At 36.5% G+C, this 288358-nt stretch overlaps 2 protein-coding genes across 2 annotated transcripts; both read left to right on the forward strand.

Moving 5' to 3' along the window:
• The first annotated feature begins 556 nt into the window (after positions 1–556).
• LOC149088441 (uncharacterized) lies at positions 557–36695 on the forward strand. Its single transcript, XM_089247533.1, has 7 exons — positions 557–823; positions 21862–21925; positions 24313–24398; positions 27909–28001; positions 28318–28377; positions 30244–30327; positions 32188–36695. Exons 1-7 carry the CDS (start codon positions 749–751, stop codon positions 32599–32601), a joined length of 876 nt encoding a protein of 291 aa, XP_089103659.1. The 5' UTR covers positions 557–748; the 3' UTR covers positions 32602–36695.
• Positions 36696–69032: 32337 nt separating this feature from the next.
• On the forward strand, positions 69033–222708 carry LOC149088442 (uncharacterized). The gene is made up of 7 exons (XM_089253005.1): positions 69033–69218; positions 174159–174222; positions 177139–177224; positions 203186–203278; positions 211929–211988; positions 216417–216500; positions 221850–222708. Exons 1-7 carry the CDS (start codon positions 69144–69146, stop codon positions 222186–222188), a joined length of 801 nt encoding a protein of 266 aa, XP_089109131.1. The 5' UTR covers positions 69033–69143; the 3' UTR covers positions 222189–222708.
• Positions 222709–288358: the final 65650 nt, after the last annotated feature.

Genomic DNA, 288358 nt, shown 5'->3' on the forward strand with positions numbered 1-288358 from the left:
AAAAAAAAAAAAAATAGCCCCGGAAGTATGCAGAATTACTAATTTTTATTAAAATTGCTGAGAAAATGCTGGAAAAAACTTTGAACCTGATAAATATGTGAAACGAATAGCGATATTTTTTGCCATAATTATCACAAAATAATTTATATATCCTGCATTATGAAAACGCTGTATATTCCCGACTCCAGTAAATGTTACAAATTCAAATAAAGGCATCATTAAAAAGGAAAAAAACGGGACAAATGTATAAAAAAAAGTATTAAGAACCGAAATTAAAGAAATATCACGTAATACGGGACACAAGTGGTCCGTAAAATAGTTTCAGACATTTTACTGGTCTTTGTTTTCAGAAAGGTTGAGAAAGCTGTTCTGGAGAGAAAGAGGCCGAAAAAAAAGATCTCAAAATAAGAAAGTCGTTTTCTTTAACAAATGATCGGTGGTCTTGGAAGCGACAGGTGGCGCTGTTACATTCCATCCAGACCATGGAATTCTGGAGTTATCTCCCAGCTGCAGACGTTACCAGGCAAAAGTTGTTGTTAAATCAACAGGGATTTCTCACTCCTGGAAAGAGAGAGAGAGAGCAAAGAAGAGATAAGGAGAAAAAGAGAGAGATTTTTCTTTTCTCCATCAATTATTTAACGTAACAAATAGAAGCATTCATTTCATCGGATCTTATTTATATCTACTACATTTCATCATTTATTTTTTCGCTGGTGAAAGTTAAAGGACTGTTGAGACGTTTTAAGAAATGACTATAATGAAGTCCTTTTTCTGCTGGAAGAGTGTCCGCACCGGCAGTTTTTTTTCGGCGATTTACACGCTGGTAAGTATGCATGAATGAATGTTTCTCCCCCCCCCCCCCTCGAGTCACGGGACCCGATTCATGTCTCATTACATGCCGATAAAAGTATGTGTTCATTTTAAAGCATCTAAACATTTTTTTAATGCCTATTTTAAACTATTATAAGTATGGTTTCGATAGAGTAATTTTCTTAAATAAAGTATTTCAGGTCAATTATGATATATACGTTACGGTGATTGTGATAAATCCGGTTATGTTATACATATTGGCATACGTATTATGTATTAATAACCGGTTATCATGCATAATGACAGAGCGAGTTTGATAAATATCCCTGAATTTATCACTTTTACAGGTGATTATGCATTGCACCCAAACGCCGTTGGTAAATTTGATAAAATTTTCCTAAATTAATACTTTTACCAGTGGTTATTACCTAAGCGTCGTTGATGAATTTAATAACAACTAATATAATTATCACTTTTACCAGCGATGTTGCATAATACCCAAGCGTCGTGTCGTTGGTAAACATGATAAATCGTTCTATATGATATATACTATACAATGATAATTCATACATGTGTTGCATCATGATATCGGGGTACGATCGTAATCATTACATCGGGTTCAGACTATATTCATTGCACATACTAAGGTAATTTTGAATTTTTTTCCATATTTATAAAATTCACCAATTACACCAGGATATTATGCATAATCACAGATGAATTCGATTAACTTCAGTTGTTTATCAAATTTACAAACGACATTTAGTTATTATGCATAATCTTCGGTAAATTGATAATTTTTTTGGTGTATATATGAAATTTACCAGAGACGTGTTGGTATTATGTATATTCGCCGGTAAAAGAGATAAATTTATAAAACTTATCAAGACGGATGGTAAGTATGCATAATAACTAGGTATTTATGTATAGTATCAGATTTATCAGATTTAGTTGATAAAAATGTTGATAAAAATACCAACATGTATTCATTTCAATGCATCTGAAAATTTATATGGCGCTGTTACGTGATGATTATTATAAGCATGTTTCGATAGTAATTTTCTTAAATGAAGTATTTCAAGTCAATCATACGCAACATTATATAATATTCCTACTAATAATTATACATAGTTATTTGAATATTTATGTTAACCTTCAAGGGGAAAACGATACATTTATGTTGGCTTTCTGTTTTCTTGAAAGAAGAATATTTTGATTTCGAGAGGCTTTTACAAAGCTCATTACCAAAGCCGTGCATATGTAGATGCAAAGTGTTGAGCCTCATCGGGTCCCAAAATATTAGAGGATGATAAAAGGTACGAAATACAATGAGACCTCGATACAACGGTACTCTACGCACCAAGAAAAAATACCGTTTGAGAGAGGTTATCGTTATACAGGGTGTATAATAAATGGGGAGGGAGAATATGAAATTTTACTGGTGAACCATTGATCCTAGAGGCCTACTTCCAATTAGGAAAAAGTTTCCTAGTAACTTGCAGCACTCAGTTACGTCATTCATGTTGCAAGGGTTTTGTATAGTTATTAAAACTTAAAAATTGACATTTTATACAGTCCCCGTTTGACGAAAAAACCCAGTTAGAAAGTTGTTACCTTGTCTCTCGTAATGCAAAAACAACAACAACAACAACAATATTCGCATCTTCAAGTTTTGGGTAGCACCCGGAACGAATCAAACGACTTTCCATGGAAACCTATAGGAAATCACGTCTCGGCTAACGAAGGTGATTCCGTGACGAATCATCGTTCGCCAAAGTATCAGTGTAAATGCTCTTATGCCGGGATTACACTATAAAAGCTTTAGAAAAGTTCTTTTATAAAACTTGGAAATGCAACAGATAAGATTATTGATCACATTCGGGTGAATGTAGGCTTATATTGGGGGGTTTTTTTTTCTTTCAAGTTTTAATAATTTAAATCAGTATCTCTCTCTCCCCTAAACTTTTTGGTCCATCGCCCCCAACCTATAGGATCCTATACTAAACGCAAAGCTTCTAATGGACCTTTCCATCGCCCCCCAGGGGGGGCGATATCGTCTACTTTGAGAAACAGTTAAATGAATAGCACACGTACCCCCCTAATTGTTTGAGCAGTGTAGTATCACTGACAGAAAAAGAAACTTTTCCAAAGGCATCTGGATATAATAATTTGTGTTCTGTATAAACCCCCCTTTGAACCGAGAATATTCGAGTTTCACACGTGACAAATTTCTGCGAGTGAAAGCCACAAAATAAGGTGCGAAAACGCGGCGTGATTCATTTTTTTAAAAATAATTTGAAAATGTTCGATTTTTGACGTAATTTCTATATCCTGAATAATCGGTCAAAATCTCTCACTGCACCCCCCTAAATATCCCGCACTGTTAAGAACCACTGCTCAAAGTCAACATTGCTCAATTTTCTGCCCTCTTCTCCTATTTTCCTTTCAAACGGAGCACAACTCCGGTTTATCGCCATAGGCAATTTACTTCCACTTTCGATGTGGTGGAAATATGAGGGTGTGTGTGTACCTGTGTGAGATGTATGTATACAGTCCGAGTGTGTATATATATATATAGAGTTGTGTGTGAATTTTTTTTTAGTGCTGCCATCTGTATTTGAAATAGTGAGTGAAGTGTTATGATTGGATATTTGTGCCGTTGTGGGTCTGTTGCTCTCTGTGGCGAGACTTTTAAAAGGGGGAGATTGGCTCGTGTTCGTGCCTTGAAGTTGGGAACCACAGATAACCAATTTCAGACCATCACCACTGCGGTAACGGTGGGGTTCCAACCCGGGTCGACGCGATGAGAGTCCGTCTCTATGACCACTCGATCAAGGCCGCAACTGTAGAGGGGGATCTGATCATCACCTCCTACAGATAGAAGGTCTCCGCACTTTGCCTGTGACGTCAGTAAGTATTCTATTTTCCCTCAGAATATTTAGGGAAAAAAAAATTCCCTGCTCGTGCTAGTATTAATGTTGTAATTTCAAACGCTTATACCCCGGGAGGGACAGAGCCTGGGTCGTGTCTGGTCTGTCGGAGTATCAATGTTGTGAGGAAAAGCTCAGATGATGAGATGATCGAGCTCAGAATTGGCGATTTCTATGCCCCACATCCAATCACTACGCGGCTTTTGCAATCAGGAAGATTCGACGCCAAAATAAGAAGAAACGAAATACGATGCTGTGTGGCAAACTTGCTAGGTAGTCTGAATGACGTTTATGGCAAACACTGCAGAGGCTTTCTATCTCTAGGAGGTGATGGTCTGATGCCCTAGGTGCCGAGCGAGAAAGGGAGGGCGCAAATTTCACCCTTTAACCTCTCCTTGAACATCACAAGGGGTGCCAAACTGCCGGCTAATCAAGCATCTAGTTGCACTCGACCACCACAGCGGCAATTTATTGTCCCATGCAAACCTCTTAATTTAGAGGGAAACGGGGGAGGGGGGGGGGTGTTTGCAAATTATCAGTTGATCAAATAATTTTGCAATAATGGCAGCATAGAAGCCATGTTGATTATCCATGTATAAATTCCATGAAAATGTTCAAAATGGATAGATAAATTATATACGGATTTCCATGCGTATGCGTATATCCCAAAGATACAGCGAGAAGGCGAAATTAATTAACTCGCACTCAGTTAATTTATTCTCATTATTTTTGAAGTGACATTTAAGCGAGAAACGATTTTTTCCCCCTCCACATGAGCAGTGCATTTGAATGTAAACATTTGATTTGAACGTTATTTTAATGAGAGAGAGACAGAGGAAAAAAAAAGTCTTTCGTTATTATTAACGAAAAGAACTCAAAGAGAAATCCAATTAATTTTCGTTGAACTTCCAAGCGTCAAATTAAGGCACGTGTGCCTTATCCAGTATCAAACGAAATCCAATTATCTAAATATATCTTGAGAGAATTTACTTTTCCTCTATATATATCAACAAGTAGGGGGAGTATAACGGGATTTATTTATGATTATAATTCCTTTATACAGAGTAGCGGAAAAAATTCCGTTAATGTCAATGGTGGGAAATTAGATTTTTTTTAATTTAATTTTTTTTTCTCGCACTTGATTGTTATCCCATGTGCTTAATGAATAGGTCACAATCAAATTTCGTTATTTGTTCGCACCGGAGTCGTACGGGTTGATAAAAGAGGCCTAGAGCCCTCTCCTATAAATTGGTTTCTAATTACCCCAAAAAGTGTTTCTACCCAGACTGTCAAAAAAATATATACAGGGTGTTGTGTTGAAGTGGCGACAAACTCAGAGGAACGATATTAAGCATCAACAGGTACAAAAATGGCCATAGTACATGGTATCGCAAACCACATTTAATTGAAAAAGTCGTAAAAATACTTATGAAGGGTGTGACGTCGAGTGACACAAAAAAGGCCAATAATAAGTAGAAAAAAACATCTATTTGACAGCATGATTACAACGCAGCCTGTGGTGTACAAACCAAAGTACAAAATGAGTAAAAAAAGTAAAGTAAAAAATATATATATAAGTACAAAATCCCATTTACTTGGCAGCATGATTACGATACAGCAGCAAAGCTCAATGTCAAAAAGAAAACAAAGAGAAATGATTACAGAAGCTGTTTGAAGTTGCGGCCGCAAAAGGTCATTTCACAGCCTTCCGCGACGGAATAACGATTGTCGGGCGCGTTCAACGATACCGGGTGTGCTGACGATGTCTGACCCTTTATAAGTATTTATGCGATTTTCACCGACTAAACGTGCTTTGCGATATCATGTCCTACGACGATTTTCGTTCTTTTTCTTGATGTTAAATATCACCCCTCTGAGTTTATCGCCAGTTGTAGGGGACACCCTGTATATGTTACGTTAAATGTGATAAATGCTGTTGTTATACATAATAACCGGCTACTATGCATGATCACCGACAACTTGGACAAGTCTGATAAATTTCCTTAAATTTATCACTTTCACCGGTGATCATGAATAATACCCAAGCGTCGAGTCTTTGATAAACATGATAAACCGTACTATATGATATACTATATATACATGATAATACATACATATATTGTATCATTATATCGGGGCACGGTAGTAAAATTGGTTATCTCTATATCGGGTCCGGGTCCGACTATATTCATCACACATACTAGACGCATTTGAAATTGTTTCTATATTTATCAAATTATCCAATTATATTAGGGTATTATGCATAATCACAGATGAAATCGGTAAATTTCAAGTATTTATCAAATTTACCAACGACGCTTGTGGGTATTATGCATATTCGCCGGTAAAAGTGATAAATTTATCGAACTTACCAAGACGATTGGTAAGTATGCATAATGACCGATTTATCATATTTACCGTTACACACATATGCATAATTAAAATTTCGTTTCTTGCATATGCAATGCCTCAGCAATTTTGAAAAAGATTGATTCCACGAGAAACAAATGTATTCCTCATGGAAAAAAAAAAAAAAATCTAGTTTTTATTTAAACTCAAGAATTTTCTTCAAAATTTTTCTCATTTTTTTCTTCAAATTCTTTCATTGTGAATTGCACGTTATTTTTCTGGCAAAGGTAACGAGTACTCATTAGAAAGCCAAGAAAGAAGACGACAGCTTAATGAGTATCCCTCATTAAAAGAAAGTCTCATCAGACGAGACATGAAGCTCCAATTAAAGCACGAATTCCGAGCAGCCACCTGTGGACGAAATCCTTCTCCTACATTGAAAGGAGCGCAGGCAATTGTTTCGGCGAAACCGAAATAAAGCTATTGAGCTTTATGCGCGGGAGCTGAGATATATTCAAAATTATTATTCCATACCGAGCACAATTCTGGTCTATCCATAGTTACGTCCTCCTTTAGGAGGACATTTCCTTGTACATGATGCATAGGCGGAGATCCCTGGGGGGCGGGCGTGGGAGGGGGGGGGGTTAAAGGTAGAGTCGACTGATTGAATGTATATATGTATGTATAATTGACATCATCATCGTGCCCCCCCCCCCAGCAATAATGACCGTGCCCCCAGACTTCCAAGTCTATCTCCACCTATAACTTGATGTCATTTCAAGTGTCCTCCTACGGTTCGGAAAATTATCCCTTTCCCCCTCCTTTTTAGGTTTCCGGAATTCTGTTTTTTCCTGGAGAAATGTTTTTCATTCACTCTGGAACATATATCTCTTCATTGAGAATTCGTGTGTGAGGTCCCCCCCCCCCCACACACACACACACACACACTATTCTATCCATAGCCCAGCTTGTTCCAAGATAATATGAAAAAATATAGTCCGAAAAACCGCTCCGGAATAAGAAAAGCGGGAGTTGTTACCTCATCCATTCAGAAATAAAGAAAATAGGATGCAAACAACACTCAATTCTAATTCCTATGGCAAAAAAAGCAACGCTCCCGGAAAAAGGAAAAGAAAATCTTCTGAGGGTTGAGCTTAAGGCTGCCGGCACACTACGGTTCGGCTGGTGCGGTTGATCTTATCAGCAACCGTGGAATTTCGCGTGAAACACACACTGCTGTTAGCAACCGGGGTTTTTTATTTTTTAATGTCACGTGACATCTCGGGATTGGCTAAATTATTTTCGCCAAGCTGAAGTTGGCTCCAGTTAGCATGCAAATTCGTGCTCATAAGCTGCATTGCACTAAAACCCCCTCTTAACGGATACTCCCTCTTTTACGGACAAATAATAATTTACAGTTGTATAATATATAAAAGTATGAATTTCAATCCTCTTTTTAACGGTCACCCATTTTACATGGATTTAATTTTTTTGTCCTGTCCGTGTTCACAAAAAGGAAGGGTTTTACTGTATATACTAATAAAAATATTCATGTAATGAAATTTAATTTTCTGTAACAATTTTGCCGTTTGAAATTAATTCAGAGTTGAAGAAAGACAGCCTACAAGTTGACCCATTTTTGATGCTTTTACGATTCGTGACCAAATCGCACAAATTTTTTCATATATCGTGACTGGAATCATCATAATTTATTTAAATAACATATTAAAAAACTATTTAAATAACATTTTTGAAGTTTAAAAAAATTGGCCATGAATTTAGCACGTTTTTCTTTGTAATTAAAGTAGATTTCCAATTAATTAAATTTCTAATTAATGGAAATTAAGCATAATAATTGCAATTTTGGGAAACCCCATGTGACCAAAAAAAAAAGGCAAGGAAAAAATTATTTTCACCTATTTAAAAGAAAAATATATTTCTTTTGATGGTCAGGAAAAAAAAAATCAGATAGGAAATCGGAATGAAATTTCTGAAAATTTCATGTTTTAAAAACTGTAAAAAATCAAATTTTAAAAAACATTATGATACTCATTAGACCTTTTAGTTCCCAAAAATGTTTATTTGGGGTAATTCAAGTATTACGTCAGCATCGAGGCGGGAGGGAGTTTCGGATTTGCGGACATTTCATGACAAGGGAACGAGGGGGGTTTGAAGGTTGCTTAACATCAACCACCCCCTTTTTGAAGATATGAAATATATATGACATACGCTGCTGAGGGGGAGGTCAGTGTTTTGCTGATTTTTGCTGACAGGGGGGGGGGGTCAAAAATGGCTGAAAATCTGCTTACGTAATACTTGAATGGCACCTTTCATAAAAACGTTTACGTGAAAACTATTTAAAAAAATATTAAACAAAGCATTGCACAAACGCAACGTTAGTCAAAAATGGGATTAAAAGAAAACCTCATAAAAATACATTGTGCACTCAATGTTTGCGCCAAGACGGTTTTTGGCAAAAAGCTATGCATGACATTAAGAAGTAACATGAATCCTGAGATCTTTGTCCTGATCCCACCTTCCTCTACACCTGTTGTCTACACATGTCAATGTATTGATAATGTAAGCCTAATCGTGAGAAATCGGGGAAATGAGCGACGCCGACGCTTTCATAGATACTGGGTTCATCCTTTAACCAGCCAACGTTTCACGAAAAGTTATTTCTATAAACTTTATTCCGATATGCGTGACTCAAATTTATTGAAGAAATTGAAGAAAAATCTCTATTGTAAAGAATTTCTCAAATTTGCCGCCCCTCTGAACCGCTTAGCACCCGGCCCGCTTAACACCCTGTACATACGGCATCAGGGCCGCAACTAGAGAGGAGCAGGTGGGACTGGTGCCAGGGCCGTCTTAAGAGTATTATGGGCCCCCCGGGCCAAGTGGTTTTTAGGAGGCCCTACATGGTAAATACTTGAAAATTTCAATCGGATCTCATTTTTGGGAGGCCCCCTCTTCTCTTGAGGCACCCGGGTCGTGCTCGGGTGGGCCCATATGTTAAGACGGCACTGACTGATGCCCCGAACTCCGAGCCAGACAGGAGCGCAAATGTTAACCTTTCATCTCTCCTTCAATATTAAAAGGGGGCGCCAAAATGCGTGCTTATCCCGGCTGACCACGCATGTCGTTGTGGCCCTGTACATCAGTATGTATGTTGCAAGGTTTAAGGTTCATACAGGGCCGCAGATACTTTTTTTAACTGGAGCTAGCAAGCTTTTGGCGTCCCCGTGTAAGGAATGGTTAGAAGGAGTGGTGTTAAAGGGGCAATTCGGCGCCCCCTCTAGTTCAGCACTCGATACAGTGGACCCGCTCTCCCTAGTTGCGGCTTTGTAAATCAAAAACTGCTTGAAAAGAACGGTAGGTGTGAAAATTGTCTTAGTGCACTCTTAGATATTACCCGCATACAACGTTTTGTCTAGATCAGCGGTTCTCAATCTTTTTCAACCCACGGAGCCCTTTCCAGTATATAATTTCTATGGCGGAGCCCTGTAGGCCTATTTTTTATTTATTCATCAAAGTTACTGATTTATTTTTATTCAAAAATATTAATAATTATTTTTTTTCCAATTTTTACTGGTTCTTTTTTTATTTTCCTCGAGGGTCGCGGAGCCCTTGGGAGTTCACACGGAGCACCGGTTGAGAACCGCTGGTTTAGATAGTTTTTTTTAATTGCAAAAACAACAGATAGACAGCCACATTCATATACGATGCAAAAATAAATACCAAAAAACAGAATAGTGAAAGCAAAACACACCCAATGCAGCTCTTAGGGACGTATTTCCTCCCCGGTTCATACTTGGGCTTTTAATAAATGTTTCAAAAGTTTGATACGGAAAATTTTCAAATATAAAAATATATTCCTTCAGATGTCTGATTATTTTTACTTCTGATAATTTTTTATGAATTTATTAGAAATGGTTGGGCCCCGTGGTAATTTGTACTTTTTTGGGTGAGGTAACTAATTGGTTTTTTGCTAAAACGTTATAATCGGGATCCAATGCATTTCATTCAAGTGTTCTAAAATATACATCTCGGTTTTAGCGTAATCATGTTAGTTTATGAATGTCATTATAACCGAGTTTTAATGTATGGTATGCTCATATAGGAAAGCAAAAAAATTTCACTAGTTAGAAAAATTTAATTTTTTCTTCATTGGTTTTTTTTATTGCTATCAGTGCAAAAGCGCCAAACAAAGAATTAGTTTCCGTCGCATGGAACTTCACCATAAAGTTCCTCGAATTTGTCTTCTCCTCTCATTTTTTTATGGCAGCCTACGAAGGAGAGCAATTCCTTTGTCCAGTGCATCCGAAATCCCATCACCCTCCTTGTCAAACCACTTAATAGACAATGGAAGAGAGCAACCGCAGGTCCAGCCGAACCGTCATCAGGGAGCTCAAGCCTTTGCAATACATGATGGCAGCTTTCCGGTTACCCCAACCGTCCCAAAAAATGTGGATTTTCTCGGTTGAAAAAACCGCGCTCAGCGGTTGCAGTTGTATCTGTGCGTTGACAGAATAAAACTATAGATGATGCCTTCCCCCCCAACCTCAACCGCGTGCAACCGCGCCGTAGTCAGGTCCCAGCCTTAAAGGGGCTGTTTTACGGTTTGGATTGAACTGACACGGCTTTTAGGCTGGGACCTGACTACGGCGCGGTTGGACGCGGTTGAGGTTGGGGGGGGAAGGCATCATCTATAGTTTTATTCTGTCAACGCACAGATACAACTGCAACCGCTGAGCGCGATTGGCAAATTATAAATGGTCATAATTATCACAAAAAATACGTGGCGATGACCCCGAATCATAAGGATCAATATGTAGGGGCCGGCCAAAGCCCGGTGAAATCCCGATATTCGGACATTGGCTGGGTCAACTGAGCCGACCAGTTCACGAACTCAACTGGCCGATTCGGAGTGTGCAGTAACATATATACCAATGAGTGCTATCTCGAAAGTAATTTGAAACTATAATTTTGAAGAGTGATTCCACTCCCCTCTCCAAAATTTTAAGGGGGTAATTTTGTAAAACGAGGGACACTTTTTTTTTTTATCAGTGAGAAATAATTTAAAAATTATCTAAAATCTGAAGGAGAGTGTTTCCGTTCATCAATGATTTGGAGGAGTGAAATTGAATTTTGATGCGTCAATGACGCATCTACAGTATATGCATAATGGTGAACACCGATATACCAACACGCTATTCTATACTATTTTTTTTTCTGAGGTAAAATGGCAGTAAATTATTTTATTAACAAATAAGGCAAATACAAACATCCATACAAATGCATTTCGACACCAATGGGTGTCGTCTTCAGATTAAAAATATTTAACCACTAGTTAGAGAGAACGATTTTCCCACTTGGGTTGAATACCAAATCTTAACGCTCAGCGGAAAAAGTACGTCTGTCCACTTCAAACGTCGTGGTCAGAATGAAGCCGTGAGCCTGCGTGAGATACTAATGCAGCGTCATGATTGGACGCTTGCGGAATAGTGCTATCCGATTGGTCTATTCGAATTTTCTTATAATTCCCGCTTGAAATGAATTTTAGCCATGGTGTTGCGATCGGAGATTGTAGATTTATTATCGTTTATTAGTATATTTTGGAAGGATCTTTTCTTTCTTTTTTCTTTCAAACCGATCACAACTCAGGTCTATCGCCATTTATGGGCGATTTACTACCTAGTGAGTTGTTCCGGAAGCGTAACTGTGTGTGTGTGTATACCTAACAGTCTGAGTGTATATGTAGTGTTGTGTTTGATTTTTCAGTGCTGCCATCTATATTTCAGAAGGGAAGTGAGTGATGTGTTACGATTGAATTACATTTGTGCTGTTTGTAGGTCTGTTGCTGTTTGTCGTGAGACTTTTAACGGGGAGATTGACTCGCATTCGCGCCTTGAACTTGGAAACCACAGAAAACCAACTTCAGCCGACCACCACTATGGTGACGGTGGGGTTCGAACCCGGGTCCTCGCGATTTTTCAAGAGAGCAATCACCACACGGAATGTAATAAATGCCCCATTGTTTATTCTGTGGTATTGCATCTTTAGTGGTATGAAACGAAAGTTTTTAGTGGGCACATCTATGGTTGTTAGATTATTGGGTATGACTGCACTTTCTTTGAGTGGCCCCGCTGTAATATTTACTTTTAATTTAATCTAAATTCAAAAACTGGAATTGAATGCAAAATAATTGCAGGGCAGAATAATCCTATTATACGTAATAATGAAATTAGAATATTCCATTATGAAAGTCCTAATGCACAGGCTCTCATTCCTTGGAAGAGAATATATTTCAAATGCGAAAATACAAAAACAGTAGTTGAAAATGGAAACCCTAAAATAATTGACATTTAATCCCTGATTTTGAACTGAAAATTTCGAAAAACATTTGTGATTCCTCAATAAAATGATTCTTTCCCCGAAAAATAAATTTTCATATTTGCTCTTGGGAATTTCGTTTACGATTTTTCCCTATAATTTATAGAGTAATATAACCGGTATGTATATAAATGTTGACCAAAACCGCATTTTATTCTAAAATTTTCATTTTCCGGTTTATAATAAAAAAGTGAATAAAATTTACTTGAAATTATTTTCTTAAAAATTTGTGCTCGTAAAAAAAACGAGAAATGACGAAAAATTTCGTACGAGTTAAAAGAAACGAAGAAAAAAGGAAAAGTCACAGACCCATCACACAAAAACGCATACTTGACAATTCCTCACTAGCAGCATTTTGGAACATATAACACTACTAACTAGGGTTTTCAGTTTCGAAAACTAACAAAGAATGACGTCTGATCGCGATATCTCGATGACGTAATTTTCTCCGATTTCTACAACAGATGGCGCCACTTTCTTCCAAAAAAACAACAACAACAAAAACCACCCACTACCACAATAATTTTTCCAAACAAAAAAACAGACCCGCTATCCATATGCTACGGAAATTTGAGGAATTTGGTTATTATGCATAATAACCGGCTATTACGTATAGTTACTAAACATTTTTGTAAGTTTAATAAATTTCGTTTTTCACATTTACCGGCGATTATGTGTAATCGTATTGTTAAATATGATAAATCGTCAATAAATTATTTAAATTTTCCGTAAATTTAGTTCAAATTTCAGTCTAGGACGATGGATTCGGTCAGTGATGTTTCTTATATTTAAAAATGTTGGTAAATGTGAAGAAAGGTAACAACATTACAATACTGATAATAATTTAAACATTTTTTATTCTCATAACACTTTTTTTCATTTAATTTAGTTTTTTTATGGCATAATATTTGTAGTACCCATCACGTAAGGGAGAAACAGATAAGTGGCTGAATTTTCGCATTGATTTCTCCCATATTTATCATTTCTCCATATTCTCAGTTCATATTCATTAACATAAAAAAGAAATTCTCATACTAATAATAAAATTATTTTTACACGATTTTTATTTGAGAAATTCTAGTTTCTGGTAATGGGCGAGTTGGTCACCCTAGTTAGTGATGCTCACTACAATTTATTATTTCTGTCTTAAGCAATTGGTTCGTCTTAGATTTTTAGAAAAAAAACTGTCGAAAAGTTTAATGCTCTATATCACAGTTTCCCAACCTTTTTTGCCCCATCGCCACCCTTCTTCAGAAATATTTTTTCCCCATCGCCCCCAACGCAACCTAATCCATAGGATCCTATGTTATACCCGTAGCTTCTACCGCCCCCGGAACATTCCATCGCCCCCAGGGGGCATGAACGCCCACGTTGGGAATTACTGATCTATATCATAGTTTCCCAAACTTTTTGTTTCGCCCCCTTCTTCAGAAATTTCATTCTCTCATCACCCCCCTCCCCACCTCAAGCGCACCCATAGGATCCTATGTTATGCCCGTAGTTTCTATTCCCCCCCCCACTCCGGGACAATTCTATCGCCCACTTTGGGAAACGCTGCTATATATTAACGAGGATGAAATGAGTAAATTTTTTCAATCCTGCTTGAGCAACGGATACCATCAAAGGTTACAAACATCTTTGGTAATTCACTAAAAAATCCTCTCTCTGAATACTGTTTATCTCTTACGAAAAACACGAACACTTGCCAATTGCTTATTATTCATGTGGATTTTTAAAAGCGATACTCATTTGGAAAATGATAAAAATGTGATTGAACTTTCGTTAAACTTCAATTCTTCAATTTTAAGCATTTGTGTGCATTAATACTGAAAGGATCAAAATTTGCAAATGCCTATAATTCGGGCTCTAGTTATGAGAAAGGTTATTCGAATTCACGCGATATGTTGTCAATAAAGACAGGAACAAATATTAATGATGTAGTAGATGTTTTTGAACTGTCATAATCTGCAAAAAAGCAATATGCTGCTCCTACAGTTGTCAAGCTCATTTAATGTCACCATCTATATTGGTTAATTTTTTTTTCTCTTCAGGATTTGAGACCAGGAGGAAAGTGAGGAGTAGGATGATGATGGCCAAAAATCTATACAATAGTCTTGGCCTCGAAACGTCCCGACAGTTTGGCATATATGACAGTTTCATTTGATAGGTGGCGGTTCAAACCGTAACTAAACTCTATTTCTCGAATGCATTGGCATGCGCGAAGGGGAGGGGGTTTGGAGTTCTCCCCCAGCCGAGATTATAGTGTTATTTTGCCGGAAAAAACGTAAACCTCCCCCCCACCCCCTGAGAAGAAAAAAAAATTGAAACCTCAACTTGAGAAAATTCTGCGTACGCCTATGCTCGAATGTATAATAGTAAGCTAATATGATGTACAGGGAAGGGACATAGAATTAGTAGTGCAGAGAAAAACTACGTGTTGTTTTGTTGGTACAAGGGGCTTGAAGTATGAAGAAATACTTGTTGGTTTTTCGAATATGTGTTAACTAACATTGGAACAGTCCACATGTCGGGGCCCACAATGGTGATAAATTTTAGTTGTGGTCTGTGAATAATAATAAGTCAATTTCATCTAATATCGAATTTCAATTAAAACAACATAAAAAAATCAAGTATTTTAAAGAAAGATATGAAAACATTAACAAAAAAATTCACATTCATTTAGTCTTCAATGATGGCCCAGTTGGCGTACTATGTATACTATATAAATAGAGAATACTGAGATGATTAAAAATACTATGCAAATTCAATTCAATTTATGTCCCGACGGAGAAGTGTCGGATATGGCTTGAAAAGTAGGGACATTTTATAACCTATCATCATAAATTCAAGTTGCGTAAAACTTGGGGGAAGTTTTTTTTTCTCCGTGGAAGTTTCTGAAACACTTTCTTGGACGTTTCATTATTATGTATTTTTTTCCCCTTTATTGAGTGACATTTGCAGACGTCTGCTGCGAATGTATTTTTCGTAAGCGTTTTTTCCCCCATTTTTTACTGCAAACGGATATTACGTCTTCGGCTGTAAAAAAGGAAAAATAAAAAAAATTGTAAAATATTTGACGGCTATATATCGAGAAACTGGTTTTTTTAAGGAAACACTTACGCACGGAGTTTCGTGGAAAAGAGGAAAAATATATTCGCGGATTTTCTTTCTCTCTCGCGGAATACATTTTTTTCTCAATATTTTAGAGAATTTTCTCGAACTTATCGATCGAAATTATTTCTCGAAAAGAAAAATGCTTTTAGGTGAAATATTCAGAGTTTATCGAACATCTCTTAACGTTTTATTATTTACGTTTCAGAGTTATTAATGGGCTTAGGAAATTTTTTTTATTGATCCAAGAATTCCTCGAAATGACTTGTTTGTAGATGTTTTTTTAACAAAATTTCAATTATACGACGAACTTTTAAGTTGATATAGTCGACGCTCGATTTTACGAACCTCCAATTTACGACCAGCCACTTTTTTTTACGAACTGTTTCTCTTCCCGAACAACATGCCGCAGAGCTGATGTTGAAATCCGCTCCATTTTACGAACACACTCTCATTTCTATCAAATCTCTATATTACGAACTTCTCGTTTTCCTTCTATTTTATTCCCGGTTATTTTATTGCTCCCAGCCTCCTCTGAATTAGTTGTAGTAAAAAGTAAACTTCAATTCGGACGCTCTACGTGTCTTAAGAGAAAATAGAGAAAGAGAGGGGGGGAGGAAAAAAAAAAGAGAGAGTGTTCACAATTTTCCATGACCAACATGCAGGTATTTTGCGAAAGTGTGCCAGGAAAATGGTTCAATTGTTGGTGGGGGGTGACCATGAAGTGAAGATGCGTTGACAACGTAATTCACTCTTTGTGCACTGTGATTGGTTGAACTGGTGGTGTGAGGAATAGTGTGTGATAGCTCATTGGTTCTAAACTTTTGCTCCGCGGTGATCTAAAGGCTCCATGTGCCCTTCCCATGGGTTCCATGGGCACTCCAGGAAAATAAATCAGTCAATGTTGTTGAATAAATAAAAAAGTAGCCTACAGGTCTGTGCCATGGAAATTGTAGACTAAAAATGTCCTTGCGAGTCAAAACAGGTTTGAGAACCGCTGCATTAGCTTATTGATAAGGCCATTTCCCCGTTAAAAAGTCTCGCCACAGAGAGCAAAAAGCTTACAACGATACAATTATTCAATTATTTCACTTATATCAAGGAAACATTTTATTTTCTGAACATTATGCTGAGGTGAACTCGTGAAGAAAAGTCATCTTGTCTCCTCTGGGACTTTTCTTTCCGAGTTCACCTCAGCATAATATTCAGAAAATAAAGTTTCCTCAATATCTTGGGCTGAGAGAAAGCCATCTATCTCTCTATATCACTCATAGTTAAAAAAACTGACGGTAGATGGCGGCACTACACAAAACAAACTTCCCGTTGGATTCACAAATCGTACACACACATTCGAACATGTACCAATTCATTAGAAGTTCCGCAGACGAATGTACATGAGGTGTACGTTTGGTTTAGCAGTAGCGCGCGCGCGCGAGTGGCATGGTGGTAAGATGCTGTCACTGTCCTGGGTTCGAACCCGACGGAGGATATAGATAAGGTACCTTTCCCTTACGAACTGGTAATTTTTCCTGAAATTTGAAATAAACCGTTGCAAAGTATTTTCTTGAAATATTTCTTATTCCGGAGTTATACTATAAAAGTTTGATAAAACATCTTTCACAAATTACAAAAAAAAACTTTTCTAAAACTTATGTAGGGTAATCCCGGCGTTATATAGAAGAAACTAAACAACAGCAGTTTTTTCCTAAACATTTGGAAACGGCATCTCATAAAATGTCGCTCGATTCTAGAACGTTCTAAGGAATTGCTATATTGTGCACAAGGAAGGCGGGGATTTCATTAGAATTCAATGTTCAACTGCTTAAATGGGTGGAGGCCTTCCTCATTAACCGTAGCCAGTTTGTCTCATTCAAGGGCCAGAAATCCACCATTTCTCCATGTCTAGTCTGGCACACACACCAGGGTTCGGTTCTCTCGCCATTATTATTTCTAATTTATATAAATGCTCTACCCGACTCCATAAACTGCCGTATCAGACTCTTCGCTGATGATTGTGTCATCTTTAAAACAGTGTCCAATCTTTCCGACCAAGAACCTCTCCAACACAACCTTAACATTATTTCCGAATGGTGCTCAACCTGGGAATTGCCCCTCAACTCCTCAAAAACAGTTTTTACGAAAGTTACCCGTAAAAGAATCCCCACGATTTCCCTTACAATTCTTTGATCCCTGAGGTTTCCCATTATCAATACCTGGGCATTATAATAATCTCTTCCGATCTCCGCTGGAATCTTCACGTTGATTATATTTTTTAATAATGGTCTGCAAAAAGTCTTTTTCCTTCGTCGTAACCTGAAAAACCCCAACCGTCATATCCGTCACCTACGAGACATATATTCTCCCTGCTCTCTGCTATGCCTGTGAAGCCTGGGACCAACATAGACAAATTAGAATCTATCTAAAATAAGTCCACACGCTTCATTTTTAACTGTTGATCTTCGTCTGTCCCCATATCGGAGCTCAAGCGCCAACTCAATATCCAACCGCTTTCCTCTTTTAGACTTTCCTCTCGTTTAACTTTTCCTTTCGGTCGCGGTAGCCCAGGTCGATAAGAGACTCGCCTAAAGTACCAAAGGATGTTTAGAGGTGCCGCGAATTCGATACCCGGTTCGTCCTTGTCAGAAAACGTTCCTGACACAGGGGTACAACAGAAACGGTGACATGACCACAGAAAAAATTGCTACCGCAGGGAGTCTCCCATCGAGGGGTTAGCGCACCAACCTCTCGATGAGTATAAAAACAAGCCTGCAGTTCGGAATCGGCAATAAATTGTAGGTCCCGGTCGAATTAGCCCTCGCGTGCAGAAAATGACCGTGGTGCGACTAAAATGATCAATGATCAACTTTTATTTTCAAAATCCTCCATGGATTTTTTAATATCGACACTTCCAACATACTAATTAAACCCTCATATTTCTCTGACTCAATCATTCCCAAAAATTACAGTTCATCTTTGCTTCTTCAGATTGTCACGCATTTAGCTTCTTCCCAAGAACTATTATCGACTGGCACAATTTACCACCAAATATTGTAGATTGTACTACGATTTCCGAATTTTCCTGTATCATCAATCGTCATTTTCGTCATGCGTAACTTCCGCTTCCTCTTGCATAGGCCTCGGCCAAACAATATTGAATAAATAAATAAATAAAATGAATGCTTGCATATTTTCAAGATTTTTAGGTAATAAAAATCCGAGAGCTCAAGTCATCATCCTACTTATCATATAACAACATGTTGCCAGTGTTTACGAAGTTAACTACCAAGAAAAAAAAAATATTGGAACATTTAGCTCGTGATTGAGATACATTTTTCGTGTTTCTGTACGTCTCTCTCCAATAAGGAGAAAATTCCACGTACTAAAGTAAACACATAAAGCTTTTCCGTAGTAAATCCGTAAGTTTTTTTTCCTCATTTTCCGGCATTAAGTTTTTTTTTCAGCCCAGAATTCTCGCTTCTGTAGACAGAGATAGAATCTGTAGAGCACCCTCTGTCTTATAAAAGAAGAACAGCAAACGTCTTGAATGTACCAAGTACAACGAAATGGGACAAAGCTAAAACTTGAATTATGGGTTACACGTACGTTTGACACGGCATTGGACTTATGTAGCGGTAAAGCCAGTAAATTCTCTTTCTGTGTTTGTTTTTGTCCTGACTCTTGATAATAAGAAATCTATTTCTTCACATAAAGGTAAAAAAAAAAAAGGAAATGTATTGAACACACGGAAATATTGGGATAACAAAACACTATGTTCATTGTATTTGGTCTTGACCAATTACAATCACATCTTTTGAAGAAATCCACGAGCAACCTTTTTTTTGGCTATTCTCGCAGATATTAATTTTACATTTACGGCAGGGATCTTTAAAGCATGGTCCGTGGGCCACATGTCGCCTTCGGAGCTTATTGCTTGGGCCTGCCAACTATTTTTAGAAAATGTCTCAAAAGACGATTTTACATTAAAAAATAAAAAGAATTGTAGAATTGGAATACCACTTCACTGGTGTGAAAACATGTCGTGAGCCGTTAAGTAGCCTGTAAATGTGCCGCGAGCCGCATAAGTGATTCGGAAATGTGTCGTGGTACACTTCATCTGGAAATGTGCCGTTGGACAATTCAGTGATCTGGAACAGACCTGTTACTTAAGTGATATGCAGATGTGCCGCGGACTGCTTGAGAAATCTGAAAATGTTCCGCGGACTGCTTGAGGGGATCTGGAGCTATGCCTCTGGTCACTGAAGTGATCTGGAAATGTACAATGGACTGCTTACGTAATGTGGATCCGCACTGCGAGTCACTTAGATGATCTTAAAGTATGCCGCGAGCCGCTTAAGTGCTCTTGAACTGTGCTGCATGTTACTTAAGTGAAATGTAAATGTTCCACTGGTCATTTGAGTGATCCGGAACTGCACCGCGGGCCACTCAATTGATATATTTATGTATCGTTTAGTTCTTTTACAAAATTAGGTTCGTTAACAGGTTTATGGAAGAGTTGATAAACTTTGCCCGAGAATATTGAGATACCAACGAATAAGGCAAATACACGAAAATACAAAAATCCTAATGCATTTCGGCACCAATGGGTGTCGTCTTCAGAGAAAAAATATTTAACCACTAGTCACGCTGACCGAGTTTCCCAGTGTATCTTTATCGTTTACTAGTGTATTTTTGAGGGACCGAATACATGTGCCGTCGTAGAAATCGAAATCAACTGTTGACCTGACTTTGTGAAAAACTCGCTTCTTGAAATTTGAATCTATGGCCCTCTTGCCAACAGTGAGCGGAGATGGTCGATTTTTCACATTCCTGATTCTTAACCCAGCGAGCGTGTTCATTTAAGTGATATACATATAAGACATAAGATATATAAGGCAGACAAGGAGACCCATAAAAGCAAGAGTCTCCTTGTCTGTCTTATATAACCAAGAGGGCAATCGCCATATGGAATGTAATAAATGCCTCATTGTTTATTCTGTGGTATAACATCTTTAGGGGGCATGGAACCAAAGTTTTTAGTGAGTACATCTATGGTTTATTAAGACGCCACTCTCCCTTGTTAATACGACACGAACCCGGTGAGGGGAGAGATGAATTTTCCTTTCCTGAAAAATCGATATCTCCTCACTCAGCCAGTTTTCCGTATCTGACATCTATGGCTGTTAGATTAAACTTTTTAAGAATCGGTTTGATCTTCAGTGAGAGTATCGGGTATGACTACACTTTCTTTGAGTTGCCAATGTACAAAATTACATAAATATCGTAATTTCTAGAGCAGACAAAAGGGCGACAAATTGTGATAATGCCCACAGAGCAATACTCGGAGTTAATGACATCACATATTCCGAGTGGCCCTTATGAAGAATTAAAGAAAGATCCATCCGATTCCCACTTGAGAAAAATGAAAGAACTGGTAAAAACGAGCGTCTCTCTTCCCGAGCCGGCAAAAAAAGAGCGTAATTCCATCAAACGCCATTTTGTCACGTATCTGTAATCTACCCAAAGTGCACAAACTAACACAATCTCTCTGTCCCGTAGCCTAACATTGTACAGCTTCATAAAACTTCGCTAAATTCCTTGTTCCGATTCTCTCTCCACTCACTAAATCAAATAATAACATAGTTAAAAATTCGTCTATAGCTTCACTTAAAAAATACGTACAGTTGAACCCAAACATCTCAACATGGTGTCTTTTGCGGTAGTTTCAATATTTACTAACAGTCCCATAGCTGGTAGTATCAGTTGCCCAGAAATGGTATCAGTTGCCTAGAAATAGTATCAGTTGTATGAGTATCAAACTAGGACAACTGACCCACCCTCAAAATTTTCCCTATTCGTCACCCGAGAAGGATCAACCACAACATGGGTTAGAGCAGTCTTCGGAAACTTACATGATCCATGTCTTTAGGTGTTTAATGTTATCCAAACATAAACGCCAACGGTTGTTTCATAATTTTTAAAATGTGTAATGAGCTTTTGGGCCGCTCAAACATGTTCAGTTTGTGTGAAACATGTTCAGTCAAGTATAGCCCAATTAATCGATAACTAACTATCTAAAATCTAATAAACTTTCTTGTAGACCGCAACTTTAACACAGAGTTCAGAAGATACATGGAGAGACTCCCCCCCCCCTCCCCCCTCTACAAATTATATTGATGTTAAAATATATTTTTCTGATGAAATATGGAATATGGATGTGAAAATGAAAATTATTTTGCCTAATGACTGATTTTCTTTCTTACATTAGGTATTTTACATGGTTTTGTTAACCGGAGGAGCATTTCATGTCTACGCCACCACCGATGTACGAGGTAAGGCTGATTTTTCTTTTTACAACATGCAGTGGACATCTAATTAGTTATGAGGGCTCCTACCTACACAAAATTCAAAATCGCCATTCTCAAATTAATCTTATCAGTAGACGATATTGACGTATACTTTCATATCCAATAGCGAAATTCTTATTACTTTTATGCCTTGTGTGTGCCATAATTCTATCTAACTCAGCAACAGATATGAAATTTATTTAAATGTATTACACGAAAATTGTATTTGGATACAGTGTATGCGTTTGTAATAGTATATAATTACGAATGTGTGTATATTTATAATTATTTATACTGTTTGCTGTATAGATGTATTCTACGTATTTAACACATTTAGCATCTACCCTTTCCGTTCTACTAAAAGTTTGATCATAAAAATTGTCTATGGTCGGTCGACTGTACAGGCACCGGCCTCTTGTCGACTAACAATATATTATACATTGTAATTTATTACATATTTTGAATTGGAATAAATTTGATTTGATTTGATTAATAGTTGTAAGTACAGTACGTTCAGCAATATCTGTCTGAAATTTACGTGCCTTCCTTCGTAATTTCGTACATGCAAAGTATGTAGTATCTGCCTATTGATAATTTTTGTTCACAAACAGATGTAATTCAGCGTTAGAATTAAAAAATTAAACTGGTCCCACGGACCTGTGAATGTGAAAACCTACTGGTCCAATAAACGAAATCTGTTCTGAATATTGATAATTTATTTTCTTGAATATATTATCATTTAAAAGAGTGATATACCGCCAAGGGTTGCAAAAACTATCCTAAACACTTAGAACTGCAGTCAAACAAGTGTGGAGGTTTAAAAAGGCAGTCTTTTTTTTTAATTACATTTTTAGGAAAAATTATGCAAAAGACATTCTTTTCTTGTTAACGAGAACCAACTTAATCATACATATATTAGATATTTTTATATACTCATCGCATTTCTTTTTCAACAATTTATCTTTTGTTTCCACATCTTAACAGCCAGTTCAAAATCCATATCACAGTGAACACCTTCATCATTGACCTTGAAAGGAGGGCCTTTGCATGACAATCTTATTAGGGTGTGCAGATGGTCATCACCAAGTTGAGCGTTTTTTTAAAAATATTTTATACGATTTAATATCGCAAAAAACCACGTTCACATGATGCTGTTGAAAGAAGCAAAGTTAAAGCAATTATGATCAACTTTGTATATTCTGGATACATAAAAGGCGTGTTATTATCACCACCTTCTCTGTGTGTGCACCCATCGATATACTTGCAAAATTCTGACATTTTCATCCCTTTATAATAATCCCCTTATATTATGTAATACAGTTCTTTTACAAATAGCCATTGTTCCCTAAATGGCTCTTCTTCAGAAAGTATATATTTTCAACTTTATACAATACATTCTCATTTCCTTTAGAATGGAGACAAATTAAACTGTCCATCGATTGCTTCATCAGAATTTGAGTTGTAATTTGTTTTTGAATCATTATACAGAGTATAATTTTTTTTATCATTGGACACGAAAGTTTCTGCACATGCTATGCATAGGATTCAAAACTGCGTCAAAGTCAATGAAAATGTTCATTGTACTTCCTTCAAACCTGTTGTCCAAGTTTCCAACCAGATGGTCTAAAAGCCTTTTTTTGCTTTCATGGGATTTAGATCTAACCTCAGCTTTTTTATATTTTTATTTGTCTGTAATACTCGTTTCCTTTTTCGAATTGTGAAATGAAGTCTTTCAAACATATTCCAGGGTTGTTATGAAATTTTTCCATTCGGAATTTCGTTAATTTTAACTTCTCACTAAAGAGTTGAAAAACTTAGGTTATCTGCTTGAAAAGCAACAGATAAGACGAAGTCCGAAACATCTTTTAAGAGACAAATGTTTGCAACAAAAGTGAACTCAGATACTGCATCTAAAAGGTCGGGGATTTAGTGTATTGTCAAAAAAAAAATTCAACCTGAATTTTGAGAGGCATTTTCACCCCCCAAGGAACTTTCGCGGGGGTGAAAATGAATATCAGGGGGTGAAATACGCATCTAATGCGTATTGGCGAACGCTGGTACGAGGTACGGTTAGGTAATATTAGTAGTTAGTGACCAACGCTGTTGCATTACAACAACTTAAAGTAATGTCTCATCTAGTCCTGATGGAAGGATTGCAAAATCCCTACAGGTCACGAAGCTGGGGTGCGTCTATTTTTTCTCCTTATTGTTTTTGTCTATACTGTATTTTTTTTTTGTATTTTGACGTTCACTGTGTTTTTTGCACTTTTGTCTGACTGTGTATGTATTTGATAAAAAAAAATTAAGTTAAATTCCATTTTCTTTTGCGTGATATTTAATGTGCATAAATGTGTTTTTTTTCTTTCTCTCAGGACCATTCGGAATAACCCTGCTGCTGCTTATCTGTTCCGGTATCTGCGTCATAAGCTCAGTTCTGCTATTAGTCGGGTTATGTGTGGTAATTTCTACCCTTGAAAAATCAATTTATTTAAATTTCTATTATACATATAAGTAGTTTCGTCTCGTTTCTTCTAACTTACCGCAAGAAAATGACAGGAAATTCTAAATTAATAACCAACTGAGCGGGTGAGAGAAAGGTGTTGAAACTTGACGCTTTTCGAGCCCGATACAAATCTGGCTACTTTAGTTCATGATATTGGATTACTGGTGACGTTGTTATGGTTTTGAAACCCCTAGTGGGTAGAATGATTTAATTACATACAGCAAGGAAATATTTTATGAAGCCAAGAATTGAGTTTAATGAGGTAAGAAGGAAAAATATTGGTTTATAAAATATTCTCTAATTAGCGTTAAAAAAATGTCTCGAGGCAACGCAAGCAGGAGGTGATTTAATTAAAATTCTAACCGTTGAAGATTCTTATTTGTTGATTATGGTATAGTTGACACTATTTATTAGGATCGTGGATAATGTTATCACTTCTGCAAGGAACGAATCAATATCATAACACGGGGGAAAAAATTCGTTTATAGTTCTTCGGATAATGTTATCAAAATTGTTTACGTCGAAAGTTTTTTTTTTTTTGCGCATTCTGAAGCTAAGATTTAACCGAACGCTTAATTTCTTCTTCCTGTAAGTTATCGTTATCAGGCTGTATGACTATGTAGCAGGCTAGAAGAGGTTCTCTCCCCGCTCCGCCTTCGTTGACAAACATTTCTATACTTAATGTCGTAATCAGTCCTTAGTATTCGCTGAGATCCATATACATGTGGAGCTGCAATAGTGTACTGCCCTTCTTATAGTGAAGGCAAATGTATGATGAAATAAAAAAAGCGCTTTGCTTCAGTTCTCGATCTTCCAGTTGACCAGATTCAAATTTCTTTTCCCGGGAGACTTCATCAAAGGATCCATGTAACGTAGCGTACATTAAAAAAAATATCGTCATTCGTGATATACATTAGACGGTTCCATTCTAACATATCACAATGGCTGAGAATAACAAAAATGCAGAATTTTAGCTTAAAGACAAAAAAGATTTTCCGTTTTAGAATTTAAAAAAAAAAAAAATGGAAAAGAAATATATCGAACATTTTGCAACCAATTATGTGGGAAAGAAAAATAGAGTTGTCCCGTTTTGCCAATGCCTTTTTATCATATATTCCGTTCGACCAAACGGGATATACGGTCACCGTACTTGCAAACGGGACTTTTTTGCAAGTACGTTTAGGATATACAGTCCACGCCACTTAATGTGATCACATTGGGACTGCAGGTTTATCCCATCTGGTCGGACGGGACGAATGGTAAAGGGCTATTGGTAAAACGGAGGCAGTTCTGACATTTTTCAATTCTAAAACGGGACTTCCCCCCCCCCCCCTCAAATTAAAAAATCTTGCTTTATTTGTTTTTGTTAAGCCATTCTGAGTCAGGGAGTCGGGATACAGTCATATGACTGTATCCCGAATTGCGATACACAGAACCCTTGAAAAGTCTCTCGGGAAAAGAAATTTGAATTTGGTTAACTGAAAGAAACTGACCAAGAACTGAAGGAAAGATTTTTTTTCGTTACACATTAATTTTGTCTTCACTATAGGAAGGCCATTGCAAAAGCAGCTCCACACGTACATGGATCACATTGAATGCTGCGGATCGATTACGACGTTGAGTACGGCAATGCGGAGGGGGAAACATCATTAGCTTCTTGCACAGTCATATTATGTATATATCAGGCTGATAATGATAACTTACTTAAAAAAAAAATATCCTGGTTATACATTAACTTCAAAATGCGCAAAAAACCACATTTCACAGAAAAAAAGATAGCATTTTCCAAAGTTCCGATAACAATAAACAAATTTTTTCTCATGTAATGAAATAGGTCCGTTCCATTCATAACAAAAAAAGTAAAATGTTAACATTATCCATGATTCTAATATGCAGCGTCGACTGTAGTTGTCATTCGGTTGTTTGTTATTGTAAACACCGAGTCTCGATGTGATCACGTTAAGCGGTGTTGACTGTATTCACAGTGGCACGGAAATCTGGTTAATGGGGAAAGACAGAGATAGATCCATTACAAGTGTAGTCAATGCACAGTAGCGATCGGCTGTCACAACAAGATAGGTAGGTGATGGTCCATTCATCAAGCGGCAGTACATACAAAGCATAGTTTACACTGGAAAACATTACAACCGTGTCTTTAAAATGTTGATCAAAAACATCCCGGTTGTCCTTGCTATGGATAGTAAGTCGAGCCAAAACAACATCCCGCGGTCCTTGGCGGGGGTAGCAAACCTAAAACAACATCTCAGCCACCATCCCCGCTGAGGGTAGTGACCGGGAAGCTCAACTGGGTGCTGTAGTAGCCGTGTGATGTCGAAGTGCTGTGAGTGACACAGGCTGCATGTTTATCATTCAAAAAAAGGTTGAAATAAAAAATGTGATCATTTAAATGCAGTAGATTGAAAGGAATGTAAATATGTGGCGCGGAATAAATTGTAGATGTAAACGAATATACAGTAATTTCCATAGTGGGAGGAGGACATACGATTCAAAAATTATGTGGAATTATATGATGTGGGTAAATGCAATACGAACAACAAATGCCTAAAATAACACTTAATACAGTGCAATCACGCATATGCCCTCTGTTGCCGCAGTGTTGGTGAGTGGTCATAGGACGGACTCGCATCTCGAGGCACCGGGTTCGAATCACAGTGGTGGTCAGCTGAAGTTGGTTTTCTATTTTTCCCAAGTTCGAGGCGCGAATGCGAGAGCCGATCTCTCCATTAATAAGTCTCGCTACAGAGAGCAACAGGCCTGCAAACGGTACAAATATTAAATCACTTCACTTCTGAAATGTAGATGGCATCACTAAAAAATCAGACGCAGCACTAGATGCGCACTCAGACTGTTAGGTACACACACTACCTACTAAACAAGACATACACCTTGTCTGTATTGCTTTGCGGAACTTCTAACAAATAGGTACATGCTGGAATGTGTGCGCGCGAGTAGTGAACCTTCCGTGAAGTTTATTATTGCTGCCATCATAAATTTTTCTAATTATGCATGAAGCTTAGTGATTGAATAGTATATATCGTTGTAGGGCTGTTGATCTCTGCGGTGATACTTTTTTTAACGGGGAGATCGGCTCATATTACACTTACACTACCTGCACAACTCGATAGGTAGCCCATGGCGGTAGACCTGAGATGTGTTCGGTTTGAAAATAAGAAAGTTGTGTCCTCTACTGCATCGCACTGTAATCGTTTGTAACGATAGCTGACCCCCCTACGGCACATCCTGGGAAATGCTCAGCGGTTGTGTAGTGTATCAAAGATCAGCCTCTTGTATATTTTAGTATATTTGGGTATAATTAGGTAGATTAATACATTCCTATGCAATTGTGAGATTTTTTTTTCTTTGCATTGCTTTACAAGACCGAAGAATGTAACAATCTCTTCTACATACTACTCTACATACTATTTTCTACCATTTTTATTTCAGGATAGCAAGAGTCTCTTACTGCCATGGATAATTTCTGTGACATTAACGACGTTCTTGGACATCATCTTCTCCATATATCTCATATGTGAAGCGGTAAGAGTCCAATTCAAGAGTTACACAAACATATGCAATCAATGTTTAACATGCAGAATGTGAAAGAGAAAACTATATTCTTTGTTTTCACTATTTATTAGAGCAGTGTTTCCCAAAGAGGGCAATATCGCCTCCATAAAACTGTCTGGATATGTATACGGCGAATGCTGTCTCCTGATAGAGTTCCATTTAAAACCCATCAAACACACACACAATACCTGCAACATTTTAATGAATTTTTTTTTCAATCATAGACTTTTTTTATTGCATTTTTTTTTCATTCATTAATGACTGAATGGCTTCGATTTTCTTCCAGAAATTGAACCTGCGCTACTCCATTCTGTTTATTTTCGATTTTGTGGTTTGCATATTGAACGTGAGTAAATGAAATTAAATACTTTTACAAACTTCTCGAAATTTGATTTCTGACTTATTATCAGGGTTATATCATAAGGACTGTTTCATGACGCGCCGGAGCAGCACCTCCTAGAGATAGAAGGCCTCTGCACTCAGCTTGTGACGTCAGTAAGTAGTCCATTTTCCCTCAGAATATTCAGGGAAACAAAATTTCTTTCTCGTGCCAGTTACCATCGTTGTACGGAAAATAAATGATCGGGCTCAGAATTGATGATTTCTATGCCCCCCCCCCACATCCAATCACTATGCGGTATTTGTGAGCCAATCAGGAAGATTCTACGTCAAAATAAGAAGAAACGAAATAGGATGCTGTGTTTCAAAATGTGGCAAACTTGCTAGGTATTCTGGATGACGTTTATGGCAAACAGTGCAGAGGCCTTCTATCTCTAGGAGGTGCTGGCCGGAGTCGGTACAAGCTGACGGCATGCGTGACGTCTCTGCTCAAACAGAACAGAGTACGTTCGCTTTGCTACCCTGTTAATTATAATAGGCTGTAATCGCCGTACTTTACTACTGCTAACTAACCGTACATCCACCTCGTACATATTACTCTACGGAATTTCTAATGAACAAGTGCATGCCAGAATGTGCGTGAACGTGTTGTGAACCTGACGTGAAGTTTACTTATGTGTAGTGCTCTGCCACCATCTGCCATCAGTTTTTTTAAACTATAAGTGAAGTGTAATGATTGATAGCTGCTCATTGTGGGCCTGTTTCTCTCTGTTGCGAGACTTTTTAGCGGGAGATCGGACAGAGTCGCTGCACTGGTCGCTCATTCATAGTGACGGACTCGCATCCTGAGGACCCGGGTTCGAATCCCACCACAGTGGTGATCGGATGAAGTTGGTTTTCTGTGGTTCCCAACTTCGAGGTGTGAGTGTGAGCCGATCTCCCCGTTAAGAAGTCTCGCCAGAACAACAACGCTACAAATATTTAATCATTACACTCCACTCACAACTTGAAATATAAAGATCGCGGCACTAAAATTTCACACGCACCATATATAGGCGCAGAGACTGTTAGGTATATACCGGCACAACTCAATCTGTGGTAAATTGCCCGTGGCGATAGACCGGGGTTGTGCTCGGTTTGAAAGAATTGCTGTACTGCCCATCTTACTGAATTATTTCTAAAATTATCTTTTCGATTATTGTGATTGTTTTGTATATTTATCAGCTTGTTTCGTTAAATCATTTATTCATTTTAAAATAAGAACTTTTGCACTGGCTTAAGCGAGGCAACTTCCACTGAGTTTATGTTTTCGCGAATCCATTTCCGTTGAATCACGTGCGTTAATTAACTTTCATTGGGTTGATTGGAAGCCAACTTGAGACAGACACAATTTCATTCCTTATCTGAACTTTCTAAGATTTTTTGATTATCTTTCTTGTTTTAATTTGAATTAGGTTCCATTCAAGTATTACGTAAGCAGATTTTCAGCCGTTTTTGACCCCCCCCCTTTTCAGCAAAAGTCAGCAAAACACTGAACCCCTCCCCCCTGTCAGCAACATTTCGTCAGCAGCTCAGAATATTTCCTATCTTCAAAAAGGGGTAGTTGATGACGTAAGCATCCTTCAAACCCTCCTTGTCATCAAAAGTCAGCAAATCCAAAACCCCCTCCCCCCTCGATGCTGACGTAATACTTGAATGACCCCTTAGAGAAAGTGTTTGAGCAGTGACGTCACGCAGGCAGCTCCGAGACCACGCCTACTGAATCAAGGCAGCAAGCGTGATTTCGAAGGGATTAAACAGTCCTTACTATACAAAAGCTTGAGTATTATGCGATTTCTTTTATTTATTAGCATTTATATCTGCGTAATTCCAGATTTATTGCCTGTTGTGCGTGGTGTCGCAGTACCAAGAATATATTGCTGGGAGAGGAACAGCTGGAGAAAACCATAGACGTCAGGTATCCCTTTTGTTTTGCTAATTATTTTCAATGACTTCATTTCGGTTTACCAAAGTGTTTTACTCCCGGTAGCCTTACAAGGATTATAGAATAACGTGGGGGGGGGGGGTTCTCGTTTCAGAATTAATGCAGTCAGCGGCCTCACCGCCGAGTGTATGATGCAATGTCGGTCAATTGTCGGTGAATACTTGGGGGCGTTACTTCTTCAATGTGCGTCATTTCAAACTGAACAGTTTTGGAAATGTCAACCGGTACCTCAAGAACCTCTACTAAACATATAACGCGTAGCATTTCCACAAAATCTTAAAACTCACTCATTCATTCAAACCGTGCAGAACTCCGGTCTGTCGCTATAGGAAACTTACTACCGATTGAGTTATGATGAAAGTGTATGTGTTTCAGAATCCTCTGGGTCCCGTTCAGATCTCCTGGAACACGAAAACCCTGTGTTAAAATATACAAAAATACACAAATACACACAGCTGCCTCGCGACATTTGGTCAGTCGTGGCCCAGCCTTCCTGTTCAAACGATCCACAGCTCTTGAAAGCCGGCTCATGTTAGGCATCGACCAAAGAGTATTTGGTTCTCTCATTGACGGGAGCAACCTAGGTGGACCCTCTTCGAACTCTGTGGCTTTCTGGGCTCGTTCCGTCATCGTTTTCAGTCCCTGCTCTTTTGCCAGCGGGAGTTGATTACGCACCGACCGAAGGATCTTTAGGTCTTTTAACAAGGCTGTCACACTGCCAGCCGGACCAGTTTCGAGAACCGGAATGGCCCGGTTGGACACTCAGCTCTCTGTTCTTTTGCAGCCGAACCAGGATCCGGCCACTGGGACTTTGCTGTGCAGCTCGCTGTTCTTTGCCGACCGGATCAAATTCTTAAAACTACTAAATGATTAAGGAGCTGCATTGTTGCTGGGTGAGAGGGATCTTTTTTTCGAAATTTCTATTCATGTGGAAAAAAAAATATTTAGCCGACTTAATGCAGCGCTTTGATTCGCAGAAAGAACGCAAAAAAAAAAGCCTCCTATGTAAATTTTTTTATCAAAAGAAAGCACCGGAAGTCAACCATTCCGCACACCAAAAAGTACAGTGATCTTTCACTTATGCGTCGCTGCAAGGGAACAAGGAAAATAGACGCTAAACTGTTGTTTCTCTCTGTTGTACTTGACCGATCCTTTCATTTCATGACTTCTTCCTGTGAGGCCATCCAAAGGTCATTGTTTACAGCAAGAGAATCAGCACGCTGAATCAGCTTGAACAGTTCATCTGTCAGGCATACGCATCGCCGCTATGCGGTCGTGTGGGCATCGTGCTGGACTCTCGTCCTGAGGATCCAGCAGGTCCGAACCCCGTTGACGGCACAGTGGTGGTCGACTGAAGTTGGTTTTCCAGCTTTGAGACGGAAAGCAAACTTCAGCCGGCATAGGATATGCGAGAAGAATGCAAAATAATAGAGTGCATATGAAGTATAGTATATAATAAGTTAGAAGGGGTTAGGAAATTTTTTACTCCTATTGTTTTTGTTCGCGGATTCGTAAATTATTTCTCCCATTAATGTCGGCGTGCGGAATTGTTCACTCGATTTCGTCGGTTCACAGTACGAAAAGGTTAAAGAACACATTGCATTACACCAGTGTGTCCTTTAACCGTAAAATTACGTAAAAATTTTTTTAACGTTTTAACCCTAAAATTACGTAGTTTTACTTAATTTCACGTAATTTTTGTTTGAACGTCTCTTTCTAAACCGCATAGAAATGTTTTATCATAGAATAAAGATTTCTTAAATCCCTCTTTATCCTTGATTTTTGTAATCATTCAGTGACCTTTTTATCTTAATGTGATTTTATCCCACATAGGAAATCCCGGTACAGTACGTCGTACACAACACCCAAACTTCAGCTCAAACTCTAAAAACCGAATGCGACGGCGAGAATAATTACAACGGTTCTAATGGTTACTATCTGATCGCACCGTCACCATCAAGCACATGCGATTCGAGATCTCACCCGTCAACAGAGATGAGCGTCGTTTCTGAAGATCAGACTTCAACGACCGGCAACCAAGAGAACCATCAAGTGAAAAGCAACGGCGAAACCGAAGAACACAGAGATGGAACGAGCAAAGGCTCCTGCGATACCAGCCATAACCACTATCAGCAGGATACGAGCCAACAAGTACCGGATTCGAACTGCATTGCAACGACCTTGCAAGAAGACTCGAATTCCAACTCCAGAGAAACTGAAATTTTATTGGATGGCAGTGACAAATGAGTCGGATTTGAGCTACCTAGTCAGATTCTATCCGCAAGGATATTTGAGTGTGAAAGCCTGGTCGACACTTGTTGAACTCCGCAGCGCAAAACAGGTTCTAAGCTGTGGCTAGCACAGTGCGGGCGATTTTGATGGTCGAGTGCGCGTAGCCACATCCCAAAACTGGTTTTAGCGCTGTGGAATTCTGCTGGTGTGGGCGCAGCTTGAAAATGGAAGCACGTGTAAGTGTCTCTTGTTGCAAGATATCAAATGACTTCCTGACTCGTACATACTTCATACGATACATATGCACACATATAGTCCGTCTCAAAAGTTTAGACACTATAGGTTTGTAAATGCGCCATGGATACCGTTTCAAATTTTGATTCTTGTTTTTTTGCTTGTGATCAGAATGCAAAAACCTACTTCGGTCATTGCCGAGGAAAATAGATTTTGGGTTTTTTTTCAAACTCAAGATTTTGAAAAATGTATCTATATGACGTATCAGAGACGTGAGAGTATAAAAGTGGAAAGCTATCGGATTGGTTTTCATAAAAAAATAATGTCAAAGTCGTCGTATATTTTGTACAATGAAATCATTCGAGTACTTCATTTGAAAGCAAAAAAAAAGCCTGTAAAAGGCATCACTGTTGCTTTGAGCAGCTCAAAATCTGACGTGTTTTGACCCAACGTGCGTCCCGAAGGCTAAAACCTGGTTGTGGTAGGCAACGCAGTGTAAGTTTACCCGAACACAAAACCGTTGAAAGATCGGCTTCAATGCAATAAACCTCGCCTGAAAGTATGAAAGTTCCTGGAGAGCGAAATTTCTAAGATATATAGTTCATAGACAAATCAGAGAAGCTTGTATTTGATTCATAAAAGAGTGGTTAGGAAATCACCTGTCACAAGACAGCATCGAAGAGAGGTGGAGACTAGAATGGGCATGAAGTAATATGTTTTAAAGGGAGACAAATGGCTTGGTAATCATAGTGGTGCGAAAAAAAGTGAAACTCACATGTTCCAGGCGGATATTTTCAGAAGATAGTAAGGTGGAGCTTCGATAATGGTATGGGTAGCATTTGCTTTTAATGATTAAGATTCCTTAACTTTTGAAATTCGTCGTCAAAACTCTGATGCTTGTAGGATATCCTCAAGAACAATTTACTACTAACTGGAGAAGAATTTAGGAGGATCAAACTTGACATTTCAATATTATAACGTGTCTATTCAAAGATCTGCTGCCACAAAAAACTCTTTAATCCCGAAAATGTATCAGTTTTACACTGGCGATCGATGAGTTCTATTTGGAATGTATGAGGCATACTTAAATGTGTTTGCAAATGAAATACAGCATTCGACTGTTGCTGACTGGAAGAGCTCTATCGAGGAAGTATGGTATTACAGTTTTGATGTTGAAACCCAATTAGATACATGGAGGATAGTGTGTTTGAGGTTGTTAGAAAAAGAGTCTATTAGTTATTAGAAGCCTGTAATTTATGTAAATCTGAATTTTATTTAAACCATTGAGACAGGAATTTTTTGTATTTTCGATACCATAAATATCGTAAATGTTCTTTCGTAAAATTTTTTTCTACAAATGTAGAAATGCTCAAGGTGTTATCCATTAAAAGGTGCTGGTTTTACTCCCCCTGTATTTCTTGTTATTTTAACCCTTTGAGCGGCAATTCCGAGATATAAACGTTATCTGCTTTTATTTCTATCACCCAGAGATATTTCGTCTTCTAAAAATGCAATGAAGGTGTTTCTACAATAAAACACGTTTTCCATTCCCCTCCGACCAATCAACTGCGGTGGTCCGAGTCAGCTCTTATCCAACGTTCGAGAACAACAAAGTTAATAGAAGTTCGAGAACAACAAAAAATAGAGAAAGACATACACACTCTCAGTACAGATCATACAAAAAAGTATTTCTCTTCCTAGAAAGCCGCACGTCATTGCAGGTGTTTTTGTATCATAGTAAGGGAAATAAAAGCGATTGGCGGAGTAGATATACTTTCTGGGGGGGGGGGGCAATTACCTGCTCTCAATCGGAAAAAAAAATTCTTCTTAAAATACGTGGCAATTTGGGTAGGTTTCGCGGTTACACAAATTGGGCAGTTATAATGTGGAGCAGGAAAGGTTTAAAAACCACTTAAAGGGTTAAGAAAAGTGCATTACTAAACTTTTGAGACGGACTGTACATACATACATACTCGATACATATATTTTGATCGTCGAAGAGATTTCCTATATTGGTCGTAACGAATTCCCTTCTCGCGGAAAGACTAATGGCGCTTTCTGGCCTAATATAATAATTTATGTAAAATAAAAACGAGAAACATTGGATAGATGTGATTACCTGTAAAATAGCGTGTTTGAAAATTTGATTTGTATTATAACATTCATTTTGTTTTGCTGGACTGATTTGTGACAGATCGAAAGACAGACAGGACCGCTGACCACCCAGAGAGACCATCTTGGGTTGGTTTGCGCTCTTTCCCAAATTAATGGACGGTCTCGGAGAGCTGATTTGTGACAGTATTTTTCAGCCGGCATGTTATGTATTGTAATTTAATGCAAGAATGTGAAATATTTATTGCAACCCCAGAGGACCTAAATTGCTGTTCACGAGATGTTAATGGTGCTCCTTGGGGGATAGGACGTAATGTTTAATTTTTTTTTTCGGAGAGAATGAATGCTCCTTTCGGAGAACCCCGTTTTGGCGAATAATATTCACCAGGCGGGGAAGTGTTATTCCATCATATACATAGGATTTTTACATAGGGTTATATTCATTGGCAAAGATCATAATCATGCCACTAAAAAGCAAGGCAAGCTGTGGTTTTTGTTTAGGACTATGGCACCATCTTGATTGGCGTTCAAATAAAACCTGCATATAATATTATCGTTATAGAATGCAAGTTTTTGAAATATGAGTTCTGATTGTCGCATTCAAATAGGGATTGAAAAATTGCTCAGCATAACTCTTCTTTGCTATTGATAAGCCAATATAAAACCGGCGGTTATGCGTAATCACCGGATTTATCACTTTTACCACGTTATATACGTATATATATATTACGCGGTAAATGCGACAAATCCGGCTATTTTGCATAATAACCGGCTGTAATATATAATCGCCGACCATTTCGTTATGTTTTATAAATTCCGTAAATTTATCACTTTTACCGTCATTTATGAATAATACCCAAGCGTCGTTGGTAAACAGAATAAATCGATCTGAATTCATCGCATTTGGTAAACAAGTATTTATCAAGTTAACATGGTATGCTTGGATATTATGCAGCTCCGGTAAAAGTTATGCAATTTTTTTAGAATTTATATAATTTTTTTGTATTTATCAAATTTACCAACGATCCTTGGGCATTATGCATAATCGCTGCAAAAACTTTTCCTGGCATGCTGGTGTCCTTCGATGTTTTCCCGAGAAAGCCGGCTTAATTCGAGAGAACACGGTAAAGATATAGCACTCCGCTTATTACAGCACAAAAATCTGTATCTCGTTTCCTTCTCCAAGAATAAAAGGTCAGGGTCAAACATACAGGCTTACAAAATACGGGAGGCTGAGGTAAGATCGGTCATTGTAATGGATTTTGAATGATATTCACCGCTCGTTATATTAGATAAAAATAACATGGCAGAAATAGGAAAAAAATTTGAGACCTGCCATAACGGTCGTTATAATGGAAGGGCCGTTCTAATAGACGGTCTCTATAACGAGTGTCGACTGTATGTAATTTTGTTTTGGCGTAGGTCACACAAAAAAAGCCTGCTGTTGGCAACCTTTCATACGAGCGATACAATATATATCAATGTTTGATAGATGATTAAAAATAAACTCAAACTGTAAAACATGTGAAAATTGATTATGTGTGAAACTGAACGGAACATATTTCATAAACCCAATTAAATGTGTTTCTTGCTAAATGGCATGATTTAATCGCGGTAATTATCGACTTTTGGAGATTATCGCAAGTAATACTATCCACTATATCGCAAATGCGTTTAATGCGAGGAATGTCTAGTCGGCCCTTAATTTTTCTTATCTCAGATCTCATATACACTGCTGGCCACCGTAAATGCAACACCCTGAAGGAAGCATGCAAATAATATGAAATTTACAACATGCATTAGCGGAGGTAAGATATGCAAATGATTAGAATTTCAGCGCAGACGCACGTCACGCGCGCCTGTGGCGCCACTTCAAAGCGCTATTTAAGGCTTGGAGATTTCGACAATTTGAAGTACGGCAATTGTGTTTTTCTTGTGGTTTTTTCAAAAAAACGATCAATTATGCCTCGTAGAAAACAGCGATCATCTTTTGATCAAGTATCCGAGTTCGACAGAGGAAGGATAGTGGCCTACCGAGATTGTGGATTATCTTTCAGGGAAATCGGTAGTCGTGTTGGACGAAACCAAACAACTGTAATGCGGATATGTGATCGTTGGATGCAGGAGGGTACGACGGACCGACGTGTTCGATCGCATCCACCTCAGTGCACCACTTCACGTGATGACAGGCGTATTGTGCGTATGGCAGTGACGGATCGCTCAGCCACATCACGAACCATAGCACAGCACATTCAGTCTGTACCGCATCATCCAGTGTCTGCGCGTACCATTCGACGCCGTTTACAGCAGAGTGGTCTGTCCGCAAGACGTCCATTGCTTCGTCTACCCTTGACGCAGAACCACAGACGTCTCCGCCGCCAATGGTGCGATGAAAGAAGGATGTGGACGGCACAATGGAATGAAATTGTCTTTACTGACGAGTCACGCTTCTGTCTGCAACACCACGATGGTCGGATTCGAGTCTGGAGACACCGTGGAGAGAGGATGCTGAACAGCTGCGTTATGCACCGCCACACTGGTCCTGCACCGGGTATTATGGTATGGGGCGGTATTGGATATCACTCTCGCACTCCTCTAGTACGCATTGCCGGTACTTTAAAAAGCCAGCGCTACATCTCCGAGGTGTTGGAGCCAGTTGTCCTTCCTTACCTTCAGGCAGCGCCGTCTTAACGCATGGGCCCACCCGGGCACGGCCCGGGGGCCTCCAGAGAAAAGGGGCCTCACAAAAATGAAATGTGGTTGGAATTTCCGAGAATTCACCACGTAGGGCCTCAGAAGAATCATTTGCCCGGGGGCCTATGATGCTCTTAAGACGACGCTGCCTTCAGGGCTTGCCCACAGCCATATTTCAACAGGATAATGCGCGACCACAAGTGGCACGCATTGTCCAAAGGTTCTTCGTCAATCGCCAGATTGAATTGCTTCCCTGGCCAGCTCGCTCTCCGGATCTTTCGCCGATAGAAAACATGTGGTCCATGGTTGCTCAACGATTGACCCAGATTACATCCCCAGCTGCCACACCAGATCAACTTTGGCAACGCGTGGAAGCTGCTTGGTCTGCTGTACCCTAAGAACACATCCAAAGTCTCTTTGAATCAATGCCGAGGCGTGTGGCAGCGGTGATCAACAATGGCGGCTACTGTGGCTACTGATTTTGGCAGGAACCACACTTCACAGAAGTCTATAAATTTAATCATTTGATGCTTGGTCAACATGTTATCTACAAAATAAATATTGTTGCGATATCTCTTGTCTTTCTTGGTGTTGCAATTTGGGTGGCCAGCAGTGTATTTCTGATTCTACAAGATTGGATTTGGCATTTCTTTAGTACGGATTAAACAGAACCGCGCATTACTTTCCGCAGCCTTTCGTTCTTCTTCGCAGACTGATTGGAATAAATTTAATTATTTTCATTTCTTAATTACTTTCATTCTTGCTCTAATTAAATTTCACAATTTCTTCATTTACAAAACAGTTATGGAGAACAACATTTGAGATATTATACTGAAATAAATTTTTGTCGAACTATTCTCAAATAAATTGTGAAATTATTCTCAAATAAATTGTGAAATTATTCTCAAATAAATTGTGAAATTATTCTCAAATGAACTGTAGTGAAATTATTCTGAAATACATTTTTGTCGAATTATTCTGAAATACATTTTTGTCGAATTATTCGGAAAAATATTGTTGCGAAATTATTCTCAAATAAATTGTTGTGAAATTATTCTCAAATAAATTGTTGTGAAATTATTCTGAAATAAATAGTTGCGAAATTATTCTGAAATTGTTGTGAAGTTATACTGAAAAAAATTGTTGTGAAATTATTCTGAAATAAATTTTTGTCGAATTATTTATTATTTTTGTCGAACTATTATGAAATAAATTTTTCTCAAATTGTTCTGAAATAAATTTATGAAATTATGCAGAACTATATTTGTGATTTTATTATGACTCAAATTATTCCAAAACACATTTCCCAAATCATTCTGAAATTAATTTCTCAAATTTTACTGAAATAACTTTCTGAATGTCTTAAAATTATCGTGAATTAAGTTACCGAATTTCTTAATTTCCAAAAAATTATCCTCGAATAAATTTCCTAATTTCTTAAATTACTTAAAAGGAGGAAATTATCATTAAAAGGAAGGGAAAAAATTAATCCGAGGTCCATTTTTACACACGGGCCCACCAAGGTACAGACCGGGGTTCTCGAGTACACAAGAAGACTATAATAAAGAGGTTTGGTGCTATGTGAGTAAATTATTAGATTGGCATTTCTCTCCAGCCAGGTAGACGGGATCCTTGAAGATCAGTTTGACTAAAGGCAGTGCCGGTTTCTCATCGTACGCAGGGGAAAAAGGGGCAGGTGACCTGTGCCTCAAATGCAAGAAAGAAGCCAGTTTTGCGGGCCCCTGAAAATTTGTGGGCACTGGGCACGTCACGTCCATGCGAGAAACATGCCGTTGCTAGGGGGGAGGGGTTAATGTGGTACTGTTGAAAAGGGGCTCTAAAAAACCAAAAAAAAAAACAAACCCATTCCAGTGCATGGCGTTGTACAGTGATGGTAAACTGAAATTTCCCCTTTTAAGTTGGGCTACCAGTTTCGAAACTGAGAACGGAGGACGCCTGCGCATGCGCACCATTACAGCGTCGCTTTACCAATTTTTACAATAGATGGCGCCACTGTTATTCAACAATAACATCAGCCACAATTAGGGTTACCAGATGCGAAGACTGGTAAAGGAGGACGTTCGAGCTAGAAGCCTTTTATATATATAAAGGCGTCTTAGTTTGAGCGCACCCACTTAATGACGTCACTTATCTTAATTTTTTCAATAGATGGCGCCACTTTTCCGACCAAATAAAACCGTCCACGACAATAATTCTCCTCAACTTTAAAACAGTACAGTAAAAAAAAAGCAGAAACTGAAAAAATTCTTGGAATTTCGACGCTATTGGTGGATGAGTGTGGGAGGGGACACTCACACAAACACTCATACAAATGAAGAATAATTATATAATTTGGAAAAAAAATTTTTCCTAGAAAAAAAAAGGATTAGTAATTCTGGAAACCTGAAAGGGAGGGCTAAAAAGACAAATTTTCCGAAACGTAGGAGGACGCTTGAAATGACATCAAAAGGAGGTTGTTGGTAACCCTAACCACAATAATAATTCTTCCCAACTAAAACAGAACAGCTAAAAAAGCCAAAAACAGCAATAATTCTGGGAATTTTGCAGGTTTTGACATCAAAAGGATGCAAAAAAACCCACAAAAACAGTCATGTAGAGTGACTATATGTTTAAAAGTGGGGAAAAAAAAACAAATTTTCTTATGAAAAAGGAGAAAAATAATTCTGGAAATCTAAAAAAGAAGGCTAAAAGGATAAATTTTCCGAAATGTAGGATGTCCTCTTAAAAGAGGACGTATGGTAACCGTATCTTCACACTGTTTCACGCCAGGATCAGATAAATAACTGACGGTGGTGTCATCTACATTTAGAAACACAAATCTCTGTAGAATATATCACAATTCAAAAACTTTGAAAAAGCTGTTCAGTTTAGTTTCTAGTTCTCGAAATTATTTAATTATTAATATTATTCCTTTATTAATTGTGAAATAATTTCTGTCATTGATTTATAAATTATTTCTTTTATTAATTCTAAATTCTCGTTAACTTATTCTGGAATTATTTCTTTCATTAATTCTTCTAAAGCCTATGGAAGAAGATAAAGAAAAAACGATATGTGTACACAAAAATAAGTGCGTGTTTGTATCAGTGATTTAGGAGGAAAACTTTGGCACGATCGGGATTTAGTGACTATGTTTTTTTAAGGGGCCGTTCAAGTATTACGTAAGCAAATTTTTAGTCATTTTGACCCCCCCCCCCAGCAGAAGTCAGCAAAACTCTGACTCCCCCCCCCCCCCTCGTCATATTGGTGGCATCAGAGACGTACACGGGACGGGGGGGGGGGCATAGGGGGCTCGTGCCTCACCCCCGAAGATCAAAAATTAATTTTTTTTAATCCAAAAATATATTTTTTTAAATTGAAATTTCGGAAGAAAATACCTTTATATGTTATTATAATCAATTTTTGTTAATTTCAATGTTATTTGAAGGCTATGAACTCAAAATTTATCTTTAATAAATTCATTGCGACCCACCCTATAAGCTATATAATGATAAATCACGTAGAAGCCCTAAGTCCGCGGACCAAATATGGCCCTGGGGGTTATCTGATGCGGTCTGCCGCTCTTCAAACCTAATTTTGTAAAAATGAACTAAGCGGCACATTTATAGATAGCTTAAGTGTCCCGTGGTACAATTACAGAGCATTTAAGCGGCCCGTGGAACATTTTCAGATCACTTAGATGACCCGGGACACTGTTCCAGAACACTTAAGCTCTCCGTGACACATTTAGAGATTCCTTGAGTGACATGTGACGTAGTTTTAAAGCATTTAAGTGGCCCACAGTGCGGTTATACATCACTCAAGTTATCCGCGGCATATAATTACGGATCACTTGAGTGATGCGAGGCACAGTTCCAGAGCACATAAGGTGCCCGGATACTAAAGTGGTTCTGTAGGGCACTTATCAATGGTGGGAATGTTACTTCAAGTGCCCACAAACTATCGAAAGGTTTTCTCGTTTTTGTCGCACCGAATAAGATGCCGTTAAAAATATTTCATATTTTCATTAAGGGTGGTTGATGACGTAATATTATCCAACCCCCCCCCCCTGTCATCAAAAGTCAGCAAATCGGAAGTCCCCCCCCCCTCCCCATCGATGCTGCCGTAATACTTGAACGGCCCCTAACAGGAAACTCATTTTTGTAATCGCGCATGCGATTAAATATAAGAGAGAAGCCTGTTTTTCCCTCTGCATCTTTTTCTCGACCCGGACAGCAGAGACCTTTTCTTTCGTGTTGTGTTCTAGGAAAGAGTTTCTCAACCTAAATGGTCTGCGGACCAGGAGTTGGTCCTTTTGACCTGTAGTCTTCCTGTAGACCAGACGTGGTCCGCAGTATACATAATTTATGGATACAAAATGACTTCAATATTTTGGAACGCACTTAACTACAGGCGTGGGCGTTAAGTTATTTAAAATATTAGGAGGGCTCGACAATAGTGAATGAAGCTCGGGGCGCAATATTTCAATTGATGAAATGGAGGATTTTGGCAATTCCTGGGGGTATGTATGACCCTGATAAAAATTTACGCCTATGACTATCGGTAAAGATATTAATACCAGTTTTTAATTATCAAAAAGTACCAAATTGCAGAGCTACTAATGCCATTCAGTTTCAAATTTAAAGTTATTAATACCATCTAGAGAGCAATATTTCAAAATGATTGAAAACAGTTAATTCCCAACAATAATTGAGTTTCGAAGCTTTTAATTACCAAATTACGAATGCTTGGTAAATTCGAATTTTGGATAATTCAAACTTTTGAGAACTCCCTTTAAGTTTTCTATCTAATTTAAAATTTATCTAGTTATTATCTAGAAATTATATAGTTAAAATTTCTTGTTTCATTCGATTTTAAAAAAAAAATATTTTGGATGATTCATGGGGTGGCGGGGGTAGGAAAATCACGATTTTAATATGAGCGAATACAGCGAGTTGGGGAAAATTCACAAGCAGAGTCAGACCTTTCCTGTCTCGTCCTATTTGCTCAATCTCTATTCTCCAGGGCTATTGGCTGCTGGCAAATGTGTTAAACAGTAAGTCTTTTAAAAATAACAGTTGGAAAATTCCGACATTTCTGAATTTAGGAGCACGGGGTGCCGTTTCTTTTTGTTTTTTTTCGATTTTAACTTCTGGCTCGAACAGCCATGCTAACAACCTATCCGCTGCGAACAACATGTAAAGAATTGTCGGACCGGTCTCAAGATAACTCCAGGTTTTTATGAGAACGTGCGATAAAAAAAAACGAGCACTCTTTTTCCTTTGGAAATGACACCCTTTGCATGTCAGAATTTAATTTGCTTTTCTTGTTTGATCTATTATTTAGTAACTCAGATAAAAATAAATAAATTACTGGGTTTGATGATCCCACACCGGAAATACCACATTATTTAACCACTTCCCGTACAAGCTTTTGACAACAAATTTGGATTATTTCTATTTGACGAATCACCGGTAAATCTGTTAAGTTCGTCCTAACCTAACCGGACGTTAAAAAAAACCAAGGGAGAAGGAAAAACATTATAAAAGAGAAAGAGTATATTAGATAAGGTAGATAAGAGAGTTTTTTAAGAGTGCTCTTTTCACCCTCACTCTACATTTCGCCTTTCATGATTATAGTATATATAATCACACATGCGTGTAGAAAAAAAAATCATTAACGGGCGTATAAATCAAAGAAGGAGAAAGAAAGTGAACAACTTTCGTAGAGATATGGTAACCATAAAGCTTCACGATGGTGAAAAGAGAGGAAAGAAAACACAGAGAACCTTGTTTGAATTTATTCCGCTTACGTTTGGACGTAATTTTACGTCAGTAATCGTAAAGGGGTTAAAATTAATCCGGTAAAAGTGTTTCGATGACTAGTGAGCGATTTCACAAGTTTTTTAGGGCGGTATTCACCGACATGGTTCAAACTATAGTCACAAGAGATCCACACGGATATTGGTTAAATTCAGGTTTTTAACCAATCTACGTTGATCTCTTAAAGCGCGAGATTAATATAAACAATGTAACATATCTTCCTACAGATGTAGAGCATAAACATCCACCATGGACGTATCACCCGGTGAAAGATATTTTGCCGACACAGGTCTTGACCACAGATGTAGAAGAATCAACAAATCGAATTATTTTCACAGATGGTTCAAAGACCGTGGACGGTGTAGGGGCCGCCTACGTCAGTATATACATGGGTGAAGTAACGGACAAATGGAACTGCCGATTGCTAAATAACAACACTGTATTTCAAGCAGAGTTATACGCAATCTGGATGGCGGTCAACTATGCAAAAAATTGTACAACTATAAGGACAGACAGCATGTCATGTATACAGGCAATACGAGACGTAGAATCCCCTTATAGCCTAGTGCATGACATTAGAAAAACACTAATGGACCACAGGAAGATTACAATACGATGGGTGAAAGCTCATGTAGGCATTGAGGGGAATGAAATGGCGGATAAATTCGCAAAAGAGGCTACAAAACATCAACATGAAAACCATCTAATGAAATTACCGGCATCCTACATTAAAAATCTGCTCTGGCAAGAAGCGTCAGAGAAATGGCAACACCATTGGCAAATATGCACAACTGGAAGAAAGGTCTTCGACGTTATACCAAAAGTGGGTAAAATGAAAGAAGTCATGCCGAGAGAAATAGTAATGTTCCTCACAGAACACGGTCCATTCGGTGAATACATGCAAAGGTTCAAAATCAGCCAGACCAGTACGTGTAGATGCGGCCATCCGGGAAGCGTGATACACTATGTGACACAGTGTGAGTACACAAAGGGATACCATTTACAGGCACCACCGAACGGACGAGAGATCTTGTGAAAACGGAAAATTATTTTACAAAGATCTGCAACGAGGAAACTACAAGTCTTAGCTATCTGATGAATTATAAAGAAACTATTTTGATAACAACTGGGAGCAGTGAACAATCCACTAGTGATTCGGAAGTGGAATCTGAAACGGATGCGGGTTCCATATAGAGGGGCGCACTTAGGCTCCTAAACCATAATATTTGAGTGACACCCTGTATAATTTATGAATGTTTTTGTACATACAATTTCATAGTAGGATGGTGGTTTAGTAACCTTGAATATTTGAATGAGCTCATTATGGCATTTGTTGCGAATATGTGACGTACATAGTAATGTTTATGTGTATCAACAATTATTATAAAAATGGAAATTTATATTATGTAATTAGCGTATATTATATAAATATATTATGTAAATATGTGTGGGTAATTCAAATGTGATCGCTGCCACCCAGCACTGTGAACGGGAGCTGTGTTTGATTGTTCCCGCCGCACTTTTATAGTATGATAGTAATCTATAACCTTGAATATTTGTATGAGCTCATGGTGATATTTGTACCCAATACTACCTTCATAGAGTAATGTTTTTGTGCATTCCCAATAGTATAAAAAAAGGGAAATTTTTGTAAAGTAAATAATATATGCATGTAATTCAAATGTGAATGCCCAGCACTGTCAACAGAGGCTCTGTTTGATTATTCCCGTTGTAGTGAAGGCTCTGTGTGAATTCTGTGTGTGTGTGTGTATATATTGCATATTCTGCAATAGGACAGGCAAAACTGCTCAGCACTGTGGACGGAGGCTTTGTTTCTTCGTTTCCCGTCACAGTCGAGGCGCGGTATATATGTAATTTGTATACATTGTGTATTGTGTATTTTGATCATTCTCAAAGCTCTCCCACTTCAACATGCCAGCTTCTTCTTCTTCTTTCTTGCTCACAAGTCTTTTCCACATTTCTTTCGGAATCCCAGGCTGTGGTCTCCGGCCCTTATGTGCCACTGGGCGCACGTGCAATTTTTCTCCCTAGTCATTGGATTCAGTCACCCATTTTTGTCAAATGGCTTGTATGTTGCATTGGTTGATGGCTGTCTTCATGGGGAGAATGACGCGAGTAATTCGAAACTTGCGGGCACGGGGCAAGGGGAGCCACCACTATAAATCTTTGCTAAATTTTCCGACACAACTCTAACTCTTTTGAGGTAACGGAAGTAAGGTGCTTTGCATCAGTCCGGGGTTGTGAGCGGTTCTATCTATCTATCTATCTACGTTGATCTCTTACCCAAAAATTTTGACTACAGTTTAAACCATGTCGGTGAATACGGCCCTAAAGAACATGAAACACTAACGCGCGAGCGCGTTTCGAAACATCCTCACCGCAGACGTTAAAACGGCATTCCCGTTGAAATATATAGGGGGAAAAAGAACACCATATGCACCTGGGGAAATACGTTAAGTATTTTCATACTGAAATGCATGTCTGCTTTTCGAGTATTACCAAAGTGCGCCATTATCCCGTACAGCTGTTAGAATGGTTTTGCACTGTGGAATAACTTCACAGGGCTGGCGTCCGCGCCTTTTATTCACGTGACGCAGATTCGCATACGGGTTCTTCTTCTTTCCTAGGTTATATTTGCATACATGGTGTTCTTTTTCCTCCAGATAAATTTCAACAAGAATACCGTTTTAACGTTTGCGGAGCGGCCGTTTCATGTTCTTTAGACCATGCATTCTTTGATGACAATTGTTTGTATTGGTGTGTACTGAAAAACCCATCTTTTCTGAATCACCCAGTATACCGAAAATTATATAGTAAAGTGCCAGAACAGTTTTTGATATGCGTTCTGAATTCAAAATGGTAATTACCAGTCTGAAATTGAAATTAAAAATCATACAAAATTTATATATTTATGTATATACGTAAATTAATACGTGCAATTACTCCCTGATTCAATATTTCCAAGCAATCTTAAATTGATTATATTAAAGTTCCGACACTAGCGATAAAATCACGTCGATGGGAGGAACAAAAATGAAATATACGCGGAACTATCTCTCCTCACTTTATTACATTAATACTGGCGCAACGGACGTCAGTGCAATTAACAGACTTGTCAATTAATCCCACGTTCTTTCAGCATACATTTTTCCGAAACTAACTAACGCTAATGAACTTCTTTTAACGGAAAGCAGTTGCTTATTTTCATTTTTGTTCCCAAAGTAAAATTGTATCCAAAATGTTTTCTCGAGAGGGAGTGCGTTCTTTGGATAAATATTTCCATGCGAAGCGTATTTTCAATTAATGGGAGGATGATCGAATAATTTCTTAACTCCGAGTTTAGGAAAAAATTAACAGTGGAACGCGGAACTGTGTTCTGGTGTATTCTGAATCGTCAGCTAGTCGAGATAACAAAGACATTATTATACTGTAAATTTGTGGATAGTTAGCACAAATACACTGCTGTAGAGAGACGCTTATTGTATTAAATCAAAAATACAGTAGTACAAGGGTGCTCAACCTTTCGTGGGGGAGTGCGGGCCACTTGAGTTATCTGGAAATGTGTTTCGAGCCAATCAGATGGTCTGAAAATGTGCAGCGGGCTACTTGAGTCATCTCGAAATGTGCCGTAAGTCCCTCAGGTGATCTGGAAATGTGTCGCGGGTCATCTGGAAATGCCACACAATTTACTCCAGTGATCTGAAAGTGTGGCGTGCATCACTTGAGTTATCTTGAAATGTGCCACGGGCCATTTAAGTCATTTGGAAATATGCCGGGAGTGAAATGAAAATGTGTAGCAGACAATTTAAGTAATTTGAAAATGTGCTAAGAGACATTTAAACTATCTACAAAAATGTAATTAAGTGAACTGTAAATGTGTCGTGGTCCGCTCAGGTCATATGGTCATATGTAAGTCTGCCGTAAGCCACTCAAGTGATCTCGAAGCGTACCGCTGGTCACTCGCCTTAATAAACCCTATTCAAGAGGCTATTTGAGTGATTTGGAAATGTGACGTCAACCACTTGAGGAATATTCCTATGTTCCGCGTACCACTTAAGTGAATTGGAGGTGTGCCGCGCGCAGGTTGCTTAAGTGATTTAGAAAGATGCTTGGGATCACTTTAGTGATGTGGATATGAGCCGTTGGAAGCTTATATGATGTGGAAATGCTCAGCGAGCTTATAATTTCTTAGGGCTACTTAAGGTTTAGTTATAAGTCGGGAGCCACATCAGATGGCACTGAGGGACGTGGCATTGGTTGCGCATATATGTAGTAGAAATTCCCGATAATGGGCATTCATGGGACCAAAAATTTTGTCCGTCAACGGGGAGTGTCCGCTATGGGAAAAGTACGATACACAGTGGAACCTCGTTTTATACTGCTTCACATTTATACGAGGTTTCACTTGGACCGCAGTTAATTCTTGTTCATTTTAATGTTAAAATGTGTATGCTATTGTGTGTAAAAGTGATACACCTGTGGGTATGCATAATCCCCAAACGTCTCGATAGAGAAAGTTGGATTGAATTTACTAGATTTCCCACTTTTACCGGCTATTATGCATAATTCCCAAATAAAGTTGGAAAGTCTGATTAAAATGGAGAAAATTATATTTGTTACGTTAAACGTGTGTGTGAAAAACCCGGTTACTATAAATAAGTGCCGGTTCCACTCGGATCCTGTCATAACGAACTCCAAGAGACCGGGGAAATCACTTCGTTATAACGAAATTTCGTTAGGTTCCATTCAAGTATTACGTAAGCAGATTTTTAGAAATTTTTGACCTCCCGGTCAGCAAAAGTCAGCAAAACACTACTACTACTAAACCACACATGTACCTCGTCCATATTCCTATGCGGAACCTCTAACGAATTGGTACATGTGGGAATGTGTGTGTCCGTGTAGTGAAACCTGACGTGAAGTTTGTTTCTGTGTAATGATTGCTATGTGTAGTGCTGCCATCTGCCCCCAGTTTTTCTAACTATGAGTGAAGTGTAATGATTGAATAATTAATCGTTGTAGGCCTGTTGCTCTCTTTGGCGAGACTTTTTAATGGGGCGATCGGCTCGCATTTGTGCTCAGCAAAACACTGACCACCCCCCCCCCCCGTCAGCAAAATTTCGTCGGCAGCTTAGAATATTTCATATCTTCAAAAAGGGGTGATTGATGACGTAAGCAATCTTCAAACCCCCCCTCCCCCCTTGTCATCAAAAGTCAGCAAATCCGAAACCCCTTCCCTCTCCCTCGATACTGACTTAATACTTGAATGACCCCTTATAAAGGAATCCTAGGTTTTTAGCATTATTCCTATGGAAATTATCTGTAGGGATTAGAAAACTGTTCGTTAAAACGAGATTTTCGCTATAACGGTATTCGTGAAAACGGGATTCAACTGTATTATGCATGATGGCCGAGCATTTTGTTAAGTTTGAAAAAAATTTCGTAAATTTATCACTTTTGCCGGTGATTATGGGTAGTACCCAAGCGTCGGTGAATTTGATAAAATTTTTTTAAATTAACCACTTTTACCGGTGACTATGCATATCACCCAAGCATCGCATTGTTGGTAAACATGGTAAATTGTTCTATATGACATACTTACTATACATGATAATTCATATATGTATTGTATTATTATATAGAGGTACGATTGCAAAATTTGCTATCATTATGTCGGGGTCCGACTATATTCATGAAACATACTTGACTCATTTGAAACTTTTTTTCCTTATTTATCAAATTCACCGATTACACTGGGATAGTATGCATAATCACAGATAAAGGCAATAAATTTCAAGTATTTATCAAATTTATCAATGACGCTTGGGTATTATGCATAATCTCCTGTAAAAGTGTGATAAATTTATCAAACTTACCAAGACTATTGGCAAGTATACATATAATAACTGGTTATTACGTATGAGTACCGATTTATCACATTTACCGTAACATGATATGTGCATTAATTAATTATTTTTACCATTACGTGATAAGAGCACCCACACATATTTTGCAATAAAAGTAAAATTAAATTACAATAAGTGCAAAGATGATAAAATCATTCGCAACAACATTATGCCTTTTAATGCTGGCTTTTTCCAGCTCGTCAACAAAACAAACCAACATCACCATTCGAATTCACCATCTTGGGCCATGGCTATGTTCAGTTAATTTAGTAATTAAATGACGATTTATCATATTCACTAACGCGAGCTTGCGATTAAACACTATCCTAGTTGAATATGATAAATTACGGTTAATGATGAAAATAATTAAATTAGAGTCTGCCTGATATTCTGTTCACTATTGAGAGCGTCCGCTAAACAGGAAGTAAAATACATTGAAGCCCTATTCCACGGGACCGGAGACAGAAAAGTGTTCGTTAGCGAGGTGTCCGTTAGAAGAGGTTATGCGGCTGTAGAAGCCATTTAGGATAAGTCAGGGCTTCCCTTATTACACGCGGAGCCGTGTGCAAAAAAAATTAAAAGCGGGGCCAGAGGCGTCTTATTAATTTCTGGGCTTTTTGGCCCCGATTTTGTATGTTCTGTGGGAGAGGAATCGGGTCAAAAAAATTCATATATTATTACAAAATTTACAGAAATGCTGAAAAATATCGATCCAAAAAATGTAGACAATTTTAAATGTAAATTAATAAAAATTTCAGAATTGATGAAAGTTTTATAAAAAATACTTCAGAATTTATAAAAAGAGGCAGTTTTTCAAAATTTGTTTAAATTCAAAATTTATGAATTCCCCAGAATTGTTTTTTTTAGAATTCAAAATACTGAATTCCAGAATTATTTCTTTTTGGATAAAAATACAGATTTTCAGAATAGAGGAAAATTCACAATTTACGAAACAAATTTTTTCAGAATCGTGGAAAATTCAGAAAACGCACAACTACCGTAAGTGCATTACTTCCAAACCACTGGGTCCGGTGCGACCGCACTTGTCGTAAGGGGACGGCTTTGGGATAAGTTGAGATCCAGAAGTTGAAAGTTGAATGTAGAAAGAACCATAAAAACATATAATGATTATGCAAGGATTCCGCTACCAAGTTGAATTTTCTCTCTTTCCAAAATATATCTTCGCAACAGCCAGTTGTTAAATCCTTCGTATATAATGATTAGCTATCGATAAATTATAATCCAAGTGAAAAACTCCTCGGAGGCACATTCTCCGCAGAAATGAATTCTCTAATAACCTTGATATGGTTTATCGCAGTTTATACCAGGCGTGGGATTTTATAATCTTTTACTCTGTTATGATACATCTTTTTCAATCCCATGTATTTTTGGTCTTTTACAACTCACCGGCCCAAACAAGAGAAAAGCCGCATCTACGCCTTCATACTGAATAGTCTCATTACGGTCTTTTGAGGATTACTGAATACATGTTCATACAACTATACACTCAATAGCTATAACGGGTATTATTTTAGACGTACTATGAGTTCAGATTTATATTTTACTTTACTTCACATGCCTTCGTAGGAATATTTTTAGGAATTTTTTTTTTTTAAATCTGAAAACACGAAATTATCCCTGAAATCTTGTTTTCATCCCGCTTTCAAATCCTGGCTATTTATGGATGGGCATTGCAACTGTTAATCACAGAACCATATCATGATCCTACTCATGTGATTATCATTAAGCTTCTTATTTGATGTTGTATATATAGCCTACTGCATCGAGTATCCGTTTTATGATCCTATTAGGGCGCAAAATGTGATAGTCATTTCTAACGCATCGCTTATGGAAAATAATCTAAGATTAGATTATTTTTTCTTATATATAAAACGGGTAATTCCAGAAAAATAAGTTCATAAGAGATATCAGATTTTTGTTTTCTAAATTAGGTATTATAATTCCACATGTAAAGAATAAAATATTCAAATGCTTTCATAAAATGAAATATAATTTTTCTTTTATTAATTGAATAATATGTTTCCGAATTGGCCGTTAGAAGATTAATACAGGGCGTGAAAATATTTGTGTTTTTCTCCATAATATTTTCGAGAGATCGTATGTATATATATATATATAGATATATATATAAAATTTTTTTTTTCAGAAATAAAATAAAAATAATATTGAAAGAAAATAAAAAGGAATAAAAATTCTCGTGTGCGCTAAAACTTCAATTATTAAAATGTAGAACCGGCTTTGGAAACCAACCAGTAATTTTCTGTACTTGTGGCTATCAATTAATACACAAGCACCCACCAAGCACTCCCCCAGACCGGGAATCATTCCGCTAAATTCTTGAAATCACTACGATTAAACCCATTTCTACCGGTCCGTAAGTATGAAAAAGCTGAAAAAAATTGTAACATTTTGGTAGTTGGTTACACTGGAGAACACCTGTTCTCATCTTTTAAAAACAACATATGTTTGCTTCAGTAAAATATGTGTTTTTGTTGTAACAAATTGTAACATACCAAAATGTTAAAATTTTTTTCAGCTTTTTCATACTTACGGACCGGTAGAAATGGGTTTCTACGGTATGGAAATCGTAGTGATTTAAAGAATTTAGCGGAATGATTCACTGTCTGGGGGAGGGGTGGGTGCTTGCGTATTAATTGATAGCCACAAGTACAGAAAATTATTGATTGGTTTCCAAAGCCGGTTCTACATTTGAATAATTGAAGTTTTAGCGCACACGAGTTATTATTAATGCTGAATTTTTTTTTTACATATATATACATGCGACCCCATAATTTTACTCCAGAGCTGAAGCAAAATATCTCATTCCCGTTAGTTTCAATCACTCCAACAACTCTTGCAATAAATAATCAAATAAATCTTTTTGTAGTTATTATTGTGCTTTTTATCGTTCCAGCGTGATGTCGAAACCTTCATGCGTTTTTCGCGAATTGCAGCCTCTCATCGTCGTTTGCGGCACCATGTTCCATATTTCAATTTTTCTTCCTCCCGATGTCTACTAACAACCCTTTGAGTTTGTCGGTCCATTAATAGAACACCCTGTATATATATATATATACACACACATAGGCGTACGCAGAATTTTCTCGGGGGGGGGGCAGTTTCAGATTTTTTTTCCCTCTGGGGGGGAGGGTTACGTTTTTTCCTGCAAAATAACACTACAATCTTGGATCGGTGCGGGGCTAGAGCCTCAATCACCCCTTTGCGTACGCCAATGCATATGTACATTGTTCATTTTGATGCTGCTAACCGGTTTTCCACCACCAATCAATTTCACTCCAAGAATTATAATAGACATTTTTGTTTTTCTTCGATAGGTGGCACACTGTGTCAGTTGAACACTGTTTCTTGTTTCTCGCATGTAAAGTATAAAAGAAGAGAGAAGTGAGAGAGAAAAAATTTAAACAGGTTAGGAGATTTTCCCTCATTTCTTTTTTTTTCGCGGTCCACAAATCATTTCTTTCATTTATGTCGGCCTGTAAAATTGTTTACCCAATTTCATCGGTCAGTAACTAGAAAAAGGAAAGTTGAAAAACACTTTCCTTTCTACCTACACGAGTCAAGAAGGATAAATTGATGGGAATTGTCTTATAAGAAGAAGCCAATCAAGCGTCGACTTCTATCTTATTTTTTTCCATATAGAAATCGTTTGCTGTAAATTATATCTCTTTGACTTCTTCTGTCTCTGAATGAAATGTATTTATTTTTTATTGTTATACTGTATTGCGTCAGTAATTTCTTGGGTTTTTTTTCCCGACGTAACATAAAAAGGAATTACTACTTATCTTGTTTTGGGATTTTTCCCAGGGGTGAAATGAATTCTCTCGTATACAGTTTGATGAACACGATTTGGTCTCTAAAGAAAAAGAAAAAGTGCCATGAAAAGTCACAACTCAATTTTACGATAGCTTCATGAAATTCTCAAGGCATGGACCGAGAAGAAGCCCTTCTAATAGGTTTCGTTTCACTTGTGGGTCCGAATGTTTCATGTTCTTGAAAAATAAAACTCATATATGTTCCAGTTGAATGATGCTTCTAATAGACTCTGATATTTGTTTCGATTCCATTTATAAGGTTTGTTCTATTTTTATCGGAGTTATTTGTTTCAATCATCTAACGCATGTCCCGGAATAAGCACCGTTCATATTCTTTTAGAAAATTTAATTTTATAGCTTGCAGCGTTTACGTTACTGTAGTGTATAAGCCAAGGTCAATGTGTGAAAAATCGGTTACTGTACATAATAACCGGTTATTTTGGAGACGTACCATTCCTCTCGGTAAGTTAGATATATTTATCGCTTTTAGCTGCAAATCTGCATGAGCATAGAAATATGCATCCCGGAATTATACTATAAGAGTTTCATAAAAGTTCCTTTTTTTTTCAAAGTTTCTTTTTTTCGGCACGCCCACGATATCACGATCAATGAGCTTATATCGCAAAAGTGACAGAGCCTGGGCGTGCTCGGTTCTGCACTATACTATACTAAAAGTTCCTTTATAAAACTTGAGAAATTTAACCGATAAAGTTATCGGTTACATTCAAGTAAATGCTGTCGATGCCCTTATTTATGAACATTTATGAAGTTTTTATAGTGTAATCCTGGCTTTACACCCAAACGCCGTTGGTAAATTTAATAAAAGTAAAAATATTATCACCGGCAAATAGGAATAATACTCAAGTGTAGTTGGTAAATTTGATAAGGAGCCATTCAAGTATTACGTAAGCAAATTTTTAGCCATTTTTGACCCCCTCCCCCTCTTGTCAGCAAAATTTCGTCATCAGCTCTGCCCCTCTGAATCCTAACTCATATTTTCATAAAGGGTGGTTGGTGACGTAAGCATTATCCAAACTCCCCTCCCCCCTTGTGTTCAAAAGTCAGCAAATCGCAACCCCCCCCCCATCGATGATGACGTAATACTTGAACGGCCCCTAAATACTAAGAAAATTACAAATTCTTACTTTTACCAGGGGTTATGCATAGTAACAGGGCCGTATCACGGCCGACTAGACATTCAAGGCCAGATAACTCCTCCGCGTGACGTCACATATTCCGTCTTTCCCCTTAGCTAAGGCTCTTCTAATAGGAAGGTTTTTCAAGGAGCTCTTTCTTAAGCGATACAAAAAATAAATATCCCTCGTTTCAATTTGAGAAACTCCGTTTAGTTTGGATGAAAATGCCCACATATATATCCAATTTTTTTTAACACTTTATCAAGAAACTATCATATTTTTCCGTTAAAAAGATATTTTTTTTTAAATAAAGTAAGATTTATTAAGGAATGACATCATTTTTGATCCGCAAATATGTTTTTGAGCGAAATTAATACGAAAATTATCTACTATGATTACTCGTAAATTTATAACACATTTTAATCGAAATTATCTCTATAGTATTTATTCATGAAGAACAATATGCGGTTAAAGAAAATAAAAACTATTTCGATATATATAAAATTTAATTACTTGATTTTTGAGATTTTTCATCCTAATATCAGAAACTGGCCAACCGAATTTTATTAACACAATTATTCTTGACCTTGGAAACTAAATTTAGTCCCATTTTATTAATATATTTCAAAATATGTTCATCATCACTCAATTTAAAAAAAAAGCTGCAAAAAACATTCCATGAAAGAAACTGCGGAAAAAAAACTAACACTTTAAAACATCAAACTGTTTTTATTTCTTTTTTTTGTTTTTACACAAAATTTTATTCCAACAATAAATTTTGATGCAAAATAGTGAATGAAATTGGCAAAGTCCACATTTCATTCAGTATATAAACTTCCATTTGCAAATTGGGTTTCTCACTATCATTAGATAATTACTATTTACATATGTGAATACTTAGATACATAAATTCTACATATAGAGATATATAAAATTCTTAATTATAGTTAAATATACATATATTTACATGTACACATTTACGTTATAGATTGATTCCAATAAAGTTTTTTGCACCTACAATCTTTCTTTTCCCAATTGTAAGCTTTCTTACATGCTCGTTAATAAAAACCTTAATTAGATATTACATAAAAATAAAAATTTACCTATATACATTTACAAATAAAAACACATGCACATATTTACTTTGTAGATGAAGTAATTCAGATCAAGTTTCTTTTCCATCTACAATTTTTCTTTCCCAACTTGTGAGCTTGTTCATATGATCATCAATATTTGTTAATAAAAATTAAAAATTTACATGCATACATATTTACGAATAAAAACTAAATTCTAAATTATCATCAATTAAACATCTTATATTTAATGACATGATTTAATTTTACATATAAACATTTATTACAATGTGCACATGTGGTTATAATTTAATTTTACATAGACACATTGTAGATGCAGTTCAGATCACGCCTCTTTATGTTGACAATTTTTCTTTTTCAAATTGTAGCTTCCAAATATGTTCAATATTTGTTCATATAAAAATTATAATTAAATATTTACTATATACATATTTACAGATACACATTTGCAGATAAAAACTAACTAAATTCTAAGTTATCATTAACTGTACACATATTTACATATATGCACATGTATATTGTAGAGCAAGTGCATATTACGTTGTAGATGAGGAAATTAAGATCACGTTTCTTTTTGTTTGCAATTTTTTTTTTCCAAATTGTAGCTTGCACACCTGTTCATCAATATTCGTTAATATAAAAATTATAATTAGGTATTCACATATATTTATATACACATTTGCAGATAAAAACTAACTAAATTCTAAATTATCAGGAACTATATGCATATCTACATATGCACATTAACGCTGTAGAGCAAGTACACATTAGGTTGTAGATGGGGAAATTAAGATCAGGTTAATTTTGGTCTACAATCTTTCTTTTCCAAATTGTAGCTTGTACATATGTTCATCAATATTCATTATTATAAAAACTATAATTAGATATTTACATATATACATATTTACAGATACACATTTGCAGATAAAAACTAACTAAATTCTAAGTTATCATTAACTGTACACATATTAACATATGCACATGTATATTGTAGAGCAAGTGCATATTACGTTGTAGATGAGGAAATTAAGATCACGTTTCCTTTGTCTACAATTTCTTTTTTTCCAGATTGTTTGCACACATGTTCATCAATAGTCGTTAATAGAAAAATTATAATTAGATATTTACATATATACACATTTGCAGATAAAAAATAACTAAATTCTAAATTATCATTAACTATGGTACATATATTTACAGATAAAACCATTGAAGCTAACTAAATTCTAAACTATAATTAAATATACACATATTTACTGATGCACACCAACGTGATAGATAAAAAACCAAATTCTTGTAAATTTAAATTCATTTAGATCTAAAGTTTTGTCTGTGATCGAAATGTAATCATTAAGTGATCAAGTTTCATATATTTGTATTTTTCTTTTTTGACCTTTTGAGCAAGAAGATGCAGTTGCTTTTCCAGACTTTTTTGCCTTTAACTTATCAAATGTAGCATCATTGTTTTTATTTTTTGTATAGTTATTCAAACAAACATTGGCAAAGCTCTTGATGATTTTAGAAATCCCATCAAAGAAACAAAAATTGCATTCTGGGCAAGTTTCCCCCAAGTCAACAATCAGGCATTCTTTCAAATATAATTCAGTCAATTTGACTAAAACTGAATGCTGTTTTATGTCACATGAAAGAAATGCTTTCTCATATCGGGAAGATATAAGGGTTTCAAAAATTACATAACAAACAGAAAGAGAAAATACAATATCAGCAGAAGGAATTTTCATTCCTCCTCTATTTATCATGTCTAAGTAACCAGAGTGAATTTCTCTTTCCATGGCGGAAGGCAAAAGTGCCAAATTGAAATCAATACTCAAATCAAAAGAGCCTGAAAAAAATTCCTTGCATGAGTTGCAAGTTAATTTCAATTTGTGAACACAGTAACCAGCAATATATGTTATTATGTCTGATTCACAATTTGTCATATTTTTCATGTCCACTTCTTCAACAACCTGTGAAAAAGAAGAAACGTCAGTTTCATTCATTTTACAATAACTAGTGAATTCACTGAAGAATAATGTCAATGACGTTTCTCCATATTTGTGGGAATGCAATTTCAACATTGACTTCACACGAAGCTTTCTCTCAGATTCCAAGACCTGTTGAAGGGAAACATGGTAATTTGCACCTGACAACTGCCGATATTGGGAAAACCTGAATTCGAGTGCATCAGTGTGGAATTTTGTTGTCAGGACATACTTAGCACCATCTTTTAGCAATCGCTTGGATACATCTATGATTGTTGAAGTGGTGTGAATGAGTGCAAGAAAGGTTTCTTGAGAAAGGCAACCATGTCTGGCTTTCAATTTCATGTTTTGCCATTTTGTGGCCCATTCAGTAAAAGAGGAAAGAAACATGAAATTTTCAGCATCCTCAGCTGTTAGAGGAAAGGAGTTTTCATTTCTTGTATGGGCGCCTTTGTTTTGATGAGATACATTCAAAATATCCCACCATCGCTTCACATATTTCAAGAACTTTATGGTGTCATCTACTTGAAAAATTCCAGAATTAGGTTTCTCTGAAAGTCTTTGCAGAGCAGCACAATTTGATTCATGAAATATGTTCACTGCGGGAAGAACATTTTGTCGCTCCATGCTTGTCGGATACAATGACTTAACATTCAATTTGAATGCATATTTTATAGTGCATGATTTTTCCTCATTATAAATTTTTCTTAATAATCCAAAGCGAGGTTTAATTAGTTCTTTTTCTCCTGAAGGATCTGGACAAACAAATGTTTTGTCAGCATCTAATTGGTTTAGCCAATTGTTTCTTATGCATTTCAGTATATGCACTGCATCAAAAAGTAAGAAGAGGTCAGCTCCATTTATTGGGTTGGCAATAACTGTAGGTGGTATTTTGTTGACATATGTGGAGTTCTCAAGATTGGCCAATGCCGTAAACATCTTTCTATTTACACTGTTGTTATCTGAAACAAGGGCACAGACTTCAAAACCAGCTCTAAAAAGTAATTCCAGAGCTTGTTTAACAAGTAAACAAAGATCTTCTGCAGACATTTTACATACAGGCACAAGAGCTATAATCTCTTTGTAGGAGGAAAAAACTGATGCTATCATGAATGCTTGAACAGAGGTGGCTTCTTTATTTTTTTCATTTTCAGCATAACCCATGATTTTTTTGCCTTTGAAACACACTTTTGGCTTCACGTGAATTTCATCTATTAGTAGGTTCACCAACCTTTCTTCATCTCCAAGCTTTTGACATTTCAATGTGACATAGTCAATATTATCCTTATTAATTGGGGAACCATTCAAACTTAAAACATTCATCAATTTTTTAAGAGAGCTAATGCATGGCAGTGTTAAAACATCAGAATTTAATAGTGCTTTATAGCATGCTGGAGATACAGTGTACAGATTGGAAGCAAAATAATATACATCAGTACTGTACCTGTGGCCGTGTTTATCTTTTGAAAACAACAAGAGCTGTTCATATAGAAACTTGATATGGCGATTTTTTGGATTATCTGTATTCTCAGAAGCTAGGAGTTCGAGACTTTCTAATGCTGCTTCATACCTATTCGGTTCAGCATAGTTCACCTGGCTATTCCTCACAATTGAAAGTAAATTTTCTAATTGACTCCAAAAAGAAAGTTTTCCATCATTTAACAAATGGCAATAAAGTTTGTCATCCAATTTATTTTCCCCGACAAAAACCTGCACATTTAAAGTTGACGATACTTTTATACTTTTTTTTACTTTTGGTATGTCATTGAAACACATAAACAAAATGCAAACACATGACTCACTGGTTTTGAACACCAAAACATTGTCCGGCACTTGGATCTTGCTGGAGAATGTAGAATTGAAATCTTCAAAGTTCGCAATTTTATCATTACAAACGAATTTGCTGAGATTGGTTTCGTCAGCTTTTCTCAGTTTACTGTCTCTACTTTCTCTAGGTTGAGTAGTAGTGGTAGATAAATACGATGGGCAACCGGGAAAGATGGTCGGCACAGATCCCACTTTTAGTTTTGGTCGACGTCTTTTTAACTTCACCAGTTCACCATTAGAAACGAATTCATCGAAACGTACGATGCATTCTTCTGCGAAATGCCTTTCACATACTACACTACGGTGTGTTGGCAATAAGTCATTCCTAGGAATCTTCTTGATCCAAATCTCTTTCAATTTTTTTTCCTTCGGAAATTGGAACACGGAAAAGTATTCCGTAGTTCCGTCGTAATTGGAATGGCAAGAAGTTACAAAACAACGGTCAGGCATTTTTAAAAAACGAAGGAAAAAATCACGCTGAAACTATGGCGAATGTCTTCTTCCTTCCCACAAGCAGCTACCGGACACTGGGACGGGTAAAATGACGTCAGGTCACGTGACGCTCTGAGTTGGAGGGCCTTAATTGTTTAGTGGGCTATGGCCGTATCTGGGATTTTTTGTCGCTCGGGGCAAACGCGATTCAGCTGTTCGCCGCATTATTTTGCCGACCACCACCCACAAATTTAAGCTTCGATAATTTCGTAATGTGTTCTTTGTTTCCGCCTAAAACTGCAGCCCCCTAAATTTTGCTGCCCGGGGCAGTTGGCCCCCCGCCCCCCTCTAGTTACGGCCCAGCATAATAATGAAGAGTCGTTGGTAAATTTGATAAAAATATCTTTAACTTTATCGTCTTTATCTGTGATTATACATTATATCCTAGTGTAATCGGTGAATTTGATAAATATGAAAAAACTTACAAATGAGTCTAGCATGTGTGATGAATATAGTCGGACTCCGATAGTATAGTATAGAACCGAGCATGCCCAGGCTCTGTCGCTTTTGCGATAGAAGCTCATTGATCGTGAGCGTGCCGGAAAAAACTCAAATCGGCACGCCGGGAAAGAATACCCGGTTCGGACCAACATCCCGCCAATTCCCAAAGCGGCACAACCACACCCCCACATCCAAACCCCCAATCCCAGGGCACATCACCGCTCGACAAAGCCAGGACAGCAACGCGGGCGCGACCCCCCCCCCTCAGCCCCGACAAGGCCCCGCCGGCGCGGTCCACAGCGCCCTAACACGATACAATGATAACAAATTTTACGATCGTATCCCGATATAATGATACAACACATGTGTGAACTATCATGTAGTAAGATTTATCATCCAACGACGCGTCGCTGGATGTTATGCATAATCGCCGGTAAAAGTGATAATTTTTTAGTACTTATTAAATTTACCAGCGACGCTTGGATACTGTGCATAATCACCGGTAAAAGTGATTAATTTAAAAAATTTATTAATCTTACCAAAATGACTGGTAAGTATGCATAATAACCGAATTTATCACATTTACCGTAACATATATATCAACTTCTCTCTGCTCAACGGGCAACAGATGGTCAGACGCGGATTCGCGGGCGGCACCAGGAACAAAACGGCTGCATACAAGGCATTGCTTGCTTGCTATGCCATTGCAGACCACCAGCATTTTGACGGGAGTTTAACTAAACTCTTCATTCAATCAAATGTACTAATTATAAATAATTATTAATGAGTCATTGTTAAGAGAACTTTTTTTTCATCTTCCTTTTCTTTCAGCAAATTATGAATGAATGCTCTAACCAGAGTGAAGAATGCTACTTCATAAAACATTTCAAGTGTATCCAACAGAAAATAATCTGACCTTTTCCCCCTGCTAAATACTTGACTGAATATTTTTACCGATAGACGGCAGCACATTAGGTTTTAATTTTTACGGAAAAACTTACCTGGAAGGAATATTTTTGAAGGAAATTTTACTCGTCGAAATTACCATCACTGCTAACCTCAGATGATAGACCTGACCTGACTCTGATATATATATATATATATATACCAGAGAGATATTTGTTTTTATTACGATTACGAAGAAAAAACCATTTAAAGAAATTGTTAAAATAGAAAGCCTATGCATATACATAAATATTAATGTCCGTCATCTAATTGCTCTCAAACATCAGTTGACTAAATTGCATTTCGCGAGTGTGGTTCCAGATAACGTAGTTATCATAAACTGGGCCATAAAACGCTTTATGGCAGGAGGGAACATCTTACTAGTCTGGATATTAATCCGAATGATTCATGTAACGCATGTTTAGATAATCATCTATAGTAAGTATTCCAGTCTCATTTTTCTGCATAAATTGAATCTTTCTCTACTTGTACTTATGGTAATTCAGAAAAATTTCTATAAATTTTAAATATCTGTTACCGCCAAATCAAGAAATTGGCCAGTTCACGAAGTGACCGGCCAGATCAAGCGGGAATCTTTTTTTTTTAATCTGCTAGAAAAAACTATATGTCTATATTATGATATGAATAGTTTTTACCTCTGAAATTCCTCTTTTCCCCCCTGTCATCACATGGAGGTAATCCAATACACTTCGCGAATTGGCCGGCCAAAGCCCGAATAATTCCTGAAAATCAGACTTTGGCCAAACCTCTCGGCCACTTCGTGAATTGACGCACTTCGGGTTTTAGCAGCAACATATCTATACAGAGAGATGATGCCACTCTGTCATTCAGAACAAAGTAAAGACAACTGGATATAATGTGTATAGATCATACTTGCTCAACCCATGGCCTGCGGGCCAAATGTGACCCTCGGGGTCATCTGATGTGTCCCGTAACACGCTGGTGGTGGTTGTGTACATAATGTAAAATAAAACAAACACGCTTCGGTATCTCATATTCTTTTAAATTCTCATTCATCAAATTTTAAAGCTGTTCATTTCAGCCTACGGTCAGTTTTTGTCTTTTTTTTATGAAGCCACCTGGTGTTTTAAAAAACTTATCCTTAAACTTTGGGCAGTGTCTGGAATGAATTAAACTGTTTTCTATGGAAAGGTAAGGGAATCGCGTTCTGGCTAACGAAGATTTCGGATAATGAAATCAGACACGGTTCCCAGCGCACGCGCACGCACGCACAATTTCAGAAATGAAAAAAATCCAGAATTTAAAGAAATTATTCCAGAATTGATGAAAATTTAGAACTTATGAAAAAAGTTAATTAATAGAAATAATAATTCCATAGTTGAATCTCAGGTACCTTATTTACTAAAGAAAATGTAATTGTGTGATACACACTGTATGTTTCTTCACTTCTATTACCATATGGCTCCCCCTCAAAACGAGGGGCACTATGCGACCTCACCTGTCGCACACCCCTTAGTTGTGGCCCTGGCCGAGGTCTCACAGTATACGGATAACACGCAACCGCGGACTATAACATGACATTTACTTCAGAAAGTAGTTAAATTTGCATTTGCCGATTGTGTGTGCAGTAAGTAACCAAGTAACCTCGTGAAATTGTGAAATTTTTCCAATAATAGCTGCATGTATATAAAGACGGTAATTAATTAAAAAACAATCACATCTAAATAATTTCTGAAAAACTAACCTATCAGCATGTAATAACATACACAATATATTCAAAAACTGATATAATCATTCTCTACACCCCTGAGATTCAAGCTATCATTGTGTACTCATTCCCTCTCCAAAAATATTTGGCTTGCATATTTATGCATACGTGCAAGTCACTTTAAATAAATAAGTCTCAGTAAATCGGAATTGCGCATACATATCCTATTTCTTCCCCAAAGGAGTCTTACAAACCGCCGCTTTCCTCAATTTCTTATTCATCTTCTTTAACAAAAGGACTAGGATTAGTCTGGGTCAAAACACCATAATGAGGTTTCGTCGTTCGCCAACCTACGAATTCATGAATATATTACTTTGTATGTGCATTCAATGAAGCAAAATATAATATAATATGATGACTTCTTTTGCATTTTCAATTACAACAAATAGAAAAATTTCATAAAAATTGTATTTCCTTCGTGCATGTACGTAGTTATGACAATGATATTTACTCATATTTTTTCTGCATATTGATGACGGAATTCCGAAGAGTATTTGCATTTCGGAATAACCATAAAGGATACTTAAAAGTGTTCTTTATTTAAAGATTTTTTTGTATATATATATAATATACATTTTAACAAAAAAATAAAGTGATTTCTGGAGAAATAAATTAAGGAATAGCGAGAGAGAAATGTAATGCATTAATTGAATTTTTAGCCCATTATGCATTTTGAATAAAATTTTCGAAATATATGTACGCTGCTTCCCTCTTTATAATAAACTAGATATAATACCCGGCGTTGCCCGGGTTTTCCATCTGCCTGTTTCAGCTTCCAAAAATGCTTAGTTAAAGCACTGTGGAATTTATTCGATGCAGTTTATGGGCCTCATAATTAATTTTAAAACAACCTAAACTATATCAATTTATGCAGTTGAATAGTAAAAGACAATACAGACACATTTTCATGCTTGAGAAGATATGAATAAAAAGTTGAAATCAATGTTATTGCATGAATATCCAACTCAAAAGTAGGGGTGCGGCAAATTACTTCATATTTAATTTTCTAGGCTTCGTACCTCTAAGCGAACTCAATATTTCATTACCGAGAATTCAATACAATTTTTAAAATTATTGATGAGGCAGAAAACCCCATTAAATTTCCGCATTTCTACAGTAAAATTGTGAATTCCAACACTGATTTCTATGGGGGGGGGCTCATCCTTTGTCTATCTCTCAAAATGAGGCTGGTGATTCTGACGTCTATTCAAAAAGCTCTCAGGGGCCATTCACGTATGACAGAAGCAGATTTTCAGTCATTTTTGACCCCTTGTCAGCAAAACACTGACCCCCCCCCTCGTCAGCAGCTTAGAATATTTCATATCTTCAAAAAGGGGTGCTTGATGACGTAAACAACCTCCAAACCCCCTCCCCCCTTGTCATCAAAAGTCAGCAAATGCCCCTCTCTCCCCCTCGATTCTGACGTAATACTTTAATGACCCCTCGCCGCCTGGTAGTCGAGTGGTTAGGGAACTAGCTTCTCACTGTGCAGGTCTGGGTTCGAATCCCGGTTCGGGCATGTGTGTTTACTAACACTAACAAATTCCCTGGACGGATCATGCTGATCCCTGGGGAATGCGCTTGTGGGGATCACGTTATTTAATTACTGGGAATATTGAAAATGTGACAAACCATTATAAAGGCATAAACTATTATAAACATACACACTGGCAGCGTTAAAGAAGTGAGACACACAAACCATTCTAAAGGCATATACACGTCTGAAACGCATTGCTAGGGAACCACGGTAACCAAAGCAAACGAAAGTGATTGCTGAGGCCCAAAAACCATTTTTGCCCGTTCGGAGCATTTGTCTGCTCTGACGAAATTTTAAAGTAGCCTATCGTTCAAGTCAGGTCCCATTTGGTATATATGCAAAATCTGGCGACTATCGATCTAAAATTGTAGATTTGTATAGAGAACATACACACAGAGAAACGGAAACAGAAAATCAATTTTATATAAATACAAATACAACACCAAAACAGGCAAAATGCCCAACGAGGTGGCTGAGAAAAAGATGCACATAACAATTAAATAATGGGACAAGATTAAATAGAAAATTTTCAATTAAAAAATTTCGACAAAGTCTTGTGATTGAATATTGCATAGTCTCTCCCCACGAATACGATAAAATGCAAAATAATATTATTTACAGTGGAACTTCGGGTAACGAACACGTTGGCATGTAAGCTCGTTAACCGAATCTCTCGTTATTCGAGTCAAACTTCCCAATAAGAAATAATGCAAACTCGGATATAATTCGTATAATATACGAAACAAAATATAGTAATAAAATAAATAATACAATTCCAATGACACTTGTTTTTTGCCTCCTTTTTAGAATTTTTCGGAAAAGAGTTGCACTGCGTGTCGTTGGACAGATTTATTGCTGTCTTAGCTTTAGCTTTATTTGATTGGTTCTTCTTTTCTACCAAATTTTGCGCAGATTCCCCCACATTCCATACATTTCTTTAAACTCATTTAAAGTGAGAGAGAGAGGGACTTCCTCTCTTCCTCAGATTTCCCAAACTCTTTCTTGCAAAGGAGACTTCCTTGCAAAGACGATCGACCAGTTCAACTACGGTCAACTCCCGTGTCTGGAAAATTCACCGCCATCAATTCACCACTAGGAAAATTCACCGCTAGGAAAATCACCGCTAGGAAAAATCACCGCTAGGAAAATCACCGCTAGGAAAAATCACCGCTAGGAAAATCGCCGCTAGGAAAATTCACCGCTAGGAAAATCGCCGCTAGGAAAATTCACCGCCGGAAAATTCACCGCTAGGAAAATTCACCGACTAACAATTCACGGACAACAGTTCGATGCGAGTCAGTTAGCGTGGGAGTGAGCGATTTTGAGTTACTGAGTCAGTGAGAGAGGAGTGAGTGAGTGACCTACTGAGTATGTGAGTGACAGTAAGTGACCTAGTAATTGAATGAGTGAGTGACCAAGTGAGTATGTGAGTGAGTGACCTAGTGAGTATGTGAGTGAGTGACCTAGTGAGTATGTGAGTGAGTGACCTAGTGAGTAAGTGAGTGATTAAGTGATTGAGTGAGCGAGTGAGCGAGGGAGTGAGTGAATTAGTTAGTTTTAACCTAGTTGTGTCACAAATGATTGATCCACTTCCTCACTCACTCGTTCATGGACTCAGTAGCTCGCTCGCTCACTCAATCACTCACTCACTCCCTCGCTTTCTGACTCGCATCGAACTGTTGTCGGTGAATTTTCCTAGCGGTGGATTTTCCGGCGGTGAATTGTATGGCGGTGAATTTTCCGGTGGTAAATTGTTCGCGGTGAATTTTCCGTAAACCATCAACTCATGGCCGTGTTCCTCCACTGGTTCTTGAATGTCGTTCACATTCACCACCAGTCCAATGGTCTTTCTCAAGGACACAATCTCTTCGACAAATGGTGACCCCTCCCTCAAAGTCGCGTTCAATAATGGAATCAGCCCGCCCACAGTTTTCCTGCCAACAGCACATACAACGCTACTTCTAGTTTCGTATCTTAAACAGCCACGCTCGTACGTGTGTTCATTTTTCGAGCGAAGCATGCTGCTGACCGGTGACTGTAGGGGGAGAAAATTACCTAAAATTCCATAGTACGTGTGTGGACGAAAGCGGAAAACCATCATCTCAGTTGTGATAAACGTGAAAATAAATAAACAGAGCGCAATTTTTGCTCGTTAACCGAATCGCTCGTTGACCGAAGTTCCACTGTATATAGTTTAATCGAATTTATTTTTTTTCGATGATCGGAGATTTTTTTTCTTTTATGCTGGAAATAAAAAAAAATTGGCTATTCCATATAGTGAAAATACTAAAGCAGACCTATATTCGGAATGTTACCTTGTAGAGATATACAGGGTGATTATAAAAAAACTATCCCGACATATGGGCCCCTAACTATCATACCATTCACAAAAACTGAATGAAATTTTGGCATAAGGTATTTTGAGGTATGCGCTCAAGAATGATATGGAAAACAACAGTGTCACTCTAACAGTTACGGTTACAGTGAGAAAATTTCGAAAATATCAAATGGCAACACCAAGTTTTTTTGTATTGGAATGTGATCTCCATTGTGAAAAACCCTAAATAGCGTTCGAACTGCAACTGTAGCATGAAAATCATCGGCGGTAGATAGGCTAAAGTGAGGACAACCAATAAGGATAGAGAAGCAGCATAAAATAAAGCATTTTATTGTGTTTCACAAATTTTTCACGTGACCTTGTGGAGGACTAATCAGGCTGGGATCTCAGCCGAAGAAACGACGGTGTGACGAATAAAACGAACATTAATGCTCTGGTGCACGGCAGAGTCCTTTTTACTTTTTCCTTGCCTAGCTCCGGGGATTTTCGTGCTACAGGTACCATTCCAACGCTATTTAGTGTTTTTCAGTATGGAGATCGCATTACAATACAAAAAACTTGGTGTTGCCATTTGATATTTCCGAAATTTTCTCACTGTAACCGTAACTGTTAGAGTGACACTGTTGTTTTCCGTATCATTCTTGAGCGCATACCTCAAAATACCTTATGCCAAAATTTCATTCAGTTTCTGTGAATGGTATGATAGTTAGGGGCCCATATGTCGGGATAGTTTTTTTATAATCACCCCGTATTTCACTTTCAATAGAAATTCTATTTTATAGAAAATTTTGAGCCGATTAGCCATTAAAAGAAAAAAAAAACATTCGGAATGAAATTGACTTCGCAGAGCATTTGTGAAACTGTGGAAAAAAACGAAAGAAAAATATTTTTCGAAATTTGATTTGCAAGATTTTTCAGGAAACTGGATGTTGTGTGAAGATGCTGATTTTTTTTCGAAAGATGTTGATTTCATTGGAAGGAAAAATCCATTTCTATCTTTACCGGAACTTGAACCCACGGGCCCCTAATAAGCCGCACGAGTGCTGTAACTACTAAGCTTCAGAGTAGATAGAAAATTTCTTCGTTGGAGAAATTTTTATAGGAATATTTTCTGAACGTGTGGACCGTGCAATGCACAGTCTGACACGACCAGCTAAAAACAGCTAAGTGTATGTATTAAGGTACACGTGGTTATGATACATAATAACCGGTTATTATACATACTTACCAAGCATTTTTGATGAGTTTGATGAATTTCCGGAAATTTGTCACATTTTCCTGTGATTATGCATGGTACCTAAAAGCGTCATTGGTCAATTTATTAAGTACTCAAAACATTCTCACTTTTACCTGCGATTATGCACAATATCCAAGCGTCGCGTCATTTTTAAGCATGATAAATCGTACTATATATGAAAATTCATTCATATATTCACTGCATCATCATATCGGGGTACGATCGTAAAATTTGCTATCATTATATCGGGGTCCGACTATATTCACACATCAAACATACTAGACTCATTTGAAACTTTTTCATCTTCAATTTACCATTTCATCTTCAATTCATATCAAATTCACCAATTATACTGTAGTGGTATTATGCATAATCACAGATAAAGGTGATATAGATAAAAAATTCAAGTATTTATCAAATTTACCAACGATGCTTGGGTATTATGCATTTTTGTCGGTAAAAGTGATTAATTTATTAAATTTATCAAACTTATAGGATGATTGATATGTATGTATAAAAACTGGCTATCATGTATAATAACCGGTTTAACACATTTACCGCAACATATGCATGAACAGTTGATTGTAGATGCATATTTTATCCAAAGTAGTTCAAAATAAAATAAGAAAAGGGTAAATTTATTTATCTTGTTTTTCCCCCATTTATATGTTTTCACAGTGCAAAAAACTAAAATTCGTTCAGTTAATTATAACGGGAGATTAATTAGAATAATTTTTAATGGGAGAGATCCGTTATAACGAACAATTTCCCTGTGATTGTGAACTGTCGTTATAACAAACTTTTACTGTACTTTATTACGTTGGAACTTAAAAATTTAATTGAACACACAAATACTTGTATTCTAAATCGATTTTTTTTAGATTCGTGTTCCCACAAGTTTTCAATATATAATATCCTTATAAAGCTAATCCCGGCAGGTGGCGCTTATCCCCCGGAAAACATCCCTTCAAAACCAAAACCGGGAGCGTTGACAGTCATAAGTGATTTGGAAGGCGCAGCGGAACCACACGAATTACATATACTGCTGGGATATACTCGAGATCTCCACTATCAAACGGGAAATGTTGTGCATCTCTGTGAAATAAACCACGTGTTACAGAAAAATATAAGAAATATGGTTATATTACGGCGCTGTTGCTGCTGGAAAAATGTGAGAAGCGGCAGTTTTGCGAGTGGAATATTCACTTTGGTAAGTGCAATTCTCACTAGATTTCTAATCTTTCAGTTGAAATGGAAAAATACAGTTATATAATGAGATTTATGATTTTACAAAATTGTGTAAATGCACAATATAAAAATTGCGGTAGAATATTTGTTTCGTAATTAAACCTTTTATTGGCAAGCATTGAAATAATATACGGACGAGAAAATTTTTGAGGTGTTAAATTGAGCAAATAGGGAACCCTGAATGCTATTAAATGAAAAAAAGAAATTGCAAAATTTGAAAAAATATGGTATTTTTCCAAGTGGAAAGGGATATATGATTTACATACTTGTAGATTTGAATACTATAAAAATGCCGGCATTTATGGTTTGCTAACTTACTTCAGACGTTGTGGCTAAATCGATCTTTAAACGAAGCCCGAGGGCCACAAAGTCATATCGCGGTATTATCGGTTATTAAACAGGGTTACCTAAAAACGCTCATATACTTATTCTGAATTTATTTCGTTAATTTAATAATTAAGTTAATTTAGTTAAGTTAGTTTCATTAATTCTTTTGGATTAGTTAATTCATTGATTCATTAATTCTTTTGGATTCATTAATTCTTTTGGATTCATTAATTCTTTTGGATTCATTAATTTAGTTGTTTAGTTTGTTATTTTTAGTTTTTTGAAAAATAGTTGCAGAATTACTGAAAGGAATTATTGCAGAATTATTGAGAGTAATTTCAGAATCGTTAAAAGTAATAATTCATTAATTAATCCAAAAGAATTAATTAATTCATTGATTCATTAATTCTTTTTAATTGATTATTTATTTTATTAAATTTGAAATTCGCTCGACGAATCTAAAATTATTTTTCCATTCATTTGAAATTATCATTGATTATGAAATTATTTCTTTCTCAAAAATTCTTTTTTAATGAATTATTGAAATTATCTTTTAACGATTCTGAAATTACTCTCAATAATTCTGCAATAATTCCTTTCAGTAATTCTGTAACTATTTTTCAATTAATTAAAGGTTTTTTTCTATATAAATTATGAAATTAATTCTTTAAATTATTCTAAAAGTATTTCTTGCATTAAGGTGATTTTTTTTAGCATTTTTTTTAAAATTCCGTAGCTACGTGTGCCTTTTGAATGCCGAATTTGGCCTCTCGAATTATGTATCCAAAATGAAAACATATTCCTCAAAAACGTGTTTTGGCTCCAGGTCCCCCCGAATTCATCACGACGGCCCTTTTAATGTATGAAATGCACAGCCTTTTTTACTATTGAATCTGGAAAGTATCCTACAGTTTTTAAACACAGAAGCACAAATTTTCCAGTGTTTTTTTTCGGTATTTATTCGTTTTCCCACGTAAAGCAGCTATTTTCTAAAAATGCTCGGCCGGCCATATTTGGCCCCCGGGTCATGTGTTGAAGCCCCGTGGTTTAACCAAACTAACTTCTTTTTTTCTCTCTAACTTCGATAGTGACATATAACATAGATTTCCAACTGGTGTTCCGCGGAACCCAAGGGTTCCGTGAGAGATTTTTTTGGGGTTCCGCGGAATAAATCCATGGCGTTTGATTTACGTTCTGATTTTTGACGAAACTTTAAAAATCCCAGAACGGGGAGAGCTTCTACTGAAAAGAATTTTCTAATCATTGATACTCGTAAAGCTGTTCTTTATTGGAAATTTTGAGAATAAAGTATGCAAATTAGGAGATTTAGCCCCAGAATATCATTTTACTCGGGGTCCCATGATTATGCCAGGACGGCCTTGAGGATACCACGTGAGTTAGAGAAATATTAAAAATTAGTTTGAGTTCTGTCGAACAGCCTTACAACGTCAAGGGTTCCATGGAACATATATTCATTCATTCAAACCGAGCACAACTCCAGTCTATCGCCCTAAGCAATTTACTACCGATTGTGTTGTTCCGGAAGTATGAGTGTCCCCCCACACCTACAAATCTTCTGGGTCCCCCGGGACGCGAAAACGATCATATAAAATATATACATCACACATAATACACAAAGTTGCCTCGTGACATTTGACCAGTCGTGGCCCAGTCTGCAAAGGTTTGCAGTCTCACGAGCATTGTCTAATTGGAGTTGTTTTCAGTGCACTGCCTCACGACAGTTGCCCATACGGCGCAGCTTTTGCCCTCCTTCGAGTAACGTACACAGATCTTGTGGACAGTTGAGTGGTGGGCTACCAAGTGCGTCCGAGTGCTCGGTTGAGCCCTGAGCTTCATAATCATCAAGGGTTCCGCGGAACTGCTTTATAACTGTTGAGGGATCCGCGAAAGCTTTTATGTTGGAAACCCCTGCTCTAGAAGATGTTCTTTCCTCCCTCCTTTCCCCAAAGCAGAATTCGCCGAAATTTGCGACGCCGAACAATCTGGAAGAATTTAAAAAAAAACTGTAGCAACATTATTATGGGAATTTTCATTGCAGAATATTTCCAGTCAGCCGAGGGTTCGTTGCAGAACAATGTAAAACATTCTGCTTTTGGCCTCCCCTGTTGACAAACATTTCTGTACTGATTGTCGTGATCGGTCCGTAGTGATCCATGTGATCCATGAACGAGTGGAGCTGCTTTTGCAATGGCCTTCCTATAGTGAAGGAAAATGTAGGACAAAAATAAAAAGTTGTTTTCTTCAGTTTTGGATCAGTTTTCCTCAGTTGACTAGATTCAAATTTCTTCTTCCGAAAGGCTTTTTCTCAAGGGATCTACGAAACGAATTGTACATTAAGAAAGTACCATGATTCATGAGATACTTTAGACCAGTGTTTATCAACCTTTCTCAAAACAATGACCAGTGAAATGTCTGAAACAACTTGACGGACCACTTGCGTCCAGTACTGCGGGTCATTCCTGTTGTTTTCGTTTTTTTATGCATTTGTCCCGTTTTATCATTGTTTTTACACAGCGTTTCCACAATGCAAATTACATGATAATTATTTTAATAATAATAGAATAATAATTTTGTCCTCGATTTTTTGGAATTTTAATTATGATCGGTGATTACTACTTGTGACAATGTTTTTGATGACAATGGGTAATGCAGGGCGCCGCTGTGGTGGTCGAGTGGTTATAGTGACGGACTCGCGATGCGAGGATCCGGGTTCGAACCCCACAGTGGTGGTCGGTTGAAGTTGGTTTTCTGTGGTTCCCAACTTCAAGGCGCAAATGCAAGCCGATTTCCCCGTTAAAAAGTCTCGCCACAGAGAGCAACAGTCTTACAACGATAAATCATTCAATCATAAACTTCACTCATAGTTAGAAAAACTGGTGGCAGATGGCAGCACTACACATAACAAGCATTACAGAGAAAACAAAAAACTTCACGTCAGGTTTCACTACACGCACATTCCGGGGGGGGGGGGTGTAGCAGTAGTAGGTAGGGCCTCCAAAAAATGGCTCGGGGATCCATGATGTTCTTAAGTCAGCCACCTCGTTGGGCAGTTTGCCTGTTGTGGTGTTGTATTTGTAACGTATATTTTACATCTTATTATTCAAGATCCCTGTTAGCCGAATTTCATTTTTCCCTCAGTGAAATATGATCATCGGATCATTTGAATGTTTTCGTGAAATGCATCTTTAGTTACTGCGATTTTCAGCACTTTATTTCTACACCATGAAAAATTTCAGCAGTAATTAGAAAACTGCATTTAAAGCAATAAATTGAAATTTTTGGAAAAATTTTGTGATATCCCATATTTTTAGCATCAGAATTTTCCGCATTCATCCCGATGATGCCACACCCCCATAAAGGATGAAGGTGTTATTTTATTTGAACCCATATGGATATTACTAATATCAATTGCAACGGGTGAATAATTTTATTAAGTCTACCTGCGGGCCACCTACGCCATCGTCGCGGACAATAGATTGAGAAACGCTGCGTTAGACAGTTCAATTTCAGTGCCTCACAATGACTGAATATGCAGGAAAAATGCACAGGATTTTATGTTAAGAAAAGTAAAAGAGTTTAGAGTAAAAAAAAAATGGAACGATTGACAGTTTCGCAATCAATTATTCGGGAGAGAAAAACAGTTTTCCAGTTTTTCACCAAGATCCGTTTACCGTACCTCCCGTTCGACCAATGTATGTCACCGCACTTGCAAACGGGATTTTCTCCGGATATAGTTATCATTCGGCTATTGCTATCATAAACCCAGAGTTCCCCTGTGATCACATTAAGCGGCGTGGACTATATATGAAATTAATTTAAATTTTTTGTGAGATAAAAACGATTAATAAAGTTAATATCAAAAACGAATAAATTTTTTGTGATTTGATAACCACGTTAAAGCTCCCGTCAGTGCTTAGGAGGAAACAATGTCTCTAACGGAAAAATTGTTTCCTCCTACGTTGTTAACGTTTCAAAACCTTAGTTTTCAACATCGATAATTACCTTCTTTATAGGTCGTTAATGAAGCATGAATTTGGAAATTTCAAAACGAACACGATTCGATATACTCTTATTTTGTAGTAGTTATTTCCAAAGAAATTCTTTCTGGGGAAACAAAACGACAAAAAAGGGAGGAAAAAATGGGCTATTCTGTACAAAATCATTTGAGTTGAAACGTGGGAAATGATAGGCGCGCAAACATTGCTCGCGTAGGCAAGAATCGAAATTAATGAACTCGTGGGTATTGGAGAGACAGCTGCTTTGATCTCGGGTGTTCCGTGCTCTTTATCTCTCGTTTTGCCTTTCAGATGCTGACAGGTTTAGTCTTACAAATGAAGCCCTTTTGTTCGGCTCTGGTGTGGCATATTGAGCAACACTTCTTTTACCTTGAGGTGTCGCGCTATTTATATAATGATCCGGAAATATATTTCCTACTCAGAGGCACCGGAGAGCATGTGGAGTTGCATCTAGACAAATGGATGTATTTGTATGTTTGTGCCTGGAAAGATAGATGAGATGGAACTCTATTTCTTTACCTTCAACAAATAGCAGAGAAAATAGCATGTGAAATTTTCGGAAGTTACTACTTCGTCTTATAGAATATAATCTGGAAGCTACAGTACTAAATAACTTTACCTTGAAGATTATAAAATAAATATCTTAAAAAAAATATGAATACAAATAAATAAATAAATAAATAAATATATATATATATATAGCTGTGTGTGTGTGTTACGGTAAATGTGAACAATATGTTTAATATGCATAATCACCGAGCATTTTGGCAAGTTTGATTTGATAAATTTCCCCAAATTTATCACTTTTACCGGCGATTATGCACAGTACCCAAGTGTCGTTCGCAAATTTGATGTATTTTTCTAAATTTATCACTTTTACCCGTGATTATGCATAGTACCTAAGGTCGTTGGTAAATTTTATAAATTTCCTTAGACTTATTAGTTTCACAGGTAATTATGCATAATACCCAAGCGTTCGCGTCGTTGTAAACATGATAAATCGTACTATATGATGTACTATACCTGATAATTCATACGTGTATTGTATCATTATATCGGGGTACAATTGCGAAATTTATTATAATTTTTCGGGGTAAATTGCAAAATTTGTTATCATTATATGGGGGTACAGTTGTGAAATTTATTATCATTATATCGGGGTCCGACTGAATTCATAACACATATTAGACTCATTGGGAATTCCTTTCATAGTTATCAAATTCACCAATTACATTTATACAAATACAAATACAACGCCACAACAGGCAAACTGCCCAACGAGGTGGCTGACTTAAGAACATCATGGATCCCCGAGCTATTTTTTGGAGGCCCTACCTACTACTGCCACACCACACATGCACCCCGACCACCCCCCCCCCGCGGAACCCCCAACGAATCGGTACATGCGGGAATGTGCGTGTAGTGAAACCTGACGTGAAGTTTTTTGTTTTCTCTGTAATGCTTGTTATGTGTAGTGCTGCCATCTGCCACCAGTTTTTCTAACTATGAGTGAAGTGTTATGATTGAATGATTTATCGTTGTAGGACTGTTGCTCTCTGTGGCGAGACTTTTTGACTATTATGCATAATCGCTGGTAAAAGTGATAAATTTATAAAACTTAATACACTGCTGCATTTTTGAGAAAAAAAAATATTATTCAATAATGAATTGATTGCTTCAGTAAATGAAAGATATATTTTGTTTATGATAATTCATTTTACTGCAAGCAAAATTAGCCGTACAAAACATGTAAATTGAATAAGCATCTTCATTCTCAGAGAATACGTATCTGTTGTTATTCTGCATTGTGACTATAATAATAACATAATAATTTAAATAATTGTAACTAATTTCTTGCAGTAATTCCTCTATGAAGATATATTTTCGGCGCAAAAATTTACTACTAAATCTATTAAACAAGCAAAGGAAAAACGAAACTACAGTATCCCCCCGTTGACCAAAAAAGAGTGTTCCAATAAAAAAGCTGGATGCAAGTGCAGTTTAATTGCAGAAAAACTAGCAATAAATGCATGAAAAAAGATTCTGGGCCGGAAAAAAGTTGCCCTAAAGAGTGGTGACGATGTGAAAAGATGACTCTTCATAGAATATTTACTACATACGCTTATTCCTGTTATCGCGAATCGGTATATCCCGGACGCGATCTATACCGATAGACAACATCGGTTCATTTTCTCGTGGCCGAGGTGCATTTACTCCCATTGACTATTCAGACCAGGAATTCTAATTTGAAGCCGATTCCAAGCGGCTGAGCAAATAGTGCATTCAATTCCTGAATAGAATTCGAACATTGACTTGTTGAATCGGAAGTTTCAATCACTATGTGACCGGAGCGGCATGTGATAGGTATTTGCAGCATCTGTAGAGATTCCAGGAATCCGCGACGTCAAAGTCATATAATTCCAATACACAGGTTGCAATTTCAGCATATAACCTTTAACTTTTGAACTGAATTCAATTAGCATAACTTGACATCAAGCCAGGGTCGTCATTTAAACTTTTTCCAGGAGGGTAGGGGGGGAGGCAAACATTTTCCAGGGGGGAGCAAAGCACATGTACTCAATGTATGTATATATTTGCATATATATATATATATACCATTTTTAGTGTATTTTCAAAAGCCGGGGGGGGGGCAAAGGCAACATTATTGGCTTGTCGCTTCTGCATCTTCGTTTATCCTACAGTTGATCAAGTTGGGGTTTCCGGGCATACATTCCTATGTGATTCTGTTTTGTTTTTGTGTTTTCTTCGTTCCCTAAATTTTGTACAGTGAGTTTTGAATCACCCTGTATATGTTGAGGGATTTTACCACTTCTGGAATTCAGAATTAATTATCTCTTTTATATCTGGAATTATTTCTTTCATTTTTTCGCGAATTTTTATATAGTTGCTGAGATTATTTATTTCAATTATTTTTATTTCTGACCCATCAATTATGTGTAATCACATTCGTTTTCGGATTATTTCTTTCATTAGGTACTAACTTTCATTATTCTTGGAATTAATTATTAAATTTAATTTCTTTGTTTTAAATATTCATTAATTCGAAACTTTCATTAATTTTTGCATTAATGTACATTTAATTGTTTGTTTGTTCATATTTTTTTTTTATGGAAAACTGTTCAGCTTTCCCGTGCATCTATAACATGTGAATTTTGTGATGCTCCTGTGGAATACATAAATGCGGCCCTGATGCTCCTTCATATAGCATGTATCTTCCGGAGTGATTTTTGTTCATAGTCTATCAATAAATTGATAATCGTTCATCTGGCGCAGTGCCAGATTTCCCTATAGACTAGACAGGCTGCAGCCTAGGGCATCGATGTCTGAAAAGGGCTCAAAAACCTCCAAACTGTTATTTTCTTGGAGAAATTGATCAAAGATCAAATTTCAACATATAGAAGAAGGAAGTTGAAAATTTTTTTTACCTCGCATTACAAACGTTCACATTACAAAAAACAGCAACAATTTGTCTTTGATCGCTGGAGTCGGATATACTATAATTGGCCTCATTACTTTAATAGTCTGGGGCACCATGAAACCTAAATCTGTCACGATGTGGCACCCGGTGCCGTAACTGGGAAAAAAAATCACACTGGTCAAGAGCCTATTAGAGGTCAAATCGAGTTAAAAATATGAATAAGGACATCAGTTTCAAGATTTATAGCTGTATCTATGAAGCATCTTAGTAGGAGCGCCATCTACCTTTCACGAAGAGAACTGAAAAAGGGATTTTTTTTTACTCTGCCGCACTGAGAGCATATTTTCTCCGACTAATCCCGCAGCTCAAGACCGCGCACATAGTGAAAGGACCAAGAGATACGAGGATGGAGAATAGACATTATAGTGACGAAAACAGTTGTATTGTTTTGTTATACACCGTACGTACCCGAGGAGTGGCACAAAGGAGAGAAAGAGGCAACTCCACGAGGTGCGCGACTCGAACAAACAAGTTTGTTTTCACCTCTAACCTCTATCTGTTTTGATTGGGCTTTTTTTCTCTATCTTTATTTTCTCCCTCTCTTTTTTCTAATTAAAAAGCAGAGCTTCTGCGGAGGGATAATCATCACCAAACCCTTACCCTTCAGAATCTCTCTGGTCATTTCCTCTATCCTCCTCTTCCTCTTGGCTATGTGAGGACATCTCTTCCCCCACCTTTATGCGATTTTTCCTTCCTAGTCACAGTTCTCGTACCTCTTCGTCCGAGTATGAGCGCAGCCTAAGGGTAAAAGGAATAATTATCGTTATTGAGCTATCAAAATCAAGAAAATTGTCCATTTTTGTGATGTACATATACATTGGGGGAGGTTTTTAAAGCATAATTGCCATATGAAAGCTTAGGGGCCATTCAAGTATTACGTAAGTAGATTTTTAGCCATTTTAGACCCCCCCCCCATTGTCAGCAAAAGTCAGCAAAACACTGACCCCCCTGTCAGCAAAATTTCGTCAGCAGCTCAGAATATGTCATATCTTCAAAAAGGGGTGGTTGATAACGTAAGCAACCTACAAACCCCCTCCCCTCTTGCCATCAAAAGTCAGCAAATCTGAAACTCCCTTCCCCCCCCCCCCCCTCGATGCTGACGTAATACTTGAATCACCTCTTATTATTGAGCTCTTAGTTGAGTGAGATGCAATAGGTTCCACAACATGGATGGCTCATCATGCGAACGTTCTAGTGATACCAAAGTGAAATCAATGATATTCAGATCTTCACCATTAACGTAAATGTAATCTTTTGAGCGGACTCTATTGGTCTCCACCGGAAAGATATTTTAATAACCTTTATGAATTCAGTTTTTTTTGTAGGATTTTTTTATTCGATATGCATTTTAAATGTCCCTACATTGATATCTTAAACCATATATCTTCCAGTACCTTCTCCGTCCCGGATTAAAAGCAGTAAAATTTTTCTCAGATTCAAATTTTACGATACTCTTAAATTGCGAACTATAAAGCCCATTTACGCGAAATTATCTAATGCTACGATCCTTATCGAACATTTTTTTTTTAGTTGTAGCCTGATATAGCTATCACTATAAAACATTTCTTATTGCTCTTAAAAATATTAAAATTTGTTTTACATATTTTATGTATGTATATAAAAAAAATGATAGCTTTCATATTTCACTAATACAAAAATTGAATATTCAAGAGCGGAACATAAAACAGTTTTTATATTGAATAATTCCTAGTTAAGGGAAGAACAAATTTCATTGATGTACTTAAAAATAAAGATATTAACGTTTACTTTTAGTGAAAAATATGAATTTTTCTCTGGTCCAATTTGCAAATGTACGTTCATTCAAAAACACTCAAATGGAAAAAGGAGCACAAATAAAAATCAGGGGCAAATAAATTCCAGTTATTGGCTTAGCTTTATTTAATCCTGAATATAGCAGCGTTTCTCAATCAATGGTATTCAGTCAGACTAGAAAATTAAAATGAAAATTATCAGATTGTTTTCAACTAATATTAATGATATTTACATTGGTGCATATCCTTCACAGAAGTAAATGCGTAAGTCTACATAATTTTAATTTTTTACTCATTTGTATTATTTTTTATATCTATATGGCAGCGAGACCATATTTAATCGATATCTGGAGATGTCCAAAACGAGATATTACGGGACATTGACAAAACTCCCCTAACTGATGCTAAAACTCTCAAAAAACTAGCCATATCACAACCATAAAAGTCTAATTAGTAGCAGATAAAGGGCTTGCTTCGTTTAGATCATAGGAGTTCAATCCATGGCCCGCGAGCCATATTCGTGGCCCTCAGAGTCATCTGATGTGGCTCGTGACCACAAAATGAATTTAGTGAAAGGGAACTAAATGGCACACTATGTGACCCGCAGTATATTCCGAGATCAATTAAGGGAATCGCGGGCGGGTTACAGGTTATTTTTAAGGTAGTTGCACATCTTTCAAGTAGTCTGCGGCACATTTCCTGATTACTTGGGAACCACAGCATACAGACTCGCTGTTTTATTCACCCGCGACAGTCTCAGATCACGTAAGCAGCCCGTTTACGGATCCATTAAATGTGAACCGATTTAATTTCACTTCTCTAAAGAGTGACCAGCGACATATTACAGATCATTGGAGTGGCCTAGTTTCAGAGCACTTACGTGGCCCACTGTGCAGGTCCACATCTCTTAAGTGATCCACGACCCAAACCCAGATCACTCAAGCGGCCGCGGCACATCTAAGTGGCCTGTGACACGGTTTCAAACATATAACATGAATCGTACTTTTCTAGAGGTTGAAAAACCCTGATAAAATCCTGAATAGCGGTGCTTCCCAATCAATGGTCCTCAGGCAGACCTGAAAACTTAAATCCGGCTCAATGGAAATGATTCAATTGTATTTAGTTACATACACACCAATTGTATTTAGTTAAATGACAGTGGGTTCACTGTATTAATTTGATCATTTTATTCACACCACTGTCATTCTCTGTACATTAGGGGCTAATTGGACCGGAACCTACAGTTTATTGCCAATTCCGAATGGCAGCCTTTTTTTTACACTCACTGAGTGGTTGGTGCGCTATCCCCTCGGTGTTGGATTCCCTGCGGTAGCAATCTTTCTCTGCGGTCAGGTCGCCGTTTGTACTAACATTAATGATATTCACATTGGTGTGAGTGTAATAAATCAAGACCACACATTTTAAATTAGTTGTCTGCCAGAAATTACTTAAATTATTTATTACTCATTGTTACAATTGAAATTATTTAAATTTGTTATTTTAGAAATTTGTATTGTTCAGAAAGGCTGTAACTGTAAGACCAGTGGTGGCCCAGGCTCATGAGGGATATAAGTCTTTTACCCCGAGGGGTGTTGGACCACACTGGAGAGAGCTGAGTGCGCCGGGCCGGAAGCCTGGATTCCGAGACCCCCCCCGGTACGGCGCCCCCCAGCCCTCGGTCCCTATGATTGGGGCTCCAGGCCTTGAGGTCCGGGCACCCTACCTCCATCGTCCGGAGCAACTTGCAACCACCTCACCCCGGGGTAAGCCCAGGAGGGGCCCACAAAACCAAGCAGACGCCGAAGCAGCCCCCGGTCAGCCCCCACCCCCCTTCACTCGATTCCGCCATTTCCCAGGGTGTTTTATTCATCATTTCAAAAATATTTACAGGATTTACACAATAGAAGCATCTCATATTATTTGAAACCGCTATCGGCACGACAGTTGCCTCTATTGGGTGCGGTGCTGACTTAGTTTGTGGTTACGCGACACGTGCCCTTTTTGGGCAGTTTGATCTGTTTAATGGCTCTGTAGTGGCTAGCTCAGGTGCTGAGCCACTGCTGCTTCGGCTGATTAGCTCGGGTGAGCCCTCGTCATGTCCGTGTGGCCAGCTCAGTTGCTGGGCCACTGCTGCTTCGGCTGGATGGCTCAAGTGAGCCCTCCAGCTTCAAAAAAGCTGAGAAACGCTGCTCAGGCAAATCAAAATCGGGATGGCCGAAACAGAACACTCATGGCTAGTTATAGCCATTATAAACACACAACAATAATTATGGATATTTGCTAATAGTAGCCAAAATTGCTCTCCATAAACAAGAAAAAAATCATCAATTGGGCGGGAGGGGGGGGGAGATATAAAGGGTTATAGGTGTGCTCCATTTGAATTTAAACATAATACAGTAAGTTAAAGTAACTATGCGAGAAATTAGGACGCTTTCAAAAAAACGAATTGGGAGTCCAATCCATGTTAGTGCCTGAGCCCGAAATTCGCGACGAGGCCGGACACTTCGTGAATTGGCCAAATTCGTTAAATATTGACCAGGACAATATCCAACTTTCGGTCAATTCGTGAAGGCTGGTTATATCTGGCCCGCCCAAGTCGATAACAAAAGACATGAATCAGGATCACCATCGTCAAGTTGGCGTATTTTTTCTTGATGATTTGGTCCACGTTAGCTATGGCAACCCATCAAACCACCGTCACGATGCGGTAATCAGCTTTTTTCTCGAAAAAAATTGGCAGAAAAATATTAAGTTTTTTCTCCGAAATTTCAATTCTTTTTCTTCTCATGAAATGGAATTAATCCAATACAGCTGCTATATATGTGTAGCATAGCTGTCAACTTTTGAAAATGAAAATTCGGAAGATTTTCGCGCGAACCCTTTTATGCTAAAACCACTCCTTAATAAATACGAAAGGGATTTTTCCAAATAAAATAGGGATTTTCCACGTATAAAAGTTAAAGCGAAGGGAATAAATTCCCTACTGAAAAAAGTGAAGTCAAATTAAAATAGGGATTTTGTACACATGGAAGTTAAACCCTTGGGAATAAAATCCCTGCGCAAAAAACAAGTGAAATTGGAGGCAAAAACTTCAAAATAGTGATCTAAAAAAATAAATATCGTGCTCAATTAGAAACGCTGTGAACAAACATTCTACGCGAATGACTCCAAAATCATCGGAAGCTGAAGGGAAAAAAGCGTCAATTTTTGAAGAACACTGACGTTTTGTGACACTTGCTTGATGTTTTTTTCTCCATTTCACATGAGTGATGATGGCAGTCTTTCCATGACCGATTTCATGTACAGTTTCGAAGAAGAAAAAAAAATCTTCGGGGATGAGACACGAGAGGTTCTAAACAACTAACAGCCAGTCGTGTGAACTAGCTGTCTGACAATGCTGTTGTTGATGAAACACAACAAAGCACACTTTGTTGTCTAGTGCTGTCTAACAGTGAGTTCAGAGGACCATTGTCGATCGCAACAATGATCGCATCATCATAACGTAATGTGAAAAAATTATATAAAGAGACGCGAAAGCAGTCTAAGTCGTGGGTCGACCCTGGGGGTATCGACGCGTCACGTCGTGGAGCGGCTGTGGAGCGTAGATTTCGCGATGGACCGGTCGTTATATCGAGCGAACTTTGATGGAGAACACTTCAAGACACTCCATGGTCCCTCCGTAGCTTTGCTACGCGCATACCATGAGCAGCGTCCAGTTAGTAAGGTCAAGGCCGCCGTAAACGATTCGCGTTCCACCGGATGTCGTGAAGCAGAAGCAAAGCGATGGTTGGAAAAGTAACCCAGTTGTATCACCCACCGCGTGATGCCTCTCATAGTGTAGCAGGTATATCGCGCGTAACAATAAACAATGAATATCACGGTACACATTTCTGTTCAACCTCACGTGATTTTTATCACGTGATATTAAATAATAATATCGTATTTAATCTTTTTGATAATTTTAAATGTTTTTATTAATAGTTTATAGCGAATAGAATACTCCCCCCCCCCCAGCTTTTTCGAAGAAATATACAGTCCAATCTCGGTAACTCGAATGTGCAGCGGCCGACAAATAATTTCGAGTTATCGTTAGCTTTACTTAACTCTGAAATTCCGATTTCAGAGTGGGGTGAAGTAAGATTTCGAAATCTTTACAGTGCTATTTACGAATACCGTATCAGAGTAAAATACGTCAGACCACTTGAGATGAAGAAATTCGAAAGATAAGATGAAGTTATTCTAATTCAATCATGTTTAATTATCGAATGAGAAGATTTAGAAATAAACTAGAGAAGTACATGCTGTATTATGGAAACCGAGGCATACACGATTCTCGTGTAAATGAAATAAAGTGTACACACACGATTATTTCCTGTCAAAAAATGCAATGATTTTTGACAGTCTCTGTTTTGTCTTTCTTTCGTGAAAAAGTCATTCGCATATACTAAATTCTATTGCCAAATGATAAATTATATTGCTAAATGCCATTTTTAAATTTCTTTCATTCCCGAAAACTTTGAGAATGTTTAACTTCTTTATCCTAACGGTACTTTAATGCACCAGGTAAAATAATTGGTTTTACACTTGCTAATTATTTGAAAAACATTGTTTTTTTTTGCCTTTAATTAGTACTGAAATGACTTACCAAATAATTTACATGATAACTATTTATGATTTATACTTTTATTTAATTGCATTTAATACTTTTATTCAATTAAATTTAATACTTTCATTTAATTACATTTAATACTTTCATTTAATTACATTTAATACTTTCATTTGATTACATTTAATACTTTCATTTAATTACATTTAATACTTTTATTTCATTATAACTTTCTTCATATTCTACTTTTCACAATATCGTATATAGAGGGTTGAAGGAAGAAAACTTTGAGTTGAAGGAAAATTATAACACTAAAATACGGAAGAAGCTCTGGGGTTGAGTAAAAACTTCGACTTAAGCAGATATTCGAGGAATTTGAGATCGCGAAATGACTGTATTTGTATTTCTTCCATAGAACGTCCAGCGTAATATTACGTTAGGAACATTGGACTGTTTAACCAAGACATTAATCATAGACAACATAGGGGCAGATAATTAAGTATACAGTTAGGAAGTAGGAATTAGTTAGGAATTAGTAACATGATAGGAAGCAAATAATCATACAGAGCAAACGTAAGAGAAAGCAAAATAAAACTCAAGTACAGTTATAAGAAGACTTTGAATTCTTCTTATCCCATTCTGGTGTTCGCTTATCGTGAAAAAGAACGACAAAAGTAAAAAGTTTTATAACAGATACGATAGAATCGGACTTTCAGATTTCAGCTGCTACTCGTACATCCCCAAGAGAGTCGTAACACTTTTCCTAAGACATTTAATATAAAAGGAATGGTCCCTTCTGTGCCATTATCGTTGGTTTCTCCGTTAAACAGCCGTCGCGATGGGTTTCAACTTTCATAGGAGAAAAAAAAACGAGGCTCTTAAAAATGTCGAATTGCAATCTCGAATTTAGGTTTAAAGATACAGAAATTTAAAACCTCATTGCTTCAAATGATTTCCCTCCCTTCCAACTGTGAAAGTCTCGGCGAATATTTCCATTCTTAAAGGAAATCGCGATCAACCGTACACTCGGGCTAATTAACATGAAACAGTGTAGAAACTGGAAGCAAAGAGCCAGTTATAAATGCTAGTTTGAAGGCTATGGATGAGCTAGAATTACATGTTTACGACCATGTTTATGAACAACAAAGTAAATAAGACTGGTAACATAATAGTTATATCTTATTTCGAACGGCTTCCATTTCTCTCACCGGATGATTAAAGCGTTACCTACTCGGTGTGGGAACGTACAATAACATAATTTCAAGCATCCTTTGTGCATATAGAAAGCCTGAAGGCTGATGAAACGGGTGGGAGAAACTGGAGTGATGTGTTTTCTTCCCCCAGGCAGTAAATGATGAACTAGGATGTGTACTATTTTTCCTTGTCATCATCGAGTTACATGGACTGGGATGTAATTCCTATATGCGTGCAGTTTCCCCTAGCCTTGTATTACTTTCCCTACCAATGTGGCTAAGTCAGTTTTTTAATGATGTATATTCTTTTATTTCTGTTCTGTACATGTTGTTTTGCACCAGCTATGTACAAATAATTCTCCAGAGTATATTATGTTATGTACAATTCGCGAATTTAAAAGTTCATACAGTGTTTTTGCACCATTTTATTTTATTTGATCATTTGATCATTTTTGTCGCACCACGGTCATTTTCTGCACACGAGGGCTAATTAGACCGGGACCTACAATTTATCGCCGATTCCGAACGGCAGGCTTGTTCTTTTATACTCATCGAGAGGTCGGTGCACTAACCCCTCGATGGGGACTCCCTGCGGTAGCAATTTTTTCTGCGGTTATGTCGCCGTTTTTGTTGTACCCCGGTGTCAGGAAAGTTTTCTGGCAAGGACGAACCGGGTGTCGAAGTCGCGACACCTCTAAACATCCTTTGATACTTTAGGCGAGTATCTTATCGACCTGGGCTACCGCGTACAGCGCGACGGCATACTGGACACGAGGCAGTTGAGGAGTCCCTGTGGCAATCAGCCCCACTCCTTCAGTAACGCAGTTTTCAGTTCCGGGATGGCTCTCGGAGGGGGATGGCGAGATGCAATTGCCCTCCCAAGAGCGTCCCAGACATGTGCTATAGGGTTTAGGTCAGGAAATCTGGTTGGCCAATCCATACGCCGAATATCCTCACTCTCCAGATAATCGTTGACCAGGTGAGCCCGATGTGCGCGAGCGTTGTCGTCCATGAACAGGAACCGACGGCCAACTGCGCCCCTCAAAAGTCGAACATAGGGCTCTAAGATCTCCTCTCTATACCTCCTAGCAGTCACGGACCCTCTGCCGAATACATGGAGTGGTGTGCGGCTGTCCAACATGTGTCCAACACGCACATTCCAACGTGTACCAATTCATTAGAAGTTCCGCCGAGGAATATGGACGAGGTACATGTGCGGTTTAGTAGTAGTAGTAGTAGCCTTTAGACTCATTAATAAACAAATCGTTTAAAAGCAATGTTACAGCCTATTGGGAAAAGTGGATGACTGAAGGAATAAATTTTTATAAAAAAGGCGGAAATTTACGACTGTCTTCCTATGCTGATGTCAGTGGGTTAGTGATGACTGGAAAGAGAGGTGACTAAAAACTATAAAGTGTTTATTCCCAAAATGCGAACTTAAAACTTTAGACACTTGTGACTCTGACTCTGAAGATGAAAATCCTCTTGATGATTAATTACAATGACTCTTTCGAACTAGATGAACTGATGCGCTTATTCAATTGAGATTCAAACGAGTCTGAATTTGAAGGTTTTTGATTGAACTGTAAATTTTGTTTTGTGTTTAAATAATGCGATTGTTTCGTAAATAAATTTAATTAATTAGCGAACTAATGGATTGATTTTTGAAACACTAGACAAATTTTTTTTTTATTTTTTAAATTCTGCGGATTATGTGCCGCCGCGGATTATATATATATATATATAAGTTGTTTTTTTTGTTTCTTCAAATTTCGCTAGAGGATTATGCTCCACCGCGGATTATACGCAAGAAAATACGGTACTCTGAAAATGGATCTTTGGCCAATGACTTGTCAAACTTGGCTACAGCACGCATTTAAATTTCCGAGAAACTCGAATGTAAGAAAAAAAATATTCGCATCATACGTAACGTAGTACAGAGACCCCCGTTTAATCGGATATCACTAATTTCAGCCCACAATATTCTACTATTAATCGAGGAACAATTCAATTGCCATTTTATAATGTCAGTGCAGATTGTAAATTTGAAAATGATGAAGGATTAGTATTAATGAAGCTCCTCGAATAAGTCAGACATTAAAAAAAAAAATGAAATGAAAATTAATTACAATCACACCATACCTAATATTTTTACTCTTTATTAGGAAAGTTAGCGCCCTCTATTGGCTCAACAGGGAATAATTAAATGTACGTGTTGAAGACAGCTTCAATACTTTTGAATATTATTTTATTATTGTCTCAACTCTCAAGGGGGAAATTTTGGTGTCCGAGGATTTTATTTGTTTAAGCAGGGTATCCGTTAGCCGATTCAGCGGGGCTGACGGTAGATGGCGCTCTATACACCGATATCAGGATAATTAATCAAATAATAATATATTAATATAATAATAATGAATAAATAAAAACTTCAAATTCTGCAATTAATATTAAGGTTTCGAAAAACTCTCACATGAGGGTAATGTGAAATTCCAATTATATTGTTGCATCGCCGTGGACAGGGAGAAAGAGTGCCTCCTGCGTACGCATTACGTAAAGTAGAGATTATTGCCCCCCTCCCCCCCCTCCACGCAGTTGTTTTTCTCTCAAATTCAAAGACGAAAAAAAAATTATTTTACGTGAGTTAAGACATGATAAAAATAATAATCGTAAAACGTTCATTTAAGAGGTTTAAGAGATACAACGTCTGCGAAGAAAGAATAAACTTATTCTTTTATCATTAAAAGAAGCTTAATATTGTGTAGTTTTTTGGTCTTTTGCGGCGGTTTTATTCATTTTTTTATGTAAAAGAAAATTATAATAACACTATTCTTTTGAACTTTGTCGAGAGTTTACTTATTTTTAATGATAAGTTATTTTTTGCACTTGGTCTCCAGTATCGACAAGACATTCCAATACTTCGTTTGTTGAAAACCACTTCAGTCTTTGAAAGACTTTCCTGATCACAATGAAATGAGATGGATCTGTTAAACTTATGACTACGGTAAGAAGTCCATACGTTGTGAGTGGTTAGTGTACCAACTCCTTCATAAATAAACATGGGCGAAAATACATCTCGAATCGGCTATACGCTGCTGGTCCCGATCTAATTAGTCTCTTCCTCGTCCGTGGATAAATTGCTCGTGTTGTCAAACAAAATTTGCAAATGATCAATTTGCTTTAAGACGATGTGATTGTTAATTTATTTTGTATGATTCGTTCTAATAATTGAGCCGCTCATTTTTAATTTTTCAATATTGTTTTATTAATGATATTTTTGGTATACCCATTTTTATTTCTCATGTAGGCTGTGATATAACCCTTTCACAAATGCGGGAGCTTTATTTTTTACTTCGTTCTTTTTTTTTTTACCTTAAGGGCGTTTAGCCCTGACTTTTCAAGGATTATGCGTGTGTTATAGTTGAAGTGAAAGTTAAAAAAAAATAATACATATTTATACAGTGAGAATAAAATATATTCCCCCGTTTTTTAGTACAGCTGAATCCCGTTGTAACGAAGTCTAAGGGACTGATGAAGTCACTTCGTTATAACGGAATATCGTTATAAAGGAATTTCCGATTTTATATACTTTAATATTCAATAAAAAAATTTCGTTATAGCGGAATTTGATTCTAAGGGGAAAAATTAATTACTTATTTACGTTCTAGAGAACAAAAAGAATATGAAGTTAAATTTCAGAAATAATTCACAGCAACTCAAATCAATTAGGCATTGAATTTTTTTGGGATTTTTCTTACTTAACACATTTGAGGTAAATAAGCCAAATATATTTTTTTTCCGTACAATACATCGTAGAAGCCGAGGAAATAACAAATTACACAGAAGTGTAAGCAGCTCTAAAGCGTGCAATGCTTGAAAGATTTCGCACCCGAAAACACGCAAATTCCAGTCTTTTCTCATATGAGTACGCTGGTAATTGGCACATTTCTAGAAGGAGTGTCCTGAAAACTATGTATGTTTCTGGAAAATGTCTTGAACGAATGGCATGTAGAGACAGCTACATCCACATCTTTACCTATGGAATCCTATAACTGCTGTTTGAATTTGAAATTCCAATTTAGTCAAAATGTCTCCATCTACTTTTTCAACATTTTTGTAAGAGTGGATGGAGATGGTATATCATGGAATACATGGTAACTTTTAAATCGTATTAAATTCAATATTTTTAGTCAAGTGTCAAAACTTGGGATAACGTAATATGAAACAACTTTGTTGAACAAGATTTTCACATTTTAGTGCCACAAAACGTTTCTATTATGTACTTTTATAGTAGACGATTCGGTAATGCATACAAATAATAGACAATGCATTCCATGCCGCTTAATAAGACCACAAAACGGTTTTATCTGCATTTAACGCTTTTTTCAAAACAACTTTCGTCTATTATTTGAATTCAAATATCACAGTGAATATTGTAATTAAAAACGTGGAAAGTAAGACAAGGCAGCAACTTTGTAACTGGGGGGGGGGGGACTGGAAAGTCAATTTTTTTTATTTTGATAACTATACGTATACCCCTTGAAACATGAATGATATGCCTGAGTACTACACGTTACAATTAAAAGTAAGCATCTAGGACAAAAAATTCACCAGTAAAATACCATAAATCCTGCTACCTATGCACCTTGTATATCTTTAAAGGTTGTGTGTGTGCATTCAAGTTGTTTTACATTCCTACAAATTTCAGTTTGGCTGAAATTGGATAGCAATCAAACCGTCTTCTAATACACCCCGGCCTTAAACAAAAACATGACATTATTATCTCACATGTCGCCTATAAAGTTGAACTCGAATCAGACTTTCGAGATACAAAGCACGCATTTAGACCCGGGGAATTTATTTAGACAACGAGAACCTCATTATGTGTAGATCTATACGAGATAAGATGAGGCGCATGGTGGATTCGATGACATGAAAAGCTCCACGTGAACAAAAGTCGTCGTTACAAGGCTCTATCATACTCTCAAACGATGGTTAACTTTCCTCATTTAAATTATAAAAGCTGAGCTGCTCTTCTTACAGAAAATCCATTAAGAGGGCTTTCTTAGGTAAGTTTCCATGCCCCTCTCCTCACTCGGATTTCTGATAATGTTGAACACTTTAATGTACGTATGACGGCGGAGAAGTGAGTAGTAGTATTGAGAATCATCTCATGGAATGCGATTAATTCTGAAAAGATCTTTTCAGTTTCTGAACCAATTCTTTGGCAAATATTTTCTCTTCGCAACCAGAACACTCTCAATCGAAGACTCTCAACAACTTTCCACGTAATGGACTCGAGTTCCAAAACAAAAGAGATGTGACGAAATTAAACAGACAAATTAGAATAGATCGGAAGTTTTTTCTTATATTTATTCTATCTTCTTCAGCTCAATACTCAGGCGTTCTTTTTTTCTCTGAACATCACAGCACAAACGAAGGTCTTTGTTCTCGATCTCGTAGTTTCTGCTGTGCGTGTTGATTGGAAATTTAATTGTATTAAGTTTACTGAAAACTTTTGGAGTGAAAATCATCCCCTTTTCAACCATCAGTTCCGTTTCCTGGAATCAGAGTTGTTATTTATTAAAATGCCGTGAAGGTTTTTTGAATATGTTTACTCTAATACCTGCCTTAAAAGATTTCGTACTTCTGTAAATATTTCTATTTCCATCTATCTGATTTCGAAATACTTCTCTGAACGCGTTTTTTGCTGAATTCTACATGTATTACTCTGAATTAATGTGGGAGTTATTTAATTCACATGTTTTATTTATTACTACTAAGTTTACCATTGAAAGAAGTTTCGATTCAAGTTAGTGGACATGTAGTTTCGTTATTGCCGTGAACTAGGGTGACCAGATGTTTTGGATTGACCTGTACAGACACATTTTGAAAGACCGGTGTCGAAGCTAATTTTTGAGAAGTTTCAGGAGAAAATGTTATAATATGATATGCTCAATTTTTAACATTAATTAACTGAATTTTGCAAAAAAGTGATTTCCGATACAAATGATGATATTCATAAAAACGGCGAGGCGATATTTTGCAGAAATTGACAAATCAGCTTCGTCTTTTTGATTAGAATATCCATCTTACGAATAACTACTTCAGCTTGGTCAGAAAATAATAATATTTTTAGGTAGAAGTAAAATTTCGTATATTCTGGAAATAGAAGAATTTAAGCTGGCAACAACTTCTGAAAATGATTTTAATCTTTTCTTTAAGGGGATAAGTGACGTACGTTCAAAATACAGATTATATTTCTTTAATGTTTCCAGTTAATGTTTTTCTAAATAGCGTAAACACACAATAAATGCATTTTGGGGAATCTAATCAAATTATTTGGAAAAATATTATGTTTAATGTATAATTTATTGAAAAGCAACTGCAAAACTGAAACGAGCTATATTTGTCCCCTTCGTTTTCGATTTTGATCAAATCATTCATATTTTTTATTGTGCTTTGAAAGACACACACAAACATTTATAAGCATCCATTTTAGAATATCTCGGACGGTATGTGGGGGGAAAAAAAAGGACTAAAATAATCGTTCCAAACGACAATAATTTTGACATTTTTAACAATTAATTCATATTTCTAGCAATAAATATTGATGGATTTAAAAATGTATACTTAGTTATCTCAAATACATCATAAGAAACGTGTGTGTAGAATTTGGAGTATTGAATTAAATTTGGTTCGCCTTGGGGCATTTTAACTATCAGCTTGTGACGAAAAACAAACCCGGAGAAAACTAGAAATGAAGATATTATTTCCCGTAGACAATCATGACATTTTAATCATAAAAATCGCAGTATAAAAATGAGCCGTATTAATAAAAAGAAGGAAATGCTCACACGAGCAAAAGGGTCGAAGTAGAAGCATGAGCATTGGGGTAAAAGGAAATGCTGTAAGCAAATCCTCTAATCTGCATTAATAATGATTACCTTTTACTCGTCAAGTAAAGGTATGAGAAGTAAATCCTTCTCATCTATTAGTAAAAGGTGAACAGGATCCAATGACGTTGACTCCTGGAAATCAGCTGTTTTGCCATTTTACTCCCTTCTCTGCAGGGAACTCTTCACTTTGAATCTCGAAGTGATTGAGAGTTCCAGAATTTTTTCTTTTTTTGCTTGTGATTTTTTCCACAATTTCCTCGTAATAATTTAAGCTTTTTCATCATCAAGCTGTGAAAGTGAGACAGAACCCAAAATAGCAGCAACAACGAGCTTAAATTTATCTAACAAACAGATTTTAATGCGGTTTGTTAGAAATTACTTTACGTAAATTTCTCTATTTTTTGGTGTAATGAAAAACATTTCGTCATCTTCTTGATTTGAACGTCTTGTATCTCCTTAATCGTGAACTGTTTCCTTTTGAGGCCACTCATACGTGAAACAGAAAAAAATATGAAACTTTTCTAATGTCTTGCTGTAGATTTTATTTCATTTTTTTGACCTATTGGTTGAAAAATGTCTTCCCCCACAAGCAATAGAAGAATCACCTTTCTTCTTCCTAACAGTTCAGTAAGTTAATTCTCTGAAACCAATTTTACGGGATCATTTCTGGAACATTCTGCACTCTTATGTTGATTTTCAGAAAATTGTTTTGAATTCGCAACAGCGGATGTTTCATTTCGTAATATCGGAATTCGCAATGCATTGTTCCAATGCCAACTTGTAGAAAAGTTTTCGTTACAACGAGATTTTTACTGTAATGCTATTCGTTAAAGCGGGAGTCAACTTAGATCTGAAAAAGGTCTGAAAGGACTTGCATTACCCAATTTTTCAAGATATATTCATAGACTTGACACGTATCGGTAATGATTAATCCAGTATGTAAGCTATTGATCGGGAGTGATCAGAATTGTTGACATTGATCAAGATAATAGTTGATAAGGTTTCGGTGGCCATCATTTGATGAAAATTATTGAACATGATGAAGGATGATAAATGAGTAACGGCGATAGATAAACGACAAGAAAAATTTAAACAATGTAGAAAGTGAAATGTGAAAGTGACAAACAGCGATAATGATAAGAAAGGGATTAAAAGTGATGGGATAGGATAGGTATTTGTACCAAATTTATGTTATACGCAAGAGCGATGAAACAATGTGATAAACAGTGTAGATAAAAAATTGATAGATGGCAATCAAGAAAATGATGGATAGGATCAAGAGTGATAGATATGGTCAAGAGTGATATATATGGTCAAGAGTGATATATATATGGTCAAGAGTGATATACATGGTCAAGAGTAATGGACGGAATCAAGAGAAAGGAGAAGCTGATGATTAAATGCGATAAGAAATTTGAGAAACAGTGTACTTAGTTACAATGAAGCGATAAACAGCGATAGAGTAAAAAATCACGGAATGGTGATCAACAGTGATGAAAAGTTGGAAATGATGGTTAGGAGCAGTAAAAAAATGATCAAAAGTGAATATGGTAAAGTGAGATTTAATAACTATCAAAATAGCAATTTATAGAGCAACTAACAAGACTTGGACAGATTTAGAAAAACGTATAATGATTGAGAAAAAAATTATAAATATAATACTTCCATGATATTTACTTCCTTTAATTCCATAAGTTGATGTTTTGCATTTGTTTGGAAGAATGTGGAGAAGAAAATCGGCTATTTCCTATCAGAAAAAAAAGAACAATTAATTTACATGTGTAGTAATCAGGAAGGAAAACAAAAACATATCCTTTGAATATTAAGAAACAGTCTCATAGGAGAAACATTTTCCTCATGAATTTAAAAGAAGAAAGTCTCCTTACTTCAATTTCTTTCAACGAATTAGAAACTCGAGAACTTTGGAGAGGAAAATATCGAAACAAAACGGGCGAAACTCGAAGAGAAACACGGAAAATATTTTTCTTGTTTCTATGTATCTTATATCTTATGAAATAAAATAAAAATGGAACTTATACATTTTTCTTTCCTTTGAGTTGAAAACAACAAAAAAAAGTGACATAAGGAATTTTATTGAAGAAGAAAACAACTTTTTGCTTTCAGGCTTCGATCTCTCTTCGTTTTTCTGTTGCACTCTAGTCTATTACACTCTTTTGATGTAAGTACTGATTTGAGGTATCTGGCTACCTTTCTTGTTACTTCTTCACAAAATGATACTGGAGTGAACTTTAGTAATATTTTTTGATAGAAAGTGTCTCAAAATGGTGAAAACGAAAATAAATTTTGGACTACCTGTGTCTCTTTTTCTATGAAAAAGTCATTTTTATGTCAAATTTTAAGCAAAATTCATGTAATATTCCAAACACGATTGCAAAAAATTCCACGAATGGAATGTTTTGTTATTTTTACAGTACAATCAGTTGGTAATGGTGCAGGTTATAAACTGAAATTCGAAGCACTATGGTATGCTCATAAGTTACACGCAAATCTGTTTATGTACGTGTGAATTTTTCGAAATTTCATTCGATATATCGCGTATGAAACACTGTAATTAGACAAATAGATGCGACAGACTGACTTTAGTTTTTGGTTCATAATTTTAACAATATATAGCAGAATATCATGTTAAAATTTCGTGATGATCAAATGAATAGATTTTTATAAATCATGTTTAAAACTCTGATAAAATGTCAAAAATATAATTTTTTCCGTAAAACGTGTTTAAAATTTTTATACACTGTTTACTTGTAAGTAAAAACGCAACGATAAAATGAACGTAACTTCGGTTCTGAGCATCATATAAACAAAAAAAGGGCCTGCTTCGGAATCATAAGGAATAGAGCATTCATAAAAGGTGAAAAAATGAAAATCAATATTTTCCTTCAAAATGGTGTTTTCAACGTATTCGGATACCTTAAGAACTCTCAAGATAATGGGATACTCAAGATAATACACGAAAACATACTCTCTCGGCGTGGTAGGCCTATACTCACAACAACAGAACTCGAAATTCAAGTTATTTAGTTGAGGACTTCATCTTCAACGTAGATGTTTGTTGATATTTTGAAATGAGTCCAGAGTGTGATATAAACCAGTCAAAAAATTTACCCAAATTTATCTTTCGAGACAATTTTTGTTCCATCGAATGAAATTCTATTTGAACATGAACAGGAAGAACCGGACAAACCCCGCCTTCCATCTCAAGGAGATATTAAAGCGTTCTGAGAGAGAGAGAGAGAGAGAGAGAGAGAGAGAGAGAAGGGAAGCGATATGTGCCCGGTCCTTCATGTTCATATTCATTGTCGCGACTACAGTAAAACTTCTAAATACGAGTTTTTTATAGATGAGCAAAAATTTTATTAAACAAATTCTGACTCGATAAACGAATGATATCTCGTGAGACGAGCAAAGGACTGGATTTGTTATATATTTATAAGGAAGCACTAATTTAAACCCTTCAAGTACAAGTTTTTCGCAACAAATGTGGATGATCTCCATTTAACAAATCGACAATAAATCTGATAACCTTGCCCTAACTTAACCGCAGGTTAGACAAAAGAAAAAGAAAGGAATAAAGTGGAGTCCCCCCCCTCAAGGAAGTGTCCTTGCGCTTATACTTTTTCACTTTTTATCTATAAACTCGATCAAAGTATAGATGGGATGGTTAGCAAATTCGCGGATAACGAAAAGACAAACGGGAGTGGAGCGATGGGGAGATGCTCCAGACGAACTTGAATATGATTGCATAATGGGCTAATGAATGGAGCATGACCTTTCGTGTTGATAAGAGCGTGGTCACTTATTTTGGGTCGGATAATACGCGATTCACTTACGAGTTGAATGGTATTGCTATCCCGGATGAAACTAGGGTCGCCAATTTGGGAATTCTCATTGACAAGCGGCTTAGGTTTTCTGAACATTGTTGAGCGATGGTAAAAAAAGAAAAAAAAAAGGAATAGAATGCTCGGTTTCATTATAAAGAAAAAAGTCTCTTCGCGTTCTCCTAAAGTCACTCTTCTGCTTTTTTGGGGGTTAGTTCGTCCTGGACTGAAGTATGCCGTAAGGTTCCGGAGACCATACCTGCAGAAGGAAATAGACTTGGTTGAAAGGGTGCAGAGGAGAGCTATGCGTGCTCTAGTAGGCACGCAAGGCTTCAGATATAAAGAAAGACTTGATTTCTTGAATATGTTTACATCGGAGGAAAATGCAGGTGTCGGGAGATATGATCAAAGTGTTTAAAACTTTCAATGGGGTGGATAGGATGGACCATGAGTCACCCCCAATCAACTGCTTCGACAAGGGGACACCAGCATTGTTTAGTAAGGGACAACTACAGGTTGTGGTGTCGCAGGCAGTTTTTCCCCTAATGGGGGTTATTAATCCATGGAACGGCTCACCTCCCCGGGGTCGTGAATTATAATACAATTGACACGTTTAAGAGGAAGCGCGATAAACATAATGGGGAAAATTGAGAAGATATCCATACTTAGATAAGATAACCATAAATATTTTTTATGAGCAGTGTGTTACTGTATATGGTATTAGTTATTATGTTTTCTTTTGTAATGAAGTACATGCTTTTATATTGGTGTTGCTGTGTTTTGTTAATATTCGACATTCATATTTTCTACGGGCATCTTTTTCAGCCACCTCGGTGGGCCTTTTGCCTGCTGAGGCGTTTGTGTTCGTATTTGTGAAAAAATGGAGGAGGATGAAGGAAAAATAAATAGAAAAACAGCATAATAGATAAGTAGATAAGAGAGTAAAGTTAGTAAAAGTAAAGTAGATAAGAGTAAAACTGTAAAGTTTTCTTTTATACTCTCACCCTATATGTTTTCTTTCGCTTTTACACGTATACAGTAGAAAGATACTAAATATGTAGGAGAGGATCACTAACAGTAGTGTAGAGAAAACGAAGAGGAGAAAAAAAAAACAACTTCGGGTCATATGGTTACAATAAAGCTTCGCGATAGGGTTGAGCTGATGAAGAGAGGCAAAATTCAATACAAAGAACTGGATTGAATTTATCCCACTGACGAAATATTTCGTCCGTGACCGTAAAGGGTTTGCATTAGTTATTTTCAATTCTGGTGAAGTTGGTGTATTCTTCGGTTTTTCAATTTCGAGGAGCGAATGCGAGTCAATCCCACATTTGATAAAGTCCCTCCGCAAAGATCAGGCATATCTTCAATACGATACTTACATAACATGTGAATATTCAATCATTCGTTATTTTCCCTTCAAAATGTGTGAGGTAGAAGGAAGCATCAGTATAACACGAAACAGGCTTAACTCCGGTAATATAAATACGTAAGGGCTACACACATATTCCGCCACATACAAATTCGTTAGAAATTCTATAGAGGAATGTTTACGAGGTGCATGTACTGTTATATATAAGCAGTTGTGGCGCTGCTTGTTTTCTACAATTTTTATATTTTTATTATGTTTTTTATGCCACTCACTAACTAGGCATTATCTAGTGTCTTGTTGTATTGGAGTTCAGTCGGGCTCCAACTGAACCGAACATGTCGTAAAAATCTCTCTCTCTTCTATTAAATAACTAAAAAAAGAAAAGGAGTCATGACTCTGTATGTTTCCGAAATAACAACCAGACATCCACCAGCACTAGCATCACCATACAGTAATAAATAATTCGATTCGCACACACTATTACTTAGAAAGAATTTGTTCAAAAGCTGGTTGTTGATTCCCATAATCTTTTTAAGTGATTAAATTTGCATATTTTTTTTTAAAGGAAAAAGCTATTGAGCGTCATCTATCGGCAAAACTTTTTTCTTGTGTGTAAAAAAAAACTCGACAAGTTTAATGGCTCAGATTACAATCATTTAAGTCAATTTATTTATTTATTTTATATTAAATCATTCAAAATTTATTGAACAGTCTGTATCATAGAAATTTTAAGTTTTATAAAGAAATAATTTTTCACTCACGCCATTTATTAGAATGAACATATATATACTCTTTTGTAACCATTAGGTGCAGTATTCCACTTTTTTTGTCAATTATTTGCTGAGATAATTGACTGATTTTGTAATTGTGTATAAAATGCGTTCTTGAATTTCGATACTTCACCTCCTTCGGACATAGCTCTACAAATTCCAAATTTCTGTGATAAGTAAGCCACGACTTACCGAATTCATTTTTTCTAATATGATCTGAATTAATTTGACGTATACTGACTCTCTGAGTACAGCATGGGCTGTAAATTTTATTATCTTTTATTGACACGCCTCTTATACACTTACACTCACACACTCAACTATCACATACAAACAGCTTTTTAACTTCTTCATCCAGCTCGTACGGAGCAGCATCAAACAGGGAAGCTTATGGGAGTCTTAAAGACTCGGTACGCCCTGAGAAAATGTATCTATCTCAGTCAGACAATGTTGTTTAATTAATGGCTATAAATATGTAACTTCTGAAGTAAATTTTCGTGGTATTTTTCATGAAAATTAGTTGATGAAAGGTACTTCAATGTACTACTGCATTCAATTGTCAGAGCGATGATGGGGGGTTGAGCTGTTATAGTATAGTCTGCGGCATACGAATGACGGTTCAAGGTGAGAGATATTAAATCTAAATACATATTTTTCAAAATGTAGGATATTTTCATTAGAGTCTGATTAGTCAAATTAATATCCGTTACTAATCCATCAAATTAAAATTTGGTTGTTAGAAACTCGAGGCGTAAAAGACCACTTGTCCACATTTTTGCTTTAAAGTTCTCGCAATAATGCGTAGATGACGTATGGAAAATTCTAGTTTTTTTTTTTCCAAATAATTTAATGACGCTCTGTGAGTTTTCTTCAGTGAACAACCTTCAATTCCTATTACGAGCCATCTATCTCACCATAAGAAACAGAAAGAAAGATAATTTTCTTTGTGCTTAGTGAGAGATAAGTCTCACGTTATATATAGGTACAGTTAAAGGGTTAATAAGTCTTGACAATTTCTCGCAAGAAAATGGCTTCGTCAACCAAGCAAAAATAATAAAATATTCTTTTTCAAAAACTGCCGATATCCCCCTTTTTCTGTATGTTCCCTGAATTTCTACACTAAAATTTCAAGATTCTCAAGTAGCCTGATATATTTTGTTACCTATAAATCAGACAATAAACTGAAAAACTTATTTTAACGACGTCCACCATAAATGATATATATATATATGTGTGTGTTACGGTAAATGTGTGATAAGTCGGTTATAATGCATACCTACTAATTGTCTTCGTAAATTTGATGAATTTATCACTTTTACCGGCGAATATTCATAACACCGAAGCGTCGTTGAGAAATTTGGCAAATACTGTACAGACTGTCGCTTTAACCGGTGATTATGCATAATAACAAAGTGTCGTTGGTAAGTTTGGTAAATATCAGAAATTTATTGGCTTTATCGGTGATTATGCATAATAAAAGATGCGAATACCCTAGTGAAATTGGTGAATTTGATAAATTTGAAAAAAAAAAGTGTGATGAATATTATCAGACCGCGATATAATGATAACAGAATTTAAGGTCGTACCCCGATATAATGATACAATACATGTATGAATTATCATGTATATCATGTAGTACGATTTATACTGTTTACCATCGACGCGATGTTTGGACATTATGCATAATCGCCGATCAAAAGTAGGCCTATTTATTAAATTTACCAACGGCACTTCTACTACGCATAACTGCCTGTAAAAAGGATTAATTTTGGAAAATTTACCAACGATGATTTGGTACTATGCATAATCGACGGTAAAAATGATTGATTTAGGGGAATTTATCGAATTTACCAAACAACGCGCTTGGGTATTATGCATATTTACGGCGAGAGTGATAAATTTAGGCAAATTCTTCAAACTTACCAAAATGCTCTTCGAGACTATGCATAAATAACGGATTTATCACATTTACCGTAGCATATAATTATATCCCTCCCACCTGCCTCTTTAGCAAGACGAATAGAAATATTTAAATATTTTATAATATATACAAAATATTAATATAATCAATTAAATATTTAAATATTATATTCAAATATTAATATAAATATTTAGGGAATAGAAATCAAATAATTCAAGACTGTAATTTTTGTTCTCCATTTCATGGGATATCATCTATTATCCCAAACACTTATTTCCCCTCAAACTATCCGTATTCTCGGAAAAACCAATTGAACGTAATAGAAATATTGAACGTCCAAAAAAATGGGTATTTGCCCAATTTTATTTCTTTCAATGCCGTATATTAGTCTGTATTTCTCTCCAAATGTTATCATTGCTCAAATACAAACAATCCTCGACAGCTGAACAAATAAAAATATGGCGTTGAATGAAAGAATGCGTGTGTGTATCTATTCTTTTAACTTTTATGATGCCATTTTTTGAAACATTATAAAGACGCAAAAGTTTTATTTTTTTGATGAAATATTGTATTGAGATCGAAAATACTTAGAGAAATAGATTGATTCCTAGAAAATATTTTTCTTCACCTTATAAGTAGCATCCATTCCAGTTACTGGATAAACCAACTTCAATGAGTGTTTCTTGCGGTCATTCCTAAATGGTGTGTGAGGAGATATTTTGGAGGCAAAATTTCGTGAGAAGTATTAATTGGGAAGTGCTTCCTTAACTAAGGCCGAGATTGCACTATAAAAGTTTTATAAAGTACTCTTATAAAACATGAGAAATGCCACCGAAAAGATTATTGGTTAGGGGTCATTAAAGTATTACGTCAGCATCTAGGGGGGAGGGTTTCGGATTTGCTGACTTTTGATGACAAGGGGGGGGAGGGGAGGTTTGAAAGTTACTTACGTCATCAACCACCCTTTTTGAAGATATGAAATATTCACAAGGGGGGGGGGGGAGAGGAGAGGGGTCAGTGTTTTGCTGACTTTTGCTGACAGGGGGGGGGGGTCAAAAATGACTAAAAATCTGCTTACGTAATACTTGAATGGCCCCCTACATTCTAGAAAATGCAATACTTATTTCTATTTCATAAAATAAACACTTTTATAAAATTTGAAAAATAAATATGATTCGAATTATCATATAAATATATTCATCTCACATTTTTGTCAGCCCTATACGTTTTTTGGTGAATAGTGAGTGAAAGTGAAATGAATAATTGTACGTGTACTAATGTATATCTTAATTCATTGCAAGAGAATTGCAGTGGACGCTATTTTTCCGTCATTGGCGATTTTTCAGCAACTTTTAACGATACTTGACGAATTAACAAACTGTTGACAATTTGTTTGGCTATCCTTGGTGATTTTACTTGCCTTTGACAATTTTTTACAATTATAATTTGCAATTTTACTCACCTTTGACTATGTTTTTGGCGTAATTAGCGATGGCTCGTATAGATCTCATAGTTTCATGAAAGAAATATGGTCAACCCAGATATTTATCGAACCATGTAATGTTGGAATGTATTGACACTTTATTACCAGGATACCTTTCCCGGGCCGGATGGAACACCTAGTGTCGCGAATCAGTGTATGAGTGTATGTGCGTGGGAGAGAGAAGATGTTTTTCTCATATATTTTGTGGTGTCAGATTTGACCCAGACGATTGTGACGTCATTAACGAAACCCCTCTCCCTCTGTGTTTTGTTTTTGCTTTTCTCTCTTTCTGTCTGTAGTGTACAAGATATAGTTGAAACGATGCTTTCGGCTCGAATGGAAGCAGTCTTTTTTCGAATGTGCTAGAGAATTTGTACAGTATGTATCATGTGTATTAAATAATATTTTAATCAAGTTCATCCTTCGTGTCAAAAGACAACTGCGTTTGTTTCTCGGGTAGAGATGCACAGTTGAAAGAAATTTTGAATGAACCCTTCATAACATTTTTTGGCGCCCGAACAGGGACACGAAGGACATCGTGAACTTACGAACACAGATACATAGTGCTTTCTTTTTTTTTTTTATTTTGAGTTTCGCTGAGCCGACCATGGAAGCACTGAAAGTAAAAAGAAAATCTCTTCGCACGTCGCTGACGGTAGCAATGAACGCTATTGCAGAAGAGCTGCAAAAAGACACTTGTGATTCAGAAAATCTTCAAGTTCTTCTCAATCAGATGTGCGATAAATTTGAGAGATTGGATTCCGTCCAAACAAGCATTTCTGAACTGTTTGAGGAAGAAGAGTTTGAAAGAGACTTCCTTCAAGCTGAAACCTACCGTGATCGATTTCTAGCTCTCAAATTGAGACTAGAAAACAAGGTTTTTTCACAAGGAGCGAAATCGCAAGTCGATGACGATAGCGTGGTGAGTGTAGCTGCTTTTACAACAAAGCGAAAGTTCAAGCTTCCGAAACTGGAACTAAAAAAGTTTTCTGGGGATGCCAGAGAATATCTTGGATTCTGGAGCCAGTTTGAAAAAATTCACGAAGATCCAGATATCGCTACGGAAGACAAGTTTCACTATCTCTCGCAGTGTATGGTTCCGAATTCTCGAGCTTCGCAGGTCATCAACAGTTTTCCAATGACAGCGGAGAACTACGAAAAGGCTATTACGCAAATGAAGAATCGCTTCGGTCGTGAGGATACACTAATCCAAGTTTATGTGCGCGATCTTCTTCATCTTGTCTTGAGCAACAACAGTGGTTCCAGGAAGGAGTTCAAGCTCGCAAATCTATACGACAGCCTGGAGACAAAATTACGATCATTAGAGACTCTAGGTGTCACTGAGGATAAATTTGCAAGTATTCTTTTTCCACTAGTTGAATCATGCCTTCCTGTGGATATCTTGAGAGTTTGGGAAAGAGAGCGAGGAAAGATAGAAGGTAAGAGTGACTTGGATTCTATCTTAGAATTTTTGAGAAACGAAGTGATATCGGAAGAGCGAGTTGCTTTGGCTCATGCCGGACTTGGCTTTGAAAAAACCAAGAGACCAAACAAGCTCGTCGCTGAAGAGCTTTGTATTGCCACAGCTAATGATTTAATGGTCCATCATAAGATTGATAAACAACGCATGCTTAAAAAGACTGACGAATCTTGTATATTTTGTGGTAAATTTCATTCGTCAGATAAGTGTTTTAAGACAAGCTCACTATCATACGATGAAAAGCGAAATTTGATTATGAAAAGGGGAGCTTGTTTTGCATGCCTTAAGAGAAATCATATCTCGCGAAACTGTAGAGCCAAAGTCAGATGTTCTAATTGCAATAGAAGACATTTGTCAGTAATGTGTCAAGGAGACTTTCCCACTGAGGTTAAAAATGTAGAATTAGAAAGTACTAAATTAGAGAAGGGAGATAACGTACTGACAAATCAAGCAACCGATTCTGATGTTTTATTGCAGACTCTGATAGTTAGAGTAAAGCATGGTGATCGAGAGAAATCTATTAGAGCCATCATTGATACCGGGTCCGAGAGAACATATTTGAAAAAAGATGTCATTGATTTTTTGAAACTTGACAGTTGTGACGAGATTAAATTGGTCCATAAACTGTTTGGTGGTGTTGAGACAAAAGAAAAATTACACCATAAATACAAAGTTCATGTTAAGAGTCTTAACAACCAATGGAGTTGCAATATGTTCTGTTTAGATCAGACAAAAATATGTTCCGATATCAGGAGTATATCAAACGGTCCATGGATCAGTGAATTGACCAAATGTGGTATTCATATCACTGACATGGAAAATCTATCATATCGCGTTGAACCCGATATCAAATTGCTTATAGGTGCAGATATAGCTGGTAAATTGCTAACGGGAAATATTAAATCATTGAAAAGTGGTCCAGTTGCTGTACAAACCCATCTGGGATGGACTCTAATGGGAAAAATGCCCAGAGTAATTGAGAAAAACACTCCAAATCATGCTTTGTTAACAACATCGTTATTTCTCAATGCTTCCTGTACAGAATTATGGAGATTGGACACTTTAGGCATCACTGATCCCGTTGAGTCACAAACAACATCTGAAATCCATGAGCAGACAATACAATATTTCAAAAATACCTTAAATGTTGATTGTGATGGAAGGTATGAAGTTGCATTGCCGTGGATATTGGATAATTCGCATTTGCCCACAAACAAAGGCTTGGCAGAGAAACGACTTTCAACTACTTATAAGAAACTAATTGTTTCGAATAAAACTGATATCTATCAGGAAGTTTTTGATTCGTGGTTGAAAGAGCAAATTATCGAAAGGGTGACTGACGAAAAACAAATGCATGTTCATTTTCTCCCGCATAGACCAGTATTCAAGGAATCGAGTGAGACTACAAAAGTGAGACCTGTTTTTGACGCATCAGCTCACGTTACTGGGTCTCCTTCACTGAACGACTGCTTATGTAAGGGTCCAAATTTAATCGAGATAATTCCAACGTTATTGAATCGCTTCCGGAAATTTCCTATTGCAGTAACCTCTGACATTGAAAAAGCTTTTCTACAGATTAGTGTTAGAGAAAAAGATAGAGATTATTTGCGATTTTTGTGGAAAAGGGATAAAGATCAGATAGTTGTGTACAGGCATAAGCGTGTAGTGTTCGGAGTCAATTGCAGTCCTTTCTTATTAGCTGCTACACTGAATCATCATCTTGACAAGGCTCCTGATGGCCTATCCACTACAGCTAGAACTCTGAAAGAATCTTTTTACGTAGACAACTGTGTGTGCAGCCTGAACTCAGTTGATGATGCGAATAAGTTTATAATAGAATCGCAACTACTTCTTTCATCCGCAAAATTCAATCTAAGAGACTGGAGGTCCAATCATTCTCTTGGTATTATCACTACATCACATAGTACGGATCCCGTTCCAGTTCTTGGCGTAAACTGGGATTCAGAGAATGACCTACTTTCCTGCAGAGTCGAGCTACCGGAAGAAGAGAAAATTGTAGCTACGAAACGAGTTTTGCTTTCATTGGCAAATAGAGTATTCGATCCCATTGGATTTACTTCACCGGTCACTTTGCTTCCTAAGTTAATTTTACAAGAGTGCTGGAAACTAGAGTTGAAGTGGGATGAAAATTTACCCGACCATTTGGCCAAACAATTTTGGAAATGGGTAAAAGGCATACGATTGATTCCTACTATTAGTATACCGAGATGGGTGAATCTAGGTCGATTTACTGATAAGAAAGTCAGTATTCACATATTTTGTGACGCAAGCAAATATGCTTATTCTACTTGCATTTTTTTGAGAATCGAAACAACGGACTGTGTTTCAGTGAATTTCGTTCAATCACGTACCAGAGTTGCTCCGTTGAAGAGCATAACAATTCCTCGCTTAGAACTTTTAGCATGTTGTATTGGGGCGAGATTAGGCAGCACCGTTATTTCTGACATGGACATACCGGAACTGAAGGTTTACTATTGGAGTGACTCGACAACTGCTTTAAGTTGGATCCAAAGAGATGTACACTGGGGTGTATTCGTTTATAATCGTGTACTTGAAATAAGAAAGTTAACTCATATAAACGAATGGAGGCATATCGCTGGAAAACAAAATCCTGCTGACCTTCCCTCAAGAGGTTGTTCGGTTGAACATCTATTAAATCTAAGATGGTGGGAGGGACCAGCATGGTTGAGTGAGCCCGAGTCTACTTGGCAACGGGTTGTCGAATTGCCAGATGAAGAAGTTGTCAATTCTGAAAAGCGAAAAGGTGTATTGATTGCACATAATGAAAGTTCGAAACCAGATAACTGGTATTACAGGTATTTTTCATCGTACTTGAAAATAGTACGAATGCTGGCTTGGATCCTAAGGTTCATCAATAATTTGAAAAAATTGGATGTTTCGAAAGAGTTGGACATCAACTGTTTTGAAATACAGCGCGCAGAAAGAATGCTTGTTATACTGATTCAGAAGGAAGCATTCAAGGGTTTCGATGATGAAAAAATACGAGTATTGAGGCCAGTCGTTGATGAATTTGGTATAATCAGAATAAAAACGCCAGTTATGTACAGAAAAGACACCAAAAACTTCAGATATCCAGTCCTTCTGCCTTCGGATCATCCAGTTGTACATACCCTGATTTCGTGGAAACATAAGGAACTTCTACATGCCGGAGTTTCTCTCTTGATGAGCAGTTTACGTGAAGAATATTGGATCATAAAAGCAAGGAAAACGGTTCGGTTTGTTGTTCAACGTTGTGTGACATGTAAGAGGTTCAATGCACGTAAAGTAGAGTCTGTTCCTATAGCCTTGCCGGAAAACAGAGTGCAAGACGCAGCAGTATTTCAGATAGTGGGAGTTGATCTGGCCGGTCCATTGTATCTGAAAGAGGGCCAGAAATCATGGATCGTGTTATATACATGTGCGGTGTACCGAGCTGTACACTTAGAGCTTGTGACATCACTATCAACTGAAGCCTTTCTCCAAAGCTTGCGACGTTTCATTGCTAGGAGGGGAAGACCATCCACAATCTATTCGGACAATGGAACAAATTTCGTTGGAGCGAATAAGGCATTCTCAAGCATTAACTGGGATGAGATCTCTGTTGCAGTGGCTATTCAAAGGATTAGTTGGAAATTTAATCCTCCTACTGCTGCTTGGTGGGGAGGATGGTGGGAGCGGTTGATCCAAATGGTAAAACGCATCCTAAGAAGAGTATTAGGACGAGCATCTCTATCCTACGAAGAGCTGATCACAGCACTCTGTGATTGTGAGTCTGTTGTCAATGACAGACCTCTTACGTATGTGACAGAAGATGTTGAAGATCTGGCACCGTTGACACCATCGATGTTCCTGATGGAGATACGATCATCAAGCGTTGCGGACCTGGATGCTGTGAATACCAAAGAGTTGAATAAAAGAGCCTTATACCGACAGAAGTTGCGAGATTTGCTAAGACAAAGATTTCGTTCAGAATATCTGGGACAGTTGCGTCAACAAACGTTCCGTAGAGGAAAAGTCAAGTCTCTCTCTGTTGGTGATGTTGTTCTCGTAGAAAGTGACAGAAAACGTTCATACTGGTCCTTGGCTCGTGTGATAGATCTGATTCCAGGGAAAGATGGTCACACTAGACTTGTTCGAGTAAAAACGGACACTGGTGAACTTCTGAGACCGATTCAGAGGCTTTACCATATGGAGATCGAACATAAACTGGAAGAACAATCGCCCCCGGATCCAGTTTTGCGAACAAAAAGCGGAAGAAAAGTGACTGTTCCTGAACGTTTGAGTTATAGTTAAATTTTATTGCGTACTTTGTGATGATTTTTTTTTAATGATTTCGATATTTTAATATGCTATTCGGAATTTTTTACATTTTTTTGAGAGTTCATGTCATTATGCTTCGAGAAAACTCTTTATCATTTATTTTGGTAAGTATTGTGATATATCTGAATATTTTTGTGAAAATTTTATGCAATTAGTATAATGTTTATTTTGATCTGAGAATATTGAGTTTGATTGGCATAAACTCAAGGTGGGAGGATGTCGCGAATCAGTGTATGAGTGTATGTGCGTGGGAGAGAGAAGATGTTTTTCTCATATATTTTGTGGTGTCAGATTTGACCCAGACGATTGTGACGTCATTAACGAAACCCCTCTCCCTCTGTGTTTTGTTTTTGCTTTTCTCTCTTTCTGTCTGTAGTGTACAAGATATAGTTGAAACGATGCTTTCGGCTCGAATGGAAGCAGTCTTTTTTCGAATGTGCTAGAGAATTTGTACAGTATGTATCATGTGTATTAAATAATATTTTAATCAAGTTCATCCTTCGTGTCAAAAGACAACTGCGTTTGTTTCTCGGGTAGAGATGCACAGTTGAAAGAAATTTTGAATGAACCCTTCATAACACCTAGGCTAGCGCCGCATTTGGCACACGTGCCAAAAGCAGTGCAGTAGTACACTCTTCATCAACTCAGAATGATATATACCGACTAGTTTATGCATGTCGTGCCCACTTGAATATTCCTTGGGATATATAGCAAAAGTATTCGAGTGACTACTAAAATTAGCTTACTAGACGCACCCTTTGTCTTCTTGACACATTGTCAGCTGTATGAGGAAATGGATAAACTTATTAAGGGCGTTACTAAAAGTATAGCGTACATCGAAAATACCAATGTACCCTGGGAGAGCCATCATTCATTTCCAGTTACGAACATGGCGATGCTTAAACTCTCTCATTATTTCTCATTGCATGGAAAGGCACTTGTATATAAGAGGATTACCTCTCTCTGGACACATATGTATAAGCTTCATGGAATTTGTCATTTGGTTGATGGAGATTCGGAGAAGGAGCGCGAAAGCCCTCCTCCTCAAGTCAAGCAAAAACAGGAGATTTACACACTTGAGCTTGGAGAGTTAATTCTCATCTTCTCTCTAATTAAACAAGCTTCAGCTCATCAAGATGGAATTACTAATCGCACTTTATATGATTTGAGTTCTAGGAGCCATCCGCATGTTCCCAAATCTTCCACATGTGACCTTCTTTATTCTGGATGTGGAAGTGATTAAAGTCCTCTCAAAACATCTCTTCGTACATGAGAAAATACATGCATTTATATATAATACCGTGAACTTGTCTTCAAGTGAAAGCCACTCATTTCTGGGTAAATTAACAATTTCAAAAAAACAAGTGTAAAGCAATATCATTTTTGACTTTTGCACTTACTATGGCAGCACGACTTGTAATTCTACGACCACTCAGCAACTCATTAACTTTCCCCAAGAGTCTCTAATACAGAGGTCTTTAATGCATGACCATCATAGCTACATGTGGTTCCGCACTCACAGCAAATTATTGGGGGCTTTCACCAATTCTTAAATTATTTTTGTATTTATTCTGGATGTTTATCAATCTGGCATTTTTTCCTCCTTGAATTCTGAAATGTCATGAATTCTCGAGTTTTGAGTTATTTCTTTCATTAAGTTTTGAGTTATCTCTTTCATTAAGTTTTGAGTTATTTCTTTCATTAAGTTTTGAGTTATTTCTTTCATTAAGTTTTGAGTTATTTCTTTCATTAGTTCAGAATTTTCATCAACGCTAAAATTATTTCTTTCAGTAATTCTGAATTTTCATCATGAATTCATTTATGATGAATTTTCATCATAAAATGAATGAATTTTCATAAAATTCATTCATTATTATTTGGAATGAATTTTCATCACTTCTGGAATTTTCCCGTTAATAATGAATTTCCATCAATTCTGGAATTTTTCCGTTAATAATGAATTTCCATCAATTCTGGAATTATTTCTTTCGTCACGTCTAAACTTTTTATTGTTTCTCTCATTCGTTTAAAATTACCTTCAGCGATGAATGTTCATCAATTTTTGTGTTAATTTACATTTATAGTTGTGTGTTTAAAATTTTATGGACTTCCTTAGCATTTCTCTACATTCTAATATAATGGATGCCGATTTTCCTCCTCCATGAAAGATATAAAATCGGATTACTAAAGGGGACACTAAACATTTCTGATGCCCGCAGTTGTTAAGATGCACCTGGTCTCGCGTATAGTAAGGGTAGATTTGGGATCACCAGAGAAGAAAAAAAATACTCGAGACCAATCGTTTTTTTATCAGTCATCATTACTCCAGGCCACACTGTTGAATGTCTTTTCTTCAATGTGGCCCGACAGTTTCAATTTCTTAAAAACCAGGATCAAGCACGCACGCATCATGTTCCAGCATATAACCATTCCATAGAAATTCCCTTGAACAATGTTAACGAGTTGTAATAGTTCGGTCAAATAGTACTTAGCAGTAGTAGCGGAAGAAACGCCGGATAAGACAAATATGTGGGATGAAGTAATAGTAGCGAATGTGATAAATGCGGTTGTTATACGTAATGACCGATTATTATGCATACTTACCAAAAATTTTGGCAAGTTTGATGAAGTTCCCTAAATATATCACTTTTACCGGAGATTATGCATAGTATCGTCTTCGTTGGTAAATTTGATAAATTCCTCTAAATTATTCGCTTTTGACATCGAATATGCTTAATACACAAGCGTAAAGTCTCTGGTAAACATGATAAATCGTACTATCTGATATGACACATGATAATTCATAAATGTATTGTATCATTATGTCGGGGTATGATCGTAAAACTTGTTGCCATTATAACAAGGTCCGACTACTTTCATCCACATACTAGACTCATTTGGAATTTCTCTTTCATACTTATCAAATTCACCAATTACGTGCTAAGGTTTTCAGTATTTTCAGATTTACCAACGAAGTTTGGATATTACGCGTAATCCTCCTTTAAAAGTAGTAGCCGCTGTGGTGCTCGATTGGCCATAGTCACGAACTCGCACCGCGTTCGAGCTCCACCGTTGCTACAGTATTTATCAAATTTCCCAGCGACGCTTGGGTGTTATGCATATATGCCGGTTAAAGTGATAAATGTATGGAACTTACCAAGACGGCTGGTAAGTAGGCATGATAATCGGTTATTATGTATAACAGCCGATTTATCTCATTTACCGTAACAGTTATAATAGAATTTATAAGTTATAAGAGAAAATGTCATCTGTCGTACACGATTCCTGTAAAGATTATAAATTCAAGTTACTCCGTTGAAATACGGAACATATTTAGAGAAAATGTCGGGACTGGAAAAAATATGAGAAATCACGTAAAATTTAATAAAAATGCGTACTGCGAAATTCATTGTTTATCCGCGCGATATACCTGCTACACTATGAGAGGCATCACGCGGTGGGTGATACAACTGGGTTACTTTTCCAACCATCGCTTTGCTTCTGCTTCACGACATCCGGTGGAACGCGAATCGTTTACGGCGGCTTCGACCTTACTGACTGGACGCTGCTCATGGTATGCGCGTAGCACAGCTACGGAGGGACCACGGAGTGTCTTGAAGTGTTCTCCATCAAAGTTCGCTCAATATAACGACCGGTCCATCGCGAAATCTACGCTCCACAGCCGCTCCACGACGTGACGCGTCGATACCCCCAGGGTCGACCCACGGCTTAGACTGCTTTCGCGTCTCTTTATATAATTTATTCAACTTACGTTATGATGATGTTTTTCATTGTTGAGATCGACAATGGTCCTCTGAACTCGCTGTTGGATAGCAATAGGCAACAAAGCCGCTGTGGTGGTCGAGTGGTTATAGTGCCGGACTCGTGATGCGAGGATCCGGGTTCGAACCCCACAGTGGTGGTCGGCTGAAGTTGGTTTTCTGTGGTTCCCAACTTCAAGGCGCAAATGCGAGCCGATCTCCCCGTTAAAAAGTCTCGCCACAGAGAGCAACAGTCCTACAACGGTAAATCATTCAACCATAACACTTCACTCATAGTTAGTAAAACTGGGGGCAGATGACAGCACTACACATAACAAGCATTACACAGAAACAAACTTTACGTTAGGTTGCACTACACGTACACGCACATTCCCGCATGTACCGATTCGTTGGGGGGGGGGGAGCATGTGTGGTGTAGCAGTAGTAGGTAGGGGCTCGGGGATCCATATGTTCTTAAGTCAGCCACCTCGTTGGGCAATTTGCCTGTTGTGGCGTTGTATTTGTATTTGTATTTAAAGTGTGTTTTGTTGTGTTATCACTCAGCTACCTTCCAGTACTGGTTGTCAATTGTTGAGAACCTCTCCTGTGTCATCGCCGAAAATTTTTTTGCCCTTCGAAACTGTGACATGTGCTGGCAAGGTATGCTGTGATAATTTTCCATCTCAAATGGAAAGGCACCGTCAAATGAAGAAACATCGCGAATGTAGATGGTGTGGGAAATGTATGCACGGTTCTACAGTACAGTCGATTCGTGATAAGTCGAACTCCGACAGCTCGAATATTTGTTTAAGTTGCCGCAGAACTTTTTTCGTACTTGAGTGTTAAAATTTTCCATTAATAGTTTTCCAATAATAGTTTTCTTTGTCGGGTTTTCGGTCGAAACTTTCAGTAGTGAGAAAAATTTAAAAGATAACATTTAGCAATGTGTGTATGTGTATATATATAATTTAGTAATAGAATTTAACATTTAGTAATAGAATTTAACATTTAGTAATAGAATTTAACATTTAGTAATAGAATTTAACATTTAGTAATAGAATTTAACATTTAGTAATAGAATTTAACATTTAGTAATAGAATTTAACATTTAGTAATAGAATTTAACATTTAGTAATAGAATTTAGCAATAGACTTTAGCATGACAGACACTGCATTTTTTTGAGAGAAAATAATCTTGTGTACTCTTTTTATTTGTAATTCGTTTCATTTGTATGAGTACCATGTATGGGCCCATTTCCATAAGACAGTATGCACGTCTAGTTTATATGTGGATTTTCTCATTCAATTAAGTAAACATGAATTATTGAATTAGGATAAGTTCTGTTTTCAAATTTCTTCATCTAATGTAGCCTGACATATTTTCTTAATACGGTATTAGTAAATAGCGTTATAAAGATTTCGAAATCTTACTTCACCCACTCTGAAATCGGAATTTCAGAGTTAAGTCGAACTAACGATAACTTGAAACTTTTTTCGGCCGCTGCACATTGGAATTATCGAGATTAGACTGTATTTTTCTTCGAAAAAGCTGGGGGAAATTTTCTATTCGCTATAAACTATTGATAAAAACATTTAAAATTTTGGAAACCTGAAATATGATAGATCATACCCAATCCTGAAAATACATATTATTGAAAAAATAATAATATATTCTTAATTTTTGAAGAGAAAGGAAGTTAACATTTTAAAATTTGAAAAAAAATTGGCTGGGCACAGCCAGGCGATGCACATTTTCTTAAGAAATGAAAAATTGTTGCAAATTTTGAAAATCTATTGGTAAAAAAAATTAAAAACAGAGTGCCGACTTGTAAGAAACAGAAATGTAAATAGAAAGTGGCGGGGAAAATAGTTCTGTGTCAAATATATTCAATACAAACTGCTGGGGGTCATTCAAGTATTACGTTTGCATCGATGGGGGGATTTGTTGTTTGCTGATGATAAGGGGGAAGAAGTAGGGTTTGAATGAGGCTTACGTCATCAATCATCCTTTATAAAAATATGAAATAGTCTTAATGACATTTTACTCGGTGTGCCAAAAACGAGAAAAACTTTTCGCCAGTTTGTGGGTACCTGAAATTACGTTCCCCATATTCATGTCATTATAGGGACACTTTAGTGGTCTCTAAGTGTTCCGCGGATCCTTCAAGTGATCCGGATAGGTGTCCGGGCTGCTCAAGTGTTCTAGAAATGTGTTGCGGGCCACTCAAGTGCTCAGGAACTGTTCCGCGTGTCGCTCAAGTGATCCGTAATTGTAACGTGGATCACTTAAGTAATCTAGAAATGTGCCGCGTATAACTTGAGTGATGTAGAACTGCATTGTGGCCCGCTTAAATGCTATGAAACTGTGCCACGTGTCACTTAAGGGATCTCTAAATGTGCCACGGATCGATTAAGTGTTCTGGAACAGGTCACTCAAGTGATCTGTGAATGTGCCACGCGCCTATTCGAGTAATCTGAAAATGTGCTACGGGCTGCTTTAATGCTTTGGAATTGCTCCACGGGTCACTTCTGCGATCTGTAAACGTGCCACGCTAAATTATTTTAGCAAAATAAGGTTTGAGGTCGCTGGGCCACATTTGGCCTACGGGCCATGGGTTCAGCATATATGGCATAGAGAGTGATTCGCAACGAATTCCTCAGAGGTAAATTTTGAGTTCTTAGCCTTCAAATAGCATTGAACAGAAATTCATTATAACATCTAAGATAATTTTATTCTGAAATTTTAATTTTTTTTAAATATGTTTTTTGCATCAAATAAAAAATACATTTTTGATCGTCTGAGGAAGGGGCACTTACGAGGACTTGTGCCCCTCCCTGCGCACTTCTTTGATGCCAATAATGATTTAGGAGGTAAGAGGCAAAGCTGACGAAATTATTCTGAGGGGGGGGGGGATTCCGCTGACCTTTGCTGACGGGACGACGACGAAAAGATTCAAAGATGGCGAATACTCTGCTGATGTGGTACTTGAACGGTCCCTTGGTCAATCGAATCACCCATCTACAGTTTTTCGCTAAACACTTAAATCTTTGTCTCTTTCAATCAGTGATTATTAAGGAGCAGAATCAGAGGAAGAACATGAATTGTTTCCAACATGAAACCTATAAATCATGAAGTGGAGAGATATTTTTTGGATTTAGTTTTGAGCTCTGAACTTTATAAGATTTTCAGAATATGGTGCAGTTGTCACAAAACAGTTCTTTTTCCATTAGGAAGAAAAATACTATGCAATTTAATATATATCAGGGAGGATGAAAACGTTTAATGGAAATTCACGATATTTGCAATTCACCACCCCCCTCCCATCACACGAATATATATTATTAAAAAAAAAAAAACTATTTTTCATCGTTTCTTGGAATTCACCGAATTCGAAACTCATTCGGTTTAAATCCTAAAGGAACTGTGAAAATGATGGTGGATATTTCAGGAAAAAGGGGAAGACTCTTCTCTCCTCCCCGTACTTCGATGTGATTGAGTATTTTCACTTTGTGAGAGGATATAAAAAGGTGAAATTCTCGAGAAAACTTTCCTCAAAGTAAATGACATTTAAAATTTCAACAGTGATTTTTCTATTGGCTGGTTTTCAATTTCGACGGAAATTTTATATAAAACAACTTCAAATCGGACAAATAAAAATTTATTTTTTGGGGTGAAATAGAAATGTTTCGGATAACTTCATAAGATGTTCTTGGATTGCTATTTTTCTGTCTTTTATTATCTCAGCCTTAAATTGAAAAAAAAAAATCTAATAAAATAAGTCAAATTCAAGTTACAGCGGCAAAATATAACTCATTTCATTTGAAAAACAGTTTCTCGGGACTAAGACTAAGGACAGTATGAGTTGATCTTCTCAATGTTTCTCCAGTGCTAGTGATTGCCATCATCAGTAGACTTTCCAGATTGATTTTTTTTAAGGATTTTCCAATATCAACTGGCTTCTTTTATATTTTTGACTTCCGCCTGGATTTCCTATTCATTCGTGCAACAGTCCCACAAAATTCCAATACATCTAACATTAGACTCATTGAGGATTTTAAACATGAATAGCGGCATTCACAAGAAACAGAAGAAAGTCATGTGTTATAAACATCCTTTGCTTCCGTGAACATATGACTAAGGATTTGACTAAAAGCAAAAACGTCGACGTTGTCTATCTGGATTTACAAAAAGCATTCGATCGGATACAACGTGCTTCTCTTCAAGCGTTTACAGGTGTTTACGCGAGACAGGGATTTGAAGCAGCTTGGTGAATTCGATAGAATCGAGGTGCGGTGAAAAGTCATAGACGGTGTTGTGCTTCAAACTTGTACACAACTCAGTCTATACGGGTTAGTCATCGCCATTTTTTGAAATGATTGCTTGACCATTACTGAGATCCATTACAGAAATTAAAATTCCAACTGCCAGGGGTTACGCTAGATTTTATAGCTTACGATGCAGCGTTGGAAGAGTTGGGAACAGAGTGCCACCAGAGATCTCATATGTTCATCCACATATCACAGATTTTGTTACTCTCTCAGCGCTTCCGATCTCTCATCATTTTTAAGAAGCTATTTAGTTCATCATATTGAGTTTTATTGGTGTGTATATGCTTATGTTATTGTATGTTGTGTTCGGTTTTTTATTTTTATTTATTTATATTTTAATCTATTTATAAGTGCCATCTTATTATGTTTTTTTCTTCTTTGTTTGTGTTTCTTGAGTGTATTCTTTTTTGGAGCTTTCTCTCACGAGTGATATTGTTTTGATTTGAAAAATTACATGTAATGTTTTTATTTTTTACTTTTTTAGTTCGTCATATATCGAATTTTATTTGTATACAGATGTGCATTTTATTATTTGTTATGTACTCGGGGAATTTTTTAAAACATTTATTAGTGCCACCTTTTATGCATTTTCCGCTCTACATATGTTCGTGTGTCTGATCAACTTATTTTACTGATATTCCTGCTTTTTATTTCCATTTTTATTGATTGTTTGTATTGCGCAACTAGTGAAGTCAGAGCTCTTTGGCCATACAAAGGTTTGTATACTAAATAAATAAATAAATTGCTATGAAAAAAACTGATTTCTTTCTGCTCGGACAATTTTTACCCGTAGAGGCATTCAAGGAATTGTCTTTGATCCCCCAGTTTTTTAACTATTTATCGATGAACTCAATTCGATTCTCCTGTTGGGGCTTCAGATTTTGTATTTGTAATTGAAAAAAAAAAAACTGCTCAAATATATGCAGGTAAACAGGTTGTGGGATTTACATCAAATTTGGGCTTAAACAATTTCTCATGATATTGGAATACTTAGAAGTCACAATTTTGAGTGGAGTAAAACGTAGTGAATAGTCATCCGATATATATCGGGATTGCGAGTATCTTAAAATTTTCACGTCATTGATCAGTGGAACAGTTTGATCTTAAAATTAAAATGACTTTCTTGATAATAAAACAAGTTGTGTGGGCGGTAAGGCTTCAATCAGTGTTCATGAAAATTTGCATAACGCACGTGAGTCGGAGAAAATTATTCGTACCATAAATGGATGCCCCCCCCTCCTTTTCCAGTGTTTGACTTAGATGTGGGGGGGGGGGGCGAGAGCCCTGTGCGAAGAAGGAATTGGCATGATTGAGGGTGAAAGATCTTTGGTGAGTCGGCGAAAATGCATTGTTAAAATTGTGGGGCCACCTGAAATTGAAGAAGCAATTGGCAAATCCCCCCCCCCCCGACGGCCTACGTGGGATTGAGACCCTGCCCCTTTTTTTTACTTTTTTTTGCACCGAGCATTGCGTCTGGTAAGAAGAGCCCTGCAGATTTTAAGAAACTTTCTAAAGAAAGTTCTCTGTTCGAATTGAACCCACACCATCTATAGCAGAAGGCCTGCGAACGAAGCTCGTGACGTCACTTACGATGGTGAGAAAGGATTGCATAAATGAGGGAAAGAAGGTTGGTTGTCCGTAAGTTTATGATGCTTTCTCCGAACTGTTTCCGATTTTTAAGGATATCTCTGGAAAAATTGCACTTTGACTTTTTTTTTTGTTGGCATCGGGAGTGACAGGGCAACAACTTTTTAATTGGGTTTTTGAGGACAGGATGTCCATATGAAAAATTAATCTTTTCTTCATTTTATTAAGTATAACAGCCCTTGCAACCTGAATGACGTATCCAAAATTCCTAACTTTGCGCATTTATATTACGCAAGAATGAGTTTAATAACTGTCAGTGTTTTCTTACTATCCCATTTTTGAAAACCGTCAGTCGATTTTGAGACACTGTAAATGCCACAAGTACTAGATACTTACTTACTCATGCCGTACCAACTATTTCTTCGTTTATGAATTATTTTGATCCGAAGCATCACAAATAATATAAAACCAACGAATAACAAATAACATAACCTCGCATCATATGCACATCTGTTAGCAAACTTCTGCATGGATAATTAGTTATTTGATTCCAACCCCTTAGGCTCTTCAGTCACCGCGTTACTGGAGAAATAAAGCTTTGTTCATTTTGTATGCGATACCTCGATTCATTTAGACGTCTCTATTTTCTTTTGTGGGGTAAATAAACTAACACGAGTGAGATTATGTGTGTGTGCTTTGTGTGTGTTCCCATCAGAGAATGCTGCGACTCGTGTTTACGTCAGGTATATTACATGTTTATATTAGATGGGAAAACGCGCAGCTTTTGTCCACAAAATTACCACTAACATCTCTTGTCACACAGATCTCTCTCTTGCTCGTGGGCTTCTCTCAAGCCTCATAATGTAATAATACTGAACGACACACACCCACACTTTTACGGCTGTCAATAGCAGGAGATCTGAAGACGGTGTATATAAAAGCGATTCCTTGATAAGGTTAGAACGCTGTAGAAACTCAACACAGACATCAACGCAGCATTTATTGCCAGAGGAGTTTAATGTTACGATCTTTGCATTCTTGGCGAAAGTATTTTGGGAGATAGATATCAGCGGCAAACTTGATTAAATGTGAGTTTGAGCTAGACCACCTTCTGGTCCGCTATTCTTTTTCGGAATTTCAACCAATCTCTCACTTTTGAAAATTTCCACCTTCACATTCATGAGATGAAAGGAACAGAGTTCAGATACAGTAATCTGATATAGCATTTTTCAACGTTTTTTTGCACTTGAGGAACGTTTTACCATTTTCGTTTAGCAGTTGTTGGCAAAAATGTCAATGATCAGTATTAGACATATAGGCGATAAATATGGTAGTCTCGTTCTCACGTCAAGCTAATTAGTATCCCTCTCTAATTAGCTCATTTGATGAATGAACAAAAATTCGGATTTCATTGAGTCAATCTTATCTGAAATTGAAATTTAATTTTGAAATTTAAAAAAAAATTAAATTCGAAACTTAATTCTGAAAAAGATAAAATTAATGAAATCTCAATCTTTGGTTGCATTTCATGAACCGATCAGTTTCCTTTTCATTTTGAAAGAGTTTTTTTAACCAATTGCATTGACGTTGTGGTGTGCCTGCGCCCTCAGTGTCTTACAACGTCATGTTATTTTATCATTTTCACAATCTGTTTTAATGCATTTTTTTGGAAATTTGCAAAAAAATAAGTATGTATTAGAGATATTTAAAACTAACACTGGCTGGGTTGTACATACAATCGAAGATATGTGTAGGAAATGTCAAATAAATAAATTAAAAATTTTTTTAAATGATATTTCTACAAGATTATAGATTTTTTTTATTTAAAAAAAGATAACTTCACGTCTAACAAGGGTTTAATCAAAGTATCAATCAGATCACGAGATAAGATCCCCGCGAAGTATAATATCAGTCTTTGACGCTTGGAGCTGAGTGAAAGGTTCATCTTATTGCTGATTGATCACTTCCTAATCTCAGATGGTGCTGACGTAAAAAGAAATTATATATAAGGCCTATAAGGAAGAGCAATAATTATATGAAATAGATGTTTTGGGCAATCCAAAATTCCCAAAAAAGGTTTTTAGAAGCATTTTCTTTTAAAAATTCTACTATATGCGTATTTTTCAAAGCACAGGTAATGTATAAACCCTATATGCTCAAATCATGGCTGACGGGCAAAATTTGGCTCTCCAAGCCCCCTGATGTGGCCCGTGACCCCAAAATTAATTTTGTAAAAATGAACTAAGTACAACATAACCAGATTGCTTAAATGACACAGCGGCATATTTTCAGACCATTCAAGTGATCCGCGGTCACATTCGTAGTATTGGAAAAGACGCTGGATAAGACGAATATATGCGATGAATTATTCGTACTTATGTTACGGGAAATGAAATAAATGAGGTTATTATACATTATAACCGTTATTATGCATTCTTATCAAGCATGTTGGTAAGTTTGGTGAATTTCCTTAAATCATCACGTTGTATACAATTTACAAATATATGCATACAATTACATAATATGGAAGCGTCGTTGGCAAATTTCATAATTTTCCCTAAATTAATCGACTTTACCATCTATCGTGCATAGTACCCAAGCGTCGCGTTGGTGGTAAACATTATAAATCGTACTGTATGGTATACTGTGTACATGATAATTCATACATGTATAGTTTCATTACATCCGGATACGATCGTAAACATTTTTATCATTACATCGGGGTGCGACTATATTCGTCGCACATACTAGACTCATTTGGAATGTTTTTCATATTTATCAAATCCACCAATTACAGTAGGGTATTATGCATAATCAGAGATGAAGTCGATAAATTTCAAGTATTTCTCAATTTACCAAAGATTGGTTATTATGCATAATCACCGGTAAAAGTGATAATGTTTTCAGTATTTATCAAATTCAGGGACGAGGTTTGATATTGTGCATGATCTCAGGTAAAAGTATCAGCCGCTGTGGTTCGAGTGGTCATAGTGACGGAATCGCATCGCGAGGACCGGGGTTCGAACCCCACCGTCACCACAGTGGTGGTCGGTAAGTTGGTTTTCTAAGGTTCGCATAGTCGAGGCGTGAATGCAGGGCCGATATCCCCGTTGAAAATCTCGCCAAAGAGAGCAGCAGGCATGCAAGGATACAATTATTCAATCATTATACTTCTCTCACAGGAAAAAAATGACGGCATATAGTAGCACTTTTTTTTTTCAAACCGAACACAACTCAGGTCTATTGCCATAGGCAATTTACTACCTAGTGAGTTGTGTTGGAAGTGTAAGTGCGTGTACCTAACAATCTGAGTGCGCATCTAGTGTTGTGTATGATTTTTCAGTGCTGCCATCTATATCTCAGAAGTGAAGTGAGTGATGTGTAGTGACTGAATATTTGTACTGTTTGTAGGACTGTTGCTCTCTGTGGCGAGACTTTTTAACGGGGAGATCGGCTCGCATTTGCGCCTCGAAGTTGGGGACCACAGAAAACCAACTTCAGCCGACCACATATAGCAACACTACACATCACAAGCATTACACAGAAGCGGACTTTACGTTAGGTTTACAACACATACATACATGCACAGCTTCCAGCATGAGCCAGGCTTTTATTAAAAACCTTCCTAAAATCTCTTCATTCGACAGAGTGACTGGCCATGATCTGGTAAGAAGGAAGGGATGTAAAAGTAATATTTTTTTTAGCATTTGCCAAATTTACCAACGACGCTTGGGTATTATGCATATTCACCGGTAAAAAGGGATAAATTAAACTTATTAAGAGGACTGGTAAGGCATAATACATGCTCAAACCATGGTTCGCTGGCAAAATGTGGCCATTGATGTCATCTGATGGGGCACGACACCTCTAAGTTAATTTTGCAAAAATGAACTGAGCACCACGTAACCAGATTCTTTAAGTGACATATAGCGGCACATTATTTACAAATCCCTTGAATTACCCACGACTCATCACTAAGCCCCCCCCCCCCCTAAGCGACTCGCAACACATTTACAGGTGAACTAAGTGCCTGTGGGCGCTGTTTCAGATCACTTAATTGACTCACACCACATTCCCAGACGCCACTTAAGTGACCCGCGGAATATTCCCAGACCTTCAACACATTCCCAGACCATTTAAATCACCACGACACATTTACAGTTCAATTAAATGACCAGTAGCACATTTAGGGGTCACTCAGAGGGCCCGCGGCACATTCTTAGATCAATATGTAGCCCGCCACACGCTTTCAAACAAGCCATTCAAGTATTACGTAAGCAGATTTTCAGCTATTTTTGACCCCCTCCGCCCCCCTGTCAGCAAAAGTCAGCGAAACACTGACCCCCCCTTCTGTCAGCAAAATTTCGTCAGCAGCTTAGAATATTTCATATCTTCAAAAAGGGGTGGTTGATGACGTAAGCAACCCCTTCAAACCCCCCCACTTGTCATAAAAAGTCAGCAAATCCGAAACCCCCTCCCCCCGATGCTGACGTAATACTTGAATGAGCCCTAAAAAGTTGACCTGCACCCATGATCTAAACAATATTATTATTGCTAATTGCATGGATTCACGCCATAGCAGGATGTGACTGGTACTCTATGTGGATTGCGGGGATACATAATCCGAACACGAAACACCAGATGTCGGCTCATCTGCATAATTATAGGCGTTCATTAGAAAGTCCATGTGGCATATGCGAAATTTCTGAATCAAGTGAATAATAATGATCAAGTGATAGCACTGAAAAGGGCGAAAACGTGAATTTAGCATTAACATAGTGAATAGCGATTTTCCGAAAATGCGGTACGTTAAGGACTAAAGATGAGGAACGGACGTGAACTTTACGCCTATCTGAAGGACATCATTGGGTGGACGATTTCACGTGAGCAAGAATAATTGCGAATTCGGAAGTAGATGCAAAGCAATCGATGTTGCTCGGGGGGTTTTAAACTTTAGCCATAGTAGGACGTAAAGACTCATCAGTGTCCTCAAAACGACTGGACGTGTTCCAAAGAGGAAATTCTCGAATATTCTGAGTAAAACACGTCTTGAGTTGGTAACTGTGATACGTGATCGGGATCCTATGACATGTAATTTTACTTGTCGCTCTGATTTAATGAATGCATTGAATAATAAATGTTCTCATTATTATTCAATGCATTCATTGAATAAAATTCAAAATTCAGAAAAATTCTCATAGTTAAATGCCCCGAATAGAATTTTTGATTAGTCTACGAGTGCCGATTTAATTCAGGAGACAGAGCAATACCTCATAATACAGGAGCTGCGCGTGATCCTCGAAATTCCGAGAATGATTTTTATATTGACCTGAACCTACTTTAAGATACGTGGGACTCATGGACTTCCATTGATGCTCGATACAATGTGGAGGAGAGAGCAGAGCGTACCGATCACTACCGGGCTACGCCACTAACGCGATATAAGATCATTGCCACCGGAGGGCGTGGTCGTGCCGGAGAAAATTCTGGGCCACAAGGAGAAAAATTATAATAATTGAGGTCCCTATCATGGGACTTAAAAACTTTGGTAAAGAATGTGTTTCTGATGACCTTTCGGTTGGATTCGAACCCATGGACCTTGACGGCAACATTCATAGTTGAAGACGAGCGTCTTACCACTGCGTGCGAGGGGCGAAGTGGATGCTGCTAGAGCCTCCCCCCCCCCACCCGTCATTACTGCCTCTGAGGAATGAATCCACTCTTTTCGTGACGAGGGTCATACAAGGTAAGATGCCATCTGTCCGTGGTTACACTATAATTGCAATGTAATGGCTTCTGGGTGTAATGTTAGTTATTTTGAAAACGCGTCAGCCGCAGTAAGTTATAAAAACTAATTAGAAATGACCTCCAAATTAACACAATGCCCTTACTATTGCCACATTTATGTTATCCCAATTAACATTTTACAATTCATAAGTTTTTTTAGATCCATCTCTATGGAGAGATAGATAAGGACCCCGAAAACATTGCTACATCTACAGATTTGTAGCATATTATAATCCATTTCTACATGCTATTCACGGCCTTTTTTTTAATTGAACATTTAAAAATGAAGAAAACTTTAAAGATCGAAACATAACGAATGTTCAAGAGTAAACAACGAATATGCAAAGATATTGCATTCTGATAGTCTGCTTATTTATCCGAAAACGAACCGCCCCCCCCCCAAAGGTATTGACAGCCCCGGGAAGGAAAACAGACGTATCAAGATCCATTAACGTAATTCAAATACCGGAAAATTGAGTTAGAGAGAGATGCGAAGAGAAAAATAAACAGCTTCAAAGTTTATATTCTTTCCTGTTTTCAAATTTAATACGTATTGATTTTTCAGTTCTTTGAATTCCATTTCGTAAAATTGAGAAATCGATAGTCGTGAATTTACTTTGGAGATTTGGTTTGCAGTTTAAAAAAAACTATAATCTATGCGTATGTTACGGTAAATGTGACCGGTTATTATGCATACTGATTGATCCTCTTGTATCGAGAGATAGATTATATCCTGAAAAGAAAAGAGCATTCAGAGAGCATAAAAGTGGATGAGGTGACCTGTGATTGTTTACTGATAAAAGAAGGGCGTTGAAGAAAGTGATGAGGGATAGCAAAAGAAAGTTGAATTTAGGTTACCAGATAATATTGGCTCTGACTCAAGATCGTTTTTCAGGTACGTCAATAATGGATGTAAGGGGAAAGTTGCTCCCTTCGATAGGGGGATCTAGGGTAGAGAGCAATGTAGGCATGTGTAGTGCTTTCAAGGACTTTTTCGGGTCAGTTTTCAATGGAGAAAATGATATTCAATGTAGGGGTGTTGCATGGGGTAATAAAACCCTTAACGTGTGGTGCTGTCCACGTAATAGGAAAAAGAGCGCGCCTGCGCGATGGAGGAACTGAACTTGCGTTTGCCGCTCAAACCAGACAATCACGCGGTCCACTCATATCGATGTAATACGTTCTTGTTGCGTTAGTTGTATAGTAAATGTTTAATTGTGTTTGAATTGGGAAGGTTGCCTCTAACCACCTCATTCCTTCTACAACAAACAATATTCAAGTGGAAGATGTGGAGGCAAGGCCGTCTTAAGAGTATCATGGACTCCCGGGCCAATTGATTTTTGTGAGGCCCTGCCAAACAAATTCTCGAAAATTTCAACCAGATCTCATTTTTGTGACGCCCCTCTTCGCGTGAGGCCCCCGGGCTGTGCCCGTGTGGACCCATGCCTTCAGATGACACTCTGTGGATGTCCTAATTCTTCTAAAATATGTATGTACCATTTGATATCTATCTTAGGGTCCTCAGGGATTGTGCTAATGAACTGTTGGGGCCAGTCGCACAGATTTACCGGTGTAGTGTAGCTGAGGGTATCGTCCTTAGGGAATGGAACCTTGTAATGCGGTTCCGATATTTAGAAAGGGCAATATCAGTTTGACGAGCTCCTTCTCGGAAATTTTGGAAATAATTATCAAGAATCTTTTTAGGTTAAGTGGATAGACGAGAATAATGTATTGTCGGATAATCAGCATGGGCTCGGGAAGGGGAAGTCATGTGTATCAAAGGGGGTTCCCTTTGTTTCTACGATCGTGGGACTAAGGTTTTTGGCGAAGGGCAAAAATGTAGGTGTTGTTTACCTTGATTTCTAGAAGGTATTCGATCGGGTCGAACATGGTAAACTCTTAAAGCGTTTACACGGGATTGGGTTTGGGGGCAACTTGCTGAACTGGATAGAATCGTGGTTAAGAGATGGTCACAACGGTATACTGTATATGGTGAATGGGGAATTCACTGATTAGACAGGCTCAAATGCGGAGTTCCATTATAAGCGATAGCTTTTTTAGTGCTTATGGAATTTACCAACACACTTATGCACAATGCATAATCGCTAGAGAAAGTGATAAATTTAGGGAAATTTATCGAACTTAACAACATTTTTGGTAAGTATGCATAATAATCGGTTACTATGTATAATATCCGCATTTATTACATTATTACATTTACCATGATGTATATAACTAATTTTCCGTTTTATGTGTGTGTGCGTACGTGTGGTCGTTTCTCTTTTTTTCAATAAATTATCATAATCAAAAATTTAAAAAAATTGACACCAATTTCATCGAGATATCTAGTTTTAATGGCAAGCTACAAGCACTTGGCAAAGTTCAAAATCGAATTGTCGCCAAATTTTTTAATCACTAATTCTGCAAACACCCTTCTAGCTATAATCGGTCAAATTTGCCAAAAACTTGTCCCTTGCACCAACTTTCGGAAGATCTTACAATAAACTATATCGTTTTTCTGGTTCAGGAAAAATTGTCTTTTGTTTGCAATACATCACTGAAATCAGCGTTTTTCGAAGTAGATGTTCGATGAAAATTCGGAAGAGAAGGTTACGGATTTTTTTGGCGACAATTTGATTTTGCTCAAAAAACCTATAAGGTGACAACACTACCTCCATCTACAAAATATCCGTATTTAATGGCGAGCTACAAGCTCTGAGAGATCGGTGATGTGAAAAATTGAATTGTCACCAAAACCTACTAAAATTACTTCGACGAACGCAGATTTCAGTAATGTATTGCGAACAAACGACTAAATTTCTCCTAAACTAGATGACCAATTTGGTTTATTCTAGGCTCTTTCGAAATACGGTTTTTTTAAATAATTTTTTTCGGCAAATTTGACTGATTTTAGCTAAAAGGGTGTTTGCGGAATTGGAAAGTAAAACTTTTTTGGCGACAATTTGATTTTGAACTTTGCCAATCTATCAACGCCTGCAGCTCGCTGTTAAATCCAAACATTTTATTGAAATTGATGCGACCTTATAGGATTATTTCTGCGCTTTCAAAAAATGTGCTTAGTTTGCGTGTAGGTCTCTTAGGGCGGTATTCACCGACATAGTTTAAACAGTAGTCACAATTTTTTGATAAGAGATCGACACGGATTGGTTAAATTCAGGTTTTTAACCAATCTATGTTGATCTCTTATCAAAAAAATTGTCACTATAGTTTAAATCATGTCGGTGAATACCGCCCTTAGGGACTTCACAAATCTGGGTTTTTTCAGACTCCAATTTTTTTTTCCATAATCGATTATCCGCCATAACTCGAAAATGGTTTGAGATAAGACAGGGTTGGTAAGGTATTTCACGATCTACTTGGGCTCGTCTATCACCCCTTTTCGTGTGGCAGAATAGGTCTGATTTACCCTGCATATTTGACAATCAAATTATGACAAAACAAAATTTATATTTCTCGCGCATGCATAAGAAATTTAATTATTTAATAAAAATACTAATATCTCATTAAATAGTAATTTGTCACATGATAAATTTTCATGCAGCATGTACTACGTGCAGCGTTTTTTTTCTAATAATTTCGTATATATCGGCTGAAAACTCGGACAGTTATGAGCAAAAATCATGCGATGAAAATTGGAATTTTTATGTTTTAGTAGAAAACATTGATATTTTCATGAATATATATGCTGTCATCACGGAAATGCACAAGTTAGTGTAATATATTTTTTTGAAGTTGCAAGCCCTTTTCAGCTGTTTCTAATACAGCGCTGATCAAAAACATTTTTTTTCTTTAATTTTGTGTTGGTTCCCTAAAAGCACTCGTGAATAAATTTTTACTGGAAATGGTGAGTACCAATATTGGGTACACATATGACTGAAAATCCAGCAGTATGTTTCTAAAAATTTGAAAAAAATGTCTAAACTCCTAAATGGACACAGACTTTTGGCTATGTAGTGTATGTGCAGCTCTGGAGCGAAGAGGTTATTTATAATCATTATAAATCATATTTTTGATCAGTTCGAATTAGTTTTCTTCCCTTTGAATCCTGCTATTCCTTACTACCCGACTATTTTATATATAAAACTGCCTCCCCACCACATTTTTATAAATACCCCTTTTCTTGGAAATGATTTTTTTTTTAAATAACATACATTTGTCAATATAAAAATTCAAATTTTATGAAAACCCAGGTTCCTATAATCTTTCCTAGAGTAATAAAAATAAACATTATTCCATACGGTATTCCATATCATCTCCCACTTCCTATATTTTTCCGTTTTATATTCCTATATTCCACTCTTCCAGTTTTATGTTTTTAAACAGCGGAAATCATTTGCCTCATTATGAAATGCTTCAGGTGTTATTTAATTGATTCCAGTAGCGTCTTGTGCAATGCCTCCAGTGACAAAGCGTATGATGCCTTTTCTCACAACTGCGAGTTCGTTCAGCTAAAACTGATGTACGTGCATCGAACAACCCCTTTGACTGTTTCAGAGGAAACAAAAAACACAGACGTGACTTGATTGCACGCACGTGCTTTTCCTCGAAGCCTTTAGATTTACAACGAAAAATTAGCATTTTTACAAAATGTTCCGCAGCGTTACTTACGCCCGCGGGCGTAATGAGCATGCATCGGAGAAAGTTTGTCCTGCAAACACTTAATGTTTCGGTGAAATCTCATTACCTGCGGGGAACGTGTATTTCCGTATTTTCAGTCCGTTAGTGGGACATGGTTATGTGTTTGTGCGTTTCTGAAAGACACGAATGATTGGTGGTTTGGGGATGTCGAATATCCCAAGGGGTAATTTTTGTCATTATTTCTTACATATCAGCGTATTAACACGTGACAGTTTTGGGAGTTGTTTTCGAAAAAGGAATATGTTCTGAAGAAAAACGAAAGCCGGAAGAAAATCGAACACGATCGAATTATTATACAGTCGATTCCCGTTATAACGAATACCGTTATAGCCAAAATCTCGTTGTAACAAAAACTTTTTGTAGTCTTTAAATAAATTTACATAGGAACAACGTATTACGAATTCCGATACTACGAAATGAAAAATCCGTTATAACGAATCAAAAAAGAAAGTGTTTTTGAAAATCAACAACACAGTACAGAACGTAAAAAAAGAGATAATTTTAAGAGACCATTCAAATCAAAATGACTTATGAGGTTAGACAGATATTTCCGTCTATATGAACGATAGATTGAACAATTGAAAAAAAACATGGTGCCAGGTTTTGAGTTCGTTCAGATTACACATATTGCAGAAATTGTGGGGAGATATTGCAAAAAATTTTTCCATGAAAAAAGATTGAATTATGTTTCATTCTAAGTTGAAAAAGGACTCTTTTCACTGTGATATCAATTTTTGATGTCATGTAATCCTCAACAAATGTATGCGATTTGAGAAATTTGTAATGAGGGTGGTTATTACTATTTTCCATAGCACTCATGTCAATTTAGAGATTTTGGTCTACAAGTGTTTGCAGAATCTGTGGCAGAAACAGCTGTGTTGGGATCCTGAGCAAACCAAACAAACCCAAAGCCAGATTTTTCAAGTAACAGTTTGACGTTTGAAGCCCAGTTAAATTTTGACTCAGTAGACGAGTTGCTATATTGGTGTAAATATGATTTCTTACTAAGCCTAGAGTCCGGCATTTTGAAAATACGTATCGAAAATTTAACAATCAACTTTATAAGTGTAATAGATAAAGAGGTATATCCGAGTTCCAATCGCAATATGTAATTTGGAGTATATTTTGACAAATTAAATAGTTTCTTAATAAAAAAAGAGAAGCATTTGTCGAGTTGTAGAAGGTAATGCATTGACCAAATTGGTGAGCCATAGATCTAAACAGAGGTTACCATACCGTTAAATAGTTTAAACCAGCTATAAGGTGAATTAAGTTTGGCTCCCAGAAGAATAGGCCATAATGCATGTATTGCAGATATACTCTTCACTTGGAAATGATTTTTTTTGTCAGATGATATGTTCCAGAGGAAGAAAAGGGAATTCCGAGGTAAGTATAAGAATTAACGGTATCCAATTTTTTATTTTGGTAGAAGAATGTATCGCTTTTGGACTTCTTCCCCCCCTTACGGAAGACCAAGACTTTTGTTTTGTTCACATTGGCCGTTAGTTTATAGTCCTTACAAAATTGCTCTAGAATATCAATTTTTCTTCTTAAATTCATAGGGGAGTCCGCCAGTAACACTGCGTCATCCGCGTACAGCAAGATGTTGAGTTGTGTTCCATCAGGGAAAGACAAATCTTTTATTTCTGCAGAATTTTAGCGAATTATGAGGTCATTCAAAAACAATGAGAACAAAATGGGACCCTGAAGAACACCAGAGTTAATGTTGAACAACTCAGTGTATCCTAATGAGCAGCGCACCCTTGCGGCGGCTTTTTTGTATATGTCAGCGAGCATGGAAACAAATTTTGCACTAAGATTAAACTCTTGGAGAACCGACCAGAGAATTTGATGGTCCACTGAATCAAATGCGCTCTTGAAGTCAATAAAAGCTGAGAACAGCTTTCCTCTCTTCCGTTTTAATTTGTTTTGAATGAAGTAGTTCAAAACGAACACTTGCTCCATGCAGCCATATTCCTTTCTGAAACCTGCTTGTTCCTCAAGGAGAACGTCATATACGTTTAACCAATTATAGAGTCTAGAGTTTAAGATTGATGTAAATATTTTGTAATTATTGGTATGAGGGAAATTGCTCTAAAGTTTTCCGGATTATTAACATCATCCTTTTTATGTATCGGGGAGATAATTATTTCGATCCAAGATTCGGGTAGATTAGTTGAGGTATAGATTTTATTGAAGGTATCTGCAAGAGTAATCACGGAGGAATCTCCTAAAAACTTAAAAAATTCGGGTTTTAAGCAGTCCCAACCTGCGGCTTTCCCACATTTTAGTTTCTGAATAGCGTTTTTACTTCATGAAAAGTAATATCGGGATCCAAAATTGGGTCAATTGCACGACAGCTATTATTTAATGGAGGTTCCATTCGTGTTGCATTATTATTCGCTTTGAACGCAGCTGAAAAGTAATTGTGTCATGTTGATATATTGATTTCAGAATGGAGGGATTTTTTTCTCTTGAATTTTTTGATAACCTCCCAGAAGGATTTCGAATCTCTGCTGGAACAAATTTGGTCGTTTAAGTTCTTGAAATATGCCGCTTTTTTTTTTTATTGCATAAGTGCCTATAAACATTCCGTTGTAGTTTGTATTGCGTAAAATTATGATTATTATAGCACCTGCTCAAAATCCTGGTTGTTTTTCGTAACTCCCTTCTAGCAGTCTGACACTCAACATCGAACCAACCAAAGCGTCCATTCCGTGTATTAAGGCCCTTCGATGACCTTGATTTTTTTATTAACCCATGATTTCTTGCGGTCTGCATCAGAAATGGAACGATTTCTTCGGTGCCGATATCTGGATCAGCGGAAAATCGTGAGTCGATATCGTTCACAAATTTAGAGCCATCTTCACTATTCCAAAAGTATTTTAAAAATCCGGTATTTATATTTGGTTTCGCGAAATAATTAGTATTGTAACAAATCTATTTTTCCAGTATGGACATTTTTACTAACCCTGTGGCCTTATACCATATAATATGCTTTGTTTGTTTATACGCTGTTAAAAGAAGTTGAGAAGAGAAAATCTATCTTCCAAGAGAAGATAACGTGAGTTGGAATGTGGCTTCCGTCCTGGAAGGTTGTCTGTTTTGAGTGTGCTTCGAAATAAAGGCTTCTTCTTTAAGTTCCGCAGTTTCGTGCTTTAATTGGACACCCCTCCAATATCAAGGGTTTAGAAATATTCCGCCATCTCCCGGAAAAGAAACGCACCTCCTACACGACGTCCCCTTATAGTATCCATTAAATATAAGGTTGCTCTAATAGGGAAATGATCGGAACCGAGTTTCGGGATAACCTCAAATTCAACTGTTTGACGGTACACATTTGCAGATACAATAATATAATCAACGACACTAGCACCATTTTGATTAAAGAAGGTGAAATTACCTGGGTTGTCTTGGGGAAAAGTGCCGTTCAAGATAAATAAATTATTCAACATGCAGAGCTCATTCAGGATCTTACCTCTATGGTTTACGATAAGGTCGTTCGATCTGTGATGAATGAGTTCATCATCAAAGAAAGAGGGATTAAGAGCATATGGATTACCAATGCGAGCGTTCAGATCACCCATGATAATAATGTTTTCATAATTAAATGTATTTATGATAATAAACAGGTCCTCAAAATCTTTGTCGAAATTGGGATAGGGCGGAAAGTAGCAGGATACAATGTGGAGTTTTCTAAAATCAAAATAATCAGCTGATAAAAAAATGAAAAGATTAGTAATTATTAAAATGTTAATATTTGTTAATTTATTCTGATCGTATCCAAAAATTAGGCCTCCACTGGGTCTACCAATACGTGATCTAGACGCCAGACTTTGGATAATTTTATGATTCTGCATTTGGGTTGGCAATTTAAATTCCATAGTATGCCAGGTTTCCACAAGTGAAAAAAAATTGCAATCCGTGAAATCATTCCAGAAATCAGGATATTCATATTTGTTATACAGTCCAGCAATATTAAAGTGCAAAATATTTCTGGGAATCTCAATTTTTTCCAAAGTTATAAAGTTTTGATTAGAATTTGATTCATCATTATAATTACAAGGGTCTATATTGCAAACAGGCCGGCCATAATTCATAAATTTGAATTCTGTACTTTAACTATGCCTGAACATTTCGGATTACAGATAAAAGTCTCGTTATCTATTATTAGTTTGTCCATGAACATTTTTGCACTCTTACCCTGTGTGACCGCCTTTTTTCTTTCAACGTTCAGCAGACTCCTTCTCTTTCTCACGGCCGGTGAATAATCCTGGGGGGAGACCGATATAACAAGGGATTTCAAATCCTTCCATTTTTGCAGGATTGTATTGCGATCATCAGTGGAGGGTATGCGAGCGATGATCGGAGCCAGTTTTTCACTTGTAGATTTTCCTATCCTGTGTGCACTGTCGATGTGCACACGGGACACTCCCACTTTTTCGCACAAGTTCTTGATTTTGACTTTACACACATCCCAGGTTTCAGCGGATTGATCACAAGGAACCCCGAAAAACACCAGATTATCACGACGAGAACGGTTTTCAAGGTCGTCGATTTTTGATTTTAACTCGATTATATTTTGATCGTGATCCAATCGATGACGAAGTTCTTGTATTTCTGCAGCCATTTTGACATTTTCAGTACGGAGGTCATCTCTCTCTCGTTTAGCCACTTCCAAGTCCATCAGAATTCTTGACAGCGAGTTTTCAACCGATTCAAATCATCGCGACAAATCGGCAAGCTCTCCAGTATTCCGCAGTGCAAAAGTTCTCAGCTCTATAAGTAGATCTCTGTCACTCTGATTCGCATCATCAGAGACAGCAAGAGTAGCATCAGGTGATGAATTATGTCTGGGACGTTTTGAAAGATTGTTCGAAGACCGATCAGCAAGGTCAGGAGGTGTTCTGTCAAGTTGACGTTGAGAGCGAAATATTTCGTCGATCTTCATTTCTTCAGAATTATTGTTATTTTTCGCCATTCTGATCATCAGCTTATGATTGGTAGAGACGGATCAACATTGAGGGCCAGGATTCAAATTCAATATTATAAGTGTTTAAAAGATTGTATAAAAAATATATCTTCCGTTTAAAAGCTATTAAAAAAAAATTCAAAAATGGCGTTGGAGAGAATAAAATGAGCCAAAAAAAATGATTCCGTAAAATAGGTTTCAAAAAGTTCATTAATCATTTCTGAAGTTGATGATGGAGTAAATGAAAATAACATATGGCATTAAAATACGGCACATATCCATCTACTCATTCAACGTTTTTGAAAAATCAGAGTAAGTTTGAATTTCAAAATCAAACAGCAATTATAGGATCCCATGGAAAAAAAGACTAGACTTTTTCAAATCTTCAAGATGTAATAGTCTTTGCAGGACATTTGTTCAATTTATTGTTCACTTGTTCATTTACCAGAAACATATATGGTTTCAGGATATACATTCCCGAAATGTGCCAGTTACCAGCCCACTGATAAAGACTTTGGAATATGCACGTGGTTGTGGATGCAAAATATTTCAAGCGTTTTCTTTCAAAAATTGCAAACGTTTGACCATGCCTATACTTTAGAGGAATTTGTTTTCTCGGCTTCCAAATATATATATACTAGTAAAAAAAAGATATAATACGGATTATTTGCCCCAAATATGTTAAGCAAGTATAACTTGCCCAAAAAAAATTCAATACCTACTTAATCTGAGTTGCTTTGAGTTATTTTTGAAACTTAACTTCATTATTTCATTATCTAGAACGTAAATAAGTAATTCTAAGAATCACCTTCGGCTGCAACAAAATTTTTTTAACGAATGTTAAAATTCGTTGATTTTTTCGTTATAACCGAATTCATTATAACCGAATTCGACTCCATATATTTTATAGTACGTATCACGCTTGCATATAGCGTGTCCAGACCTCGAAGTTGCGCGAATGTGAGCCGAGATCTTCCCTTTAAAAAGTCTCGCCACAGAGACCAACAGATCTACAACGGTACTATTTCACCATTACCCTTCACTCACAGTTAGAAAAATTATTGATGGAAGATGGCAGCAACACACATACCAAACATTACACCGTAACAAACTTCACAACACATAGGTGCACAGCTTCCAGCATGAGTCAGGTCTTCACTGAGCACTCTGCTATGAGACAGCGGCGGTTCATGATCTGGTTAAGTGGAAGAGGTAAAAGTAAATTTTTTTTAGAATTTTTAAAATTTACCAACTACTCTTGGGTGTTATGCATATTCGCCGGTATAAGTGATAAACTTATGAAACTTACCAAGACGGCTAGTAAGTAGGCATAATAATCGGTTATTATGTATAATACCAGATTTATCTCATTTACCGTAATATATGTAATAGAATTTATAGGTTATAAGAGAAAATGTCATCTGTGATGACTTGAATGTCAATGCGATTCCTGTAAAGATTATAAATTCAAGTTTGCTCCGTTGAAAATACGGAACATATTTACAGAAAATGTCGGGACTGAAAAAATATGAGAAATCACGTGAAATTTAATAAAAATGCGTACCGCGATATTCATTGTTTATTGTTACGCGCGATATACCTGCTACACTATGAGAGGCATCACGCGGTGGGTGATGCAACTGGGTTACTTTTCCAACCATCGCTTTGCTTCTGCTTCACGACATCCGGTGGAACGCGAATCGTTTACGGCGGCCTTGACCTTACTAACTGGACGCTGCTCATGGTATGCGCGTAGCAAAGCTACGGAGGGACCATGGAGAGTCTTGAAGTGTTCTCCATCAAAGTTCGCTCGATATAACGACCGGTCCATCGCGAAATCTACGCTCCACAGCCTCTCCACGAAGTGACGCGTCGATACCCCCAGGGTCGACCCACGGCTTAGACTGCTTTCGCGTCTCTTTATATACTTTTTCAACTTACGTGATGATGATTTTTGTTTTCATTGTTGCGATCGACAATGGTCCTCTGAACTCACTGTTGGATAGCAATAGACAACAAAGTATGTTTTGTTGTGCTTCATTAACAACAGCATTGTCACGCAGCTACCTTCCACTAGTGGCTGGCAATTGTTGAGAACCTCTCCTGTCTCGTGATAAGTCGAACTCCGACAGCTCGAGTATTTGTTTACGTCGAAGTTTTCGTTCAGCCCAAAACTTTTTTCATTGCTAAATTTTTAAATTTTATTTAACATTTAGCAATGAATAGTCTATTGACAATAGAATTTGTCAATAGAATTTTATGACAAGAATGCCGCTCTCCACTTGTTAATACAAGATATACAGAAGACTGGATGTTGTGAAGATATTTACAAATATTCCTTAAAAAATTAACATCTCAAATAATAAATATCTTCACAACATCCAGTCTTCTGTATATCTTGAATAGAATTTTAGCATTTAACAATAGAATTTGTCAATAGAATTTTAGCATTTAGCAATAGAATTTGTCAATAGAATTTTAGCATTTAACAATAGAATTTGTCAATAGAATTTTAGCATTTAGCAATAGAATTTGTCAATAGAATTTAGCATTTAGCAATAGAATTTGTCAATAGAATTTAGCATTTAGCAACAGAATTTGTCAATAGAATTTAGCATTTAGCAATAGAATTTAGCATTTAGCGTTTAGCAATAGAATTTAGTATTTAGCATTTAACAATAGAATTTAGCATTTAGTAATAGAATTTTCAAGAGATAGGTTTTAGCATATTTAATAATGCAGTTTATCACTAGAATTTAGCATTTCAGTATTAGAATTTGGCATTTTTTAGTAATAGAATTCAGCATTTAGCACAATGAAGCAATTAATTTAATTTTTGTATCTTCAAACCTAAATTCGAGATTGCAATTCGACATTTTTAAGAGCCTCGGTTTTTTTTTCGCCTATGAAAGTTGAAACCCATCGCGACGGCTGTTTAACGGAGAAACCAACGATAATGGCACAGAAGGGACCATTCCTTTTATATTAAATGTCTTAGGAAAAAGTGTTACGACTCTCTTGGGGATGTACGAGTAGCAGCTGAAATCTGAAAGTCCGATTCTATCGTATCTAGTATAAAACTTTTTACTTTTGTCGTTCTTTTTCACGATAAGCGAACACCAGAATGGGATAAGAAGAATTCAAAGTCTTCTTATAAATGTACTTGAGTTTTATTTTGCTTTCTCTTACGTTTGCTCTGTATGATTATTTGCTTCCTATCATGTTACTGTATACTTAATTATCTGCCCCTATGTTGTCTATGATTAATGTCTTGGTTAACCAGTCCAATGTTCCTAACGTAATATTACGCTGGACGTTCTATGGAAGAAATACAAATACAGTCATTTCGCGATCTCAAATTCCTCGAATATCTGCTTAAGTCGAAGTTTTCACTCAACCCCAGAGCTTCTTCCGTATTTTAGTGTTATAATTTTCCTTCAACTCAAAGTTTTCTTCCTTCAACCCTCTATATACGATATTGTGAAAAGTAGAATATGAAGAAAGTTATAATGAAATAAAAGTATTAAATGTAATTAAATGAAAGTATTAAATGTAATCAAATGAAAGTATTAAATGTAATTAAATGAAAGTATTAAATGTAATTAAATGAACGTATTAAATGTAATTAAATGAAAGTATTAAATTTAATTGAATAAAAGTATTAAATGCAATTAAATAAAAGTATTAAATGTAATTAAATGAAAGTATTAAATGTAATTAAATGAAAGTATAAATAATAAATAATTATCAGTAAAGTATTTGGTAAGTCATTTTAGTACTAATTAAAGGGAGAAAAAACAATGTTTTTCAAATAATTAGCAAGTTTAAAACCAATTATCTAACCTGATACTTTGGATTGGATTGGATTTCAAATTTATTGGCGAAAGGACCACCTGTTACTTTAAAGTACCATCAGGATAAAGAAGTTAAATATTCTCAAAGTTTTCAGGAATGAAAGAAATTTAAAAATAGCATTTAGCAATATAATTTAGCATTTGGCAATAGAATTTAGTATGTGCGAATGACTTTTTCACGAAAGAAAGTCACAACATAGAGACATTAAAAAATCATTGCATTTTTTGACAGGAAATAATCGTGTGTATACACTTTATTTCATTCGTTTCATTTACACGATAATCGTGTATGCCTCGGTTTCCATAATACAGCATGTACATCTAGTTTATTTCTAAATCTTCTCATTCAATAATTAAACATGATTGAATTAGAATAACTTCATCTTATCTTTCGAATATTTTCATCTCAAGTAGTCTGACGTATTTTGCTGATATGGTATTCGTAAACAGCACTGTAAAGATTTCGAAATCTTACTTCACCCCACTCTGAAATCGGAATTTCAGAGTTAAGTAAAGCTAACGATAATTCGAAATTATTTGTCGGCCGCTGCAGATTCGAGTTACCGAGATTCGACTGTATATTTCTTCGAAAAAGCTGGGGGGGGGGGTATTCTATTCGCTATAAACTATTAATAAAAACATTTAAAATTATCAAAAAGATTAAATATGATATTATTATTTAATATCACGTGATAAAAATCACGTGAGGTTGAACAGAAATGTGTACCGTGATATTCATTGTTTATTGTTTCGCGCGATATACCTGCTACACTATGAGAGGCATCACGCGGTGGGTGATACAACTGGGTTACTTTTCCAACCATCGCTTTGCTCCTGCTTCACGACATCCGGTGGAACGCGAATCGTTTATGGCGGCTTTGACCTTACTGACTGGACGCTGCTCATGGTATGCGCGTAGCACAGCTACGGAGGGACCATGGAGTGTCTTGAAGTGTTCTCCATCAAAGTTCGCTCGATATAACGACCGGTCCATCGCGAAATCTACGCTCCACAGCCGCTCCACGAAGTTATGATGATGCGATCATTGTTGCGATCGACAATGGTCCTCTGAACTCACTGTTAGACAGCACTAGACAACAAAGTATGCTATGCATTGTTTCAGCATTGTCACGTAGCTACCTTCCACTTTCTTTCTTTCTTTCAAACCGAGCCCAACTCAGGTCTATCACCATCTATGGGTGATTTACTACCTAGTGAGTTGTGCCGGAAGTGTAACTGTGTGTGTACCCAACAGTCTGAGTGTGTATGCAATGTTGTGTTTGATTTTTCAGTTCTGCCAACTATATTTCAGAAGTGAAGTGAGTGATGTGTTATGATTGAATTACATTCTCACTGTATGTAGGTCTGTTGCTCTCTGTGGCGGGAATTTTCAAAGGGGAGATCGGCTCGCATTCGCGCCTTGAATTTGGGAACCACAGAAAACCAATTTCAGCCGACCACCGCTGTGGCGACGGTGGGGTTCGAACCCGGGACCTCGTTACCTTCCACTATTGGCTGTCAATTGTTGAGAACCTCTACAGTCTCATCGCCGAAAATTTTTTCTCATCTTCGAGACTGTGTCATGTGCTGGCTAGGCATCATGTGATCATTTTGCACCTCTCTTCAAATGAGAATGCATCGCGAATGCAGATGGTGGGGGAAATGTATGTACGGTTCGAAAGTAGTTAATTCGTGATAAGTCGAACTCCGACTGCTCGAGTATTTGTTTATGTCGAAGTTTTCGTTCAGCCCCAGAACTTTTTCATTGCTAAATGTTAGGTAGAATTTAAAATTTAGCAATAAAATTTGTCAATAGAATTTAGCATTTATTAATAGAATTTTCAAGAAGATAGGCTTTATATATAGCATATTTAGTAATACAATTTATCACTAGAATTTAGCATTTTTAGTAACAGAATTTAGCATTTTTAGTAACAGAATTTAGCATTTTTAGTAACAGAATTTAGCATTTTTAGTAACAGAATTTAGCATTTAGCACAATGTAGCAATTGGCACTCACTGCATATTTTGACAGAAAATAATCTTGTTTACATTTTATAAATTCGTTTCATTTGTAAGAGTATCATCTTTGCGTCCGTTTCCATGGCAGCACTATTCATAACAAGCATTACACTGTAACAAATTTCACGTTACGTTCACAACACGTTCACACACATTCCAACAAGTACCAATTTGTTAGAAATTCAGGAGGAATGTGGACGAGGTGCATGTGCGGTTTAGTAGTAGTAGGGTGTCTAGAATGTCGCCCTTACGTAGGCCTTTTCTTCTTTCTCAACCGTTGGTGTAGACAAATTTAAAAATTCTTCAACGAGAGAAATATTCATAATTTGGAACCTTTACGCAGGAAATTTAGTTTTTTCGTAATTGCGGAACCTGACTTTTTATAATTGTACTTGTCTCTCCAGTTAGCTAGTAAATATAAATGTTTCTTGTTTCACACACACTAAAAATGTAAAACGGATTTGATTGTTATACGAAAGATAATGATCGAGACATGAAATTTTAAAATCGGAGGAAGGATTTAGGGGGTCGTTCGCAAATTCAACAGCAAAATAGTTACATTTGTGCTGAATCAAAAAACGGAATTTCAGTTTCAAACAGGTCTCCCTGATATTAATGCATCGAGTGAATATGACTCATATTCCACAGTTTTGAAAACTGTTTCATCAGTACAATTAAAATTTTCTTAACTGTTCTAATTTCCAATTTTACCTATCTTAATGAATACTTACTTCTTTTTTTTTTTCCGATGGGAAGAGTTAGTCTAATATGAGCGCCTGAAAAAAAAAAGGCTGGGGTAAGGACTTTGCGGAAAGACTGTTTACACCCTGAGAAGTCATTGAATGATCATCAGTTTTTTGAAGACGTATCCGTGAAAGACACGAATGATTGGTAGTTTGGGAATATAGCGAATATCCCCAGGCATAATTTTTGTCATTATTTCTTACACATCGGGGAATTGTGTTGTGTGCAATATTGTTTTGTTTCGTGATACCCGATCTTCAGCAACTTTTCATTTTAGACAACGCGATTTTTATGCAGGACGGGGCCCCACCTCACATTGATACGTTTTGTGTCAAACAGTTACTTCAGCACCATTTCACGGATGACAGGGTTTGATTATAAGCCGACACTTCCCAGTTTCTTGCCCACCCCGGTCACCAGACTACAACTTCTCACTTCTGGCTATGGGGTTAACTCAAAGTCACTGCTTATGATGATAACATAAACAGTTTGGCGGAATTGAGAAATGCGATACACCGACATGTCCGTGACATTCCTCCTGATATGCTACTGTTGAGAACGCAGCAATGCGATTTAACTTTCTTTCAGAAAATAGTGGATGCCACATTCAATATACTTTTAATAGAAGAATTTGTTTTAGAAACGATTAAAAACATTTTAAACCGATGTCTTCATGTCTTATTTCGTTTAAATATGTTCAGCACTGGTGGTGAGTTTTTGAATTTTTTTTTGCGGAAAATTGAATTCCATGACCTCCTGTTAACTATTGCTAAGTTTGATAACATTTTGTTCAGAAATTTTCCTTTTATGGCCATTTCAAAAAGGAACTTAAATTATTAAGACCCTGGATTATATTAACCCTGAACCTTCCGACACCGACAACGTGTGGCTTAATAAGGCATGTTTCACGAACTAGCATGGTGTGCATGCATAACCCGTCTAATATTTTGGTCTGTGTCTAGGACATAGAGAAAATGGTTCTCAAACTTCTGTCACCCGCGGCTCTTTTGTCTAATTCATGACTCGTCTGCTGCTCTCCAAAACAGTTCAGTAGATATTTTCATTTATAAAATAACCACTTCAAGAGCAAATAGGCACATTAATGAATACAGTCGATTCCCGTTTTAACGAATACCGTTACAAGGAAAATCTCGTTTTAACGAAAGCTTTTATAATCACCCAGATAAGTTTAGATAGGAACAATTTAAAAATCTGGAATTCCTTTATAACAAAATTTTGTTATAACGAAGTGAATTTTCTGGACTCTTGGAGTTCTTTATAATTGAATTTGACTGAGATTCGTCGCGATGCCCCAAGTAGCTGCGACACACAGTTTGAGAAACATTGACATAGGTTTTTATTCAAAACTAGCTATAATACCCGGCGCTGCCCGGGTTTTCTTCCAGGAGGCTTTTTTGGATCACGTGATATCTCCCTCTTTCTTTGAGGGACATGCAAACCGTGTCTAAGTTAACCAATATGACGACTTCCTGAGCGACTTCATGAAATAAACAAATCTAGATTTAAAGAAACATAGAAACGAATATATATTTTTTTCCTTTTTTTAAGGGGCGCTAGGTATTTCGATCCCCCCCCCCCCCGAACTTTAATTTATCCATCTGCCTGTTTCAGCTTTCAAAAATGCTTAATTGAAGCTGTGGAATTTCTTCGATGTACTTTACGGGCCCATAATTCATTTTAAAACATCCTAAACTATGAATTAATGCAGTTGAATATCAAAAGACAATATGGAGACATTAATTTTCATGCTCGAGAAGATATAAATAAAAAGTTGAAATCAATGTTATTGCATGGATATCCAACTCAAAAGTAGGTTCGACTAATTACTTCATATTTGATCTCCTGGGCTTCGTATATCTCTAAGAGAACTGAATATTTCAAAAATCGAGAATTCAATACAATTTTTAAAATTATTGATGGGGCGGAAAATCCCACTAATTTCAGCATTTCTACAGTAAAATCGACAATTTTAGCACTGATTTCTATGAGATTTCGTGGGCAGGGTGCATGTGTGGTGTAGCAGTAGTAGGTTGAACCTCCAAAAAAATAAATAAATAAATATGGCTCGGGGATCGGGGATCCATGATGTTCTTAAGTCAGCCACCTCGTTGGGCAATTTGCCTGTTGTGGCGTTGTATTTGTATTTGTATTCCATTGCGACAGTGTTGTGGGCGGGTGGAAAATAAAAAGAAATAGAAACAAGAAAAGATCCCCAGTAGTTTTAGTTACATTTTTAACAGCACCCCCAGCAGCACCGCTTCCGAGATATGTTCTGAAACACAAGGGCAAGCCTATTTAAAATTTGCGCTACCTAGTAAATTAGTATTTGCGTCCACGGCGATTTCGAAAATCGTATTACAGAAAACTAGTTACCAAGTGGTATATAGTGATTTGAGTCGTGTCTGCGCTTTGTTCCATGTTCAGACTACTACTACTAAACCATACATGCACCTCATCCAACGTCTAATGAATAGGTACACGTGGGAATGTGCATGTACGTGTAATGAAACCTGATGTGAAGTTCGTTTCTGTGTGATGCTCGTTATGTGTAGTTCTGCCATCAGTTTTTTCTAACTATGAGTGAAGTGTAATGATTGAATAATTGTATCGTTGTGTGTAGGCCTCTTGCTCTCTGTGGCGAGACTTTTCAATGGAGAGATCGGCTCGCATTTGCGCCTCAAAGTTGGGAAACACAGGAAACCAACTTCAGAAAATCACCACTGCAGCGACAGTGGGGTTTAAACTCGGATATTCGCGATGCGAATTCGTCCTTTCTATGACCTTTCGACCACCACAGCGGCTACATATTCAGGCTGCAAACAGGAAGTTTTTTGGGTGCACGAGATGAAATGTTAGGCATTACAAATCACAACGGCCGTTATAAGTTACAAAATTATTGAGAACTTGACGTACGGAATTCTTGGATTACGAAAATGTCTTGTTATTGTGTACTTAAGACTCATCCCTGAACTGCCTGAACAAATTCACTGTAAGCATCACGCTTGCATATAGCGTGTGCTGACCTCGAAGTTGAGCGAATACGAGCCGATCTCCCCTTTAAAAAAAGTCTCGCCACAGATAACAACAGACCTACAACGGTACTGTTCCATCATTGCGCTTCACTCACAGTTAGAAATATTGATGTCAGATGGCAGCACCACACATACATGGCAGCATTACACAGCAACAAACTTCACAAAGGTTCACACCACATACGTGCACAGCTTCCAGCATGAGTCAGGTCTTAACTGAGCACTCTGCTATGAGACAGCGGCGGTTCATGATCTGGTTAAGTGGAAGAGGTAAAAGTAAATTTTTTTTAGAATTTTTAAAATTTACCGACTACTCTTGGGTGTTATGCATATTCGCCGGTATAAGTGATAAACTTATGAAACTTACCAAGACGGCTAGTAAGTAGGCATAATAATCGGTTATTATGTATAATACCAGATTTATCTCATTTACCGTAATATATGTAATAGAATTTATAGGTTATAAGAGAAAATGTCATCTGTGATGACTTGAATGTCAATGCGATTCCTGTAAAGATTATAAACTCAAGTTTGCTCCGTTGAAAATACGGAACATATTTACAGAAAATGTCGGGACTGAAAAAATATGAGAAATCACGTGAAATTTAATAAAAATGCGTACCGCGATATTCATTGTTTATTGTTACGCGCGATATACCTGCTACACTATGAGAGGCATCACGCGGTGGGTGATGCAACTGGGTTACTTTTCCAACCATCGCTTTGCTTCTGCTTCACGACATCCGGTGGAACGCGAATCGTTTACGGCGGCTTTGACCTTACTGACTGGACGCTGCTCATGGTATGCGCGTAGCACAGCTACGGAGGGACCATGGAGTGTCTTGAAGTGTTCTCCATCAAAGTTCGCTCGATATAACGACCGGTCCATCGCGAAATCTACGCTCCACAGCCGCTCCACGAAGTGACGCGTCGATACCCCCAGGGTCGACCCACGGCTTAGACTGCTTTCGCGTCTCTTTATATACTTTTTCAACTTACGTGATGATGATTTTTGTTTTCATTGTTGCGATCGACAATGGTCCTCTGAACTCACTGTTGGATAGTAATAGACAACAAAGTATGTTTTGTTGTGCTTCATTAACAACAGCATTGTCACGCAGCTACCTTCCATTACTGACTGTCAATTGTTGAGAACCTCTACTGTCTCGTGATAAGTCGAACTCCGACAGCTCGAGTATTTGTTTACGTCGAAGTTTTCGTTCAGCCCAAAACTTTTTTCATTGCTAAATTTTTAAATTTTATTTAACATTTAGCAATGAATAGTCTATTGACAATAGAATTTGTCAATAGAATTTTAGCATTTAACAATAGAATTTGTCAATAGAATTTTAGCATTTAACAATAGAATTTGTCAATAGAATTTTAGCATTTAGCAATAGAATTTTAGCATTTAACAATAGAATTTGTCAATAGAATTTTAGCATTTAACAATAGAATTTGTCAATAGAATTTTAGCATTTAGCAATAGAATTTGTCAATAGAATTTTAGCATTTAGCAATAGAATTTGTCAATAGAGTTTAGCATTTAGCAATAGAATTTGTCAATAGAATTTAGCATTTAGCAATAGAATTTAGCATTTAGCAATAGAATTTAGCATTTAGCAATAGAATTTAGCATTTAGCAATAGAATTTAGCATTTAGCAATAGAATTTAGCATTTAGCAATAGAATTTAGCATTTAGCAATAGAATTTAGCATTTAGCAATAGAATTTAGCATTTAGCAATAGAATTTGTCAATAGAATTTTAGCATTTAACAATAGAATTTAGCATTTAGCAATAGAATTTAGCATTTAGCAATAGAATTTAGCATTTAGCAATAGAATTTAGCATTTAGCAATAGAATTTGTCAATAGAATTTTAGCATTTAACAATAGAATTTAGCATTTAACAATAGAATTTTAGCATTTAACAATAGAATTTGTCAATAGAATTTTAGCATTTAGCAATAGAATTTAGCATTTAGCAATAGAATTTGTCAATAGAATTTAGCATTTAGCAATAGAATTTGTCAATAGAATTTAGCATTTAGCGATAGAATTTGTCAATAGAATTTAGCATTTAGCAATAGAATTTGTTAATAAAATTTAGCATTTAGCAATAGAATTTGTTAATAGAATGCAGCATTTAGCAATAGAATTTGTTAATAGAATGCAGCATTTAGTAATAGAATTTTCAAGAAGATAGGCTTTAGCATATTTAATAATGCAGTTTATCACTAGAATTTAGCATTTCAGTATTAAAATTTAGTATTTTTTAGTAATACATTTCAGCATTTATCACAATGTAGCAATTAACACTCACTGCATATTTTGACAGAAAATAATCTTGTTTACACTTTATAAATTCGTTTCATTTGTGAGAGAATCATGTATGCATCCGTCTCCATGGCAGCACTATTTACAACAAGCATTACATAGTAAACTTCACGTTAGGTTCATAACACGTTCACACACATTCCAACAAGTACCAATTCGTTAGTAATTCAGCAGAGGAATGTGTACGAGGTGCAAGTGCGGTTTAATAGTTGTGCTCTGTCCAGAAAATCGCCGTAACGTACCTAACCTTTTCTTCTTTCTCAACCTTTGGTGTAGAGAAATTTAAAAATACTTCAGCGAGAGAAATATTCATAATTTGGAACCTTTACGCAGGAAATTACTTTTTTCGTAATTGCGGAACCTGACTTTTTATAATTGTACTCGTCTCTCCAGTTAGCTGGTAAATATAAATGTTTCTTGTTTCACACACATAAAAAATGTAAAACGGATTCTATTGTTATACGAAAAATATTGATCGAGAAATTAAATTTTAAAATCGGAAGAAGGATTTAGGGGGTCGTTCGCAAATCCAACAGCAAAATAGTTACATTTGTACAGAATCAAAAAATGTAATATCGGTTTCGAACAGAGGTGTCTCTTATACTAATACATCGAGTGAATATGACTCATAGGCCACTGTTTTGAGTCATTAAGTCTTTCATCAGTACAATTCCAAATTTCTTAACTTTTGTAATTTCCAATTTTACCTATCTTAATGACAAATAAAACAACGCCCTATCAAGCACTAAAAAAAAGTGTGGGGAAGAAATCGGTTAAAATCGCAAATTTTGATCTAGGTTTAAATTTTTGGTATTCCAATTCTTATTTTTGCTCTGAAACCAGCCTTCCCTCATCAGTGACAACAAAAGAACATGGTCCCCAAGCACTAAAAAAATGCAAAGTTTGATATCGTCCAATTTTTGTTGTTCGGTGATGATGAAACTTGTATTGTCTGTCACGTAACTGGAATGACATGAAATTTTTCTAGGTATGAGCAATTTGTGTCCCGGAAAAAATAGCAACAGTCAGTTTTTACTATATTTTTTTAATTAATTTATTCATGTAAAAATTCCATAATATGAATAGTTACTTAAAATGAGCGCCTAAAAAAAGGCTTGGGTAAGGACTTTGCGGACAGGCTGTTTACATCCTGAGAAGTCATTCAATGATCATCAATTTTTTGAAGACGTATCCCTACAAGGAGACGAGTGTTTCTGCCTCTGGTAACATTTATGATACAACGCTCAGAATTACATGCACATAAAATCTCCACATAGAACGTAACTTAATCCTCGAACAGGGACATGTCATTAGTAGCAGCCGATTTCCAAATAAAGACGGCAGTGCTTCCCAATGCTAAATGTCGCGTCTCCAACCGATGCCTGTATTCACTCCATGGCAATGCGACGAGAATATAAAAGCAACTTAGTTTTCACGACCTCTGGTAAACACATGAAGATAAAGGTAATTTGATACACGACGGCGACGTCTCTCTCTCTCTCCGGATGTCCGTTTCTTATTCTTAGATATGGAAATGGATAATCTCTGACAGAAGCTGTATTTCTGACCGAAATTCAAACCATATCCCCATTGAGCATTCTTCGGAAACAGTTGGTCGAATATCAATCTTATTTCTGTAATCATTTTATAGGAATTTATAAAATGAATTTAGAGATATAATGATTATAATGACAAATAAAACAACGCCCTATCAAGCACTAAAAAAAAGTGTGGGGAAGAAATCGGTAAAAATCGCAAATTTTGATCTAGGTTTTAATTTTTGGTATTCCAATTCTTATTTTTGCTCTGAAACCACCCTTCCCTCATCAGTGACAACAAAATAACATGGTCCCCAAACACTAAAAAAATGCATTACTTTATGTTCGCATGTTTTTTGCATTACTATATATGGTTACCAAAAAGCTATTTGTTTTCATAAAACAGGATTTCCTATCTATTCCAGTGTTTGGTGCTTCCTTGTGATAGGTGATTTCTTTACTACTATTTTATGAATCGAATACAAGCTTCTCTAATCTGTATATGAACTACATCTGTTGAAATTTTCACTCCAGGATCTCTTTCAAATGAAACACTCGAAAGATTTCATCGTACAAAATATGCTACGACTCCAATGTCAATTTTTTTTTTAATAAATGAAAACCAATCCGATAGCTTTCTACTTTTATACTACTACTACTTCACCAAACACCAACTCTGGCCATATCACTATATTGCAATTTACTGCCATTAATGAAATGGGCTGCAAGCGAAGGCGTTATCGATCGGTGAGTTCGTTAGGGAACCACTTTTATACTATCATGTCCGTGATACGCCATATAGACGCAATCTTCAAAATTCGCTTATACACGTATTATTTAAGGTTTTTACATTGTGGCCAAGAGCAAAATTTGAATTGGTAATCCATGGCGCAGTTAAAAGTCTAGTGTCTAAAGGAACGCGAACAGAAGCACTCTCATATGCAGGACGAGTACACTACCACTACGCTATAGAATAGGGTACACGAGCGTTTCAGTCCACGGTCCAGATGTGCAGTATTTCTGCCGCTTGCGGGGTCAGAAACTTTTCTAAACTTACATACATAGGTTGACCAAATGACCAGTATTTTTTGAGACATTTTTATATATAAAAATATACCCCTGTTTCTTACCTTACTTTCAAAGAGGGACATTTTTGAATCAACAATTACGATTACTTTCATGACTTATAAACTATATTGTGATAATTATGATTCTATCACTTTCTAAGCAGTTTTCAGCGGTGGTAAAAGAATGGAATGCACACAAAGCTCGGTTTTATTCTCAAAAAAGTCTTACTCCAATCCAGTACGAACTGAGGCAAGGAAAAGTGGATGCTTGACTTTAGGCGAACCCTCTGTAGGTATGGTCACCAAAACCTATCAGCACTGGAACCCATACCAGCAGAGGGACATTGACTTGGTCGAGAGGGGTGTAGAGAAGAGACACGTGTGCTCTTGAGGGCACATGGGGCTTAAGAGTTGAAAACACCAAACATGGCCCCCCGCTCTGTACGTTGTGGGATATAAGCAGGTCACCTTACGGCTGGACCATGCTGGAAAAAAAAGAAAAGAAAAAGCCGTGCCAGCCACCAAGACCACGGGCCGAACGCCGGTCAGCATTGCATCAGCGGACATCCGACCCACGCAAAGGATCACAAACATGGCTCCCCGCTCATGATTTATAAACTATATTGTGATAATTATGATTCTATCATTTTCTAAACAGTGTTCAGCGGTGGTCAAAGAATCGAATGCACACAAAGCTCGGTTTTATTCTCAAAAAAGTCTTACTCCAATCCAGTACGAACTGAGGCAAGGAAAAGTGGATGCTTGACTTTAGGCGAACCCTCTGTAGGTATGGTCACCAAAACCTATCAGCACTGGAACCCATACCAGCAGAGGGACATTGACTTGGTCGAGAGGGGTGTAGAGAAGAGACACGTGTGCTCTTGAGGGCACATGGGGCTTAAGAGTTGAAAACACCAAACATGGCCCCCCGCTCTGTACGTTGTGGGATATAAGCAGGTCACCTTACGGCTGGGCCATGCTGGAAAAAAAAGAAAAGAAAAAGCCGTGCCAGCCACCAAGACCACGGGCCGAACGCCGGTCAGCATTGCATCAGCGGACATCCGACCCACGCAAAGGATCACAAACATGGCTCCCCGCTCATGATTTATAAACTATATTGTGATAATTATGATTCTATCATTTTCTAAACAGTGTTCAGCGGTGGTCAAAGAATCGAATGCACACAAAGCTCGGTTTTATTCTCAAAAAAGTCTTACTCCAATCCAGTACGAACTGAGGCAAGGAAAAGTGGATGCTTGACTTTAGGCGAACCCTCTGTAGGTATGGTCACCAAAACCTATCAGCACTGGAACCCATACCAGCAGAGGGACATTGACTTGGTCGAGAGGGGTGTAGAGAAGAGACACGTGTGCTCTTGAGGGCACATGGGGCTTAAGAGTTGAAAACACCAAACATGGCCCCCCGCTCTGTACGTTGTGGGATATAAGCAGGTCACCTTACGGCTGGGCCATGCTGGAAAAAAAAGAAAAGAAAAAGCCGTGCCAGCCACCAAGACCACGGGCCGAACGCCGGTCAGCATTGCATCAGCGGACATCCGACCCACGCAAAGGATCACAAACATGGCTCCCCGCTCATGATTTATAAACTATATTGTGATAATTATGATTCTATCATTTTCTAAACAGTGTTCAGCGGTGGTCAAAGAATCGAATGCACACAAAGCTCGGTTTTATTCTCAAAAAAGTCTTACTCCAATCCAGTACGAACTGAGGCAAGGAAAAGTGGATGCTTGACTTTAGGCGAACCCTCTGTAGGTATGGTCACCAAAACCTATCAGCACTGGAACCCATACCAGCAGAGGGACATTGACTTGGTCGAGAGGGGTGTAGAGAAGAGACACGTGTGCTCTTGAGGGCACATGGGGCTTAAGAGTTGAAAACACCAAACATGGCCCCCCGCTCTGTACGTTGTGGGATATAAGCAGGTCACCTTACGGCTGGGCCATGCTGGAAAAAAAAGAAAAGAAAAAGCCGTGCCAGCCACCAAGACCACGGGCCGAACGCCGGTCAGCATTGCATCAGCGGACATCCGACCCACGCAAAGGATCACAAACATGGCTCCCCGCTCATGATTTATAAACTATATTGTGATAATTATGATTCTATCATTTTCTAAACAGTGTTCAGCGGTGGTCAAAGAATCGAATGCACACAAGGCTCGGTTTTATTCCCCATAAGGTTTCTTCGCGTTCGTCTAAAGTCATGCGTCCACTTTTCCGGGCCTTAGTTCGTCCTGGATTGGAGTGTGCCGATAGATTTTGGAGACCACACCTACAGAGAGACATTGATTTGGTCGAGGGGGGGGGGGTGTAGAGAAGAGACACGCGTGCTCTTGGGGGCACATTGGGTTTAAGCTATGCAAACACCAAACATGGTTATTCATCAATATAAGAAGCAGATTACCTTGCGGCTGGGCAGTGCTGGAAAAACTCCCTCGATGTTCGGGACCGACAGGCATCCCCGGCCAGTAAGCCGCAGGATCCAACCCCACCGAATTCCCCCATCGTCTCCGACTTGCGGCATTCACACCCCCAGAAACTCGGAAACCCCCGCCGGCCGCCAGGGAGCAATGATGGCCTTGCCATCGAGCCCTCAACCCACGCAAGAGACCACCAAAAACCATCCCGAGCCATCCACCTTCATTACCGTACTCTGTCCCCAACCATCAGCCGGATGACTGATCTGCAACACCAGCTCCTCTCATCTTGTCCTCTGTTGGAAGGGTTTTTCATAGACCAGAATCTGAAACTAGAACATGAAAAGAAAAACAAGATACACATGTACAGATTCAGGTCCAATGAATTATAAAGATGTAGTTGAGAATTATCGATATATTGACCAATTACTGGTATCAACAACATCACAAGACTGAAGGTGTTGAGGGGGAATTCGTTGCCAGTTAGAGACATATTTAGATTTGGATATTATAGTCCCAATGATGATCAAGTCCTGAGAAATTTCGAAGTTCACTTGATTATATAAAGTTCAATTGTGCAATGGCGGTATGAGTTCGAACACATGAATATATTAATGAATAACAATAATTATGGCGTTTTTTATGCCAGTTGAGTATGATATATAATTTGATTATAAGCAGGTGTCCGGATACAACGTTAGAGTTTTTGTAACATATAGGCTCTGGGAATGATCTAGACATAAAGCGATTCCACGAGATGTTAGATATAGGGAGTACATACATAATAATACGATGTAAACATTGCGTACATAACATACGCGTAATAAATATACATGAAATGCATGAGATAAAATATATATAATTCTGAGTATAGGACAACATCCACAGAGTATGTATGATTCAATAATAAAAATTCAATCAACAATTAAATTAATAATTCAATCAACATTTCCGCTCAGCCCATCGAAGCCGAGTAGCAAAATTCAAACAAGATGCTATTAAACATTGAATCTGAAGTATATGCTTTGGATAAATAATATATCATGTTTGAACATAGAAAAAATACAATATTGGCATCATGGCAACAGGGAATGATCGGGAAATTCCATCTAAATATCACTATATACTTTATAGGGGTTAGGAAAGGCGTCGCAATTAAGGTACAAAGTCTGAGTCTGAATCAGAGTCCAAGGGATATTCTCTGTCTTGATATGTCATTGGTCTCGGGAAGATGTATAATTATAATTCTTGATTGTTTTCCATAAAGTTGATGAGATTTTTAATCTTATTATGACTACCAGGATTTTAGAAGACCTTCAACTTCTAAGACTGTGTATCAGCAGCAGGGATTTGTAAGTGGAAGTCTTTGTCAACGGGCAGGCTGTAGCGTAGAGGATGACAGTGTCCCCCCCCCCTCTCCGCCGCCACATTTGCATTTCTCAGTCTGTCGATGAAATATCGCCAGATATGCTGGGAAAGGACCATGTCCGGGAAAGAATATAACCATTTCCCTGGTCCATTTCCTGTATTTGTATGTAGTAGCTGTGGGGGAGGAGGGCGTATACTTTCCTGCCAACTTTGTGTTCTGCCTACCATCGATTCTGCCACTTATGCATAATTTCCTCAGATACGGTGTTCATCGTCCATGACTTAGGGAAGAGCAGCGAAAAGTCAGACGTGACCCTTGTAGTCGCAGCTTTTGCAAGTTGGTCTGCCTGTTCATTCCCATATGTGCCTGCATGAGCTTTCACCCAAATGAGACTGATTTGAGGATTGGCACACAGAACCTTTCTGATTTGCCTAGCGATGAGGTGTTAAGACAGGGGATCCCTGATTGAATGGAGTGATAAAAGCGAATCTCTGAAGATAGATGTTCTCTTCTGGAGTTCTCTTCCGCTTTCTTAATAGCCATAAGTAAAGCAAAAAGTTCGGCTTGGAATACCGTGTTAATGGTATTCAATTTACAAGACTATCTGTAGAAGATGTCATCTTTTTGAAGGCTAGTAAAAGCCTCCGCAACTCCATCTACGGTCTTTGAATCATCGGCATAGATATCGAAATAGGATTTTTTACGTTATCAGTCGGGTCTGTAGGTCGGGTTGTGTATATATTGTTTGTAATTTGTGTTAATTGCATTTTTAATTGGGTTGCTGTATTTTTGAAACATATGACAACCATATTTTTATGGGCATCTTTTTATCAGCCACCTCGTTGGGCATTTTGCCTGTTGTGGCGTTGTATTTGTATTTGTATTTGTATTTGTATTTGTATTTGTATTTGTCTATCATCAGGATATACTGCCGGGTGTCTCGTCCATCTGGTGATTTCCCTTTGGAGTTGAGTGTGATTGATGTGAGTTGCATCTTGTAGCTCTGCGTTTGTTCCGAAGAAGTGCCCCCCTATTTTAGCTTCGTACTCCACGATATATCTTAGTGTATGCAGACCAGCCAGGATTTGCAAGGTGTTTGTTGGAGACGTCGAGTAAGCTTTGAGGATGTACATTAAGCAACCGCGTTGGATAGAATCAAGACGTCTTCTCTGTTCCTCCATTAATGTGATACCCCAGGCTGGGCCGCCGCACGCGATGATTCTCTCGGCCACACTGTCATATATAGGATTCTTTGCATTGACGTGCTGATTCTTTCTTCATTCTTTTCCGGTAGAGCACTATAATCTTGGCACGAGGGCATTAATTTTGACCGAAATTGCAGCGATATGGCTGTACCAATTCAGCTGGTCATCAAATGTCACCCCGTGAATCTTGATATTAGATCGTTTCTTGATGAATTTGTCACCAATTTCAGTTTAAGCTATAATGAAAGACTTGATTTTTTTTTGCATACGTTTACATTGAAGAAACGCAGATGTTGTAGTTTTCAATGGGAGGGATAAAATGGATCATGAGTTATTGATACACCGCCAATCAACTGCTTCGACAAGGGGGACAACAGTATCATTTAGTAAGGGGCAACTCTAGGTCGTGGTGTCACAGGGAGTATTTCTCCTATAGACTTGTAAATAAATGGAATAGCTTACCTCCGGGGTCGTGAATTCTAACACAATCGACAGATTTTAAAGCAAATACGATAAACATATTGGGACAAAACGAGAGAAAGCTATACATACTTACTAGATGAGACATCCATATTTTTATGGCCATCTTTTTTAAGCCACCTCGTTGAGCAAATTTGTCTGACGTGGCTGTTGTATCTGTATAAAAATGTATATCTGATATATTTGGGAAACATGTTTTTTTTTTTTTTGGTTAATTACATTTTTACTCATCGTTATTTGCAGTAACTCTCTATTTCTCGTCATTGGTGGTTTTTCAGCAGTTTTAGCTGTAGTTGGTAACTATATTTGCCTTTGACATTTTTTGGTTGTAATTGGCAACTATATTTGCCTTTGACATTTTTTGGTTGTAATTGGCAACTATACTTACCTGTGACAATTTTCTTGCTGAATTGGAATCTTTATTTGCATTTGACAAGATGTTGGCGATGATTGGCGTAAACAGGTCAATGCTCCGTATGGATCCTGATTTCCAGTATTTTATGCAGGAAACTAGCTATAATACCCGGCGCTGCCTGAGGTTTCTCTACCTATAGGGAGCATAAAAAAAGTTACAAACCGTTGTGAAGGAATTTACATGACTGAAACGCATTGTTAAGGAATCACGGGAACCAAAGTATAAACATTCCAAAAGTCATTGTTGAGGCACAAAAACTATAGTTACCCAACTGTTTTTCGCCCATTTTGTACATTTTTGCCCAGCTCGGAGCTAACTTTAAGTAGCCTATCGTTCAAGTCGGGCCCAGTTTCGTATTTATCAAAATAATGCAAAGATTGTTCCAAAACTGTAGATTTTATAGAGAACATACACCGACAGACAGAAAGGCAGGCATTCAGACAATTTTATTTATGTTACTGCCGAAGCTTGAAATCGGCCAGTTCGCGAATTTGCCGTCCAGTTGATTGCCAATGTCCGAAATTCCACATAATTTCGAGCATTAGCCGAAAGCGGCTGGCGATTTCCAAAAATACCGATATCAATCCCCTAAGTTGTTCCGATTCCTTTGATCGTTGGAGTTGTCATATCTAAAAATAATTATTAATAACAATAATTATTACAAAAAATAAGCCAACTTATCGATGACCTCGAATCATGAATTTTCTTTGACCAGCGATCTCTAAACACATCATAAACTGGCTAGCCAAATCCCGAACGCAGAAATGGCACCCCATATCCCTCAGGCTGGGATCTTTTGCGGGGCCAGCTCTTTTATGAGAATTCATAGCGTGAAAAAAAAAATGATGAGAATCGTCCTGATTGCTGGCACAGTCCGTCGCACAGTACCGTTCACCATATGTATGTTCTATGGAAGAAATAATCTGTGTTCTTCTACAGCGTAGTGGTAGCACACAGCCCGAGCGGTATAATAGTCAGTTTTATATATATCTTGTACTAAGAAGTGAACAGGACATCATTCCCTACGTCAATGCGGAACTATGCCTGTAATCATGGGTTTCCAAGAAGAACTTCATTCATGTTTTCCATGAACAGGTTATAAGAGTCACATCAAAACAGGATGCGAAGGGTAATAAATAGTTTTTGCGAAATGCCATCCTTGGACGCACGCGTCATGATTTTAGTTTGGTCTTGACCCTGTCCGAGTTTGGGGATGACATCCAAAAGTGATGACGTATTACCTAAAAGAAAAAGGATTCTCTTTCTCAAAATTGATGAAATTCAGAATTCCATAAATGGTGAAGATTCAAAATTCCATAAATGGTGAAGATTCAAAATTCCATAAATGGTGAAGATTCAAAATTCCATAAATGGTGAAGATTCAAAATTCCATAAATGGTGAAGATTCAAAATTCCATAAATGGTGAAGATTCAAAATTCCATAAATGGTGAAGATTCAAAATTCCATAAATGGTGAAGATTCAAAATTCCATAAATGGTGAAGATTCAAAATTCCATAAATGGTGAAGATTCAAAATTCCATAAATGGTGAAGATTCAAAATTCCATAAATGGTGAAGATTCAAAATTCCATAATTTAGGAAAATTTGGAATTACAGAAATAATGAAAACTTGGAATTAAAGAATTAAGGAAAGAAATTACCATTACCGGGAGGGGGGGGGGGGTGACCTAAAACATTCGGTGTGTGACCGCACCTGTCGCACACTCCTAAGAGCGAGTCTGCTGAAGATTCTTGAATTTTTCGAATATATATAACAAAATGGATCTTATATATAAACTGTTTGAATACTTTAAGCTTTTTAGACAAGAAATTCAAAGAAATCCTTCGGGAAAACTTGATGTTACCCATCCCATTAATTTAAGTAGAATTGGATCGTGTTATAAATTATTAAGTAATATTTTCTTTTTTCGTGAAGCTAAATCTTTGATAATGCCTCATGAAAGATTTCTACCTAAACATGGGAAAAATAACGAGATAATTAAAATTAATTCAACATACGTTGATAAATCTTTTCATCTAACAAAATAGCTAAAGAAAATTTTATCATGGCACTTCATAATTAAAGCGCAATTAAATTGGAAAAGGAATTGCTTGAATTGAATTCCACAGAAAATTTACAAAGTTTGTCATTTTATGGAAGTGTTTTTCTAACTAAATATTCAATTGAGATTAGTTGTGCAAAGAAAATTGGAGCTTTTAAATGTAATTGATTTTTTAAATGTAAAATTCACCGTCAAAGTTTTTGGAAAAAGTGTTGAATTGGAATTAAATTGAAAACAAGAAGAACCATCTTAATATCACTTCCAAGAACATCTTTGGTTCTTAAATTAACTATATTAAAAGTCGAAATTTTATGATAAAAAGCTCGGCTAACAGCAGTTTTACAATTAGTTTTACAGTTTATTCTTACAATTTATAGGCGTAATTTATTTGCATAACAATAAACCGGTGATTTCAGCAAAATTCTCCTAACATCCAGTTTTTGTCTAACTAAGATTAAAATTTCCGCAGTTTATAATAAATCGTGTATCATAGTGCAAAATGATTGCATGCGTAACGATGATGCTTCATTGAGTGCCCACTTAACTGAACTAATTAATTTTTGCATTATGGTTATTTTGTAATTTTGTTATTTTGTATTTTGCAATATGTATTCCCATTATCTTTACATACATTTGAATTTTTACTTCCAGTTGTAATTTTTTTCGTCAAGTGAAAATATATAATATTTTTCAACTACGTTGGAATGCTTATTACGTACAAACTCATTATTTTTGTTTCCACATGCAATTATCACAGCAAATTATCAATAAATGTTCCTTTCCCTCTCTGATCAATTTTTCATCGTATATTGCAAAGAAAATTACACGACATTTAGAATTAGAGGGAATGAGATTAAATGCGTTAGGTTTAGCATAGCGGATTAACTTTTTTTGATTACATTTAACATGTTTACACAAAAAAATAATAATAAAATAAATAAATTGCCCATTTAATGAATTCATAAATGTAAGGAGACATTTTTTTAGGATTAAAGTAAGATACGGTCTTTCTTGCGGAAAAAAATTGAGTAGGCTGTGTCACTGACACGGCCGTATGGTTTGGCGTGAATACGTTCTTTGTGCTTCGAATCGCGTGGTGAGTAATGACATAATTAAATTCCTGAAATATAAACGTTCAAATTATTTCGTTACACACATTTTTGCGCGAATGCACCCATTATCATCAGATGATTTTCACGAAGTCGTATTCACGCCAAAAGTAAGACATTAGTTCTTACGGAAAAAGTGAGATATTAATTTTTAGAAATAAGAAATAAATATCTAGCAATTTCATAAAGTAAATTAATTTTTACAGAAAAAAAACCAACATCTTATGCATATCAATAAGAATCCAGATATTTTTGTGACTTTTTTTTTTGAAATCATATGTCTTGAGTATTCATGAAAAAACTGAAACCAACGAAAAGATTATTATTATTGTTGTTCCTATTGATTTTTCTAATATACTTTTCTTGAATTCATGAACTGAAATGCATCGGATCATAAGAAAGCGTATATCGATTAAGTTCAGAACAGAAAATATGTAGAAATGGCTCTCTTTAGAACGCAAAAATAACAATAATAAAATAAATTATTTCTAGGAAATGGAAAAAATACATTTATAAGAACATACATTCGGAGTTTTTTTAATGCAATCCTCTTTTTCCAAGGATTTTTATATTTTTAGATTCAAGTGAAGAAGAAAATCATGGAAATTCTTGAAATCTCTGTTCTCAATTGAACCAACTATTCGAATATCGAATTCTTAAAATTTTTATTCTGAAATCTGATGAATTTAAAATATTCAATGAAAAAAAAATATTTTCTTCCTTTTGTATATTATACAGTATATAATTTTTAAAAAATATTATTTCCGAGCTATAAATTGTTTTTTTTTAAATAATTGTTTTGAGAATATCGAATATTTTCCCGATTTCTTTTCTTCATTTCTTCGTTTGGAAGCAAAAAATAAAATAGAGATGTTTCAAGGAAATATCATGAAAAAGAAAAAGCATCTGTCTTTAGAAGTTGATTAAAGTAGTTTCTCTGACAAGATGTACAAGAAATATATTTTTGAATACTTTGATGGAATTTTCGTCCTTTCAAAATAATAAGGAAGATAAATATCGTTGAAAGGAATGTGGAATTAATTAAAATCTTTTGTTTATATAGAATTGTCATTTCTTGGTTATTTTGTTAAGTTGTTTTTTATAGTTTTGATTCGAAAAAGGCATTTGACTTATTTTGATACTGACTTTTGATAAAAATGTACGAGTTTAATTAGCACATAAATAAATAAATATATATATAAATAGACGATAGAGTAAATTTAAAAAGAAACTTAGCTTAACGCTCAAAGAATTCAACAGAAACAGCAACCCTAAGATGAATATTTCAAAACGAAATTAAATTGATGAAATTTCTATTTCCGTTGAATACTTTTAGAGCTAAGCGAAGTTGTTTTTTGAATTTATTCTCCATCGCTTATATACAAGGTGAATCCAACCTATTCGGCCAAATGAAAAGGGGTGATAGACGAGTTTAAGTGAATCATGAGACAACCTACCAATCCTGTCCTATCCCAAAGGGTTTTCGAGTTATAGTGGGTTAGTGGATAATCAATTATGAAAAAAAATATAGCGTGAAGTCTGAAAAAACCCGGATTTGGGAAGTTTAAGAGAGACCTACACGCAAACTAAGCACATATTCGGAAAGCACATAAAGCACATAAAAAATCTTGTAGGGTCACACCAACTTCATTGAAATATCTTGAAATATCTGGATTTAATGCCGAGCTACAGGCACTGAAAGATTGACGAAGTTCAAAATCGAATTTTCGCCAAAACCTGGAATTTCCCAATTCTGGAAAACACCCTTCTATCTACAATCAGTCAAATTTGCCAGAAAACTTGTCCATTCCATTAGCTTTCGAAAGATCCCAGAATAAACCAAATCGGTCTCCTAGTTCAGGAGAACTTTAGTCGTTTGTTTGCAATACATCACCGAAATCTGCATTCGTCGAAATAATTTTAGTAGGTTTTGGCGGCAATTCAATTTTTCACTTAACCGATCTCTCAGCGCTTGTATGTCGCCATCAAATGGAAGAAATAAACGGATATTCTGTAGATGGAGGCAGTGTGTCACCTTATAGGATTTTTTGTGCAAAATCAAATTGTCGCCAAAATCTGTAACCGCCAATTTGAATTTTCGTCGAATAGCTACTTCGACGCTGATTTCAGTGATGTATTGAACAAAAGACTAAATTTCTCCTGAACCAGAAAACGGATATGGTTTATTGTAACCTCTTTCAAAATCTGGTCAATGGACAAGTTTTTGGCAAATTTGACCGATTACAGCTAGAAGGGTGTTTGTAGAATTGGCGATCAAACATTTTGGCGACGATTCGATTATGAACTCTACCAATCTTTCAGCGCTAGCAGCTCGCCATTATAAACACATATTTCGATGAAATTGGTATCACCCTTGTATAATTTTTTCTGCTCTTTCCAAATATGTGCTTAGTTTGCGTATAGATTTTTCAGAAACTCCACAAATTCTGGTTTTTTTTTAGAATTGATACTGTTTTTTCCATAATCAATTATCCACCATAACTCTAAAACGGTTTGATATGAGGCAGGGTTGGTGGGTTAGTTCATGATTCACTTAAGCCCCTCTATCACAACCGCCACTTTGGTTGCGCAGAATAAGTCAGATTGACCCTTTATATATATATATTGATAATTATTGATTAATAATTGTTGAAAAATAATATTTTTATGATTTGCAGATTTTTTATTATTCTTTCTAATACAATTTTCCTAATTTAGTTATTTTTCATGTTTTTTTAACAATACTTATTTTATTTACTTTTTACTTCACTTTTCTCAATTCGAAAAGTTAAAAGAAAAAACAAATTGTGGAGCACCAACTTTTTATTGCATTTTGAATGCATTGCATTTAATAATTATTATTATAATTAAAATTTATATGTTAATTATGAAATTATATAATCAAAGAGGGAAAAATTACAAAATCACAAAAAATTGAAGCCATTTTTGAAGCTGAAAATAAAAAGTTCTTTTCGAAGCCAAGCATTTGCAAGTCATTGCTGAATCCAAGCAACCATTTTTGGAGGACTGTCTTTTTACGGTTGAGAACATTTGTCTAACTTTCAGTAAGTTTTGCAATAGCGTATTCACTTCGCTCTAGAGGTACCTCATTTTTTTAACGGTTTTAAATGATTCTTTTTTCAATTCTCTTTTGAATAATAGTTCTCGTTTCAACTTTTGAATAATAATTCTCGTTTCAACTTTTGAATAATAATTCTCGTTTCAACTTTTGAATAATAATTCTCGTTTCAACTTTTGAATAATAATTCTCGTTTCAATTCTCTTTTGAATAATAATTCTCGTTTCAATTCTCTTTTGAATAATAATTCTCGTTTCAATTCTCTTTTGAATAATAATTCTCGTTTCAATTCTCTTTTGAATAATAATTCTCGTTTCAATTCTCTTTTGAATAATAATTCTCGTTTCAATTCTCTTTTGAATAATAATTCTCGTTTCAATTCTCTTTTGAATAATAATTCTCGTTTCAATTCTCTTTTGAATAATAATTCTCGTTTCAATTCTCTTTTGAATAATAATTCTCGTTTCAATTCTCTTTTGAATAATAATTCTCGTTTCAATTCTCTTTTGAATAATAATTCTCGTTTCAATTCTCTTTTGAATAATAATTCTCGTTTCAATTCTCTTTTGAATAATAATTCTCGTTTCAATTCTCTTTTGAATAATAATTCTCGCTCAGTAATTCTCGTTTCAATTCTCTTTTGAATAATAATTCTCGCTCAGTAATTCTCGTTTCAATTCTCTTTTGAATAATAATTCTCGCTCAATAATTCTCGTTTCAATTCTCTTTTGAATAATAATTCTCGCTCAATAATTCTCGTTTCAATTCTCTTTTGAATAATAATTCTCGCTCAATAATTCTCGTTTCAATTCTCTTTTGAATAATAATTCTCGCTCAATAATTCTCGTTTCAATTCTCTTTTGAATAATAATTCTCGTTTCAATTCTCTTTTGAATAATAGTTCTCGTTTCAATTCTCTATTGAGTAATAACTCTCGTTTCAATTCTCTTTTGAATAATAATTCTCGTTTCAATTCTCTTTTGAATAATAATTCTCGTTTCCAATTCTCTTTTGAATAATAGTTCTCGTTTCAATTCTCTATTGAGTAATAACTCTCGTTTCAATTCTCTTTTGAATAATAATTCTCGTTTCAATTCTCTTTTGAATAATAATTCTCGTTTCCAATTCTCTTTTGAATAATAGTTCTCGTTTCAATTCTCTATTGAGTAATAACTCTCGTTTCAATTCTCTTTTGAATAATAATTCTCGTTTCCAATTCTCTTTTGAATAATTCTCGTTTCAATTCTCTTTGAAATGATTCTACTTTCTGACCTGAGAGGGGGAGGGGGTACACATATTTGTACTTAACTGAAATGGTCCTGGAAAGATATCGATCCAAATTAGTTAATGAACAAATATATTTTTCTCTCTTTTAAAAGGCATTTTGACGTACAATAAATACAAATAAAAAAAATCAATAGTCAGTTTTGGCCCAGGTGTGAAGAAAATAACGCTCATGTCTGGTCTAATGTGGCATATATGCAATTTGACTGAGATCGATCAAAGACTAGATTAAGATTAACACACGCTTCAAGTTAAAAAAGTGTCCTTTTAATATTTAATGTCTCGTATTATAAGTTAAGAGTTAACTTTTATAGTTAATCAATATCAAAACATATCGATTTCCCGAGAGAAATGCAAGGCTGAACATTTCTTGAATGAAATTCCAACGATAAATATTCGAAATAATATCCCAGTAATATCCGAAGACACGACTCCGTCCATGACATAAGCAAACATCATTAATAATTTTAATTTTTTTTTATAGATTTTCATTCAATTTCTTTCTGTTTCCTATCTCTTAACGTTGAACGAGCATGGAAATCATTCATTCCTCCAGTTTGTTTGTATAATATCAAATCTCGTGACAAGAAATGAAATTAATGAACGGCGTGCTTCGAGAAATCTGGAAATAAAAAAATAAATAATAGGAAAAAAAAAAAGGAAATATATTTCTGAATGGAACATTCGAGAAAATTGGACGAATATTATTATTATTATTTTTTGCATAAGCAGCATCACGTGTAAATTTAAATAAAAATTGCCCATTAAGAAAAAACCTGTTCTTAGGAAAAAATATTCAAATGTTTATGATTTTTTTTCATTGACTATGGAAGTTTTAGATGCGAATTGTATAAGCTGTCATGTGACTAGAGCTTACATAAGTTTCTTATGAGATTGAATTCAAATTGAAAATTCTAGTTTCCAATCATAATCGTGACATTTCAATTTCCAGACGCTTGAAATTCCCCTTATTCTATCGGTGAAGGTTCACGAATTTTCTTTTTGTTTTCTCTGATTACATGCATGACGATACAGGAATAAAATCGAAGATAAATTATAGAGAATTTTTCTGATGCACGAATCATACATATATTCAGAACACACACGCATAGACACATTTCTCACTAATTCAATCATATTTTATGATAAAAATAACGAGCTTCATATCATATGCACTTTTTTTTCATATGAAATACATGTGGTACGCAAATTTTTCACAAATTTTTTTTAAAATAAGTCATTATTTTTCAAGCATTTACTACGCTGTCACGCCGTTTTTAGAGAAGTATAGTGACACCTCGACTAACAAAGATGATTCGTTTCGGAATTACGTTCGTTACCCGAAACGTGATTTCTCTAATAGGTTTTTGATTTTAAAATCGCTTGATGTGTTGGTTTTCCCAAAAATTCTAAGACACAAGTTCCTTGAAACACCAAGGAACGCTGGGAAAAAAACTGATTGAAGGCTAAAATGAACAGCTTAAAAATTGAATAAATGAGAATCTACAAGAAGATGAGATTCTGAAAGTCTTTTTATTTTACACTATTGTACACAACCAACACCACAGCTTTAGTCTGCTAAAGGGGCTGGTGGTGACACAACGTAATCAAGTTCGTAGGTGTCCCCCATCCATTTGTGATTTGGTCAGCCGAGGTAAAATTCGTAAAACGAGGTATCATTTAACAAAAAAAAAGTATTTTTATTTTAAATGAGAAAAAAATAAGTACACAATTTTTTTTGCCTTTAGTTTTTGTGCTCAGTAGGCCTTGAAGGGTATCTAAACAAATAACTTTTTTTTGCTGGTCTTGTACCATGGTGAAAATTTTATGAATTATTCCTGAATTTTATTGCCAGCTATATGAGTATTTAGGATATTTAATTTTGGAGAGGTCGAATTATTTCTATATCATTAAAATTTTGTTCCAGAGAGAGAAAGGAATTTTTTTCAGACATAATAATACAAGTCGGATATTTTTCCTCGTAGATTTAAATCTTACGATGTGATGTTATCATATTCGACATTGCTCAACTCAGTAGAATCTGACGTCAAATTTAGTAGCGCTAAAGATACTGGCAAAACTGTGAATTCTCCTATTCAACATAACGCTGCCATTTCGCTTAGTAGTTTATACGAACAGAATTTAATTTATTTCTCCGTTTTCCGGCCCAATGAGGATGTATGACGATCTACAAATAACCTTTCTGAATATCTTTCGCAGTAGTTAATACAAAATTATAGTAATAATTAATATACATATATATAGGATATTTCATAAATTTCGACGACCAGACAAGAATTGAAGTTAGAGCCGATTCCCAGCCATCGATGGCCGCCTGTCAGCATCAAAACTGACCATGAAGGTCTGTGAAGAATTTTAAGAGACTGTTTCTGTTGAGGGAAATGCTAGTGCTTGTTTGTGTAAGTGAAAGAATTTTCGAGGGATTTAAAGGAATCATATAAAAGTCAACACATTGACTTGCGGAGTGCTGTTTGCGCATATAGACTCATCAAAAAGTCGCATTTTCTCCGACACAAGAACACATAATAGTTAAAATTTTCACTAATAGGTGAGACTACAAATTATTGTTTTCTCTGATAATAAGAAAAGTAATCCCCTTTTAAACGACGATGCAGAATCAATAACTAGCCTTATGTGAATAAATTCTTATGTGTATGAATTTGTTTATACGCCGCGGCGTATGACATCATCATGGCTAGCCGCGAGATCTCTACTATCAACTCCGACATGCCATATACGCTAGTTTGAATAGTTTCTTCAAGTGATCGAAGGGCGTTCTTACATATGGCGGCGAACAAGTCTAACATTTGTAGTAGTTTTTACGTAAACGTAGCATCGAATAAAACCACCTATCGGTGAGAGTTTTAACTACCATATTCCCCGTATTAGCGACCAAACTTCAAGGACACCAGAATTTTAGATGATCGGATCTGGCCCGAACTCGGCATGCACGAGGTTTAATAAAGATCTCAGTAGGCATTCAGCTAATTCAATGGATTTTTATAATAAATATACTTTAGAATTTGACGGAATCTGATTCGAATTTACCAGCATACTGGCTAATATGCGGGGAATACAATAATTTTTTTTCTCGTGCCTTAAAAAACCAGACAAAGACAACTGTAAGGGAGCAAAGCAAACGGCAGGCCAGTTGGTAAATTCGTTGATTTTTGTGTTATAATTTCTGAAACCCGCCCAGATTTTTATGCGACACCTTGCGCTATACTACTACCATTACTACTACTACTACTACTACTACTACTAAACCACGCATGTCCAATTCGTCCATATTCCTTTGCGGAACTCCTGACGATTTGGTACATGTTGGAATGTGCGCGTGTATGTGTTCTGAACCTAACGTAAGGATTGTTTCTGTGTAATGCTGGTTATAGTGCTGCCGTCTGCCATCTGTTTTTCGAACAGATGGCAGCGTAAGATGGCAGAGTGAAGCGTAATTTTGTAGGCCTGTTGATTTCTGTAACGAGACTTTTTAATGGGGAGATCGGTTCTCATTTGCACCTCGATGTTGGAAATCACTCTTCACTAAACTATCGCATTTCAGAACAATATCTGATTGGCTTTCATTTCACACATTCCGACATCTGACGACATCAGTTATGAAAATTTACGATTTCGTACCGCTGTTCTGTGAAAACCCTCGACATGATTAGTTCAGTGAATTACTCAATAGCCACCCCTCATCTAAATATATTTGAATCGTATATAAATAACTCCTGTTCACATAGATATTCGTAAGTTTAAAGTCTACTTATATAACATTACACAGAGATCTATTTAAGAACATCCGCGATGCTGAAATTTCCACATTTCAAAACATCTCATTAACATCAATTGATTTAGTATATAATTAAGGGGTATATTTTATACGCATTAGAGCATTGCGAAGCTGTTTGAAAGGAAATGAATTCTACCATTTAGTCTGGGTGTAGGTTTACTCCAATCAATTTACGCGTTCTCGCGTCATTGAAAACATTTCATTGTCCCAGAGCCTTGGAAACAGGCGTCAAATATCCCCTGCAAGTGTTTAGCCATCCAGAGTAAATGAGGTATAAACACACGAGCTTCCTCCGAATGTTGAGAGATACCCAACCCGAAAGATTAACTCCAGCTCATGCCACAATTAATCCTCAATAGCTGTTCTCCAAGTTATATGAAGCTTGAACCTCCATGATAAGCTTTTCCCCCTTTGTTTTAATTTTTTTTAATATCACTATTATTAAACCCCATCCGGAAACTCAAAGTTCCGTTACTTACCGTTAATGAATGACATAATGGTGAGAAGCGTAATAATTGAGATTCAGTAATGCTCGAAAAGACTGTGCGAATCAGATAAGATATGAGCGTGGACTTGTTGGAGAGAAAAAGAGGGAAGAAAATTAGTTATATAACTTTCATTAATTCTAGTTTTTAATGTTTTAATTATAGGGGAATATGTTTCATTAAAAGAAAAAGATAAGACATAACGATATTAAAAAAAATCGATTATTTTGCGTAAAGAAGTGATGCTCAATATTTTAATTCCATGAATAGAAATAAAGGGAATTTTCTCATAATAAATTTCCATTCAGGTTCCTCGGATGCAAAGTATATATTAATTTATCTTTAACAAATCTTATTATCAAACATGCATAAAAATATTCTCATTTCAGTGGTTTGTAGTCCCATTGTTATTAATTATTTAGATGGTAATTAGTTTATTTCGCGTAACCGGATTACTAGAACTACCGGAAACCAAAGTAAATATTAAATGATTCAATTTCGTATACCAGTATGGTTTTTAAATTCTAACATTCTTTGTATATATGCGATTATTAATTAACGATGGTTCTATTAATACAAGTTAAGACAACGCTTGAGGTTTAGATAAATTCCAAATGATTTCATCAAGAATACATGAATTGAGGATTTTAATTAAAATTTCGTGACAAATTTCGAACGATGTTTCGTAAAATTCTTAAAAGAAATAAAAAATTGTTAAAATTCCCAGAAAAAAATGTAAAAAGATATTCTAAGATGATGAGTAAATCTTAGTAAGTCTTAGATGAGCTAATGAAGTGAAATTCTGAAGCCACGATAATTTTTTTCTTCGTCATCTTAAAGAAAGGTTCTGCTTTTTTTTGCCATTTCTAATTGAAGAATATAAGTTTTTTTTTTCACTCGCGAAGTGTTGGAAAAGAACAAAAATTTTATGATTGGCAATAAAAATTGAATTAAAAATACATGGAAAATGTATTATTACAGAAGAGAAAAACTCTCAGAATGTAAAATATTCAAATTTTTAACACCTTTTTCATTCGGAGAAAAAATGTCTAATTAGTAAAAATAAAATTTGTACCACTCTCTATCATTCTATTACTATTACTCTATCATTCTAAAAGAAATTCAAACCATCCATAGCATGTAAATGGCAATAGGAGGTCATGGAGTTACCGATGTTTGAAATTCTTGGTTTTTGCACTTCGGTATTTCTTTTCAGAGAATTGGTCATCTTCACACACACACACACACGCACGCACGCACGCACGCACGCACGCACGCACGCACGCACGCACGCACGCACGCACACACACACACACACACACACATTACATTTTCCACAATAATCACAACTCAATTTCTTTTCATCACTGGCATCTTTGCATATTTGACATCAACACAATGTATGTGTGTACAGTGGTTGGACAAAATAATATTAACAGTGAAATGAGACAAAATCTTTATTAATAGGCTGTTTGCTATAGGCTCTTATTACCGTCGACGCGGTACTTCTCCCGACACCGTCAAGGGTGGCCGTTATCTTTACTGTGGTCCCGGGAAGACGGGCTCCAACAATCATGCCTTTTTCGAAATCTGTGAGGTAAGCCATAACGAAGTTTTAATGCCCCCAATACACTATTTCGCATTCGAACGTTATCACTGCTACGACTAGATTGATGTGTGCACATTATCGCGCTAGGTGGCACTCTTCTACACTAGAGGACGGGAGAATACGACAGGTTCCCTCGAGTGTTGTTTTTTTCACAGGTGTTCATATTATTGTGTCCAGCCCCTGTGTGTTATCCATACAAATCTACAATTTTAAACCGATCGTCGCCAGATTTTGTATATGCAGGGTGATTATAAAAAAACTATCCCGACATATGGGCCCCTAACTATGATACCATTCACAGAAACTGAATGAAATTTTGGCATAAGGTATTTTGATGTATGCGCTCAAGAATGATATGGAAAACAACAGTGTCACTCTAACAGTTACGGTTACAGTGAGAAAATTTCGAAAATATCAAATGGCAACACCAAGTTTTTTGTATTGGAATGTGATCTCCATTGTGAAAAACCCTAAATAGCGTTCGAACGGCAACTGTAGCATGAAAATCACCGGTGGTAGATAGGCTAAAAGTGAGGACAACCAATAAGGACAGAGAAGCAGCATAAAATAAAGCATTTTATTGTGTTTCACAAATTTTCCACATGACTTTGTGGAGGACTAATCAGGCTGGGATCTCAGCCGAAGAAACGGTGTGACGAATGAAACGAACATTAATGTTCTGGTGCACGGCAAACTCATTTTTACTTTTTCCTTGCCTAGCTCCGGGGATTTTCGTGCTACAGGTGCCATTCCAACGCTATTTAGTGTTTTTCAGTATGGAGATCGCATTCCAATACAAAAAAACTTGGTGTTGCCATTTGATATTTCCGAAATTTTCTCACTGTAACCGTAACTGTTAGAGTGACACTGTTGTTTTCCGTATCATTCTTGAGCGCATACCTCAAAATACCTTATGCCAAAATTTCATTCAGTTTCTGTGAATGGTATGATAGTTAGGGGCCCATATGTCGGGATAGTTGTTTTTTTATAATCACCCCGTATATACCAAACGGGACCCGACTTGAACGATAGGCTACTTAAGTTCATCAGTGCAGGGCAAATGCCCGAAATGGGCAAAAACTGTCGGGCAACAATGGTTCCTGGGCCTCAACAATAATTTTCGGAGTGTTTACTTTGGTTACCATGGTTCAGTAGCAATGCGTTTCAGACATGTATATGTCTTTATAATGGTTTGTCCCTTTCTCGATCTGCCCAGTAATGAGACTTTTTGAATAGACGTCATAATCATCATCAGCATCTCTTTGAAGGACAGGCAAAGGATGATCCCCATAGAAATCAGTGTTAAAATTGCCTATTTTACTCTAGAAATGCGGAAATTTAGTAGGGGTTTTCTGTCACATCAATAATTTTCAAAATTGAAGTGAATTCTTAATTTCTGAAATATTGAGTTCGCTTATATACGAAGCCCACAAAATTAAATATAAAATAACTAGCTAGACCTACTTTTGAGTTGGATATCCATACACTTAAATTGATTTCAACCGTTTCTTTATATCTTCTCAAGCGTGAAAATTAATGTCTTCGTATTGTCCTTTAATATTCAGCTGCATAAATTCATATAGTTTAGGATGTTTTAAAATTAATTATGGGCCCATAAAGTACATCGAAGAAATTCCACAGCTTTAATTAAGCATTTTTTGAAGCAGAAATGGGCAGATGGATAACTTGAAGTTCAAGGGGGTTTCAAGTTCAAAATACCTAGCACCCCTTAAAAAAGGGGAAAAATATATATTCATTTCTACGTTTCTTTAAAATCTAAATTTGTTTCTTTCATGAATCGCGCAGGAAGTCGCCACATTGGTTAACTTAGACACGGTTTGCATGTCCCTCAAAGAAAGAGGGAGATATCACGTGATCCAAAAACTCTCATGGAAGAAAATCCGGGCTGCGCCGGGTATTACAGCTAGTCATATATACAGATAGTCTTTATGAACTTTTTGTGAATGTTTACATCTCCTTCTACTACGCCTGGGAATCGATTAAAATTTTTAACTGGTTAATGAAAAAAATTTAATCGAATATTTTCAAATGCTATTTATTAATAGCAAACGTAGTGTTGGTAACTATTTTATATGAACTGATGCTATTAAAATATCTTCCATTAATTTCACGCATCTATCCACTGAAGGGATATAAGCAAATACTGAAATTAATTAAGACATAAAAGCTGCGCCCGCTTGAAGCTATCCAATATCGTCCCCTTTACCAGAAATATGAATGTGCAAACTTCTAGGACTTGGAAAACAACTTTTGAATGTTTACTCTTTACCCATGTAACTCTATGGAAGTTTGTTTTATAAAATGTGTCTCAATAGGGGGAATACACATTTGCGTTTCTAGAAAAACCTTGATAGCGAAATAAGTGATCCAGCCAGCTGATGAACGCAAAAGTGAAAATTTGTATTTTCATGTCTCTGATATAAGGGGGACGATATGCTGAACATGCTTGTCGTATTTTGGAATTTCTCAATTTGGATCATATTTTCTTTTGTTAATCAGTAATTTTAGAAATCACTAGTTTTCATTGAATCGGCTTGTGTTTGTTTCCTCATGCCGAAAAATTTGATCAAAATATTGATTCAAATATTTTTAAATACGGTTACTTATCTGAAATACTTCTTATAGGAATATAATTTAAGACATTTAATCAGTTTACTCAAATGCATCAAGTTTATAACTTAACTTATAATAAAAATTTTAATCGAATTTTCATCGGATTGATCGAGTTGATTCACTCAACTAAAATTTTTAACTGCGATTAACAATTGATCCATTAACCGACCCGATTAATCGGACCAGCCCTACTTTCTACCATCAATTCTTCCAATAAATAAATCTCAATCAACGTTACATGAGGGACTTATTTTCAAAAAAGAACATTTTCACTTTTTACTAAATCAGTAGAAGTAAAAAAGGTGTTCCACCGAAATATGTTTGCTTTATAAAAGTAGAAAATAGTCCAACAGGTAGAGCATATAGGAATGTTAACGAAGGATATTTAAATGCAATGTTTCTTGATCAACATTCGGGGGGAAATTATCTGCATTTGAATTTTAGGAGTGTTCCGTTGTGAACGGAAATTAGTGGAAATGGTTAAAATTGGAGCTGGTAAAGTCTGAAAAATTTTCTACGTCAACTGCCGACTCCAGAAGGTTTTACTTAGCCCAGGAAAGTACCCTTACTGCCTCTCGTCATAACAAACATGATCATTCTAGAGTAGAACCTCCCATAACGGACCCTCTTGTTAGCGGGTCAACCCTCTTGTTAACCTCCACTAACGGACGCTTTTTGAATTTCGTCAACGGGACTCAATATACGGGGTGATTATAAAAAAACTATCCCGACATATGGGCCCCTAACTATCATACCATTCACAGAAACTGAATGAAATTTTGGCATAAGATATTTTGAGGTATGCGCTCAAGAATGATATGGAAAACAACAGAGTTTGTATTTAGGGTTTTTCATAATGGAGATCACATTCCAATACAAAAAACTTGGTGTTGCCATTTGATATTTTCGAAATTTTCTCACTGTAACCGTAACTGTTAGAGTGACACTGTTGCTTTCCATATCATTCTTGAGCGCATACATCAAAATACCTTATGCCAAAATTTCATTCAGTTTCTGTGAATGGTATGATAGTTAGGGGCCCATATGTCGGGATAGTTTTTTATAATCACCCAGTATTTTACTATCCGTTAACGGACAAAATTTTAGGTTCCATGGGTGACCAAGGTTCTACCAAAAAATACCGAATTGAATGAACGAGGTGGATATGTGCCTTTTTGGTAGAAACGACTAACATGATCATTGTAACTCATACCAAAAATATTCTCGTTCAAATAAACCCTAGAAGAGTTGATCAACTTTGCCCAAGAATATTAAGAAGACAAGAACCAATAAGGCAAATACACGAAAATTAAAATTTCCTAAGGCATTCTGACGTTTGAAGTGAACAGATGTACTTCTTCCGCTGAGCAACCGAGCGTTAAGATGTGGTATTCAACCCAAGTGGGAAAATCGGTCAACGTGACTAGTGGTTAAATTTTCGGCACCCATTGGTGTTGAAATGCATTAGGACTTTTTATTTTCGTGTATTTGCGTTATTCGTTGGTGTCTTCTTAACAAATAAACCCTGTTGCATAATCCGATGGTGCTCATGCAAAAGATTTAGCAACTGATGAAAAATTAATTTCGGAAAAAAAATGGAAATGTTCTCCTAAGAAAATAAGCTCATCATATGCTGTTAGTTCCTAAGCTGATTCTGGAACATTCATTATAACCAATATTATTATTTATGAATGAATGCTGATTCATTCGACATCATAGGAATTTTTATATATTTTTTATTTTTATTTTGCTGAACATCTTAGACGAATGAGTTCCCTCCCTTCATTATTTTAATGAAACATCGAGGATTATTTTTCGGCATTTCTATGATGATCTCCTCCTCTAAGTTGGTAGAATTTAGGCGATATTCACAAAACTCTTATGGGTGAACAACTTGGCGAATAGAAACCTTGAAGATATTAGAATTCGGTTCATTTATTATCAATTGAGATTTAAAAAAAAAAACAAGATTCAACGATCCAATAGAACGGTCTCCAGAATAGATGAACCATAATTTCTCACGTCAGAAGCCATGGTTGCAAAAATCAATAGTTGCCTGAATACCGTCTATAGTCTGGGGGAATCTTCAACAGGCATTTTCTTTAAATTTCTGATATGGAAGACATGAACTGACAGCTCTAATTACGAAAATTAATCAAACGTCTTCCAGAAATTTCTTCCCATCACAAAAGATTAAAAAAAGAAAGAAAGAGAATCCTATATCTCTACTCATCCTATATCTGAAGCTGCCGGAATCTCTTAGACGGGTGAAAAAGAACCTTGAAAAAAAGAGAGAACAACTCAAAAGAGGTTTATTTCTTGGAATGGTTCTGACATATTCTCATGAGAGATTTCCTTTGCGCTACCGTAAATTAATCGTAATATTTTGACAGCACATGTGAAGTGTTGATTTCGAGTCAACGTTTCACACGCAATTTCTACTTTATGAGGTATAGTAAAGTAAAGAGAGACACCTTTTTATATTATACCAAATCCTAATTGGCGATATGTAAAGATTATTTGAATACTTATCATTTGGGATCAAAGTTTACCCGTATTTGAAACAAATGAGACGTTCAGAATAAGGATTATATTTCTTTAATGTTTTCAGCTGATGTAACCAAATGTGGTTGGTAAATTCGATAAATACTGTACTTAAAATTTATCGCCTTTATCAGTGATTATACATAATTCCCTAGTGTAATTGGTGAATTTGTTAATATGAAAAAACAATTCCAAATGCGTCTAGTATGTGTAATGAATATAATCGCACCCTGTTATAATGATAACGAATTTTATGATCGTGACCCGATATATACAGTAGATACGATACAGCTGTGAATTATTATCATTTATAGCATATCATATAGTACGATTTATCATGTTTGCCAACGACGCGAAGCTTGGGGTATTATGAATAATCGCCGGTAAAAGCGATAATTATTTTAGTGCTCATTAAGATTACCAATGGTGCCTGGGTACTATGCATAATCGCCAGTAAAAGTGATTAATTTAGAGAAATTTAGAGGTGCACTGTCAAAAAAAGGTGCGCTATATCAGGTGTGTACGTAAAATCGAAAATGTCAGCTGTCAGTCTCTTAAACACCCATTTCCTATCGGCTTGAACGTTGGTGTCAGCGCGTTCTACATCTGAGAAATATAACATGATATTAAATTTCCTTGATTTAAATACTAAATTTCCTATTACTCAGTCCGAGAGTATTACCGAGTCCGAGCGTATAAATTTCCTTGAGTATTACTCTGTCCATAAATTGCGATGTAAAATTCCTCTGTCGAATGTGTTAACGAAATACCGATAATAAATTTTGAATCAATATTGTAATCACCTCACGGGCGATTTTCGTAACATGTTCGTGGATGAATGTGAGCATTTAAGCCACTCCGGAGTGGATCCTTAATCCTGGAAAACCCTTCAATCCCGACAACCGCCTTCAAATCGAATTTACACGAGAAAGTTGTTGTGACACATCGGCAATTTCTGCAAGAGGATCATAGGGTTACATAGACTCAGTGCGGTATCCATAATCCCCTTTTATCCGTAGATAAACATTTCCCCGAAATTATGAATAACTTAAAACTTTACGAGGATAACAAAAGTACGATCATTTTTCGGAGAATATTTATTAATGTATAATGGAAGTTGATGTGCAGCACGTAAATCAACGTGAAGTATCGAGATCACTCGCGCACACTCACTAATGGCTTCAGGTCACCTTTGTATATTCGTATAATTCTATCGGGAAGCCCTATATTCTTGATGGAGTGAAAATAAGATCTTCGTTTCTCTTCGCCGCCTTAGAAAAGTTGTGAAAATCGTCCTTAGTTTGCACCGAATGTAATTGCTTGTCGGGTTCAATTTCTGGTTCAATCCATGTATTGCATTGCCTATCGTAGAATACCTGATTGCCGTTAGGCTTACTAAAGGAGGACGTAATTATGATATTTTACGGCAAGTTTGCAAATATTTTACGGCTTTATTATAAGGGGTCTCCTACCTTTTAACATGACGAAATATTTTCTTATGTATGAATGTTATTAAAAATATTATTTATCCATTGGTTTATTTCAAAATTTCACCACATAGATTTTGATTGTGTGTGCTACCCTATGCAAATAAAAAAAAATTTCATGTCTTCAGAACTTAATTTTCTACAAATAAAAAGAAAGCTTCAAAAACAGCTCGCGCGAACGATAAAATTGCATGAAATCGCACACAATGTTATCGAGTAAAAGAAATGATTCAAAACCAGAGAAAACTGTTCAGTTCACCTATAAATATTTTCATCTATTGGTGATTTGATTTAGATTGAGATTTTATCGACTCAATCTTCTTCAAAAATAAAATTTTTAATTAAAATTTTTTTTATTAAAGTAGTTATGAATGGATCTCAAATCTTTTTGGTCATTTTATAAAACTGCATAGGTTATTTTATTATTTTTATTTTTTTTCAATTTATTTCCAAAATTAATAACACATAAAACAGTCAAATCTCAATGTTTGTCGTGTAGAGGCCAGAGCAACTAATTAAAAGTAAAGACGAAAGAAACAAAGAAAAAAAATGAACAAAAAATTTGTAATAAAAAATAAGTAAAGTTAAATAATAAAATTATTTTGGATAAATTTTTGTGACAATTATATTGAAATACATGTTCACATAACAGTAGCATTCGATGCAATAAAAATTGATATGAGGCAAATACAGGCATATTGATAATAATATAATTCGCTTCTATAATTGAAAATATACATTAATATCGTCTATTTGTTATTAGAAATTCAAGAAAGTGATTTTTTTTAAATGATCAAATTTCATTTGGTCTTCTCAGTGATATGGAATCTCTTTGAGTGCATATTGATTTATTACGATATATGTAGAGTATGATTCGGTAGATGGCGTTATGTTTTATGGGGAGTAGATTTAAATTTCTATAAGTTGAGATTTAGAGCGAGCACTGCAAATAGTTCTGAAACATCGGTTTTGAATAGAACAAATAGGCTGCAGATTTGTCTTGTAATCACCTTCCCAGATGATGATACCGTAGTTGAGAATTGAATGAAACCACGCATATACAGTAAATTTCTCTCAGAAATTCTGCCGTTACCTTTTGTTTCAGATAATGGAATTTATATACGATAAACGTAGTTTTTTTAGCTATTTCCAGTGTATGAAGTTTCCATTTTAGATTGTTACTAATGAGAAGTCCGAGGTATTTGATATTTTGTACCTGCTGAATTTTTTGGCATTAACAGTCGAGATTCATCAGACATATTGGACTGTGGAATTTCAGATTAAAATCGATTTCGGAGTAAATTAAGTTGAAAGGAATGACTTTGAAAGATTAAGGGTTAAATCATTAGCTAGCTGTGCTTCTGATTAAGCACAGGTCATGATTTATTTGAGTTGTTAGTGTATTAAAATCGTTGGATGAATATAACACAACTGAATCATCGGCGTAAGTGATCATAGTACCATGAATATTTAGTTTACGCAATCACACTTACGTCACACGTGCTCAAAAATGGTTGATGGGTTGAGTCGGCCTAGGATTCGGGAAGCATTCCTCACTTATCATTTTGTTATGCAGAAAACTGAAGGTGAATGTTTTTATTTCCCTTGTGTCTGATAATCCTTATCTCTTTACAGGTTTTCTATACCATAATTCTCACTGCTGGAGCTTTTCACGTCCACACTGTTGTCGATACGCCAGGTAAGAGGAGTAATTGTTATACAGGGTGTCTGGAAAATGACTGCACAGATTTGTGGGTGAATGACGAATGGAAGTTTTATTAGGATACCGTACATAATATCTAGATTGTTGGGAAACTCTGCCTATAGATGGTGCCGCAATTAAAACAATGCCGCTATGGTGGTTGAATGGCTTCCTAGGTCGGCAGGAGGTTTTCTGTGGTTTTCAACTCTGAGGCACGAATGCGAGCCGATCTCTCCCCATCTTCGTTAATAAGTCTCACCACAGAGAGCAACATGACATAGAACGGTAAAATCTTCAGTCATTGCACTTCACTCATACTTAGAAAAATTGATGGGACGTAGCAGCTCCACACATAGCAAGCATTACAAAGAAGCAGACTTTACGTTAGGTTCACAACACGGACACACACATTCAAATGTACCAATTCGTTTGGAGATCCGCAAAGGAATATGGACGATGTGTAGTTTAGTAGTAGTAGTAGTCAAAAGAGTGCGCCATGTTATGTGTAGTGCTGCCATCTGCAACAAACTTTTTTAACTATGGAAAAACTCATAATTTAAAAAATGATTGCAGATGGCAGCACCACACATAACAAGCATTACACAGAAACAAACTTCACGGAAGGTTCATTACACACACACACACACACATTCCAACATGTACCAATTCGTTAGAAGTTCAGCAGAGGAATATGGGCGATGTGCATGTCTGGTTTAGTAGTAGTAGAAGTAGTCAAAAGAACTATAGTTAGAAAAATTGATGGCAGATGGCAACACTACACATAACAAGAATTACACAGAAAGAATTTTCACGTTAGAATTTCACTACACGCACATGCACCAATTCATAAGAGGTTCCGCCGAAGAATATGGACGAGGTGCATGTGTGGTTCAGTAGTAACAGTAGTCTAAAGAACCTAACCCCACAGTGGTTTTTGGCTGATGTTGGTCTTCTGTGGTTCCCAACTTCGAGGAACGAATGCGAGTCAATCTCCCCATCAAAAAGTCTTGACAAAGAAAGCAACAGACCTACAATGGTACAAATCTTCAATCATTACACTTCATTGATGGTTCGAAAAAAAAAAGATAGATGATGGCAGCAATATACAACACGTACTCGCACATTCCAACATTTGATTAATTCGTTAGAAGTTCCGCAGAGGAATATGAACGAGGTGCATGTGTGATCTAGTAGAAGTAGTCAAAAGCCCCTTTTACATGGGAAATACAAAAAGAGGGTTAAAACCCCGCTTCAAGAATTTTCCACCAATGGCTGCTCTCCATTTCTTTCCTTACGAAAGAGAAAAAGTCGTCAAGCTGGTGCTAGAATTCCCTATGCTACCGCAATATTGTACATGTAAACAGGGCTTAAAGAACCTAAATTTCATTACTGTTTATCTAGTATTCGCAGCAGCCATATGTAGATTACTTGTCGTATGAGGGAATTCGCATGTAACATGTTTCGGTCCTTGATGGCCGCACATGTATTTTCTGATGGAAGTGTTTCAGTTGTGCAGTAGGGTTGGACCTCCTCAAACTTCGAGACGCGAATACTATCTCCCCATGTAAGAAAATAGTCTCTCCACACAAAGAGCAATCAGGTCTACAACATTTGAAATTCAGGCATATATGTGTGCTGAGGAAAATATGAAGCAGGAAAATATGCTGCCACGTTGTTGGTATAAAACGTTGATGTCATTGCTGGTCTGGAGAGCAGCGCAGCGTATCAGTGGGCAATTTCTTGGAAAAAGCTTTGCCTGCTAGGATTAAGGGATTGTGTGGGGGGGGGGCTTCTTGGTCTGATCATCCATCGGCCTCCTCCACTGGTGTTCACGTCCGTCTGGGCGAGCTGCTTGCGTCTCCCGGGAGACAGAGCGGGGGAGGGTGGAAAGACGATTCCACGCATACCCCCCCCCCCCACACACACACTCGGGTGCATTACATTCACATTTTGGAATGGGAGGCAGGGGCCTGTAAAAATCCTACATTTTCACGTCATGACCCATATTCCTTTGAATAACCAGCTTATATCCCTTGTGGGGACAGAGCGAGGGTCTTTGTCAGTTTGTTGTTGTTTCCGAATACGGAAGACAGTACTATTTGAATACAGAACAAACATTTCTCAGCAAGATACTTCACGTGACGCACACACAAACACACGCGACACATTCCGATATGTATCAATTCGTTGGAAGTTCCTATGAGAAACATTTACGAGGTGAATGTGGTTTGGTCTCCTAAGTAGTAGTCGCACGGATTTAAATTCAGTGAATGCAAACACTAGTGCATAAATGTTTCAGCTTATACGTCGTGCTATCTATAGACGGAATCCGGAGCTGAATGAACGATTCAGTACGTACTTATAAACACTCACTAGTGCAGCAAGCATAGCCATTGGTGTTCGCAAGGGTAGGGAGGTTCTAACCCCCCGCCACTTCCCCCTTCAGCCAAGATTATAATGTTATTTTGTAAGAAGAAACGTAAGCCCCCCGCCCCCTCAGAAGGAAGAACAAATCTGAACCCCCCCCCCCCCCCCCCCCCGAGAAAATTCTGCGTACGACTCCCAATGAGCATAGAGCTAACCATTTTTTAATTATCTACTCTCAAACTTGTGAAGTTATTTTTCGTACACCCTCTATGTAACTATTTGTACTTCATTGTATCTATATGGGGGAAACAAATTTAAACATATTTATGTTGAACAAAGTTTTGTTCACTTAGAATTATTCCCAATCCCCGTAACGCACTTTGTATTCTGTAAGTCACATGACAGTCTGCAAATCCTGATCGTCGATGAAAATATTCAATTGTGATCTGGTCAGTTTTGTTCATCCCTTATTTTCATTCATGAAAAAAATCTTTTCGATTTAAAAATGATTGCACATGATTGGCGTTTCACTTTGCTCACGATTAGGTATCCTACTGATGAGCTTATCGATGTTGCTGTGTGCCGGTTGCTGCGTCGTAGCGTCGGTGCTGTTGCTCATTGGTCTATGTGTGGTAAGTTTATTTACCGTTATAGATTTTAATTATTCAAGAAACACATTAATTCATAGTATCAATCATTATTTATGGTACGAACCCCCCTCCCCCCTTTTAAGTTCGATACCCAGTCGAAGCAAACAAAAATTGACTAATTAATATGATTATATTTCTTGTTTTTTTACAAAATACAGTCGACACTCGTTATAATGACCGCACATTATAGCGACCATTCCATTACAACGACCGGTAGGATAGATCACAAATGTTTTCTTAGAACGACTACCATATATGTTTTAGGTTCGATATAATGACCCTAGCAATATAAAATCCGTTTTCGGCGGGACGAAGGGGGTCATTATATCGAGCGTCGACTGCATATTGGTTAAGGTTGTGCTATATATCTCGAAATATAATCTTGAAGAGTAATTTCACTTCTGTTCAAACCTTTAAGAGGTATTTTTGTAAAAAGAGGAAAATGTTTTTTTGTCAGTGAAGAAATATGTAGCTCTCTACTAAAAAAAAATTACCTAAAATTCAAAGAAGTATTTTCACTTCTCAATGAAATTTAGGAGGACTAAAATTGAATTTTGATGCGTGAATCATGCATCTCTATGAGTAATGGTGGACACTGGTTAGGGTCCTACTTGATAGTATCTTATGAAAAATCTTGGTTTTCGAAAATTTCACTTCCAACGTTTCGCCCCAAACAATTCATCCAGGACATTTCGCCTGCCTTGACAGTGTGAGTGGCGAAGTGAGTAGGTGATTGACCAAGTGACTGGCTGAGTGACCATATGAGTAACCAAGTAAGTGAGTGAGTGGCCATATGAGTAAGTGACAGTATGTGACGGTATGAGAGAACAAGTGAGTGCGGTCATTCTTACGGTCTTTCCCATGGTCACCCACATGGCCACTAACTTAATAGCCACTCACTTGATGACTCATAAGTTTTGCCATGCACTTGGTCATTCATTTACGATACGGTCATTCACTCATACCGTTTATCGCACACGCACTTGATCATTCATACGGTCACTCACCCAATCAGTTGGTCAATCACTTACACGGTCACTCATACAGTAAAGGCAGGCAAAAATATGTGTTTGGCGAGATGGGGGGGGGGGTGAAATGTCATGCCTTAGGCGAAGTTTCCTGATCTTCCATCGACTCATATGTAGATATTCCAACCTGTCTTCCATTCCTGGGAAAGTTGTTGAGGAATTTACGAGTCACCTCCGATTTCTTCAGGATTGCCGTTGATGAGCGAAGGATTCCAATATTTCTTGTTGGCAACACTTAATGAGGATTTATGGAGTTCTACTGGAGGATTTATGAAGTTCTACTGGAGGATTTATGGAGTTCTACTGGAGGATTTATTGAGCTCTACTGGAGGATTTATTGAGCTCTACTTGGATAGACAAAACATGCATTGACCATAAATTTCCTGGTATTGCCCCGAGTTACTTTTTCTCCATCAACGATTTTCTCGTCAACGATGATTTTAGTATATCTGAGTGCAATTTCGAAAGCGACCTTAAAAAATGTCACAAGAATATGAGATGTGTTTGGCCAAGGGCACTCAAGCCGATGGATAGTATTTAAAAAGATGTAGTATTCCAGCTGGACTAAAGTAGTTGGTGGTTAAAGGAAATCATTCTCAATAACTTATTTGACTTTTGGTCTCTACAAAACTTTAGTACTTTATTTTCCTACGGATGATACGAAGATTATACATTAACACATCGCAAGCGATGGGCTGAGATCTCAGTCTAACCTTGACTGATTACCTCACCCAACACCAACTCTGACCGTATGGCAATTTACTGCTATTGATGACATGGGTTGGAAATGAAGGCGCCATCTATCGGTGGTCGCCTCAAGCTCGTCTGGGGAAAATATGTTATCCATATCCTCCCTCGGGATTGAGGCTGGGACCGTGACGGCAGCCTTCACTGTATTAGACGAGCACCACGCCACTGGGACGAACTTTTCCTGACTGGAATTTGAAACTCGTCCACTCGTTCTTCAGCTGCAAAAAGTGTGGAATCCTTCGTAAAAATTTGTAAACGGGGGGGGGGGGGGGTGGGAAGAGGGAAGAAAGGTTGTTCAGATCATTCCTCCCCCTTGCTTTAGTCTAATTCTAGTTTGTGTGAAAACAGTAGGTACGGTATTACGGGTGCGTCTAAAAGAAACGATAAAACACTTGACAGCTGAAATTCGTCGGCATGAGAAGCGTGAAAAGGGAAACATCGGAATTTCTTTGTGTCAATTTTTATGTCGCTGCGAATTAATAAAAAAATCTCTGCAGAATTTTTTCCTGAGAGATTAAACTAGGAATTTAAAAATTTCTTTTCATAATTTTCAAAAACTTATTTTTTTCATACATAACATATACAAGTGGGGGGGGGGGCATTCAAGTATTACGTCAGAAGATTTTTGGCCATTTTTTTATCTTCTCCCTCCCCGTACGTGAAGTGGGAAGGGGCACGAGTTCCCCCCCCTCCTAGGCTCCCCCCAAAAAATCGGAAATTTATTTTTGGGCAAAAAAAAAAAAAAAAATTAAAAGGAAAGTTAAAATATCGAAAGGAAAATACTTTTCTTCGTATTATAACCAATTTCGGTTAATTTCAATAATATTTTAAGAAATTCATTGTGCCATTCATTGTACATACATAAGCCTTTTGTGCCCCCTCCAAAGGTCGCTTACGCATCTGATTGGATTGCCTTTCGAGCATATACATAGGGAGTTTGACGAACACCGTCTGAGATTACTGCAGTGAACTTTGCTATGTATGCACGGGGATTATTTTTCACATGATTATATAGACCGAACACACTATATTTTTAGCTTGTGTTTCAAGTTTACCAATTACTGATTTATGTTAAGCGATAATTAAAGGAGGGAGTTGGTGCGAAGCATTCAGCCTCGTTTTCTTCGTCATGTTGAGGAAAACGAATCATTGGCATTAACTTCGCCAAATACTGTACAAACCCGAATGTCTAAATGACAGTTTGGAAGGAGATAGTGTACTGTAATAGTTTCTTGGAAGGAAAAGTAATTTCCGTAACTGGTTATGAGTATACAGACTACTTCACCAAACAACAACTCTGGGCATATCGCTATTTACTGCCATTAGTGAGATGGGTTGAAAGTGAAGGCGCTGTCTATCGGTGGTCGCCTCGAGTTCTCGTTAGGGAAAATAACTTATCTATTTCCTCCCTTGGGTTCGAACCCGGGATCGTGAGAACAACCTTCACGATGGTAGACGAGTATCTTACCACCATGCCACTCGGGAGTATACAAACTGGCACTATTGAGCCAACCTATAAAAAAAACGTGGAATTGGCCAACAGAAAAAAAAGGCATATTTTCCTACAAATGATCTAATATCGTACAAGTGATGAAGCCTCTAAAATTATTCGAAAGAGGACTTTTTTCTATGAATATTGTATAGCCAAGAGTTGAAAGATGTTTTTGAACTTGTAAAAGACAGGTACAAAAATCATTCTTAAATACCATACGAATTTAAGACTGTGGTGTAAGAATGTAATAAGAATGAGATGTTGTTTGGCCTATTTTTTCGATTTGTGAAAATTCTTTTTTCTAAGAGCACCCGAGTGGCGCGGTGGTAAGATGCTCGTTTACCAACGCCAGGTCTCAGTTTCGATCCCGGGGTGGAATATAGATAACAATGTTTCCCTAACGAACTTGAGACGATAACCGATAGATGGCGCCTCCATTTCCAACCCTACCCGTTAACGGCAGTAAATTGCGTGCAATCTCCATGGCCGGAGTTGGTGAAATAGTGTAAATTAAGAAAAAACAAACGGTATGGATGTGCGAGATTTCTTTTTCTTCAAAACCAGTGTGGATTCTATAGCATGTTTTAGGGCGTCTTAAAATAGGAATATTTGATGTGGGACCAAATTACCCTAACTTGTAGGCTACTTATGCCGAAAATAAAAATTAATAAATTTCATAAAAATATTTCGGGGAATGTGGATTTGTTACATCACTGTCTTTTTTGAGAAAGGCTCGAACTGTTTAAAAATTATCTTAAATTTTTCTAGCATAAGACTGAACAAAAAGTTTCATAAAAGTGAGCCAAAGTAAAATAAAAAAAATTCCATGCTTACGTTTTTTTTTTTATTTTTCGTATTTTATTGTCCTTATGCAGAAAGGTTGGCTTGTCTTTTTAATCCGAATTTCTAGACCACAATTCCTTCAAGAATTCCATCCAACAAAAAAATATTCAGATGAAGACTGCCTTTGTCAATCTATTTGCTCTGTATCTCTGAACTTATCTCAGATATTTCACCTGTCTATACGAGAGTATGCACACATCTATAACTCGAATCGACGTCCATGGTAAAAGTCTAAGTTGAATTCGGATAGTCTAAGCTCCCTGATACTTTTATCTTACATTGTTCCAGATCAAACTTACTTGTTTTTGAAACAACAGAGCCTATCTTTTATTCTCATACTTTCAAATGGATATCACGCAGGAAAACATGAACATTCATGGTATGAATAGCTACGATTGTTTTATGAAACGAAATAAAGCACAATAGCTATCTATATATTTATTTTTGAAAGCAATACAAATGGAGCATCATAAGAACACGGTATTGTTATTGTTTATTTATTTTCTATGTCGCGAGACTGGAAGAAACATCTTGTGTGTAAAGTATTGAACTCGAGATTTCGATTTCCAGAGCGAAAATTTAATATTGCCCCCACGGGGACCTTAAAATTCTCGATTTTCTAACAATTTTGATCGGATTCTTGAAAAGAGAAAGAATCGCATGAAAAGTGAATTCAGCACATTTCGATTTCATTCGTGTAGCGATCGATTTTAAGCATGATGAATAGAGTGTTTTGGGAATCAATATGAAATTATCTCCATTATTATTAACTTGTTTTAAATCAGCAGTTTTGAAACCTTCAGAAGAAAGAACATCACCTTGAAAAATCGATGGGAAATCGCGTAGAAGTTATTGGCTCATCCGGAAGCTAACAAGTTACCATTCAAATCAAACGTAATGAACAGTTTCATTACAACTGCAAATGTAACGAACAGTTATATGTAGCATGTTTACTACATGCGTGCATTCCACCCAATGTGATCTATGTAGTACAGTGTTCTTCAACCGCTTGTCGACATACCACTCTACCACATACCAAATCCGATCGTATCGCCATATAGCAATTTATTGCCAGGTTTATTGCCACTGTGATGGTTGAGTGGTCATATTGACGGACTCGCATCGCGAAATCCTGGGTACGTATCCCCACTGGCGCCACTGGTCGGTGGTCGGCTGAAGTTGGTTTTCTGTATTTAAAAACTAACGGGAAATACTATATTTGGCGATTCCTTTATCTATTGTAGATGGCAGCGTTGGTTCCTGTATAGCAATAATGTAAAGAAAAACCCATGGGGGAAAAAAAAGCGTCGTGCCTAATAATTCTGGAAGTAAAATTGGTTTTTAATGTAAAACCGGTGTGAAGCATCGAAATGATTAGCATATGGTGTTGCACCAAAAAATTATTTTGTGCTGTGCACCGAAGTAACTTTTTACCGGTTACCAAGTTTCGTGCACCGAATATGAGTACATGCATACTCTAATGCTATTATATGCGATAAACCACGTCGAGCTGGGACTTCTACTTTCATCTATTGCATAAAAAACATTTGTTAGAATTCTGTCAGCTGTGTTTTGGTTTCAAACTGGTGCGCAGGCAGCACGAAAATGAATATATGGTTATGATACCTCCTCCTAACCAGATCATGGCTCGCCGCTCGGTGTCAATGAATAGATACAAGTATATGGCTAAAGAAGACCTGGACCATGCTGGAAAATGTGCGAGCATGCGTTGTGAGCCTAACGTGAACTCTGTTTCGGTGTAATACTTGTTTTAGTTTTGTCACCTGCCATCAGTTTTTGTGTAGTGAAATGAAATGTTATGATGGTTACGATACCAATTTTTTTTTATTTTAATGCTGCACACCGTTGTGAATTTTATGCATCATAATACCAGCTACCATATTTGTATTGTTCGCAGTAGAACTAATTATTTAGCCAAAATATACACCAAAGTTATACACCAATTACTTTTTGGTGAGCCGAATTTTAATTTTTTTCGCGGTTGGAGATTGCTGCTTCTTTTATGAAAAAATTCTATGTATATACAGTATTAAGTTTCAGTGTTGTTTCTGAGATCTGTGCATCGTAGTTTCCATTCGTTTCTTCTACTTGGTTTTTGTTACTGACAATACTACTACTTAAACGAATGTATTTAAATGAGGAACTTATTTTCAAAATGGAATATTTCCACTTTTTTTATAAATGAACTTTCTGAACCTTTGAGATGATCTCTATGGGGTTATGCAACAGGGGATATTTATTCAAAAGGGAATGTTTTTGGCAATGTAAAGTTACAATGTTAAGTTAGTCGTTGCGACCAAAAAGGAACACATCTACCTCGTTGATTGACTTCAGTTGTTTTCATTCAAAAGGAAACAGAGTTTGTCTTACTGCCGTTAAGGGATTTTATTTTTCAAAACGGCACATTTTACCAGAAGCACGCTTCAAAGCTGCATTTCACAGTGGAACCTCTCGATAACAGACACTCTTGGGGACCGAAAATTTTGTCCGTCGAGGAGTGTCCGTTAATGTAGAAGTCCCGCCGATGTAATTAAAAAACATTGACCGTAAGTGGAGATGTCTACTAACGAGAGTGTCCGTTATGAGCGGTTCCAACTTAGAATGATCTTGTTTTTTACGTTACTCGCGAGAGAGAAGTAAGGGCATCTACCTTGGCTAGGTGAACTCTTCTGGAATCAACAGGTAGCGTAGAAATTTCCAATTTCCCAGACTTATCCAGCTTCAGTTTTAATCAAAAGGTAACATTTCTGCTACTTATCTTTCCAAATGAAACGTTTCTGAAATTTAAATGTAGATAACTCCCCAGAATGTTAATCAAGAAACAACATCTCAGTATTCTTATACCGCTCCTATAGGCTGTTGAGCTATTTTCCATTTTTATAAACCAACCCATTCCAGGGGAAAAAGTTTTTTTACATCTACTGGAAATTTATTAATTGTGGAAATGTTCCCTTCTGAAAATAAGCTCCTCAAATATTTTTCTTCCTTACATTGATTACATTTATTTCTGGTTTTCCAAAAACTTGACGAAACACTAAACAAACCGGACAATAACGGTTTTATTAACAGTAGCACAGTTGATTCAATTATATGAAGAAATCAACATGATTAGAAAAGACAAACGAAATTATGTCGAAAAAAATAAACAACCAAGTTTGATTATATGTTAATAAACATAGATTGCTCAAATTAGCATATGTTTATTGCTATTTATGAAATTTAATGCATATTTCGGGAGCAATCCCTCCAGCAATCTCATTCAATGTATTTGCTCATAATGATACAGTATTATTATTGTTCTGAGCATGTAACGGCGATGTAATGCAAATGTCTGCATTCTTTATTAGCTTGGAATTGGAAACTTCAAGGGAAATAAATTCTGTATATGAACAAAGTTGTTTCTTTTTCTAAATACGTAGAAAAAAAGTTCTCATTTTTATTTTTTCAATGGAGTTTCTGAATCTAATAACACGAAACAAAAGAACGATGAACAAAAACGTGGGCGTCATTTCTGGCGAGGCATCTGCACCATCCCTTAGGGAGATCTGAAACAATATTGCTATTGTTAAAACACGAAGCACGCAAAGAATAAACAAACGGCAATGAGTTCGCCCTGTTTAGTTTCCATTGTATGCTCAGAGTCACGATTCCCGATGTAGTATTTGAACATGGAATTGGTGCTGTTTTGTGCAATTCATGTATCTTTTGTATAATTTCCTCTGTGTTGTATCGTTTTATTTTTATTATTTTCCCCCTCTAAAGGCAAGCTAAAGTACATTCAATATCACTTTTTGCAACTGAAAAAATAAAAACAATATATTTTTTTTTATTCAGAGTCAAGTGAATTTTCAATATTTTCTATTTCTGTCTTCGATATTTATTTGTGTGTGTGATTGCCTTTTTTTACTGACAAACAAGGAGATAATGCATCGTAGTCTTATTTGTCACTTTGGGACCCTCAAGGTGCCCATATGAAAATATGTAACCTTTGTCGATCGCCATTCTGCCAAAACACAATGAAAGGAGTAAATAAATAATTACATTTGCAAAAAAAAAAAAATACTCTACCTATAATACGATTTTTCATTAGGCAATCTTTTCTCCCATTGACTACATTTTTTTGCTTGGCTAGTCGGATTCGAATAGCTAAAAATGATAAAAAGCTAGTGGCAACCTTCACCCCTCCCTCCCGACAGTAATTTTCCAATTCTGCGCTCAGATTTTAAAATTTTTTGTCACTTTTTCAAAATTTCTCAGTGGCAAATTTGTAAACAATATTTTGCCAAAATGCGATGCTATGATTTTTTGACTTATTACAATTTGTTTCGTCATAAACTGAAACGGAAAGACGAAATTTTGCCACCTTCCAAAATTTTAACGGACGAGATTTATTCACATTTTCTCCGGAATGCGAACAATTCAATTTTTTTTGGAAAAGTGACATGACATTTTGCCCCATCTGAGCACAGAATTATAAAAAGAGGTTCTACTTCCACTTTTAGCGACTTCTTTGCAGAGACCTAGGTAACGACATTTCTTCTTGAAAGTCAATTGGATTTAATTACAGTCGACGCCGCTTATTGTAATCACGGATAATATCATTAAAATCGGTATCACTATTGCAAACAGGGTTGAACCAACCTATATCATATCATAGAAAAAAATTGGTTGAGAGTTAACAGGACTCCGGATAATGTTATCAATTTTTTTCCTTTGAAAGTTTATTTTTGCGCATTCTGAAGCCAAGGTTCATCCAAACGTTCTTTTTTTCCCGTAAGTTATCGTTATCAGGCGGCAAGACAATGTACGAGACTAGAAGGTGCTCTCTCTTCCCTCCTCTGTTGACAAACATTTCCGTACTTGATGTCACAATCAGTCCTTAGCATTCACTGTGATTCATGTACGTGTGGAAGTGCTTTTGCAATGACTTCTACAGTTAAGGCAAATGTATAATGGAAAAAATCATTTTCTTCAGTTCTTGATCAGTTTATTTCAGTTGAAAAGATTAAATTTTTTTTCCGAATGACCTTTTCAAAGAATTTATGAAACATATTGTACGTTAAAAAAACTATTGTTATTCGTGATATACATTAGTTAGACAATACACTGCATTCATTCTACGTCTCGCGATGGATAAATAACAAAAATGCGGGGATTTTAGCTCAGAGGAAAAAACAAAATTCTCGTTTTAGGATATTAAAACATGAATGGAATGATAATTTTTAAAACATTTTACAACTAGTTATGTGGGGAAAAAAATCAAAGTTGTCCCGTTTTACCAATACCTGTTTACCATGTGTTCCGTTTAACCAAACGGGATGTATGGTCACCGTAGTGTCAAACGGACACTTTTCACATATATGTATCATTCGGTAACCTCGAGTCCTAATGTGATCACATTAAGCGGCGTGAACTGTATCATTTGAATACTTCTAGAAGGACCGTTATGAGACAATGTCTAAATAATTATTTTCAATCCAGCCTTCTGATGCTAAAAACTAGAGTTTGGTAGACCTAGATCTTAAGGTGATTAGCAAATTAACTACTTACACAAAATTAAAAAAAAGCCGTTTTCAATTTAATCTTATCAATAGACGACATTGACGTATATTTTAATATCCACAAGCGAAATTTTTATTACTTGTATGCCTGCGTGTGCCTGAATTCTATCTAACTGAGCATTAGATATGAAATTTATTTGAATGTATTATATGAGAAATGCATTTGAATATAATAAATGTATTTGTAAATGTATATAATTACGACTGTGTATGTATTTATAATTATTATTTATACTGATTGATGTATATATGTATTTTCTTTAACACATTTAGCATTTGCTCTGTTCTTTTACTTAGTTTGCTCATAAAAATTGCCTACGGTCGACTAAATAGGCCCCGGCCTCTTGTCGACTAATAAGAAGTTATATATTTTGTAATTTTATGATATATGTTAAACTGAAATAAACAAAAAGAGAGAGAGAGAGTGAGTGAGTGAGTGAGTGAGTGTGTGTGTGTGTGTGTGTGTGAGAGAGAGAGTGTGAGAGAGTGAAAGAGAGAGAGAAAGTAAATAAATAATCAGGTCAGCCACTTCAGCACGAGATTATAGGTTATTGAGGATCAATTGACTGTCTATGATAAGCAAAAAAAAAACACAGATCAAGATCTGTTTCCATGTCACCTTTTACATTAAGTTTTTCACCATCCACCAATGTTCTCAATGGGAATATACATGTAAGATTAATTAAAAAAGCATTATTTCCTTTCATGAAAACCCATTTTTTTTCTAGGAAAGTGTGATTCCGAACTTAATTTAAAAAAACAACAACAAAAACTTCATTCCTTTCAGCAATTAGGCCTAAGCAATTAAATTATTTTTCTAAAACCACCCATTTCCGAGGGGAAAAAAAAAATCTATTATTGGTTAATGGTCTTCTTCGAAACTTAATTTTTTTTTTATTTTTAATTGCTCCTATGGACATAGGTGAGTAAAAAAAAATATCAGAAAGTTTTTTTGGTGATTTCTTTTTCTAAACTGAAAAAGAAATCGGGAGAATAATTAATAAAAATAATTATGAAAATTAATTCGAACTTGGCCTGGAAAAAGATAATTTCAAATCATTGAAAAAATAGAGACTCGTGTCTCATTTTATAGACATTTTCGTTGAGCATTCGATATAGTACAGTGAGAGACATAATTATAAGACACTCTTAAATTTGATTGAAATTACAAGAAGGAGCAAAGTAAAAAATATAAAAAATTTCACGCTGTTTTATGACGGTGCAAAATAACTTTTTACCAAATATTAGGAATAAAAAAATAATAATTTCACATTATTCTATTGCGAAGCAAAAAATATAGTATAGACAAAATTATAAGACAACTACTGATTTTCGAGAGAAAAGTAAAATAAAATTCAAACAAATTATATATAGATTTACCAAAATCAATATTTTGTACAACCAACTCTGTTGTTAATCAAAGCAAAAATGCGATTCGGCATGGATTCAACCAAATTAATGAGAGTGCCGCAAGCGACATCATTCCAAGCATGTGGTATGGCCACTTTCAGATGCTCGATGGAAGAAAGTTGCCTCGTACTTGCGTATACTGATCTGCAAAGGATGCTCTACAAGTTTTCTATGGAGTTGAGGTCAAGGGAACGAGCCGGCCATGAAAGAGCATCGATGGTTTCTTGCTTAACAACTGCTTTGTGTGACCCGACACATGAATTTGGTGCATTACCTTGCTGGAATATGCAATTATTCGCTATAAAGAACTTCTTTATATGTACAAAGTTGCTCCTGCAAAAGTTCTACGTAGCTTTTTGAATTCATCCTTGAGAGTGGAAAAACTACATCAGTCTTTCCTTGGGCATAAAATGCTCCCCAAACCATCACTGAACCACCACCCATTTGACGGCTCATTAATTGCTGCGGTGCAGACCTCAAATCATGCCAATATGAATGAAAAGCATCTGGACCATCAAGATTGAATTACTTTTCATCGGAGAACACAGCAGAATACAACAGATCAGTCCAAGGCATGGTACGTGTTACGAGAGTCAAACGATACTGTTTGTGTTTCAAAATTAATGGAGGTTTTTATTCATTTTAAAGAGTTTGATGTTACTTGTAGAACTTGAAAACCGTTCGTTGTGAGCACTGCAGTTGTAAGGCAGGTTATACATTTGTGGATGGAATTTTTCTCCTTACTGCTAGAGCACAAGTGTTGCGCTTTGATTGGGCAGACAAGCATGGTATGAGCCCAGATCATTTTTTACAAAGCCCTATATTCCACGGTTTAAAATATTTATGACGGCACATGGAGACCTTTCAATTTTATTTGTTTTATATATTGTAGAAACGCTGGTGCCATGCAATAGCCAAATTTCATGAGAATTTCACTTTCTTGCAGCTCTGTACCCCGTGGTATTTTCTCTACTGATGAGGAAGGGGGGGGGGGTAGTTGTAAAGAGGGAATATTTTTATTGGTTTGTTATCCCCAGTGACGTAAAAAGAATGATTCGTATAAAGTAACGCAGTGCTACACTACTGTAAAATGGTGGAAATGAAAAATAAGTCTTATATTTCTGTCCTTCCAATTTCTTACTGGAATTCACAAAAATATTCAAATATCAAAAACTATTTATCAGACATCTTTGTAATTCCACTCACAATTTATTGTAAACAACATGACCGATACAAGTATTTAAGTTTCAGTATTGTGGAAATATACCTTCCGTTTTTTTTTTTCGTGAATATTCGGGGCGTGTTAAAATTATGTTTCGCACTGTACAGCCACTAACGCAAGTCGTTATGTACAGACTGATCCAAAAGGCAAATAAATATGTACTCTATCTCCTCTGTAGCATAGTGATTGGCGCACTGGTCCGGCATGAGAAAGGCTCGGATTCGAATTCCTGTAGAGGCAGAGATGGAATTTTCTTTAAAAAAAATCAACATATTCTCCCAAAGAAAATTAGCATCTTCACACAATACAATATCAAGTTTTCTTTATGTCTTGCAATATATGAAAATCCACTAATTCGCGGAATAGAAGGATAAAATATGACTCACATGCTGGAAACGACATGGAGGCTTTATTGAGACCTTACAAAATCACCAACAGATGACGCTTCATCTGATGACAAAAGCAAGAATTAGCATTACAATGCATCTGTTAGCAAAGATTAATTACCATATTAATTAAAAATAGATTAAAAATCTATCTACACTATCTGGTTGCGCAATTCTTGTAATTATTTTATAGGTTTTCAATAAAACCCCCTACCGTTTCCAGTACGTGTGTCAAAAACTTTATCCCTCTACAATCATTATTCCGAGAATAATTGAACTTTCAAATGTGAACTGACTTCTTATAACCCTGTATAACTTCGAAGATGCAATTTTGAAATCATTATCATTATTTTTCTTATTGGACGCAGAACAGAACATATAACGAAGTATATAAGAAAGACAGATAAAACAAGACAAAAATGCACAAAAAATAAACAAAACAAATTAATAAAATTATATGCTGTTCATAGCATGATTTCTTCACACTTTGATAATTGATAAATATGCAAATTATTGTTAAATACTCATGTTTTTGAAAAATATTCATATCCTCGAAAATTATACATGTGCATATTGTGAAATGAAAAAAAAATCATTTTTAATATACAAGCATTTTTATCGTATTAGTGTTTCGAAAACTAAAAATATTTTAGTTTTGCAAAACTAAACTCTGCTCTTTGCCAAACTAAAAATATTGTAGTTTTAACCTCATATTATCATGGTTAGTAGCTTAATATAGATTCACTATTTTGGAGCAGTGTATAATTATTTAACTTTCTTTTTGAATGGTGTTTTATTTGTTTTTTTTTATGTTCTTTATCATCTTGGCAGTTATAGTGTGATATGATTTGAATAGGGGACAGAATGGTTATGAATTTTATATGTACATTATATCAAAATCATTTATGTTTCTTGTTTTTAGGCAAATATATTTAGTTTTTTGAATATTTGATTTCAATTTGTTTTTGCCTAGCCCAATATTTATTATCAAAAGGTCTACATTTTAACATAAACTTGCTATTTCCGATTCTTCTGCATAAAGAACTGTATCGTCAGCAAAAAGATATTAAGTTTCCATTTTGTTTAAGTTTGAAAACGTATTATTATATATCTAGTTTTTTTGTGTTAAGTAGAACCCAGATTTTTATAAAACCAAAAATTAATTTTGATTATCTGTAAGGATTCATCTCTGTTGTTAAAGAATAGGACCGATGCATCGTTGAATATTTAATCAGTATTAAAAAAAGTTCAAATTAAGGGAAGGAAGAAAATATATAAACTTTGTTCCCCTCAGCATAATATCCAGAAAATAAAATGTTTCCGATATCTTGGGCTGAGAATAAGCCATTTATCTCTCTAAACCTTCCCACCTGGGGGGCCAATTCCTGAAGTCAAGAGAGTCTACTAATGTCTCTACTTCAGTGCCTCACGCCACAGTGTGTGAAATAAGGAAGGCAGGGTCGTGTCTCCAGTGGTGTAGATGGTAGCGTACTTGCTAGGTATGCAAGAGGGCCTGGGTTCATGTCCCGGCGGACACGACTGACTTCTCTTTCTGAGTTCACCTCAGCATAATATCCAGAAAATAAAATGTTTCCGATAAACTTTGTTTGTTCAGAAATTTAAAAAAATTTTACTTATATATCAGTAATTAAAAATATCTAAAAGTATTGTTGAGCGGGATATTTTATAGCGGAAAATTTCTTCTTCAAGACAATCGAAAGTGTTGCTCAAAAGCGAATCGATATCTTTATCAACAAGAGGAAATAAAAAATTCTTATTGCATTGCAAGACGTGAAAACATTTTGAAAGTAATCAATGAACGAAACCAAATTGATTTTTCTGACAAAAGTTCTGATGAAAAATTTTCTTCACTTCCAAACGTATGTTAGGCACTTTAGCAGAATTAGTATCGCTTTCTCCGGCAGTGTTCGAGAGTACGTAAAGTCATTAGAAATGTTTTTTTTTTGTTTCGTTAATTGACGGAAATTATATTTGAGCTCATTATCAACTAATGAATCGATGACTTTTAATGTTGAAGAAGGGGAAAAAAACAGAATGAAGTTAATTTATTATCATCTTTTGTTGAAGCGGAAGTTCCAAATATGGAAACAAAAAAGCAAATTTTTTTTTGGATTTATTTAATTAATTTTTGATTCATTAGCACCTTTTTTCTTATAATTAACGTTGGATTCTTTCACTAATAGCGCTTTGATGTATTATTTCATCACGAGTACTGTAATTAATAAATGCATTTCAACGAACATTTCTCATACTTTCTTCTAAGTAATTAATTGCCAGATTCATGTGCGTTCGAATTTATAAGAAGTGATTAATAAATTGTTGAAGATTGAATTTGATTTCCGCAAATATTTAATTTTCAACTGATGTGCATTGGAAGCCCAGAAATATGTAGTTCTGCGGTTAGGCCGAGAATTACGGTAGTTTTCGGAAAATATAAAGCAGAAGTGCCGCTCTTTCGCGGACCGGTGCAGTTCCGTGGGAATTTCCTTCCGGTCTCAAGTCAAGCAACTGCTATATAACTTTAGACTTAATAAATAAAATACAGTCTACATACTGCAAATATTTATATATTTTCTGCCAGTCGCAAATTATTTTCTCCAATTTATGTATTTTGTCGACCCACAAATTATTCCTGGTATTTGCGTATTTTTTACTGGTTTCCATACTATTTCTGCAGGGTTTTTTTCCGGTCCACAAATTATTTCTCGTTCTTTCTATTCATTTTTTGCCATTCCGAAACTTTTTCTCCTAATTATTTTTTCTTTTCGCAGATCAGCAAATTATTTGTCCCGTTTAAAAGTATTTTCTACAGGTCTGCAATTTGTTTTCCCTTTTGACGGGAATACGTTTTTAAATCCTCTGACGATATTGGGTGCATTCGCAAAAAAGTTGCGTAACGAAATAATTTAAACGCTCATATCTCAGAAAGTGATCATGATTTATCGGTGTTTTTTATGTCTGCGGGTAGATCTCGTTAACACAAAACGAATGATGTAACTCTGGCTTTAATATTTCTTTTCCCAGCTTAAAAAAAGAAAATCTGGGAACCCAGCACGTAGCGTGGTTTGTTTTACGCTACATCTCGAGAAATTGACATCACAAATAAAAGTAAATGGCGTCGTCTGATAAGCATTTCTGAAGCAAATTCAATGATGTTATTCTGGCTTTAATTTCACTTCCAGTCTAGGCGCGAGGCTCACGGCCCGCTTTCGTAACGGGATTGTTTCACGCTATATCTCGGGAGGTTCTCCGCAGTTAGACGACATTGGTAATTTTCGTTAGCTGCTTCAAAGACAAATCTGATGATACCTATTTCATTATTAATACTTACCGCGCGATTCAAGACACAAAGAACTTATTCGCGTTAAAACTTGCGGCCGTGCCTTGACACAGCTTACCTCAACTTTTTTGTACTTTTTGGCGGTCCTCAAATAATTTTTAATTAATGGGTAGTTATTTCAATTTTTTTATATTGAAGTCTTTTTAATGTAATAGAAGAGAATTCAGTATCATAATCAATTTTTCATGCCAATAAACTAAAGAAAAAAATTAATCCCACTGATTACTTGTTGAAAAGTACTTGTTGCATTTTTATGCATTTTTTATATGCATTTTTTTATTATTATGCATATTTTATGAATTTTTTTATTATTATGCATATTTTATGCATTTTTAGGAAATTCTTATACTAAGTTGATACAAATCAGAAAAATCCGCTTACTAATCCAAATCGTCAAGCACCAGACCCTTGAAAAAACAACTACAGTATATATCAACTATATAAAACCAAAACCGAAGAGCCATCTATTCGAGAAATCTACTGAAAGAAATATTTTTCCGGATCAGTCAATTCAACGAAAATATACACGTGATTCCACTGAAATAGATGGCTTATACTCAGCAGTTTCGACATACATAAAAGCCCTGAAAACGATCGTTCTATAACTGGACGAAAAGTATATATGAAAATGTGTATACGGTATGAACAGAATCACGACTGATAAAATGTCAAAAGATTCAATCTAGTGCCTGGTTAGAGATAATATTAAAATATAAATATATATTTACTAAAAATATTCGATTTAGGTTCTCGCGAAACGCATCTTGCTGACATTTCAGTTGGAAAAAAAAAATAAGATCGCGATTCAAGGAGATTTATGAGTGCAATTCAGATTATGAAGTTATAAAATATGAATATGAAAGGAAGACGGAAAATATATATACTTCCCCTTAAATGTGTTTCCATTGAATAGTAAAAGCGGTTATTTACTTTCTAACTGCTTCATGACGTTATAGAAACAGAATAGAAGGACCCAATGCATAAATAAATATTTTCTGTATAAATTCTGTAAAGAATGTTGATGTAGGAACCCATTTCTTGATAACTAGTGTTGATCTTGTGCCATATGTTTTCAATGAGAAGAGATATTCGTTGAATTTCTCTTCGCATGCTCGATTTCTCCATTAAGAGATACTATAAAGACACTTTCTAGATACTTACTTTTTAGGATTATTTATTTATCTTCGGCTTCGTTTCGCTGCTGGGATTGGCGACGAGTCGCTAAAGTTTTGTCGGCATGTAAAGAAAACCGATACTATGTTCCATTAGAACTCGTTAATTATCCAGAGCCGCAAATATTGGAACAGAAATGATTTTGGAGTATCTCATACCAGCACATTTTGGATGGAAGCTAATGTCGCTGATCCTCGCAAATATTTCTGATGATATTTTGTGCGCGAAATTCTGTAATGAGTTAGTGATTAATACGGTGTGAAGAATTACAGTCAGTGTGCCGCTTAATCGTATACCAACGACTCCAGCATACAATATCCGATTATGCGGCAATCAATTCAATTGCCATTTTACAACGTTAGTATAGTTTGTGTATTCAAAAATGATGAAGGATCAATATTAATAAAGCTTCTCGAATAAATCAGACATCAAAAACGAAATAAAAGAAAATTATATTTAATTAATTACTAGGGCTAGGATATGACCTAAAAACCGACAGAATACGCTCCATAAAAACTGCATTTATGCCCTACAGAAACTCAAAATATGCCACTAAAACATTTATGACTGGGTGACCAAATTTCCTCGAAGAAATTACGGGATTGATGATTATCAATCATTTCCAAAATGATGCCAAAGGCACGTAAATAAAAATTGTCAATTGTTGCAAATGTCACAGAAAAATTGCCAATCATTGCCAAAAACGATGCTAAAGGTAGATAAAATTGTCAATTATTGCTAATATTGTCTATATTGTCTAAATATTTCCAATCGTGGGAAATTAAGCAGTGAAGAGTGAGCTTGAGGAAAGGGGGAAACAAGCCCTGTTCATTCTTCTAGATCTAGAAATATGTAAAATAATGCTCCAAAATTTGAAAATATGGCTAAAATTCTGAAAAGCATAAAAAAATGTCTAAAATTAGTGAAAATAATTTAAGAATGTCCTATTGCGTAAAAATAGTGAACTATGCAAAATCATAATAACAATATGCATCATAGCAATCCAAGCCGTCTGTTAGTTACGATTACAATACCTAAGATTTTTACTTTTCATCAGGAAAGTTAGCGCCCTCTACTGCTCAACACAAAATAAAAATAAGATAATTAAATGTACGTCTTGAAGACAATTCGAATACTTGGAGGCCTATACCTACTCTCAAACGCATTTTTTTTTTAATTTTAATTTAGTAACATATTTTTCATAATTCTATATGTTTCATGTCGCTGAGAAACTCTCATATTAAACGGGAACTTTAACATTATCTCCACCCCCAAGAGAAGTATGTAATATTACCCCAATATGATACTTCATGAAATTTTCGTAACTTCTATATAATAATATTGCATTCAATACATCCGTTGAAAATCACTTGCATCAATGCTTTTGAATAAATAACAAGTTCAAGAAAATTTCGACCAAAAAACGAGAAAAATCGGGACGGAGGAAAAAATGAAGACTGTCCCGAAAGTATAGGTTTCGGGACAGTCAATGTTTTTATGTTGCAGTTGTATTAGTAATAACGAAGTCCAAAGCTTCTAAAAGATGCATCTAATTCAAATGAAAAAGAAAATATATATTGGGAAGTTCAGAAGATAATTGAAATTATCTGTCACGAATTGGCTTTCAATCACCCAAATAAAAGTTGACGTACGTCATCCAAGTAAAATGGATCTGAGTAAAAATAACATTCTTTGTAGAAGTTATCTTATAAGCAAATGCAAAAGTTCTTATTTTACATGTTTAAAGGGCTGAACGAAGCAAGCCAATAAATGAAAGATACCAATGGAAGTAATCGAAAAGGTAATTTTGGAAAACATTCAGTAAAATGGGCTGTACAGCCATTGTGTGAAAACTACTGTAATTAACATAGAAGAGAAGCGGGCGCGCTCGGTTCTGCAGGAGAATGACGTCATCAGCTGGTACCGACTCCAGCGTCGTATGAGACAGCCATTGTCGTATGACCCTGAAACACTGCTGACTCTTCGAAAATGTACACGGAGCAATTTCCTCTGGTCCCATGACTCTGTAGCTCGGAAGCTCTTATTGATAGTATTGAACCGTAAAAGCACACGCATTGTTTTGAGAGTACTTAAATAGGAAATCGGGATCAGATAAGTCACGAGACTGGAAATGATACGTGATGAAGAGTAGAAAAACCTTTAGATCGAACAAGGAAAGAGACAAAGTGGATAACATAAGACGTTTTGAAAGATATCATAGGCAACTTTATGGAAAAAAAAAAAAAAAAGTAAGGGACAAATGGAAAGGTAAGAAACGGGTATATATAGCAAAAAGCAATGAACGGAAACGAAAATAACGAAGGTATTATTTGATCATTTCGATACATCTGATCCTTTTTAACTGAGATGTATGTAGCAAAGACGAGGCTATTCCATATGCCTAAACCATTAAAAGAAATCACCAGAAAAAGACAAACGTAGAAAAATCTTATTCCTATATATGACATTTCGGTTTTCCATTGTCCTTTCTCATTCGACTTAGTTCCTTTATGATGCGGATTTTTGAAACCAGCTTGACAATCCGATCTTATTTTACTGGCTCTTTCTTACAACCGATATTGTTTATCACACACACACACGAAAGGTAAATAAAATCTTTGTATTAGAATCTTTTTGAGTTCTATAGACTCCGTTTTATCTGCTACTGTAACGGTGATACTTCAGAGGTGTTTCTTGTTAGTCAATTTTCGTTTTACGGACACGCAAGCCGGTTTAACCTTACAACGGCAATCCAGTGATATCTTTTCTTCTTAAAACCCTCTCATTTCGGCAGTCCCGAGTCCAGCTATCTCTATACAGAGAGCTTTGCCTGATAACATGTTTGTTTTCCGACAACTGGGTCAAACAATGCGCGGAGTCAGCTTTTTTCCAAAATCTGATTACAGAGAATGAAGAATGTACATTACCCTTCGAGGTAATATACGATTATGCATTCAGCATAAATAACAGAAAACAATGTTACCCCTTCCTTATTTTTTTATTATTAAAGTCGACGCTGCTTATTATAATCATGAATAATATTATCATTCATGATTATAATATGAGGCGTCGACTGTAATAATAATATTGTTATAATTTATTTTTATATCATTAATAATAATATTGTTAGCATTGTTATCATTTTTGCACGGAACGGAATGGACCGGTATCCTAACATGATCCGAATGGCATGATGCTCGTCTTCCAGTATGATGGTTACTGTCGAGGTCCATGGTTTCGAATCTGGGCATAGAATCAAGATACAAATTATCGAACCTAGGGGGAGACCACCGCTAGATGGCGCTTTCATTTCCCACCCGACTCTACTGGTTGGAAATTTCCTGTATGGCGATATATGATCAGAGTTAGTGCGCGGTAAAGTAGCATCATAACATGGGAGAAGTTCGTTTTATCCGATGTTCGTTTTATCTCATGGGAGAAGTTAGTTTGAATTTTCGATAATGCTATGACTTTTTTTTTTTGCGCCTTCTGAAGCTAAGGTTTAACCAAATTCATTTATTTTTCCTGTAAACTATCGTTATCAGGCTGCAAACCAGTGCAGGTGACTGGAAGATAATCTCTCCCACCTGCGTTGTTGAGAAATACTTCCGTACTTCTAACGTTGTAATTACTTCGTAGTATTCGCTGTGGACCGTGTACGTGTGTGGAGCTGCTTTTGCAATGGCCTTCCTATAGTAAATGCAAATGTATATATAACGGAAAAAAGCCCTTTTCTTCGATTCTTGATCAGTTTCCTACATGTTGACTAGATTCAAATTTCTTTCTGCGAGATGCTTACTTTATAATAGCAGTTCCACTTTGAAATAAATGACCATAAAAGGAAAACTATTGGACAAAATGTTATCAAACTTGGCCATGATCTGGTTAGGAGGAGGAGTTAAGAGTAATATTTTTTTTAGTATTTATCAAATTTACCAACGACGTTTGAGTGTTATGCATATTGGCTGGTAAAAGTGATAAATTTATCAAACTTACCAAGACGGCTGGTAAGTAGGCATAATAATCGGTTATTATGTATAATACCCGATTTATCTCATTTACCGTAACAGTTATAATAGAATTTATAAGTTATAAGAGAAAATGTCATTTGTCATATTCCTGTAAAGATTATAAATTCAAGTTTGCTCCGTTGAAAACACAGAACATATTTACAGAAAATGTCGGGACTGAAAAAATATGAGAAATCACGTGAAATTTAATAAAAATGCGTACCGCGATATTCATTGTTTATTGTTACGCGCGATATACCTGCTACACTATGAGAGGCATCACGCGGTGGGTGATGCAACTGGGTTACTTTTCCAACCATCGCTTTGCTTCTGCTTCACGACATCCGGTGGAACGCGAATCGTTTACGGCGGCCTTGACCTTACTAACTGGACGCTGCTCATGGTATGCGCGTAGCAAAGCTACGGAGGGACCATGGAGAGTCTTGAAGTGTTCTCCATCAAAGTTCGCTCGATATAACGACCGGTCCATCGCGAAATCTACGCTCCACAGCCGCTCCACGACGTGACGCGTCGATACCCCCAGGGTCGACCCACGGCTTAGACTGCTTTCGCGTCTCTTTATATAATTTATTCAACTTACGTTATGATGATGTTTTTCATTGTTGCGATCGACAATGGTCCTCTGAACTCGCTGTTGGATAGCAATAGACAACAAAGTGTGTTTTGTTGTACTTCATTAACAACAGCATTGTCACGCAGCTACCTTCCACTACTGGTTGTCAATTGTTGAGAACCTCTCCTGTCTCGTGATAAGTGGAACTCCGACAGCTCGAGTGTTTGTTTACGTCGAAGTTTTCGTTCAGAAGTTTTTCATTGCTAAACGTTTAATTTAATTTAACATTTAGTAATAGAATTTTCAAGAAGATAGGCTTTAGCATATTTAATAATGCAGTTTATCACTAGAATTTAGCATTTTTAGTATTAGAATTTAGCATTTTTTAGTAATAGAATTCAGCATTTAGCACGATGTAGCAATTAACACTCACTGCAAATTTTGACAGAAAATAATCTTGTTTACACTTTATAAATTCGTTTCATTTGTGAGAGAATCATGTATGCATCCGTCTCCACGGCAGCGCTATTTATAACAAGCATTACATAGTAAACTTCACGTTAGGTTCATAACACGTTCATGCACATTCCAACAAGTACCAATTCGTTAGAAATGCAGCAGAGGAATGTATACGAGGTGCAAGTGCGGTTTAGTAGTTGTACGGTGTCCTGAAAATCTCCCTAACGTACCTTTCCTTCTTTCTTAACCTTTGGTGTAGACAAATTTAAAAATACTTCAAAGAGCGAAATTTTCCTAATTTGGAACCTTTAGTAAAGAAAATTTAACCTTTCCTAAGAAATTTAGTTTTTTCGTAATTGCGGAATCTGACTTTTTATAATTTTACCCCAGTCCCTCCAAGTATCTAGTAAAAATAAATGTTTGTTGTTTCACACACGCAAAAAAATGTAAAACGGATTTGATTGTCATACGAAAAATATTGATCGAGAAATTAAATTTTAAAATCGGAGGAAGTATTTCGGGGGTCTTTCGCAAATCCAACAGCAAAATAGATACATTTGTACAGAATCAAAAAATGTAATATCGGTTTCAAACAGAGGTTTCTCTTATATTAATACATCAAGTGAATATGACTCATAGTCCACTGTTTTGAAAAGTGTTTCATCAGTACAATTCTAAATTTCTTAACTGTTTTAACTTCCAATTTTACCTATCTTAATGAGAAATAAAACAACGCTCTACCAAGCACCAAAAAAAAGTGTGGGGGAAGAAATCGGTAATAATCACAAACTTTGATCTCGGTTTTAGTTTTCGGTATGCTAACTCATATTTTTTACTCCGAAACCCCCCCCCCCCTCCCTCCCTCATCAATGACAACCAAAGAACATGGTTCCCCAAGCACTAAAAAAATTCAAACATTAAAATGAATATCTCGTCCAATTTTTGTTGTTCGGTGATTATGAAACTTGTATTGTGTGACACGTAACTAGAATGCTATGAACTTTTTCTAGGCATGAGCATTGGGTCCCGGTAAAAATGGCAACAGTCAGTTTTTAGTTTTTTTGTTAATTAATTTATTCAAGTAAAAGTTCCATAATATCAATAGTTACTTCAAACCTTTTTTTTCGATGGGAAGATTTTGTCTAATATGAGCGCCTAAAAAAAGGATTGGGTAGGACAGCGGTAAGGCTGTTTACACCCCGAGTAAGTTTTTTGAAGACGTATCCGTGCAAGACACAAATGATTGGTAGTTTGGGAATATAGCGAATATCCCCAGGCATAATTTTTGTCATTATTTCTTACACATCAGTGCGTAATAACACGTGACAGTTTTGCGAGTTGTTTTCGAAAAGGAGTATTTTCTGAAGAAAAACGAAAGCAGGAAGAAAATTTTACACGATCGAATTGCAGGGTCTTTATGATTAAATTTAACTTTGAAATGGCCATAGAAGGAAAACTACTGGACAAAATGTTATCAAACTTGGTAATAGTTTAAAGGAGGTCATGGGTTAATTTTCTTCTTCGTCTCATACGCACGCGAGAGAGCTCTTCTCCCTGAACTCAATTTGTCGTGTGATTCCGCTCTGGCGGCGCTTTTATACTGTCAGAGAAAAGGCGGGAAGTTTGTGGAAAGATACTTTTTGGCGTCATGATATCACCAAATTATCCGAGCTGTCACCAGACTTGTTACATTTGGCGTTAATTTGTCGAGATTTACAGAGAAATACGTTAATGATTATTTACAGGCGATAAATGGCATAATTAATGATAAATAAGGACTGTTTACGTAATTTTCGTAACAATAGTTTGACTTATCAAAGTAAAGTTCCCACCCCAAATAAGACTTCTTTTATGTTCGAAATTATCTAGCATCTAATTAGATTAGATTTATTAATTGTATTAAGGGCCGTCGACATATTACAATATTATCTAGCATCCAATACCTTGGATTGATTTCCAGAAGAATCGTAAGAAACCTTGTGTATACTTTTGTACAATTTCATTGAATTTTTAATAATGATAAATATTGTTTTATTTCAAATTCTTTAGTATAGCTTTATTCTTGGCGGCTCAGGTAGTGTAGCAGTTTATTTGCCGGGATATATGGGTGTGAGTGCTATCAATTCAGGACAAGAGATTGATGTCATTTACGTCGATTTCTAAAAGACATTTGACAAAGTAGACAGATTGCTACCACTGAGGAAGCTAGTTGGCATGGGTGTTGCTGATAAAATTGTGAGGATAATTCAAGTACTGCTATTGTAGCGGGTTCATTAAGTTCGTGTGGCGAGCGTCATGTCCAGAGAATGCCAGTTGCCAAGTGGAGTCCTCCGGGAATCAGTGTTAGACTCGATCTTGTTCACTTTGTACACTTACGATTTCACTCAGGCTGTATCACCCATCCATCTATTGCAATGTGCTAATGACATGAACTTATTCTCTCCAGTAGGACACACTAGGGGGGCCTAATAATTGCATGCCAACAAATTTTGCAGTGGAGTTGCCAGTATAAAATCCCTACTCCAACATAAAAATGCGGATTAATGCATTTATGTAGGCACTCCGATCCTGAATATTATCAAATAGGCAATGAAACGTTACAGCAACTGAATACATGCGTGGATATAGGCATTGCAATGAGCCGCATTCTGGATTTTACTCAAAATTATAATTTCATAGTCTGCAAAGCTAACAAAATTTCTTACATGTTACGTAAGGCATACCGCAAGTGTGATGCGCATACGTTGCCATATGCTTTATGTGTGTACGTTCGCCCAACTCTGGAGTTCTGTTCGCAAGTATGAAGCCCTTACAAAGTTAAGGACATAAAGCACCTTGAGAAGTCACAGAGGTCCTTTACCAAACGAATAGCTGTCTTGAGCGGCTGGTCTCATTGCCAGAAGCTTCAATTTCTGAGTTCGCACTCACTGGAATGGCGTAGAATCGCTAAAGATCTTAAGATGTGCTACAAACTAGCCTACCAAATGGGAGAACTATCTACCGTTGGGAGAACTTTTCTTCGAGATCATGGACAGACGAGTTAACCTACAGATGCATAACTTCTAAATAAGATTACCAACGGCCAGAAAAGATTGCTTTCTCCACGGATGCAGATGCTATGTTGCGAGAATATGGAACAATCTGCCATCAGAACTTGTATGCGCCTCCTACGCAAGATTTGCTTCCGCTGTTGAACAGTTCGAACCTGTCTCCGTATATGCGAAGTGTTTTCCCTTCTGGCTATTATTTCTGATAATTTTATTTTTATTCATTATTATTTTATTATCACTTTTTTCCAGTGCAAGTGAATTTCATGCCTTCTGGGGTTATTATAAATAACATGCTGATTTTGGAAATGCAAACAATAAGGGTCTCTACTAATAAAGATGTTTTTGACAGACTTATGGCGTTAATGAATTTCGCCTGGAACCAAATGTTTTCTTATTTTCGTATCGACGAAATACCAAAGTAATATCTGATATATATTTGAATGCTTTGTTTTAATTTTATTTATATAATGATCGTGAATATTTCAATGTGTAATTTTTCATTTCATCTTATTTATATTATGTCCGTAATGAGGCCTTATGGCAATGTTTCGGATTTATCGTATTATATTTATTCTGCAGTATTTTCTTACGTTTCTTCTGTAGGACAGCAAAGCTCTCCTTCTACCGTGGATTATCTCAGTGTCCACAACAACAGTATTGGATATATTTCTCTCGATCTATCTTGTTGTAGAAGCAGTAAGTAATGTTTAATTTTGCGATTATGTTTCTTTTAAACTCGTTTAAGGCATCGAATTTCTCTATGTATATCAGAAACAGAACGATGTGTCTCGTAACTACTCGTAAGTATATGCTCATAAAAAAAATATTAATAATACAGTTCAGTATACATTGCACAAGTGGTTATCAAACAAGATAATTGTAACCGCAGATAGATGAGTAGAGTAGGATCCCGATTCCAATGAGTAGAGTAGGATCCCGATTCCAATGAGTAGAGTAGGATCCCGATTACAATGAGTTGTGAGTGAAAGAAAAAGTGTATGATATATACTTTTTTCCATTCATTGATTTAAAAATTAGGTGCTGTCAAATAACTTGCGATATGCCTTGCATTGCGACAAACTGGTTTACCGAATGCATACGCCAGTGGTTTTATGGAAATTTCGCCTCCAACATTTCGCACTCACACGGCCAGTGACGAAGTGAGTGTGAGAGTGACCATATGAATGACCCAGTGAGTGGGTGAGTGACCATGTCAATTAACAAGCGGGTGACTGTATCAGTGATCAAGTTAGTGACCAGATGAGTGACTAAGTGCGTGACCATACGATCACTCACACACTCATACGGTCACTCACTTGATCATTCATAAGGTCACTCACTTGATCATTCATAAGGTCACTCACTTGATCATTCATAAGGTCACTCACTTGATCTTTCATAAGGTCACTCACTTGATCATTCATAAAGTCATTCACTTGGCTACTAATGCGGCCACTCACACACTCACTTAGTCAATCATACGGTCACTCACCCATTCACTTGGTCACTTATACGCTCAGGCAGGGCCAGGCAGATGAAATGTTGCCTGCTTGCCTGGTGCTGCTTCACTAAGCTCCATCCACTGCTTTCACTGTTGCCTTCGTACCGGGAGCGAAATATGCCGCAAGCACAACCCTTATCCCTGAAGCATTTAGGAGGTTTTGTTGACCGAAGACACTGAAGGAAAAAATTTCCAAAGTATTGTATGTAAAGCAATCTCTTCGAAATGTTGTGTGTAAATATCTCTACACACTTCCTTCTATTCAGTTAATCTTTTTTTAAACGAACATTTTCTGCAGCAGTATTGTATATAGCAGTTTATTAATGATAATTTCTGGTGACGAAAATAATTTCTCTCAGCCTTTTACGCCGTTATTATTCCATTTAATACCCAAATTTCTGTAAGGTCCGTATTATCCTAGTTAAGTTTTGGTCCAATATTAGCTGGAATAATCGGGATGGGATACTACTGTAGTAAAATTATTTTTTGGAATTCAGAACTCCACCATGGCGTAGTACTTTATGGGGCCTCAAAATGCATCAGGCTAGTGACGCGAGGTAACTGAAGTTTTCATTCCGTTCTCAGGGGTGCTGCGAATGTAAAATGTCTGGAAATCTCTTTTTTGGACTATGTTTGATGTTCACACAACAACGATAAAGCATGCTATGAATGTGATAACAGCCTCGATGTGTTGCCCAATTATCGATATTTAAATTAGCTTTTCTCGATTGTTTTTCGTCTGGATTTTCGTAAATAAACCACCAATTATCGTCTGAGATATCTTGAATATATTCGCGATAATTACGATTCATAGAAAATTCCCTTTCAAATGGAATCTTTAATAAACTGGGGGTTCAGATTTCGAAATTTTTCAACAAAACAAACTTTTTTTGAAGCCAGAATTACCGCGAGTCTTTGATATTTTGGATCTAAATCCATCAAGAAATTCATTATAACAACGATTATTTTCTCGGAAAATATACTCATTATCTACTAAATTATCATTACATCATAAATATGCCCAATATCAAATTTTCAATGGATACGGAGTTAATTAAATTAGTGATTTATTTCGAAAACACCTTTCATTTCATTACAATAAAGATTGGAACGACTGACGCCTGTGCAATCACGAGGGTCGTTTGATGGTGTTTACGTTTCTTTTTTCTTTGTTTTGGAAAAAAAAAATTATTTCAGTTTTCAATGGGTCCATATACTTTTGCCAATGATGTATGTTCATATCTCTTTTTCCCGTCAGAAAACTACATTTTCTCTAACTCTTTAAAAATGTTATTTATATCTGCAGTGACCATTTCATTTGATGAATAGTTTTTCGCCATCAGCCCCAAACTATTCAGTTGAAAACAGTCAAAAAAATTTCCAACAAGATTTTTCATCAAAAACAATTAGAAACAGGCATACAGCAAGAATTAATTTTGGCCATTATGTGTATGACCATATGTCCCGTTTTTCCTGGAGAATTCCCGTATTTCACGTAATTTAATGAAAAACAAGTGAAAAAGACTGACACAGAAAATTTTTTGTAAAAAGACCGGAAAAACAACTAGCAACTAGATGGGTATTTTTTTCCTACTAAATGGCCGAAAAAAATTACCGGGTCTAGTTGGGAAATAATTAAGTTGGCAACACTGTTTGGGAGCAGGAAAAATTCTAGTGCAGGAGGTGCACAACCTTTTCAGTCCGCAGCAGTATTACCGCACATCTGCGGTAATATACTGCTGCGCTGTCAAAACTCTAGGCAAATTTCCGAATGTTAGACGTGTTCTATTTCTTGGGAAACTTTTTAAGCTTTGTCAAAAAGTTAGTCAAGATGTACGTCAAAGTACGTATTTTATTTTGCAACCCCAAAAATTTAGCGGCCCCGCTTAATCCAATATTGTTGGATTAATTATTGTGTTGTGTATTAGAAGTTGACGTGCGAAGCGTCAACTTCTAATACACAAAACGACCACTATATATATATATATATATATATATATATATATACATGATATTTTTATTGGATGAAATATTTCGAATTAATGGAAATATATATTACTACGCGTTGAGGTTGAGAAAAGAAAATACATTTGAGAGTAGGTATTGACCTCCACACGTATTCAAGTTGTTTGGAATTCGTAAATATAATTATTTGATTTATTGTTCGCTGTTAGGCCAATAAAGGGCGATAACTTTCTTAATGAAAAGTAAAAATCTCAAGGTAAAAACCACAAAAAAAGGTATTGTGTGGTAATTCAAGTATGACGTCAGCATCGATTGGTGGGGGTTTCCGATTTGCTGACTTTTGATGACAATGGGGGAAGGGGGTGTTTGGATGATGATTACGTCATCAACCAACCTTTGTAAAAATATGAAATATTCCTAATAGCATCTTACTCGGTGCGCCAAAAACGAGAAAAACCTTTCACTAGTTAAGGCATCTTCAACCCGTTATTCGCGAGCACCAAGGTGCTCCCTGAAGTACCCAGAGTGCTCGACGCTCGTATTCGATTTCGTGCTCGCGAGCACTTGATCAACATTCCAATTAAACACCTTTGAAGAACTGCATTAAAGGATTGAAATCATCATCATGTCATGTATTCGTATGTTAAAACTTGCCGTGAGGGTGCTCTTCTTTTGATGATGGGTACGGTACAGACATGGGTACTGGAAAAAGGTTGAAGACCCCTGCACTAGTTTGGGGAGAGCGGGGTTACACTGAAAAGCGGGAATTCTGAACACCGTTTGCTCTCGGTGACTGTTTGAATCTAGAGGGGCCTGATAGTGTTGAAGCCTGACGGAGGGTCCACCATAAACTCATTGAGCGGGCGAATGCCTTTCTAGCTGTGTTATTGCGAGTGGTGTGTAAATAACTGTTTTTTCGTAACTTTCGTTAGTAAATTTGTGCTAATTTGTGAGAGAGAGAGAGAGATAAGTAAAATACGTTCGCGTTTAGAGAGTAGTGAGCTTGGTATCATTAGATTCTACATTTCTTTTGCTATTTATTAAGTAGGAAGAAATTTTGTTTGCTGTGTAAATTTTGAGATTAGACTGAGAAATTTCCACGAGTTTTCCTTTGGGACATTTCTGAATACTTTTTTGAGTGATGCAGAGGCTGCCGAAAATTTTATTTGTGATTTTTGCAGGCAGCGTTAGGTTTTAAGTTATTTTCAACTCCGCTGTTGATGCTATTTTTGCGACTTTTTAAGAACATAGATGTAAATGTTACTTAAATTTTTAGAACATGAAAAGTATTCACATCGATTATAATTACTAGCTTTATGTTCACCTTCGTTGTATATTTTCACAGAAACAATTTATTTTAGAGTTGTTTATGTCATTTAGGTAATTAAGTTAATTAATTTTCCTATAAAACTACGTAACGGAAGCTACATTCCTTACTTAGCTGACTCCGCTCGGTACTGCCCTGACCCGCGGGGCAATTCCGAACAGTGTAAGCTCATACAAAAAAAAAAATTTCTATGAAAACTTTCTATTAATGACAAATGTTTTGTGGTTCTTTAGTAGGTGATGAAACAGGGTATCTACCTATTTTTCTCAAGAACTATTGAAAATAATTGAGTAATTAGAGATTCCCCTTAAGTGTTCGGCATTACCCCGCTCTCCCTTAAGTTCCCTACACAGCCACTTTGGTGATCTCTAAATGTTTAGATCCTTCAAGTGCTCTGAAACTGTGACGCGCATCACTCAAGTGATTCGTAATTATGCCGCGGATCACTTAAGTGATCTGGGAATGTTCCGTGGGGGTAACGTCAGTGATGTAGAATTACAGTGAGGGCTGCTTGACTGCTCTAAAACTATATGCTACATGTCACTCAAGAGATCTCTAAATGTGTCACGCATCGCTTAAGTGTTCTAGAACTGTATCGCGGGCTACTTGAGTGGTCTGTGAATGTACCACGGGCCTACTTAAGTGATCTGAAAATGTGCCACGGGGCCTACTTCAGTGATCTGAAAATGTGCCACGAGCCGCTTAAATGTTCAGGGATTGTGCCACTGGTCATTTCAGTAATCTGTAAATGTGTCACTTAGTTCATTTTTACTAAATTAGGGGGCAGGCCACATCAGATAACCTTCAGGGCCACATTTGGTCCGCAAGCCAAGGGTTCATACATGCCACAAGGGCCATATGTCTCAAAGGGTGGGTCGCAATGAATTCCTTAAAAAGAAATTATTGAGTTCTTAGCCTCAAATGACATTGAAATTAACAGAAATTGATTATAATAACACATATAAAAAACATTTTTTTTCGAAGTACTTTATAAATAAAAAAAAAAAAATTTCGTCGGGGGAGGGGCACACGAGCCCCCTATACCCCTCCTTCCACGTACGTCTCTGATCCCACCACTATGCGTTAGGAGGGGGGGGGGCACAGTGCTGACGAAATTTTCCTGACAAGGGGGGGGGGGAGAGAGTCAAAAATTTCTGAAAATTTACTGAACTACTTGAACCACCCTTTAAATATAATTTTTATTTCATTAATTGATGTCTGATTTATTCGAGAAGCTTTATTATTATTGATCCTTCATCAGTTTTCAATATACAAACTATACTAACGTTGCAAAATGGCAACTGAATCGTTCCCCGCATAATCGGATATTGTGTGCTGGAATCGTTGATCCTGAATCAAACTTCGAATTATCCTAAAGAATAGGGGGGAAAATTCGAATTATAAACAGGTAGTTTCAACATTGAATTCAATAGGAGAAACTCAAGGGAAATTCCCAAAATTCTCCAATTAAGGAAGCTCTACTGTAAACTGAAAGCGATCGTGCTGTGAAACATCTATTTACCTTATTTACGAACCTCGTAGAATCCTTTGAAAATTCCGATGCAAAGCTAATCGCCGACGGATGAAAGAACGTTCAAAGCTCATTTCGTGATGGATTTTAGGGGAAGTCTCGAACGCATGAAAATTTCGGATGTAGATTCAAAAATTCTTGGAAAATGGCGGAAGTAGTTCACGTTTTCTACGAAAAGCGTTAGTTTTTTTTTTTTTTTTTCTGTGGGATAAATTTCTCTCCGGCTTAACTTCCGGGATAGAAGTTGATTTTATTTCGTATGACTTTGATAAGTTACAAACATCGTTTTTAGAAAATTTGACATGTTCGCATCGTAAACAGGAATGACGTAACTGCATAACTGATAAGGATTCCTGGAAATATATAAGAAACTCCCTGTATCTTTGTATGTGAGAGAGTGTATACAACATAGTCAGTTGAGCTCCATTTTTTTCCCCCTTGTCGAGGTTATTGACCGCAGATCGTGATAGTTCAGTTCATCATAAAAACATCTCTCTCTCTCTTATGGGATTCTTTACGACCCACGTATAGCATTTTCAACGAATTCTTGTCTTAATAACGGAAAAAGAAAGAAAAGTCGATGCTCATCTAGGTTTTACCCTTCGTAAAAGATACGAAGTTTCGTGTTAATATCGGACATAAAACTGTCGTTTAATTGAATAAGCGCGAAGGAAATAAATGAACAAACGACGACAAAAATGTTTGAAATTTGTTCTCCAAACTAAATACACAGACAATCTCTCCAAAGCTCGAAAATACGTAATGGAATTTGAATTGCTTTTATTTACCTCCGGTATTTTCCTCCCTGAATTTTGAATCTTTAATCAACGCAAATGTTCGTGATAATTCCGGCTAAATTTCGCTTAATTGGTTGCAGATATTCCGAATTCAAGTCTGGAGTTTCGATAACAATTTCAGAATATTTCACGAACGTCATTTCAGTGTAAAGATGTTTTTTCTTTACAGTTAAGGTGAGCAACACCCCCTTTCTCATTTAATTGAATTGTCGTAACGCGGATTTAACCTGAAACATATTCGCAATAATCCGGTGAATATATTACACATAATATTGAAGTACATTCTGTAACGACGATTTCAAAATCGATTTGAATTCATTTTCCGGTTTATATTAATGAGGAAATAATAGAGAAAGGTATTTAATATCCATACGCAATAAGTTATGTTCACATGGAAGGATTGATCAAACGAAACCCGTTGGATGAATTTATTCGTCACCTTCTGACAGTATCTCATATTAATAATTTGCTGCTATAAATACGAGAAAATGCCTCTAGGCAAGATTCTTACTACCGTAAACTAGGGTGACTTTATGCCACTTTTTGAGGTTTTTCCTTGATATTTTCCTTTATACGTTGCCTAGGCTGCTGGGGATTTTACTAGAACACCTCACATCTCAGCTTTCGATTTCTGGTTAGAAAAAAAAAATTATGATGACAGGAATTTTTTTCGCTTGGCACATAATCGCTCCCTTGGGGGGTAGTGATTATGTGCCATCACTTATTTCTAGCTTAAAACTCCCCGGAAACAAGTATTGGCACATTGTCGCGAACGGTTTTAATGAATTCTGGGTATTATCTTTATTTGGAACCTTTTGAAAAAAAATTATTTCTGCCCAAAAAATAAGATAATTTTTCAATTTAAGAAAACAAATGGTCTCTGAAACATCAGAAAAAACAGTTTATATACATTTTTAAGTACAGAAAAAATTTATTTTCACTTCTTTTGGAACATTTTAATTTGCTGGAAAATAAACAAGAATAAATAAGACTCGAACTTGAAAATATAAGGCTCTTCTTAAAAAATAACAATGTATAAATATAACATTCATTTCTTCAAATCTACTACAAACTTGTTGTCATGTCAAGCGGTCAAGGTTTCTTGATTTCCATTGATTCAGCTCCTCGGATACCAAATTTCATCGGTTGGGTCAGGGCCTGAGTAAAATTTGCCAACATTCATCATGACCCTTATACACATACTATGATCAAAATTGGTGAACATCTTCTTGTTTCATCACACAAGAGTCTCTCTTCGAGTGTTTCATTTATATAATTGCGGTAAGTTCGGCCCCCCAGCGTCAGCATGTACTTACGAACTATTGCTGGAACAATAAAAAAAAACTTGAAAAAAGGGCAAAAACGCTGTAAAAACAGGTGGCACAAAGTCGCCACCTGAATCACAATTTTTTTGTTTATGCGTCATATTTCTGCCAAAATGCAGTATTTTTACAAACAACTCATACAGGTATTTCTCTAATCGTAAGTAACTTCTACATAGAAATATGAACTTACCTAGTTTCGGGGAATCGAACCCACGTACTCTCACTTGCCGGATGAGCACCCTAGACCACTAGACTACTACTATTTAACCGTATATGCACCTCGTACACATTCATTTACGGAATTTCTAACGAACTGGTACATGCCGGAATGTACGTGTACGAGACCACTTGACTGCAAAGCCAACGAATCCTCTTCCCTTAGACCTCGTGTGTGCTGAACGGGGCCGTACATGGACAGCCAGTCCTAACTCGGGCCAAAAGTCCGAAATTTCTTGGGTCTTATTAGTTATTTTCCTCCTTACGTAATTCAGTCTACTAAACTAAGGAGAAACATCTCATAGAATATCTAGAGTAAGAGAGAAGCAGCTTTCAACAAATTGCCCATAAGCATATAATCATGAAAAGTTGAATTTATTTATTTCTTTTCAATTATGACTTTATTAAAGCTTTGATTAGCAGAGTGAAAACCGGAACAAAACATCTGTCTCGAAATCATTTTTCGTGACTGTGCATTTATTGCTGAAAAACAGGGACGTACGACCACCCTAGAGTGTAATATGAATCCTATTATATTATGTATTTGTATCGAAAGAGTAAAAATCAACCGAGAAATGTTGTTGTTCCGAGTTCTTACTAATACAGATCCAAGTCAATGGGAGTGTTTTGAATATTTATACTAATTTACTATTTATCATTAATTATTGTTTTTGTATGTTTCAGTCTTTTACGACATTCCTGATGGTGTTGTTGGCTATCGATAGCACATTGTGTGCCCTAAATGTGAGTACAAGTTTATGGGTTATAAAAATATATTAGCAATATATATTTTTATACGATTTTTCTACTCTCGTCATGAAACATTATTTTTAAATAATTAATTTCTTCAAATATTTATTTTATGCACATCTCAGAAAAAAAAGTTACAACAAGCAGTGACAATAATAATTCTGACTTGTTTTTAATGTACAGCGTGATCCCATTATTTCCCATCCCGCAAACTGCTGGTGAAAAGGTGATCCTAGAGGCATACTTGTGATAAGTATCTGAATAACGTGTAGTACTCAGATATGTCATTCATGTTGCAAGGGGTTGTGTAGTTATCAAAATAAAAGTATAAACTTTTTATGCGGACACAACTCAAAAATCTGATGAATAATCCCTATTCATCGAGTTGTTACATTTCCTCTCCTCAGGTTAACGAAAAACACAATGTTAAGTACAATATCAGCTGAGATATTTGATATTTCATCAAAATTTGATGAAAAGTTGGAAAAGAACAGCATAATTTAATTAAAGAAGCATTGTCTGTTAGTGTACATGCTGTTGCCCCTCTTTTTCCGATTTTTAAATTCAAATATCTAAGCGATAATTAAAAACTGAATATTTTTTTTGTTGTTGCGCCAAGCAGAGACGGCAACAACTTTTTAATTGGGTTTTCGATAACGGGATGCCGTTTAAAAAGCTAATTTTTATATTCTGATATTCATCACGTTCTACTACATATGCACTACGATCTATAAGATCTGGATTATCCTTATTATCATTATGCAACCCCTTGAAATATGAATGATGCATATGAGTTTCACACCCCATCAGTAGACCAGAACATGTTCCCAGCTCTGTCCCACACAAGGGGGACTTTACCGTTGTCCACTACTACTTCACCAAACCTGGCCATATCGCTATATTGCAATTTACTGCCATTAGTTAGATGGGTTGGAAGTGAAGGCGCTGTCGATCGGTGGTCGCCTCGAGTTCGTTAGGGGAAATATCTCATCTATATCCTCCCTTGGGTTCGAACCCGGGACCCTAACAACAACCTTCACGATGGTAGACGAGCATCTTACCACCATGCCACTCAGGCACAACCGTTGTCCACTGACGCTTTCACTGAAGACGCGAAAGGGACATTCAAATTTGAAGACTCCGATACCCACCCACCCGAAATCAGAAGTCGCCACGTCCCGTCAACATCAACACGTCACTTGCTCGACGTCAGAACGACGAAGTTGATGCTTCCGCGTCTCCAGCAAAAGCGTCAGTGGACAACCGTCATCCAAGGAGGTCGTTTGGTCTCCTCGCTCACCAAAAATGGTGCAGATGATGTCTCCCGCTGCAGTGAATGAAATGTCTGCTGCAAAACAGTTCGGAACACGGCATAACAGCCCGAAAGGTACGGAGTTTATTTGATAAACTTCGGCCGTGTGAAAGCCTACCTCCGTTATTTTTGAACTGGAAGTACGCATCGAGGATCAACGATTCGTAAAATGTGGCAAAGGGAATTATGGAATCGCCCACTATAATCCACGGATTTTATGCAGAAAATTACAATTAACAGTATTATATTGCATAAAAATGACGTATTTTATATTGTGGATTGATCGTTTTAAATATTTTCAATAATATAGTTGTACAAATATAGAGTGTTCTGTTAATGGACTGACATACTCAAAGGGTTGTTAGTAGGCATCAAGAGAAACAAAAATTGCAATGGAACATGGTGTTGCAAACCACAATCAGAGGGTGAAAATCGCGAAAAACACGCATGCAGGCTTTGAGTCCAGAGGAGACGAAAGGTGGATGTCAGTTGATCGCTGAAAGCGTTCGTGGGTGCGCTCGCCATATCCTATGGGGTCACCTTAAATCTCTCGTTTATGCGATGCCTGTGGACACACCGGAGGATCTCATAGCCCGGATTGTCGTCGCTGCGGCGAACATCAAAAGCATACCTGGTATCTTCGAGCGCGCGTCCGGGAACCGTTTTAGCGTTGTCGTAGACTGTGCAATGACGTCAGCGACCGCCACTTCCAACAACTCTTGTAATTATTAATCAAATAAATCATTTTGTAGTTATTATTGTACTTTTTGTCGTTCCAGAGTAACGTCGAAACCTGCATGTGTTTTTCGCGTGATTTTCACCCCCTCAACGTGGTTTGCGACACCGTGTTCCATTGCAATTTTTGTTCCTCTTGATGTCTGCTAACAACCATCTGAGTTTGCGGTCTATTAACAGAACACCCTGTACAGTTGTACCGATCAAATTTTCGTTCTTTGGATAGTTTCAAAATACGAAGCCATGCTCTATTTTTGACACAAAACTCTTTGTACAGAGTTATCAAATTTTCACAATTAAATGAAAAATACTAAACGAAGAATCAAAATAGAACTACAAATAGATATAATCGAGTTTATCAAGTGCCAAAACCCCGAATAAAACATTATATAGAACGGGCTTTTCATACATTGCCCCTAAGATATCAAACATTTTTCACACTGGAAATCAACTTAGGAATAATAGAAACATAAATCATATAATATTTGACTTCCTTAAAAGCATAGATTACGGAACTATTCTGATGAATGTATTGTAAGAGTATATAAAAACAATATTGGACTGAGTACAAGTAAAGAGTACAATAATAAAAAAAGAGAAGTGATATATGATAACTATATTATACATAGTGGGCTTCACTAAAAGTAACTCAATTTTGAACTTTATTCAAAAATATACACAAACGGAAACACATTTGAACACATATCTAATAAAAATAATAACTCTGTTGTGCTAAAATATATTCACTTTACTAAATTCCTTTCGTCCTTCTGGAAAGACTTTTTAGTCCTTGAGGCTACAAAGTGTTTGAATTATATGTGTATGCATTTTGTTTATTATATATTGGTATTTGTGTATTATATGTTTGTATTTGTGAAATTAAAGCAAAAAAAAAAATATTGGGGCATTTTTGACGAGAGTAGATACAGTTTTTAGTTAAATTTATCCTCGATCCTGCCGTGATTAAGCATTATATACCCTATGTCCTAGAGCGGTTGATTTTGCAGGGTGAACAAAAAGATCTTCAGTTTTTTACAAACTTGCTATACCGCATAGTGTGCTATAGATCAATAAAAACACTTTCTGATATGGAAGGACTATGTGATTGATGATCAACTCAGAAATACATCTCAAGCTCGTATTACTATAGCTTTGTTTCGGTTTGCGAGCTGTTTGACTGAGCACCCGAGTGGTGTGGTGCTAAGATGCTCGTCTACCACCGTGAAGGTTGTCGTCACGGTCCCGGGTTCAAACCCGGGGGAGGATATAGCAATGATATTTTCCCTTACAAACCTGAGGCAAAAATCGATAGATTACTCCTTCATTTCCAACCAATCTCATTAATGGAAGTAAATTGCAATATAGCGATAAAAGGAGCCGGAGTTGGTGAAGTAGCTATTAGACTGAAAAAGAAACATTTCATAGTTGAGGCTCTCGATTCATGCGGTTTTTGTAATCTGTGTATATAGAAATGAAACTTAGGAACACGCGTTTTTCGAATTCCCAACTTACGGAACTTTTCGGGATTAATTATTTGCTCAGGAATTGGCATTTCCAATTTTAACCAAATTGCTATTTGAGACGTCGCCTTCTATATGCCGATCCATCTGAAAATTAAAACCTATTTATCAGAGGGCGCGTGGCATCCCAGATCGATAAGATACTCGCCTGAAGTACCAAAGGATGTTTAGAAGTGTCGCGAGTTCGATACCCGGCTCGTCCTTGTCAGAAAAATTACCTGACACAAGGGTACAACAGAAACGGCGAAATGAGCGCACAAAAAGTTGCTACCGCAGGGAGTCCCCCATCGTGGGGTTAGCGCACCAACCTCTCGATGAGTATAAAAACAAGCCTGCCGTTCGGAATCGGCAATAAATTGTAGGTCCCGGTCTAATTAGAACCTCGTGTGCAGAAAATGACCGTGGTGCGACTAAAATGACTTATCACAGCCTTGAATAATGGCGTCTTGTGCATATATATAATACAATTTTAGTTTTTAGTTTTTAATTTTGGTTGCTTAATTTTTGAAATATATGACATCCATATTTGTTATGGGCATCTTTTCTTCAGCCACCTCGTTGGGCATTTTGCCTGTTGTGGCGTTGTATTTGTATTGTATTGTATAAATGTGTTTTTTTTAATTACTATTATTTTGTTTCTGCATAGTTATTCGTGTTTTCGCGTAAATATATAAAAATCTGAATGTTTTGTGTTAATTGTTTTTGTAATTTTTTCCCTTACACACAAAGCTGCTCTCCCACTAAATTTTTTGATTTTGTGCGCTAAAATGAAATTGTGTACCTCCACTTTTAATATTGGTTCCACCAAATTGAATAGAAATCTGATTCTGTTTAAAATATTTTTCATTCATCTAGGTTTACTGTTTACTTTGTGTCGTTTCTCAATATCAGATCTACTCTACAGAAGACGGGAGACAATTTCAAGCTTACGGTAGACAGGTGAGATTTTTCAGATATGACATGGATTTTCTTCTCTTTATTTTCCTGGTAAAAATCTTCGGGAAACAAATCTATAGATTCGATCTTATATGACGAAGAAATGGAATGAATGCGTTTCTTTGTCGTGTAAATCCTCCATCGGATGGCTCCGACCCAGGCTACGTCCAACAGCTCTCCTGCTCCTGCCAGGACAGACACAGCCACTTTTTCGTTCTTCGGGCTGATATCTGTCTGACTTTTTTAAAATAGTACGGTCTATGAGCTTCCGCTTCCATCCTATGCATAAGAAATACATCCGGAAAATTTAGAATTCACGTCGCTATGCATTTCGTTGAACTTTTGAGAGGAGGAAGACATTATGTGTCACAGAAACGACTCTATCGATTATCGACTGACCATAACAGAGTTTTCTAACTACACACATAAAGATATAAAAATATTTCTTTTGCACCCCATTACCATTCTTCGAAATTTCGGCGTATATTTTTGAAACACCCCCTTGTATATTGACGCATATTTTTACACATCGTACGTAAAATTCGTTAGTCATAAAAAATAAAGGAGATAAAATTAGGAGGTACGGTTTCATTGCAATGTCGTTTGTGTAATTGCCTGTACTAAAAATTAGGAAGTGTCATCTATAGGCGCTCAGGACGCTCATATGCATATTTCCAGTGATTTACTTTTGTGCAGCTCTCTCTATCAACAAAAATTTGAACTAATTTTAAAACAATCCCCCCCCCTCCCTCCGTTCCTATTCCTTTCATTTTATGAACTTTATAGCTTCTAAGAATTTATGAGACACCTCGTATATCTACGTTTAGAGTGATATCGAAGACGCCCAAGAAAGAATATTCATCTTGATAATTGCAAGGAACGACATTTCCGAACAGTAATTACGCACTCCGAAATTTACCACAAGACTGGATGTCCGAAAAGGAGGCAGAGCATAAAATTTCTGATGTTCTTGGCAAAAGAAAAACAGGCTGTGTGCCAAAATTTCGGCTTGAAATTGGGGGGGGGGGGCTGCTCCGCACACTTAATTCCATTCATATTCGTTTTACTACTTAAACGTACACGATGCACGTTTCTCCGATATTTATACTGCAGTAAGAGTCAATTCATCAACATCAAATAACATTACGTCAGTCGCTTGACAAAGGGAAAAAAAAACAATGGTCATATTATAGCCGACATAATATAGCTGACATCAGAGGTGAGTCTGACTCTATATGACACAAATTTATAGACAACGCTCTGCATCAACAGCCTGTACCTTGGAATCTGATTAAAGTCCTGCAAAACAGCTTAAAGACTGGCAAGTTATAATGTGCACAGATGTTGTGGGGAGAGCCGGAAGCCGCAAATGAGAAGCTGCCTTCAAGACTATCTGCGGTATTCATACTGCTGTTTCACGTCAAAAATAAGGTGGCAGTGATACATTCACGCCTACCTACCCTATTCATCATATTTAGTCAAGATTTGTTTCCTGACGTTCAGAAAGAATTACCAGGCATCTTACCGGTGTCTAGTAAAATGGAAAAATTCACTTCCGATATATTTCACCCCGGAAATATCACCCCGACATTCCGCCCAAGCCATTTTGTCTGTTTTGACCGTATGAGTGACCGCGTGAGTGACTGATTGAAGAGGGTGAATGACCAGATGAGTGGACAAGTAAGTGGGTGAGTGTCTAGATGACATGTTGCGTGACCATAAGAGTGACCAATTGAAGGGGTGAGTGACCCCTCTTCAATTAGTCTGTATGAGTGAACAAGTGAGTGGGTGGGTTAGAGTATGAGTGAGTGACAGATATGACCGCATGCTAGACAAAGTGGGAGTGGTCACGCATACGGTCACTCACTTGGTGACTAACTTTATCGCTCATACTATTCACTTGGTCATTCACGATCACCAACTTCATCAATAATACGGTCACTCACTCAACCACTTAATCATTCATACAGTCACTCACAATTACTCATACAGTCACTCATTTGGTCACTAAACGATAACTCTCTTGGCCACTCATACGGTGACTAACTCAATCAACAAATCAATTGGCCACTTTCTCGGTCACTCATATGGTCAGGGCAGATGAAATGTCCTGGGTCGGAGTCCACATTTTTGGATCCCGGTTCTTAAGAGCGTCCATTTTGAGCGATTGCCACTCAGAATTGCACGGGAATAAGAATGAGACGAAGACCTGACAGCGAAACATATTTTTTAACAGCTTCAGTTGGTCGACGGAAATTCTCCACAGTTGGGTGCGTGTATATAGAAGAAATTGATACCGAAAGAATAGCACGCTCTTCAGTACAGCACTGGGTGAAAAATAACAAGTTCACAGTCCATTCTGGATTGTTCCATGAATAATGTGTTCTTTCTTTTCGAGAAAAAGAGAAAGAAATAGAAAATCTCGGATAATAACGAATGAAAAATGATAAGAAGCGAAACTTCTGAAGAAGAAGAAGCACGTTTCTTGGACGTTTATTGTGGAAATCAAATAGACCGAACATGGACGAAGAACAGGATGTGGTGATTCTCGTGCGGAAACTGCTGATCCTTCTGGTCGACCAACTGGCGACGATTCAAAATCTTTTCGTGATGAAATTGTTGCAGAAACTATCGCGAGGGGTGTGTTTTCCCCTCTTCCACACATTTTCGATTTCTTTTCTCCTATCCGTGGAATATAGGAATGGAAAAAATAACATACGAAATATAAAATGAGGATTTTTCCTCCTAGCAATAAAATAGGAAAGCGTGAAAGTGCATCGTCAGTGTAGAACACTAAATGAAAACGCCGAATGAGGCTAGAGCGGACCTTATTTACATGTAATTTCGATCTCACTTGTACGGGGTGTACATAAATAATGGACCGCATTTAAAATTGAAATGAGATGGGAATCTACGATGAGATAAACATTCTTTATGTATGAGAAAGCGAGTCAGATCCGAAGACGTCGACCTTCTCTGATTATGGCTGAGATTGTGAAACCCATTGCCACGATCTTACAGACAGCACGGGTCCCAGAAGAATTACATTATTACCAGGATTTCTTGTGTACGGCGTTCCGTGCAATTGTTAGTAGACACAGATATGGCTTTGTAACTGTATTACTCATTGCATCACTTTGTTTCCCATTTGGAACGGTTTAAATCGATGGTGCTCATCCTGCAGGAGAGTGCGGGCCACTTCATTGATTTGAAAACGTTTCGCAGGCTACTTAATTAAGTGATCTTGAAGAGAACCGCAGGTTACTTGAGCGATCTGAAAACGTGTCGCAGGCCGCTGAGTGACCTGGAACTGTGCCACGGTTCGTTTGAATAATGTGTAAATGAGTCTCGGGCCACTTGAGTGCTCTTAAACTGTGCCGTGGTAATCTGCCAATAAACCTCGGGCCACTTTGGTGATTTATAAATGCCGCTAGTCACTTTACTCATCTTTAAATGTGCTTCGGGCTGCTTGAGTGAGCTGGAAGTGTGCCGTCGGCCACTTAAGTCACCTGTAAATTCCCCGCGGGCTGCTTGACTAATCTAGAACTGTGTCATGGACCAGTCAAGTGATCTATAAAAGTGGCAGCGGTCGTTTAAGAGTTGCTGAACTGTGCCGCGGGACATTTAAGTGATCTAGAACTACAGTCATAGGCTACTCAAGTGATTTAAACCTCGGGTCATTTATGTGATCGGAAATGTACTGCTTTCTTCATTTTTACTGAATTAAAATTAAGATCGCGACCACATTTGGTCCACGGGCCACGGGTTGAGCATGTATGGTTTAAACGATGTGCACAATTCACTTATGCTTCTAAGAACAAGAACGCAAATCCATTTCATCGCTATTGGTCTATTTACTACTGTTTTGCCCCCGTGAGTTTTGACGGGAGTGGCTGCGCGCGTGTGTGTGTGTCTGTACCTAATATACTATGTGGTACCTAGTGTTGTGTGTGAAGTTACTGTTGCCGTGTATATTTTAAATATGGAATGAAATATAATGATTGAATATCCGTACTCTTGTAGGGTCTGCGCAGTTTCTGGAACAGTAGGAGCGTTTAATATTTTCATTTCATTTCACTGAGTTAGTAAATTTGATCAGGGATACATAGCAAAACAAAACATTGTTTTAAGAAAATGCCTGCTTATCATTTGTCGTTCGTGTCAGAAATACGGTCTTAAGTAAGATCTGAATGAAGAAACTTGGAATGTGCAGTGCATAAAATCAAAATTCCATGATATGAAGCAGGGCCGTACGCAGGGGCCTTGCAAAAATGTTTTTGCCGCCACCCTCAGAAGTTCAAAATTCGATAATTTTGTAACAGTGTTGTTTTTTCCAACCTAAAACTGTCACCCGTAAATTTTTCTGCCCGGGGAAATTGCACCCTCCTGCACCCTCCTCTACTTCCTGATTCAAAGGCATATTTTTGTTCGGTTTTGTTGCTGTTCTGAAAGGTAAATACATTTTGACAGCCATCTTGGGTACATGTCGTATGATCCACATTAATATTTTTGTTCATGGTGCAAAGTAAAACACACGGTTATCAACATTAAAGTTCCCGAAGTCCAAGATTGTGCAATGCGTTCTACTTACTGGTCGACATGGTTCCGAATCAGAACAGAAGACACAGACCTTATATGCGATACACTCATCATTTGTTAAAATAGTACGACAATTCGCTAATAGGTGGCTGTTACTCAAAATTCATTCTCACCATGTTCGATATGATACTGCATGGTTGTATTTCTTTGAAATGCGTGAAACTGTGTTTTCCACAGGCTGTCATACTTAATGTTTGCAGATTACAAAATGGGTAAATAATAATTTGTGTAATATAGCCTGTACCAAGTTGTTGCTTTCATATGTGGGAGTAAGATGGCAGCACTTCTTGAACATATAATATACATTTCTCAGAATGCGAACCCAAACTTTTAGATTCGTCGTATTCGTCAAGGGGGGGATTTGGTTCGAACATAGAATGATTTCAAGGAAACATTTTATTTTCTGGATATTATGCTGAGGTGAACTCGGAAAGAAAAGTCATCTTGTCTCCGCCGGGACCATAGAATGATTTGTTCATTGGTGTTGGCGACCCGTGTACAATTTTCTATTTGATAAATGATGCGTGCATCATCTGAACCACCTGTTATTGAATTTAATGTCATTTTGGTCATTACAGTATTCTCCATTATTCTCTGCTTGATTTCGATAACCCCGTTTTGAATATCGATGTTTCATCTCCTGGATAAAATGCATTGATATGAGAGAATTTCTCATTCCTAAAATAAATACTCGCAAAATAGGCCAATGTATATTCCCAGATTAATTCCAGTGCTTTTTTCTCGTTCACCCAGGAACCAACAGTACAGTACCAGATGCCGATCGGATCTTCATCTGACCCGAGGTCCTCAAATGGAAGCACAGAGAAACTGACACCAAACGTCAACCATTCATCGGACGCGTATAAATTGCTGGTACCTCCCGGCACTGATCGTAGGTACGACCAACCAAACGAAGTGAGCTTCGTATCCGAGGATATGAGTACCACCACGACCAGCCTGCACGATTATCAACGCAGGGAATCGACCGACATCCAGGACAGGGCCAGGAATTCGTCGAATTCTCTGATGGGTGGCTCCAACAGCAACGGAATGGCTCTTGTAGCTGAAGCTTCTGATAGCATGGGGCCCTAAAAACTAGCTAACGCTAAGCATATTTAAAGAAAAGAAAACACCAGAGTATAAATATTGACTTTAGCATAACCAATCAAATGAAAACTCGTGATAACAGGAGAAGATATTTGGATGGCTTATGTTGTGAGAGATTTTTCGAAATATTTTGGGAGAATCGATGGAAGTAAAAACGGAGAGATATTTTGAATACATTTTTTGCACAGTGATCGATTGTGGTATTGACAATTCACACTTGTATCCCTTCGATATTTCGGCACGAATTCCCCCCGCCCCTCCATTATCGGTAAAAAATGATGGATTGATTCAATACTCGCTCCATAAATCAAAATATATAAAATTTCCGTTCCGACTTTCCACATGCAAATTTTCATTTAATGCATGGGAATCATGTATTCAAGAGCTTCACTTCATTTCCACATTTCTATGAGCTTCCAAAAGCCCGTATTGTAATTATAACATGTAATTTATGGAATTCGATTGATGTACTATATATGTATGTATTATGGAAAATTAAATTCTTAAAAACATGTTTTTCTGCTGTTTCGTGTTTAAATAGTTATGGCTTCATCTATATATCAGAAAAAACATTATATCACGAGTACAGCAAACGTCAGTTATACCAGCAGTTCAAAAAAAATTGCACTTTGTGAAATGCAGCGTTTTCTGCAACTGAGGAGCATTCGTTGCATTATATAGATGTCCAATAACATTTAAGGTAGAGAAAATTATTAAGACACGTTTGCACTGTGTCCAAGTTGAAAGATTCCGAGAAAGGGGAAAGCACACAGGGATTTTTCAAGGAAAATAGCAACGATGACAAAACCCATCTGCCCAATCAACACACTTACATATAAAAAAAATATACCGAAAAAAAAACAATTCACCGCTAGGAAAATTCACCGACCAACAGTTCGTCATGAAGCTACCGAGTCCGTGAACGAGAGAATAATTGAGCGACGGAGAGAGTGAGCGTGTTACTGAGTTCGTGAGTGAGTGGGCGAGTGCGTAAGTGAGCGAGAGAGTGAGTGGGCGAGTGCGTAAGTGAGCGAGAGAGTGAGTGAGCTCACTTACGGACTCTAGTTCGTTCGCTCGCCCACTCGTTCACAGACTCAGTAGTTCGCTCGATCACTCACTCGCTCACCCACTCGTTCACAGACTCAGCGAGCTACGGAGTCTCTGCTCGCTCGCTCACGGACTCAGTAGCTCGCTTGATCACTCGCCCACTCACTCGATTTCTTACTCAATCGCTCACGGACTCAGTAGCTCACTCACTATTTCGCTCGCTGAAACACTCACGGACTCGGTAGCTTCGTGTCGAACCGTTGTCAGGGAATTTTCCGGACTCGCATATAAAATTTAAGCTCTTGCTCCACCTCCTATATAGATAACAAGATGTAGAATGTGGTCTTATATTTATGTGGAGGAACAGACATGTCACGTTTATATAAGCATTTATGAAAAAGGTCGAGCATTTTGTTTTAAAAATGCAACTTTTTTTTCCAGTCAAGTTTATGCATAATTCTTAAGGGAAACATACTTTTCCTGGAATTACCGTTGCCGTTATAGTCAATGTGTTCTGATTTTCATTCACAAATAACTCGCTATATATATGTTGTATCTTTAACCCATTTGCATCATAGGTGCATATACGCGCGGAAATTTCCTGGTCGTTATCAGCAAAGCGCATACAGGGTGATCAACGAATAAGCCCTTATTTCAAAGATGAATAGAATTATGCAGTAAACGGTACGTTTATTAGCAAAACTGTAAGAATGTTGTACAGAAATTTCGAAAATTTAGTTTTATTTAAATTTTTTAAAATTTAAAAAGAAAACAAAACTGGAGATTTTGAGGTTCCGAAAATCCTCATTTGCGTGAAGAGAAACCACTGCATTCGCCTAAAGTTACTGCATGGGCTGCGGTATGCGACATGTGTGCTGAAAAATTGTTCCAAAATTGTAACGTAACGTTCAGTAGTAATCGTTACTCGCACGAAGAAGGGGCGATAATGTCTCTCGCGCATACCACAGCCCATGCAGTAACTTTAGGCGAATGCAGTGGTTTCTCTTCACACAAATGAGGATTTTCGGAACCCAAAAAACTCCAGTTTTGTTCTTTTTTTTAAATTTTAAGAAATTAAGAAAAAAACAAAATTTTCGAAATTTCTGTACAACATTCTTACAGTTTTGCTAATAAACGTACCGTTTACCGCATAATTCTATTGATCTTTGTTGTAGAGATATTTAATTTTGAAATAAGGGCTTATTCGCTGATCGCCCTGTATATGCGCGCTAGTTTTTTATGCATAAGAACAAAACATTAGAGCGCATAGCCATAGCACGAATACACGCAGTCAAGGGAGGAGATACGGGGTGGAGAGTGAGTGGCATTGCCCCCCGGCACCAGCGTCAAAGGTGGAGTCGACTGATCTAATATATATATAGGTATATATGAATTAACATCATCATCATCATCGTCATCGTGCCCCCCAGCAATAATGACCGTACCCTCCCAGACTTCCATGTCTACGTCGCCTATGCACGCAATTAGTGGAAAGCGATCAATGCAAATGGATTAACTTATTTTTCGGGGTAAAAGCAATAATGAAAAAATTGATAAAAATGGAGGAGTTTGATTCAAATAGAGTAGTGAAGAAGTAATTAGACCTACAAAACGTAGACGATACCTTCTGGCAATGACGATAGTGATCAAAGTGTTAGTAATTTTGAAATATTTCTAACTTTATACAATAAAAAGATTTCTGGTGATAAGGGACAATTTTCCACTTTTTCGAATGATGCAAATGGGTTGATGAGAAAGACTTTTTTCTCTCTATCAGAGAATTTTAGGAGTAGATAAAATTTCCTTTTTGCCCTGTTTGAACCTTTCTATAATTAAATTATAAAATATGATATAAAGATTATTGCAATTGCAATCAGAGAGTGAAATTATTATTCTTAATTCAGTTCCAAATATTCTTTTAATTAAAGGAAAGTTATATAGAAAAGAACCAATATATTCTCTGCCATGGGCAAGACCTTCACTGAAACCCAAATGTGTCTGCAAGGATTGTTATATAACTTATTATATAACATATCTAATATAACGATTCTTATCCTTAATTAAGTCCTTAAGCGGCAATAATGAGATATATGGTCTCCATAGAAAGCCCTTATTTTAGCATTGGCAAGGCCATATATTTTGTGAAATAGATTCCTCAATGGGAATACTTTTCGCTATACACCTACTGAAAATCGGCAGAAATCGAACTTAATTAATAAAAGATATGAAATTCTGAAGGAAGAATATGCGAGTCTAATTCACGATTAAAGTGTTATTTTGCTATAATAATTAGAGCAAAACCTATGTCAATTAAATTGATTAGTTTAATCTGATATTTTCTGCTTTTTCCATTTCCTATACGTTAGGTTCAGAATAAAGATTAGGTTCAGAATAAAGATTAGGTTCAGAATACAGATATAATTACTCATTGGTGAGTGAGCGTTGGAAAATAAGGAAATCACGATCTTTTTTGTGTGTGAGGAATTCATTCATTCATTTCTATTAATTATGCATGATGTTAATGCATACGTACCATAGAATGCGGTTCTCAACGGTTTTTGACTTGAGGAGTCATTCTGGTGTAGATATATAAATATATATTTCACAAATAGAGAATTAAGATTTCTGTCCAAACATATTATCAAAAGATAAAAGTTATACATCCATTAAGACGTTATAAATTATGATATACCTTGAATACCTGCTTTTTGTAATCGGGAGAAATATAAGCACTCTTTCTTTACAATGTCGTAGAGAGGTTCACGTCAACGGGATGAGAGAAATGAAGCAAAGATGTCTTTTTTGAGTTCATGATTTAGTGGTGTGATATAATTTTAATTACGTTCATAAAATAACACAAGTTCCACGCAAGATATCCAGAAAACTGGAGGCTGTGAGAACATTTATTAGTTGAGATGTTGAATTTTTAATTTCAAGCGATTACAGTTCCCGATTCTTTTAGCTTTTGCTATGGCAATCAACAAAGCGCGAGGCCAGCCGTTAGCAGTGGCAGGTATCAACCTACTTGAGCCCTGTATTTCTCACGGACAGCTTTTCGTTGCCTGTTCGCGTGTTATTATTCCCAAAAATTTGTACATCTACGCACCAGGTGGAAAAACCAAAGATATTGCGTATCCACAAACGATTGCCTGAAGTTTTTAATTAAAATATTTAAAAAATAAAAGTAATTTTTTCTTACTTGATGCAGAATTTTTTTGATTAAGAAATAATTAATAAGCTATACATATATAAATTTTTTACGGGGCGGGCAACGTCGTCGGGTATCAGCTAGTACATTTATAAAATTAAACCTGTGACTATCCTAAACTATCTTACCTACTAGTCATCACGCACAGCGAGTGCAATTCAGAAAGCACTGAATCACAAATGTGAATCAAAAGATGTACAATATTCGCAAGAGTATAAACCTGATTATGACACATCATCTAACTTCATAGAACAAGAGGTCCTAAAATGATTTCGTGATTTCGTTTTTCGATTTAAAAATAGCAACTTTCTAAACAGCAAGCTGAATTTCTGAGTTCTGCGTTGAAAAATGAAGCCTTCTGTTGAAGGAAGCAAGATTTAAATTTCAGATCAAGAAGTGACTTTTTTTTACACATTTTGAAATGTGGAATTCAATGTACGCGTGTTTCAACGTAAATGGGCTGATGATGGAAATGGGTGTTCAGTATAACCAATAGGAGGGGTGACGCTATTTATTTATGGATTCAAGTAAAATCAGCTTAAAAGCTATTATTTGCCATCCCCCCCCCCCCCGAACTTTAAAATTCAATAATTTTGCAATGGTGTTCTTTGTTTCCACCTAAACTGCCACCCCGTAAATTTTGACCCACGGGCAAGTGTAATAGTAAAGGAATCAGGAAAAACTATATGACATGAGTAATAATATAAGAATCAGAAAAGATTATAAAATTAATAATAATAGAAAAATCAGGAAAGGTTATGAGACGAATAATAACAGAAAAATCAGGAAAAATGTATGAAATGAGTAATAATTTTCTAATTTTCTGTATTATTTTCCGTATTTTTCGATAATTTTATCCCATGACATTGGAGCGGTGACACAATGTTAAAATAAAGATGCCTGAAAATACTACTATAACTATAATGCTAATATAACTATAATCTAGTCAACTTAATTTTTCATTGATTAATTTTATATCTTAGGAATGTTTCTAATATGTTAGGTTTGGATTGAAATCTGTTACTTTTTCCCAATAAAAGTAACGATAATATCTAATTAATGCATACAATTTTTTTGTAACTATTCTAATCTGATTCGGATTAATATATTTCTCAAGAAACGTTTGAATAAAAATGTGGCATTTAAGGAAAGGGTGTAATAAGTATTTTAAAAAATTGCCCTTTTTTTGGTTGGTTTAATTAATTCCTCAAAAGATAAATTTCTTCGTTAAACTCATACTTTTTTTCTTTCAAAAACATATTTTACACTCGAGTTTTCCACTCAAATTTATTTCCTACCACATAAAAAGAGAAAAATTTAAAAAATTATATATATAATATATATATATATACACACACATAAAAAATGTTTCCATTTAATTAATTCCTTTTAATTCCCCTAGAGAAATGGAATATTTTTCTAGACATGACAAAACTTGAAATTTTTTTCCCGGAGCAGGCAATTACGTCGTTAAGCGTTGATTACAAATTACGACGAAATTCTAAGAAAACACTAAACGACCATGCAAAAATGAAGGGAAAGAAATTTAAAAGGAAAATGATGATAATGAAAACAAGTATTCGCGAAAAGCCAGAAATTATTCAGACATAAAATGCCATCAGAAGTCATCAAAAAACCGCTGTAATAAATATATGTTTCTTTTTATTCTTCTCCAGATAAATATTATTGAATTTTCTTGTCAAAATAATTACTTAATTAAAATTTCGTTGCTTAACGACTTGGAAGTTGCAAATTAACAGATAATTGATACTTTCTGAAATAATTCGGAGGCAAAAATATCTATTTATTTTTAAAAATATTATCAGTTAAATCTTGTGTATGAGTTAGATCACAACTGACGATCTAACTATTATGTATTAGGGTTGATCGATTAATCGATTAATTGCTAATCACAGTTAAAAATTTCTGTTGTGTTAATGGACTCGATTAATCGAATTAAAATTGCTATTAAAATTTTGTAAATTAACTTGATTTGTTTGCCGAAATCGATTAGTGGGGGGGGGGGTATCTTATAATTTATGTTCCCATGCATAACATTTTGGATATGTTAACATATTCGAAAATACTTTAATCAATATTTTCATCAGTTTTTTCGGCATCGGGAAACAGAAGTCGAATTAATGAAAATTGATGATTTCAGTTTCAGGTTGAGTTTAATTGGAGTTTCAGAAGAACAGACCAAAATTTATTGTCTCCGCTGTGGACAGCATTTTTTGCATTCGGAAAGCATCCACTCCTCTACCCCAAAGCAATACTTTGGCAGTTTCCAAGAAAACAAGAAACTGTATGATCAAAAATATTTTCTAAATCAGTGTGACTAACCTAAAATAACATATTTTCTAAGAAAAAAAACCGACAAGATCCAAGTGAAGAAATTCCAGGTTTTGAGAAAATACACTGAAGAGCCAAAAGTCATGGAATACTTTTTAATATTGCTGCACTTCACCGGGTAGAAGGAGGTCCCACACGATATTAAGAGGCATCCCATGACTTTTGGCACTTCAGTGTATATTCAGCATATTAAACTGCTCTTCAAGCGGTAGCCCCAGGCTCAATTTATTAATCTATTCTTATATTTGTTTACATCTGGAAAACAGGCGCAGTAGAGAAATGAATAAAACATGTTTTCATTGCATTAATTCCTATCACATAATTACGAAAAATGATAAATTAGATTCGATTGGATTAATCGATTGAATTTTTTTTTGATTATTCAGTTAAAATTTATCGATTCCCAGCCCTATTGTAACAAGCAAAAGCACAATATTCTAATTCGGCAGAAATTTATCGGCTGGGGTCAGAAAACATGACATATATAATGAATTCATACGACATACAAAGTTAATGAGTTCACATGGCAACCGCCTGACATTTGAGTAGGAAGCACACCAGCTTTTAGCTGTTTCGATCTGGGTTCAAATCCCAGCTGGGCCATGGTTGTTTCTTGGGGCGTGGTAGCCAAGGTCATTCTTTGTGTAGTATTTATGGGATCATTTATATTAATACACGTGTAACTAAAACACTCATTCATAATAATTCTAAAATTTACATCAATTGTTTCTTTTGGTCATGAAATAAGTATTTTCTCGTTGTTTCCCAGAATCGCTAATCTGAAAATTGAGCATACGAAATCCGTTTTAGTAGAATTATGGAGACGGCAGGACAAAGTATATCCGATGTTATGCAAAATTGGGTTGAACAACATACACTGTGTGCTAATCAAACAATCTTCCATTGTTCTGAGCTGCTTATAACTGTAAATATTCATCAGAAAAAACTACAAAACTTTAGAAAATTTCTTGATGAAAGAATGAAGAAGGAATTAAGTGCAAAATAATATATTCCCCATTCAACATTAGAATGTGTCTTTTATTGTAGTGCACATGCTAATTATTTTTTGTAAACATGTGACCAAACTACCCAACCTGGTCTATCTAAACATCTCCTCTGGAACTATTTCTTGTCACATTTCTTCTCCAAACATTATGAAATTGATTCTTTACAGGGAAATACTTTGCTGATGAAACTTTTGTGAGCACGATTTTTCCTCGCCTAAAACTATACACAAGATTTTCAATTTTTAGCCCTTTCGCGTAAAAATTTTTGGTGACAAATTTGGATGATCTCTATTTGACGAATCGGCAACAAATCTGGTGACTTTGTCTTAACCTAACCGCACGTTAGAAAAAGGAAAGAAAAAACAAGAGAAAAGGAAGAAAAAAAATAAATGAAAGGGGGGAGGGGAAAGGGAAAAATAAACAGAAAAGGAAAACAATATAACACGTAACAATATACACGTATATAACATGTAGATAAGAGAAGTATACAGCAAATTTCTCTTTTCGCTTCTTTCATTCTTTTTCGCTCTTAAATAGTAAGAGTACTTCGCTGTACATAGTAGAAATATACATTATATGTGGAAGAAAAATCACTAACAGGAGTATAGCAAAACTGGAAGGGGAAAAACAACTTCTGTCCATAGGGTAACAATAAAGCTTCTTTTCTTTCAGTTGACCAGATTCTAACGCCTCACAATGGCTGAAAAATAAAAATGTATGATTTCAGCTGAAAAGAAAAAAAAAAGTTCCGTTTAGGGGAGAAACTAGAATGATTAGAATTTAATCAATTGTGAGGGAAAGAAAAACAGAGTTGTTTCACCCCTTATCAATACCCGTTTATCATACGTCCCATTCGATCGAATGGATGGTATGGCTACAGTACTTGCAAACGTGACTTTTTCGGATATAGTTATCATTCAGTTATTGCTATTAGAAATCCCGAGTCGTGATGCGATCACATTAAGCGGCGTGGACTGCATCTAAAAGTTTTGAAAAAGGGCGTGATGCACTTCTGAAATTGATGAAAAGTCATAAATTCGCTAGCCCTCAGGATGAAAAAAAATACCCGCATCACATTTTTGATGTGATCCAAGATGAGCCAAAAATGTTACATTGGGCGTTCTAATGTCTAAGGTTAACCATACAATGCATGATTTTTTATTTTGAGCTGGTAATTTTTTCCATAATTAATGAAGATTATAGAAAGCCGGGAAAAATATTTTAAAAAATCTATTCCGAATTTTATTCCTTATACAGGGTATTAAAGAGGACGTAAAATAGCATATAAAATAGACGTATTGAAGTATTATTACTTTCCAAATACACACAACTACCGTCTTTGAGATTCTAACTATAGAAAGAAAAAGAACTTTGCGTTGAAACTTCAACGTAAAAGGAAAGAAATGCAAATACATCATTTTGATCCTCCAGTGCATGATTTTATTTTCTGACGGGTTACAGAATAATTTCAATTTCTCTTTTTAATTCAGGAGTTTTACTGTCATCCATGCTTTTGAAAGAAAAAGAGAAATGGAATAATGAATGTTTCAAACATGAAGTTGCCAATTGGCAACGGGAAAAGATATATGTTTAAGTATGATACAGATACAATGTATCTGTGAAATTTTTGAAGGTTGTTTGATCTGCGCATCTGGAGTTTTGTACATCTTGCTTTGTATGCCTCTTGGTCATAGTTCTTTTCTGTCTGTCTGCTCTCTTGATCTTTTGTCAGTATATATTTTAATTCTCGCTGAGATGATTTGGGTTAATATGACGATTTCGTGGGTAACCACGAAGGTGATGGCCGGTTTCCTGTCGACGACCTCTCATTTGTTTTTGTACTGGGTTAGTCCTCCCATTAAAAAGGTCAAATGTATCTTTGTGCTGAATAAGGATATTAAATAGCTGTTGCCGATCGGCAACAGTATGCATGTAAGCACTATAGGGTAAATAAACAAAAAAACATTAGTGCTTACTCGTGAAACATTACTTTGTTTATTCTGCGGTTTTGTCAGTCTGGTTTAATCTGTCTCAACCAGTTTCGTCCTTAATAAATTCACTTGAACGGTTTCATTTCACTAACTACATATTTACAATATATGATTGTGTTATGTAACATCTCAACCATCCGAAAAATATACGCAGCCGCAATCCCATATTTTCATTATGCATTACACTCGTGACATTCATACATCATTTCGCGGAATATAAAATCATGAAAAGAAATGTTTCAGATTTAATTGTAAACTCTCGCAGGTGACATAAATTTATCCTGTATCTGTGCAAACATATACAAGTGTGAAAGACATTAACATTTCAGTCCATTAAATCTTGAGCAAATAAGTATGTAGTACCCATAAAGAGGGAATGTAGAAGATGCTGTATCATCTAAACCGTATCCTGAGACCGGACGGTATTTATTTAAATAACGGAAGCCATAATAGTGCTCGAGATGTATATCATTGTCTTTAAATGTCTAGCAACTGTTTTAGGCAATTAGGTTAACCCCCTAATATTCAAACACAACATGGACTGCGTGTGCGCAAACGACGGACAAAATCCAATTAGTGGTCGCATTGCCTCACCGAGTAGAATAAGATTAATGATATGAAGTGTGCGGGAACTTCTGGGAGCATGCTGCATATGTAAGCCAAGTGGCATCATTCTCTCAACATGATTGTGATCAAACATCTATCGGGTGATGGATAATAATTATGTGCGTGAGTGCATGTGTGTTTGTGTGACATGCATCGATTGAGCATGTGCTGATCTTGTTTTTCTTTATGTATATATTAGCATTGGTATCAATTCATTCGGAATAGAAAAGATGATGTAATACAGCTCAAAGTTCATCGATACTATACTCGGTTTCTTTATTCAGCTTTGTGTCGCTAATGTAAAATAGAATATATCTAATCGTCTCTTCTTTAACCCAATGTTTCTGAAATTAGTCATAAATATGATCCTGCACTTTCTTCTTGAAACAGGATTCTGTGTCTCCCTCTTCAAACCGGATTCTCTAGCTTCTTTTTCAAATATGATTCTGAGTTTCCTCTGCAAATACGTTACTGTAGTTTCGTCCTACAATTAGTATTTTATATTTTATAATTTGCAGAATTTATGGAAATAAAACTCTGCAGCTTTTCTTCTTCGAATAAGATTCTGTAGCTTTTTCTTCAAATAAGATTCTGTAACTTCTTTTTCAAATCATTTATTTATTCTTTTTTCATCTACAAAGTGGAATTCTGTACCTTCATCTACAAAGTGGAACTCTGTATCTTCATCTTTAAAGTGGATTCTCTAGATTCTTCAAATATGATTCCGAGTTCCCTCTGCAAATGGGATTCTGTAGTTTTCTCTGCATTTAGGATTCTGTAGTTTTCTCTGCATTTAGGATTCGCTAGTTTCTTTTTGAAATAAAATTCTGTAGCTTCTTTTTCGAGTAAGATTCTGTAGCTTTTTCCTCAAATGAGACTCTGTAGATTCCCTTTGAAAATGAAAATCCACAGCTTCTTCTTCGAATAAGATTCAACTGCTTCTTTATTTCTCTATCGAATTTCGTATGGAAATAGGATTCTGCGATTTATTTTTTTAATTATTATTCTAAAAGCTTCTTCTTCTAATAAGGTTCTGCAGTTTCATCTGCTAATAGGATTCCGTGGTCTCTTCTTGTAAATAGGATTCTTTGGCCTCTCCGTCAAGTAGGACTTTGTAGATTTCCTCTGAAAATAAGTGGCTGTAGCTTCTCCAAAAAAAGATGATTCATTGAATGATTGTTCACCAGTCTTCCATTGTACATTATATATAGAAACATCAACAGCGTTTTAAAGAGGCGAGTATTCTTAAATTGATATGCTTTTTTTTGGCATTCAGAATGGACTTGAAGAATCACTTCACAGATAGAGACATTAAATTCTCTTTAATCCATATATTCGTTGCTTTTTCAACCATAGTCTTTTCTTCGAAGTTTTTTCTGGGTTACTGTCATCAATCCAGGAATGGTGGCTTTTGCTTCACTGAGTACTAAGTCCACTTCTTATAGGCGTTGTAAACTGCGTTTATTTCTGAATTTATTTATGATATGGAAATAAAAGAAAACGGAACCTTGGTTATAACCACAAGATTTCGCAATCCCTTGAATTACATTATAACTGAGTATTTCTGTGATACAGAAAAAAAATTCGTTCACTGAAATCCAAGGATCTTGAAAGCTTATATCGCAATAATATATATATACTCTCGCGGTATATAACTATCCTCAAATCTACACGTATGCATATTAATTGCGCTTTCTTACCCATAGAAAAACGATTGAGCGTCCTTGTGTTTTATGGGGAACACAAGAACAGTGACCCACTCAATCTTTATTCTATTTATTCTTTACGTAGCACTTTTACCTTGTTCATCAATAACTTGTTTCGGTAACAGCCAGGTCTTCCCTCCCTCTCTCTAGGCAATCACGTAATCAATCTTTCTCATCCAATTCACCGAGAAGAAGGAGAAGTGGGGGAATAAAACCTCAAATAACCGCTCCTTCACTAATAAGATAAGTGTCGCGGTCTGGGAACTATCTGTCCCATAAAAATGAGTGTTCCAAACAGATTAGTTCTATACCACGTATTGAAATGATTGGCAGTGTTTCGACTAACCGAGGCACCATTGCCCCAATGATCCCATTCCAATCCTTACAATTTCGGCAGATACCAAACTTTTGGGCCGCACTTTTATTGTTCACCGAAAAATTTGTCACGAAACGCTGTTATGCAATAATTATGAACAAATACTTTGAAAATAGATTCTAAAATATGCTACAAAGTTTCCTTATTTTACAAATCGCCCCATGCAATTTTATGACCACAATTTCAAGAATTTACCAAGATGGGAAAGTAAATACGGTATAGTGAATAATTTTTTGGGCCCTGGGTATGTGCCCTGTTTGATGTTTGGAGAAAATGGGATTGTCAATAATCACTTATCCACAGGGACCTCGACAGTCATTATTTAAACACATTGAATATTGAAGGACCGGGCACATTCCGCTTCCCATCTCAAGGAGATATCGAAGCGTTCCCGAAAGATGGCTAACAAATGAATATATGTATATACAAACGAATTCCGATAATTCGAATATCCGTTGAAGTCGAATTTTTCACTTGGCCCTGATTTTTTTTCCGTATTTAAGTGTTAAAATTTTTCCTTAACTCTGTTTTCTTCCTATAAGTCGAAGTTTTCGGGAATGAGAGAAATTTTTTGAATGTACACTGCTCAAAACAAATAGGGGAGCAAGCAAGTGAAGAAAACCGTGCGAAACAGCCACGTATTGGCATACAATGGATAGTACACGCGTATCAATGCGCAATACAGAAAAAAGACGTAAAAAAATTTGGAATTAAGCTTTAATTCTTTGAAAATATGGAGAAAACATGAAAAGATGATTTAGGGCAACAATTTGGTTACATGTAAACGATAAAAAAAGTACTGTTTAGACATGATGCATGAGCTTTAATAGGGCGTGTGGTCTCCTCGAACAGCTAAGACTGCTGCACACCTGTTTGCCATGGATGCGATGAGGTTATCGATCAGACTTTGGGGAATACTGTTCCACTCCTCAAGAAGTGCAATCTGCAAGTCTCGGACAGTAACAGGCGGCCTTGGTCGCGCAGCAATGCGTCGTCCGAGCATGTCCCAAACATGCTCGATTGGATTCAGGTCAGGAGAGCACGCTGGCCATTCCATACGCTGTATTGTTTCAGCTTCAAGCATGTTCTCCCCCAGACGAGCTCTATGCGGTCGGGCATTATCATCCTGGAAAACAAAGGAATCTCCAATGGCTCCAGCGTAAGGGATGACATGAGGTCGCAGTATCTCGTCTGCATACCTTCGGGCCGTCAAAGTGCCATTCCGAATGATATGCAGGTCCGTACGTCCGCCTATGCTGATTCCACCCCATACCATTCAACCAGCTCGTCTGTATTGTGACCTTTCACGAGCGAATGCGGGGTTATTTTGAGTGCCCCTGTCCCTCCATACCAGAACACGTCGGGTGTCACACTCCAGACTGAATCGGGACTCGTCTGTAAACAGCACTTGGCTCCAATCATGTTGCTCCCAATCTCGATGTTCAGCAGCCCATCTTCTTCGGGCCGCACGGTGGCGTGGGGTCAACGGAATGCAGACCATTGGCCTACGCGCATAGAGCCCTCCCTCATGAAGCCGATTACGTACTGTTTGGCTGGACACCCTTCGTCCTGTTGCTCAGAGCAACCGTCTTTGCAGCTGCGTAGCATTCTCTGTTCTGTTTCGACGGGCTGTTAACCGTACATACCGGTCATCAGTTGCTGTAGTGGCGCGTGGCCGACCTTGCCTGGTCGACGTCTAACATTTCCTGTTTCTTGGAATCGATTCCACAGCCTTGCAACAACACTTCTGACGACTCCAACAGCGTCCTCCGCGACACTACGGGTGCTTAAAGAGGACGTGTTGCAGGGGTGGCAGACCAATTGGAATACATGTGCAGCAAAGGACGCATACAAGATACAACGACGAGTTCAATGGCGTTTGAACGTATGGCCTAGAGAGAAAACAATCGCTATCACCGAGCATGGCCCTTTTCCGGTGTATCTTCTGCGTTTTAAACGTTCTAGTAACAGCGTATGCATCTGCGGTTCAAATGGTTCCCTATGGCACTATATAACCACGTGTCCCCAGACGAGAGACTTCCACTTCGGCCAACTGCCAGAGTCCAGAATGCTTGCTTGGAAAATGAGAATTCTAGATAGCCCTCTGAACTTTCAACGTTTGCAGAGGTTAATTCGATTCCTGGACCGCAACCTACATCTACTCCACAATAAGACACGAGCTGCGGGATCAAGGGGACGCAATTCGCGCTCGGAGGACCCGTCTTACGAGCCAACAAGAGAGGTAACACGGTTACCTATTAAAAAGTATAATTTACGGCCAAGAAGACATGCATCGGTTGTTTCACCAACATCTAATAATCGATACAATTTACGCCCAAGAAGACAAGTGTCAACTGTTTCATCCTTTTTCCGGCGGGTGTGAATGAAATGGAGATGCCGGACATATAGAAGTCAATTTATATCTGATTACAGTTTGATTGCCGAGATTGTTATATTCTAGATTGGATAAACTCACATCCAGATTCTATCACATACAAGACAAAAATTATTCTTTGATTATTTATATAAGAACTATTACGATTACGGACTGACTATCTGTGGGTGATGCTATATGATCACAATTTGTACGATTATTTATTCCAGATTATTTATTGTATATATGTATATCATTGTTATTTTCACATAAATTAATAAATTTCCGGATACACCCATCCCCCGGGAAAGCTTCGATATCTCTCTGAGATGGGAAGCGGGGTGTGTCCGGTCCTTCAATGTTCAATGTGTTTGCCCGGATTCCAGTCTGCCTATAACACGCCATGCCATGGATTCCGGTAAATCACGTTGTTGAGACATCCTCAAGTCACCTTGTCTCAAAAAAAAAATACTGCGCAATTGAATTTCACAGTTACGGCAGTAAAACAGACGTTTCTGCAACATCACGATTTCTGCCCTTATCTCCTTTTCCTGGTTTTTGACGTCATGAACTTTGATTTGCATATGAAGTTTCTTCTTCCGTTTCCTGCTAGGCTTTAAAGTATGGAGGATTCATTTTATGTTACTTATCGGTATACATCTTTGCGTAATTTTGTTAAAACCATGTGCTCCCCTAATTGTTTTGAGCAGTGTATATATGTATATACAACTTAGCATTGAGTTTAGCATCTCGAAATAGAATTTAGCACTCAGCAATGGAGTTTAGCAATAGAATTTAGCATTTAGCAAGGGAATTTAGAAGATGCATTTGTACCTTTCAAAAAAGTGAATGACTTTCGCACGAAACAAGGACAAAAATGAATGACAGAGACAGTCAAAAACCACAGCATTTTTTGACAGAAAATAATTTTGTATATAAACTTTACTTATAATTCGTTTCATATATGCGAATGTCATGTACGCGTTCGTTTCCATAATACAGAGAATATGTAGGCCTACGTCTAGTTTATTTCTAAATATTTCCATTCAATAATCGAATATGATTAAATTATAATAACATCTTTCGAATTTCTTCATCTACAATAGTTTGCTAGGTTTTACCAATACAATATTTGTAAACAGCGCTGCTATTTTTAATAAATCTTTCTTTTCCCACTCTAAAATCAGTATTTCCTATAAGTGGAACTAACGATAACTCGTTAGTTTTTTGCCGGCCGTACTCGCTTCGGCAGTACATATACTAAAATTATATGTTACCGCTAAAGCCCGAAATATTGACCAATACGCAACGGGGCCGGCCCGCCGCGAATTGGCCAATTTGGCCAATTGTGGGCGCTCACCTGGCAAGTGAGAGGATATGGGTTCGATTGGCAGTTAGATTTTCTCTCTTTCCTAAATCCATCTTGACATCAGCCAGCCGTTAAAATCCTTCGCATAGATAACGGAGACAGACGACATCCTCGGACTGTTGACTACGACTTATGATATTTCATTAAAAACGATATAGAGCGTATAACTTCAGAATTCAGGTCGTAAAATGCTTAAGGAACTTCTCAATGCATAATTTAAATAATGCGTTTCCAACATATTGTGTTCTTTCTTTCTTCCTTTTTCCGGACGTGTTTCGCATTCCCGGTTCCAGATAAGGATAATTTTCCGCTCCTTCAGGAGAGGGGGAAAAAAATTCTATTCGAGGGATAAATTCTTTCTGGGAAACAATATTCTCTGTAGCGCTTCAAGTTTTACGAGAGAATCCTGCGAGAAGCCCTCGTCGAATATTTCCTCCGCATGAAAACTTGATTAAATGGTGTTCTCGTGTTGCTCTCGAGTTAATGTGGGGATCACGGAAATTCCTTAAACACTCATTTAAAAGACTCTTCTTTTATTTTTATTTATTTATCTTTTTTTCTTCGCGTGCAATTCATTAACAAAGTACACGAGTATGTAGTGCGAGTGCACACGCTTATCCATCCTCCGTGTAATCGTCTCGTAATTAAACCTTTTCTTCGGCTATGAACCTCAAGAATTTCATGGCGTTCATCCTACGCTCCTTGGTTAATTGGATTTTTTAAATGAACACCTCTGTTATGTTAATTTTTTTTCCTTCTTCTCGGATACAAAGACGTGAGGTTTCGAGCGATCCTCGTGCAGAAGCAACAGGTTCACCTTGCGGTACAATGGTAGTTCCATGGATAAATGTAAACTTTAATCACTTGTATCACTTTAAATATAGAAATGTCTTCTCCACTTGTTAATACAAGATTCATTGAAAGACTGGTTATTTATGGAGATGAAGATTTACAAGGAAGAAAATTCATCTCCGTCATCAAAATTCAGCAGATCGAATATTTCAACCATGGAGAGTATATATAGGTTGAAAGGCTCCGTACACATGGACAGCGGCAGCAATCAACCAAGGTTGAAATCTGTGGTGTTTGGTCAGAACTCCAAAATCCCATTTTTGAGATATAAGCATTTTCATTGTCATTTAAAAATCAAAAATGACGCACATATACACACAAATACAAATGAAAATATCTGACATCGGCATGTTGTTTACCCGTACGCACGCATTTATGCATTTATCTCACTTCTAATTGGTTATAATTAGCAACTTAGATCAAAAAGCCATTTTTTGAATATATCATGTTATGATTAAATACCACAGGAATGTTCGATATGTTTCCATAGCTTAGATGGTAGAGCACTCACCCGGCAAGCGGGAGACCGAGGTTCGAGTCCCCGTGGGGGCCGAGATGAATTTTCCTACTTGTAAGCTTCATCTCCACAAATAACCAGTGTGTTTCAATGAATCTTGTACGATCACTTTAATTTCAACCTTTAGACAAATATAGGTTTATTATTTTTAAAATGTTGATGTTTTTTGATGATTGATAGACGACCCCCATCACTCATTATAGAACATTGCTGCTGCTACTAAACAGGATGCATAGCACTCACTGCAAATAAATGGGGCACCGTTGATCTTAGAAGCATACTTCCAATTTAAAATAGTTATCAAAACAACTTGTAGAACTCATATAGGCCGTCATTCATATTGCAAGGGGTTGTATAGTTATTGAAAAAAAAAATAGGTTTCTATATAGACGCTCTGTACTAAAAAAACCCAATTAAAAAGTTGTTACCCTGTATCTCATGAGGCCAACAAAAGGAATTCTACGTTTCTAAGTGCAATATTCACTGAGATAGTTTAATTGAAAAACCGGAGTCGGAAAAGAACAGCATATCCGAACGGACAACACTGTTGTTCCCCTATATTTATACGAATTTTTTTTCTCAACTTTTCTCCAATTTTTGAATTCAAATACAGTCGAATCCCGCTATAACGAACTCCAAGAGACTGGAGAAGTCACTACAATATGAATGGCGTATCTGAATTTTACAAGTAATTTGATAAATTTTAAATTTATTTCTAATTGAAAGTGTGCCTCTACGAGCAACGGTTCACCAGTAGTTCGCGGCGACAGGACTTAGCCACGCACATCATAAATTTTCCTCAGAATTTCATTGCGAACTTCTGGTTCGCAACTTGCGGTGCGGGACGTACCATGTAGTGTAATGTTGACTAATTAGCATAAAAAAGTTCAGAATATTTAGCAACTGCAAAATATATTAATTAGGTACAGTATAAAAAGGGTGTATATAAGCAACCTTCCTCCGCCTTTCTAGGACTACACGAACTTGCTACGGATTAGCAATGGTACCAAATTATCTTAGAAATTTCTGGAGACTTGCAAGTTTTTTACTCATTCTTACAGGAAAGGAAAGGGGGGGGGGGTGTAAGCAACACACGGGTTGTAGGGGGAGCTGCGGAATGTTCGTACGTCTTCCTATTGGGCAAAAGAAAGATCGTAAATCGCTGTATTACTCCCTCGCATCGAACTGAAAAATTGTATATTTTAAGAAAATATATCATAAAATTATATGATGTTCTCTCTCCCTATCTCTCTATCTCCTGTTATAATAACAATAATGCTGCGTATGAAAGCAATATTATTAAAAAAATGAATAAAATTTTGTCTTTGTACAGCGAATATATTCATGTTGCAATCTTTAAAAATACAATATCCGCGAATGAAGATATTTTTCTCGAGCTCAAGGGCTGTAATATAATTTTAGTTTTCATTCACATTATACCTCATTCTAGGGGTAAGAGTCTTAAGAAGATGCGAGGAGAAGTTCATTCATTTTTCATTCAACCATTCATAAATACAGCTAATTAGTCAACGACGAGTGCTGGGGAGAAATTCAAACCCACGGCTGCCCTTCAGAAAAGAGAAACATTTGCGCAATCGATGACAGCACCAAAAACACGACCGTGACATTCACGCCTGAAGACACGTACAACCGTCTTGAACAGCTTGTGATGATGATGATAATAATGATGTTTCTTGTTCTAGAAGAAACCCTATTAATCAAATATGAAAGACTGCGACTGATATAAAAGAAAAATACACCCTCTCTATATAATGTATCACTTCCGACATAATGACAGTCTTCTCAACCCTGTAATTCTTCAAATTTCCAGAAGGGAAAAATTATTTTCTCGAAAAAATGAGATCTACGCAATTTTTACTCTATTGGATATTTGCGGATATTACGCTTATAAGAAAAATTTAATAAATTATACACACAGAAATGACCTAAATTCTAGGGATTTGGCACATATATATTCTGTTGCTTTCTCCCATTTAAAAAAGAGGATATAAATTGGTGCTGTTAGCATATTTTTAATTGAAAGAATATATATCCATATACAGGGTGTTCTGTTAATGGACCGACAAACTCAGAAGGTTGTTAGTAGACATCAAGAGGAACAAAAATTGCAATGGAACATGGGGTTGCAAATCACATTGAGAGGATGAAAATCGCCAAAAAAACGCATGCAGGCTCCGAGTTCAGAGGAGACGAAAGGTGGACGTCAGTTGATCTCTGAATGCGTTCGTGGGTTCGCTCACCATATCTGACGTCTCACCATATCCTATGGGGCCACCTTAAATCACACGTTTATGCGGTGCCTGTGGACACACCGGAGGATCTTATAGCTCCGATTGTCGTCGCTGTGGCAGGCATCAAAAGCATACCTGGTATCTTCGAGCTCGTCTGGGAAACGCTTTTACGTTGTCGTAGACTGTGCAATGACATCACCGACCGTCAGTTCCAACAACTCTTATAATAGTTAATCAAAGAAATATTTTTGTAGTTATTATTGTAATTTTTCTCGTTCCAGCGTGACATCGAAACCTGCATGCGTTTCTCGTGACTTTCACTCTCTCAACGTGGTTTGCGACACCGTGTTCCATTGTAATTTTTGCTCCTCTTGATGCCTACTAACAACCCTCTGAGCATTGACTTGTCTAAACAATGCCTCTCAGATGACAACTATGGGTTCGGTTTGCGTTGCGGAACTTTGGAGATATAGCGTAAAACAATTTCGTTACGAAAGCGGGACGCAGTTTTTTCCCAGACTGGAAAGGGGGTATTAAAACCAGAGATCATTGGATTTCTCTTAATGAGATCTACCCGTAGATATACAAAGCACTGATATATTCTGAATACTTCCTAAGGTATGAGCGTTTAAAGTATTCCGTTATGCAAGTTTTTACGAATTCACCCAGAATCGTTAGATGATTTAAAAGGCGTATGAACGTCAGAAAAGCGTGACTGACGACCCCCTTTCTCTTATTTGAAAGATTTAATTATATATTATAGAAAATTTGAATGATATTTTTCAGTACTCCTGTACTCTATTTCTTCTCTTTACTCAATACTCGTTAACTGTTTGCTCTATCGAATATGAGTAACGTACCCAATTATCGACAATGTAAAGCAGTATACAATGCACATTTTGCTTGACTTTTTTTAACGTTAAATTATTAGAGCCAAATTACTAATTTGTCTTATCAAGTTAATCTAATTGCAAATAGTATTTCCACACATACGAGAATACGGTAGACTCATGATAATTCGGCTATGCCAACACCGGCTATAGTGCCAACATTTACTATAGCCGGTAGTCCGCTCCGTCTAGTAATCCGGCATTTTTGGGCGGATTTTCTTCGAGTATAGAAGAGAAAAACATGTCACTGCATGTCTGTGTGTGCTGAAGTTTATGCAATCGACGAGCGTTATTACGACCCCACGCTATAGCAACCATTCAACTATAACGACCGGTAAGATATGTCGCAAATGTTTTCATAGAACGACTATCGAAAATGCTTTACTTTCAATATAACGACCCTCCCAATACAACGTCCGTTTCCAACGGGATGAAGGGGATCGTTATATCGAGTATTGTATTACAGTGAAACCTCGATATAACGATACTCTGCAGACCAAAAAATAATATCGTTGTAGAGAGGTTATCGTTATATCGAGAGGTAACATTATCACCAATCACCATCAATTTTATCCATGTATTTGCATATCATCTTAATTGGCGGTACTGGCACCGTAAAATACATATGTAAGCCTTTATATACAACAAAAAAAAGTAGTAACTGATTAGTCGATGCCTGAAATTCAGTTAATTGTCCGATACTGTAAAGTGGTTTACCGCCCAGCACTCTTGCGCGAACACAAAGTAGCTTCACGGCAACTTCATCGACGCATTCAGAGGTAGATCTTGGAAAATACTAAAGCTATTAAACGGTATAATAAAACGGATTGAAAGAACTGGCTAAGAATTTAAAAATACATTGAAGGTGGTTTTGAGAGAAATATAAAAAAATATCGCTGTACAGAGTGGTTTCAAAATCTATAAAAAATATCGTTACTGAGGGATCCATCATAGTAAAGGATATCGTTGCAGCGAGAGGTGTTTAACATTAGACGACTACTACTAAACCACGCATGTACCTCGTCCACATTCCTCTGCGGAACCTCCAACGAATTGGTACATGCGGGAATGTGCGTGTACGTGTAGTGAAACCTGACGTGAAGTTTGTTTCTGTGTAATGCTTGTTATGGGTAGTGCTGCCATCTGGCACCAGTTTTTCTAACTATGAATGAAGTGTAATGATTGAATAATTAATCGTTGAAGGCCTGTTGCTCTCTGTGGCGAGACTTTATAATGTGGAGATGGGCTCGCATTTGCTTTAACATTAGACTATATGCAATTCCAAATAAGATTTAAAAAACCTTTTTGTAGAAGTATTTATCGTTGTAGCGAGTATTCGAACGGTCTTTTTCCATTAACTTCCAGTAATTCGGCGATTTCGGTAATTCGGCACATCCTCGTCTAACATGTGCCGGATTATCGAGAGAGTCTTCTGTGTATTCTCTCGTGCTTCTAGTCGAACGCGCAGAAAATAAAAGAATCCGAAGATTTTAATGGACTCGGAAAACATACGAGAACGGCATTACTCTACACGTACACGAAGTTTAAAAGATAACAATATTATGCAAAAGAGATTTTAATACTTGCAATTTCATCGTAGAAATTTCGAAATTCAACACATGCAGATAACAAATCTATCCGGAGACTTTAAGGAACAAATGTCACTGTTTATAGAAGAAAATGGAGCATGAAATATTCATGGAATTTTACTACCAGTTCATATTCAATATTCCATTGAATAAATAAAATTTTTATCACTGATTCATATCTTGGCACGTTCTTAAAAACATAAAATATTCACAGATTCGTATCTCTTTCGCTTATCTGTTCACTAGAAAAGTCATGTAGTTTATGGTATTTCATATGCGTGAAATATTATTAAACACCTGGAGAAAACAAACGGGATCTTACATTTCATATAGGTATGACAAAAAAATATTTTAAAATCCGTTTTTTGAAGCTTCTATTTAGTTTTACGCGGTGATGAAAGTTTTAACACCTTTAAGAATCCGCGTGATATGACACCAACATCGAAGCAGTAATATATACCGAATTTTGATAGAAAGTATTTGTGAAAGCAGAAAATGGATTTCCATAAAAAAAAAAGAGTAACAGCAATATATAATATTTTCATATCTGAATATCTTTTGAATACGTGTTATTTTCATCCTCACAAAACTTTCTTACTGCATCTTTGTATTATGTCGATCACATGAGAAGATGACGAGGATTTCTAACGATAAAATATGCATTCTAGTTAGAATTAACTCCCCCCCCCCTCCCAACTACCGGACTCAGAGGTAGAGACCATCTGGTGTATGTCCTTCTCGACTGCGGCTTCGACTCTACACCTTAGGACCCTTGCCTTGCCAGATATTTCATCTATGTATATGCCACTGCTGAAGACCGAAGTGTGGCCAATTCACGAAGTGTCCGGAGATCCCCGGCCAAAGCTCGATGTGCTGATGTAAGGCGGCCTAGTAGGTAGATAGGCCAAATCCATTTTTTTTTGCTATCGCCAAAGTGTGATACATGGCTATATATAGCAGCTATATTGGATTAGCTGGCTTCATGTGACGAGAGAAGAAACAGTGAAATTTTTGAGAGAAAAACTACAAAAATAATTATATGCAGTTTTTTCTGGCAAATTTTTTTTTTTGGGGGGGGGGGGGAGGGGAATGATTTCCAAATCGTGGCTGCGGTTCGATGTCTTAATTCCCACGAAAATATACGCCACCGTGATGATGATCTCCAACCATGTCTTTTGTGCTCGACTTTTACGAGGAGCTCCGGGCACTTCAAGAAATGGCTGGCCAATGCCCAAAAGTCGTACATTAGCCGGGAGAATTTACAACGAAATTAGCCAATTCGTGATCTGGCCAATTTCGGGCATTGGCAGCAACATATACAAAAATATTATTACTCAATTGAACGATTGTGTCGTCATAGTGGTGGTATATCAAGTAATACATACAAAACTAAAAAAAAACTATAGAGAAAGTTCAAAATTGTTGTTAATGCAATCAAGTTCGAATGCAGTTTGACTTTGTAGTTAAAATAATTAGTCTGCCTACTTTTGGTAGAGTCCGCGTCAGTCAGATGATGTAGAGATCATGGCATCCATTTTATCCAAAAACGAATGCACAATACACTAAATTATTTCGTACGCAAAAACTCAATCACCACGTCAATGAAGACACCGTAGAATCTAAATAGACGCTAATGGCAACTTTGTTGAAACTGTTGGCCTTGAAAATTCCGATAGAACAAAATCTCGACGCGTCCAATGGCGCTGATCGGTTTCATATTTGATTTTTGTTTTCGATTGTGGATGACAGTCATAATTATCGAAGCAATCACTTCAGTACAACAAGAGGTGCGGCAAAACGGAGAAGAATTTTAGTGGAGATTGATAAGAAGAACTCGCGCATCATCAACGGTAACCCAAAATAATAGTAAACGCTGATTAAACCACAATGTAAATTGTATCCACAATGCAATGTTAAAAAGAAGAAATTTCAAAAATTTATAAAAAAAATAATCAGAAATAAAGTGTTTCAGGTGAAAAAAAGAGTTACACCATTCGAGCAGGTCTTTTAAACAAGAAGATCCAATTGGCCGAAATGAACGTTAATGAATTAAAAGACCGAGAAAAAATTTGATAAATTCCGATGTTAAGTCAATGGGGGATTGGCGAGATGCAGTTTCGCTCGCTTCTAAGAAATTAAACAAATGATCCTAATTAGCCGGAGGATTAGTCTAGAGTTAAAAATTTGCCACCGATGAAGAGATGAAGGTGCAGCCGACATAACATGATGAAAAAATTTCACGGTCATCGTTGAAATTTTTTTTCTATGTTACAGACGTAAACAAAAGGAGCCGCACAACCTGAGATTCAGAGCTAATTACCACTGATTGGGTTCGAAAAGCTCTCCCAATTAATTCCAAATTCCGCATGATGACACTATATATACACGCACACTGAAACAATTTTAAACTTCTTGTGCACAAGAAACCCGATGAAATAAATTAATTGAGTATCGAAGGAAGTGGTAGTCATTAACAAGCTATTTCCCAACAGAACCGGAGGTGGCAACCGATGGATGGCGAATTAATTTCCCACCCAACTCGATCGGTAGAAAATCGCTGCAAGACGATACGACCGGAATTGGTGTGCGGCAAAATAATAGTAGTCATTCAAAATTGGCCATAGCCTTTAAATCACAGTCTACTTGGCAATCGTGAAATGACTGGTGCTTATTTTGGATAGATTCTAATTAATGATAAAATGCAAAATGCATGCATGATTACCATGTATAATATGATATAGAGTGATTTATCATGTTTATACATATATCAACAATGCGGCACTTGGGTATTATGCATAATCGCCGCTAAATTTGATAAATTTAGGGAAATTTATTAAATTTACCAAAATGCTCGGTTATCATACATAACAGAGAGCCATATTTTCCGTATTCACGTTTACCGTAACATATACAGCTAGAACACCTGTTATGTAAATAGCAGCAGCAATTTTGGATTCATTTCATCGTTTCCCGTATCGAGTAAATCCAATGTCAAACATGATCTGTATTCTGTGTCCCCACCTCTTTCAGATTGCCAAAATTTCCAATGCGTGGAGTGAGAAAAAAAAAAAAGACCAACACATACACACACACACAACATATATCTATTATTGCTAGTTTTTCCTTCTTTCTGAAGGCTAGCGATTCTTCCACAAACAAATAAATCCCAAACAGCAATTGATCTTCTCCCGACGAAAGAATAGAGGCTTCCTCCATATCGACCTGTCTACCGGTAAAACGAATTGCAGATTCCTACACGACACTGCAGACTACATTTTCTCCTATCAATCCTTGCAAAACGAAAAAATAAATAAAAGAGAACAACACAACTGAGAGAGAAGTAAAATGAAGTAAAACACTGAGTCCTTGGCGGATAAATCGATAAACCAGGCCAAGTTCTTACAGAAAAAAAAAGCGAGAACTAGCCCGCAATAAAAGTTGCTGAATCGAAATAGTCAAAAGAATCATTAGATCTTGCAGACACTAGTAGACGGTTATCAATGCTTTTTCTTTTTATCAGTGGAAGATAATAATTGACCAATTGGTGAATGCGTTTCCTCTCACAAGCAATCTATTTGGTCTTATCCTTTAAGATGTATAGATTAATCCTCCCAAGACGTTCACTGGCTGTACAGGAATCTCCAGGAAAAATTCCTATATTTTACGTTTATATATACTTGCTTTTAAAAAATGTGTTCCATTTCCAAAACTTATTCCGGTATAAACAATATGCGACAGATGCGGGAAAACTGGCTGAGTGAGGAGATATCGATGTTTCAGGAAAGGAAAATTAATCTCTGCCCTCACGAGTACCCGAACCCCAGTATCTCGTTTGCCGGACGAGTGCTCTACCAACTAAGCTATGAAGACAGATAGAATATCCCCTCCTTGCAGCGTATGTATGTGCTGAATGGCTCCGTGCAATGGACGGTGGCAAAATTCTGCTAATAGCTCGCAGATGACATCAGGACCCATCAGATGGCGGTATATGAAGAAAGACGTCACTCCATTGTTAATACGACAGATGCGGAAAACTGGCTGAGTGAGGATGAATTTTCCTTTTTCCTGAAACATCCTCCCTCAGTCAGTTTTCCGAATCTGTCGTATTAACGGGGGGGGGGGGGGAGTGACGTCTTTCGTCATATAAACAATATGGTCTCTAAAGTTCAGCTGGACACCAACCAGGAGAATTTCAAATGTGAATGATCCCAATTATCATCCTAAATTATATATATTAAACGGGGAGGAGTGTCCTTATATATCCTTTAACATGGTCAAAAGCCTCAAAAACTATGCTGAAGGAGAAATATCATTGAAAATTATATTCATCTTCAATCATTGATTTATTTCAAGTTTGGCACATATAACTGTGTATGCTATGCCAAAATTATGTTTACATATCTCTAATATTAATATTAATTTACTTTTTTGCAAATTTTCAAACATCGATGGAAAAAATGCATTAAGAACAACTTGCGTGCATGATAAAATTGCATGACACTTTAAATGAATGAATGCTGGAACCCTGACGACGGGCTTATCTCGTTGCCAAGTTCTCTTCCAGCCCAACTACAGGAAAGAGTCCGGACCACTTTCTTCAACATTAACCCTTACAGCGTTAATCCCTATATATCTCGGGTTTTTAAAATCCTCTCAAAACGTAAACCATTTTGGGCTCGGGGTTTCTCTATACATTTCCCTATATGTAAAGTGATAGTGTTTGCGTTTATCCATGGAACTACCATTATACCGCAAGGTGAACATGTTGCTTCTGCACGAGGATCGCTCGAAACCTCACGTCTTTGTATCCGAGAAGAAGAAAAAAAATTTAACATATAAGAGGTGTTCATTTAAAAAATCCAATTAACCATGATTAGGATGAACGCCATGAAATTCTTGAGGTCCATAGCCGAAGAAAAGGTTTAATTACGAGACGATTACACGGAGGATGGATAAGCGTGTGCACTCGCACTACATTCTCGTGTACTTTGTTAATGAATTGCACGCGAAGAAAAAAAGATAAATAAATAAAAATAAAACAAGAGTCTTTTAAATGAGTGTTTAAGGAATTTCCGTGATCCCCACATTAACTCGAGAGCAACACGAGAACACCATTTAATCAAGTTTTCATGCGGAGGAAATATTCGACGAGGGCTTCTCGCAGGATTCTCTCGTAAAACTTGAAGCGCTACAGAGAATATTGTTTCCCAGAAAGAATTTATCCCTCGAATAAAATTTTTTCCCCCTCTCCTGAAGGAGCGGAAAATTATCCTTATCTGGAACCGGGAATGCGAAACACGTCCGGAAAAAGGAAGAAAGAAAGAACACAATATGTTGGAAACGCATTATTTAAATTATGCATTGAGAAGTTCCTTAAGCATTTTACGACCTGAATTCTGAAGTTATACGCTCTATATCGTTTTTAATGAAATATCATAAGTCGTAGTAAACAGTCCGAGGATGTCGTCTGTCTCCGTTATCTATGCGAAGGATTTTAACGGCTGGCTGATGTCAAGATGGATTTAGGAAAGAGAGAAAATCTAACTGCCAATCGAACCCATATCCTCTCACTTGCCAGGTGAGCGCTTTTCTTCGACTTGTGTACGTCAGCGCCACCTGTCAGCTGTTTTCGAGTATCTTCCTGTCTTAAAAAAATTCCCGTGGTCTAGCGATGCTAACCCTGCAAACCGTTTTTTTTTCGGCTATTTTTCCGGTTTTTATTCATTTTTAAAGTTTTTACGGACTTTTTGCTCACCTTGTATATTTGTGGTTTTGTTATACGTTCAATTTGAGTTGAAAGTTGTGCTGCCAACCTAGTTTCTGGAAGTAAAATCGGTTGTGTAAAACCGAATTGAACAAATGATAAATTGTTTATTTTAATGCTGGAAACACACTGGGGGGTAAATTTTATACGCCTTGTAACACCAGTTGATATGTGGTTATGTTTCCCAGAGAACTCGAACAATTATTTTATTGTCGTAATATACTATATGTATTTCTATTATTATAATTATTAAATAAAAATAATTCACACTTTACACGTCGAATTGAAAAAAAAAATTCTAACGGCCACTTGGATATTTTGGGATGCAATTTTTTTATTTCTTGTAGGTGGCAGCAGTGGTTGCAGTGCAACACCAATATGCTCAGTTAATTTTAAATGAGATTCAGTCAACGAAATTTTAACATTTTGCTTCATTTTTTATGAACTAGTATCGACAGACAAAAAGCACTAAACAGCTGCTGCCACCTATCAAATAACAACTATACTATCTCTCACAATTCTGAAAGTAAAAACTGGTTTTCTATTTAAAATTGATGTGCAGCATCATCGCTGTATGTTTTTCCCCCACGGTTACTGTCTGCCGTGAAATTATTTTGAGGTTTGAGTGAAAAATGTGGAAGTAGATATTAATTCTGTATTTCAAGAAACAACGATTGAACTTTCACACCTGCTGCCATCTATGAAATATAACTACTTGTTATTTAAGTGAAATTGAATTTTGGTTTCTACCGGTGCGAAGCATGAAAGTGAGTTTATGGTTATGACACCAAAAAATTGATTCCCTTTCATACTTCATACTGACCTAAATTTCATGAGTCACGATACCGTTACTGTAAAGCCGGGTTTTCCCTAGGAGTTGGATTTCTGCGCCGTGTAGGAAAGAGGGGATTGGCAAAAAACTTGAAATTCAGTATTTTTAACCAATCAGCGTTTCCACGCTGCACGCGAAAAAGATAACCTGCTCCTAGGTAAACCCGGCTTAAGGTCACGATACCGGTTACCGCAAAATTTCAACAATCGCTTCTGGTATGCCGAATAACTATTTTTCAGTAGTTGCACTTGCGCTGCTTCTTCTTTTTGTTAAAAAAATTCTATGTACGTGACTTCGGCGTTGTTTCTGTGAATTAAAGCACTGCATTAATCAATTTGATTTCACTGTTTAGTTTTTATTACAGACATGGCTGAACATTTTTTTTTTCACTTGAATAAAAATTTAAAAAAAATTTCACCCAGAGCAACAATGTAGCTCCTAAATCATGCAATAGTTTCAAGAATTTGGGAAAATGCTTCAAAAGTTGAAAACCAAGTTTATTAAAGGATGCAAAATATTGAAATTTCATTAACTCAGTTCCAAGCGGAGAATGCTAATTACTAAATGCCGAGTCCTTAATTCAATAGTGCACAGAAGTGTGCATTAAATTGAGTGAAAAGTCTAATAATAACATGAAATAGTTGAAACTGTAACTCCTGAGGGCAATTTGTGTCCACAAAGTCCTATCGATTAGTTCAGTAATCAGCGAGCCTGCTGTGTGCATGCCTGGAAGCAACGACGTTCACATAGTCGATTCGTTTCTCTCGAGTAGGCTGAAATAATGATCTGCGAGGCCGATAATTTCCTTTCTATCCAGTCAATGGTATTTAGGGAAACAGCATAATTTTACTCGAAAATCCGGATGTTGCAGCGATCCGCATCACCGATCGTCGTGCGTTGTTTGCCATCACGGATTCGTTGAATCACGATAAAAAATAGGTTTTAACGAAGTCAATTAGGGAGATATTTTCGGACCATGTGTCCCGTGAAAATCTCATTCCCAATGAAAATACGTTCTCTTCTCGGTTGTAGATGTTTCCGCATTAGGTCCACCGCAATGGAAACTCAATTAATTAAATTACCGAAGCAAAGGGCAATACGGCAATTTCACTTTCAGTCAACCCCTTTGTTTCAGGGAAAAAAGCGTATATATCTACTCTTGAGTGTGGAATACACAAAGGATACGTCCGCGAGTAAACAATGTCCTTTGAGTTGCTTTAGGTTATTTTGACTTTAAATATCGTTAAGCCCCCCCCCCTTCTCCTCCACTTTCTCTCTCTCTCAAACAAAGCAAGGTTTATTGAAGCTTGCTTTGTTGGGAAGTAATCCGCTTAGTATAAATATATATATGCATATGAGAATGTATCAGAATCATCCACGCACGAACGAACGCCAATGAACATTGAGGGATACATACCTGTCTATACAGCTCTATGAAGTAGTACAGTAATACCCCGAAGTTACGCAATAGGTGGGACCGGCGACAACCGCGTAAGTCGGGCACAGTAATCCACAGAAATTAATTGAGTGTGCGTAGCTAACAGCTGACACAACAACTTACTGGTGAATCGTTGATCCTAGAAGCATACTTCTAATTAGAAAAGGTATCCCAACAACTTGCGGACCTCAGATGGGTTGGATAGTTATTGAAAGTTTTTAAAAAAACTTTTTATATGGACACCCTATGCACCCAATCAGAAAAAGGGCCATTCAAGTATTACGTAAGCTGATTTTTGGCAATTTTTGACCCTCTGTCAGCAATACTCAGACATCCCTTATCAGCAGAATTTCATCAGATCTGCCTCCCCCGCCTTCTGACATGTATTAAAATCGGGTTAGGGGCACGAGCACTTATGCTCTTCCCCCAGACGATCAAAAGTTTTTTCATGCAAAAAATATTGAAAAAAAATTAAAATTTTCACATAAAATGTGGGTTTACGAAAAGAAAGCGTGAGAGGGCGCTTCTGCTGGAGTGAATGAAACGTCGACTTCCGTATAACACGTCATTCAGCTGTCGTCGATATGACGCCTGTATTGCAGCTGGTGGTCGCCCATTTCAGCATTTGTTGTAAAATTTTCGGTAGTAAAGATTATTTGTCTTTTATTTATTCGTCGTTACTCTATTTCCCCTATTTTCATCACGCAGGTGCCCTCTCGCGGTTCGCCGCTTGCTTTTCGACCCCACGTTGTATGATGAAATTGTTTATACCTTCACGAACTCTACCTCCCCCTTACAGCTCTGACCATCAGTTTAGTTACATCCTATATATATACAGATATATTTACTGAATGCATACATAAATGATTAATAAATATCAACCCTCCACAATGTTTAAACATTTTTTCCAATTGGAAGTATGTTTTCTGTGACAAAATTGAAAACTAAATGTTCGTCTTCAAAGATCTTCGTTCTTTTTCGAGTTAAAATGAATTTAATATTCAATACATTTTTATGAAAACAAATCATTCAATTTCCATTTTCAATTATCGTTATTGCCTAATAAATTGTTATAAAAAAAATTATTTTGGTCCTTTCACATGGGCTTTGAAAAAGAAATTCTCCAATGAAATTCTATCCATAGGCGAAATGGTCATTTCCTCTCCCTCCAAATTTTATATTTGTAAGGATGATTTATTCGTATAGATATGTTTTAAAATACAACAAAAACGTCTTTCCTAGAAATATTTTGAGACCTTTACTAAAAAAAAATAAGAAGATCTGGAATGTCAAAAATCGATAAAATATGGAATTATCTCTTCAATAATACGTTTTCCTTTTTGAAAACCAAAAATGGTGATTGATGACGAACCATTTGTAATGGAATTATTGATATTTTTTTCGTCATAGAGAGAAATTTGAGTACGGAAAAAAGGAAACAGATATATTTACCTAAACGAGAAATAAATTCTTATAATTTTCGAACGCCGAAGAAGAGAGTGTAATATGAATGAAACACAAAAATGGATATTTTCTATGCATTTCCTAAAACACGCATACTTCTCCACGAAAACTTTCCGTCAATGTGCTTGGGCTGGCGTTGTAGGAGACAGTTCACTAGGCCCGTACATTCTGCCCGATGGTTGCAATTATTTAACGTTCTTTCAAGAAGTTCTACCAAATGCTGAATGCTGTTCCTGTGTCCGTGCGTCGCCACGTTCGACTTCGGCATGACGGAGCCAACGCACATTTCAGCCATCAAGTCCGAACACATCTGTAGGTCACACTTCCCGGCTCTGTATTGGTCGTGGTGCTTAGACCGTGACTCATCATAATTATTTTGTTGATTATACCCTTGTAGTCGGATCGTCGTGAGACAGGTTAGGGTAGGGGGCTTCAGCTTGGCGATGCCGTTATGTAGCACTAAGCCCTGCGGTCGAAGGCTATAACCCTGTAGCGTTTAGCAAAAACCACACGACGGACATTAAGAGGGTTGGCACCACCCCTCTCGAACATGGCTCCGCTGGTTCTCGATTCGGGATATATTTCAGTCTCTCACAGTCAGATTTGTATTGAGTAGGATGGCGGCGTTCGGTTTACGAAGTTACTTGAATACCATTAGGGGTGGGACAGGGTGGGTGTGTGGATGCATACCCTTGTAGTCGGACTTGTTATTCTGTCATACAAATTTATATATATATACACATATACTCATTTAATAAAATTCCGGATATACCCATCTTACCAATAACATGGCCACAGCGTACATCAGATGTGTCCAACATAGACTTTTTCTTATGGGGCTTTTTAAAAGGACTCGAAACAACAGTTTCGTCGACGGAAGACTTAATAGGAATAATCGTTGATGCAGCAGGACGTGATAGAGATACGCCTGGTATTTTTGAGTTTTGAGTCGTAATTGAGCATCTACTGTGCAGTGTTATTACAGATGGAATTATTATAGAAGGATTCTTCTTCGTCGTTTTTTTTTGTTGCGTATTATTTTATAAATGACGTTTGTTGCTTTCAGATGGGTTTGTGCACCCATGTTCCTATGTGATTTTTGATTGTTAGCATATGTCTGTTTTGCCCTTTCATTTTGGCGATGTTTTTCTGAATCACCCTATATATATACAGGGTGTTGCCTTGAAGTGGCGACAAACTCAGAGGGGTGAAATTAGGCATCAAGACGAACAAAAACTGCCATTGAACATGGTATTATCGTAACCCACGTTTAGTCAAGAGGACAGGGAAAGAAACTGTCGGTTGATCGCTGATTTCTATTCCTTGCGCGTCCGACAATCGTTACTCCGTCGCTATCGGCTGTGAAATTACCTTCACGGCCGCAACTTTGAATAACTCCTGTAATCGTTTCTCTTCATTTACTTACTGACATTGAACTGTGCTGCACAGGTTGCACTGTAATGATGCTATCAAGCAAATGGTTTCTATACTTATTTGACTTCATTATTTTTCATAATGAAGGTTTATTTTACTTCACTTTTTACTTATTTTGTACTTATCATTGTACTTTATTTTGTACACCACAGGCTGTGTGGTAATCATGCTGTCAAATTAATGTTTTTTTTCTACTTATTGGCCTTTTTGTCCCACTCGACGTCACACCTTTCATAAGTATTTTTGCGATTTTCAATTAAACGTGTTTTGCGACTAAATATGGTTTGCGATATTATGGTAATGGTTCTATGGTAATTTTTGTTCCTCTTGATGCCTAATATCACACTTCTGAGTTTGCTGCCACTTCAAGGCAACACCCTGTATAGATATTATGTAGCCATACCTGAAGAAAATGAAAGATATCGTAACGAGTAAAATTTCTATGGTTATAATGACGATTTTTCTTTCAATGGTAACGGATGTAAAATAATTTTCTTTTACTGTTTGTCTGAAAAAAATTGCTTTCAAAACATCCATCACCGATATTCGGGACAATAGAAAACTTTCTTTGCGCAAACACGTCTGTTCAACGTAAATTATTATCTTCGAGATTTTCAAATATGCTTGTATTCTTTTCGATCACAAGAGTTATCACCGTACCCATTGCTCCAAAATGTGATTCAGAAACGGGAAGAAAAATAATTTTAGAGCAATTTATAGCAATTTATGTTCATCCGGAAGAAAAATAGAGAACGCAGGAAATTACCTACTGGACATTCAAATAGAAATTTCCCAGGTTTTTTTCAAAACTTTTGCTCTCAATTTCTTCACGGAAAAACATTTGATAACTGTTTATTGATGTCTTAAGATACGTATTTTGATGCGGGGAAAAAGTATTTTCAGAGATTTCTGGACATTGATTGATGACGGAGGAGAGGTTATTCAGTAATGGTAAGTGGAAACAGAAAAAACGGAAGGTCCATTTGAGAAGAACAAACTCAATTTTTATTTGACAAATTTGTTAGTTTCGTAGGGATAGTTCAATTAGTTTATCAGAGTTCTGGGATTTATAAGAGAGAGAGAGAATTTATACTGTGTGATTTGTGTTTCAGTAATGTTCTTACCGGGGAAAGAAATAAATCAAGGCGAATTGATGTGCTTTTTTTAAATTTTACAATTACTATATAGGAAGTGATGGTGTTATGGAATAGTCGGGTAATAAGGAATATACTGGGTTTTCTCCACCTTCAGGAATATACTGGGTTTTCTCCACCTTCAGGTATGCCTCCATTCCATGTGAAGCAGTGATTAATAACTTCCATATGTTTCCGTGATACTATAGAGTTAGTGTCACTCGGTTGTCACAATCATTAGGGGCCATTCAAGTATTACGTAAGCAGATTTTAACCCTATCGACGGCTCAGGGTCGAACACAAAACCTCTTCAAAAAAAGCTACTTATTTTCACAAAATCTTTTCAAAATGACCACAGGGTCACGTGATTCTAGAATGCTTTCCCCCCAGTATGTGACAATGGGTAATTGGCATGTATGATAAGCCGTCGAGAGGGGGCTGAACCGAAGTGACAGGCTGGTAACGCCCGGTGATTGACCCTTTCTTCCCAGAAATGTACTTTCTCCTTTCATTCTCCAAAGTTTTTCTATTTTCGGAACTAAATAAAAAACACATAAAGGCGGGATATACTCAAAATTTTGAACGAAATTATTGTAGCGTGTTTATAGATGCTCAGCATTCTATGGTAAATAACTCTATCAATATAGATTAGCTTTAACAGGCAATAAAATTCACTTGCTTTCGCTTGTGAAATATTGATATGATTAACTTAGTAACGAAATGTCAGAGCGTACTAAAAAGAAATTACTAATCCATCCACTAGGTATTTGAAAATGCCCCAATATTTTCAAGTTGAACACTATAAATATTCTGAATCTCGAGAAGCATTCTATATATATGCCCCTTAATATTTTAATTGTATTTTTTAAATTTGGAAGTGTTGAAGTATGTTCTCGCGATTTTGAGGTTCACCTAAAATGTGAATTATTTTTGAAAATCGAAAAGCTTTTTCGTAAATAATGTGCGTTGATTAAATCAGTGTTGTTGGAATTACTACTATTCGAGGAAAGGCATTGTAACAACTGATATTTGTCAGTTGATACAAATCTATTCGAGCAAAACTACAGCTACTTCCCAACCGAGGAACATCATTAAATAATTAATTTATCAAAACTTTCGGGTATAAAACTGCTTCTCAATGCTTTACTCACATTCTTTTTGAATATTCATTTCTTTTTTTCCATGATATCTTATGATCGGGGAATTAATTTCAAAAATGAGCGTAGGTTTAGTGAGATTGAATACGCATATTAGATATACAGTCATTTGCATCGGAATATAATAAAAGAATTCTCTCTGAAATATATAAATTTGGTGCATTAAATCATCTTACAAAACAAAAAAATACATGAAAACACACAGTGACATACTGAGAAAAAGTTTAAATACACAAATACTCGAAGTAAATAAAGTCTCTGGAATTCAAAACGTGAAAGAAAGTTGTAACTAGAGCCCGGATTAGACGCTAAAACATGCACTAAAAATAAAGTTGAATCTGCATTTTTAAAAATGTCGAATTATACCATGAAATAAAAATACCCGATCTTTTTCAAAAAATTAGAACACCCTAGAAATTTACGAGAGCAGTTCATAAAGAGCTCAAGTTGGAAAGCTCAAATTAAGGGTATGGTTGTAATTTACATTTTCATCTTTCCACCTATGTGACTTGCTGCAGCAATTAAGTAATAGCTTAGAAAGAGTCAAAATCATGATAGAAAATGCAATTTCTTTCTCCATACCATACGTCTTCAACTGGAATCAAAAGGTAGAGAGCCTAACGTTCACACCTCCATCCATAGATGCCTTTTAATCCATTGGCCTCTATTTTTTGTTTCCACTGAAGACTTCGTTTGAAGATGAAAAACGCAGATAGTATCAAGAATTCGCCAATGTGTATCAAACCTCATCGATATTTCGATGGTTTCGTGATATCTGATAATTGTACCTGATACTAATCTTATCAAGAGATTGCGGACTCGGGATAAAATAAATAAATTAATAAAAACTGATCAATTGCAAACCGCTATCGGAGAGCCGATAGCGAAGATGGGATTTATAGCTGAGGTCCGATTCGGGTCTGTGCCGGACACTCATAAATTGAATGTCTTGTTGCATAAAATCCATGGCCAAGACCAAAGATGGCCACAGTACAAATACAATGTATTCGTACGATATCAGCACGCGTCCCCCCCCCCCACACACAGTCCTAGCAAATACATGCGTAATTATGAGTTTTTCAGAAATTTCCCGTTTTTCTACCCGTATTGCGAACATTGAATGATTGCAGGTTTGCATACATAATGAGGAAAGATATGAAACACTTATTCGATCAAGTTGATGTAAATTTGCATGAAAATATTCATGTAATAGAGTAATAGGTTTTAAGCCAAATGTTCTAATTTTCTCAAACAGCTTTCGGAGTGTTCCAATTTTTTGAAACAAAGAGGAAAAAATTAATTTGGTATTTTACGACGCATTTAATCTACTTCATGAAAATTTTTTGCCACCGATATGCTCAAGATATGAAAGCTCATATGATATGATCATGATAGAAAAGGAAAATGCAAATTATACAAATGTACTTGCGCTAAAACCTTGAATTGCGCTTTCCAACTTGAATATTTCATGAACTGTTCTCGTAAATTTCTGGGTGTTCTAATTTTTTTGGAAAGGATGTATATATGCGAAAAATTGAAACCATCGTCGAATAATCCCGAATTATGGCATCAAAAATGAAAAATGCACGCAAAATTGAAAAAAAAATTATATATGCATTTGAAAGAGATAAAAAATGAATTGGAATGTTCCAACAAATCAAAAAAAGAAGCAGAAACACTCATATTATAATGCCGAAATATGCATAAAATGTAAAAATATGTGCCTTAAAAATGCGTTAATATGCCTGCCCTAAAGGCTCAGAATATGTGGGGGGGGGGGGAGGGGTATTGAAAAATATATGTATAATTAATATATATATTTATTTATTTATTTATATATGTATTTAAAGTGCGGAAATTTCCCTGAGAGAAAATACACCCAGGAAAAAAAAAGAAAAAAATCGTCCATTTCGGAATTCAGAAATAAGTCAGAAATGAAAAATATGCTAAAAAAAAGAAAACGCATTTATAGTGCAAAAATATGCATTTAAAAATTTCCAGAAATATGCCTCAAAATGAACAATAGTCAATGTAAAATACTTTATTTAAAAAAAAAAAAAATCATTGAGTTATCTGATTATATCGAGCGAAAAACTGAATGAGGGGAAGTCATTTTACTCGAGAATCGAGTAATAGTTTGGTATTTTTTATTTTTGTGAAAAATGGCATGGAATCCAAGGAAATGACTGAATTCGAATTTAAAAAATAGCAGATCACATGGGCGGAGATACGGGGGGGGGGTGGCATGGGATGCACTGCGCCCCCCCCCCCCCCAACGTCAAAGGTTAAGTCGACTAGTCTAATGTATATGTGTATAGATATCATCATCACCTTGCTCCCACAGCAATACTGACCGCGCCCCCCAGACTTCCAAGTTTATCTCCGCCTAAGGCAGATAATCTTACCACAAGAGAGATTTCTGCACATTTTCCAGGAAGTTTACATTCCTCAACTTTTTTTGGGGATCGCGAATCTTTACAAAGAAAACTATTAGTGACATCACAAAGGAGAAAAAACAGGACATTCCATCTTTGCATCAACCATTTTGTCAAAAAAAAAGGGGTTTGCCAACTTGGCTCGGCATTTATTTGATACAATACAAGTTCCTTTTCTGAGAAAAAGCGTTCGCTAGTTCTCTCCCTCTTTCATTTTGGATTTATTTTTGTTGCACCATGGTCATTTTGTGCACACTTATCTGTTGTACCTACTGTGGGTACTAGAAGAATAGCCAGTTTTAAGAAGTCCGATAAAACAGCTGTTGTATTGGCACACAATAGACGATTGAAAGTACAACAGAGATGAGATTTTTTTTAAACTCAAGCACCTGTTATTTTGCTGTATTTACGAATCTGGATTTACTGGTTCGCAAGTAAAATGACATGCACCCTGTATAAGAATATCTTAATACTAGGGGGGCTCTGCCCCCTGCCGCTTTGGCGGCCAATCCCCCCCCCCTTCCCAACATATCTTGTTTATGTCGTCCCACTTCATCAGCGTGCTATGGAAAGGGACACGTGAAAGCATCAGCTTACTGAATTTTAAGATAATAAAGCAACAAAAAACAAATGTGATTCATCAAGTATCCCCGAAAAACTTCTCCACGAGGGTCCCCAGACTCCAATTCGCTGAATTTTAGTGAGGGACCCAGACTGGATTCATCTCGGGCTTCCGCTGTTGCAAAATTCCACGGAAAATAATTATATTCATCCATGGCCCCCAAAATTAATCCTGTCAATTTCCACATGGGGCCCCCGACCTGGAAGCATGTCGGTCATCCCCCGCTGCGAGTGCTATGAAATATTTTCATTTGTACTCATTTTACCAACGAATAAAACCCATCGCTCCCAACAAAATACGTTTACAAAATACATTTATCTCAAGCTTCAGCTGTTGCAAGTTCCACAATGTTAAACAAAAGACAACAATGAGATTCATCCAGGGCCCCCAAAATGAAACCTATCAATTTCCACATCGGCCCCCGACAGGCTCGTCATTGGGGGGTTATATATATACATATATTCAGTCCATGTCCTTTGCCCCCCACCCCCGGAAAAAGTTGAAATGACGGCCCTGGTCACCGACTTCGAAGATTTTCCGACGTCCACAGCTGCGAGTGAAACGACAAATTTTCATTTGTATTAATTTTACCAACGAATAAAACCCATCGCCCCCAACAAAATACGTCGGACCCAGAAGAGAATAAGATTCATCCTGGGCCCCCAAAATGAAACGGGGTCCCCGACTCGGAAGCTTATCGGGTATACCCCTGTGAGGGCCATGGAAAATATTCATTTGTATTCATTTTACCAACGAATAAAATCCAGCGCCCCACGCAATCACTCCGGACCGAATTCCGGACTGGAAATATCTTCAGCTTCCGCTATCGGAAATTTTTCAGTTTTAAAGCAGCAAGAAAACAATGAGGTCCATCAAGGGCCTCTGGAAATTAAACCTTTTAACTTCCCCATGAAGGTACATGTGCAATGTACCAAGGTACCAAGACCCCGTATGTTGGGAGCACCGGTGATTTATGTATATTATACAATGTCGGCATGACCCCCACAAGGGCGGGGCTGACAGGGGCTGGAACGATTCTTATCACTTTTTGATTTTTCACACTATAAATTAACCACAGAGGGGCCCGTGAAAAAGCTGGTTTGGGGCCCGCTATCTCTCCCATCCTAGGGGTCCCTACTGTAGGAAGTGGGAGCCTCTCGGTACATACACATAAATTAGTCCCGATGGGGGGCATGCAAGAGTTGGTCCCGATATGCAAGAGTTAAATGAAAACTTGAACCAAAATTGTAACCGACTTCCGTAACCCAAAAACGTAACAGATTTTCGTTACATAAAATCATCACTAATTTCTGTTGCTTAAAAACAGGCCCTTTTCGAGTTTGGGATTTTATATTATAGAGTAGATAATAATAATTCAAAGCAAAAAATATCGAAACCCGTTTAGAACGTTGTTCAACGGACGGCTTTTGAAACGACGCAACGTACCAACGAGAACGACGGGGGGCAAAGCATATGCACTCAATGTGTGTGTGTATATATATATATATATATATATATACCATTTTTAGTGTATTTTCAAAAGCCGGGAGGGGCAACGCCCCCCCCCGACCCCCCCAAATGACGGTCCTGCTCAAGAGGTTAACGAAGCCACGCTGGAGATTTTTTTTTTCCATGAGATGCTTCAATAATTTGGTGACAATTTCAGTAGAACATTAAATTGCCCAAGAATCATAGTACATAAAACAAATGATATATAGAACATTCGTTAAAAAATATACACGAACATACCCTAACCCAGCGGTTCTTAAATTTTTTTTCACTCACGGAGCCCCGTGGGCCTTTCATTTTAATTGATTTATCATATTTTGTTTATTCATTTCATTTTCCTCGACCGGTCGCAGAGCCCAGGAAAATGCATACGGAGCACCAGTTGAGAACCGCTGCCCTAACCAAGCTACTAACGAGTGAATTAGCACAAATATAATTAGTAATAACTGGAGGAAGAACTAATAATTTGTTCTCTTAGCACAAGCTGTAGTTTTCTGCGTGGATGATGAATGAATTATTGGATTCGGAATAAACCTCAGAACAGTGGTTAAATTTCATAGGTTTGAATATATATTCATAGATACGAATAATAAATATTTTTGTCAAATCAATTAACAATCTCTAATTTACTGGTAAAAACTTTCCTTTTCTTTCTTTCTTTTTTTCAACTACAACGTGGGTATTTGTGCCCTTTTCAAACCAAGTAATCCTTCTTTTCTCAATAAGATATTCTTCTTTTCAAACATTGATGAGTTTGGGGAGGAGAGGACTGTATTGTTGCAGGAAGGGGCAGTTTGACGACACTGTGTACCTGTCACTAACCGTACAATGAGATGGGGGAAGGAACTGGTTCCTGGCGAACGCATTTATGAGTTCGAGCCGAAATGACGGTAGTTGTCTTCGGACTCATATATGAGTTCAGGCCGAAATGACGGTAGTTGTCTTCGAACTCATATATGAGTCTTCACCGTTTAGAAGGTTAAGCCATTTTTGACCCCCTCCCCCTCCCTGTCAGCAAAACACTGACCCCCTCCCCCGTCAGCAAAATTTCGTCAGCGGCTTAGAATATTTCATATCTTCAAAAGGGGGTTGGTGATGACGTAAGCAACCTTCATACCCCCCCTCCACCCCTTGTCATCAAAAGTCAGCAAATCCGAAACCCCCTGCCCCCCCCCCCCTCGATGCTGACGTAATACTTGAATGATTCCGTACTGCAAGTTTTCAGAAGTGTTCATTAATTATTGGAAATGTGCCCAATAATTTGAAACTAACCACAATGTATATCACAAGTATTTTATTGTGCTGTGCTCATCTTTAGCTAGCGGTTTTCTGCGGTTAGGTGGGGCGCTATTTTTTCACAGATGGTGCGTCGGGAAATATGAAATATTAAGAAGACACCAACGAATAAGGCAAATACACGAAAATACAAAAATCCTAATGCATTTCGACACCAATGGGTGCCGTCTTCAGAGGAAAAATATTTAACCACTAGTCACGCTGACCGAGTTTCCCACTTGGGTTGAATACCAAATCTTAACGCTCGGTTGGAAAAAATACTTCTGTTTACTTCAAACGTCAAGGTCTAGTGGTTAAATACTTTTCCTCTGAAGACGACACCTATTGGTGCCGAAATGCATAAGAATTTTTGTATTTTCATGTATTTGCCTTATTCGTTGGTGTCTTCTTAATATTCTTGGGTAAAGGTGATCAACTCTTCCATGTTGATATGAAATACTATAAGTATTATCTGAGTAAATTAGAATACCTCTTCAAGATGGAAAATATAGTAAGATAGAAGAGTAAAGTTGCAGAAATAATGTGTGTCCTGTAGGCACACTTTGACTGTTTTGGGCAGAATCGCATTTGTGTCTTGCATATGGACTTCGACACCACACCCCGTATCATCATCTACAAAAATAAACAATTGGATTATTATTTTTCATTGTCATACACTCATTTAACCTTGTTTTTGATCAATTCTAATTAGTTTTTTTTTTCATTTTGTGAGCTGCCGCCCTCTTCCCCAATTCCATATCATCCGACGAAAATAATTTTTTTAATATCTTTTTTTCTTAGACATAATATTCATTTTTAAATACGAGAAATTGCCAATGCTAAGAAAAGAACCTAAGTTTTATAGAAATGCAAGTGCCAGGTTTCTATTATCTTTTAAATTTGAATAATCGAAATAATAGAATTGGTATTCCATAAAATTTTCTCCAAAATCTTCAAAGAGATTATTAGACGAAAATTTCGCAAAATATCTATTTTTCTAATTCTTATACACATTTTTTAACCTTTAATTTGTCTTAAACCCTAAGTTTTCACGGTAATCTGATTTTAGGCCGGGATTACATTATAGAAGTATGATAAAAGATCTTTTCAAAACTTAGAAAAACCCCACAAAAACAACCAACAAACCCATTGGTTACATCCGCTGCTCGAATGTGACCGATACGTTTATTGGGTGAATTTTCCAAGTTTTATAAAAGAACTTTTCTTAAAAATTTATAGCGTAATGCTATAAACCTTACCTAGAGTACATAGCTAACCTTAGAAATACACACCATTCATTGTGTGTATTTAAATATTTTGAATAAATAACGTATGACTGATATACGATAGATTTAAAAATAAAAACTGAAAATATGACCTTATAATTGAAACCAATCATTATAATTGTTAATTACTGTTTATAACGGGGAGATAAATCGAAATTAAAGATATATAAGTAAGAATAAATTACTGCTATCGAAAGCTATAATCTTAACAGCTATAAGTTACAATTGATAAGAGTTATAGATAACTAGCTCATTATAAAAGCCAAGTACATCTTGGATATAATTGTCATTTATTTATTATTAATCAATGAAGAATTTGTGTAATGAAAAGCTAAATTATAATCGAACACTTTTAAGAAAGAACTATAACTAACAGCGAATTACATTAGACACCATTATAATAGAATAATTATTTTTTATAACGAGCTAAATCACAGTAAAAATTGCATCGGGCTCACGGGCTTACAGTAAAAAAAAGAGCAAAACCGAAAGCACAGAAGTTAAAAATTACTGTTGATCACGCTATTTCTAATGGAGAGTTAAATTATTAAAACAAAACTAACAAAATAGCTAATGTGGTGTAACGGGAGAAAATTATAAAACTAAATATATATACAGGATGATTACAATTGAAGTTCCCATTTTCTGAGTAGTTTTTCTCAAAAACTGCTTATCCGAATACAGCCAAATTTTTAGATACTTTATTGACACCATGGAAGAGAGATTTTTCAAATAAATAAAAAAAAATTTGATTTTCTCGACCACCATGCGAAAAAGTTGCGTTTTTTTTATTGCATTTTACATTTTCCCCCATGGTCCATATACCGTATATACTAAGTTTGAATGGAATAGCGCCCGTTCTGGAGGACACATTTCATTGAAACTTGCTATATGGCCCATGAAAAAAAAAAAAAAAATTCACTAAAAAATTTCACTTTTTCGCCTTTTGGTCGAAAATTAAACATTTTTTTTATTTATTTCATAAATTCGTCTGCCATGGTCTCATTAAGGTATCGTAAAAATTTGGAGTGTTCGGATAAGCCGTTTTTGAGAAAAACAATACTCATTACGGGAACTTCAATTACAATCACCCTATACATTAAGTTTAATAGTTAATTGCACAACCGATTATTACTTGAAGATCCTAAAAATAATCACACGTAAAACATAAATTGAGGGCTGGAGTTAATTATTATTTTTTTCCATAAATAAAACATCTTGATGAGAAAGATGAACCAACAGAATGTTTCACCGTGAATTTGCATTTATTGAAAAAATTTTAAACTATCCCCATTGTTAATAACATGACAATCATTTCACAAGAAAGTATTTTCAAAGGCAAAAAAGAAGGAAAATAATATTACTAAAGTACGTAGAAATTCAGTCATGAATAGTTCGGGAATTCTTTCTAAATCATCGCAGATATTCGGAAAACATTTTTCAGATAACAAATCGATAGATTTCTGTTTTAAGGAAATGGTCATGTCGCAACATGAGAAATAATTATTGTCTGGTTCGAGATTTCATATCGAAACATTCGTTTGTCCGTGCAAGGCAATTAAAGTCACAAAATTGTCCAGAAAAAACATAGATTTCCGGTTACATTACGGAATCTAAACAAACATATCAAAAATTACTTCCTTTATGCTAAATCACAAGTTTAATTTTCAGGTAATTATTTTTGAAAAAGCAATTATGTGTCCTAAATTTTTTATTTTTTTATAGAATATTTGTAGACTTAAATGGGTTCAATAACATTTCCAAATTTCCGAGAAATAATTCATTATAAAAATAGAAAATTCATAATAATATCTCATTAATTAGAAAAAACCTATTAAATATTTTCTCTATTTTATTCAATGTAATTTTTCTTTTATTCTGTAAAAGCAATTTACAGTAACAATAAAAATTATTATTACAGGATTTAAATTCATATAATGAAATTGCAACTACTCTTTCTATTTACGACCGCAACGTTCCTAATTATTTTTTGATGATTAATTAATCGTTATAAAAACACTTCCTTGCTGGAAATAAATTTCTTAATGGTTTGTTTCAGTTATTAAAATTATTCAGAAAAAATTTTAAGAAAAAATTATTGTTTATACTACACCAAAACTTTGGGTTTTTATTTATCTATGGAAAGTTTTGATTAGTCCAGTCCTTTGAGTAACACAATCCCTTGGTTAGATCATTCACTGTCTACGAATATAGGGTCTAAGTTAAAGTGCTGTGATGAAATGCGTAGCCTTCGATTTTAAGTGATTGAATTAGCATAAAAAATACCTTCAGAGATTTATTTTATTTGGAAAACTCGAGTTCTTTTTCTTTCAACATCTATCAGAAGAGTATTAACTATCACGCACAAAATTGCTTAAGTATCATGTTTCGCACCTGCGATCCACACAGAGTAGCTGCATCAATACAAATATAGTAGGTCCTTTCCTTAAGAAAAGCCTGCTTCAGTAAACAAGTGATAATAGATAATCATACGATAATTATGATGTTAAATTTTGGTTAGAGTCCCACTAGTTTAATCTGGCTTCATTCCGATCGGAATGTCTCAAGAATTTTACAGTAATCGCTGTAAAGTGTATCCCCGTGAAACTGCCCACCACCGGTTACCTTATTTGAATAATTAGAGATTTTTAGTGATGGGATCATGTAAAATATCGGCGTTTATCACGAAAATGTCGTTGAAAGGCATGGTTCCTTCGAATACAAAATTAGGAATATAACGGAATAATTACGTGAGGACGTCGCAGTAATTCTCAATGCATGATTAATGATGTTGGTGCTATCCAATTATGTAACGTTCATTTTCTAGATGAATTATTAATATAGCTGGAGTATAGATACCTAAAAGTTATTTACTCAAGGTTAGGCCAATGAGTACTAATGTGCTCGTACACATGAGTGTAACATGGGTGTACAGGGTGTAGATAATTAAAGTTCACCTATATTCAGAGCTGTCAATAGCTATAACTATTCATCAGAGAGATACGAAACTTTGGGAACGCCTAAATGAAGGGATGGGAAGATTTGAGGGGGGAAAAATCAGTTTCGCTATTCATCTCTAGAGGGTATTTTCTATGTCAATTTCAATTTTAGCGCGGATGCTAATTTTTTCCAAGCATGTGACAAAACTGCTCAAACTTCACGGCAGAGCATCTGAACGGCTCCGGTTTAGGCACACCACCATGGAGCTTAGAAAATTCTGTCATATGTCCATTCTTCAATAGTGAATGTAGAGAATTTCTGATTAACAGAGCTTAACAGGGAAAAGCTCTAGTAGAATAGCATAGAAAATCTAAAACGGGAATTTTTTTAAGCTACTATTTGGTACATTAAATTTCTAAACCAGTGCTTCTCAACTTTTTGCAGCCCATGGCCAGTAAAATTGTCCACCCCAGTTACCTAATTTCAATAATTAGAGATTTTTAGTGATGGGATCATGTAAAATATCGTTGTTTATCACGAAAACGTCGTGTCCCTTTGGACTGTATTTTTTTCTCGTGGTCCCACTTATATTGTTATCCAACCCCACCCTTCCCCTACCAAGGAGCTAGACTTTTCTTGATTATTTAGCTTATTTTTGAGCTAACTGATATTTAAGGAAAAAAAAATTTCATGAGTAAGAGATACCTCTGATTCAGTGAGGGCTTTCGTGGGTGGGGGGGGGGGGGAGAGGAGTGCAATCTCAACACCCTGGACCCTTGGGCAAAAAAGTTGTTCTGTAGTCACTTAGTTAGCTCTGGAAGCAACAGATTACGAATTTACTTGTTCTTGCAAATCATGCTACCAGATCTTATGATGTAAAGACACCCTCCCCCTTCCCACTATTGACATATAACTCAGGGCTATGCCCGGATGGGCTCATATGTTTAGATGCTCTGGCTCTTTGAAGGGCTATTTTGATAGCATCAAACCTCCCCCCCCCCCGGCTGAGACAGTCTGGATGCAAACAAATTAACATACTCGATACCAAAAAATAGTATCAAATCTCATTATTGTAGGAGGGGGGGGGGCTCCTGCACACTCAAGGCAACGGACTGTGTTCGGGTGGGAGAGTGCATGCGTTAAGACGACTTTGTCTCTATAGGTGGGCAGTTCTACTTTATTCTGAAAGTAGACACACTTTCCTCCCCTATATTTAACTTCATTTCTTTTACATCAAAATTTTTTCACAGCTCTTTGTGGCCCCCATTAGCAACCTGTTATGGCTTCACCTTGAACTTGATTTCCATCCGTGGCTCACTTGAAATGTCTCGGGACATACGGGGTGCCATAGGAACCCCCCCCCCCCCCCAGATTGAAAAAAAGTGCTGTAAATGGTAATTTTCTCACCGTGATTCTATATTAAAAAACGAATTAATTCATATTTAATTGCGTTATTCCATGATTTCTCAGCTATCATAAAAAATACAGTGTTATGGTGGAATTATGTTTATGGTTAAGTCTGGTGCAAATAAAATATGAAACCGTTGATGATAACTTAACATCATTTTCACGAATAATATTGACTCTGGATTTCCTTATTATGCATGCGCGTATATCACCGAAATAAATTACGCATGAGAATATTGCACTGCAAATGAGTTTTTAATGATCTAGAAAAGGAAAAAGATATCAACCTAGAGATTTGAGAGTAGTAGTTATTTGAACATAGAAAAATTCATTTCTTTCATATTTCATATATTTAGATCAGAGTGAGCCCGTACAAGCATTATCGTGGAAATGATTTGCAGTGAATTGGATGGATATATCACCCCCTAAAGGCCGTTTTAACAAGAGGTCAGATGTTGTATGTGAGTGTCACGAGCATCACTTCGCATCGCCGGTTTGATACATCCTCGAACATGCACGATACTTGCGATCACGAGTGGGGAAACTTCTCACTGGAGCCCGGATTATGAGCGCTAAATAGTGACCAAATATGCAGTAAAAATGTTTAATAATATACACTAAAAAATTTAATATAAATCTTCATTTAAAATGCCAAGGTATGATATAAAATCAAAAACGTGGGTGAAAAAAAAGAAAACCTCACCAGATAATGCTAAAGAATGGGACTAAAAATAAAAAATATACATTTATTATACATTAAATATATAATAAATGAAAAAAAAATACATGCATTTGAGAGTGACAAAAAAAAAATGAAAGGGTGCATAAAAATTGTTAAAATATGCATAAAATGAAAAATATGCTCTAAAAATTGTTCAAATTACGTTATATATGTATGTTACATATAAAATATATATATACATTAAATGGAAAAAAAATATTTAAAAATGCTGAAGGTTTTCCCTAAAGGTGGAAAATACGCGCAAAAAATTGAAAGAAAATGAACATTTAGAAATGCACAAATATGACCTAAAAATGAAAAATATCTAAAAAAAAATTACAGAAAAAGAAAAATATACACAAAAATTAAAAAAAAAATATGCGGGGGAAAAAATACGCATATCGAAAGCACCGAAGAAAAGAAAGAGAAAATAAAAATATGCAAGAGAGCAAAACGGAAAAATACGTGCAAGAAAAAAGAAAACATGCCTAAAAGTGTGCCCTAAAATGAACTCAATGGTGAAATATTTTCTTGATAATATTGGAGAAATCTGAGTAAATTTGGAGAATAAAAAGATAAAAATAATCTTGAAATCATTAGTATAATGCGAATTAATAGAAAAAAAAATTCTAGAAATATGCACTCGTTCGAAAATTTCGGTGATTTTATGCATTCATGTGAAATAACAACAAGAAGTGCTAAAATATGCAATTGCAAATGCACTTATGCATTTGAATATTATCCGGGCTCTACGTATAATGTTCCTGTCCCGCAACTAGGGAATTTCCTGTATCACGTTCTGTCAGTCCGTCAAGTTTCTAGCCGTTGCCTCCAAATGAATAATAAAATAAGCAAATTTGGATGTTTTATTACAGCTTCTTTTTTTAGGCCGAGATTAAAATATTAAAATTCGATGTAATTTTCGTACAAAAAACGTATTTTTAAGATTCATTCTGCATATCTTAAAAGTTTACAATCATTTACTCAAATAATTCGAATAAAAAATATATTTTTTGAGAATGTATTCGGATGAACTTACCGCCTTGATTACATTATAAAACTTTTATAAACTTTCAAGAGATGCTGAATGAATCTTAGAAATACATTTTTTTGTTCGAAAATTTTACTTGGGAAAAAATTATGCTATGAGAGTAATCATTTTCAGACTTAGAATTATTTCTTTCATTTATTTTGAATTTTCATGGTTGCTGGGATTATCTCTGTTAATTATTTTTCTTATTTTTGATTCATAGATTCTGAAAATGCACATTAGTTCTCAGACAATTTCTTCAATTTTGTTCCAATTTTAATTGGTCTTGACGTTTTTTCTTTTATCAATTTAAATTTTTTTTCAATAAAAAATTTTCATAAATTATTTTTTATAGTTTAAATTTAATTGTCTATTTTTCCATAATTTGTTTTTAGCATTTTCGATGTGCGAGTGTTCTCTCTATCCCACAGCATGTATAAAATCGGGGCTAGAAAGGGCGAAATTATAAATATGCCTCTTGCCCCGATATTATTTTCTCACCGAGTTCCCGCGTCTGATAAGGGCGGCCCTGTTCATACCTTGTAAATCATATTAAACACTCGCGAACGGAATAAATGATAGTATTCTATCGAATCCATCATCACAGTTCTTGTGATATATGGATATTCCATGAAAGAATTTGCACTGCTTTTTGCCGTATTTGCATATCGTGATAATCATTACATTATTTTACCTCATGAATTGAATTTCAGAAAATATTCTTAGGTAATATAGATTTAATGGAAAAAAATGTTGCAAGCTCAGTGATAATTTTTTTTTTTGTTGAAAAATTGTATTTTTACTGTGTCTGATATTTTTCCTCCAAAGATCACATTGAAATTTTCACGTTGAACATTTCCGTGATTCAGAGTAACATCCGTGTGTACTAAAGGAGCGAGAATAAGCGTTTTAATGTTTTACGCGGTTCGTATATGAACAATAAAACGAGCTTAACCCATTTGCATCATTCGAAAAAGTGGAGAAAACTGGCCCGTCACCGAAGTTTGTTTTTATTGTATAAAGTTAGAAATATTTCAAAATTACTTACACTTTGATCACTATATCGTCATTGACAGAAGATATCGCAATAACACGTCTACGTTTTGTAGGTCCAATTACTTCTTCACTCTACTATTTGAAAATAAAACCCCTCCATTTTTATCAATTTTTTATTATTGCTTTTATCCGGAAAAATACTGTAATCCATTTGCAATGATCACTTTCCACTAACTGCGTGCATAGGTGGGGATAGACTTGATATTCATTATTGGGCACGGCCATTATTGCTGGGGGGCACGATGGTGATGTCAATTCATATATACAGATATACATTAGATCAGTCGACCCCACATTTGACGCTGTACGCCCCCCTCCCCGTATCTCCACCCATGACTGCGTGCATGCGTGCTATGCGTGCTATGCACTCTAGTGTTTTGTTCTTGTGCATAAAAAACTAACGCGCATATCTGCGCTTTGGTGATTTAATGGCCAAGAAAATTCCGCTCATAAACTGAAGAGCCAAAAAAACTGGTACAGGCATGCGTATGCAAATAAAGAGATATGGAACCAATCAGAGTACGGCGCTGCAGTCGGCAACACCTGTATAACACAACAAGTGTCTAGCAAAGTTGTTAGATCGGTTACTGCTGCTACAATGGCAGGTTATCGAGATATAAGTGAGTTTGAACGTGGTGTTATAGTCGGTGCACGAGAGATGGGACATAGCATCTCCGAGGTAGCGATGAAATTTAATTTTCACGTACGACCATTTCACGAGTGTACCGTGAATATCGGGAATCCGGTAAAAAATTAAATCTACGACATCACTGCGGCCGGAAAAAGATCATGCAAGAACGGGACCAACGACGACTGACGAGAATCATTAAACGTAACAGACGTGCAACCCTTCCGCAAATTGCTGCAGATTTCAATGCTGGGCCATCAACAAGTGTCAGCGTGTGAACCATTCAACGAAACATCATCGATATGGGCTTTCGGAGCCGAAGGCCCACTCGTGTACCCTTGATGACTGCACGGCACAAAGCTTTATGCCTCGCCTGGGCCCGACAACACCGACATTGGACTGTTGAGGACTGGAAACACGTTGCCTGTTCTGACGAGTCTCGGTTCCAATTGCTTCGAGCTGATTGACGTGTACGGGTATGGAGACAACCTCATGAATCCATGGACCCTGCATGTCAACAGGGGACTGTTCAAGCTGGTGGAGGCTCTGTGATGGTATGGGGCGTGCGCAGTTGGCGTGATATGGGGCCCCTGATACGTCTAGATACGACTCTGACAGGTGACAGGTACGTAAGCATATTGTCTGATCACCTGCACCCATTCATGTTCATTGTGCATTCCGACGGACTTGGACAATTTCAGCAGGACAATGCGACACCCCACATGTCCAGAATTGCTGCAAAGTGGCTCCAGGAACACTCTTCTGACTTTAGACACTTCCGCTGGCCACCAAAATCCCCAGACATGAACATTATTGAACATATCTGGGATGCCTTGCAACGTGCTGTTCAGAAGAGATCTCCACCCCCTTTTACTCCTACGGATTTATGGCCAGCCCTGCAGGATTCATGGTGTCAATTACCTCCAGCACTACTTCAGACATTAGTCGAGTCCATGCCACGTCGTGTTGCGGCACTTCTGCGGGCTCGCGGGGGCCCTACACGATATTAGGCAGGTTAACCAGTTTTTTTGGCTTTTCAGTGTATATGCGCTTATGATGCAAATGGGTTAATGACTATATATAAATAAAAACTATGTTTATTTTAGAAAAAGCCTAAAAAGATATTTAACTACTTTTTCTGTATATTAGAATGTTAATTAGAGAGATAACTTCATGTGAAGTTAATTAAAAAATAACGTTTAATACAAATTTAACGAGCTTTCAGAAAACACACATTAACTTAAATTGTTTTTTATTTTGAATTGAAGACACGATACATGTATTTTCATCTGGGAAACGGGAAAATGAGCAAAGAACTAAAAACCATGTTTTTGAAACGACTCGCAATATTTTTCGTAAAAAAGAAATTTACATTAGGCTCTCAACATGAAATATCAAAGTACGCTCACGCACGTTGCACCTAATTCTCTAGTAAGTTAATGGGAAATTTTCGTTGGTCTTTTCATGTTTATTCTGCTAATGAATCTGCACTCGAGCAGATGTTGATGCCATCTTAGAGAGAGATCCTTTTCCTCCTTATTTTCTGCGGATTTTTTCTTTTGGTGTATTTTTCAGATGTTGCATCGCTTGGGAATCGACGAAGCTAGTCGATAAGATGATCTGTGGGAAATGGGATAAAAAATAGGAAAGAAAACAAAATTACGCACACGTTGATATCAAAGTACAGCTCTCTCTCTCTCTCTCTTCAGCAATTCCACTTTCAGAATTTTGAGCATTAGATATTCCGTTCCTGAATTCCATAAGGTTTTTCTTTTCTTCAGACTAGCACAACTCCGGTCTATCGCCATGGACGATTTGCTAGCGATGGTGTTGGGGTGGAAGTGAGAGTATTTGTGTGTACCTAACAGTTGGACGTATTTTTCAACCCTTGGCAACTTATTTGAGAGTACACTTAAGTAACATAATTACGCATTAAATAGTTAATTATGTTTATTTTTTAAAATGTCTATAGCCTATTTCAAGTTTTTTGTTTCCAGATCGTGAAGGTGACGTATAAATATAAGCGTTTGCCTGGAAGTCGAAGTTATGCTGCAATTAGATCTGTTGAAATAAACCAAACGCAAGCTGAAGATAACTTTAAAATACCTCGAAGTATCATTAAGCACAAACTTATAAATACATTTTCTAGCAAACCAGGCCATCCCAAGGTTTTTAGTGCAGAGGAAGAAGTATAATTTTTTCGCTAGTGACGTAGACAAAATGTGTTATCACGAGTTCCTAATGATTGGGCCTCCAACACCTGTTAAAAAAGGTATATTTCTATTTTTCTGGTCAATTTGAATGATAATTTGAACACTGGTCCAAAATGGTTTTTTTTAATCTTAAGGGGTCTCCTACCCTTTAACATTAAAAAAAAACTTTCTTATGTAGAAATATTATTAAAGATATTATTTACTCATTGGTTTATTTCCAATTTTTAGCACATATATTTGATTGTGCATGCTATCCTATGACAGGGCAAAATTCAACGTATCTCCAACTCTAATTTTTTTTTTAAATTTCCAAAAAAAACACAGTAAAAACAGATTACGCTCATGACAAAATAATGACGTCAATTGAATAAAAATTGATTGAAAATAAAAGAAACTGTTGAGTTCATAAAATGACAAAAAACATTTGAAATACATTCAAAAATACTTGGGCTATAACAAAATTTAAAATTTTTTTTTAAATTTGAACAGTAACCTTTATTGTGAATGTTTTTTTTTATTCAATCACATTCACTTCATGCAATTTTATCATGCGCGCAAGATGTTTCAGATGCATTTTTTTTGAAAATTTGTAAAATAAAATAAGTATTTGAGATATGTGAAATTTTGTACAAGAATAGAATAGCAAATACAATTAAATATATATGGTAAAAATTTGAAATAAATCAATGGGAATAATATTTCTACATAGTATTACTTTAAAAGAAAATACGATAACATGTTGGGGTAAATCGAGAAGCAATCCATACTAGACGAACATAAGTATTCTTTGTATAATATTTCATCATGTATATATATTGTTTGTAATTGCATTTTTAATTGGGTTGCTGTATTTTTGAAATATATGACATCCATATTTGTTATGGGCATCTTTTCCTCAGCCACCTCGTTGGGCATTTTGCCTGTTGTGGCGATGTATTTGAATTTGTATAACAAAGTGTTTTATCGTGTAAATAGGTTGGATACCCCTTCAGTTGAAAAAAATATCTGTTTTTTTATTTACATATGCATAATATGAGATAGCCTATCGATATCGATATAAAAAAGCTTACTAGAACTTAAAAGTAGCAATAATATTTAGTTTTGGACGGTAAATTTGGAATTTTTGTTCAAACCGGGTTAAAATAGCACGCGTTTGCGGTACCTCGCGGTACCTTTATCTTACAGAAAAACTTTCTTGAAATTCGTCTCATTATAGAGAAATGACCACCACTATAACATAAGAAAAATAACCGAATATAACATAACAGAAGGGCATCATTATATCAGTATATTTTTTATTATATTTTCAAACAAGAGCTTCAAATTTCTAACATGAGAGAAAAATAACTTTCGAAACTTAAAAAAATAATAAAAGAGAATTTATATACGATCGGTACCAAACAGCAGCATGTGTCAAGGCTCATAAGTTTCTTCCGTTCAAAGAGGAATTTGTTCATTGAAAAAACATATATTTTTTTTTGTTAAACTGCAGAATGAAAGGGAAAAAAAACAAGGGAACACGAAAAGAATTTCAAATAATAATGAAATAAAATCGGGAAAAAAATTTCTAGAAAATTCTGGAAAGATAGAAAAAAAGCTAGACACTTCTTTTGGAGCCTTTTCTTTTTCACGCTCCTTTCCTTCAAAAGCATGGCAAGATTTTTAGCTGAAGTAATTCTCGGTATATACTTTTCCCTACATCGACTATATTTCTCGTCGAAGTTTTTTTCATATGTTGGAAATAGTAGAAAGACGTGAAAGTCAAAAAACGCTTCTTTATTTCTTCAATAAATTATATATTTTCTCCTCTCGTTTTTGGAGCCATAGATTTTTATTAAAGAAAAAACTGTTTAAGATGAACTTCAGTCGTTGCGTGAACATTTCAAAGAACTGTAACTGATACGAAAAGAAAAGGGAGAAACTATTTGTTCCTCTTGTTTCGTATAAGAAGAGTGTTGTTCCGAAATTTCAGATGGTTTTCTTTATGGGTTAAGAACGATTGAGGGCTAATCCTTCCAAAAATGAAACATTTACGGAGTGATTACTGGGATCATAGTTTTTAACGAGAAATATAATCTATTATCACACAATATTTAGAAAAAAACAAAAACGCAGAGACATAAGCTTTTTTGATTGTGTGTGTCTTTAAAAGTATAACGGTTTTTTTCATGTTGAGGAAACCCGAAATAAACTAGGAAAAATGACTGGAAGCACCGAAAGAAATTTGTTTTCAACATTGGTTGAAAATCGCCCATAAATCTAAAAAAAATCGCCATTTATGATACCTTGTAAGGTTTCCATGAGCTTTCGTGAGTTTAAAACATCACGGTTTGTTTTCTGCACAAAATAAAGAATCAGAAAATACGCCATATTACGTTTGTAAAGTGCTCTAATAGTAATTTGGTGACCTTTATTATAGCTAAGGAGACAATTATAAAACATTAGCTGAATAGCATTTCGAGATACAGGTTTAATTAATGATTCAGGTTTTTGTTAGGAGGTTTCTGAGCAAAGACTCAGATACAAATGCAACGCCACAACAGGCAAAATGCTCAACGAGGTAGCTGAGAAAGATGAACATTATAAATATCAATGTCATATATTTCTAAAAATATGTACAAAATCAAATACAGGGTCGGCAAAAAGAAACTTTAAAAATTCTTAAAAACCGGAAAAATAATCAAAATAAAAAACGGTTTGTACGGTTAGCACCGCTAGGTCATGGGAATTTTTTTGACAGGGAAAAATAACTAAAAAAAACCAGTCGATAGGTGGAGCTGAGACCTACACAAGTCAAAGAGAAGATATGCAAATTACCGAACAAAATGCCTCCAAATCGTTTATTACAGCAGTATATGCTCCAAATCACCACCCAGGGGATAACAACAACTTTACCAACAAAGCTTTATCCTTCGCGCTCAGCATCCTTGTTCACATACACGGTTTACAACGGTGAACTGCTTGCAGATTAGGAGTGCAAGTTCTTATAACCGTCTCATTTGCATAGTTCCACCGAAGTCACTCGTACCAGCGCCACCTTTCGGCTGTTTTTTTGAGTTATTCCCTTTTCTTGTCTTAAAAATAATTACCGTGACCTAGTGATGCTAGCCCCTACAAACCGTCTTTATTTCGGTTATTTTTCCGGTTCTTATTTATTTTTAAAGTTTCTATGGACATTTTTGCGATCCTTGTGTATATATAAAAATACAGTAATACATCTTTTATTTCTATTTTTTTTTATATTTACAATAAATTTTCTCGAAACCTGTTTTGTAAGTAAAAGCAATTATACTACGAAGATAAATTTCCCAAGGAAAAAACAAACATATTTTGTAAGAACCGGACATTTTCAGGAAATGCTCAACTACCACATTCATCTTGAAGAGTTGTTTGTACGATATTTCTAGATCCCACAGAAAAGTCACAGTATTTTCATTCAAAATATAGTTCGGAAAATCAATTGGGAACTAAAACAAAGTCAACCAATGGTTTTTTTTCCTGTTTTCGAAAACGCGTGATTGATCGTTCTTTTGTATTAATTCTGCCGCATTGAAACTCGTTGCCGTTCTCTGTACTTTGATCGATCACTATACACCAACAAATTGTTAATAAAGTGTCTTGAACCAGATGAACACATTTTAATGATGTATTGAAAAACGTGTGCACAATCGATGCATCATACATTTAGTATAGATAGTTACGATTTATTATTATGAGTGATTCATAAATGAATTTTTATTTCTTTTCTCATGAATTACTACTAATACTTAATCGTACATGCACCTCATACACATTCCTCTACGGAATTTCTAACGAATCGGCACATACCGGAATGCTTGTTGTGAGTGTATGTGATGCCCTAACTTATTTATGTTGTTGAGTTGCGCTTTTTTCGTGTTCACGCTGCCATCTGTCTTCCATTCATTGAAGTAAAGATAGAAATGCTTGAATTTTCATGTTATGTCGGTGTCGTTTTGTAGGACTGCCTGCTCTCTGCGGTGAGACTTTTCAAATGGGAGATCGGTTCGCATTCGCGATACGAAGCTCGAAAACCGCAAAAAACCAGCTTCAGCTGACAATCACTGTGCCGTCAACGGGGTTCGAACCTGTATCCTTAGGACGAAAGTCCAGCACGATGCCCACACCACCGCACAGCGGCTTTCCTCACGAACTGATACTCTGCTAAAAACCATGCATGAATTGATTCATTGCAAAACGCGCAGAAATACTGCATAATGCAGACACATTATTATTCCGGATGAGCTGAGCTTCAGACGACAATCACACTGCGATCGATCCTTTATTATAGGTATGATTCTAAGAGCTTCATTCATAGTTCCTCTATCCATAATAGCTTTCTCGAGCGGTATTATCTTACTGATGACGGAGATTCAGTTCTATATCAATCAATAGCTCTGACGTAGATAAGTCACGCTTTCATAATGGGTCTTATTCATATTATGTGTCACAGAAACGGATGAACCCATGTGCAAATGAACCGTTCAGTCCATCTCATAACTAATGTTCGGATATAAGCACTCATTGCGGCTGAACAATATCAAAATATAAGCCGAAATTCTGTGTCCACTTAGGAGTTTAGACATTTTTTCTCGAATTTGTAGAAAGATACTTAATGAACTGTTCTGAAATTTCGCTCATGTATACCCTATGCTAATACTCACCATTTAAAGTGAAAATTTAGTTACGAGTGCATTTAGGGGACTGATAGAAAACCAAATAAGAAAAACCGTTTTTGATCAACCCTGTATCAGAAAATGCTGCAAATGACTTGCAATTTCAAGAAAAAAAATGTTGTACCAACTTTGTGCATTATTTTTGTGCATTTTCGGGAGAATAGCACTCGTATATATATATATTCATGAAAATGTTAATGTTTTCTATAAGAATTCCAATTCCATCGCATGTTTTTGTTTGTGACATGCGGAGTTTTCGATCAGTTTTTACGAAATTCACAGAAAAATTGACGCTACACGTAAGACATATACATATAAATATTTAAAATGTTACAAATTTCATTATTCGATGAGATATTAATATTTTCAATATTTTCAGTAAATCATTACAGTTTGCGCATGCGCAAAAAATACAAAAAATTTCCCCATAATTTGATTGTCAGAGGTATATATATATATATATATACACTGCTGGCCACCCAAATTGCAACACCAAGAAAGACAAGAGCTATCGCAACAATATTTATTTTGTAGATAACATGTTGGCCAAGCATCAAATGATTAAATTTATAGACTTCTGTGACGTGTGGTTCCTGCCAAAATCAGTAGCCAGAGTAGCCGCCATTGTTGGAGATCACTGCTGCCACACGCCTCGGCATTGATTCAAAGAGACTTTGGATGTGTTCTTGGGGTACAGCAGACCAAGCAGCTTCCACGCGTTGCCAAAGTTGATCTGGTGTGGCAGCTGGGGATGTAATCTGGGTCAATCGTTGAGCAACCATGGACCACATGTTTTCTATCGGCGAAAGATCCGGAGAGCGAGCTGGCCAGGGAAGCAATTCAATCTGGCGATTGACGAAGAACCTTTGGACAATGCGTGCCACGTGTGGTCGCGCATTATCCTGTTGAAATATGGCTGTGGGCAAGCCCTGAAGGTAAGGAAGGACAACTGGCTCCAACACCTCGGAGATGTAGCGCTGGCTTTTTAAAGTACCGGCAATGCGTACTAGAGGAGTGCGAGAGTGATATCCAATACCGCCCCATACCATAATACCCGGTGCAGGACCAGTGTGGCGGTGCATAACGCAGCTGTTCAGCATCCTCTCTCCACGGTGTCTCCAGACTCGAATCCGACCATCGTGGTGTTGCAGACAAAAGCGTGACTCGTCAGTAAAGACAATTTCATTCCATTGTGCCGTCCACATCCTTCTTTCATCGCACCATTGGCGGCGGAGACGTCTGTGGTTCTGCGTCAAGGGTAGACGAAGCAATGGACGTCTTGCGGACAGACCACTCTGCTGTAAACGGTGTCGAACGGTACACGCAGACACTGGATGATGCGGTACAGACTGAATGTGCTGTGCTATGGTTCGTGATGTGGCTGAGCGATCTGTCACTGCCATACACACAATACGCTTGTCATCACGTGAAGTGATGCACTGAGGTGGATGCGATCGAACACGTCGGTCCGTCGTACCCTCCTGCATCCAACGATCACATATCCGCATTACAGTTGTTTGGTTTCGTCCAACACGACTACCGATTTCCCTGAAAGATAATCCACAATCTCGGTAGGCCACTATCCTTCCTCTGTCGAACTCGGATACTTGATCAAAAGATGATCGCTGTTTTCTACGAGGCATAATTGATCGTTTTTTTGAAAAAACCACAAGAAAAACACAATTACCGTACTTCAAATCGTCGAAATCTCCAAGCCTTAAATAGCGCTTTGAAGTGGCGCCACAGGCGCGCGTGATGTGCGTCTGCACTGAAATTCTAATCATTTGCATATCTCACCTCCGCTAATGCATGTTGTAAATTTCATATTATTTGCATGCTTCCTTCAGGGTGTTGCATTTACGGTGGCCAGCAGTGTATATATATATTCCAGATGAATGCCGTGAAAATTCAAAAATTAATTGGAATTTTAATTCAAATATCTCATTATCAAAATGCCCATTTTCTCATAATTTCACCAGAAAGGCCATCCATTTCTTTATTCCGTTGTTTACGGATCTTTTCTAGAGCATATTGAAGACATTGAAAAAATTGCAATCAACAAAATCTGAACTTTTTTGTTGGGGCTCTAAGAAGAAAGCTATGTTTTCGTGACCAGTTAAATGCATACCATATTTTTTTTGTCTTTCCGTGGGCAGCTGGGGTCTGGTGTGACTACCATTAGTATCTGCCAATAGCAGATACAAATGCAACTACTCAGGAAATACAAAATTTTGTGATCGTGTGACTGCTCTCCACACAGAATGTTTAAAAGCTTGAGTGTGAGATTCCAGTCACTTCAAATGTGTTGGCGATCCATATGCCTCTCAAACATTATGGTTTGTTTATTTTGCAACACCAGTATCAGTTGGTAACGTTTTTCACCATTCCCAAACGAGATCCATTTCCTTGTTCAACTCTAACAAGAAAAAAAAAATCGTGGTTCACTGAAGGATGCGACATTGGGGATTAAGTAGTGAATAAAGCTACATATGGAATATTCTGATAAAGAAAACAAAATGGACTCTAAGAAAAGCAGCAGAGCGTGTCTATTCTAACACTTGCGGAAAATTCGGGCGTGTTGGGAAAAAATGTCTGTTGAAGCTCGAAAAATCGCGTCTTTTATTATTTAAATCAACTTTATTTCAAGATTTTGAGATGTTTGAGAACTTCCGAAGGAAAACAAATTAAAATTGCTAATTTATATATTAAATAGTTTCCGCGGTTCTTTACGCCTTATACAAACACTAGTTGAAACAACTTAGTAGGTGAGAGCGTCAATGCATTTTTTTTTTTTAATTACTATCACATGAGAGCATTTTCCAACAAGTACTTCTTTTCATTCAAACCGAGCACAACTCCGGTTTATCGCCCCGTCGGCTATTTACTACCGAGTGAGTTGTGCAAGAAGTAGGAGTGTGTGTACCTAACAGTCGGGGTATGTGTATAGTGTTGTGTCTCTGATTTTTCAGTGTTGCCATCTATATTTCAGAAGTGAAATGAGTGAAGTGTGATGTTTGAATATTTGTACCTTTGTAGGCCTGTTGTTCTCATTGGCGAGACTTTTTACAATAGGGAGATCGGCTCGCATTCGCGCCTCGAAGTTGGGGAACCATAAAAAACCAAGATGGAGGTAAACAAGTGCTACTAAAGCACACATGCAGTTCTTCCACATTTCTCTGCGGAACTTCTAACGAATTGGTACATGTTGGAATGTGCATGTATGTGTTGTGAACCTACCGTGAAGTTTGTTACTGTGCAGTGGTTGTTATGTGTAGTCCTGCCATCTGCTATCAATTTCTCTAACTATGTATGAATGAAGTGTTTTGATTGGATAATTGTTGAAGGCCTGTTGCTCTGTATGGCGAGACTTTTTAGGAATCATTGAATTTTATATTTCCTTTTCTTTGCTTTCTCGTAGCCCTACCTTCACTTCTTATCTTTTGGCGAAAACCTTTCGATGTTCATATACCAATGTGTTATATTTTTGGCGACTGCCGTCAAATTATAAAAACATTATCTCTTCTCTCACTTCTTACGTTTGGATGAAATTGCAGAAGTAAAAAGTGATTCCTATCATGGTTCCCAACAAACGTGGGGCTGACCAATACTATCTATAGCAGAACCGCGCGAAGCTTTGACGACACTGAAGAAATCTATTTCACCTGTAGCCATTGGATAAAGTAGGCCGACGCATGCAATATCTTTAATTTTTTTTGCAGTATGTCCAATGAATATACTGCAAAAAAATGGACTTTTTTCAGTGACGTCACAAGATTCGCATGAAGGCTTTCTGCTGTAGATGGTGTTAGGCTGACCAGACCAGACTCCAGCCCTAGGTGCCGTGATGATCTTCTCATCATTTTTTTTTTGTATTCTCACGAAATAAATTCACAATAGAGGGGAACCTCGAAAAGTTTGGTCTGGTTCCCGCTGAAAGTTCCAGCCTAAGAACTCTGCTCCAAGATGTGTGGGCCCCATGATACCCGTTAATGAATTAGAAAATCGCATCTCTATCAATCAGTGCCCGTATTCTAGGTGTGTCGCACACTTCTTGGCGGGACGAGACGCAGTTCAAGTATTTAAAATATGTTTATACATTTATGTTTCGAGTTACATTAATTATTTTGAAGCTTAATAAAAAAACTAGTGGAACGACGCAATGTCACTCCAGTTTGTCCATTATATTGTTCATTTTGTTTGAAATATGGCTGGTCCAATTAATCGATCATTTGTGAATCGCAGATTTTAGCAATTTTTTAGTTGCGTTAATCGACTCGATCAATCCGATCAAAATTCCATTAACAGTTTATAATTTTACTTGATTTATTCACCAAACCGATTAAATGTCTTAAATTGCGTTCCTATACAAAACCGTATTTAAAATATTTGAATCAATATTTTGATAATTTTTTTTTTTGAAATGAAACAAGTCGATTCAACGAAAACTAGTGATGATTTCTAAACTTACCGATTAAAAAAACAAACAAGATCCAAATTGTAAGAAATTCCAGGACATGACAAGCATGTTCAGAATATCGTCCCCCCTTATGCCAGAGACTTTCGCTTTTGGGTTTATCAGCTGGTTGGATGACTTATTTTGCCAAGTTTTGCCAGAAACGCACAAATATGTATCCCCTATTGAAACACGTTTGAAAAAAAAAAACATTTTAGGATAACCCCTTTCACAGAGCAACATCGGTAGAGTAAATATTGAAAGGTAGTTTTCCAAGTTCTAGAAATTTGCACATTCATGTTTCTGGCAAAGCGGAGACGATATTAAATAGCTTCAAGCCCCGGCGGCATTCATTTGTTAATATATTTCTATATTGATTCAGTAGATAAATGAGTGAAATGAATAGAATATGTTTTTATAGCATCAATTAATATAAAATAATTACGAACTCTACGATGCTAGCTATTAATGAATAGCATTTGAAAATATTCGATTAAAATATTTTCATTAACCAGTTAAAAATTTTAATCGATTCCCAGGCGTAGTAGAAGGAGATGTAAACATTCACAAAAAGTTCATAAAGACTATCTGTATATATGACTAGCTGTAATACCCGGCGCAGCCCGGATTTTCTTCCATGAGAGTTTTTGGATCACGTGATATCTCTCTTTGTTTGAGGGACATGTAAACCGTGTCTAAGTTAACCAATATGGCAACTTCCTGTGCGACTCATGAAATTCAACTAATGAAAGAAATGTGTATTTCAAGAAACGTAGAAATAAGGGGTGCTAGGTATTTCGATTTCCTCCCCCCCCCCCCGAATTTATTCTTTGGCCTGTTTTTGCTTTCAAAAATGTTTAGTTAAAGCTGTGGAATTTCTTCGATGTACTTCACGGGCCCATAATTAATTTCGAAACATCCCAAACTGTATGAATTTATGCAGTTGAATATTAAAAGACAATACGGAGACATTAATTTTCATGTTTGAGAAGATATAAATAAACGGTTGAAATCCATGTTATTCCATGGATGTCCAACTCAAAAGTAGGTCCGGCTAATTACTTCATATTTAATTTTCTAGGCTTTGTATCTCTAAGCGAACTCAATAATACGAAAATCGAGAATTCAATTCAATTTTCAAAATTATTGATGCGACGGAAAACCCCAATAATTTCCGCATTTCTACAGTTACAATCGGCAATTTTAACACTGATTTCTATGGGGATCATCTTTTGCCTGTTTCTCAATGTGATGCTGATGACATAGTTACCAACGCTACAATGAATAGCATTTGAAAATATTCGATTAATCGATTAAAGTTTTTTGATTAACCAGTTAAAAGTTGTTAACCCTAGTAAGAAATAAAATAATGTGTCGTGAGAGATCCGGCCTCGTGATGTAATCAAGCGTTTTTGACTATAGTGACCAAGCCACTATGTCACAAACGAATTTATCTTTATAACTAATCGTTAGCGAAAAAGAAAGAATAGATAGACGCAAAAATTGGTCATTATGGTGGAGAAAAGAAGACTAGGTATTTTCTTCTAGAAACACCAAACATCATCTTAAACGAGTCTAGACGCCATTTGCTCGTTTTTGTAATAGTTTTTATCTCATTATTAATGCATTTTCTTTGAGGAAAAATACATTATTATGTCTCTTTACAGTATGAAGGAAAGTATTTGTGACGTTTTTGTTTCACCACGTATACTTTAATTTTAGCGAATGCAATTACATTACACTCGCGTTACAGCAAATTTTTACTAGAAATTGTACTAAATGGTCGTTACATAAATTGTTTTTTTGACTGGTGGGAGAAAAAAAAAGATGTCTGTTCTCTCAGACGCTATAAATTTTTTGCGATTTCACAAGAAAATATCCGTTTACTTACGGACTACCCCCGATAAGAAAAATCGATGAGGATTTATAAATTTATAACTTCCTGAAAACGATATAACGACAATGACGAACATGATAATCAATTTCAATGGATACATTTTCAAAAACCATCGAAACCACCACTTTAGAAACGAAACAATAAAACGCACTTACATGTCTTCTTGAATGCTCTGTGTTATTGATAATATGCTGCTTGTATAAATGAGTTATTATCTCGTGGACGGCTGTTTTCTGGGTATTGTTATCATTTAAGAAGTTGTTCGAATTTCGCCTTTTTTTTCATGGAAGTGTGTCAAAAAGATACATATAAAATAACCATATTCTCTTACGACGCTGAGAGAGAGAAATGAATCAAACTCCCATTTCCTGATTAATCAAAAAGTGGAGCAACAGAAATGGCCAATTGATGGCGCTTCATCGGATAACAAAAGTAAAAATTAGCATTACAATCTGTTAGCAAAGATTAATTGATATAAATAAATTTTGAAACATAAACGGTCAACACAAGTGTGGCCCCAGGCGTCATCGGATGTGGCTGGTCCGTAACTTCAAAACTAATTTTGTAAGAGTGAACTAATCGTCACATTTCCAAATCACTCACGTGACCTCCGGTGCAATTCCACATCACTTGAGTGGCACTTGGCATATTTCCCTATCATTTAAGGGGCTTGCGGCGCATTTAAAAATCACTCGAACTACCCGCAGCACATTTCAAGATCACTCAAGGGAACCGCCGCATATTTAAAAATCACTGTGGCACAGTTACACAGCACTTAAGCGAAACATGGCACATCATTTAAGTGACAAATCTCCATATCATTCAAGTGAAGAGATAGATCATTTACTTAACCCCGCGGAGTATCTTTATATCACTTGAATAAACATTGGCATATCTATAGAGTACTCAATTGGTCCTCGGCGCAGTTCCATTATAATTATATGGATTAAACATAAAAATTTTAACAACTGTTGATTCTAAGGGATTATTAATAACTCATTATAAAGAACTCAATGCATTTTTTACCGTTATTTCTTCTAAACTCTAATTGCAAAATTTCTTTAAGCTTCTTTCTACCTCAAAAAATTATAATTTATTTCACTACAATTGTGGTTTTTACTTTGATTACAAAATCGGCGATCTGAACTCATTCCTAAGTTTTGAAGAAAAATAGTTTGATTAACCAAATGAGAAACGTAAAAGATCATAATAATAGTTCATATATGATTTGAAATATTTGTACGCGTCAAATTTGGAAATTTTTAGAAATTTGAAGTAGTTTTCAAGACGGAACATCATTCCCTGGTAATCTTTTAATCTATTTACAAGAGCGAGAGATAAAACTTTTCAATTAAAAAATTTCTCACAGATTTCAATAACAAGGAATTTTTATTTAATAGGAAGAATAAATAAATACATATTGTTTCGTATGATTTCTCTCACAAGCACTAGAGAGGGCAAACCACTAAGCAATTCGAAGGATACACAGATTTATTTTACAGAACAGCTATGGCACGTATTCATAAGTAACGGATTTTGACGGAACCCTACCGACACAAATAGAGCTCGACCTACAAATAAAACTTTGTCTTCCGACTGGAGTTCAACAAACTTTCTCTTAGTTCTCTGCTGGTGGCGCCACAATGAGACGAAAATAAAACTTCCGGAAAAATCTCGCATTGCTTTTACACTTCTCTTGGCGCAATGACATCGCCAAACTTGCCAAGTTTGTCGTCAATTTGGCGAAATTTACAGAGAATTGAGTTTATGATTATCGTGTTGTATGACCGTGACCATGACCGTGAACAAGTGATACAGAGCGCCAGATCAAATAATATTTAAATTTTAGATCTACATCTCCTTCATCATGGGTTTTCACTACTAACGTGAAAAATTTTAATAAGACCTTATGTTATATTCTTATTCAATTTTACCCATCTAAACCCCCCACCCTTTCTTTTTTTTTCCCCAGATAATTGCAGCCCTTATATTTTCAAAATCTCCTTCCAGCGAGCCCTTCATCCATTACGCAGGATCGGTCAATCATTATTGCAGCATCAATCCTAAACAATCATGGTTGTCTTTTTTTTCTTCCCCCTCTAGACAGACAATGTTTTCAATCGAAATCTGTCCTTATTTTCTTATTATCAAAATCTATGATAACTTATCAAATCAAAAAATACGTATGTTTTCTATATGTGAAAATAAAATATACTTAGATAATATAGTAATTAACTTTCTTACCACTAAAGAATAGAATATATGTTCTCTATATATGAAAAATAAAAGACAACATTCCATAGTAATTAATCTTATACTATTAAATAAAAATATTGTACACCAGTAATATGTACATTTCTTGTACTACCTAAAATCAATCTTCATCAATTGCAATAATTCAATTTTAATTACAAAACTTCTAACAAAATGCAAATTTTATATCAAATAAGAAATTCTACTGGCCAATTATAAGGTGGCTAATGTTTTAAGTACTATTTATAATATATACAAGAAATATTCTGAAATACTTACTTCCCTATTTTAGTGGATTTCAGAACTCTTTTCTATATTGATTCAACAATATATTCTTTGGTCTGAGATGAGTCAGTCTCTCATATTCATTGTATCTTG

This window comes from Pholcus phalangioides, unplaced genomic scaffold (genome assembly GCF_987345545.1).
Source record: "Pholcus phalangioides strain wild (caught in Gottingen) unplaced genomic scaffold, Ppha-v1.0 ptg000003l_1, whole genome shotgun sequence".
Taxonomy (NCBI): domain Eukaryota; kingdom Metazoa; phylum Arthropoda; class Arachnida; order Araneae; family Pholcidae; genus Pholcus; species Pholcus phalangioides.

Bases quoted from the DNA above. Each gene is read 5' to 3' on its own strand.
- LOC149088442 (XM_089253005.1), top strand. From the start codon at position 69,144: ATGGTTATATTACGGCGCTGTTGCTGCTGGAAAAATGTGAGAAGCGGC. The intron at 69,219-174,158 runs GTAAGTGCAATT...ATCTCTTTACAG, and splicing joins CGAGTGGAATATTCACTTTG to GTTTTCTATACCATAATTCT. The intron at 216,501-221,849 runs GTGAGATTTTTC...TCGTTCACCCAG, and splicing joins TTCAAGCTTACGGTAGACAG to GAACCAACAGTACAGTACCA.
- LOC149088441 (XM_089247533.1), top strand. From the start codon at position 749: ATGACTATAATGAAGTCCTTTTTCTGCTGGAAGAGTGTCCGCACCGGC. The intron at 28,002-28,317 runs GTAAGAGTCCAA...ATTTTCTTCCAG, and splicing joins TATATCTCATATGTGAAGCG to AAATTGAACCTGCGCTACTC. The intron at 28,378-30,243 runs GTGAGTAAATGA...GCGTAATTCCAG, and splicing joins TTGTGGTTTGCATATTGAAC to ATTTATTGCCTGTTGTGCGT.